This window comes from Staurois parvus, unplaced genomic scaffold, assembly GCF_062004578.1.
Source record: "Staurois parvus isolate SC_StPar_1 unplaced genomic scaffold, SC_StPar_1.0 ptg000624l, whole genome shotgun sequence".
NCBI lineage: Eukaryota > Metazoa > Chordata > Amphibia > Anura > Ranidae > Staurois > Staurois parvus.
Window position 1 is genome coordinate 254467 of NW_028318420.1, and position 288358 is coordinate 542824.

General features: G+C 41.6%; 1 protein-coding gene across 4 annotated transcripts; it reads right to left on the reverse strand.

Moving 5' to 3' along the window:
- Positions 1-78703: 78703 nt before the first annotated feature.
- Positions 78704-212315, reverse strand: NGF (nerve growth factor). 4 transcript variants are annotated; one of them, XM_089693321.1, is made up of 4 exons: positions 211932-212315; positions 162343-162475; positions 106714-106840; positions 78704-79545 (listed from the first exon to the last, which is right to left on the reverse strand). In XM_089693321.1, exon 4 carries the CDS (start codon positions 79531-79533, stop codon positions 78832-78834), a length of 702 nt encoding a protein of 233 aa, XP_089549447.1. In that variant the 5' UTR covers positions 79534-79545; positions 106714-106840; positions 162343-162475; positions 211932-212315; the 3' UTR covers positions 78704-78831. The 4 variants fall into 4 exon arrangements, with proteins under 4 accessions (XP_089549447.1, XP_089549446.1, XP_089549448.1 ...); XM_089693320.1 differs by having other exon boundaries at positions 162343-162480; XM_089693322.1 differs by lacking the exon at positions 162343-162475.
- Positions 212316-288358: the final 76043 nt, after the last annotated feature.

Sequence of the window (288358 nt, forward strand, 5' to 3'; positions counted from 1 at the left end):
TTCTATTTTTTCTATTTTTATATAAATTTCTAGTTTGAACACCAAATAGCGTTTTTGCCTTGATCCTTTTGGTTGTGATTGGCCCGTGATGTTCTTCTAATGGTAGATATCCTGGCAAATTTCAGAAAGAGGCTTGGACATGTAGATGGTTTTAGTCTGTTTCCGGTTTCCCCCTGTTTGCTCTCTATAAATAATGCGTGATGGCTGAATACAACATCCATGCCCCGGAATATGTGAGATGTGATGAAATGCATAGGGGGGGCAACATTTGTGATGTCGTCATGTGTCCAGAAGTAGCTTTTTCGATTCCCAGGAATGGCTTATATTAATTTGAAGCTTTACCTTGTGTACATTTGTGAGTATTTAAAATCAAACATTAGAGATGGTTTTACACAATGGAGTATCTGGCTTTCTTTGCATGATCAATCTGGAGTCTTGGAGGATATTTATTAAAGACTTACATATGTGGAATGTTACATGGTGCCACAGAGGATCCCTTTGACATAAGCACACACTGACTCTGTTAATTAGAGGGTCATATTATTCTAGTAATCGTGTCCATTGGTTATACGTTGGAGGATTCCTGTGTTGTGTTTTTTTGAGTGACAAGATTTGCACAGAATTATTGCTTAGGTGTCAAATTTCTGCACAGCTCATTTCACTGTGGATGGTGGACTTAATTACACAGATTTTGACTGTTTTGCATATGGTTTATTATTTATTATTTGTTTGAGTGCTCTTTTATCACCCATAAAATATTTTAAATCCCAATCTGTATCATTTTTTAGTACTTGAGCTACTACTAAAGTTTAACAAATACACTTAGTTCTCAGACCACAATATCTTGGCGTGGCATTTTGTTTTCATCAACAGAACGGAAATTGAGTTTTTGGTTATTACATATATTTTAGAAATAACCATCGTTAAGACATGAGGCATTGTTATATTGATTTAGAACAGCATGTACTCTAAGATGTTTGTTGTCTGCTTCATTTAAAAACAAAAGTGTATGTTCTACAATACATACCATATGAAAACAAAGAGAGGTTGGTGTTTAATGAGCTATAGAGAAATTGCTCAAGAAATGTAGGTCTGCCCTGGTTAATCAAATGATTCTTGTCGAAATTGTGGCCCCTTTTAAGCTGTTATTTCTTGCTGAAACTTTACATTGTTTTGTTACTATGGAATTATCAGTTCAGAACATGGATAAATTACAGATAAATCTATTTTAGATTTTACTTTTACCAATGCAGTTTAGACATATTACATTAAACTGAGCAAATAAAATATTGCAATATTTAATTTTTTCTTTTAAACTGTATTTTATTGGGTTCTTGTTGTACACAGATGACATGGTAGAAGGTGAAGCACAATAAATAGAGTCAATCTTTAGTTGTACATGTGGAAGACATAAGTAAAAAGCACACACTGTAATACACATGAACAGGCATGTAAAATATACAGAACTTGAGATGAAGAACAAATGCATTATATAATTAACCTTGACAGGCTGTTATATCCAGAAAAACACAAGACTAGGGTACAGCATACGAATAAAAAGTTAGAATTAAGAGTAGAGAATGAAGGAGGAGAGGAGAGAAAAAGATCAAGACAAAATTGGGGAGGGGGGGGGGTGACAAGGAAAAAGGCACAAGCCGACTGCTATTTTGGGAAACCAAAATAAACATACTACTCAGGTAACAATTGCAAAAGATGCTTGGCAAAGTTGGATGGGAAAAAAATGCTTCACCCAAGGGGCCCAGGCTTTATCAATGCTAGACACTCTGTCCAGTAGCTTTGCTTTCATTTTTTCATAGATCAAGGCCTCGTAATCTTGTTCTTAACCCCGTGGAAATTCAGGACCAGAGATCTCTATGACTTAGCAATAATTTTTTTTGGTGGCTCAGAAAATAAATACCACGGTTTTAAACTGAGAAGGAAAAATGTCAGCAGCAGGGGCGGACTGACAACTCATGGGGCCCCTGGGCAATAGGGGATCATGGGGCCCCTGTGTCCTTGCCCACACTCAAAAAAACCTATAAAAAAGGTACCAGGGGCAATTCATGGGGCCCCCTACTGACCCCGGGCCCTCGGGCAGTGCCCGAGTGCTCGAATGGTCAGTCCGCCTGTCAGGAATGGACTGGCCAGCAATAGTGGGACTCACCTGCCTTATGAGCTGCAGTACCAGGGCTGGCCAGCGGGTGCTCCCAGCAATCAGAGACTCAACTTTGCAGCCAATCAAACACCTGGGACTAATTATACTGGTGTATTTAAGGGATGGCCAGACCTGCAGACTCTGCCTTGGTGTGTGTTTTTCCTGGGCCCTGTATCTTGTAAACCTGCGTTCCTGTTCCTGTTCCTGTTCCTGTTCCTGTTCCTGTCTTGTTGCTGACCCTGCTTGATTCTGACCTCTGCTTACTTCTCCTGTTCTGATCCCTGGCTTGTGACCCTGACCATCCCTCTGCCTGACCCTCTGTACCACGCTGCCCGCTACCTGCTGAACCTGGCCTGTGACCCCGACCATTCTCCGCTTGCTCCTCCTGTACCTACCTGCCCGATTGATATTGACCCGGCCTGCCTGACGACGCTTGCATTGTATGTACTGTTATCTGTGGGTGGTTTGGTTTGGTTTGTTTGCACTGTGTTATGTTTTAGTATTGCACTGCGTTTATGTTTGTATTGTTAGTGTTAATAAATTATATTGTTTATAACATATCTGAAGTCTGCGTTTCTCTGCGTCAGTCACATACCTCTGGTCACACCCGGGAGCCCTGACATTACACCAAGGCCAATCCTGACCAGAAGTGGCTGCACAGGGAAGCCATCTTGGTTTGTTGATGGGTAGGATGGATCTTGATGAGGTTGTGTATTTATATCTGCTAGTGTTTGATTACAGAGAGTATGCTTATCAAACTCTGAAGGAGTATCCCCGGGATGAACTGCTAGAATGTATATGGCTCGCTCATGTTCTAGTAGATCAGGGCACAGAATTCTCTGAGGTGCAGCCATTGATTCAGGTTTGTGCGGAGTTGGTTTCATCTGGTACCCCCGAATGCAGGGATGAATTTTTGCCGCCATTTAGTGCCGACCAGGTAGAGTCCCTGGTATGGTTATTAGAGGATGATGTGGATTACTTTCTGGAGCATTATGCTGCATGTTCACCACAGACACTAAGAGATTGTATAAACGCAGTGCAGTCTTTGGTCAGACAGGCTTTGTGTAAGCTCAGCTTTGTTCAACCCATACTGCAGACATGGACAGATTTGTTGCACCCAGCCTCAGTCAGCTTACAAAAACCCAGTCCTGCTTCTAATCTATTTCCTCAAAGCTCTATTCCTGCATTCCCAACAGCTCCTCCTGCCCTGCGATCTACTGCATGTCAGTACCCTGTTCCCACTCGCTGCACCTATCCTGCCTTTAACCCTGTAAAAAAGCCCTCTGTAGCAACTGCTCCCTCCTCTGTTCCATCCTCCAGCTCTTCTCTGTCTCCAGCTGCTCCATTCGTTTGCAGACCTGCGTTTACTTGCAGTGCTCCAGTAGTTAAAACCAGAAAAAAGCGAAAATTCTTTCCAACCAATACCATCCTGCCAGTATCCAAACCGGTGAGCCTGCCATCTGAGAACCTGCCTTCCGTGGTTCAGCCTGATGCCTCTCTTCAGCCTGATGCCTCTCTTCAGCCTGATTCCTCTACTCAGCCTGAAGCCTCTACTCAGCCTGAAGCCTCTACTCAGCCTGAAGCCTCTACTCAGCCTGAAGCCTCTACTCAGCCGGATGCCTCTACTCAGCCGGATGCCTCTACCCAGCATAATGAACTGATCCAGCCTGATGATCCTATTAGGCCAGTTGACTCGATGCCCGCTGTTCCGCCAGTTGACTCGGTGCCCGCAGTCTTGCCAGACGACTCGGTGCCCGCAGTCTTGCCAGACGACTCGAAGCCCGCTGTTCCGCCAGTTGGCTCGGTGCCCGCAGTCTTGCCAGTTAACTCGGTGCCCGCAGTCTTGCCAGTTGACTCGGAACCCACTGTCGTGCCTGGTGACTCGGTGCCCGCCGCTCCGCCTGGGGGCCGAGACCTGTCGCTCCGCCTGGGGGTCCAGCGCCCGCCGCTCCGCCTGGGGGCCCGAGACCTGTCGCTCCGCCTGGGGGCCGATGCCTGTCGCCCCGCCTGGGGGCCCGATGCCTGTCGCCCCGCCTGGGGGCCCCATGCCTGTCGCCCCTCCTGGGGGCCCGATGCCTGTCGCCCCATCTGGGGGCCCGGTGCCTGTCGCCCCGCCTGGGGGCCCGATGCCTGTCGCCCCGCCTGGGGGCCCGGTGCCTGCTGCTCCGCCTGGTGGCCCGCTGCCTGCTGCTCCGCCTGGTGGCCCGCTGCCTGCTGCTCCGCCTGGTGGCCCGGTGCCTGCTGCTCCGCCCGGGGGCCCGGTGCCTGCTGCTCTGCCCGGTGGCCCGCTGCCTGCTGCTCCGCCTGGTGGCCCGCTGCCTGCTGCTCCGCCTGGTGGCCCGGTGCCTGCTGCTTCGCCTGGTAATCCGATGTGCCCCTCTCCTCGGAGTCCAGCCCGATGTGCCTCTGCCCGGAGTCCAGCCCGATGTGCCTCTGCCCGGAGTCCAGCCCGATGTGCCTCTGCCCGGAGTCCAGCCTTATGTGCCTCTGCCCGGAGTCCAGCCCGATGTGCCTCTGCCCGGAGTCCAGCCCGATGTGCCTCTGCCCGGAGTGCCTCTGCCTGGTGTGCCGCTGCCCGGAGTGCCTCTGCCCGGAGTCCAGCCCGATGTGCCTCTGCCCAGAGTCCAGCCCGATGTGCCTCTGCCCAGAGCCCAGCCCGATGTGCCTCTGCCCGGAGTCCAGCCCGATGTGCCTTTGCCCGGAGTCCAGCCCGATGTACCTCTGCCCGGAGTCCAGCCCGATGTGCCTCTGCCCGGAGTCCAGCCCGATGTGCCTCTGCCCGGAGTCCAGCCCGATGTGCCTCTGTCCGGAGTCCAGCCCGATGTGCCTCTGCCCGGAGTCCAGCCCGATGTGCCTCTGCCCGGAGTCCAGCCTGATGTGCCTTTTCCCGGAGTCCAGCCCGATGTGCCTTTGCCCGGAGTCCAGCCCGATGTGCCTTTGCCCGGAGTCCAGCCCAATGTGCCTCTGCCCGGAGTCCAGCCCGATGTGCCTCTGCCCGGTGTGCCTCTGCCCGGTGTGCCTCTGCCCGGTGTGCCCCTGCCCAATGTGCCGCTGCCCGGAGTCCTGCCCGGTGTGCCAGTCTTTGATATCCCGCCAGTTACCAGACCCGGGCGGTGGAACATTTTGCCCAGCTAGGACTGTTTGGAGCGTCCTGAGGCCGCTCCTTGAGGGGTGGGTACTGTCAGGAATGGACTGGCCAGCAATAGTGGGACTCACCTGCCTTATGAGCTGCAGTACCAGGGCTGGCCAGCGGGTGCTCCCAGCAATCAGAGACTCAACTTCGCAGCCAATCAAACACCTGGAACTAATTATACTGGTGTATTTAAGGGATGGCCAGACCTGCAGACTCTGCCTTGGTGTGTGTTTTTCCTGGGCCCTGTATCTTGTAAACCTGCGTTCCTGTTCCTGTTCCTGTCTTGTTGCTGACCCTGCTTGATTCTGACCTCTGCTTACTTCTCCTGTTCTGATCCCTGGCTTGTGACCCTGACCATCCCTCTGCCTGACCCTCTGTACCACGCTGCCCGCTACCTGCTGAACCTGGCCTGTGACCCCGACCATTCTCCGCTTGCTCCCCCTGTACCTACCTGCCCGATTGATATTGACCCGGCCTGCCTGACGACGCTTGCATTGTATGTACTGTTATCTGTGAGTGGTTGGTTTGGTTTGTTTGCACTGTGTTTTGTTTTAGTATTGCACTGCGTTTATGTTTGTATTGTTAGTGTTAATAAATTATATTGTTTATAACATATCTGAAGTCTGCGTTTCCCTGCGTCAGTCACATATCTCTGGTCACACCCGGGAGCCCTGACACCGCCCCTCCTGAGCAGTGCTTCTGGCAGTTCCAGGTTAAGTTGGTGGTGTGTTTAATGAAATTTTGTAATGCTATATGAAAGCTAAAATTTATACAGACATGTATTATTTGACTGCATCCAACATTTAAATGACTCTTGAGATTTCGCACCAGGGGTAAAAGAGGGAATATGTAGGCAAGACAATAAAGGGAGATGCAGTGAGATGAGATACCCAGATAGCAGAGATTTAAACTCAGATGGGGGGAGTTATAACTGGATTTTGTACTCTAAGTCTATCTTTTGGAAAAAGAAGTCAGAGTATTGCCTACAGTATTCCAGGGGATCTATTTCTGTTGCATAATTGCTCACCCACGAAGGGATCCCAGTAGTAGAGTGATATTTTGTCAACTGGCCAATCTGGGTGGCAGGATAGTGCTTTTAAAATGTTGAGATTATAAAAGGAAAAAAGGTTTCACTGCATTCCTCCATCTGTATGAAATAAATCAGCAGGGTACTACAGAGTGGTATGTACACCCACACCAACCATATTCAAAGAAAAGCAACACTAAAAATATGCATCATGTTCATATAAAATATAAAAGTAATTACATAAATACATAATATTAATTAAATAATGGCATCAAAATTCCCAATTTATAAATCCACATTCTGATGGAAAAATCTTTTCTATTAATGAAGTAATATAACAATGCATTATACAGTCCCACAGCTTTGGTTAAAATGTGGCTAACACTTTTTCCCTGCAGAAGATCTTGCAAACTTCCACCATAATCTGAAAAAAAAAAAACACAGAACCTCTGTAATACCAGCAGTATAAAACTGCTCCAATTCATTGCATTCCTAATATCCTGGATGCTGTGAAGATACTTCTGCTGATCCATGGATATGTCACCTCTCTCTCAGCTCCGAGTCCATGAAATGCTGCAGCACATATTTTTTAATACATAGTAAATAGTGTTGCACTGTTCCTTTAATTAAATTTATATCAAAATCAATATTGTACAAAAAAAGATATTGTGAATATGAGAACACATCAGACAAGTGAACACAGTGCCCAGACATAATATAACTGAATCAAGTCCATAATAAAACAGCAATACTGTAGCTGTGATCCTGGGTGCAAACAGCTTCTTCCTCCACCGCATCAATACACAAATCTGCTTACCAGATGCCTAGACCCCACGGTATAAGAGGTCCAAAGGCACTTGTTTATAATGGAGTAGGAAACCAGCAGCATAGATGTCTCTTTTCTCATGTATGAGCTCCAGTAAAGTCAGGCCGGGCAACAATGCACCAGAAGAGAGAGAGAAAAAGAAATGCTAGGCGAAAAAAGTGTCCCCTTTCTAACATGTTTGAATGAGTCAGCTAAGTAAGGTGGTTCAAATCACTGAATTTTTTTTTTATTGTTTTGTTTCTATTACTAGTCTACACATTTGCACCATCTCAGATCCTATTAAGTTTGTGGGAAACTCAATATTTCGAAACCCATTGGCTAGCATTGAATTCTACTTATTACCCTTTGCATAATATTATGAAACATGCACCATATTTGTTTTACTGCCTGGTGTGTTAACAAGAAGTTAAGGTTATCTTTTGCTTTAAGAAGTTTGGATTTATTAAGGGGTGTTGGATGCACCTTAAAGGAATTAGCACATATTTAATATTCCCTTTAAAGTCATATGAGGTGGGATTGTCTCTCTTTTTTAAGATGGGAAGCAATTTGCATTAGTTTACATCTGTAGCCCCATCCTCGAAGGCGCTGTTGGTACCTTTGAATTCTCTATTCTGTGCCTCGACAACCTCAGCCCCTTTGACACACCTGGTTGACTAAAAATCACTGCAAACATATATAAATACTCAAATGTAAAATACATTTAACCTGGCCGTGGGATAAGACCAGTAAATAGACATACAGCTGTTAGGAGGTAAATGCCCTTAATCTATTGATACGGGTTAGAATAAATGGCAAATTTAACATATATGAACACACAGCTGATTATAACACAGTCTGCTAGACAAAGTAATAACTATGTTAAATTGGCAAAAATTAGATTTTATAACCCTAACTCAGCTCAAAAGGGTAAGTTAGTAAATCAGCAATAAACAATATTATTAATCGTTAAATAATAATAATTATTATACAGTATTTATATAGCGCCAAAGGGTTTGCTCAGTGCTGTACAGTAGCAAGGGGGACAGAACATGAGACAAGACAGTAACAATACAATACACGAGGGGTTCGAGGTTACAATCTAGGTTAAATGCAATATAAATGATGATAACACTACACTAGGTTAGAGTGTAATCTAACTAATTGGCTGTGATGCAGCATCTCTTAAGAGGTACCTCTAACAAAAAAAAAAAAAAAGTCCCAGGGCAGCTACTGTTAGGAGTAGTCTCTAGTCCTGACTCTTCAGCCAGCTAAATGTTGGAGCCCATTGGCGTGCGTTAAAGCAGTCAATAAGGCCTGCAGGCAGTAATAGATCTATGGAGTAACTGGAAAATAGTTCCTAATAGCTCAGTCACTAACAGTGATAATAAATAGTGGCTACAAAGCCCTCTCACCAGACAGTATCAGTGGGTAGAGGGAGATAGATCAGGCTGTTTTTTGTGCACTAAGTATTCCTGGACAGACAGTTCTACATTGAAAGGAACTACAGAGTCCGACAGCAATTAATTGCTCAAAACCCAGTCTGCAGAGGTAAGTTTAGGGAGTATAGAGGATTGTGACACACTAAGTCATGGGCAGACTTGGGGACTGGGGTAATATAAGAATTGACAAGAAAGGGCCTGTATAGGGATGTGAAAAATGTATAATAAATTCTTATAACAATATCATGAGGATGGGAATAGTAAGTATAGTCATGTTACACTAGGAGCATGTCAGGGGTTGATTCCCAGTTCCACATGCAGGGACAAGAGATGACATGTCATTGTCTTAAAGTGCACAAAAGGATGGTGGTTCAGAAGGCTTCATAGTGGACCTGAGCTAAGTGACCGGTAGCCAGGGTAATATAGACAGGATCAGGGGCGGACTGACCATTTGGAAACTCGGGCACTGCCCGAGGGCCTGGGGTCAGTAGGGGGCCCCATGAGATGCCCCTGGTACCTTTTTTCATAGGCTTTTTTGAGTCTGGGCAAGGACACGGGGCCCCATGATCCCCTATTGCCTGGGGGCCCCATGAGTTGTCAGTCCGTCCCTGGACAGGATTCATGGCTCCTCTACATTCTGAGAACCTGAGGGTAGAAAACATGGAAAATTATATTTTAGGTACCCTGGAGATCGTGGGGGGAGGAGTTAAAGGAGCCTGCATCTGCTTCTGAGCAGGCTCAGCAAAGGGGCACTCCACTACACAATCATGTCTAACCACCACAGACTTGCTCAACCAGCTGTAGTACAACCAGCTGCTATCAAGGGCTGATTTGATTATTATGCTATTAGGGCAGTTTGTTAAAGATTCCTGAAACAGGACACTGTGTTTATAGGAGACAAATGTTTAAGTCATAACCATAACTCAACTGACTCAATTTCTGAAATAACAGAAACTGTGCTTAACAAGAATAAACAGATTAATGAGCTTTGTGTGTGGAGTAAGGTTAGCTTCCTAAATGTAGTAAGTTTGATGGAACAGAACCAGGATAATGTCAGTGCTTAAATGCCAGACCTTCCAACCGTTTACAGGTCTACCTCTCCACAAAGTAATATACGGTTTGTGCGGCCCCTATTTTTTGGTGGTCATTTAAGGAAAAATAATCCCCATATCTAAATATTTGTATTGCACAGGATCAAGCATTGACATTTCATATTTTTCTTTCTTAAAATGAATGATTAGGCTGGCTTTGAATAACAGTAGTCCCAATAATTTTAAGAAAATACATTCTAAGCTTACTAGAGGAAGTTGAGCAACATCAAAAAAACATTCTGGAATGTATCACTTGGATATTGGGAATAGTTAATGTCTTCGCTGTGCCGCTTTTGTTGAAGTCTTCCAAAACAGAAGAACGTTTTAAATATTTGTCTTCATTCATTCAGCCCAAAATAAGCACAGATCAGACACACAGTTCATAATATGTCACAGAGGGTTTTGGGAAATTGTTGAATATCATAAATAAAATCAAGTAGGGACACAGGATCATTAATTAAATTAAAGAGTTTTGGTAATAAATTAGTAAAGCATGTCATTTATGCAAAAATACTCAAAAATTCAATATTCTTTCAAGTTCAAAATGCATGATATACAGTCCCCATGGTCATGGGGTTGAGTCATTTTTAAGGAAGGGAAATAATAAATTTTATACAGGAAGCACATTTCACATTATTGTTGTCAGCATTTAAAAAAAAATCCAAAAGACATTCAATAATAAGCCTAATGTTGTGTACACTGCTATCTCTTAGAATGACTATATCATTCTGATCATTATACAGCCAGCTTTATTATAATAAAAAGGAATAATTTATTAATGGTCCTATTTAACACCTATAGCCCATAGCCAAGGAAGCCCTGTTAGAGAAATCCTAAATTTACCATGAAAATAGATTTTTTTGGTTTCATGTGATCATTATTTAAAGCCAATACAAAAAAAAAAAAAAAAACCAGAAAAAAAGGACAATGTTTGAAAGCCCTGTGATTGCCAATGAAAATGATATGTAATCAAAATATGAGTTGTGACAATTTAATTCCCAGAACAGACTTTGGAGGAAAAAAAAAGTTTGCTTACCTATTCACTGTTATCACCTTCAAAGTAGTCCCCCTTGTGAAGCGATGCACTTTTCTAGATGACTATGCCACTGCCAGAAACATTCCTGGAATTAATTTGCCAGAATGCTGCACAGTATCTTAGCATGGTGTGTTGGATGCCTGTAATGTCATCAAATCTGTGTCCTTTTTAAATCTTTTTTTTTTTTGGAAATAGGCAAAAGTTGCAGGGTTTTAAGACAGGGGAAAAAGATGGTTGACAAGTTCCAATCAATGGTTTGCCAATGTTCAATCAAAATTTGTTAATGCTCTAGATTCCTGTCACTCATTTTCCATCAACACCCCAACACAAGAATGTGTTATTTCTTCTACTACTCCATAAAGACTGAGTCAACTGGTCTGCAACCAAGGAGGGTGCAAGTTAGAGCATGTCAGAACACGCTTGAATGTGAATGGCTGTGTTACTTACAGCCGTAGTGCTACCCCATGGGCATTCCAGCAATTAAGTTGTCATACCTCATATCTATGTGCTCCTTGTACAATGATATAGAACACCTGTCAGGTTAGTATTGTCTTCTGTGTCCCCTTTAGGGAGATTCAGCTTCTTCATTTCTCCTGTTTAGTGTTATTATTAAAAATGAAAGTGAAAGAAATCCTAATTTTGGGTTGTCCTCAGAACAGTAACAGAGAGGAAAAGTTCTAATGGGAACACTAGTTCTGCTGACCCTGGAGACAACTATGAATTCCCTCACTTTAGACAGATTTCCTTTCACATCCAGTATGGGATACAGAAAGTGAAGGAAAATCTCCCCAGTGGGACACAGGTTGCAGAAAAAAACCCCAGCAGGGGTTCTAATTCTCCCCTACTCTATCTAAAATAGAAAAAAAAGATTTCACCTATAGTCCTACTTTAAATAAAAACTATTGCTTTGCTCTGCATTGGAAAAACATGAGTTCACTACTGGGACAGCTGTGTATTGGTATTTAAGTAATATGCAAGTTGACAGTTGCAGCCAAATGTATAAATGTTCCACACCTCCTTATCAGCAGTATCCAAGGTAAATATATTTAAATATTTAACTGAGGTGAGCAAACACACAGGACATGTTTATAAAGATAAATGGGCAATCCACCTAAAAGTCATACTTTATTACATGTGGAGTCTGGTGGACAAAGTGAGCCCATGGCTTTTTCTATTCCTTGTATATTTCCGGCAGTGAGATCTCGCTGATATAATTCTCAGTTCTGTTCCTGGTCACCTGGCTTTAAATGTTACCACCCACCTTTTGGTTCTGAGCTCCTCCAGTAACTTTAATATAAAATTATTTCAACAGGACGTGTGGGACCCTCTCATATAAGTCACAGCTGATGTGCTTAACAAAGATTTCAGGCAAAGAGATCTCATGTACAGAGTGCTAGGGAAAGCCAAACAATAATTATGATTGTGACCAGCTTTGACAAAGTTTCCTCTTGGCTAAGGATGAGCCGAGTGCACCTGGGTTTGATTCATGGCAGGTTTTCAGAACATGAGTAACATTCGGGTGCTGAATTCTAAGTATGCCTATGATGTGTGTTAGAAATACTGTATCGTATTGATGGCCAACTTTGTGCAAAAAAAATTCATTATCATTTTTGTTCCTGTCTTTTCCAAACCTACTATGTCTTTCAAAAAATCCCTTGGAGTGTTTGTTTTCCAAAATAGGGTAATTTTGTGGGTATTTCCACTGCTCTGATGCTCCAGGACCTCCAAATATTTGATTGATGTCAGGAAATTAGATGCGTAATTTATGCTCTTTGAAAGCCCAAAGGTGTTTCTTGGATTTTGGGCCCCTCTATGCATCTAGACTGTAAAAAGGTTTCACACATGTGGTATCCCCATACTTTGGAGGCATAGCAGAATGTGTTTTGGGGTTTAATTCTAAGTATTCATATGCTTTGTGTGAAAAATAACTTGGTAAAATGACAACTTTGTGAAAAAAAATTTAATTTCTTAATTTTCCAAAAAAAACCCACAACTTCAAAAAATTCACCATGCCTTACAACATCCTTCAAGGTCTCTACTTTCTATAAAGAGGTCATTTATATGGTCCTGACATTTTAGGGCCTGCAAAAATTAGATAGGCAGTCAGTACATCATTTGCAAATACTGTATATATACCAGGGGTCTCCAAACTATGGCCCTCCGGGTGTTGAGGAACTGCAAGTCCCATGAGGCCTTGCAAGACTCTGACAACCACAGGCAAGACTCCCAGAGGCAGAGGCATGATGGGACTTGTAGTACTTCAACAGCTGGAGGGCCCATAATTTGGAGACCCCCTGATATATACCATAGTTTGTAGATGTTATAACCTTCACACAGACTAAAATAATATACACCAATTTGGTTTATTTTTACCAAAGAAATGTAACAGAATACATTTTGGCCTGTTTTTTGTTTTTGTTTTTTTTATAGTTTTTTTTATAGCAGAAAATAAAAAATGCCACCAAAATAAAGCTTTGTCTCAAAAAAATGATAAAAAGTTCATTTGGGTACAGTGTTGCATGACTGAGCAATTTTAATTCAAAATGTGACAGATCTAAAGTCTGACAATTGGCCTGGGGAGGAAGGGAGTGAAAGTGTCTGGTATTAAAATGGTTCAGGGCAACATTACCATGCAAAATTCCTTTAAAAACATGTCCGGGGGATGTCCTTACCTTGTCTATGTACAAAATATACAACCTACAACAGCCAACTAACATTGACAGAGGTATAAATAATGCCGATTAATCACTTCACCTGTCATACCCGAACAACCCCAATAGACCAGAACAGTTTTTCTATTTTGGCTATGGACCTGTTTATTTGGCAATATCTTTCTAAAGATGAGAAAATAATACATGCATACTAAACATATATTATATGACAAACAAGGCATTTTGTGAAATTGTCTTGCAAATTTTTTTTTTTCATAATCCTTTTTTTTTCTCGCAGAAACTAAAAAAAAACATTTTTTTGACCAGGTGAGTTTAAAAAATATAAAATAAATAATGTTACTGTAGAAAAAGTATACATAATTTTCCCCATTTAAAATTACACTAAAATAGGATTCTAAAGCAAAAAAAAAATAGCAAACAAGAAAGTTTAAATGGTTATACAAATAGAAATGTTTAACAACAACAAAAAAAACTCAACAGGAAACTAATAGTTCAAGGGGCTAGAAGTAGTTAATTAGGACTGATAAGAATAAACTAAGGTTTAAAAAGGGGTTAAACAGTAGAAAATTGTATTTTTTATTGTAAAAAAAGAACTTTTCTTACTTGTCAGGTTGCTTTAACTTTCATCATCTACAGATGAAGTGATTTTGTTTGATCTGCAGATGAATGAAACAAAGTAAATACAAAAGTAACAAGGTTACTTTGGGAGTCTGAACAGTGCTGATAAACAGTTTTTTTTCCTGCCTGATGGAGCTGTTCTAGGTACACAGCAACTCCTGGCTTTGATTGATTAGAGCTGAGAATTGCTGGGGAGTAGGAGGGGCAGAAGGACTGGATTTGCCACACATGTCCTGTGATGACGTTCTTCTGGGTACGCGTAGCACATGCAGTGTCCTAAAATAATTAAATTGCTGGCAAATGACTTCTCCCAGTTGCTTACTTTGGTTCACAAACAAATGGCAGGGGGTTCTCCTTATTTATGCCAGACCTTTATCCTAGATGATAAATTTGAATGGGGGACCCATTCACAAAAATATTGCATGGGGTTTCCCCTGAACATACATATTAGACCCTTATCCTTGATAAGGGTATGGCATAGATGTGCAGAGAGACCCCATGCAAAAGAAAAAAAAATCCACACCAGACAGTTTTAGTATGGTATGAGTTTTAAGGGAGACCTCAACTCAAAAAAAAAAGTATAGGGGCCCCCAAAAAAACATACCAGACCTTTATTCTAGCATGCAGTCTGGCTGGTCAGGAAAGGGGAGGATGAATGTGTACCTTTCAGGGTCCTGTCCACAGCAGGAGTTCTGGCGTTTCTGCCAATACTCTACATGGCCGCAGAAGGACACATCAGCCTCAGTCTGGTGCCAGACGGCCTTTATAAGAAGACTCATCACTTCCTCTGGTTGCTGTTCCTGTTTCCTGTGACTTGTGACTTCCTGATTCTGACCCAGCTTGTAAGTGGACCTGTCTGCTCTACTGAACCCCTGATCTGACCTCGACTTGGCTAAAGGATACTCTCTCTCTCGCTCCTCCGTGTATGACCTCGACTATCCCACCTGACCACGTCTGTTCCATTCCCCACCCGGTACCTGACCTTGGCTCGAACTGACTAACCAGCGAACATCCAAATTCCAGAAGGCTTGCATACCATGCACAGGCACCTCCAGTCTGCAGACCTATCCCCGTGCACCAGCTGTGCTCCTGAGTGGACCACCAACCAGCACTCCTACAGGCGACCTGTGCAACTTTGGGCCTGACTCCCGCTGTCCCACTTTCAGGGGAGTCTGGAACTTAGCCACAAGGGAAGCCCTTTCTCTATTGGCCTCCATCACCAGGTACGTGATAGTACCCCCTGGCAAAGCACCTTGTCCCCATGCTGATGAAGACAAGCGCCTCTTCCCCAGAACCCTGGCCCATTGATTCTAGGAATTTGCAGATGAGGGGCTTATTGGAATCTTCAAGCCCTCTTTAACAACAAGGGGCCCCCCAGATACAAGCTTTCCCTTTCTATATGAATGAGTAAGGGATACATAATACTCCTATCCTTTCACACACAAAAATTTAAAAGAAAATAAACACACGCACACAGTTTTTGACAAGTCCATTTTTTGAAAATGTCCCAAGATATAAATCCACTGTCAATCATGTCGTCCAGCAATGCAGATTCACATCATTCACGATGAATGACACTTGACACCCACCAAAAATAAAAAATCATTCTGACTAACGGACATGTCCAGTTCTAGAGCTGACTTGCATCCTATGACATTGCCTGGATCCCTAAAAGCAAAAAAAAAGGTGGTATGCCAGGTGACGTCATTGCCCAAATAAGACCATGTGGTTAGATTTGGTTATTAATGTAAGGGCTAACCCCGCACCTTTGTTTACAATTTCCATCCAGTAAATTAATGGGGCTAGGTGATATAATTGGCTGTTAAGGATGTGTCAGGTTCTAGCACTTGCAGCTTCCTTAGCAACCATTCATAGCAAGGAAGCCATCATAAATACAGTAGTAGAGGTAGTTCAAAGGTAGTTCTACTGTTACCCATTGTTCAGCTGCCACTGAACAAGTAAAATTGACAGTGTTCTGATGAATGACTGAACAGCCAAAGTTCATACTTTATGCTCATCTTTATTCTTAACCCTATAAAAGTAGATGGTTCATCATCCTAATTTTAAATACTATATATCCATGTTATCATTTATTAATTTTAACAGTGACTACTTTAAAGTGTACAAAAATGATCCATTTGGCCATTACTACTACATAAGCAAGGGTATCCCATATTATGATTTTACCTTGAAATTCACACTATATTTATCCAATCTGAATTTCAATCTCAGTAACCCAAAATGACAGTTCAGGCAACTAAAGTACACCTCCTAGTGTTTCTTATACTTGAATTTGAAAGTGTTTATTTTCCAGTCTATGAGTGGCATCTGTGCATAAAAGAAGTAACTAAATAGTTGTAGAGGACAATTCTAGCATCTGCTCAACAAATATGGAAGGTATGCCAGTGAGGAGGTTGTCAGATTTTTATATTTTATAGTTCCCTGTTAGGATGGGCTTTGGTATATTAATTATGTTGTTGGTGACTAAGTCTCTAAGTAAAAAAATAGTACTGATTCGCTAAAAAATTAATAGCTCAGTCTTGATATCTTTTCTATTTTCACTAACAACACTATTTATCTGCCATGTTCCTTAAAATAAATTTATGTCACTGGTAGGTCTCCATGCAGAGCCTTTCTCTAATTCAAACATGAAGATGAAAAACATTCATTAACCTTGGCAGAGTTTCTCTGGGAATAAGGTGTTATTCTTTAAAATTTTAGTATACTATCAAAAGTGTGCCTATTTGTTGAACTGAAAATATGTAGTAATTAAAACAGATAATAATGTGTGTATGTGTGTGTGTGTGTGTAAAGAAATGACTGTTCAGTTAGTGTGTATGGGCATTTGTTGTTACATTTATTATATTGGAAATTAAAACATGAGAACATCAACAGAAGTGATGTTTTTGGTGGCTTTTCCTCTGTGGTTGCGCTGTGCAGAATTTATACATTTTCTATGGCTGTGTTGTAAAAAATGGTGGAGAGATAGATGTCTATTTCTGAAGTGCCATTTATAAACAACCCTTCAAAAAGAACCCTATATCAGAGTGACAGTGGGCTCTCCAGGTATGAAGGTATGCAGATACCAGCCCCTATGCCTGGCCCACCAGAATGGTAGTTTGGAAAGAGGACAGATGTAGTTATTTTGATTTAAGTGTATCTAAACCTCAGAACAGAAAATAATATATTGCAGCTTACCAGTCCTTAGATTTACAAAAATTTTTTAAAAAGTAATTGCGCTGAAAGTGCAAACAATAGATGCAAAATAAAATAGAAAAACCCCTGCACTATTATTACTCTATAGTACAGCTATAAATAAATAAAAAATAGGTAAAATTAAGTCAAATTGAATCAGGACAGCAGCTACCACTCAACTGTGTAATCACTCCAATGTGCTAATGAATCAAAATCAAATACTGGTAAAGTGCTTCCAATATGAGAAAACAAATCAAATATCATATAACCTCATACCATAACCCTTTATCATAACCATATCCCCCCAGTATTCAGTATTTTTTTGTGAATGTGAAAGAAAAATAAATAAATAAATATATATATATATATATATATATATATATATATATATATATATAAAAGATAGGTGGAGGGCTCTGTTATAAACATAATACAAGAAAAAGAAAAGTAATAAACAAAATACTATCCCCAAAGAAAGCAAATGAGTACAAAGTAAATATGCTCCGTGGATAACCACTCCCCAGAAGAGAGAACAGGGGTGGAGGGAAAGCCATAGAGAAATGGGGATTTTTTTTTAGGTGCAATCAAAGCTCAACCCAAAAAATACTATGCTTTTTATTTTATGTCATCAGCATAGAAATGGTATTGGAAACCATGGGAAGCTATCAGCTGACCCAGGGAAGAGAAGTAAATTGAGAATAGGAGAGGTCCAAGAACAGAACCTTAGGGGACCCCAGAGTAAGAGGAATAAGAGAGGAGGAAGTAGAGTTGTAAGTGACATTGAAAGAGTGGTGAGGTACTGTAGGTAAGATGTGAACCAATGGAGAGTATAGCCACAGAGTTATTTGAGAAGGAGGGGGTGGTCAATTGTAATAAAGACAGCAGAGAGGTCCAAGACTAAAAGTGACCATTGATTTTAGCTATTGGTAGATCATTTGTGAGTTTTAGGAGAGCAGTTTCTGTACAGTTTTGTGGGCAAAATACAGACTGAAGGGGATCAAGAAGGTCTTTCTCAACGAGGTGGCAGCTCAGCCGGTTGTGGACTAGACCTTCAAGGATTTTGGAGGCAAAAGCAAGTAAGGAGATGAGTCTTAGGTTGTGCAGCCACCTAGTGTGCACTGCCACCTAGGGGCGCCTGGGCTCAGCACAGGCTGACACTCACTCTCTGTGGCCTATGGACCTCTTTTATGAATTCTTAATTTCTCTGCAGAGTCCCCCTCTCCTCATACACAGGGAATGATGAGGGAATTATGCATACACCCACACACACACAGATATACATGACAGTATTCCATGTAGCAGTGTCAGCTCCCCCTAGGATGGGAAGTTAGGACATTAGCCCAGGACTCCAGGCAGTCAGCAGTCTCTGATCGAAGGATCGGTCCGTATATCTACGATCCTCCAGCTGTAAAAGAAAGCTGGTTAGTGACCAAATGGGGTGTGACTGAATGGAGCATGCCCAGTGCTGGCTCCACCTTCTTCTACACAGCTGGAGCCAATCAATAGGCAAGGGTGTACTCTGGTAGCAGGGTTAACCCTATGTGAGTAGACTGATAGGGGCCCAATGTGAGAGGGAAGTGGTGTAGTGCTGGAAGGCCGCCTTTCCTCACTGAGAGATGCAGCCTGGACTCTGCACTTCGGCAGGAGCCATCAGAGGTGAGCCAAGCCTAGGAGGATAGGGAGTTATGACAGGAGGAGGAGGGGGGTGGACAATGGTCAGGGTGACGGGAAAGGATGCTGATTGATCATGTGGGACAATGCCACGCTATAAATGATCCTTCAGCTGTGGGGAGGGGCGGCAGAGGGGGAGGAAGAGAGGACAGAGGAAGCTGCCAGGTGTCTGGGGCCAGTGTAACAGCTGAGCTACCCCTTGTTCCAGTGTTCCTTTCTCAGTCCCTTACTGGAAGCTGGCTGGTGGCTGCTGATCACTGGAGTTTTTTTTGTTTTTTTTTGTTTCTTTGTCTGATTGGTTAATACAGTTAATGTATATTTGATTAATATATATTTTGTCTTTAATATTGGTGCTGGTGGCATCTTATGGCACTTATTTTTGCAAAGCAAAAGAAGTTTAGCAGTTTCATGTTTTGTTGATTTAATATTTTCTACCGTTTTTTAAATTTTTTTTATTTTATTTGGGGGGGGACAGGGCACAAATAGCTGGTCTTGCCTAGGGCACAAAATAGTCTAGCAGGGAGATATCTGTACAGTGGAAATCTCATCACAAATTGTATCAATCTTATTTTTGAAGTGATTAGCTATCTCCTGGGCAGTGAGTGAGTTAGTGGGTGGAGGTAATGAAGGACGAAGTAGAGGGTGAAATGGTAGAAAATAGTTGAAGGGGACAGTATGAGAAGGTGTTAATGTGTGTAGTGAGGGGAGACCAATGTGTCCAGGGTGGATGACAGTGAACTGTTGTAGACAGAAGTGGCCAGGTTGGGGTAGGACAGGGCTGAGATTTTGTCATAGAGAAAATCTGTTGCAGATAAAAGAAGAAAGGGGTTAAGATGGCAAAGGTTTCTATGTGTAACTGTTAGGTAGTTGGAAGGCAAGGAGAAGGTAGCCAAGGAGAGAGTGGGACTAATAAGAGAATATTCAGAGAGAGGAAAAGGAATTTTTGTGAGGTTACAAGGAGTGCATGGGTAGGAGAAAAAAAGGTCAAGGCAGTCAGTAGAAGCATTTGTCCATTGTGTAGCTCAAAAGAGGAGGTTAGGCTCAGAAGTTTAGAAGTTCAGAAGAAGTTCAGAAGAGAGAAAGTAGGATAGCCAGACACAGAAGTCATCAAGGAAGCTTGATACTGATCCAGAAGGCTGATAGATTACAGCAATTCTCAAAGAAACTGGAAAGTATAGATGAATAGCTTCAAATGAGGAGAAGGACAGAGATATGAAGAAAGTCCAATAAATCTTTCAGTAAAGGGTTAAGTGCAAAAGTGCCAATATTCCAGGTGACATGATTCACAACTACTTTTTTTATAAAAAATATATACGGTATCAACAGCATTCTCTGGTATCTAATAAGAAAGAGCCCATACACTGTGGCCGGTCTCGGCAATGGGGCGAGCCTCTTCCGGACAAAGCCCTTGTTTGTGACATCATCACCCTCTCGGAGTCTGGAATTATTGGACTTTCTCCACCTATTTATGGACTTTTTTCACATTGGACTGTTTTGTTTGCACGTGATTATTTATTTATGTGTATGTATGCATATGAATTGAAGCACAGCACTTTTGTTTATCAGTCCTTAGATGTGGCAACTGAATTAGTAGGCTTTGTTTTTCTTTATTTTCACCTGGCATTCAACACTCCATAAATATACTGTATCTAGGACAGGAAGTAAGGAAGGAAGGAAGGAAGGAAGGGAAGATTACAGAAAAGAATCCATACACTGGAAAATGCAGTCACTTGGCTCATAAGCTCGCTCAGCTTCACTTGCAAAACCTCTCCTGGATACTTTGCTCTCTAGCCTTTATACAAAGCACCTTGCTGTAAGGCCCCACTCTGGCCTATGGATGGAGGTTCTCCTGACACCCTGATAGGAGCTGACCTGACTCCTGGAACTGAGACCTCTGTCTCTTGGCTTCCTGCTGGGTCCACTGACCCCTTGATGGGATCTTCCTTCTCCCTTATTGGGAGCGGTCTCCAACTGGGGGCCATGAGCTATTCTCAGACCCGAGTATATAACGACACCTCACAGCTGTGTACACAGCCAGATTACAGGTGTCTAGCAAAACCCAGAAACAGGATTACATATTCCGATCCAGTGCTGCAGGAACCAGAGAAAAACCACACACACCTATGCCATTAGTGTGATTGCCTTTTACACAATCTGGCGTAAACTGCCTAATCATACAGTGGCATGGCCTCGCACTGCCACAATATCAAGTAAGCAAATAAGAGAAGCTCATTGTTAGGATTTACATACACTTTTATGGCAATGTCTGTTATGTGATAAGGATGCTTTTTTTCTTCAGGAATGATCATGCACAATCTTGAATGTTTATGTATAACAGCAGTATAGGATAGCCTGTCACTAGTCTACACCTGTTAGTTGTTTGGCAGGGGAAAAAAAATTCTAAATCATATTAAAATTTAATATTTAGTTAATTTCTGGCATGACGCTGCACAAATACTGTTAGACCACATATCATTTTCACAGAACAAATATCTGTTGGGAGCTCAATGTCTACTATGTAATTCACTTTTAAAATAATGATTCATTGCATGCTTTTTGATGTGTAACAATTTCACTATGCTACACAAAATTAGTTCAAGACATGCAGTAAGAACGAACCATGCGCTCCGGTGATTAACTAGCAAAAGCCAATGGGGAGTATAGCCATGTAATTCATTTTTAGGTATTTCAATCATCTATTCAGTTCAGCTGGATCAGTTTATATAAAAAAAGGTGTTTTAAAGTGCTTTGTTATTCAACTCCTATGTATTTTTATTACAAAAAACATACTTAAAAAAGAAGAAAAATGGAATATTATATTTGTTGAAAATGCTTTCTTCCCAAATGCACATTTGTAATGGTCTGGTTAAATGCACTTTACATATTTTTCTTTAATGTCAAACCCCAGATAGGTATAAAAGACATAAATTAACACAGCTTATGAATATGTCTTATTTTTCTTTATTTTCACCTTGCATTCAACACTCCATAACTATACTGTATCTAGCACAAGAAGGAAGGAAGGGAAGATTACAGAACACTGCCTACCCTCTCCTCATTTTCATTATCTGGGGGGGTTGTCTGTAATTCATATATATATATATATATATATAAAAATATATATATAACTGTAAGCTGTGAAAATATCTTAATTTGACTCGGTATCTGTCTCTTGCAGTTCCTTACAGTACAACAGAAGTGGCACAAGGAGCCAGTAAGCTGTGCTGCAGTATGCTGATAAGAGGAGAAAGAGAGGAGAGTGACAGAAAGATAAGCTTATCAGCTAGTAGAGACCTGTAAGTGAAAATGAAACTGCAGGAAAAGAAACACCAACTAAGGGGCTACGTGACATCATCTTATTGAAAATCCAAGGTTGTCCATTTTACTTACTGTTATTGCGGATGGATTTTTATCCTTAAAAGGGCAATATGTATTAATGAAATTGGCAACTATTCCTGTGCACTGGCGTAGCACACTGAGTTTGTCAGTAGTATTCTTTTCATTGGTTAATACATTTTATATTCCTTGGGATACTACACTATGAGAGATGTTTTATTTCCTTTCCTCTATTGAATTGGCTGCTCTCTGAGATATTGAGTGGATGACAGAGCTGTTGGTTTTTCTTTTCTGGTGATGAGTAGATTAGCTATAACCCATATTAATGGGAAAGCTTATTTTGACCTTACCGTGAAAGGTGGTGCAGCACGAGGATATCTTCATATTTGAACACGCATGTTACACATATGTGAACACTTTATTTAAAGCATGTTCATTGCATTAATTCACATCAAGAGTGGAACAGTTTTTTAAAGGACTATAAGGACTGTGCTTTCACTCCCATTTTCTGCAGTGGGTTACGCTTTTATCTTATTTTGGATTTCACCATTTTATCACTATTAATATATAGTATACAGTCTTTCTGCATACAAACTGACTGATCAACTGTGGCTAGAAACTCAATATGAATGCCAACTATACACACTGTTCGCATCCAGGATCAGTCAGAGTAAAAATCTGACAGCCAGCGCCAACAATTGCTGCTGTTGCTCACTGATCTAACTACTCTCACTCTCTCAGAGTCTGCCCTTGACCTCCCATGTGTGGCCATGTAAATGTAGCCTGTGATAAGCATGTGTTGCCCCCCTCCCTCCCTCCCTCCCTGAAATCCTATGACACATTGAATTAAACAATTGCATATTTTAGGAAACTTTATTCAGTGGTGGTTGCACACTAAAATAAAACAATTGGTTAAGGAGCAACAAGTTCAGGTATTACTAGTGAAATTACAATTTTGGTATTTGAACACCAACAATTGTAGCATAACAAATAATTTTCTGAACCTTTGTTCAGCTGAAGCCAAAAGTAAGATATCAGTGTAGCTGATGTAGCTGATAGGATCAACAGATTCCTGAAGATATGGCATATTCCCAGAAACTATATGCCATCATAACCTTTGATACTGTACCTTGTGACACAGCAAAATGGCAACTTCAGTCACAGAGGCAGCATGTAATGAATGATGAACGTGAGGCTTCCCACCTGTTGGCTAGGTGTCTCATGGCAGAATGGAAGCAACAGAATGTTACATCACTGCCGCTTTCAACGCAAAACATGTTGTCACTTTCACACCTGCAAATCATGTAGTGTTTCCATTTTTTGTCAAACCCTTGTACCTAGGCCATGCAATCTATTTGAATATAACTAAGCAGGCCTTTGGACTACATACTTGGTAAGTTGATGTAACAGCTTAAAAAGTGTTCACTGGAGTTAAGCTTTAAGTTATTAGCCAAGTCCATCTAAATGTGCTAATTTGAATGGATTAGTCCTTAGTACATCTAACACCACCCTCCCCACAGGTTATCAATGCTCCCATCCAATAGAGTGGAGTCACCCTAAGACAGAAAATGTGTTACTGGCTAGACTATTTGTGAAAAATAAAGGAAAAAAGCTAAATAAAGAAAACTAATACAACCACAAAATGTAGGGATTGGTAAGCTTCAATATATATTTGTTTTTGTTTTTGGGATTAGATAAACTTTAGTAAACAATCCTAGCTTTAGCTTTGTATATTAAACTGTGAATTCGAAAATTTTAAAATCCCAAGACAATATTAGGCTTTTCTAAATTCAAATATTCCTAATTATCTGTGCTAAGTACATTTTCAAGTTTTCTATAGTAAAAGGGACAGTATAAATAAGTATGCTACATGGATGATGGTTATGTATTATGGTGGTCTAGGTTTTCATTGTACACCGGTTATACATTTTAATTATATTTTTGTGCATATTATACATTTTATTATTGCTAAGCTAGGGTTTATATATCACAATGGTTTTATGTTAAAGGAGAGTAAGGAACAAGGTTGAATGTAAACCCTAAAAAGCAGACATAGCTCAGTGTTTCAGTGGTGTCTGCTCTCCCAGCAGGAAAAACATGATATTACTGTATTTACTGAACCTTTTGAAAGACATCAAAGGTTTGTGAAGTACGCAGTGAGTGCTATAGGATACTCAACAGGTCATGATATTTTTATGAGACGAGCATGCAAATTGTTTCTAGATGTTGCTAGACATAACCCTACAGCATCCTATGTCCATGCATAACTATTTCAGCAGTACTCACACATTTTTTTCTTTGCTTTGATATTCTAAAATTACTTTGACAGACAATATTTTTTTATGCTGAATGGTGATAAAGGCCCATTGCAAAAGCATCTAACTAGGAAGGTCAACATGTAGCATACTGTAAATGCCTCAAAGAAACTTGAAACAAACTAATATTGCTTTTTTTGAGCAGAAAAAAGTGTAAAAACCCTAAAAATTTTGTATTGACAATATAGGTTTTATATTGCATAGGTCCCAATTGGCCCCTGGGCATAGGCATAGGCATGGATAAAAGATAAGGAACCCAACAAGAGGACCTTGACAGAAAAGATTCAGAAATCAATTATGTTAATATAGAGTAGGCCACGGCTACATATTTATGCCATTATAAGAGCAAAACAATGAACTTGAAGAGACTCTGTCACCAGACCAAACATTATCTTTTATTTGTAATAATAATAATAGAGCCTTATTGTTATATATCATTGCCTCCTCTGGGTAATGTTTTCACTAATTTTTCACTAATTTACTGAGTTACAGGCAGGCTGTTTCGGATACTTCTCTTTCTGCTTACCCACTGCTGCTCCTCCCCCTTGCCACTACATCACATGTAGAATTTTCAGAAGTAACACACTTCACTGGTACCAAAGTGATCTGCCGTTTCTTACAGGTGCTACATACTGTATAGTCAAAGGCATATGTAACTGAGAATAAAAGAATAATAAAACTGAGATCATCCGGTGGTGCAGATCAAATACCTTATGATTGGTAAAATAATTTGCACTTGCACATGAACTGAACAGACATCTAGGAGAATCAATTTCCACTGGATGTCACATCATCATACATATGCAGCAGCTAACACTTCTGGAAAAGCTGGCAAGAAGAGAGATATACAGCAATTGAGTAAGCTTTGAAATGCTCTTGAGTCATCTAGGGATTAAAACTGCTAAAACCTCATCCAGAGTACAGAAACTGCAAGGGGGTTATCACCCTGGACATTATTACCCCTACTTTTTGAGAAAATGTACTGTATATTATATAGGGCACACTTGTTATAGCCCAACCTCTGTAGCTGTAGGATAAAGGTGCCAGATGGATATCAGGGATGGATGGATGGAAGCAGTAACACTGAGGCAGCTCTTCTTAGAGTGGCAGCAAGGCTCTAATGCAGTAACATGAAAAAGAGAGGAAGGCGCCTCTAAGTGCAGTATAGACAATTTATTAGTAAACAATAGATAAATTGCACTTAAGATACATAGTTAAAAAGACTCATCGTGTGGTATAGTAAGATCCAGGTGGGACATCCAGCAACAAACTCTGTCTATAGGATCAGGAAGTAGAGCCCAGGATGTGCCTGTGCATCAAAATGAGGCTTGGAGAGCAGAGTCGGATGTAGGAGGTGAAGGGGGCAGTAACACGTTTCGGAGCATGCTCAGTAGACTCCTTCTTCAGTACTGAGCCCCAATAGAACCCTGACATTTTTATAGTGTGAAGGGAATAGGAGGGAGGCAAGTAGTTCCTGGGTCCTAAGGACCTACATGTTTTCCTGCTTAATACAGGAATTAATACAGATGTAAAAAAAGATATAAAAACAGAAATAAAAACACACGAGAGAATAGCTCTAATGCTTTTGGGTTACAAAGTATACAAGTGTGTATGTATACATATAATAACATATCAAAAATATATAAAGGCCTAGCGAGCGCATATATAAGCAGCTATGTGCACCAAAAAAAAGGAACCACAAAACCTTTCAATAGCAAGCAAATGGAAAAAATATTTATAGTGCAGCACTAAAATACCAATAAACTTATAAATTCAAAATTAAACATAGATTCATGTGTTATATAACATCATGTGATGACAAGCCCCTCTATTAATATGGAGAGTGCTGGTGAGTCAGAAAATGGATGATAATGTGACAGTTCCGTTATTCCAGTATGAACTCCAGTGAGGTGTCCGGTGAAAAAATGTTAAGATTGCCCACTCACCGGCAGCGCAATCTTAATGCGCATATAGAAATCTAAACGGCCGGAGGTCTCATGAAGGTACAGCTTGGTGGAGTGATGATGTCCCCCAGAAGGTCCCTCTATTGGGTTGTTAGTAAACAGGTTTGGTCTATTACTTCCCTCCTCTGGTCCAAATGGATCTCCTTTTCCTTTCTTGTATAACACAAACTTTCATCCACAGCTCCCTCAGGTATAGCTCTCTGAGTCCCTGGCTATGAGCCTCCGGATAAAACTTGGGTCACCCACGAACGCCAGCTATCCTGAGGGAAACTTTGGAGGGAACCAGCTAATAGATGGTTCGATTAGTCTTTCGCCCCTATACGCAGGTCGGACGACCGATTTGCACGTCAGGACCGCTGCGGACCTCCACCAGAGTTTCCTCTGGCTTCGCCCTGCCCAGGCATAGTTCACCATCTTTCGGGTCCTGCCGTGCGCGCTCAGGCTCCATCTCCCCGGCGGGGCAGGCGAGATGGGCCGGTGGTGCGCCCGCCGGCCGTCGCCAGCCGTTTGGATTTCTATATGCGCATTAAGATTGCACTTCCAGTGAGTGGGCAATCTTAACATTTTTTTCACCGGATACCCCACTGGAGTTCATACTGGGATAACGGAACTGTCATATTATCATCCATTTTCTGACTCACCAGCATTCTCCATATTAATAGAGAGGCTTGTCATCACATGATGTTATATAACACATGAATCTATTTTTAATTTTGTATTTATAAGTTTATTGGTATTTTAGTGCTGCCCTATATATGTTTTCCATATAATAACATATATCTAAAAAAATGGCATATTCAATAGAAGGGAAATAGAAAATGACAATTAAATTAATTCAAAAAATAAATTAGAATGGAGGTTAAAATAAATGTTAATAATAATGAATAAATCAATGAGAAAATGAAAAAGGTAGATTATTGTACCATAAATAAAAAAAAAATAAATAAATAAATATAAAAGCAAAATTAAAAACAAAGTTAGAAAAGCGCATTTTAATAAATGGGCTTGCTATAATAGTATGTGAATTTTGTGTATTTCCGTATTATCCCTTTGTGTTGTACTAAAAGGGATCGTAGTTAAATGAGAGAGGGATAAGGAAGGGATATACTTAAATTTGTTGGAGGAAAGGAATACTAGGGATAAAGTACAAACAGCTGTTTAAGGATATTGTGTTGATATTTATAACCACCATTTGGAAGGAAGCGAATGTCTCTATAAAATGGAGCTTATTTCAATCTCTTCATTTAGGCCACCAGGGGATAACACATCCAAGGTATACATCCAAAAAGTTTCCCCCTGACAGAGACACAAAAAGCGCTCTGCCAGAGGGAGGTCGCGTGGCATTCCTTCAATGATCCACACACTAAGACCATCAGTGGATTTTCCGTGGCATTCAAGGAAATGTCTGGGTACGCTATGCTGATCTTTTCCATCCTCTATAAGGTGAATGTGCTCGCCAAAATGTTTAGGAAGGGTACGTGTGGTTCTTCCCACATAGTTCAGACTACAAGGACAAATTAGATAATAGACCACGTATTCAGAAGAGCATGTGTAAAATTCCTTAATCTGATATGATATCCCTTTGGCAGTGAACTCCTTTTGTCCATGATGAATGAACTGGCATGTCTTACATAAGGGTTTTTTGCACTGATAAATACCAACAATAGGGGAAAGGGTGAGAGGAACTGTGTTCTTTGTCTTAGTTTTAAGTTTGCTAGGTGTTATTTTCCCTTTTAAACTGGGAGCTTTCCTGTATGAAAACTTGGGTTGTTGTGGTAAAAGTGATTTGAAGTAAGGGTCTTGGTGCAAGATTGGCCAGTGTTTGTGTATATTATATTCCATTTGCTTATGATGACTATGGAATTGAGTGACAAATCTAATCTGTGATGGCATATTGTCAGTAGGATGTTCTGATGTTGTAGGGCCATTGGTATAAAGTGTGTGTTCTTATACAGCTGTTTGCACTTTATCACTAGTAGTCCTTTCCTCCAACAAATTTAGGTATATCCCTTTCTTATCCCTCTCTCATTTAACTACGATCCCTTTTAGTACATCACAAAGGGATAATAAGGAGATACACAAAATTAACATACTATTATAGCAAGCCCATTTATTAAAATGCACTTTTCTAACTTTGTTTTTAATTTTGCTTTTATTTTTTTTATTTATGGTACAATAATCTACCTTTTTCATTATCTCATTGATTTATTCATTATTATTAACATTTATTTTCACTTCCATTGTTCTATTCTAATTTATTTTTAGAATTAATTTAATTGTAATGTTCTATTTCCCTTCTATCGAATATGCCATTTTTTTAGATATATGTTATTATATGTATACATACACACTCGTATACTTTTTAACCCAAAAACATTAGAGCTATTCTCTTGTGTGTTTTTATTTCTGTTTTTATATCTTTTTTTTATATCTGTATCAATTCCTGTACGATACAGGAAACATGTAGGTTCTTAGGACCCAGGAACTACTTGCCTCCCTCCCATTCCCTTCACACTATAAAAATGTCAGGGTTCTATTGGGGCTCAGGTCTGAAGAAGGAGCCTACTGTGCATACTCCGAAACGCATTACCGCCCCTTCACCTCCTACATCCGACTCTGCTCTCCAAGCCTCATTTTGATGCACAGGCACATCCTGGGCTCTACTTCCTGATCCTATAGACAGAGTTTGTTGCTGGATGGCTGGATGTCCCACCTGGATCTTACTATACCACACGATGAGTCTTTTTAACTACAGGTATGTATCTTGTAAGTTCAATTTATCTATTGTTTACTAATAAATTGTCAATACTGCACTTAGAGGTGCCTTCCTCTCTTTTTTATGTTACATGTTTTGAGACAGCTGCTCCTTTATCAGAGTATCTTCTAGACGGCAGAGTCAGATAGTCCTTCTTTGGGTGCCAGTTGTCCAGCGCAGGGTCCTATCAGGCACCAGAGAACTGCACAGAATGTTAGCATTACAAAGAAGCAAATGGTGATCACTGGTCTTCAGAGCAGGAAAAGGCATCAGTGATAGACATATGAAGGTGGATTAGAAAGCAAATGATAAACCAGTTTTATTTAAAAACAAAAAAAAAAAAAAAAAAAGGTACAGGGGAGGGGTATTGCCCAGGGATAGGCTTTACATTTTTTAAATTTTCACTGTTGACTGAATGGATATTACATCATAGGACACCACAGCCTTTTTGACATACAATGGCTAATGACTTTAGTTTGGACTGTGTCATGTAGCAATTATTTATGCAAAGTCATCTAGGCTAAGTACAGTCATGTAAACATTTTAAAAGACTGCTGCAGATATAAAGAGCAGACATTTAAAGGTACTGAACATGGCTGCAACAGCCTCTGATATCCTGCTGTTAAGGCCAGATCCTGGACCTTTGTGACAGGCAAAGGTCTGGGTAGTGTTGAAACTTGCCTCTAAGTCCACCTCCTTCACATTCATTGGTCCATCACTGTTATGGACTGTCTCACTGGCTAGTGGGAATGTGCAGGAAGCAGGAAGGGATAGGCAAGTGCTATAGCCTTGAAAATAATAAGTGAATGCAAGCGAAAATAGAAGCAATCAGCCGCTATGCACCAAGGTAACCAAAATAAACCTCAAAAGATCAAAATGTATAAAATTTGCAGCGCTCTAATAAATTACAATAAAAAGATAAATGTGAATATAATCATAAAAAGCATCATGAATAATAAATAGTAAAGTTCATAAGGTGACTAAAGTGCTCCTAGTAATCCTGCGTTCTCTTATAATTCAGTGCTTGTGCGATCTAGTATGGAAGAAATGCGCACTTACCGGAGCGCATAGTAAAATGCGCCTTTATATAATATATCCTGATGTCATCAAGGTCATCTGAAATGGGGCAGGGATGGGGATGACTTCTTCTCAGAATATGTGGATCCTGGGGCTTTAGGTGTAGATCAAAGGACTGCCAGAGTCCCCTTTTAGGGATGGATGGGAGCAGCTCACCATGTGTACAGGAAGCTCCCTCTCTGGAAACTGGATACTGGGTTGTCTGAAAGTTAATTCAGAAGCGCAAGCTAAATGCGCATAATAATGTTATATCCAAGCAGGGGACACCAATGGTCATCAGGGATCTGGTCGTCACCTGGAGGGGAAAGGGGCTCCACTGGCTCGCACACACTGAACTGCACTCCAAAGCCTCATGGGGATCAACTCAGTATACAGATACCAGGATGGGTAGTTGTTATGAGGATTCAGTTAACCGTGCTTCGCTTGGAATAAAAAGCACTGCTCCACTTTGAAATGGCTCAAATGATTGAAACCACAAAAAAGGGGGTATACTGATAGTGTAGTATATTTATTAAAAGGTTAAGTAATCCAGCATAAATGTCCATAAAAGTCCAAAAACATGCAAAGTGATTAATGGTTTCTAATAACTAAGCCAGACATGTAAAGTGTTAAGTCTGCAAATGGCATGCAGTGTCAGTAGAACTGACATAAAATTCTAGCTTTCATACAAAGGTTCGGCACTAGTCTGCAGTATAAGCAGACATGCATTGACAGCTCGTGGTGAGGGAATTCCAAAATTGTCAACAGGCTCACGTATGGCCTCGTCGGCGTGACATCAGATATGGCAAGTGCAACACCCTGTTGCGTTTCGTGTCATAACACGTTATCGAAGGGTTATAGCCTTGTTTATCAGAATGGGCAGGCTATAACTAGAGGCTTCTGCAGGTACGTAATGCCACTTTTTACCTGCCACAGTATTTTTGCTTTTGCTCAAGAGAAAGTGTCCTTAATCTTCTCTTGAGATTATAAGGAATCTTGCACATGTGTGCCAAAAATACCACCTTAAAATTAAAATTCAGAATAAATTGTTCCATTTACAGCAAGGCCTTTGGGTGGTGGGTTTCCTGAAGAGCTCGACTTGGCAGTAGTATCAGACACCACTAAGAGATTAAAGACAGGCTTGTTTACCTTCTTATCAGAAGGTGCAAAGAAAAATACCAGCTCGCCCAAGAAAAAGATTGATTGGCACCTTGCAATACAACTTGCTCTGACTGACAGTATCTTTGTGTATTTGTCTTCATCTAGATTAATTCAGTAATAATGTGAACTTGTTTGACTTTGTGCTTTTAATAATTTATCCAAAATTCAGCTGTGCAACTTTGTAACCTGAACTAGCAGTCCTTTGAAAGCCGTTTAAAAAGTGCTATGTGCACATCAAGCAATCATTTTGATGGATGCTATTAACATCTGTTCATCAGCTGTTTTAAAACTGTGTACATCAAACCATCTATTGATCTTTTAAATGTAGTGTTTAATAAAGTCACGCTTCCAATATTTCTTTAGTGTTTATATGAGAACTCTTGTATTCAAGTAATAATGTTATCTTCTGGCAGATATTTGGAACGGAACACCTTAACACTATCAGCATTTCATTTCAGTCACTGGATATTGATCCACTGAAGCTCAGGGTCACGTTTAATACTTAAAGGCACCTTAAAACAAATGTGTGAATAGATTTAAATTCAAAAACAGATATCCTCAGGAGGTGTCTGACAGTAAAGTTTGTCAGTACATCCCTCTTGTTGCAGTATTGGTGAAATCCAGAACTTCCCAGAGCCTTTTGCTGTTTCTTCACTTACCGGTAGTGGAGATGAGGCACACTTTCCCGTCCCCATACCATAATGCAATGCCTGATATCAAAACCACCTAATAGCAGGTCTGGGTATTGCCAGGTCAATTGATATGCAAATAGAAACATAGAGTAAGTTAGGTCATTACACACAAAATTATATAAAGATATTTCATTTATCGCACACCAGATGTTCATAGCTTGTTAGTCATGGTATTTCTTAAGTTGGCCATACAGATTTTCATTTGAACATTTGTATGGACATTTTGAAAAATTGTTCTTCAGAACATTCTCTTTTGCCATCATTGAGTTAACTAATTTTGTTAGAAAAGTCCTTATAAAATTTTGTCTAGACATGCTATTTGAATGGAAATCCTGACATACCTCAGGGATGTGGAAATGTTTTAAATAATTACTTGTCCAGGGACTAAATTGGGGTTCCTTATGACAATCTACTTGTCCTGATAAAAAAATATTAATTTTAACCAAAACCATATTTAAATAAGGTCTTTATTTTTATATTACTGTATAACTGAAGGAGACAGTTTTATCACTAGGGATTTTCAATGAATGTCTGTCCCTTTAAACCATGAAATTACTTTGCCAGGATGGAAAATATGAAGGGTTGATGTTTTTTATTAGGCGGTGATATGGGGAGGTGATATTAGGAATATTTGGGGCTTTTTAACAAAAAAGGGGCTTTATGGCGCCCTAAATTTTTTATATTTTTAGCAATGCACTGTTTATGTCCTCCTCCCCTCCCTGTCTGTCTCCAGCACTTCACCCAGGGACATCAAAGTCCCCATCTTTACCCCTATACATCAGAGTCCCCCCTTACATCAGTGTCCAGCGGAGTCCCAGCTTACATCAGACCCTGGCTGAGTGCCCCCTTTAGTCAGAGCTCAGCGGGTGCCCCTTCAGTCAAAGCTCAGCGCAGTGCCCCCTTCTGTCAGAGCTCAGCAGGGTGCCCCCTTTAGTCAGAGCTCAGCAGGGTGTCCCCTTTAGTCAGAGTTCAGCAGGGTGCCCCCTTTAGTCAGAGTTCAGCAGGGTGCCCTCTTTAGTCAGAGCTCAGCAGGGTGCCCCCTTTAGTCAGAGCTCAGCAGGTTGCCACCTTCAGTCAGAGCTCAGCGTAGTACCCCCTTTAATCAGAGCTCAGTGGAGTGCCCCCTTCAGCCAGAGCTCTTCGGAGTGCCCCCTTCAGTCAGAGCTCAGTGGAGTGCCCCCTTTAGTCAGAGCTGCTAACTGGACATGAAATACTTAAGTGTGAAGCTCCTGGAAGAACAGGGAGGGGGAAGTAGATAAGGAGAGAAGGAAAAGGAGTTGGGGAAAACTAGAGCAGAGCTACCCAATCCCCAGGCTGCTCTCTTCAGGCTCAGACATCGGCAATCATACAGCCGGATGGATCTTCAAATTTCCTGCTCATGGACAGTCACGGAGGGGAGGGGCAGGAAGAGGTGGAGCAAAACGTAATCTCTCTCCTCTCCCATCTATGCGGGTAGGGAGGAGGGAAGTATGCTGTGTGAACGAGTGTCAGACACTGACCATGCATAGCTGCAGCCTGTCAGTCCCAAAGTTTATCATTCGCTTTCTTAAGTTTCTTAAGCAAGCCCTGCTGCTTGCCTGCAGCAGGGCTAAATGTAAGGAAAAAAATCTGTCCGGGCATCGGGCAATAAGATTTGCACATCCCTGTACCTAACAGGTGTCATTACAATATGTATGAATTTAATTCAACGAAAACCACATTTGCAGTTAGAATTTCATTTGCTTGAGAAAACATTTCCATCTTGCTCTTTCAAAATTTTTCATCGCTACAAATGTCAATTTGATCACAGATCAAAGAAATTGAACAAGTGTTCCAAAAGGGAAACTTTTTGAACAAAATTCTACTGGTGTATGGCCAGCCTTACTTTGACTTCTGACTAACTGCTGTAATCATAACAAGATGGTCTAACATATCCGTAACTCAGTTGATTCAAGCTAATGTAGCACCTTCCTAGTTAGGTGCAAGTAATGAGGCAAATTTAGATATTTTATGCTTTACTGTAACCAGTGAAGCTGTGATTGTGTTTTGCTTACTCTGCAGCTCTGCAGTTCTGCAACTACAGGCTTGCCTGTCTCTCCCTGTCTTTCCAGAAATCTCTGGAACATAGTGGGAGGAGAAGGTAGAGCCTGAGCTGGCCCTGTATACAGCCTCGGGAAAAAGAATAATGAATGGAATTTCTAGGCACAGAAACTTCGTACACAATAGAATAAAATCAATATTCCTTTATTATCACCTCTAAAATGTATCTTGTATACAATTACATTGCACAATTAACCCACAGCTAACATCCCATAACCCACCAACCACAGAGATTGATTTCCAATGTATGATGGTACCAACAAAGTATTCCTTCAGGAAGGTAGGGGATATTCAAGCTGTGCAGGCAGCGCCTGACATGTTTTGTGGCAAAAGTCGCTTCCTCAGGGGCTAGAAATGTATCTGAGAATGATAGATAGACTTAGACAATATAGATATATGTATAATTAAAAAATAACACAATGTACAGAACATTAGTCATCACTTACAACATCAACCAATGTGCATTATGCTGTGATGAAATCCCCAGGGAAACAATAACAGGTTGCCTCAGATACACACAAGGAGACCAACCTCCAAAGGTCTGGTAAGGGGGGCAAAGACCAGGCTATGGGCTGGCAAGGGATCCATGAGACTCCTCAAATGTATAGTTTTGGTGAATTGACTCAAATAACTTCAGGCTGAGTATCAAAACCCAGAAAGGCCTGAGAAAAGACCATAATATGTAAATTAATCAAATGGCATCTTCCTAAAAAAAGGCAGGTACTAGGGCATGAGCTTACTTTCCTGATAAGACTTTACCTTATACACCACAAGATATATAGGCCCTTAGGGCTAATATGTGTATGACCCCTCACCGGGGAATAGGAAGCAGAAGGCTTAATAGTCAGCCCAAAGATCTTGTCCTCAGTGATAAATACAGAGGCCTGTAGGCCTAAATAGAGACAACCACAGTACCCTTGTTAGTATAGATATCCTCTATAAAGATCATAATGCTCCACACCCCAATAGGGGGTTACCTAACCGTACCCATCAGTAAACAAGGTTCGTGAGGTCACCGTCAAGGCCCACTCCACTGTGGATGAGTCCCAAAAGGCCGTACACCAGCACACGCCACTTAAATACAACCCGACCACGCCACCGTTGTGCAGCATGTGATGCTACCTGGCCTGGTCAGGAAAGTACTGTGCACGTGCAAAAACCCACGCAAGCGCAGAACCCAGCAGGGACTCCAAGCACGGGAGCGAACACATGCACAGATGGGGAAAAAAAGGATTTGTAGGATCCAATGCTCCCCAATCCGTGGACACCCTGGCATGGACACCATCGCCAACCCCACAAGCACAACGGCCACAGGGGAAGGTAGCCACCAGGCCTTCGGATAAAATTCAAAACATTAACAATAACGTATAAAACCATTTATAACTCTGCCCCAAATTACATCAACGATCTTGTCTCTAAATATCACCCAAACCGTACTCTCCGCTCCTCACAAGACCTCCTGCTTTCTAGCTCCCTTGTCTCCTCCCATGCTTGTCTCCAGGACTTTTCCAGAGCTTCCCCCATCCTCTGAAACTCTCTACCCCAATTTATCAGACTATCGCCTACTCTGCTCACTTTTAGGCGATCTCTGAAAACCTATCTCTTCAGGGAAGCCTATCCTGCCCTCAGCTAATAATGGAATCTTCTACTCTTCCAACCAGTCCATCCCCCACAATTACTACCTTTTGTACCACTAGCCCCTCCCTCCTAGATTGTAAGCTGCAAGGAGCAGGGCCCTCCTTTCCCTCTTGTATTGAACTGTATTGTTGCTGTATCGTCTCCCGTTATATTGTAAAGCGCTGAGCAAACTGTTGGCGCTATATAAATCCTGTATAATGATAATAATAATATCGGAAATGACTGGCCTTCCCGGTAGAGTAGATATGTTTTTATGGATCTTGGGCAAGGAATAGAAAGTAGCTTCTCTAGGAAATTGGGTATTCAAAAATTCATATATGTATTTATCGATTAGGGCATCAAGGTATGCCCCATTGATAAGATCCTTGAATTCAGTAGTAAATTGTTGTGTCAAATGAGCTGAAATTCGCTTATACCATTGAGAATTATTCAAGATTTTAAAAAACATATGTTCATATTGATTTGTTGACATAACAACAATATTCCCCCCTTTATCAGATGGTTTAATGACTAAATTAGTTCTACTCTTTAATTGATGTAGAGCTTACCTTTGTGCAGACAAAATATTAGTGTCCTTGGTCACCTTGGTCATACGTTTGATCTCACTGATAGTAGCCATCAATAAAGGCCCAAACGCGTAAATTAGTGGTCAATTCCGGACAATTTGTCAATTTGGGTTTAAAACGTTTGGGAAGCGTTGTATGATCAAGATTAATAACATTAACCATCTCCCCATCTGGATAATTTTCGTCAAGTAATAACATCAAGTCCCGCAAAGTTCTAAAGTCCTGCATAGTGAAGGGTTTCATTTGTTCCATAAGTTCCCTTTCCTGTCTAGTTCTAGTTCGATCAATATCAAAGATATACTTGTAAGTAAGTTTCCTCGCAAACAAATACAAATCCTTAACAGTCTCATATTTATCAAACTGAGCAAAAGCTCAATCCCATGCCTATTACAGCTAATTCATTCTTAGAAAGTTGTTCAGTGGTCAAATTGATAATGCTTAATGTGTTATCATTGGCATGTTGTGAAGCGAGACTGGACCTGGCCGTCGAAAGTGCCTTGTTTGTCTCCTATGTTGGACGGATTTGGTGATAAAAAATTATTAGTGTTAGAAGACACTGAGCTTTGTAAGTTAGAAGGTTGTCTAGTTGATGTGTTCCTAATTGAGAGTGTTGATGACAGGTGCATGCATCATGTGGAAGGCCTGTACTGCTACCGCACCCATGTAGGATGACCCATTAGATTGAATATTTCCAGAATCCGTGGGATTATGTGTGTTTTGTGAAAGTGCTCCCACATCTGAAGAAAATGTGGGAAATAAATTAGAGCGTCTTTTGGATAGGTTAGAGTGGTGGGTGAAACCCCCCCAAAATGCTGACGACTACTGACGATTAAATGATGATACAGATGTATGTGACCTTGAAGGCTGCAGGTAAGAAGAAGAAATTGAATCTGACTCATCTATCTCGCTGTCTTGTACATAGTTACCATTGGTAACCAAGATAGGTTTATTCCGATAATTCCCCCTGGCCCCAAAAGAGGGAGTCTGCCATTTGTAGGCTAACTCCTCTACAATGGCAGCTCTATCTTTGATTTTGTCCAGATAGTCCTTTAATTCTTGCCATTTAGAATCATACAAGGGATTATTTTTAATCGTTTCATATTGTGAATGTAATGATATTAACTCCTGATCTACCATATTTATTTCAGTTTTGTAGTGAGTATTTAATAAAGTCATAAGCTCTGTATTACATTTGGTAAGAATTTGTTCCCAGGATATTTTAAATTCCTGGGAAATATGTTTTACTGTGGGGTACAGTTGGACCCTTAGGCCTAGGGGCTAATATTTTTATTAATATACACATTGAAGAATTCAATGTGCCAGTACAGATTAGATATTTTCTTATCTTCATCCTTGTTAGTGTCATTACATGCTGTGTGTATATCACTCATAAAGTTCATATTGCAGATTGTTCAGAGAGGCCAGAATTGCATAAATCAATATAATAATAACCAATCCCTGGTTGGGAAAGTGACCAGCATGGGGCTGGGAGAGTTATATAGGGACTGAAGCAGAGAGTAGCAGGGTCCTTCAACTGCTAGAGATTCAATCCAGCCTGGAAATGTTGTTAAACCTTCTAAGGTTTAGAAGAAGCTTTAATAAGCCCTGAATATTTCTGGATCACCAAGGAGCTGAAGGATCACCACCAAATTCTCAGGAACATCAGGGCGAAATCTAAAGAAGATCTACCTGGGATACTTTTGTGCCAGTGTCCGTTGAAGCTGGAAGAGAGCCTCAGAGAATTTCTAAGAGAGAGACTGTTGCCTGTACACCACTTCTTGTTAGAGGGACTGTTCCAGACTTGGTGCTAGGGCCGTGCTGTTAGAGGAAGCTCCCCTGTGCTGAGCTGTCACTACCTTTTGTGCAGAAAACTCTGCTTTACTTCAGTTAACCATTTCAAGATAGTGTCCTTATTCAAATTGTTTAGTTCTCGGCTTCACAAAGCTTTTTCCAATCCCTATCTCAGTTCTACAAAACAAATAAAGCAGAAAAAAGACACTATCTGCCTGATTACTGTCTGAGGACTGAGTGGGATTTAATGAACCTGGCTGTGGCTGGCTGCTTGTTCCAGTAAAGGATCAGAACCTGGGTTCACAGCGGGACCAACCAGAAGGTCTGTGCTACATTACATACAGTAACTGAAATAGTAGACTCAGGGTCGGACTGACCATTTGGAAACTCGGGCAATGCCCGAGGGCCCGGGATCAGTAGGGGGCCTCATGAGATACACCTGGTACCTTTTTCATAGGCTTTTTTGATAAAGGACACAGGGGTCCCATGATCCCCTATTGCCTGGGGGCCCCAGGAGTTGTCAGTCCGCCCCTGAGTAGACTCCATAGTGGAGCAGGTAGAACTGTGAGCTTCTACATGGAAATATCCCCTCAAATGATGTAAAAACCATGTATGAGATTAACCCACCAGCATTCACCTGTAGGTAAAGTTTTCATTTGGTGTGGACAAAGCCTTTAGGCAGTGCAATGCAATCTGTTATAAAATAGGCTAAATCATGCAACAGCTGGAGGATATAGAGAACCCAGCTATGAAAGGGGATATGTAATCAATCAACAACTGTCACTAAAGGTGCCAAAAGACAACAGAGGGTGGCCAGACATGCAAGCACAATTTAACCACCTTTAAAATCAGCCACATGTTTCTGTTTATAATATGAAAATGGATTGGAGGAAGAACTTGTAGATAATTCTGATGCTGAATTTTCAATGGAAAATTCTACAATCAAGCAAACCATTTTAATTTTTCTGATGTTTCCCAGGAAAACAGATGGCTCATCTAGGATCACTCTGGTGCACTATTAGAAAAATCTCTGTTGCCAGTGGATAGCACTTCTGACAGTAAATAACACTTACGGTATCTTCCTCTATAGTAGCCCTATATGTAAAAATCCTTGCCTGCTATTGGGAATTAATTTTAAATATGTAAGACATCACTTCATTTCAGACAAACTTCTTTAGTCTAGCAGTTCACAGTTCTAGGAAGTTTCCAATATACTGTAAACTTGATAGCATCAATGCAAAGAATTCAGAAAAAAAACTGTATGTCTGTTCGATCTGTATATGTATTAAAAAGTACATTTTAGACTGCAAGGAACAATATTTAATCCAGCTCATTACATTGTTGTCATGTCAATATGCAAATAAGACTTTTTTTTTTTAATGTGGGTTAAAGCTGGCTGGGAAGGAAATATCTGGGTGGATCACAGACATTCCACCTTCAACCTCAAGAGCAAAGCCTGATTATGCTAACAAACTTCAGGCAATTTGTAGCTGATCTAGAAGAACATTTCCCTGTAAAAAAAAATAAAAATAAATATATACTGCTCAAAAACATAAAAGGAACACTTTTTAATCAGAGTATAGCATCAAGTCAAATAAACTCCTGGCTTATTGATCTGGTTTGTTAAGTAGCAGAGGGGGTTGTTAATCAGTTTCAGCTGTTTTGGTGGTAATGAAATTAACAACAGGTGCACTAGATGACAGGACCCCCAAAACAGGAATGGTTTTTCAGGTGGAGGCCACTGACATTTTTTCCCTACTCATCTTTTCTGACTGTTTTTCACTAGTCCCCCTTTGTAATGTACAGTGCTGAGCAAACCATTGGCGCTTTATAATACTGTATAATAATAATAATAATAGTTTTGCATTTGCTCAGTCAGTGTCACTACTGGTAGCATGAGGCGATACCTGGACCCTACAGAGGTTGCACATGCAGTCCAACACCTCCAGGATGGCACATCAATACATACCACTGCAAGAAGGTTTGCTGTCTCCCAGCACAGTCTCAAGAGCATGGAGGAGATTCCAGGAGACATGCAGTTACTCTTGGAAAGCTAGACAGAGCCAAGGAAGGTCCTTAACCCATAAGCAGGAATGATATCTGCTCTTTTGTGCAAGGAGGAACAGGATGAGCACTGCCAGAGCCCTACAAAATTACCTTCAAAGGGCCACTGGTGTGAATATCTCTGACCAAACAATCAGAAACAACATTCCTGAGGGTGGCCTGAGGGCCCAATGTCCTCTAGTGGGCCCTGTGCTCACTGCCCAGCACCATAGAGCTCTGGGGGCATTTGCCATTGAACACTAGAATTGGCAGGTGCACCACTGGTACCCTATGCTTTTTGCAAATGAGAGCAGGTTCACCCTGAGCACATTCAACAGACGTGAAAGGGTCTGAAAAAGCTGTGGAGAACATTATGGTGCCTGTAACATCATTCACATGACCGTTTTGGTGGTGGGTCAGTGATGGTCTGGAGAGGCAAATCCATGGAGGGATGCACAGACCTCTACAGGATAGACAATGGCTCCCTGACTGCCATTGGGATGAAATCCTTTGACCCATTGTCAGACCGTACGGTGGTGCTGTGGGTCCTGGGTTCCTGCTGGTGCATGACAATGGCCTCATATGCCGAGAATATGCAGACAGTTCCTGGAGGATGAAGGAATTGATACCATTGAATGGCCCCCATACTCGTCTGACCTAAATCCAATAGAACACCTCTGGCATATCATGTTTCGGTTCATCAGACACCGCCAGGTTGTAGGTCACACTGTCCAGGAGGTCAGTGATTCCCTGGTCAAGATCTGGGAGGAAATACCCCAGGACACTATCCATCGTCTCATTAGGAGCATGCCCCAACATTGTCAGGCATGCATACAAGCACATGGGAGACATACAAACTACTGAATACTATTTTGAGTTGCTTCAATGAAATTTCAGCAAAATGGACTAGCCTGCTGCATAATTTTTTCACTTTGATTTTCGGAGTATCTTTGAATTCAGTCCTCTATAGGTTGATAATTTTCATTTCCATCAAACGATGGGGCATCCTTACATTCCTAAAGCATTAGAGATCTGATGTGTTTTCAAAGTGTTCCTTTAATTTTTTTGAGCAGTATATATATATATATATACTATATTGCCAAAAGTATTGGGATGCCTGCCTTTCCACGCACCTTAAATTTAATGGCATCCCAGTATTTGTCTGTAGAGTTCAATATTGATTTGACCTACCCTTTGAAGCTATAACAGCTTCAACACTTCTGGGAAGGCTGTCCACAAGGTTTAGGAGTGTGTCTATGGGAATGTTTGACCATTCTTCCAGAAGCACATTAGTGAGGTCAGGCACTGATGTCGGACGAGAAGGCCTGGCTTGCAGTCTCTGCTCTAATTCATCCCAAAGGTGTTCTATCAGGTTAAGGTCAGGACTCTGTGCAGGCCAGTCAAGTTCATCCACGCCAAACTCGCTCATCCATATCTTTATGGACCTTGCTCTGTGCACTGGTGCACAGTCATGTTGGACAGGAAACTGTTCCCACAAAGTTGGGAGCATGAAATTGTCCAAAATGTCTTAGGATGCTGAAGCCTTAAGAGTTCCCTTCACTGGAACTAAAGGGTCAAGCCACACCCCTGAAAAACAACCTCACACCATAATCCCCATTCCACCAAACTTTACACTTGGCACAATGCAAATACTGTTCTCCTGGAATCCACCAAACCCAGACACCATAACCACGCTTATAATCACTGAGTTCCTGAGAGCGACCCATTTTTTCACAATTGTTTGTAGAAGCAATCTGCATGCCTAGGTGCTTGATTTTATACACCTGTGGCCATGGAGGTGATTGGAACAGCAGAATCCATTCATTTGCAGGAGTGTCCCAATACGTTTGGCAATATATAGCAACAATGTTTTTTTTTTGGTGGGGGGGCACCCACAAGCAGGTGCAGAAAAAACATATTTTTACAATTCCTGTAATAAAAGTGGAAGACTTTGCCAAACAAAGGGCAGTGACATCATCCTCTCAATGCATTGATTATTTATCATACAAAGCAAATGTGAACAATTATTATCCTGTGGACAAATGGTAAAAGTTGTAACTGTTTGTGTTGGCCCTGGCAAAATGCATTGCTCCAAAAATTGACAAGCTCCTAATTCACTTCAATACCTCTGTTGAATCAGTGTCAGTTAGTGTCCCTCCCAGCCATTGTCTTTTAGCGCCAGATTGGCCGCCACACTATCACAGTCCCACTATAAGTCGAAGATCCCTGCCATTACCAGTATAGCTTCTATAGCTGCATAAATTCCAGTATCTATACCATAATTTGAAGACTTTCACACAAAGTGTTATATACTTATTGGGGCTTTTTTTTTTATATGAAAGACGTGTAGCAGAATACATTTTGGCCAACATTTATGAAGAAATTAGATTTTTTCACTTTTTTATTAGATATAATTTATAACAGAAAGTAGAAATTTTTTTTTTATCCACATTTTCTGTCATATTCTATCTAATAAAAAAAAACAATTGGTGATTAACTACTACCAAAAGAAAGCTCTATTTATATGAAAAAAAAAATGAAAAAAATTACATTTTTGTACAGTGTTGCATAACCTGAGCAATTGCCATTTAAAATAGCACAGTGCTGAATAGAAATAAATGACCTGATCATGAAGGGGGTAAAACCTTATGTAGGTCAAGTGGTTAAAGAAATCAAAAGGAAGTTTCTTTATAGGAAGTATCCGAATATTTTGTACATGCAGGATCTGCTAGGCAAGGTGTCTACATTGGCACAATAACGTCTCTAAAGGAAAAGGGGGCACTGATCACACTACCTATCCTTACACAGATTAACAACACTGTTGTTTAGGGATTATTTTCTTCCACTGCCCCTCTGCAGCTTCACTTTAGCATGCATCCCACACTCTGATGGGACATATCTTGGCTGTAACCTAGGCTCATTGTGATGATGGAGCAATGCTCATCGGATGACATCTACAACACAACTGCAACTGTTCCAGAGGTTTGTGTTAGGCTAGGATTACATTAATCGTATTTAGTTCCTAAATCTGTGACTAAACTTCACCCCAATCTATTTCTTATCAGTCACTTATTTATGAGATTATTAGGGGAGTACTTTTATTTTTGGTATAATGTACAGTAGCTTTGCAAGGTTAGTCATATGAGACTGACTTCTCAATAATACCATGCAGAGGCAAAAACAGATATGTTTTTCACTAGAGAAATGTTAGAATGTCTGTGAATTGTATGTATAGGTCTAGCATAGCACAGGAAGCATTGCTCACAACTCTTGGTTTTGATCCTAATGATGACAGGTATTAGAGAAGAGAATGGCACCAAGATTTATAACTGACAAAAAAAAGTTAAATTATTTCCAGCTGCTTAACTGGTGTGCCTAAGCGTTCTGCTCAGGATATTTTCTCCATGTAATACAAATTACAAAGTATTTATTGCAGTAAATGAGTATCTATACCTGGGAGGTTGGTTTGCAGGTAAAATATCTACCAGGTAAGAAGCCCCAAAACCTGGATACCCTAACCATCAACACAAGCTTAGGAAATACTAACAGTCGTTGTTCGACTGTTCCACCGCTAAGATCCTTTGGAAAGATGTCTGCAGAGGCTGAAAAGTACCTATGATCATTAAAAGTGTGACCAAAATAAGCATGATCTGGCAGCCATTGACTAATGTCTGGGAATACCTTTTAGCAGAATGGGAAAGATTTACAAATGCTATCAGGTTTTATTGCTGTCTGTGTCCTCATTTCCCCTTGCTTCCTGACCTGGTGTTAGATGACCAATGGAACAGGATCCCAGTGAAAATCTCAACGGTGGGCTTACAGACAGCAAATAAAGCTAAGAAATTTGAACTGTTCCCTAAAGTGTTCTATTCTAAAAAAACATGTAATTTTACTTTAATAGTCAAAGTCCCAAGGCACAAGTAATATGCCACTAGGAGAAATGTTCCTGCCTAAAAGAAAGCCTGTTGAAATGTGAAATGTTCAAAGTCCTTCAGTACATCAGGAAGAATAAACAGGCAGATATTTCCAATGTATAAATTCAGTTTGCTTTTTGATAATATTATCCTCTCCAGTGCCCTTTGTGACTAATGGCATGCATCATTTAAATAACGTTTAAATAGAATTAAAAATGATTCCAAATGGAGATCTTTCTTCTTCTATCACTTCCATGACTGCAACCTGCTGAGATGTGTGTGAGTTATTTAAGTTATATATTACTGACAGAAGGCAGCAGCATTTTTAAAAGAGCTTATGAAATACCTTGTTTGAATTCGTAAGTGTATGTATCTTACTTTATATCCTATATTAAAAGATGTATGATCAAAGCTTTTTGGCCATACTTCTCTTGTGGATCAAGGGAGTGCACCTACTTTTGTTGAGCTGTGACCCAGAGTCAGCTGGCAGCTGGCTATTGCCCGCTATCAGTTGATGTCACACACAGAACTGCTCCAGGCTGTAGAAGGATCCTGACCATCTTGTTGGGATCCACCCAGCTGCTTTATTGACAGCTAGCCTTGGTTCTCAGTGCGTGGTTGAGAGGCGAAGACAGCTGCACCTGCCCCCTCTCCAGTCCAGTTCTTCAGTCTGTCTAGACAGAGTAATTATTATAATTTTTTTCTGACTAGCTGGTAAGTGTGGTTGGAAAACGTTAGTTTTCCTTGTGCTGGACTTGAAACATGTCTGCGTTGGTTCATCTCCATTATAAGGGGCATGGGGGGATTAGCAGCTTAAAGAAAAATAAGAATTTAGGATGTTATGTTTTATGCTTCCAGCTCATCTCACAGGAAGTAACATAGATATGTCAAGATCAACAGGTATTTTCTCTATTTGACTAAAAATGCCACTGCCTCTAAGCACTGGTGAATTGCAATATTGCATTTTTGTTCTTGGGTTTAGTTATCTTTTCATGTATGTTTGCTTTTAAAGTTTATTATATTTGTAAATTTAAAAATGGATTATGTATGGATTATTATGGATGTATTTCAATGCAGGTTCACACCCACAGTATACCACTTTCATACCTATTCAACCTTAATTGTTCAATCAGACTGTATTGTAATACTGTATACATGAACATTTTATTGCTTAGGAACACATATTTGTGGACTGTTTACAATTATTATGTTTAGTTCCTGATGACATTCACAAACCCTTCTGTGCCCAGTGAATGGTTTTGGTTCAAGTGCGGTGTACTCCATAGAGGCAAGCCACACCATGTCTTCTAGACAAATAGTTCAAAGTAATTATCATTAAGGGATTAAGGGGTTTCCTAAAGCAAGTTTGACATCAATAAAAAAACAAGGTCTACATCCACCCAGTAATGAATGCAAAAGCTGAAATGTCATTGTGCTATACTATTCACGTACAAACCTTAGAATTTACTGTATATGGTTTTATGCTTTCATTTTCCATCGACAACAAGCACCTAAAAAAGAAAGAAAAGTAAAGAGTAGAATATTAAAGTTACTTTCAAGCTCCAAAATGGTAAACAAAATGTGCTTGATTTGACTCTTGAAAACCACAAACAGCCAAAGCTATACAAAAGGCTGACCTGTATTTAAAGAGACACTGACATCTGCCCATTTATGGGAAAATAACAGTGCTTACTGATAGCCCTTTCAAAAAGGCATACTTATTTATCTTCTACTGGGGTGGAGGAGGTCACATACTCCCCCATACCTAGAATCCCAATTGTATAACAGCGAAGGAGCAAGGACTCTGACAAAGCAGGGAAGCAGCGAGGGCATGTGAATTGGAGGTTACACCTTGGTTGGGCATGGACCGAATGGACAAAGTCCATGGCAAGTCCAGGCAACAAGAAAAATTTTAATCAGTAATACTAACATAAGTATAACACTTACAAGTATGGTTCACAATAGCAGAGATCACCTTACTGCTTTTAAAAATGCTGTTATCTTCTTTTCAACCCAGAAGTCCAATATTACCTGTGTTCAGACATCTTGCAGGATCAGTATTTACTTCTAAGGTGCTTTACTTCACTTGGAGGTTACACCTTGGTTGGGCATGGACCGAATGGGCAAAGTCCATGGCAAGTCCAGGCAACAAGAAAACTTTTAATCAGTAATACTAACATAAGTATAACACTTACAAGTACGGTTCACAATAGCAGAGATCACCTTACTGCCTTTAAAAATGCTGTTATCTTCTTTTCAACCCAGAAGTCCAATATTACCTGTGTTCAGACATCTTGCAGGATCAGTATTTACTTCTAAGGTGCTTTACTTGAGGATTCCGACAGTCATGGAAATCCCACTACCTGTGCAGTAGCTTAGTGTTTATTCCCCCCCAACCCACCTTCATGCTCCTATCTTATCTTTGAATTCTTCTCATATTTAGAACTTGAGATACCTCACAGGGTTAAAAGGCTGTTTTTTTATTGATACAGTGCCTTGAAAAAGTATTCATACCCTTTGAAATTTTCCACAATTTGTCATGTTACAACCAAAATCATAAATGTATTTTATTGGGGTTTTATGTTATAGACCTACACAAAGTGGTACATAATTGTGAAGTGGAAGGACAATGATAAATAGTTTTCAAATTTTTTTTACAAATAAATATCTGAAACGTGTGGCATATATTTGGATTCAGCCCCCCTGAGTCAATACTTATGTAGAACCACCTTTTGATGCAATTACAGTTGCAAGTCTTTTGGGGTATGTCTCTACCAGCTTTGCACATCTCGAGAGTGAAATATTTGCCTATTTTTCTTTTCAAAATAGCTCAAGCTCTGTCTAATTGCATGGAGAGCATTTGTGAACAGCAATTTTCAACTCTTGCCACATATTTTCAATTGGATTTAGGGCTGGACTTTGACTGGGCTATTCTAACACATGAATATGCTTTGATCTAAACCATTCCTGCTGGAAGGTGATCCTCTGCCCCAGTCTCAAGTCTTTTGCAGACTCTAACAGGTTTTCTTCTAAGACTGCCCTGTATTTGGCTCCATCCATCTTCCCATCAACACTGACCAGCTTCCCTGTCCCTGTTGAAGAAAAGCATCCCCACAACATGGTGCTGCCACCACCATGTTTCACGGTGGGGATGATGTGTTCAGGGTTATGTGCAGTGTTCATTTTCCGCCACACATAGTGTTGAGCTTTTAGGCCAAAAAGTTAAATTTTGGTCTCATCTGACTAGAGCACCTTCTTCCACATGTTTGCTGTGTCCCCCACATGGCTTTTCGCAAACTGCAAACAGGACTACTTATGGCTTTCTTTCAGCAATGGCTTTCTTCTTGCCACTCTTCCATAAAGGTCAGATTTGTGAAATGCATGACTACTAGTTGTCCTTTGGACAGATTCTTCCACCTGAGCTGTGGATCTCTGCAGCTCCTTCAGCATTACCATGGGCCTCTTGGCTTCTCTGATTAATGCTCTCCTTACCACGCCTGTCAGTTTAGGTGGACGGCTATGTCTTGGTAGGTTTGCATTTGTGCCATACTCTTTCCATTTTCAGATGATGGATTGAACAGTGCTCTGTGAGATATTCAAAGCGTGGGCTATTTTTTTTATAACCTAACCCTGCTTTAAACTTATCCACAATTTTATCCCTGACCTGTCTGGTGTGTTCTTTGGCTTTCATGATGCTGTTTGTTCACTAATGTTCTCTAACAAACCTCTGAGGGCTGCACAGAACAGCTGTATTTATATTGAGTTTAAATTACACACAGGTGGACTCTTTACTAATTTAGGTGACTTCTGAAAGCAATTGGTTCCACTAGATTTTAGTTAGGGGTATCAGAGTAAAGGGGGCTGAATACAAATGCACGCCACACTTTTCAGATATTTATTTGTAACCAAATTTTGAAAACCATTTATCATTTTCCTTCCACTTCACAATTATGTGCCACTTTGTGTTGGTCTATCACATAAAATCCCAATAAAATACATTTACGTTTTGGTTGTAAAATGTGGAACATTTCAGCTGGTATAAATACTTTTTCAAGGCACTGTTAATGTTACATTAAAATTTAGTTAAATTGTTGCTTTATTTTGCAGACTTGAAAATAAAATAATAAGTTTACTAAAACTGCCTTCTAATTAAAATGACTGTAAAGTTATAATTCCAAGCTCTACATGGCTACTGACTGCTGTGAATGGTTCAGTGTACTGAAGTACTCTTTACAATACAATTAGTATAAGAAAAATAAACCTAGTACCTGTGCTATTCATGGTCCCCAAATACTTGTACCTGCAGTCCTTGTCACCTCTATAGATTCCAAGATTGATCAGCAGAGTTTTTCCATTTTACTTGTTCAACAGGAGATACCAAGGGCAGTGAAGCAACAGGATCTTGCTGATGTCAGTTAAATTGCTAGGAGGAGAGGAAGCAGAGGTATACCTTGCTGGGCACTGTATGTGTCTGGAAGCGCATAGCTTCGTTCGGGTCTTAGATAGGAATGTGCATACATGGGTGTCTCCTTAACACCCAACTGGATAAAAGAAACACCTACAAACAGGGAAGAGGGGTCAGCAGCTTTATGACCCTTAGGAGAGAAAAGTGACATTTTAAAAGACAGGGATAGGTGATATTGAGTTAGTCTGGACCTCCTCTTCTAAAATCATAAAAGAGGGTTTAATATCACTTTAAGGTATTATGTGTTTTTTGCCCCATTCACACCTGAACATTTTTGTAGCTCAAAGCTCAAAACTCCAAGACACTCAACAAGCAAAATCCCATATATTTCAATGGCCCTTGTTCACATCTGAGTGCTTTGTTGCCTGTAGAAAAATGCCAGACTGAGATATGAGTGTTCATTATTGTAGTTGATAGGTATGACTAATATACAGTTGAAGCTTCAAAGGGCATGATCAGAAGATAAGCACATATTCAAATTAAATATAATGTTTGGACTCTGTATGAATGTACTTCATTGAATCTTCGATGTTATGTTTACAATAAATATCACTGCATCCTCCCATTTAAATACAGCACATATGCCTAGCAAATGATTGGTCTGACTATAAACATTTTAGCAGCCCTTGTCTTTATCCTTAACTAGAACATGTGCCATTTTCCAATTGACAATTTTAGTTTGGTTTACTCATAAACTGAAGAAGGGGGAAGTCAAAAAGTATTTTTTCCTTTTAAACCATTTTTCCCCATTTGATTAGTATCTAAAATGCTAAGCCTATGCTGTATATCATAGATGCTGTACACACATGCTCACACAACATGTTTTAATTACTGAACCAAAAGCAACACATGGAAACACATCATATTAAATCACTACAAAATATACTGTAAACCTAGAAGTTTATTTAAAATGGAAAGAATATTTACATAATTAAAATTAAAAAAATATATAATAATTTGCAAAGTTTTATTAGACTTGAAGATCATAAACAGCAGTAATGTCAATAAATCTGTTAGACTGTATCCACTGGTATTAGAAGTAAAACATTTTCTATGGTGGTTACTGAGGAGAGCAAAATAAGTAAAAGGAAACTGCAACATCAGTGTCAACAGATACTCTGCCTTTTAATATAATAGAAAGCAACATGAAGCAAACAGCTCAGAACTCCTCTGTATTAGAACCATTTTACTTAATAAAAGGCTGTTAAACCAAGGTTCCCGCCACTGCCTCCTGGCCCTTTAACAGGCTCTAAATGCCGGGAGGTGGAGGCATGCATTCCAATCATGTGACCACTGTGATTAGCAGTGGTCACATGATTGGAAATCTCCTGATTGCAAAAATGCATCGGGAGCTTTCCTGTACCCACTGGCTACTGTGCTGGGAGCTCATAGGGAGCACTCTCTCAATTAAGTTAGGAGCATACAGTATGTTTAAAAGTTGGATTTGGCATGTTTTGACTGTACGGTGTTTGTGACAAACTACATAGGAATGCAGAGAGCGAGCACACAGAGGCAGATCACACGAATGGGGTATAGACAATAGAAAAACTAGTCCACAGAACAGGCAGGTAGTCCAAAGGACAAACAGGGCAGAGCAGCAAGGGCACAGCGGGGCGGTAAGCCTCTGAACAGGCAGGGCACAGGGGTTCCAGTTCCAGGCAGAAAAGGGTTAATCCAGAACAGAACCTAATGTGTGGCCACCATTAGAAGTGGGTGGATGCAGGGCGGTATATTCTAATGGTGGGCATACCACACACTTTTTCTGGCAGAGATTTTTTTTTTTTTTATTCAGCCCACAGGCTGCATACAAAAAAAAATAACATAGCATATATACCCAACAAGGACCAGCGACGTACTGGTACATCACTGAACTTTGAATAGTTATACCAGGATGATGCCTACAACTGCAGGCATCATCCTGGTATAATCTTTTTCAGCTGGTGATCGGCTTTCATGTCAAAGCATTCCTAGTGGCTAATTAGCTGTAGGATTGCTTTTACAAGCAGTGGGAGATGATGCCCCCCCTCCCTCGCTGCCTTCCACGGCATTCTCAGGCAATCCCGTGCCATCAGGGGAACCTGAGAATGCAGCCGGTGTTTCTGCCAGATGACCATAGACCGGAATGGTGCCAATCATCTCTATAGTCTAAGAAATTGGAAGCTACGAGCATTTCATCACTTCAGTTTTGCAGGATATAAACAGCGCCATTTGTAAATTGGGAAAGCATCTGATCACACCAATGGTGAGATTAGATAATGTAAGGGCAGAGGAGATATCTAGAGTCTGATAGACCCCAGATTTCTCAAAAAAGAATATATGTCAATGCCCATTGAAGTTATAAGGGATATTTGCATTCCCTGTGATAGCATTAAAAGTGATAAAAAAAAACATGAAAGGGACAGTGTAAAAATAATTAAAAAAATCAAAATAACTTTAAAAAAATACACCCTCACCCCCCCCCTCCCGCGCGCATCTACCTGCCCGAGCGTTGACCCTATGCTGGTATGTAAACAGTGGTTGCTCCATGCATATGAGGTATTGCCGTGAACATCAGATCAAGGGCAGTAATTCTAGCACTATATCTCCTCTGTAAATTTAAAATGGTAGCTTGTACAGGCTTTTAAAGCGTTGCCTATGGATATTAAAAATGTATGCAGTTTGTCGCCATTGCATGGGGCATGCACAGTTTTAAAGCATGTCATGTTTGGTATCCATTTACTTGGCATACCATCATCTTTTATATATTACCAAATAATTGGCCAATATATTGTGTTTTTGTGCATTAAAAGTAAAAAAAGTGTATTTTTTGCAACAAATCTGAGTTAGAAAAATCGCTGCACGAATACTATGTGACATAAAAAATTGCAGCACCCACCATTTTATTCACTAGGGTGTCTGCTTTAAACATATATAATGTTTGGGGGTTCAAAGTCATTTCCTAGCAAATAATACTGATTTTTTTCATGGGAACAAAAAGTGTCAGAGAAGGCTTGGTCTTCAGTTGGTTAGAAGAGTGAATGATGTGTGGAATAAACTTCTAATGCTGGGCATAGAATGCCCCCACCCCCCAAAACGACCCCTTTTTGGAAAGTAAACACCCAAATCTATTTTCTGAGAGGCATGTTGAGACAATAGAAGAATTTATTATTTTACCACAAGTTTTTGGAAAATGACAAAAATAAATATATTTTTTTTTACACAAAATTGTCTCATAAATGATTTATAACTCACACATGCCATGGTTATATATGGAATTACTCCCCAAAATACATTCTGCTACTTCTCCCGAGTATGGGGGTAGCACATGTGAGAGACTTTTTGGCAGTCTTGCCAAGTACAGGATCCCAAAATCCAATAAGCACCTTCAGGCTTTTAAAGGGCTTTATTTCCTCATTACACTTCCTGACTACCCCAGTTCGGCTGGGGGGTATTATAGTCCTGACCAGAGGTGGACGGACAACCCATGGGGCCTCCGGGCAATAGGGGATCATGGGGCCCCTGTGTCCTTGCCCAAACTCAAAAAAGCCTATGAAAAAGGGTACCAGGGGCATCTCATGGGGCCCCCTACTGACCCCTGGCCCTCGGGCAGTGCCCGAGTTTCCAAATGGTCAGTCCGCCCCTGGTCCTGACGCCCTCCTGCTGTGTCTGGATTGCCTGTGACCTCTGTCATTACCTAGACCACATGTCACGCCACAGCGAGGGAGGGGGGATGATTGGAGGAGGAAGCCTGCTTTGGGAGTGAGAGATGGTACAACATGGAAGATTCTTAACAAAATGGAGGACCGCATGCATCTCTGTGTGCACGATTGCTACAGTGGAGATGTCTCTTAGTTTTCATATAGCATTTTTTTTGTAGTATAACTAAGGAATAAAGAACCTCTTCCTGTACATTCTATGCTGCTGGAATGTAACAATACTTGCCACAGCTGCTGCACCTCTAGCTGGGAGAAACGCTGTCAGGTGGAATTGGCCATATAGCTTTAAAGACCATACATATGCACCAGTGATTTTGTGTATTGACATATTAAAAAAGAATGAAATATTTTTAGCTGTTATTTACATTGAACAGAGCTCAGGTGAAAAAGAAAAACATTTTGCTGAAGAAGCAGACTTCGTCCAGGAAATGCAAACAATTGTCCCTAACCAAAATTATAATATAATGACATATTGGTACAGAAATTATGTCATAAAATACTATAGATATGGGGATATAACTGATTCAATTTGATGGTTTTATGATCATTGGGGTTGATTTACTAAAACTGGAGAATGCAAATTCTGGTGCAGCGCTGCATAAAAACCAACCAGCTTCCTAGTTTTAGACCTGGTTCACACCTGTGCGTTTTGTGTTTTGCAGGAACGCAGTGCATGGCATTTATCATGATTTTCTATGGATCATGTTCACATCTATGCGCTTTTTGCAGGCACGTTTTTTGGAAAGGGTCAGGAACTTTCCACAGCAGTTTGTGTTTTTGGTCCAATAGACTTTAATGAAAATGCATGTAAAACACAAGTGTTGCATTTTGTGTGCATTTTTGATGTATTTCTGACATGTTTTTGAGGCGATCCTTATGCATTTTTTACAGGCTTCACTACTAACACCTGCCCTTGACAACAAACTTCCCATGCTGCTCTGCAAACCAGGAAGTTGGATACAAGACAAGGCAACATGGTGAATACAGAGTTGCTCATACAGCTGGTGAGACCCCGGACTTATCTATACAGCCCTGCCGACCCAGAACACAACAACAAATCAAAGCAGCATCAGGGATGGGTGGAAATAGCTAAAGAAGTCTATTTTAAATGGGATTCCTTCAATAAGAAACAGAAAAAACACAAAAGTGAGTGCTATCTGTATTATCTGGTTTCAGCTTTTTAATTCATGTTTGCTATACCTTTTTTTAGTTTTTTTTAGATTACCAAAAAAACCCACACAACTCTAAAATGTAATGATTTTTTTTATTATCTTAATTTCTCACAAAATAAAAAAACAATAGATTTTTTACCATAAGAACCAAGTTTATCATACATGAAACAGAAGTTTTGCAAACCTAACAATGCTAATGTTCAACCTTACATAGAAGTATTTTTGTCTTCAAATTTATATGCAGTTGACCAAAAATATTAAATAGCCTCATGTCATGGTCATGGCACCTGACCATTTGGAGACATGAAATAGGCAGAGAATGCATCCCTGATAGCGGCACCACTCCTGCTGCCCTGAGTTGCTGGTAAATATGCACTTGTCATGTTATGGGTAATTGTGTCTTCATACTAAATTCCATCCCTTTTCCGAATAAAATTATGCAGGGAACATGCTGCTTTAACAGCTTTAAAAGCATTCTGCATGTTTAGGTGGATGGGAGTGTTCAATAAATGCCATGTATTGGCAAGGATGCCAAAAGTACACTCCACAACTCTACGGGCCCTAGTGAGGCAATAGTTAAACACCTTCCTCTCAACATCCAAGGTAAATGTTTCTTTGTGTCCTTTGACAGTGTCCTGGAACTGTAAAGGTGCGACACAGTGTTTCCACAGCTGTACTTCAGCTGCCAAATTACTAATGTTTGCTGGAGGGAAAATGCTGCATTGTGGATTGAAGACTGTGGCCTATTCCAATACTCTGACATTCAAAAATATTTGTGGCTATTGTCTCTCAAATAATAGACTCTAAATTGTATTTCAAGATAAAACCTGCCCGATCTCTCCCTCTTATTTTACAGCCTAACCTATATTCTGCCCAGCCACTGTACACAATTTGTTGATATTGTCTCTCAAATAAACCATTATAATTTTAGATAAAACCTGCCTTGTCTGTCCCACTTACATTGTGGCCTTACCAAACTGTATGCATACTGTACAGCCATAATCTCACAAACTATACTATTAAAATGATCTATTAAAGCGGAGTTCCAGCTGTTTTTGTTTTTATTAAAAGTCAGCAGCTACAAAAACTGTATCTGATGACTTTTAGTGAACATACACTTACCTATCCCAGGGTCCAGCATGTGCTCACCCGCGCCGTTCTGTCTCTTCTTCTTCTCTCCACGGCAGCGGCATCTCAACTGTGGGCACCAGGCTGTGACAGCTTGTGGCTTCCCAGCCAGGTGCCCACTGCACATGCGTGAGTTGCGCTACGCATCCTGATTGGTCAGGTAGTCTTGTGGGAACCTGTGAACGGTTCCTAGGAGACTGTGGGAGGAAGGAGGGGGCAGAACCTCCTGCTCACTTCGCTGCAGTAAACTGAGCAGGAAATGAGAGCGGGTACCTGTCAAAACCAGGTACCCACTCCCCCCTCCTCCCCCAAAAGGTGCCAAATATGGCAGTGGAGGGGGGAGGAAGAAAACAAGGAAGCTTCCACTTTTAGGTGGAACTCCGCTTTAAGTGCTATTAAAACTATATTAATTGTTTTGCTATTGGAAAATGTGTACAAAGTTGAACGCTTTAGCTTTATTATATAAGGGCAAACTTTTCTACAGTTTTTAGGTCTGTTGTGTCCACTGATCAATTCAGGCTTATTACTACTTGATAAAAAAAATCAGTTGTTGCAGCCAAAACTACCTAAAAACCCATTTTTTTCGGTTGAAATGGAACAGATTGGGGTGCTGTTAAGTCAAACTAAATGTAGAAGTAAAAACTCATCAAAAATATGTTGTGCGAGAATTTTGTGTTGCTGATCCTCTCTCTGTTATGTGATAGTTTATTATTATTTTTTGATTCTTTATTTAGTGGTATGTGTCAGAGTACAACAACATGTCATTACATATGCAGCTACAATTAGACCAACATAAACATTATGCAGGAATCAGTGAAACGTCATAGTAACTACTGTTAGACAACCATTCGTACCAGAGTCCAATACCATAGTGTTAGATTTTTTTATGTGGTTTCTTGGTATTTACTACACAGGGAATATTTATGGGCAACAAAAAGTATATGGTTTTTCTGATCTTTGGGAAAGGTTGTATTGAGGTCCCTTTCCCATTTATAAAGGAATGGAGGATCTTGCTAGGAAGATAAATCAAGCAGAATGCAGTAAGAAGAAGAGAACAATTCAAACAGGGTGAGATCCCTGGATACTCTGGATATATATATATATATATATATATTTTTTTTTTTTTTTTTGCTTTGTTAAATCTGCTCCATGGCAGTGCCAAGCTTCCCATGCCTTTTTAGTCACAATGGCTTTCCTATTAGCCTACAAAACAGCTAGAATTTAATATTCTAGACTTTAATGGGATTCACTGTTAAGTTCAATAGGCTTTTATGTCTTGGGATGTGTTACCTAGTAAGAGGTTATGTATTTTTGACCCATAACCCCCAGCAGCCTTAAAAGAAAGGATCAAGTTGAATCCTTCTAAAGAACTACTTAACAAGTTAACTGGAACAAGTTAAATTATATACATCTTCATATTTAAAAGTTTGTAATATGCATAGCTGAGAAAAAATGTTTAATAATGATAGTTAGAGAGTTGTCTTTAAACAATGGAAAGATACAATTTAACATCTGTTTAAAATGTAAAATGCTAAACCACTATTAAAGGTAAAAATCACAAGATCATTTTTATCAAATAATGCTGATTATAATTCTTTATTATATTCCTGATAATAAAATTACTGGTAAGTTTAGTTTTCACGTTCAATGAATGTTGTGACAATTTGATGAATGAAACTAAATAAAAGGTAAATACTGTACATTCCTTTATAAAGTTGACTTGCATAGTTATATATTAAGACTGAATATTCACATTCTTGTATAAGCCCAACCATGATTAGTTCTCTTTAAGGAAAGACCTTTTGTACAAAAAGTGTTTGTTTTTTTTGCCTTGATTCCTGTCCAAACCGTCCCTTATGTATGCATGATTACGTCTTCAATTCTGATCTGTAGCCACTCCATTAAATTTATATTTCTAAAAGCCTTACTACATTGTAGTGTGTGTTTCCTCTTTTGATAGCCCATGCAGGTATATAAAGGCCAAAGTGTTCAGAAGCCACAGGGATTTAAAACCCCAGCAGGTCCCCATCTCTCATCTACAGGAACATTATATTTACAGATCCCTTCTCCAGATCAGCCTATGCAGTCTCTGCAGCAAGACAGCTTGACAGGAGTAAATTCTTGAACATAAATTACTTGAACAGAACAGAAATCGAAGCCAAAGTAAAAAAAATAAATAATTAACACAGGAATGACATATTCAAGAAAAATGCTAGTCCAGCTGCATAATGTGGCATGATCTAGATCAGTGTTTCTAAAACCTTTTTTCAGTTAAGACACCCTTTAAAATTTTGCACAATCTTGGGGCACCCTTTAAAATTCTGCACAATCTTGAGTCACCCATTACAAAATGTAAAAAAACTAAACAAATAGTTTTATAGAGCTGCTGCATATGTGAGACACCCAGCATCAGAGCTGATTTATTCTTCCAAAGCAAATATACTTTTGTACACTGGTACTGACTAGTATTCCATTGTTTCTCTCCTCCCTCAATTTGTCTCTCTCACTCAGCTAGTGTGACCTCAGTGCTTATGGAGAGGGGCAGGGAAGGGGAAAGCAAGGATGCTGTGCAGGTGCCCGATGTCCTTCTTATCAACTTATGACATCATTGGTTATGTCGCCAGTGACTAGAAAGTTTCAATAGTGCACAATGAAAACCTGTGGTTTTGTGTAACTAAAAGGCAGGGTTGATCCACCTGCTGGCCTGTAAAGTATTTAAGTTTTGGGTAATTTGTAGGCATTTTGTCAGGGCACCCCTTAAGTAACTTGAAGGCACCCTGGTTGAAAAAGGCTGATCTAGATTACTAGAGGTTGCTAGCACTACTCTTCAGTTGAAACTATTACCAAAAAATCTTCCAATCCCTTAAAGGAGAAGTATAGCCAAAGCTTTTTTTGGTCACAAACGAGCTCTTTATTAAAAGAGATAAACATACATAATATACAAAGGAGCAATACAAGTAACTCCATACCATGATGGATTCCTGACGACAGAAATATTTGTTTACATAGTTAACATAATCATGGAGCAATGCTATACATACAAATAAACAGAGGATATCTATTGTGCATCATATGATTCATCCATATCACATGTGGAGGGTTACTCTAGCCATCTATCCCAAATCTTGTTATATTTGACATTTGACAGGACATCTTCTTTGTGTATATATATATATATATATATATATATATATAAACTTTTTTGTAGGGTAAGGTAAGATTAATGGCAGCAATCCAATGCCGTTATTGTCGGAGGCGAGGCCGTTAGCCAGACCCTTGCTACCAGCATTCTGGCAACAAAAAGTGTTTTTTGAAGAAAAACATGAAAATGTTTATTACTGTCTCAATTGGGAAGAAGTCCCAGGAGACATTGTTTTGAGCAAAGGGGTAAAGGGGGAGCCCATGTTCATGTAGGAACTGAATCACCTGAGACCAATAACCTTGAAAACCCCAGCAAGACCAGATTAGGTGATAAAAAGAACCACTAGAATCCCCACATCTAGGACAGGAAGGGTCATATTGAGGCCTATACTTGACCAACTGAGTGGGAGTCAGGTAGGCTGAATGTAGAATATACAGTGCTCAGCATAAATAAATAGTCCCCTTTTGAAAAGTAAGATTTTAATCAATATTTCAGTGAACACAAGAACAATTTCCGAAATTTTGACAAAACTGAGTTTTATAGAACATTTGTTTAGTTCATTACTTGTCTCTTCAGAATTCCCTTTAGGTGTTCTATTGGGTTCAGATCAGAAGACATACTTGGCCACTGGATCACTTTCACCCTGTTCTTCTTCAGAAATGCAACAGTGGCCTTAGATGTGTGTTTTGGATCATTGTCATGTTGGAAAAGTGCACGAAGACCAAGGGCACGGAGTGATGGTAGCAGCTTCTCTTTCGATATAAAGCAGTACATCTGTGAATTCATGATACTATAAATGAAATGCAGCTCCCTGACACCAGTGGCACTCATGCAGCCCCACAGGAGGACACTGTCACCACCATGTTTCACTGTAGGCACCATGCATTTTTCTTTGTACTCCTCACCTTTGCGACACCATACAGTTTTGAAGCCATCAGCAGGGGCTTCCTTCGCTGACGACACCCATGCATGCCATTCCTCTACAGTGTACGCCATATTATGTCATGGGAAACGATCACCCCAGTTTGACTTTTTACTTCTTCAGCTAACTGCAGTGAACTTGCATGGTGATTTTCTTGAACCCTTGTCTTCAGAAGATGCTCCAGTCGATGTGTTAACTTCCATGGATGGCTTGGAGGTCTCTATGAGATGGTTGCAGTTCCATTTTTGTTACATTTTTGGATCACTTTTTCTAGAGTATTCTGACTGATAAGCAGATCTTTGCTGATCTTCTTGTAGTCTTCACCTTTCTTGTGTAAAGATATTATTTTGTTTCTCAGGCCTTGTAACATTTCTCTTCCATGTGGTGCCATTGCTGACAGCATGGAATGGGAAGGGGTTTTCTTTGTTAAGTAACACGCTTTATAATCAACTGTCTGCTGGACACCTGTTTAATGAATTAGACTCACCTGTAGTTGAATTCTTGTTAATTAGGATTTAGTTGTCTAAAATGTAGCTTTGCTCCTAAGACTTTCATTGGGGTGTATTCATTTTTGCTACATAGCCTTGAATGAATTTGTTAGAAAAAAATGTTTTTTGTGTGTGCAAATTAACAAATCTTGTTTGCAATCAATGGCCTGCATTTGTGGGAGTATTTTGTAGTATAGTGTTCCATAGAAACGTTAATTCTGAAAGAAGAGTAAAGGTTTTCTGACTAATCTGTAGGGGTGTACTCGTACTTATTTATGCTGAGCACTGTATAGTTGTGTAAGACGATCAGAAAATTTTTCAGTTTACTAGATTCCAGGATTTCATCCCATTTGTCAACCTCCAGCTCCCCTACATTTACCACCCATTTGGTTTTTAGTTGGTAAGCTAGGTCAACAGACACCGGCCAGAGCAGGAAATTATAAACATGGGTGTCAACCTTTTGGGATCATCACCTAAACATATATTTAGTAAACATAGACTGGAAGTGAGTCCCCAAATAGGGTTTGTAATGCATGATGAAGCTGGAAATAATGAAGGAACATGAAGTGGGGCAGCGAAATTTCAGATTTGAGATCCTGGATTGAGTTAACTCCTCCAGAGGTGATCATGTGGGATAGATTTATAACTCCCCTATTGATCCACAGCTTATAATCCAGAATGGTGCGTAGTTCTGGTAAACTAGCATTACCCCAGAGAGGTGTGTGAGCAATTAGGGACGGAGCTCTGGTCTTACGAAGGACCAATTCTCATATTTTACAGTGGTGATAAACCAAACCCTTGCAGCCACCCAAAAGGGTAGGATCGTGCGTAACACTTAGGAGTATTTGATAGGGATGGGTCACCATCCCAGAAGAGCATAAGCAGGCTGAAGAGATATATAATGATCTTTGTCAAGATGGAAAAAGTGGGACAGTTGAGCAGCTAGGTAGTATAGATATAGATCTGGTAAAGCAGTGCCATCCAGATCTGTGAAGTTCTTTAGGGTGTGTGCCTGTAGTTTCCCCAAATAAAAGTATTAGATAGATTCCAAGGATGTAAAGGTACGAAGAGGCAACAGCAGTTTATTCTGCACTCCCGTAACCTGTTTTTAGTCAACAGTGGGCTAAATCCTGCTGTTGGCTGAAGTCACAGAGCCAGTCCAGGCTCTGAAAAGATCCCGACCAAATGACTGGGATTCACCCAGAAGCCTGGATAAGCACCTGGGTTAGCCTCTCAGCGATCCACAGAGAGGTTGAGCCAGCTGCTCCTGCCTCCTCCACAGCCCAGTGCTCCAGTGAGCCCTGGAGGGGCATAGCAGAGAGCTGGTGACTGACGGTCATGATTTTCTGCTCAGAGTGGAGGGGAGAACTGAGCGGTCAGTGGTGTTTGAATGCTCACTTTTCACTGCAGAGCCAGCTGGGGACAGAATATAAATGTTTTTATTTTTTTTTAAGCCCATACTTCTCTTTTTAAAAAATACTAAAGAAATCCCTAAAGTTTGTTGTGGTCCCTATTAACCCATATACATCAATATTAAAATATATATATTAAAACAAATTACTTTTCTCCATACATTTTATCTGTCAACAATGCAGCAGCACAAGTTCTGATGTGAAGCTTAGGCTATAAAGCACTACTGAAACCCTTTACAAATAATAGTTCATGATGTCAGCAACCCAACTTCATGTAATTTGCCTTATAACTGAAAAGAATGGCCTTTCTACAGAGCTGTACTTACTACATTTTTAAACAAAAACTCTATCTAAAAAGTTCCCATAATACAAATTAGAATGAATATTTCTAATTAGCAATTACAGACTTATACCAGAACTACTTATTACCAGAACTACTCACCATCTGGAATACTCAGGGGAGTAATTCAATGAAAGATGTGTTACATATTTTAGAATTAACTGGATAATTGGCTGTTTAGGGGAAACCACTTCAGATACAGGGCACCTAGTTTTAGTCAAAACTGGTAAGGCTCACAGAGTTCTATTTTTTAAGTTTATTTTTAGGCTTTGAATAGAGGATGGTGGACTAGAATCTCTGTTATGTCAGTATTGGGGAGTTAACCCTTCACTTCCTGTTATGGTGTCAGGGTGTTGAAGGGACAAGATGTCATGGGAAACTCCTCCAGTTTGGACAGAGACAGCAAGAAAACATAAATAATTTTTGTAGTGTATTTCTAGCATGGTGACATCCATGTCCTTGAAGCTAAACTCTGGGCTCCCCCTAGCCCTCCCACCTCCTCTAATTACTAGCATTTAAAATAAAAAATATCTAATTGCCCTTTTTACTCACCTAAATCTGCAGTCATGTGGTGATCCAAGTCTTCTATTTTTGTTTTCTGTTTACAGGAGCCAAGATTCTTCCTTGGATGTCCACAACACTGCTTGCATGATGTGGACACTTCCTACTGGCAATCCAGTGGTGGAGCCTCTTAGAACCCAGAAAAGGAATCTCAGTGGTGAGGTCAGCACAAAGGAACCAAGAGGAGACTGGCTGGCACACTCTCATCTACTGCACTAGATTACAAGTCCCCTGCGTTGGTGAGGGACACGGACTGTGATCCAGCATTTCTAAGTAGGGGACACACACGAGCGCCTGCCTCCCCGCTGTGCTGTCATTTGGTATGGCACAAATCCATCATCAAATCCAGGCCAATTATTTTTGGACTGGACATGCTGATTGGCTGAATTACAGATCAGCCTGTGTCAGTGTTTACAAAACACAGGCACTGGATCTGACTGGACCTTCTCTCCTGGAGCCCTTTCAGTTCCAGAGAGAGAAGAGAACAGATCTAACAGCACACTTTCACTTTCAAACATCTACATAGGCACATTTAATCCCTTGATCGCCCTTCAGCTAACCCTTTCACTGCCCTGTCACCAGTGTCCTTAGTACAGTGTACAGATTTTTTTCACTGATCTCTGTATTAGTGTCACAGGTGACGTCAGATAGCATTAGCATTGGTTAGCATCAGATTGCCCACCACACTATTGCCATCCATAATTAACCCCTTGATTGCCAGCAACACTATCACAGTCACACTATTAATGCCATTACTAGTATAGTGTCTGAGCAGATCATTTTCTTTGATCAGATCAGAACTATACTAGTGTCCCCAGTAGTATAGTGTCCCCAAAAATGCAGCGTTAGCACAATCAGCCCCAACACTTGCCAGCACTTGCATTTAGCCCCTCCATTCACCCCTCCAGCCAACAAGTGCAGTGTCAGTGTAATTTATTTTCACTGCCACATGTGATACACAGAACACAAAACTGCAGTATTAGCAAGATCAGGCCTGATATCTGCTAGCATTAGCAGGTAAATTTAATATGTAGCAGTTAAAACAGTTTCTGACAGCCAGGAACTCTTTTTCCCGTGAGTCGCACTAGGTACTTATAAAATGAGTGGCCAAAATCTCTAAACAAAGTTACACTAGTGAAGAGGGCTAAAGGATTCTGAGCATGTAAGATGAGAGTGAAGAGGAGACTCACTGACCGAATTAGGCTCGGAATACGAACCTGTAGAGAGTAGCAGCATCTGACAGGGAGCTCAGACTATGGAGAAGAGGTCCCTGCTAAGGTCAGGTGTACCCAGCCCCATTCCCAAGTTGCTGACCTGCTAGAATCGCACAATTATTCTCATATGCAGCAGGGTGCCAGTACTTGCGCTTCACTACCTTTTGGTGAGCTGGCAACCATCATTGGCTTTGTACACCCTGGCCTTTTAGACACCAGCACTGCAGTATCACATTGTGACATACCATAAGTGCAGTCCAAGCTGGTGAGGTGGCTAGCACTAGTAAAGTCCTACAGCCAGCAAGAATTCGAATACAGGCCCGTAGAGCCCATACTGTCTTTCCAGAGGTGCTTGCAAATCCTGAATGGTAGCCCACTATAAAATTGATCAGGAACCGGAATGGCTCTCTATGGTCTAAGAAACCAAAAGCAATGAGCATTTCATCACTTCTGGTTTTACCGGATGTAAACAGTGCCATTTTTAAATTGGGAAAGTATTTGATCACTTCGACCTTGGTGTGATGAGATGCTGTTAAGGGCAGAGGAGAGATCTAGAGTCTAAAAAACCCTCAGTAAAGAATACCTGTCACTGCCTATTGCTAGCACAGGGGATATTTGCATTCCCTGATATAATAATAAAAGTACTAATAAAATAATAAAGGGACAGTGTAAAAATGAAAAAATTAAAAATGTAAATAAAAATTGAAGGCACCCTTGTTCCCCCATTGCTCATGCACAAAGGTGAGGGCACACATTGGTAAGTAAACAGTGATTCAACCACGCATCTGAGGTATCAGATTGAGGGAAGTAATTCTATAACTAAACCTCCTGTGTAAATATAAAGTGGTCATCTGTAAAGGCTTTTAAAGCATCAACTATGAATAATAAAAATGTTCCTATTTGTCGCCATTGCACAGGCGTGACATGTTTGGTATTTACTTGACGTACAATGATCTTTAATATTTTACCAAAAATTGGGTATTATATTGTGTTTTTGTGCATTAAAATTAAAAAAGTGTATATTGCCAAAAAATATGCATTTAAAAGACTGCAGTGCAAATACTGTGTGAAATAAATACCGTCTAGCAAAAAAATAATGATTTTTTTACATGCAAAAAAAGTGTCAGAAAAGAGTTGCTCTACATGTGGTTAGAAGAGTTGGTGATGTTTGGTGGAAGCTTCTAATTTTAGGCATAAAATGTAAGGACAATTCAATATGTGGAATTACTCCCCAAAACACATTCTGCTACTTCTCCTGAGTATGGGGGATGCCACATTTGAGAGACTTTTAGCAGTCTAGCCATGTACGGGAGCCCAAAATCCAAAGACCACCTTCAGGCGTTCAAACAGTGTTATCTCCTCATTTCACTTCCTGACTACTTATCATAGTTTTGGAGGCCCTGAAATGCCAGGATAGTACAAAACACCCCCCAAATGACCCCTTTTTGGAAAGTAGACACTCCAAGGTATTTTCTAAGAGGTATTTGCAGTTGTAATTTGTTGCCACAAGGTTTTGGAAAATGAAGAACGAAAACAAAAATTTATTTTTTATTTGCTTTTTGATTTTTCAAAATCTTGTTACAAGAAACAAGATTTGCAAAATACTCACCATTCCTCTTATCAAATTCCTTGGGGTGTCTACTTTCACAAAAAGGGGTTATGGGAGGGTATTTGTACTATCCTGGCATTTCAGGGCCTATCAAACTGTGAGGAAGGGGACATGGGGAAATATACCCTTTGAAAGCCTGAAGGTGGTCATTGGATTTTGGGGACCTGTACATGGTTAGGCAGCCAAAAAGTCTCTCATGTGGTTTCCCCATACTCAGGAGATGTAGCAGAATGTGTTTTGGGGTGCAATTCCATATATATCCATAATATGTGTGATAAATATCTAATTAAAGTGACAACTTTATGTACAGAAAGAGATTATTTTTCGTCATTTTTCAAGAACTTGTGGCAAAAACTAAACTTTTCTATGCACTCAGCATGCCTCTCAGCAAATACCTTGGGTGTCTACTTTCCAAAAAGGGTTAATTTAATGGAGGTTTTGTACAATCCTGCAATTTCAGAGTCTCCAAATCTGTGATAGGTAGTGAGAAAGTGACATAGGGAAATACTCCCTTTGAAAGCCTGAAGGTGGTCATTGGATTTCGGGGGCCTGTACATGGCTAGACTGCCAAAAAGTCTCACACATAGTATCCCTATACTCAGGAGAAGTAGCAAAATGTGTTTTGGGGTGTAATTCCACAAATACCCATAATATGTGTGAAAAATTACCTCATTAAAGTGACAACTTTGTGTAAAACATTTCTTTTTCTTTGTCGTGTTCCAAAAAATTGTGCCAAAAAAAAAACCTTCCATGTACTCAATATACCTCTCAGCAAATACCTTGGGGGTATCTACTTTCTGCCAGGGCAGTATAAACTTTATAATGCCCTGGCATTTTAGCACCTCAAGAAAAGTGATAGGTCAGAAAGTAAATGTTACATATATTCCAGTATACAGTATATACCATAGTTTGTAGACATTATAACTTTCACACAAACCAATTAATATGCACTCTTGATTTTGTTTTACCAAAGATATGTAACAGAATACATTCTGGGCTAAATTTATGATGAAATTTGATTATATTGGATTTTTTATAACAGAACATTTTCAACATTTTTGGTCTTTTTTTTGTTTCTATAATAAAAAATAAAAAACCCAGTGGTGATCACATACCACCAAAAGAAAGTTCTTTTTGTGTGAAAAAAACATATACATTTCATTTGGGTAAAGTGTTGCATGTCCAAGAAATTGTCAGTTAAAGTATTGCAGTGTTGACTAGCAAAAGATGCTCAGGTCATGAATGGAGTAAATTAAATCTGTACTTTGCAGTCTTGCTTTTAGCTGACAAAAATTGTGCACACATGTATCTTCTAAATCTTCACAGAGTCCCTGTTTATGTGCCTCACTATTTATTCATAAAACCGTTCATTATATTGATAGTCCAGAGAAGGGGAACAGAAGAGTATTTACATACTAGAATATCCTGGGTTTTGGAGTTCCCAGGGTGCTCTAGAAGGTCATTGAGGAGTTCTCTAAGTATCTCTAGAGACCTACACTAGCAAAGAACTATTGGTTAATTTAGAAAGATCCAATCTCTTCTTTCCTTTGGTCCATGGTCTGGATGAATTGTGTAGCACACAAAAGAAAAGCTCTCTGAGAGAGTAAAACCTTCCTGACCTTCACCACAGTTTTCAGGAAACACGTTTATTGTTGGCCCTTTGAGGTCCAGACATCATGATGATTATGGTCATCACATCTGTCAAAAAAGAAGGCAGTGTCCCTGTGAATTAGTATACTTGAGGTCACAAAATCGTTTCTCCCTCTGATAACCTGGTACCAACTCCTTGCAGCAGAACTCCAGTCTACAATAACTAAGTAAATAACTAAGTAAAATTAATAGTCCATTAAAAGTTAAAATGGCAAAACTAGTTTTTGCTGTCATATTCACCTTTAATGAAAAGATTTTCCTGCAGACTTTTTTGTCTGTTTGTTAGCATCATTCAAGCCCATGAGCACAGATTGTCCTGACCCTATCTCAGCGTTTGATTGAATAGCTAAAGGAGAAGCAGCAAAATAATGAGCTCTTCTTCCTAGCACCATGCTTCCAGTCAGCACATAAACTGAGTGTGTCCTTATCTGCTTCTTCCTCCAATACTCTAGCTTTGCCATAGTGGCACTTCAAGGGGCTGATAACAGATAAAATCCAGGTATTTGTACTGCCTACGTTAAAAAAATAGAAATTTTGGATGTGTCTGTAAATTCTATATCCTGAAATAAAGTACAAGATACAGGAATTGATTCTTATACCATGGGCTCTGTGTTGCTACCTTCAAGTGATTGGACACTGGCAAAAACTTTGTTTAGACTGCCCCCCAGTGTATCCATATAATCCTATGAACTCTGTTAGGTTCCAGGTATGTCAAAATGCACGTTATATTAATTGTACAGTACAGGATGCAGGGATTGATTCTTGGCCCACAAGACATCCCCAAGCAATAATTTGAGGGGTGGTTAAATTAGTATAAACAACAGCAACAGGCCCATAGTAAAAAAAAAAAAAAAAGAAGGGTCAACAGATCCAAAGGCAGTTGATGGCAGAAGCATTTTGCATCTGACCAGCAGTGTCTCAGACATCCACCTGTCAAAAAAATGGTTTTGAAACTAAACAGAGAAGTAACTGGTGGCTCTGTAACTTGTAGGAAAAAACAGGTGGTAGATGCTGTAAAAGGCAACGCTTTTTTTGAACAGGCTGCAAGTTCTGAAAACCTGAGCAGGCATTTAGATTTTGAAGAAAAAAAATATGAGTGTCTTTTTTTGGACACAGGCAAAGGAAATCGCATATAGGGTTGCACCAGAGTTGTCAGAGAACTTTTAAATGTCAGAGAACTTGAGCAGGCAATTAGCATCAGGAAGTAAACAATTAGTGTGTTTTTTTGTACAGTGAGGTTGGGAAACCAACTAACTGTGCGGACTTTTTTGAAGGGATGCAGACGGGAATTTTAGACCAATAATATCAGTGCCTTTGTTTTAGACATGGAAGATGGAAACAGCACACATCTTTTCAACACAACTTTGAAGCCTTCATTGTCAAGGATGCAAATTATGAGGGGTAGAGTATCCACATTGCAATTTGCCTAAAAATGGCTTCCTTTTTGATAGAGTGAGGAAGGACACATTTTACAGATTTACTGCACACCTTTTTAACCTTTTCAGATAGTCCACTATTTGTGAGAAAAAGAGAGAAGTGATTGCACCTTAAAATGTATTTATCTTTTCCCACACAGAAGAAGAATATAAAGAGAGAGTAGGCAGTTTCCACCTATATATCCAAAAATTACATTTTATTCTCCCTGGGTTAAAGGACCACCAGGTGGCTGGTCCAGAAAGGTGACTGAGATCCGAACCAGGAACATTCAAGATCAGTGTGTTCAACAGAAGGACGATGAGTGGATGACCCAGCTGATGACTGACAAAGTGGTGCATAGATAAAAGCAGAGTTTGCCTATCATGAAAATGAGAGGTATTATAATTTGGTGATTGAGTGGCCTGCAAGGAGTGAGTGTCACTAAAGCACATAGTGGAATGTGGAAGAAGATATAACACACAAAGAGTTATTTTTATTTGAAACTTTTCTTTGAACATTATCGATTAGCATTTATCATATGTGGGCACTGAGGTTATAGATCTACCTTACCTGAAACTGGAGTCAATGGATACGGTTTATATGTAATGTATTTTATAGTCATTGCATAGCTTCTTGAACACCTAAAGGAGACTGCTGGTTACGAGGACAACTCAGTGCAAGAGGACATGGAGGAGGAGGAGCAAGACTGCAGGCTACCAAGTGCTAAGTGTTTTGGCAATTCCAAATAAGACAATGCAGGATGAGGAATGGGAACAAGTTCTGGTATGGGATTGCCTGTCATTAGACTGGGTAAGATTTTGAAACTTGTGTAAATGATGATTATTAGCAAATTAGATATGCTGGGACATCTCTGTGTGAACAATCGAGCTACTGAGCTCAGCTGGGGAAGGAGAGAGTGTATTGCCTGTGCACAGTTTGAATGGCCTGAATTGGTCATGGGGGTGTCACAATTTGTCCAGCCTGTCCTGAAAAACACAGGATGGAGGGGGAATCAAGGGGTGTTTTTGAAAAATATTGCTGGTGAGCTTACACTTATAGACATTTTTTTTTTTTGGTGGATCATCATGGTGTCTCTTTTGAACAAGTCTATAAAGTGGTCCCTTTCTTTTCCCTGAATTCGTTCACCAAATTCTTTAAGGCAAATGTATTAGCTGGTATAGAAAAGAGATTAAATCTATTGTGTATCTGTCATGAAGGTGACTGTCATGCCTTGTCAAGATCATGGACCCTAGGTGTAGCCTGCACACTGGATGGCAGTGCACTCAGACAGCACACCTGTGCAGGCTACAGCTGACCTGGTAGAGGAGTATGAGAGATGAGGATCTTAGAAGGCATGGAATACAGGATTCACAGAAATGGCAGGAGTATAATGCAGCACTGGGGTTGACAGGGAGACAGGAGTGCAAGAGTATCGTAGCAGCAGTGGGGTATTGAGCTTACAGGAACAGTAAAAAAAATGTATGAGAAACACTGAGGTTCAGGGAATGGTGGTACAGTAGGAATCTTCTCCCCTTGGAAACACAGGAGACACTAGAGATCCTCTTGGAAATCACTGGGAGACCTGGTGCTAGGGACACTAATTGATTCACAGGCAATGCCTGTGGGAATTGGCCAAGCTTGGCTGGGCTGTGCTTGTAAGTAATTGAATCAACGGCAGCTGAAAAATCAGTGTTGAACACAAGTTTTGTGGGATAGTAGGTACCAACAAAAACGTTCCCGTTAAAGCTATGGAACTACATGCCTGCTCCTCTTTGGGAATTGAGGTGACATATCAGCAGCAAAGTTGCAGATATGTATCAGTATCGAAAACATTTTCTCTTCCTTGGACCTGGGATGTATACACCTCAACATCTCCTATGACTCATTTTATCTTTTAGGAAAAAGGATATTGTACTTACTATGAAATCTATTTTTGCACATCAGTGGACAGCATCCCGAATGTTTTAAAAACTTTGCAGGCTAGTTGTTTTTTGTTATGATCAAGTTGGATAAGTATTGGCAATGTAGAAATTACTTGTAGTTATATGTATGAGAATGTCTTTAACCACTTGCCCTCCAGAGGATTTACCCCCCTACCTGACCAGGCCATTTTGTGTGATATGGCGTTGCATTAATTTAACTGACACTTGTGCAGTCATGCAACACTGCACCGAAATGAGATTGATGTCCTTTTTTTTCCACAAATGGAGCTTTCTTTTGGTGGTATTTGATCGCCTCTGCGTTTTTAATTTTTTGTGCAATAAACAAAAAAAAGACTGAAAATTTTGAAAAAAATATATATATTTTTGACTTTTTGCTATAAAACGTATCCAATAAAAAAAAATTTAAAAATCAAATTTCATCATATATTTAGGCCAAAATGTATTCTGCTACATGTCTTTGCTAAAAACAATCCTAATACATATAAATTAATTGGTTTACGTGAAAGTTATAGGGTCTACAAATGGAGTTATATATACCAGAATTTTTTTTTTATATATTAGTAATGGCAGTGATCAGCAACTTATAGCGGGACTGTGGCGGCATTCTGACACTGGAGGAGAACCGATTAACTGCCACTGACATCCCCAGTGACACTAATACAGTGATCAATGCTAACACTGACACTGGGCAGGAAGGGGTTAACATCTGGGGCGATCGAAACATTAACGGTGTGCTGTTTTACAAACTGTACTGTGTGTGTTTACTGTGCAAGTATGCTGGTGCTGACAGGGAAGAGATCTGTATTGTTTACATACAGACCTCTCCCCTGTCAGTGTTCCTCAACGATTGACGGGTGCTGGCTGGGAATCTCCGGCCGGGACCTGGTGATCGACAGCTGTAACCATCAATGACAGCGTGGGTAGGGCGGCGCACGCATGCATGCCCCCTACCCAGAGATACAAAATCACGTATACAGTATATACCTGGTTTTGACTGAGAGACCCAGGAATTGTGGGTTATGTAGTTTCTTCACAGGAAGTTTCAGGTTTTTGAATTAATCTCTGCAGTACCATACCACATGCCTCATGTTTCAACACAAACAGAATCTGATGATACAAGAGTATGAAGATTTACTGCACTATAGGCTGTGCACACAACATTAAATGATACTAGTAAACTACATAGGCAATATACATCTTATGCAGGTGAAAAATGCAAGGTGCAGCATTTTTACCATGCCTTTACCATTAAGTCTTTATAAATAAAACAAAATTTCTTTAGGATGTAGGAATTTTCCATTTTGAGGCACTTGAAATATTGGTTTATAATTTATGTGATAGGACACTAACAAGCAGCTTTAAAATGATTGTTTTATAGACCTGATCCTCCTAGATACAGAGATGCAACTATGAACATGAACACTGGAAAACATGTGGGCTTATCAAACAAGGACATGTAAAACAGTGGTGGCATGCAAAGAGTAGTAACCCAGGGCCACTATTCAACTTGAATTTAAATTAAACTAGATAAACAATTACTGCAAATTGGAATTCATAACTTTGTACATAATCTTTGCAACATACATGTATTAAATAAGCCTGGCAATGTGCTGTAATCAAAGTGATAGATTAATAGGACAATAGCATTCTAAACATTATTTCAGGGACGTTGTGGCTGTATTGAAGAAAAGGACCTCCAAGAAGTATTCTGAGAAATACTGCCTTTACCTCAAGCCATGCCAGAGAGGCACCAGGACCTTAGAGAACTTAACAAGTGGCTGATTAACTGGTGCAGAAAGGAGAATTTGGGGTTCATGGGGAACTGGGCTGACTTTTTGGTTAGTTACAGACTCTGTAGCAAGGACAGACTCCACCTAAATGAGAAAGGTGCAGATCTGTTGGGCGAGAAGATGGGCACAAGGTTGAAGGAACTTTAAAACTGGATGGTGGGGGGGGAAGGATCAGAGGAAGCTATAGCCGGATGTGATAACAGGTCTGAGGGGTGTACTCGGGGCAATATTGGTAGTGTAACTAGAGTACCTAAAAACCAAGGTGTGTGGGTTGGCAGAATCCTATTGCAGCCTCAGAACAAACAAGGAGAAAATAATATGCACTAGTACAAAATTAAAAGACATGCTCACAATTGCTAGAAGTATAGTTAATAAAAAAATAGGAACTGCTGATACAAGAGGAGGATTTTAACTTCATGGGAATATCAGAATCTTGGTTTTACAGCTCTCATGACTGGCTTGTGACTCTCCAAGGGTATCACCTGTATCTGAGGGGTATGCCTGTACATCAAAAATGATTTTCTAGTGAATATGAGTGATTACATTGCTAATGGGGCAAAGGAGGAGATTGAATAATTGAAGCTAGAACTTCAAAGGGAGGAAACAAATGGGAAGTTAATAGTGGGTGTATTCTACAGGCCCCCTAATCTGAAGGATGAGGAAAAGACCGATCTCCTCTCACAGTTACAAATGGCAACGATACAGAGCAATGTTATTATCATGGAGGACTTTAATTATCCAGATATTGACTAAACAGATGAAACTGCTTACTCGTCTAAGGCTTGTCACTTCTTAAATGTCTTTCAGGACAATTTCACGTGCCATTTGGTATATTCCGCAACTAGAAATAATCCTCTGCTAGATCTCCTAATTACAAACAACACAAATCTGATTGCAGACATGGAAGTAAAGGATATCTTGGGAAACAGCAATCACAGAGTAGTTACTTTCAAAGTAAATCATAGGAAAAGGAAAAAACACAAGGGTTGTAAAAGAACATTACATTTTAAAAGAGCCAACTTTACTAAACTGCGCTCCATACTGCTTGACATTAAATGGGATCAAATTCTAGATCAAATTCTGAGATTAAATGGGAGTACTTTAAGAAAATATTAAATAATGGACATTATCTAGTGCATTCCCATAGGTAATTAGCACAAAAAAAGTAAAGTTAAATAATATGTAAACCATCATCTTGTAAAACAACCCATTCAGTTTAAAATAGAAATGATAGGCAAAACATGTCTGTATACATATAAAAACATAAATACTTTTTTTCCCACTTTTTATAAGTGATCACATCATTTCTGTTCTCAGCTGCATAAGGGGCTCAAGGAAGAGAAAGAGCAGCACACTGATTACAAGCTTAATAATGGCATGCATTGCCAAGCTGAGGTTTCTAAAGCGAGCAAAATCCTCTCTTGTATTAAAAAAGGTATAGACTCCAGAGAAAGAGATATCATTTTACCCTGGTACAAATCATTAGTAAAACCTCATCTGGAATATGCAGTTCAGTTTTGGACACCAATTCACAAAAAGAGCATTGGGGAACTGGAGAAAGTACAGAGAAGGTCAACCAAACTGATAAGAGCTATGAGGAAAGATTAGAGGAACTGAATTTATTCCCTCTTGAGAAGAGGAGATTAAAGAGGGATATGATCAACATGTATAAATACATCAGTGGTTCACCCTGAGGTCATCACAGAGGACAAGGGGGCACTCTTTACGTCTGGAGGAAAAGAAATTTAATCACCAAACACGGAAAGGTTTCTTCACAGTGAGAGCTGTGAAAATGTGGAATAGACTCCATAAAGAGTTGGTTCTGGCCAGCTCAGTGGATTGCTTTAAAAAAGGCCTGGATTCATTCTTGGATACACAGAATATAACTGGATACTAATATTTATAGCTAAAGTTGATCCAGGGAATATCCGATTGCCTCTCGGGGGATCAGGAAGAAATTTTTTACCTGCAGGAGCAAACTGAATCATGCTTTGCTGGGTTTTTTGTCTTCCTCTGGATCAATTGTGAGTAAAGGATTATAACTTTTTTTTTTTAATGGTTGAACTGGATGGACTTTTGTCTTTTTTCAGCCAGACTAACTATGTAATTATGATCTTGCCAGTGAATGGCTGTACAGGGTGTGTGTGTGTCAGGACAAGAATTAATTGTTCTCAGTTTTAGATCGGAAGGCAGAGGGACTTGCAGGATCAACAGTGATTTCACACAAAGGAAGCAATACAAAGAACAGGATAATTTTTCATACAAGTACATTGTACAGCACTCACATATCATGAATATGAAAAGTTGTGTTTACATATTTAAATCTAGGTGCCTAAATTCTAGTGTAAAAAAGCATATTAATGAGAAAAACTGTAAAAAAAAAAATAAAGCCGAGGGGTCATTATCAGCATCCGGGCACTATAATGAATGCAGTAAGAAAAGTAACAGTGCAATCAGGGTAGCTAAAATAAACCATGAAGGACACATAGAAGAGGAGAGTAAAACAATCCCAAAAAATTCTTAAATATATTAATAGTAAAAAGGGGAGGTCAGAGCATATTGGTCCTATAAAGGATAATCAGCGAAAGTTGACCAAGTGAAATGGAGAAAGCAACTGTGTTAAATACATTCTTCTCCTCAATTTTTACAAAAGAAAAGAAAAGGTATAATAAACAAGACTGTATTGGTTAGTAACACTGTATGAAATGTACATTTGTGGCTAACAGAAGCCAGTGTACAAAAAATTCTTCAATCCTGCAGTCCAATTTGTTGGTACAACATCAAAGCACCTAGTGATTAGTGATGGGCCTAACACCCCCCTGTTCGGGGGACTGTGAACTTCGAACAGGAACAATTTACTGAGCGGTATCTTGCTGCATCTGAGTATGTGGTAAGATACCGCTCAGATACTAAAATACCACACGAGTTATATTATTCATAGTCATGTGGTATTTTAGTAATGAAACATTCATTCACGTTTCAGCTGTCAGCAGGGTTCCTTGCTTTTAATAAAAAAAGACGGCATAGGGTCCCCCCTCCCATCCATACCAAGCCCTTCGGGTCTGGTATGACTTTTGAGAGGAACCCCCCTTATCTGAGCATGCAGCCAGGTCAGGAAAGGGGGATGGACAAGTGAGCACCCCCTCCTGAATCATACCAGGCCACATGCTTTCAACATGGGGGTGCCCCCGCAAAGCACCTTGTCACCATGTCGATGGGGACAAGGGCCTCTTTTCCACAAACCCTGGCCAGTGGTTGTGGGGGTCTGTGGGTGGGGGGGCTTCTAGAAATCTGGAGGCTCTCTTTAACAAGGGGTCCCCCAGATCCCGCCACCCATGTGAATGGGTATGGGGTACATGGTACCGTTGCCCATCCACAAAAAAAAAGTGTAGTGTAAAAAAAGACAGAAGACAGTCTTTGACAGGTCCTTTATTAAAAACAAAAATTTAAAAAATGTCCCCCGAAGTAGATCCAACGTCAATTACGATGCCCGCAGGTTCACCCCCACCCCCTTGTGACATCATCATGCCCTGTGATTGGTGCAATGCTTTAGCCAATCACAATGCACTGTTTGGCAAATTATGCTTTGGCCAAACACAATGCACTGTGAGGGCGCAGTGCATTGTAGGGCACGGCAGGCAAACAATGCCCGTGTACCATTCGTGTGTTCAACAAACACACAAACTGTCCATGTTCGAGTCCAACTTACATTCGATTCGAACATGCAACAACCTCTGAATAAAACAGAGAGCACTATTTTGGTGTGTTTGTTTTATTACATGCCTGGCTTGTGTTGAGAAGGGATGTTTCAATCAGGGGCGGACTGACAACTCATGGGGCCCCTGGGCAATAGGCGATCATGGGACCCCTGTGTCCTTGCCCAAACTCAAAAAAGCCTATGAAAAAGGTACCAGGGGCATCTCATGGGGCCCCCTACTGACCCCGGGCCCTCGGGCAGTGCCCGAGTTTCCAAATGGTCAGTCCGCCCCTGGTTTCAATAATCCTCTGCAGTACTGGTGTATCATTAATCCTAAACATGGATGCAGAGGAATTTAACTCTTCTTCTTCTACTAAGCTGGACCTTCTGTAGAGCAAGGGTTCTTTGTTCAAGGTGAGCATTCTGGCTGGCATGAGGTGAAGAAGGGAGATACCTGCTGTTGGCACATAATGTTTGAAGATTGTCACCAGGTGTTTTGATGTTGTGTTAACACATTGGATTGCAGGACTGCACTTGTGCTTTTTTGCATATTTTGTTTATATATAATATTTAGTGTGTTTATATATAATATTTAGGTAAGAGTTTTTTTCCTGATGATAGAAAGCTATGCAGGGTAAACACTTCACAACAGGATATGGCAACTTTACAAGTAATGCACCTAGGGGACAAAAAATATGAACACAAATTGCTTGCTAGAGGGAAAACCTCTGGGGGAATCGTGGATGGAAAAGGATCTAGGGTCCTAGTAGATGACTGGCTCAGCAATAGTATGCAATGTCAATCTGCAGCAAGTAAAGCTAGCAGACTATTAGCATGCATTAAAAAGGGTATCTACTCAAAAAATCAGGCTACCACTGTACAAAACTCTGGTTTGGCCACATCTTGAGTATGCCATCCAGTTCTGGTCACCAGTTCTCAGGAAGTGTTTGCTGGAAATGGAGGGAGTCCATAGAAGGGCAACAAAACTAATAAAGGGGCTGGAGGACCTCAGTTATAAGTGACTAAAATCATTAAATGTATTCTTCCTGGGGAAGAGAAGTAGATATGTTGCAATTTATAAATGTCTCAATGATGATTCTATCAGAGGGAAAAAATTATTTTGTCTCAGGTCATTTAAGAAAATATGCAGCCACTCAATGATGTTGGAGGAGAAGTGGCTTAAACCTTAAAATGCATTAAAGGTTCTTTACTGTCAAAGCAGTAGGGATGTTAAACTCTCTTCCACAGTTGGCGGTGTCAGCAAGCAGTGTTGATATTTTCCAAAAACCTTTAGATAAGCATCTTAGCAAATGCAATATGCAGGGATATGGGAAATGGTAGTGGAATAAACACATACACACAGGTACGCAGGTAAGTACGCAGGTTGGATTGGATAAACTGGTGTTTTTCAACCTTGCGAACTATGTATAGTAGCTCTTTGGGGCCTATTTACAGCAGAAAGCAGATACCAATAACCACTGGACAGTGCAGTGAAAACATCACAGCATGGCCTGAAATGTATGTGAAATTCATAAAATGCAGTAATTGTAAGTATTTAATTGGCAGGTCACACAACTTTGACATGTTACATGAATCATCTTCTTTCCCTCACATTATTTCTATTCATTTGAATGGCGCTCCTCTTGCCTGTGGAGTTTTATTTGTAAAGTGATGTCTGCAGGTACTTGTATGACTGTTAAAACTGATCTTTGTTGAGCCCAGCCTTCACATAGGGCCCCTCCTTTTTATGTGAAGTCCAGGCCTGCTATTGAACGATCTAACATCTGCACTGTCTAATGAATCACATTTGAGAGACAGCGGTTGGGGCATAGTACCAGGAAAAATAGGGCTTCATAGTGACTAACGATGAAGTTATATCTTAAAGCAGAACTACACTGAATCAGAGCTCCATAAACCAAAAATGCTATTTCATTAATTTTTATTATTCAAAGCAAACTCCCCCATCCATTTCTCCATGCTTTTTTTGCTGAGAAATCACTGTATAAAATTCCCCCTAGTATTTCTGGCTGTGGCCACCTTGACTAAGGGCAGATGATTCATGTAGCATTTACTTCCTGGAATCAATCTTCCTTTAGCTCAGGCATGCAGGCAGAAGGTTGTGCTTAGCTGAGAAAACCCCCTCCTCCCCTTCTGAAAACTCTTGGGATGTATGGCAACATTTGCCTAGGCATGGAAACCAGGAATTACATAAAGAAAAGTAAAAAGGTAAAACAAGTAAATATGATACTTTCTATCTATTTACTAATGCTAGCAGCATAAGAATTAAAATGATTGATTGAGACAGTGAAGTTCCACTTTTATAGCTTAAGATCCAGGGAGGTTTCACAGGGACATGGGGATTGATTGGAATGCAAAGGCAAGTAATTGCAGGCACAATGGGATGCCTCCCCTTTAGTACTGTTTTTATGTTAAAAATGCAGGCTAGGTCTGTATATACGTTGCAATTGCCATGCTACACTGTGGCAGCCAAAGTTTCATACTATATACACAGGCTCTGTGCCTTGCTTAGTAGTTATGCCCAATGGCATTACATTACATTATTGAACCATTTATTTCACTACAAGTCCAGCATATATTCTGGGGAAGATTTACTAAACCTGGAGGGTGCACAATATGGTGCAGTTCTCAATTGAAACCAAGTAGCTTCTAACTTCCGCTTGTTCAATTAGGCTTTGGCAACAAAGTCTTGAAACTGAATGGTTTCCATTCATAACGGCCCCAGATTGTTCACCCTTAAGGTTTAGTAAATAATGCTGAAAACAGCACACTCTCTGTATACTTTGAAGAACTCAGGGTGGTCTTGGTAGAGACCATGTTCTTTAAACTACCTAAACTTTAGGACACATGAAAAAGCACTTTAGGACATTTCAGAGCAGCGAAAACATAAATGTTTGAGCTCACAAAGCCCTCAATAGTCAATAAATGGTCAGTCCACCCAAAGGTAATATATTAGCTTGGGATGAAGTATTCAGGCAGTAAAATCTCTCTGCTCCAATTCTTGACTCTGCACCCAGCTGTCTGGTAGTTTTAGGTGCAACTCACACCTATTTGTGTTTCAGAAGCAACTGTCGCATTCTCCAATATATAAAATGAAAAAAAAATTGCAACCAGGAGGGAAGGATGTCATTGCAATGGTCATAGTAGATTTTCTGCATCTACCAAAAATGAAATATTGATGGTCCTGTTGGGTGACACTTTGAAAAGTCTCTAGAACAAAACAAAACAACGCTGCTGCGGGTAAATAACAGCAGCTTCAATAAGCCTGCAGATATGACCAAACATTTTTGGGTAGTGTTGTAGCTGGCCACTATGTTCCACCCCCCCCCCTCAAATTCCTTCTGGCCAGTCATTATTATGGGCTGTCTCACTAAGCATTAGGAAAACAAAGAAAGCAGGAATGGGTGGGGGAAAGCTTTAACACTATACGGAAGGGCTGGTGGTTTGCCTGTATGAACAACTCAGCATCCAGCCATATCTGGAGGCTTTTGCAGTTACGTGGAGCAGGGGCGGACTGACAATTCATGGGGCCCCCGGGCAATAGGGGATCATGGGGCCCCTGTTTGCCCAAACTCAAAAAAGCCTATAAAAAAGGTACCAGGGGCATCTCATGGGGACCCCTACTGCCCCCGGGCCCTCGGGCAGTGCCCGAGTTTCCAAATGGTCAGTCTGCTGCTGATGTGGAGGCAGCCCCAGGTGTCTGTGCTTTACATTTGGAGCAGTGTCCTTGTTTGTGTTTTAGAGACAAAGTCAAGTAAGGAGAAAGGAGGCAAAGCCTGTGTAACCATAAACACCACTAACTTTATGGGCATAATTTAGATATTGTGTTTAATGGAAAAACCTTTTTCCAGCAAAAAAAAGATTAATAAATTCAGTTGTAGAAAACACATTGCTTTGAAAACTTTTTAATAAATAGTCTCTTGTAAAAATTTTAAATATATCATGCAGTCCATATAATTTAAAATAATTTACAGGCTGAGGTAGGGGTGGGGAGAAGCTGGGACAGCAAGAAATAGTTCAAAAGGTTCGAGTTTTCCTGCTGAGCACACAAACACAGGCTGTATCAATCCGTATGAACCTCCATGCTGCTTGCTTCGCGTCCATGGTCAATGCTTTGACAAAGGTGTGTGTGGTGGTACAATAGGAGTTCCAATGTTTTGAGTCAATCCCACGGCATCCACTTGACACTGGCTTTGGATCGCTACACTTGGTCTCAAAAAAGTACTGTTTGAAAACGTTATTGTTTATATTGACTTCTCCCAGCACACTTACTTCCTTGCCCTTGATGTCAATCGCTGTGGTTTTATTCCCAACCCACATACTGACACTGTCACATACAGAGTATTCCCCCCGGTGAAGGACTGGATGTACTGTTCTTTTAGCCCGGATAGTCTTATTGAGGGATTCCTCATCATCTAAATATTCCAAGTTCCGGAGGTCCTCTGATATTGGTGGAGGTTGGGTACTAAACAAAACTCTTGGAGAGCGAAACTTCCTCTTCCTGAAAATCTTAGGATCAACTGTGATGTTGCGAAACATAGAAGGTTCATGTGTCTCTAATTTCCCATGATGCCGGTGAAGTGACTTAGTTCGATGTGTGTGGTGGTGTTGAATACGATGTCTTGTTGATGCTCCACCTGGGGCATGGTCTTTGGTCTTTGGTGCAGCCTGTATGCCGATCAAAAATGCTATAATCAGAGTGTAGTACAACATGGACATTACTCTCTCCACCTAGGGAAAAAATAATAAAATATTTAATATTATATCTATGAAAAAAGGTAAATTTTCACAAAACAGTAATAACAGTACTTAAACATTGTATTCATTCAAAATAAGTGGAAGTAACTTTGGCAGTATGATCATTGCATTTACACTGGCACACCATACAACCCAAAAGTTCAGAAATACTGTACTCCACTGTTCTTCAGTTATGGATCTCTCTTTCGATATCAATACGACTTTCTTTACACCTTCTATGTCACTGTCTATTGTGGTGCTTGGTACATTATAGCTAGCATTAATGTGTGTTGCATTAAGACAGTCCATTCATTATAAATGGGTTCCATTGCACGGCAGCAGACCAAAATGAATACTTTTTTGGAGTGCAACACCACAGTGCACAGCATAGCAGGTTCACCAAGAGCAAACACCTTTACGCTGTTGCTGGTAGGTATACTCATCTGTCTGCTTTTGATAACTCCCAGTTAATTCTATATTATGAAGGTGGACAAAAGGACAGATGCTGCAGCACTGCCCATGAGAGATATGGGGGGAAATGATTATGTTTATTTTTTTTATAGTATATATTTATTTAAAAACATTATTTTAATGGCTTATTATGTTGTACATCATATTTTAAGAATACCACCTCTATACTGCTTAAAGGATAAGTAAATTATTTTGGAACATGTTATATGTTGCACTTGTATTTGGGATAAACATGTAACAGCCAGTTTCTCCAATCCCCCCTATGTGTGACAGCAGGCGGGGGATCTTCTCCTTGCAACCACTGTCACAATTTATAAAGAGAGTGGCCATGCGGGGCTCTGCCCACATGGCCACGTCATTCATTCTTAGCTTCCTGTGAATTAATGAACTACAGTACAACTATTGTCAGCCACCCGCGGCTGACGGCTTGTAGTTCTCATAGAACTATGAGGGCACTGATGAGCACTCTCATAATACATACATGAGCCCTGCAGCTTTCAAACAGACAGCTTGTTTGGAGGTATGGGCTGAAAGCTGCAGGATTGCATGTAGAATCCTGACATTGCACCCCTGATCCACTGATCACAGGTACCATGCTTTCCAGGCTCCTTCAGGATAAAATTATAATTTTTCTGCAATATTATGTACAGTACATTTATTATTTATTTGGGAAAAGTGAACTTATTCTTTAAAAAGAGCTTGTCAGAATGGAAAATTTGAGAACGGCTGTTGCTGAAGCATTCACAGGGCAGAGGTCGTCTTAAAGTGCAACTAAACCCTCCTGTCCTTTTCAGCCAAGGAAGCTGCCATCGTAGCCTCTGTTTGATCTGCAACTGCCATGATACTGCATATGTGATCAGTTATGACTCCAGCCATTTGTTGGTTTGGCAATTTGATTGAGAGCTCAAGCAAATGTGAAAATTAGTATTCCCAGCATGACGGGAATATAACAGTTTTTTGAAACCATTAAATTGATGTGTTTTATTCTGCTTTAAGAAGTGTCACAATAAAGTCATTTCTTTGGTTGCTACTGTTTTAGAAATGGTGTCAAACCAGCACAACCCTTCTGAATGAATAAATATGAACCATTGTTTTCCAAGACAATTAGATGGTCACATGATGTCTGATGGTATCCTGTTTACTGCCTGACTTTATACATAGACTTCTATCTTAAATGGTGTGTGAGGTTAGTCAAATAACAGGTAGCAATTTTCAACTCTAGGTGATCTCTGACCCTTCAACACTCAAGATAACATGTCAGGCTCACACAAAACAAGTAAAACTAAAAAAGGGGGAATTATTCAGCTTTCAATAAAGTAAGCATGCACAAATGTAGTTTTCATATTTATACTGAATATTCACATTTCTGCATAGGCCTAATCCAGTGATCTAACCTGCAACTCTGTTCACCTGCTAAAACCCTAGAAAATGCCCATTACTTCTGATAGGGGGGACCATATGATCTTCTCTATTCCTCACATGATGCGGGGCTCAGCATCTAAGTAACCAATTGCCAGACCTAAGCACTGTCACATAAGGGCTGGGGGAGGAAGCTTAAACCTAGGTAAGCACAGACACAGACTGACACAGGCCTTTCTATCCAAAGGTCTGGCAGGTAAACAGGGCTCCAGGGGTGTGCAGGAAAGGCAAGGTATTAGTGGGAGGGGGGATGGTGAGCTATTGAGAAAACTTGTCATGTATCCTAAATGTTCACTTTAATACAGAATACTACAAGTAATTTCTAAACTTTTTCCATTTTTCTCCAGCCTTCTAAGAAAGCACTCCGTAGACCAGATGAGTGCAGACTTTAGTGGCTGTATGCTTGTTCTGGGTCAGCAACAGGTAGTAAAATATTAATTAAGGTGACAGTCTTGAAGCTTGCACCTTTAGGACTAGTTTACACTAGCATTAGCCCTCTGAATGCCATGGTTTGCATGGTAGGTGTATTGTAACACTGAGAGACAGAATAGCAACAAAAAATTCAAAAGAAATGCATGTCTAACAAATTATGCACTGATTTGCATGTTCATGAAGGAAATAAGTATTTGATACCCTTCACAAAACATGACTTAGTACTTGGTGGCAAATCCCTTGTTGGCAATCACAGAGGTCAGATGTTTCCTGTAGTTGGCCACCAGGTTTGCACACATCTCAGGAGGGATTTTGGCCCACTCCTCTTGGCAGATCCTGTCCAAGTCATTAAAGTTTGGTGCCTGATAGAGATGAGCGAAGAAATGAAAAATTCGATTCGACTGATTCGGCGAATTCGTGGACAATATTCGATTCGAGTCGAATAAATTCGCTGTGAATTTAACTTAAAAAAGGGTGTTTCTAGGCTTCAGAGAGACTTAATATTAGTGCAGAACACTGTACCTTTAATTTAAATGCCCTTGGAGTCTGCTGGGGAAGAGAAATAATACTGTCACTCAGTATGACATGCAGATGAGTGCCGTCGATCTTAGAATCACCGCACACTTCACTCATTTGGCCAGTCACGGGGCCAAAACCAGTGTTTGGAGCCACAGTGTGGCGGTGGAGGCAGCAGCAATGGGAGGCCATACAGCAACCTATGACAAAATGGAAACCAGCAGGAGTGTGAGGAGACCTGAAAGTGGCACATGCAGTGGGAGCAATGGGAGGCGGTACAAGGACCCATGTCACACTGTGGACCCAGCAGCAGCGTGACCAGGTGGTACGGGGGCCCATGGCAGATTACAGGCCTGGCAGCAGCAATGGGAGGCCCGTAATCTGCCAGCACCCTATGACAAAAAATGGAACACACCAGCAGTGTGTGAGGAGACCTGAAAGTGGCACATGGCAGAGTGTGGCGATGGAGACAGCAGCAATGGGAGGCCGTACAGGGACCCATGAGAGACTGTGGACCTGGCAGCAGCATGAGGAGGCGGTATAGGGGCCCATGGCAGATTAGGGGCCTGGCAGCAGCTATAGGAGGCCCGTAATCTGCCAGCACCCTATGACAAAAAATTGAACACACCAGCAGTGTGTGAGGAGACCTGAAAGTGGCACATGGCATGAGACACTCTGGACCTGGCAGCAGCATGAGGAGGCGGTATATAGGGGCCCATGGCAGATTAGGGGCCTGGCAGCAGCTATGGGAGGCCCGTAATCTGCCAGCACCCTATGTCAAAAAATTGAAAACACAAGCAGTGTGTGAGGAGACCTGAAAGTGGCACATGTTTGGGGCATGATTCATGGCGGATTTAGTCAGTTGTGTCAGGAACTAGTGGTTTGAAATCCAGACTAATCCACGCCTGATTCATTTTCACAAACGTGAGTCTCTCCACACTTTGGGTGGACAGTCGTGTCCTCCGCGGAGTTGCAATACCTCCTGCCGCACTAAACACGCGCTCCGATGCCACGCTACTGGCCGGGCATGACAGCCTTTCAAGGGCAAATTCAGCTAGTTGGGGTCAAAGGTCAAGTTTCGTTGCCCAGTAGTCAAGGGGATTGTCTACCTCGGTTGGCAGGGTGCTGTCCGAGTAGGCCTAAGCCTGTTGTTTGAGGTCCTGCTCCAGGTCCACCTGATGCTGCTGCTGCTGCGGCTGGTTAGTAGTTTCCTCACTGCGCTGGTGAAGAAAGCTACTCATCATCGACTGCAGACTGAGGCAGCCGCTGCTGGTGGAGCTGCTGCTGCTCCTACCACCCCACCCCTCCCCTGCTGCCATGGCAGCGTAACGCGAGCGCACAGGGCCCACAGTGTCTGAGGATGGACGTTGGCGCAGAAAGGCAGAGACCAGCTGACTACATAGGTGGTTTTTATAGTACGTTATTTTGGCCTCCCTCTCAGCAGGTGTGAAAAAGGCCACCATTTTTGAACGGTAGCGAGGGTCCAACAAGGTGGACAGCCAAAAGTCATCCCTCTGTCTGATGGTTATTATTCGGCTGTCGCTACGCAAGCAAGCGAGCATGCTATGGGCCATTTGTGCCAAGGAATGCGAGGGACTCCCTACCTCCATCTCCACAGCATACTGCCACGGTGCGTCTGGGTCCTCTGTCTCCTCCTCCTCCTCCTCTACCAGATGCTCCTGCTCCTCCACTCCTGTCCGCTGAGTGGAAAAACCACCCATTTCACTCAATAATTCCTGAGCACCAATGTCCTCCTCTACCTCCTCCTCTTCTTCCTGTCCTGCCCCCACAGGGGTCATGTGGCGTTGAGATCTGTGCGCCACGTCTACCGCACCCTGACCAGCCATTGTTAACAGCATTTGTTCCAGGACGTGCAACAGAGGAATGACGTCGTTCATCCCATAGTCCTGCCGACTCACGAATAGCGTGGCCTCCTCAAAGGGCCTGAGCAAGCGCAGGTGTCACGCATGAGCTGCCAATGGCTGACATCTAAGTTACACAGGGAGTACCTTTATCCGCTTTTAACATCAGGAAATCTGTGATGGCCTTTCGCTGTTCGTAAAGGCGGTCTAACATATGTAGGGTTGAATTCCACCTTGTTGCAACGTCACAGCATGAGGAGTCGGTACGGGGGCCCATGGCAGATTACGTGCCTGGCAGCAGCAATGGGAGGCCCGTAATCTGCCAGCACCCTATGTCAAAAAATTGAACACACCAGCAGTGTGAGGAGACCTGAAAGTGGCACATGGCAGAGTGTGGCGATGGAGACAGCAGCAATGGGAGGCCGTACAGGGACCCATGAGAGACTCTGGACCTGGCAGCAGCATGAGGAGGCGGTATATAGGGGCCTATGGCAGATTAGGGGCCTGGCAGCAGCTATAGGAGGCCCGTAATCTGCCAGCACCCTATGTCAAAAAATTCTACACACCAGCAGTGTGTGAGGAGACCTGAAAGTGGCACATGGCAGAGTGTGGCGATGGAGACAGCAGCAATGGGAGGCCGTACAGGGACCCATGAGAGACTCTGGACCTGGCAGCAGCATGAGGAGGCGGTATATAGGGGCCTATGGCAGATTAGGGGCCTGGCAGCAGCTATGGGAGGCCCGTAATCTGCCAGCACCCTATGTCAAAAAATTCTACACACCAGCAGTGTGTGAGGAGACCTGAAAGTGGCACATGGCAGAGTGTGGCGATGGAGACAGCAGCAATGGGAGGCCGTACAGGGACCCATGAGAGACTCTGGACTTGGCAGCAGCATGAGGAGGCGGTATAGGGGCCCATGGCAGATTAGGGGCCTGGCAGCAGCAATGGGAGGCCCGTAATCTGCCAGCACCCTATGTCAAAAAATTCTACACACCAGCAGTGTGTGAGGAGACCTGAAAGTGGCACATGGCAGAGTGTGGCGATGGAGACAGCAGCAATGGGAGGCCGGACAGGGACCCATGAGAGACTCTGGACTTGGCAGCAGCATGAGGAGGCGGTATAGGGGCCCATGGCAGATTAGGGGCCTGGCAGCAGCAATGGGAGGCCCGTAATCTGCCAGCACCCTATGTCAAAAAATTCTACACACCAGCAGTGTGTGAGGAGACCTGAAAGTGGCACATGGCAGAGTGTGGCGATGGAGACAGCAGCAATGGGAGGCCGTACAGGGACCCATGAGAGACTCTGGACTTGGCAGCAGCATGAGGAGGTGGTATAGGGGCCCATGGCAGATTAGGGGCCTGGCAGCAGCTATGGGAGGCCCGTAATCTGCCAGCACCCTATGTCAAAAAATTCTACACACCAGCAGTGTGTGAGGAGACCTGAAAGTGGCACATGGCAGAGTGTGGCGATGGAGACAGCAGCAATGGGAGGCCGTACAGGGACCCATGAGAGACTCTGGACTTGGCAGCAGCATGAGGAGGCGGTATAGGGGCCCATGGCAGATTAGGGGCCTGGCAGCAGCAATGGGAGGCCCGTAATCTGCCAGCACCCTATGTCAAAAAATTCTACACACCAGCAGTGTGTGAGGAGACCTGAAAGTGGCACATGGCAGAGTGTGGCGATGGAGACAGCAGCAATGGGAGGCCGTACAGGGACCCATGAGAGACTCTGGACCTGGCAGCAGCATGAGGAGGCGGTATAGGGGCCCATGGCAGATTAGGGGCCTGGCAGCAGCTATAGGAGGCCCGTAATCTGCCAGCACCCTATGTCAAAAAATTCTACACACCAGCAGTGTGTGAGGAGACCTGAAAGTGGCACATGGCAGAGTGTGGCGATGGAGACAGCAGCAATGGGAGGCCGTACAGGGACCCATGAGAGACTCTGGACCTGGCAGCAGCATGAGGAGGCGGTATAGGGGCCCATGGCAGATTAGGGGCCTGGCAGCAGCTATAGGAGGCCCGTAATCTGCCAGCACCCTATGTCAAAAAATTCTACACACCAGCAGTGTGTGAGGAGACCTGAAAGTGGCACATGGCAGAGTGTGGCGATGGAGACAGCAGCAATGGGAGGCCGTACAGGGACCCATGAGAGACTCTGGACCTGGCAGCAGCATGAGGAGGCGGTATATAGGGGCCTATGGCAGATTAGGGGCCTGGCAGCAGCTATAGGAGGCCCGTAATCTGCCAGCACCCTATGTCAAAAAATTCTACACACCAGCAGTGTGTGAGGAGACCTGAAAGTGGCACATGGCAGAGTGTGGCGATGGAGACAGCAGCAATGGGAGGCCGTACAGGGACCCATGAGAGACTCTGGACCTGGCAGCAGCATGAGGAGGCGGTATATAGGGGCCTATGGCAGATTAGGGGCCTGGCAGCAGCTATAGGAGGCCCGTAATCTGCCAGCACCCTATGTCAAAAAATTCTACACACCAGCAGTGTGTGAGGAGACCTGAAAGTGGCACATGGCAGAGTGTGGCGATGGAGACAGCAGCAATGGGAGGCCGTAGAGGGACCCATGAGAGACTCTGGACCTGGCAGCAGCATGAGGAGGCGGTATATAGGGGCCTATGGCAGATTAGGGGCCTGGCAGCAGCTATAGGAGGCCCGTAATCTGCCAGCACCCTATGTCAAAAAATTGAACACACCAGCAGTGTGAGGAGACCTGAAAGTGGCACATGGCAGAGTGTGGCGATGGAGACAGCAGCGATGGGAGGCCGTACAGGGACCCATGAGAGACTCTGGACCTGGCAGCAGCATGAGGAGGCGGTATATAGGGGCCTATGGCAGATTAGGGGCCTGGCAGCAGCTATAGGAGGCCCGTAATCTGCCAGCACCCTATGTCAAAAAATTCTACACACCAGCAGTGTGTGAGGAGACCTGAAAGTGGCACATGGCAGAGTGTGGCGATGGAGACAGCAGCAATGGGAGGCCATATAGGGACCCATGAGACACTCTGGACCTGGCAGCAGCATGAGGAGGCGGTATATAGGGGCCCATGGCAGATTAGGGGCCTGGCAGCAGCTATAGGAGGCCCGTAATCTGCCAGCACCCTATGTCAAAAAATTCTACACACCAGCAGTGTGTGAGGAGACCTGAAAGTGGCACATGGCAGAGTGTGGCGATGGAGACAGCAGCAATGGGAGGCCGTAGAGGGACCCATGAGAGACTCTGGACCTGGCAGCAGCATGAGGAGGCGGTATATAGGGGCCTATGGCAGATTAGGGGCCTGGCAGCAGCTATAGGAGGCCCGTAATCTGCCAGCACCCTATGTCAAAAAATTGAACACACCAGCAGTGTGAGGAGACCTGAAAGTGGCACATGGCAGAGTGTGGCGATGGAGACAGCAGCAATGGGAGGCCGTACAGGGACCCATGAGAGACTCTGGACCTGGCAGCAGCATGAGGAGGCGGTATATAGGGGCCTATGGCAGATTAGGGGCCTGGCAGCAGCTATAGGAGGCCCGTAATCTGCCAGCACCCTATGTCAAAAAATTCTACACACCAGCAGTGTGTGAGGAGACCTGAAAGTGGTACATGGCAGAGTGTGGCGATGGAGACAGCAGCAATGGGAGGCCGTACAGGGACCCATGAGAGACTCTGGACCTGGCAGCAGCATGAGGAGGCGGTATATAGGGGCCTATGGCAGATTAGGGGCCTGGCAGCAGCTATGGGAGGCCCGTAATCTGCCAGCACCCTATGTCAAAAAATTCTACACACCAGCAGTGTGTGAGGAGACCTAAAAGTGGCACATGGCAGAGTGTGGCGATGGAGACAGCAGCAATGGGAGGCCGTACAGGGACCCATGAGAGACTCTGGACTTGGCAGCAGCATGAGGAGGCGGTATAGGGGCCCATGGCAGATTAGGGGCCTGGCAGCAGCAATGGGAGGCCCGTAATCTGCCAGCACCCTATGTCAAAAAATTCTACACACCAACAGTGTGTGAGGAGACCTGAAAGTGGCACATGGCAGAGTGTGGCGATGGAGACAGCAGCAATGGGAGGCCGTACAGGGACCCATGAGAGACTCTGGACTTGGCAGCAGCATGAGGAGGCGGTACAGGGGCCCATGGCAGATTAGGGGCCTGGCAGCAGCAATGGGAGGCCCGTAATCTGCCAGCACCCTATGTCAAAAAATTCTACACACCAGCAGTGTGTGAGGAGACCTGAAAGTGGCACATGGCAGAGTGTGGCGATGGAGACAGCAGCAATGGGAGGCCGTACAGGGACCCATGAGAGACTCTGGACTTGGCAGCAGCATGAGGAGGCGGTATAGGGGCCCATGGCAGATTAGAGGCCTGGCAGCAGCAATGGGAGGCCCGTAATCTGCCAGCACCCTATGTCAAAAAATTCTACACACCAGCAGTGTGTGAGGAGACCTGAAAGTGGCACATGGCAGAGTGTGGCGATGGAGACAGCAGCAATGGGAGGCCGTAGAGGGACCCATGAGAGACTCTGGACTTGGCAGCAGCATGAGGAGGCGGTATAGGGGCCCATGGCAGATTAGGGGCCTGGCAGCAGCAATGGGAGGCCCGTAATCTGCCAGCACCCTATGTCAAAAAATTCTACACACCAGCAGTGTGTGAGGAGACCTGAAAGTGGCACATGGCAGAGTGTGGCGATGGAGACAGCAGCAATGGGAGGCAGTACAGGGACCCATGAGAGACTCTGGACTTGGCAGCAGCATGAGGAGGCGGTATGGGGGCCCATGGCAGATTAGGGGCCTGGCAGCAGCAATGGGAGGCCCGTAATCTGCCAGCACCCTATGTCAAAAAATTCTACACACCAGCAGTGTGTGAGGAGACCTGAAAGTGGCACATGGCAGAGTGTGGCGATGGAGACAGCAGCAATGGGAGGCCGTACAGGGACCCATGAGAGACTCTGGACCTGGCAGCAGCATGAGGAGGCGGTATAGGGGCCCATGGCAGATTAGGGGCCTGGCAGCAGCAATGGGAGGCCCGTAATCTGCCAGCACCCTATGTCAAAAAATTGAACACACCAGCAGTGTGAGGAGACCTGAAAGTGGCACATGGCAGAGTGTGGCGATGGAGACAGCAGCAATGGGAGGCCGTACAGGGACCCATGAGAGACTCTGGACTTGGCAGCAGCATGAGGAGGCGGTATAGGGGCCCATGGCAGATTAGGGGCCTGGCAGCAGCAATGGGAGGCCCGTAATCTGCCAGCACCCTATGTCAAAAAATTCTACACACCAGCAGTGTGTGAGGAGACCTGAAAGTGGCACATGGCAGAGTGTGGCGATGGAGACAGCAGCAATGGGAGGCCGTACAGGGACCCATGAGAGACTCTGGACCTGGCAGCAGCATGAGGAAGCGGTATAGGGGCCCATGGCAGATTAGGGGCCTGGCAGCAGCAATGGGAGGCCCGTAATCTGCCAGCACCCTATGTCAAAAAATTGAACACACCAGCAGTGTGAGGAGACCTGAAAGTGGCACATGGCAGAGTGTGGCGATGGAGACAGCAGCAATGGGATGCCATACAGGGACCCATGAGAGACTCTGGACCTGGCAGCAGCATGAGGAGGCGGTATATAGGGGCCTATGGCAGATTAGGGGCCTGGCAGCAGCTATAGGAGGCCCGTAATCTGCCAGCACCCTATGTCAAAAAATTCTACACACCAGCAGTGTGTGAGGAGACCTGAAAGTGGCACATGGCAGAGTGTGGCGATGGAGACAGCAGCAATGGGAGGCCGTACAGGGACCCATGAGAGACTCTAGACCTGGCAGCAGCATGAGGAGGCGGTATATAGGGGCCTATGGCAGATTAGGGGCCTGGCAGCAGCTATGGGAGGCCCGTAATCTGCCAGCACCCTATGTCAAAAAATTCTACACACCAGCAGTGTGAGGAGACCTGAAAGTGGCACATGGCAGAGTGTGGCGATGGAGACAGCAGCAATGGGAGGCCGTATAGGGACCCATGAGAGACTCTGGACTTGGCAGCAGCATGAGGAGGCGGTATATAGGGGCCCATGGCAGATTAGGGGCCTGGCAGCAGCTATGGGAGGCCCGTAATCTGCCAGCACCCTATGTCAAAAAATTGAAAACACAAGCAGTGTGAAGAGACCTGAATGTGGCACATGGCAGAGTGTGGCGATGGAGACAGCAGCAATGGGAGGCCGTACAGGGACCCATGAGAGACTCTGGACCTGGCAGCAGCATGAGGAGGCGGTATATAGGGGCCCATGGCAGATTAGGGGCCTGGCAGCAGCTATAGGAGGCCCGTAATCTGCCAGCACCCTATGTCAAAAAATTGAACACACCAGCAGTGTGAGGAGACCTGAAAGTGGCACATGGCAGAGTGTGGCGATGGAGACAGCAGCAATGGGAGGCCGTACAGGGACCCATGAGAGACTCTGGACCTGGCAGCAGCATGAGGAGGCGGTATATAGGGGCCCATGGCAGATTAGGGGCCTGGCAGCAGCTATAGGAGGCCCGTAATCTGCCAGCACCCTATGTCAAAAAATTCTACACACCAGCAGTGTGTGAGGAGACCTGAAAGTGGCACATGGCAGAGTGTGGCGATGGAGACAGCAGCAATGGGAGGCCGTAGAGGGACCCATGAGAGACTCTGGACCTGGCAGCAGCATGAGGAGGTGGTATATAGGGGCCTATGGCAGATTAGGGGCCTGGCAGCAGCTATAGGAGGCCCGTAATCTGCCAGCACCCTATGTCAAAAAATTGAACACACCAGCAGTGTGAGGAGACCTGAAAGTGGCACATGGCAGAGTGTGGCGATGGAGACAGCAGCAATGGGAGGCCGTACAGGGACCCATGAGAGACTCTGGACCTGGCAGCAGCATGAGGAGGCGGTATATAGGGGCCTATGGCAGATTAGGGGCCTGGCAGCAGCTATAGGAGGCCCGTAATCTGCCAGCACCCTATGTCAAAAAATTCTACACACCAGCAGTGTGTGAGGAGACCTGAAAGTGGCACATGGCAGAGTGTGGCGATGGAGACAGCAGCAATGGGAGGCCGTACAGGGACCCATGAGAGACTCTGGACCTGGCAGCAGCATGAGGAGGCGGTATATAGGGGCCTATGGCAGATTAGGGGCCTGGCAGCAGCTATGGGAGGCCCGTAATCTGCCAGCACCCTATGTCAAAAAATTCTACACACCAGCAGTGTGTGAGGAGACCTGAAAGTGGCACATGGCAGAGTGTGGCGATGGAGACAGCAGCAATGGGAGGCCGTAGAGGGACCCATGAGAGACTCTGGACTTGGCAGCAGCATGAGGAGGCGGTATAGGGGCCCATGGCAGATTAGGGGCCTGGCAACATCAATGGGAGGCCCGTAATCTGCCAGCACCCTATGTCAAAAAATTCTACACACCAGCAGTGTGTGAGGAGACCTGAAAGTGGCACATGGCAGAATGTGGCGATGGAGACAGCAGCAATGGGAGGCCGTACAGGGACCCATGAGAGACTCTGGACTTGGCAGCAGCATGAGGAGGCGGTATAGGGGCCCATGGCAGATTAGGGGCCTGGCAGCAGCAATGGGAGGCCCGTAATCTGCCAGCACCCTATGTCAAAAAATTCTACACACCAGCAGTGTGTGAGGAGACCTGAAAGTGGCACATGGCAGAGTGTGGCGATGGAGACAGCAGCAATGGGAGGCCGTACAGGGACCCATGAGAGACTCTGGACTTGGCAGCAGCATGAGGAGGCGGTATAGGGGCCCATGGCAGATTAGAGGCCTGGCAGCAGCAATGGGAGGCCCGTAATCTGCCAGCACCCTATGTCAAAAAATTCTACACACCAGCAGTGTGTGAGGAGACCTGAAAGTGGCACATGGCAGAGTGTGGCGATGGAGACAGCAGCAATGGGAGGCCGTACAGGGACCCATGAGAGACTCTGGACTTGGCAGCAGCATGAGGAGGCGGTATAGGGGCCCATGGCAGATTAGGGGCCTGGCAGCAGCAATGGGAGGCCCGTAATCTGCCAGCACCCTATGTCAAAAAATTCTACACACCAGCAGTGTGTGAGGAGACCTGAAAGTGGCACATGGCAGAGTGTGGCGATGGAGACAGCAGCAATGGGAGGCCGTACAGGGACCCATGAGAGACTCTGGACCTGGCAGCAGCATGAGGAGGCGGTATAGGGGCCCATGGCAGATTAGGGGCCTGGCAGCAGCAATGGGAGGCCCGTAATCTGCCAGCACCCTATGTCAAAAAATTGAACACACCAGCAGTGTGAGGAGACCTGAAAGTGGCACATGGCAGAGTGTGGCGATGGAGACAGCAGCAATAGGAGGCCGTACAGGGACCCATGAGAGACTCTGGACTTGGCAGCAGCATGAGGAGGCGGTATAGGGGCCCATGGCAGATTAGGGGCCTGGCAGCAGCAATGGGAGGCCCGTAATCTGCCAGCACCCTATGTCAAAAAATTCTACACACCAGCAGTGTGTGAGGAGACCTGAAAGTGGCACATGGCAGAGTGTGGCGATGGAGACAGCAGCAATGGGAGGCCGTACAGGGACCCATGAGAGACTCTGGACCTGGCAGCAGCATGAGGAAGCGGTATAGGGGCCCATGGCAGATTAGGGGCCTGGCAGCAGCAATGGGAGGCCCGTAATCTGCCAGCACCCTATGTCAAAAAATTGAACACACCAGCAGTGTGAGGAGACCTGAAAGTGGCACATGGCAGAGTGTGGCGATGGAGACAGCAGCAATGGGAGGCCGTACAGGGACCCATGAGAGACTCTGGACCTGGCAGCAGCATGAGGAGGCGGTATATAGGGGCCTATGGCAGATTAGGGGCCTGGCAGCAGCTATAGGAGGCCCGTAATCTGCCAGCACCCTATGTCAAAAAATTCTACACACCAGCAGTGTGTGAGGAGACCTGAAAGTGGCACATGGCAGAGTGTGGCGATGGAGACAGCAGCAATGGGAGGCCGTACAGGGACCCATGAGAGACTCTGGACCTGGCAGCAGCATGAGGAGGCGGTATATAGGGGCCTATGGCAGATTAGGGGCCTGGCAGCAGCTATGGGAGGCCCGTAATCTGCCAGCACCCTATGTCAAAAAATTCTACACACCAGCAGTGTGAGGAGACCTGAAAGTGGCACATGGCAGAGTGTGGCGATGGAGACAGCAGCAATGGGAGGCCGTATAGGGACCCATGAGAGACTCTGGACTTGGCAGCAGCATGAGGAGGCGGTATATAGGGGCCCATGGCAGATTAGGGGCCTGGCAGCAGCTATGGGAGGCCCGTAATCTGCCAGCACCCTATGTCAAAAAATTGAAAACACAAGCAGTGTGAAGAGACCTGAATGTGGCACATGGCAGAGTGTGGCGATGGAGACAGCAGCAATGGGAGGCCGTACAGGGACCCATGAGAGAATCTGGACTTGGCAGCAGCATGAGGAGGCGGTATATAGGGGCCCATGGCAGATTAGGGGCCTGGCAGCAGCTATAGGAGGCCCATAATCTGCCAGCACCCTATGTCAAAAAATTCAACACACCAGCAGTGTGTGAGGAGACCTCAAAGTGGCACATGTTTGAGGCATGATTCATGGCGGATTTAGTCAGTTGTGTCAGGAACTGGTGGTTTGAAATCCAGACTAATCCACGCCTGATTCATTTTCACAAACGTGAGTCTCTCCACACTTTGGGTGGACAGTCGTGTCCTCCGCGTAGTTACAATACCTCCTGCCGCACTAAACACGCGCTCCGATGCCACGCTACTGGCCGGGCATGACAGCCTTTCAAGGGCAAATTCAGCTAGTTGGGGCCAAAGGTCAAGTTTCGTTGCCCAGTAGTCAAGGGGATTGTCTACCTCGGTTGGCAGGGTGCTCTCCAAGTAGGCCCAAGCCTGTTGTTTGAGGTCCTGCTCCAGGTCCACCTGATGCTGCTGCTGCTGCGGCTGGTTAGTAGTTTCCTCACTGCGCTGGTGAAGAAAGCTACTCATCATCGACTGTAGACTGAGTCAGCCGCTGCTGGTGGAGCTGCCACTGCTCCTACCACCCCACCCCTCCTTTGCTGCCATGGCAGCGGAACGCGAGCGCACAGGGCCCACAGTGTATGAGGATGGACGTTGGCGCACAAAGGCAGAGACCAACTGACTACATAGATGGTTTTTATAGTACGTTATTTTTGCCTCCCTCTCAGCAGGTGTGAAAAAGGCCACCATTTTTGAACGGTAGCGAGGGTCCAACAAGGTGGACAGCCAAAAGTCATCCCTCTGTCTGATGGTTCTTATTCGGCTGTCGCTACGCAAGCAACCGAGCATGCTATGGGCCATTTGTGCCAAGGAATGCGAGGGACTCCCTGACTCCATCTCCACAGCATACTGCCACGGTGCGTCTGGGTCCTCTGTCTCCTCCTCCTCTACCAGATGCTCCTGCTCCTCCACTCCTGTCTGCTGAGTGGAAAAACCACCCATTTCACTCAATAATTCCTGAGCACCAATGTCCTCCTCTACCTCCTCCTCTTCTTCCTGTCCTGCCCCCACAGGGTTCATGTGGCGTTGAGATCTGTGCGCCACATCTACCGCACCCTGACCAGCCATTGTTAACAGCATTTGTTCCAGGACGTGCAACAGAGGAATGACGTCGTTCATCCCATAGTCCTGCCGACTCACGAATAGCGTGGCCTCCTCAAAGGGCCTGAGCAAGCGGCAGGTGTCACGCATGAGCTGCCAATGGCTGACATCGAAGTTACACTGGGGAGTACCTTTATCCGCTTGTAACATCAGGAAATCGGTGATGGCCTTTCGCTGTTCGTAAAGGCGGTCTACCATGTGTAGGGTTGAATTCCACCTTGTTGCAACGTCGCAGATCAGGCGATGCTGTGGAATTCCGTTCTGCAGCTGCAGCTCAAGGAGGGTGTGCTTTGCGGTGTAGGAATGGCTGAAATGCATGCAAGGTTTACGTGACATTTTAAGGATGTCTTGCAGTGGGATGGTGGATTTTAGGAACCGCTTGACAACCAGATTGAACACGTGAGCCATGCATGGCGCATGGCACAACCTTCCTTGACGCAGAGCAGACACCATGTTCTTTCCGTTGTCGGTCAACATGGTTCCGATTTTCAGTTTGCGCGGAGACAGCCATCTGTTGATTTCTCTGTTCATTACACTGAGAAGTTCCTCCCCTGTGTGACTACGTTCGCCTGGACCTGGCAGCAGCATGAGGAGGCGGTATAGGGGCCCATGGCAGATTAGGGGCCTGGCAGCAGCTATGGGAGGCCCGTAATCTGCCAGCACCCTATGTCAAAAAAATTGAACACACCAGCAGTGTGTGAGGAGACCTGAAAGTGGCACATGGCAGAGTGTGGCGATGGAGACAGCAGCAATGGGAGGCCGTACAGGGACCCATGAGAGACTCTGGACTTCGCAGCAGCATGAGGAGGCGGTATAGGGGCCCATGGAAGATTAGGGGCCTGGCAGCAGCTATGGGAGGCCCGTAATCTGCCAGCACCCTATGTCAAAAAAATTGAACACACCAGCAGTGTGTGAGGAGACCTGAAAGTGGCACATGGCAGAGTATGGCGATGGAGACAGCAGCAATGGGAGGCCGTACAGGGACCCATGAGAGACTCTGGACTTCGCAGCAGCATGAGGAGGCGGTATAGGGGCCCATGGCAGATTAGGGGCCTGGCAGCAGCTATGGGAGGCCCGTAATCTGCCAGCACCCTATGTCAAAAAAATTGAACACACCAGCAGTGTGTGAGGAGACCTGAAAGTGGCACATGGCAGAGTGTGGCGATGGAGACAGCAGCAATGGGAGGCCGTACAGGGACCCATGAGAGACTCTGGACTTCGCAGCAGCATGAGGAGGCGGTATAGGGGCCCATGGCAGATTAGGGGCCTGGCAGCAGCTATGGGAGGCCCGTAATCTGCCAGCACCCTATGTCAAAAAAATTGAACACACCAGCAGTGTGTGAGGAGACCTGAAAGTGGCACATGGCATGAGACACTGTGGACCTGGCAGCAGCATGAGGAGGCGGTACAGGGGCCCATGGCAGATTAGGGGCCTGGCAGCAGCTATGGGAGGCCCGTAATCTGCCAGCACCCTATGACAAAAAATGGAACACACCAGCAGTGTGTGAGGAGACCTGAAAGTGGCACATGGCAGAGTGTGGCGATGGAGACAACCCACCGACTGTTTTGCTCGCTGCCAAGCTGCCACCCTCTTCTCCTGATGATGCGGAAGCAATAGCCTGATGACAACGAGGCTGCCAAGTGCGATCAGCCTCATCATCATCAATTAGGGTCTCCGCCTCACTACTAGCCCCCTCGGCTGCGTGTGGGTCAGGAGACAGACCTGTCTCTAGACCGGCTACCGAGCCACTCTCCTCGCCACTACTTCTTCGCCTGGCTGCTGAAGAGGCGGATGTCTCCCCCCGTTCCTGACCGCCCTCTGTTAGCTCTTCCTCACTGTACTGGATGACACCGGGAGCACTGGCCTCTGGCTGCGAATAGTGCTGCCTCGACCCCTTCCTCTGCTGCCACGTCTGCTCGCTCCTAAAACATTGCCTCCTCTGCCACTCCTCTGCATGTTGTCTGACATACTCTTTAATTAAACGATTATGTGTCCCTGAGTAACAATTCTGTGTCCCTGAGTAACAATTCTGTGTCTGTGCGAGTAACAATTCTGTGGCCCTAAGTAACAGTTCTGTGGCCCTCAGTAACAATTCTGTGTCCCTGATTAACGTTTCTGTGGCCCCAAGTAACAGTTCTGTGGCCCTCAGTAACAATTCTGTGTCTGTGCGAGTAACAATTCTGTGTCTGTGCGAGTAACAATTCTGTGGCCCTAACTAACAGTTCTGTGGCCCTAAGTAACAGTTCTGTGTCCCTGAGTAACAATTCTGTGTCTGTGCGAGTAAGAATTCTGTGTCTGTGCGAGCAACAATTCTGTGGCCCTAAGTAACAGTTCTGTGGCCCTCAGTAACAGTTCTGTGTCCCTGAGTAACAATTCTGTGTCTGTGCGAGTAACAATTCTGTGTCTGTGCGAGTAACAATTCTGTGTCTGTGCGAGTAACAATTCTGTGGCCCTAAGTAACGGTTCTGTGGCCCTCAGTAACAGTTCTGTGTCCCTGTGTAACAATTCTGTGTCTGTGCGAGTAACAATTCTGTGGCCCTAAGTAACAGTTCTGTGGCCCTCAGTAACAATTCTGTGTCCCTGATTAACGTTTCTGTGGCCCCAAGTAACAGTTCTGTGGCCCTCAGTAACAATTCTGTGTCTGTGCGAGTAACAATTCTGTGTCTGTGCGAGTAACAATTCTGTGGCCCTAACAGTTCTGTGGCCCTCAGTAACAATTCTGTGTCCCTGATTAACGTTTCTGTGGCCCCAAGTAACAGTTCTGTGGCCCTCAGTAACAATTCTGTGTCTGTGCGAGTAACAATTCTGTGTCTGTGCGAGTAACAATTCTGTGGCCCTAAGTAACAGTTCTGTGGCCCTCAGTAACAATTCTGTGTCCCTGATTAACGTTTCTGTGGCCCCAAGTAACAGTTCTGTGGCCCTCAGTAACAATTCTGTGTCTGTGCGAGTAAGAATTCTGTGTCTGTGCGAGTAACAATTCTGTGGCCCTAAGTAACAGTTCTGTGGCCCTCAGTAACAGTTCTGTGTCCCTGAGTAACAATTCTGTGTCTGTGCGAGTAACAATTCTGTGGCCCTAAGTAACAGTTCTGTGGCCCTCAGTAACAATTCTGTGTCCCTGATTAACGTTTCTGTGGCCCCAAGTAACAGTTCTGTGGCCCTCAGTAATAATTCTGTGTCTGTGCGAGTAACAATTCTGTGGCCCTAAGTAACAGTTCTGTGGCCCTCAGTAACAATTCTGTGTCCCTGATTAACGTTTCTGTGGCCCCAAGTAACAGTTCTGTGGCCCTCAGTAGCAATTCTGTGTCTGTGCGAGTAACAATTCTGTGTCTGTGCGAGTAACAATTCTGTGGCCCTAACTAACAGTTCTGTGGCCCTAAGTAACAGTTCTGTGTCCCTGAGTAACAATTCTGTGTCTGTGCGAGTAAGAATTCTGTGTCTGTGCGAGCAACAATTCTGTGGCCCTAAGTAACAGTTCTGTGGCCCTCAGAAACAGTTCTGTGTCCCTGAGTAACAATTCTGTGTCTGTGCGAGTAACAATTCTGTGTCTGTGCGAGTAACAATTCTGTGTCTGTGCGAGTAACAATTCTGTGTCTGTGCGAGTAACAATTCTGTGGCCCTAAGTAACGGTTCTGTGGCCCTCAGTAACAGTTCTGTGTCCCTGTGTAACAATTCTGTGTCTGTGCGAGTAACAATTCTGTGGCCCTAAGTAACAGTTCTGTGGCCCTCAGTAACAATTCTGTGTCTGTGCGAGTAACAATTCTGTGTCTGTGCGAGTAACAATTCTGTGGCCCTAAGTAACAGTTCTGTGGCCCTCAGTAACAATTCTGTGTCCCTGATTAACGTTTCTGTGGCCCCAAGTAACAGTTCTGTGGCCCTCAGTAACAATTCTGTGTCTGTGGGAGTAACAATTCTGTGTCTGTGCGAGTAACAATTCTGTGGCCCTAACAGTTCTGTGGCCCTCAGTAACAATTCTGTGTCCCTGATTAACGTTTCTGTGGCCCCAAGTAACAGTTCTGTGGCCCTCAGTAACAATTCTGTGTCTGTGCGAGTAACAATTCTGTGTCTGTGCGAGTAACAATTCTGTGGCCCTAACTAACAGTTCTGTGGCCCTAAGTAACAGTTCTGTGTCCCTGAGTAACAATTCTGTGTCTGTGCGAGTAAGAATTCTGTGTCTGTGCGAGCAACAATTCTGTGGCCCTAAGTAACAGTTCTGTGGCCCTCAGTAACAGTTCTGTGTCCCTGAGTAACAATTCTGTGTCTGTGCGAGTAACAATTCTGTGTCTGTGCGAGTAACAATTCTGTGTCTGTGCGAGTAACAATTCTGTGGCCCTAAGTAACGGTTCTGTGGCCCTCAGTAACAGTTCTGTGTCCCTGTGTAACAATTCTGTGTCTGTGCGAGTAACAATTCTGTGGCCCTAAGTAACAGTTCTGTGGCCCTCAGTAACAATTCTGTGTCTGTGCGAGTAACAATTCTGTGTCTGTGCGAGTAACAATTCTGTGGCCCTAAGTAACAGTTCTGTGGCCCTCAGTAACAATTCTGTGTCCCTGATTAACGTTTCTGTGGCCCCAAGTAACAGTTCTGTGGCCCTCAGTAACAATTCTGTGTCTGTGCGAGTAACAATTCTGTGTCTGTGTGAGTAACAATTCTGTGGCCCTAACTAACAGTTCTGTGGCCCTCAGTAACAATTCTGTGTCTGTGCGAGTAACAATTCTGTGTCTGTGCGAGTAACAATTCTGTGTCTGTGCGAGTAACAATTCTGTGGCCCTAAGTAACGGTTCTGTGGCCCTCAGTAACAGTTCTGTGTCCCTGTGTAACAATTCTGTGTCTGTGCGAGTAACAATTCTGTGGCCCTAAGTAACAGTTCTGTGGCCCTCAGTAACAATTCTGTGTCTGTGCGAGTAACAATTCTGTGTCTGTGCGAGTAACAATTCTGTGGCCCTAAGTAACAGTTCTGTGGCCCTCAGTAACAATTCTGTGTCTGTCCCTGAGTAACAATTCTGTGGCCCTAACTAAAGTTTCTGTGGCCCTAAGTAACAATTCTCTGGCACTCAGTAACAATTCTGTCTGTCCCTGAGTAACAATTCTGTGGCCCTAATAACGTTTCTGTGGCCCTAAGTAACAATTATCTGGCACTCAGTAACAATTCTGTCTGTCCCTGAGTAACAATTCTGTGGCCCTAATAACGTTTCTGTGGCCCTAAGTAACAATTCTCTGGCACTCAGTAACAATTCTGTCTGTCCCTGAGTAACAATTCTGTGGCCCTAATAACGTTTCTGTGGCCCTAAGTAACAATTCTCTGGCACTCAGTAACAATTCTGTCTGTCCCTGAGTATGAATTCTGTGGCCCTAACTAGCGTTTCTTTGTCCCTAAGTAACGATTCTGTGGCCCTAATTAACAATTCTGTGTCCCTGAGTAATAGTTCTCTGTCCCTAAGTATCGTTTCTCTGTCCCCAAGTATCGTTTCTGTGGCCCTAACTCTGTCCCTGTCCCTAATACAGAGCGGTCTGCCTCTGTTCAATGACTGCAGGTAAATGAAGAATTCCAAAATGGCCGCTATTTATAGCTCGACCATTACACAGTGCTAGCTGGCTGGCTGCTGATTGGCTGATGCGATCACATGTCGTTGAGGAATGCATTATGGGTCAGCGCGCCTTGTCTGCGCGCCTTCCCAGACATCCCCGCTCCGTCGCCGCACATGTCAGCCGCCATTTTCGGAAAAATTTCGATTCGCGCGTCCGAATTAGGCTATTTTTCGGATTCGGCGCGAATCGAAATTTTTCCGATATTCGATTCGAATTCCACTTCGGCTACTTCGATTCGCTCATCTCTAGTGCCTGACATTTGGCATCTCGAACTTTCAGCTCTCTCCACAGATTTTCAATTGGATTAAGGTGTGAAGACTGGCTAGGCCACTCCAGGACCTTAATGTGCTTCTTCTTGAGCCATTCCTTTGTTGCCTTGGCCGTGTGTTTTGGGTCATTGTCATGCTGGAACACCCATCCACAACCCATTTTCAATGCCCTGGCTGAGGGAAGAAGGTTCTTTGATGCGGTTCAGTTGTCCTGCCCCCTTAGCAGAAAAACACCCCCAAAGCAGAATGTTTCCACCACCATGTTGGACAGTTGGGATGGTGTTCTTGGGGTCATAGGCAGCATTCCTCTTCCTCCAAACTTGGCGAGTTGAGTTGATGCCAAAGAGCTCGATTTTGTTCTCATCTGACCACAACACTTTCAACCAGTCCTCCTCTGCATCATTCAGATGTTCAGTGGCAAACTTCAGACGGTCCTGGACATGTGCTTTTCTTGAGCAGAGGGACCTTGCGGGCTCTGCAGGATTGTGTTCCCAATTGTTTTCTTAGTGACTGTGGCCCAAACTGCCTGAAGATCATTGACAAGATCCTCACATGTAGTTCGGGGATGATTCCTCACTGTTCTCATGATCATTGACACTCCACAAGGTGAGATCTTGCATAGTGCACCAGACCTAGAGAGACTGACAGTTGTTTTGTGTTTCTTCCATTTGCAAATGATTGCACCAACTGTTGTCATCTTCTCACCAAGCTGATTGGCGATAGTTTGTAGCCCAGTCCAGCCTTGTGTAGGTCTACAATCTTGTCCCTGACATCCTTGGACAGCTCTTTGGTCTTTGCCATGGTGGAGAGTTTGGAATCTGATTGTTTATTTGCTCCTGTGGACAGGTGTCTTTTATACAGTTAACAAAATTAGATTAGCAGCACTCCCTTTAAGAGACTGATTCTAATCTCAGCTTGTTACCTGTATGAAAGACACCTGGTAGCCAGAAATCCTGCTGAATGATAGGAAATCAAATACTTATTTCCCTCATGAACATGCAAATCAGTGCATAATTTGTAAGACATGCATTTCTTTTGAATTTTTTTGTTGCTATTCTGTCTATCAGTGTTACAATACACCTACCATTCGATTTTTAGACTGATCATTTCTTTGTGAGTGGGCAAACATTAAAAATCAGCAGGGGATCAATTACTTATTTCCTTCACTGTATAACATTTATTTTATTGCAGCATTTAGAATCACTTTAAAGCCTAAGTTAAGTTAAAACCTTTTTGAAAAAAAAAAAAATCAACGCATGGGACAGTACTTACATTTAATCTGACGTGTCCCTTATGCTGGTTGCCATAATTGAAATCAACTGTCCTCTGGCATACCTCACAGCCATAATCTTCTGGTGCTGCAGCAGGTAATAAGAACTGGGGGACCTGTCACAGACACGGTTTCTGCTTCCTTTAATTCAAATAAGCTGTACTATAGGTTCCATGAATGAAAAGCTATCTATGAACGGAGGATTGGTAGATGAATGAAAGGTCCACCTCCTCCATTCATAGAACACTTTTAATTTCTGGAAGCTATAGCACAGGGTGAGCAGAGTCAACACTCTTGATAAGTGCCCATGACAGGCCCTTCAGTTCTATTAATCTCCGCAGTATTGGAAGATTATGGCTGCGAGATATGGGAGCAGGGCAAAGGACAAAGGATTTCAACTATGACAACCAGCACAAGGGAGACTTTGGATTAAATGTAAGTACCATCTTTTGTGTTGATTTTATTTTTTTTTAAGTTTTACGGAACTTTAATATGCTTACAACCTCAACCTACAGTTGATCAGAGCATTGTACTTTCATAATGATTTTTTCCAAATTTACTTGACTTTACTTTCTAAACTTTGTACTAGAGAATATGTTTTTTTTTAAGTAAAGAATATAAAGTCATCAGATACAGGGTTATACCTAAGTAAGTTAGCAATTATTTTATACAGGTAAAATATGTGCATGTTTGTGCGCGTGCATGTCTGCAAGTGCTGGGTCTGAGTATAAAAAGCAAGATTGTGACTACGGTGGGTAGCAATATTTTTTTCTTAAAGGGAGAGTCTGACTTTTGCTTCAAGTTAGACTCCCAGAATTAAAAAACAGAAATCATTGCATCTCTGTATCTGATAATACATCATTAAATTCATTTTAAATGCAAGCAGTGTACATTCATGAATTTGGCTTGCTATCAGACTCTTGCAATACTTTCAGAGCTCAAGCAGAAGAGGGATAGGCAGCACAAGGTTTCAAACTGATGTTCTACATTGCAAGCAGCATGCTGAAAAAGGGAGAAAGCAGAGAGACAGAAAGATTAGGTTATCAGTCTGCTGTTTCTCCTTCCATTTCCCAATTACAGAGTGGGGGTGAGAAGGAGACCTGTAAGTAATGAATTTGTACTTCATCGAAAAGTCAGCCCCCTGGCAGAAATGCCAAGTCGTGTCAATGAACGAACGGAAATACAAATCCTTTGGCAGGTAAAACAGCTCTCTTGTGTATATTATGTATTTCAGCTGTTTATAATAATTCCTTCCTATGTAAGTATAAGCATAAAAAGTAATTGTATTTAATCACATGTATAATACACATATTTATGTCATACAAGGTGCTATGAACTATGAGGATCCAATTTAAGTGATTTAAACTGAAGTCAAGCCTTAATTCTCAGAAGGGTTTCATCTGATCACTTACTGAAAGTGTAAAAATAGAAAACCTGTAGCAGACTGAGAAAAACTTGCATGAATATATGGTCTTAGAAAGTAAAACAACCACACACTGTGAAAGTGACATGTAATTATGTTGTCAATTTGTGTTAATGACAGGAACTGGGATAAATGGAAAGAATGTCTGCAATAAGCCTGAGTCATCAGGGTTAGGGATACAAATAACAATACACCATATGGGCTATAAATTCAAAGTATATAGTCACAGAAACGTAGTAGGCAAAGTATCTCAACACATCTATCATTCTGTAGTGTAATAGGATGAAATTTCCTTTCTTTAAATCTATAATCCTATACATAGTGATGCTGCATTCCTACAATTCATTCACCTAGAAAAAAAAAAAAAAGATCACAGACCCTGGAAAAGACACCTATGCATATTCATCCTAGGGGGGATGATTATTTTTATTGCCACCTACATACATTGGTTAATAACTCAGGGTAATATATATCAGATGGTTTAGTAGGTGTGTGTGTATTTTTTCCCTGTTAAAGCTAATAAGTGACCTGTTTGTCATGAGGAAACTATTATTGAAGCCAGACAATCCTTGCATAGCTACTTTTATAAGGAACATCAAACGCATTCTGTAATTTTTCCATTCTCAGAAATATCTGGAATATTCTAGTCTGTAATCTAGACCAGGTCTCACAGCAAGATATCTTCGGAAAAGGAAAATTTTGTTTTTTCTTTGATAGTTTTCTTTTATATATAGTATAAGTCAAGTTAACTTAAAGTGGTTGTAAAGGTTAAAGGTTTTTTTACCTTCATGCATTTTATGCATGAAGGTAAAAAACCTTCTGTGTGCAGCAGGGCCCCCAGCCCCCTCTGTACTTACGTGAGGCTCATCGCGATCCAGCGATGTGAATGACAGCCTCGGCTCTCCCGGGTCTCTGACTCCTCATTGGCTGAGACAGCAAGCGGGAGCCATTGGCTGAGAAAGCAAGCGGGAACCATTAGCTCCCGCTGCTGTCAATAATTAGCCACACAGAGCAGTGGGTACCCCCCATAGCAAGCTGCTTGCTGTGGGGGCACCCGGCAGGAGGGAGGGGCCAGGAGAGCCTGTGGGGGAACAGAGAAGAGGAGGATCTAGGCTGCTCTGTGCAAAACCACTGCACACAGTAGGTACGTATAGACATGTTTGTTATCCCCCCCCAAAAAAAATAACCTTTAGAATCACTTTAAGACTCACACATGCAGAGTACCTTTGCCATCATGCAGTGCGCTAAAATAAATGCAATGTTAAGAATTCGGCAGCACAGTGGCTAAGTGTTTACCACTTCTGCCTAGCAAAACACAAGGATCATCAGTTTAAATCCCAACTAGGGCACTACCTGCCTGGAGATTGAATGTTCTCCGTGTGCGGGTTTCCTCTGGGTACTCCAGTTTCCACCTATACCCCAAAGACACACCGGTAGGGTTATTGGTTCCTTTCTAAATTGGCCAGTATGTGTATGTATGAATGTGAGTTAGGGACCTTAGATCATAAGCTCCTTGAGGTCAGGGACTGATGTAAATGTACAATATGTATATATGTGAAGCGCTAAATAAATTGACACTGCTATATAAGTACCTGTATAATAAAAAAAGAATTTGTACACATGAAGTCATTGTGTAGTTTTTGTCAAGGCTGTTGGCTTACTCCGTACAATACGGGTTGACTGCTTTGTATAAAAAAAAGGAAATCAACACACATAACTGCACTAAAATGTTGTAAAGGAAGTATAGCACATTTTCAGTGAGCATATTTTTTTTTTATGTATTTTGAGTTTTTATTGCAGTGTTTATGTTAAAGTCCTTTATGTGATGGTCACATTTTTCTGCCATATTTTCATTATTCTATTAAATATAGACATTTGTTAATTAACCACAAGAGGGAGCCTTTTTTAATGCAGACTCATTCAGTCTGACTGAAGCTGTACACAACACAGATGTAAGTCAGCCTCCAGAAAGATGATGTTGTTCAAGGCTGAATGCAAGTGGTAAATAAATAAAAATAAATAAAATAGCTGTGAGTTAGCCTCCGGGAAAGAAGTAATGTTGCCTAGAGCCTGCCAACTGCTGGCTACAAGTGGCAAATATGAAATTTCCATATGCCATGACATTTTTTAATTAAATAAAATTAAAGCTGATCCCCAGCTTTTAGTGAAGTTTATATAGTTTGTTTAAACCAGTTTGGCCCAAACAAACTATTTAAACTTCACTAAAAGCCTTAGTTCAACCTTCGGAAAGAAGGAAATGTTGCCTGGAGCTTGCTGACTGTTGGCTGCGAATGCCGGATGAAATTAAAGCAATTCTAAAGGTTCTTTTTTTATTTTTTGTAAAATAACAAACATGTCTATGCTTATAATGCATGAAGGTAAAAAACCTTGAGCTTTTACAACCTCTTCAAGGCTAAAAAAAATTAAACCTTACCATTTAATAAATATCATTTCAAATTGTGCTTGTAGTCCTCAGAAAATCAAAATAAAGGTATACACAAACTCTTTATTTCCCTGAAGCTCCTATTTACTTATGTCATTCAATGATAATTTACTTATGTCATGCAATGCAAACTGACATTTCACAGTTCATTTCTAAAATGAATATGATACAAATTGCTGGCAATTTCATGGTTTCAAAGCAAAAGGTAAGCAATGTTTAAAACTGCTCTTAGCATATCACTAAGAGTTAATATTTTGCTCAGAGATTTATTGATCCCTCATCCCTCAAAGCAGTCCAAGCCTGTCAATCACTGAGCTCATATCCTTCTATCCTTTCTGCAATTATGTGCAAAAAGAGAGGTTACAGAAGGTAGTGCAATCAATGGAGAATTGTGATTTGCACAGAATTAAATGGTACGAAACATTAACAAATAATTTTATATTGGAGAAAGTAATAACAAAACAATGTGTTACTGTTATGGATCTATGCATTCTTCTAGTATTCTAGCTGCACTCATTGCAAGGTAAAAGCCACGGGGTAAAATCTTGTAGTCCATCTGCCAAAATGCCTTTGTCTAGTTATAGAATATTAACATTCTATATATAATCTTGAAAGACATCACATCACCAGGTATTGGCCCAATATAGGATTTCCATCATAACAGTAAAGGCCACCATTTTAAGATCTTTCATTAATTTATCTCAGAGTCTGTAAATAAAATAACAGGGTTTTTATTTGCTTTGAATAAAGCCACTTTAGAATGTAAAATAATGAGAAAGCTATGAAAATCATTGCTGTAAATAAGTGATATATTCGCTGTCAGGAAATACTGCTTTCAGGTCATTGTGTACCATATGACGTACCTTTGGGTGTACAGAATGGAAAGCTGCTCTGTCCCAAAGGCCTTTATTGCGTCCAAACACTGTGCTGAGTTGAGGCCCAGCATACCATCTGTACAAGGGACAGTTTTAGTGATGTAGTGGAGTTTTTCTGTTGAGAGGAAACAAAAAAAAAATGACAGTGAATATATAACAAACTATTAATGTCATTCAGCCTGATATAGAAATCATCAAGTGAAATTACTTCATTCAACAGTTCCATGCTGACTGGCAAATTGAACAATTAGGTACAGGATTACAAGATTGCTCTCTGTTTAGTCACACAAACCTGATGATTCATTGATGATTAGTCCAGCCATTTCATCAAATTACATCAGTGTACTTTAGTGACATGTAGAATGTAGTAACTTAACCAGTCAGACAGTGGAATCTGACATTTATTCTGGTGTCGGTCATTTTATTTTTCATTCAGATACAGAAAAGGGTCGCATAGAAGAGATTTGGGTGGCTATAAAGCTGCCCAATCATTTTCAAAGCCCACTGAAGGTACTGCTTCCCCCATCGACTGTCCCAAAAAAAGCGAGTATCAGCAGATGGATTTAACATGGTGTATTAACATGGATGAAATGTTGATTATTTCACTTTTGGGTTTGTCTGTACCTTCCAGCAGCTGAGACCAAGAAAGAAGCTAGCAGAGCACATCCTGTGCTCTATTAGCCTCAGTTGAGGGCAAGGGAGTCATCAAGGGTCCAATAGACCTTGATGTCTCTGTAAAGAGAACCTGTCATTACAGTAAAAGATTGCATATGGGGACTGTTGGATCCCTTTGTGATAGTCATGAAGTTATAAAAAGCAAAGTAATATATAAAAAATAAATAAATAAAAATACATAAAAACCAATGAATCCTTGTTACATATCGCTGTGAATGTTAGAGTGGGGGCAGTAACTCTAGGGGCATCATTCATGGTTAACTCTAAACAGTTAACCTGTAAAGGCTTTTAAAGAGATTTCCATGGTCACTTTTGGGTACCACATTTGTCCCTGTTTCACAGCCATGTGAAATTTTAAAGCTTGACATGTTGGGTATCTATTTACTCATCACAACCTTGCCTTTTATATTTTACCTTAAAATTGGATAATATATTGTCTATGTGTGCATTAAAATTACCTTATTGTATTCTATATTGAATATTTGCATTGGATGAACACTCATCATACAACTGGAACTACAAGCATTTTATTCTCCAGGATCTTTGGTTCAGAAAACATATACTGTTTGGGCTTTGTTTGAAAATATATACGGTTTGGAGTGTTCAATTAACATGTGTGCAAACACAGAAAAAATGGCTCTGATAGAAACATTTATTTTTTTAAGTTTTGGATAGAGTGAAGAGGAATTGGAAGGGATTGGAGATTCAGCCTATTTGTCATGTATACTGCTATCATAGAAAATGAAAGTGAAAGAATATTGCAAATTGTTTACTTGAACAGAAACACTGGGGAAATTTTCCAAGAGTGACACTAGCTCTGGTGACTATGGGGGATTTCTTTTCCCTTCCTGTTTTGGCTAAGAGGCAAGAAGTGAAAGGAACTCAGAAATGGAACGCAAAAACCCTGAAACCTAAAGTTCTACTTTAATGATTTTGTTTTTAATTACAAGCCACATTACCTAATGTTTTCTTTACAACTGCCTGAAATTTAGCTTTAAAGAAAATTCTAGTAGTTTGGCATTTAGAACAATAAAAAGGTACACTGTTATCAACTTAGAATCACCTTTCTGAGAAAAGGTATGTGTAACAGTAACTTTAAAAAACAGCTCCAATTATGGCACATTATGACAGATTTAATCTTGGGGCTAATCATGCCCTCCAATAACAAATCTTACATTTTTTTTGTCTAAAAATCTTTATCTTTTATCTGACACATAACTCTGCATTGCCATATGCTCTCTATTTTTTCACAAGATAGCATGACACCTACTGTATGTGTCATTGCTGCATCTGATATAAATACCTGTTGTGTTTGGGTGGAGCTAGAAAGGGAAAATTAATGTAGCAAATGCTGCCAGACAGTTTGCAGAATAAAACAAATGTAAACTATAAAATAGCTAAAATACATATTTAATAATTTAAATACATAAAGATGATCGGCTAATTTAAGCAATACGATAAAAACACTAAAAATACATAATACATTTATAATGTATATTATATAATATAAATGTATAAATAATTTTCACTATAAAATGTCTAAAGTACAGAAATATGCTTCCTGGGGATTGCAGATCACATCATGAGCCTTAAAGCATATTTCTTTCTCAATTAAAAAAAAATGGTCTTAGTATATATTTTGGCACAGTGAAGTGTCTATGTGGAATAGCATTATTGAGTAATGATGGGTCATAATCCGTATGCTGTACACATACAAATTTCCAAGAACACTTGAGTTACTGATTGAGACTTGCTTTTCCTATCCATTTTTTTTTACTTTGGAGCCAGAGGAAATGGTCTGATATCACACTCATATTTTTGTTGGATATGTCAATTGCCAGCATGCTCACAATGTCTCGTTTTGGTGCCAGATCTAAACATCTTAAAATCATAGTGAATTTTGACAAGGCTTATTAGCAATTCCACATGCTGAGAATACGTGTTTGTCTGTATTGATTTTCTATGTTCTCCATGAGTCCATTTACTCCAGGTGTTCCAGTTCTCTCCCACATTTCAAAGAGAGTAGTAGATAAGCTGGAATTCATTAAATTTTGTGTTTAGTTTTTTAGACCAAAAAGTGTTGATATTGCTGTCTCCATCCATACCAAGGAGATTTCCCTCACTTACTGTATGATCATTAAGACAGAAAGTGAGAAGAAGCTCGCCCTCAAGGAGAGAGGTTTTAATCACTAAATTAAAAGTTTACACAAGTCCTCTTTTTGTTACCTAGAGCAAGAAATGATGAAAAAAAATCTCATGGCTTTGGTAGCCGTAGAAGATCTTTGTCTAAATGGTATGTTAAAAAAGGTCTCTCTTTCCTATCTGAATAGGTTTGGAGGTATGCTGTCTTATGCAATCCACCAAGACAATTCTTTAAAGTGTATGAATTAGGATTTCCTGTCTGAAAAACAAGAGAAAAGAGCACCATCTTCTAAGTGTAGATATTTTATTAAAATCAAATAAAGGGTTAAAATGCACTTGCATTGTTAGGTGGATATCACATTCTCTAGTCCCACCTGCAGAGCTTGGCAGGGTCACGGCTGGGTATGGCAGAGCTAAGCTGAGAAGTGGCTGGAAAGTCTGTGCAGAGTCCACCATGAAGGTGCTGCTGGAAAAGGCAAAGCAGTACAGGAGGCAGCCGGGATGGAAGGAACCTTGGGGCACACCACTGACCAAGGACTGGAATGGAGATCTAAGGAAGGAACAGCAGGATGGCATAAAGGGCATGGCTACGCATTTCAAAGCAACAGGAACCACCCCTTTGTCAAAACTCTAGGATCCTTGTTGCTCCAAAACATATAGCCATACCCTCACAATCTTCACACCATCCTGCTGTTTCCTCCCTGCATCTCCATTCCTGTTCCAGGCCTTGGTCAGCTATGTGCCCCATGCTGGTTTCCCAAAGGCGCCTTCTATCCTGGTTGCCTCCTGTACTGCTTTGCCTTTTCAAGCTGCGGTTCTGGTGAACTCTGCGTAGACTTTCCAGCCACTTCTCAGCGCAGCTCTACCATACCCAGCCGCAACCCTTCCGAGCTCTGCAGATGGGACTAGAGAGTGTGGTATGCTTTTATCCACCTAACAATCTGAGTGCATTTTAACCCTTTATTTGATTTTCATAAAATATCTACACTTAGAAGGTGGCACTCCTTTTCTTTTGTGTTACAGATTAGTGAGTGTATATCTTATACTCTTTAAGGGAACTGCAGCCATTCACATAGTGACTTGCATTGGGTGTGTTTAACATACTTCTGTTTTCTGGAGAGGCTTCCCCCTTTTTATTCTCCCATTACCCCAGCTTTCTTGGCACCATATATACACATTGAAACACTTTCCTTTCTGAAAGTCTTTGTGTGCTGATAGGGAAAACAACCGGTTCTCAGTATAAAACAATACACTAAAAATACAGGTTTTTCAGTGAATGAATGAATTCATGAATAAAATGAATATAATTGTACAATCATTTTAACAAAACTTTGTAATGCAAGGACCTAAGTAATTCATACATACAGTATGTTGACAGCATATGTATTTTAATTTACAAACACTTAACAGCTATGTTTTCTATGGCTGAGCACTAGCTGAAAAATATTAGTAAATATTTGCATATTTTTCATTCGTGGAAAATTATTCTGAAGCCCAGGGAGCAACTGGTTCTAATTAAGTTACCTAATCAGCGTCTTAATGACAGTTGCACAGTTTATAACCCTTTTGTTGAGATGAAAACCTCTTGCACAACTATTAATTCAAGCCATCACTGGTAATGAAGTACAGAGGTAGGCAACTGTGCAGCTGCGGTGGAACTACAAATCCCATGAGATATTGCAAGACTTTGACAGCAGCAGGCATGACTCCAGATGGCATGATGGGTTTCGTAGTTTCACCAGAGATGGAGTACTGAGTTTGACTACCCCCAAAATAATACCAAACAGGTGGAGAAAACACAGAAGGATGATTTATCACTGTCCAATCTCAGCTCAAGAAAATCCCACACAGCATTTGAAGTATACCAGCCTGATATACAGTAGATACTATTGAAAAAAAAGGCCAAAACAATTTTCATATTGTAAGTGGCTTTAAAGTCAAAAAGTTTCTTCTTTAATTATTGCATTCTCTGCATTAAGGTAAAAAACACTTCACTACTTGCTCCCCCCTTCCCAAAGCACTTTCATGGCTCCTCTCTAGACCCAATGCTCTCTCTTCTTGGTCTCACAGAATCTGAGAGCAGCAGGAGCCATTGGCTTTTATTGTCAGTCAAATCCTGTGAGGTCAGAGAAAGAGGCATGGCCAATCTCTGTGTGTGTGTCTACAGACACGCACAGCCCAGTTAGGGTGTGTGTCTGCACAGGTTCCTTCTCAGTACACAGCTTACTAAGGTGGCACTCACAGGAAAGGAGAAACAGACAGTACTGGCGGGGAATTCCATAAGAGGAGAAAAGGGCTGCTCTATGCAATACCGTTTCACATAAGTATAACAACTTTTTACATGAATTTAAAAAAGTGCCTTTAACTGCTTCAATACCGCTGTGGTTATACAAGGATCATGGTTGAGGCTACAACCATAATTCCAGCATCATTTGTAAGTGTTAGCGATTTTCTTTTATGTAAAAGTAATCTATGCAGCCACTAGATTACTTTTACAGGTGGTGGAAGGGGGTCCCACCCCCCTCTTACCGCCACCACTTTTACCAGGCTCTCCCGTGCAATCAGGGAGCCTGGTAAAGATGCAACCAGCAGCATCAGCTCTCCTGGACACAGTGGGAGGAAGTAATGTTGTTCCTCCCATTGTGTGTTATCAGAAACCGGAAGCAATGAGGATTTAGTCTATTCCAATTTAGGTTCTGTGTTTACTAGACGGTTACCAGCCAGTGAAGCAGCTGATCAAACTGACCTGTGTCTGATTGACTGCAATGGAGGCCAGAAGAGAGATCTGTGGTATAATAGACCCCAAATCTCTCCATAAACAGGACCTGTCGTGGCCCATGCTATCACAGGAAATGTTGTTCATCCCTTTTGATAGTAATAAAAGTGAATAAAAGGTACAGTATAAAAAAAAAAAATATATATATATATATATATATATACACACACATACATACACACATACTCTGAAAACACATCAGAACTCTAATGTGTTGAAAAATTAGACTATAACAATCAGTGGTGTCTTTCCAAATATTTTTCAGATGAAAACTACGTATAAACCACATACTGATGACATAGTTGGTATATTATAACACCCCATTATTTAAGTAGTTCACTTATCCTTGGCTTGAATCAGTGAAGTATAGGTTCAGTTTATGAATATTGTGATTAGCAAGCTTCATTATAAATTAGATACATTTGCTATGTTTTTGCATAAAATGGAGATCTGCTTTTGTATGAACATGCCAGTTCATACTTGTCATATAAACTCAGTGAACATACTGATATTCAGTAATGATCCTTTAGAAAGTAATGGAGTTTAACAGCAGATTTTTACAAAATTGCAGCATATGAACCCAGTGTGAGCTCATTTTATATAAGCAAAATGTACCTACAAAAATAGATTTAGCAGCACTTTTCCCACTTTTGTCAAATCATGGTATCAGTGGTTTTGATTTACTAAAGGAGTGCAGTATATTAATTTCAAAGTGAATTTTCACTTCACAAAAGGGAAATGTCACTAATCGCGTGATATTCTCAAACTTGAAACCATGAAACAAAAGATCTATTTGGTTGCTAAGACCAAATTCTCTTTCCTTGGATCTAGTGTTCTTAAAATTAACCCACATAATGTTTTAATATTCAGAAAGTGCAGCTATATTTTAATTAGATCTTTCTTGGATGTCGAAACTAAAACAAGTAACAACTTCCTCAAAAGACAAATGAGAAAATAGCGATTTGTAAAATGGTATAAGAAGTCTGAAATGTTTAATTGGCTTCATTTACAATTTACACATATTAACACATGATGAAGTCTTGCTGAGTTACTGCAAACATTGACAGATGTCAAGAATCCAAAGAAGTAAATTTACATTAGGAATGCCAAGTAGGTTTCAATTAAATTATAAACAGCAGACATGCTCAAGGGAGAAAGCAATGGTTTACATAGGAGTTTGGCAGCCTTAACAACCATACAGATAGACATCCATTTTCCAAATAACCAAAATAGTTGTACTGAAATGCTCACCAAGACCTGGTAACTGCATAATTTTATTATATTTAAAGAAAACCTGTACTCACTGAGAATGAGAGAAATTGTGAGATTCTTTTTCTGTGAAATTTTAGCAAAAACAAAGAGACTTTGGTAAAATGCATTGAATCAATGAGGATGACAAAATTAAGGCGTTTTTGGTAGTTTTCAAGGGTGTAATGGACTTTGAATGATTTCTATACTGACTCTTGTGCTACAAACAGTCCCTTGTTAGTTGTATTGTTTAATTTCCTTTACAGAAAAAAATGGAAAATTATATGATTAACAAATGTAGAGCAGCAATATACAAATAATGATCAAATTCACACGGAGAAAAGGAAAAATCACAAAGACAATTAAATAAGCCAAGCTACTGTAAATACAGCCATCCTCCAGAAAGGAAGACAATTTTTTTTTCTCCAAGCTAAAATCTCCCTAACAAATAAATGAGCAAAACTGAGAGCTTCTGTGGCAGTGCAATTTTACTGCAAAATCAGTTATTTTTTATAAATTAGTCTACTTACCCGTAGTACTCATTAATCTCCCAAAAACAGAACTGCATTGTTAATACCCCAAGTACTTGGATTCGGCTCATATTAATGCTCAGAGATGCAGTGCAGAAACAGGCCATGTTCCCCCAAAATACAGTATATTTGCTGCCAACTTGCCTTCCCTAGCTGCAAGACAAAGGATCCTATCCTACAACAAGAATCTTATGAGATCCAAGGAACCAACTGTGCGAGAGCCTGGTACAAGAGCACTTATAAAAGTCTATAGGGGAGTGATTGCAGGAATGTAGGTGAGAATTAACTCTTGATTTTGCCAAATATCATTATATTTAGACACCATGGACCTGTACTGAGATAGTTGATTTTCAGAAGAAATACAAGCACTTTGGAATTGGTTTACTAAAGGCAAACAGAGTGATAACTTTGCAAGGGAAGTTGCACTTTGCAAGAAAATGTTCCCCAGAGCTTCATCAATGGGGTGATCTTTCACTTTGTAAAAAATGCTCAGCCACAAGCAAGGATAATAAATTAAAAACATTTTTGCTTGAACATGAATGAATGGTGGAAGTCAGCATAACTTCACCTCGTCAGCATAAATGCACCTCATTCTTGCTACTATCTGTTGATGGGTTTCAATCTGTGTGATCGATATGGAGGGGTTTAGTCAGGGTAGTTCAGAAGTGCAGAAGTCCTTATTCATTATAATGCGATTATGTAAAGTACTAGCAAAAGTATGTCACACACAGACCAACTCTTCTACTTGGCATGACTTGCAAATAGCATTCCCTTAAAAGTAGAATATATATATATATATATATATATATATATATATATATATACCCAGACGTATCTCGGTTTACAAGCACCTCAGTAACGTAATTTTTGGTTTGTGAATGAAAATCCATTGAAAATAATGCCTTGGTTTACAAATTTTTCTCACGATATGAACGGATTAATTGGTTTTCAATGCATGTACAAATTTTTTTTAATCATGTTCCTGTTCAGTACTATGCCTTTCAAGTGCACTTTAGAAAGAGTTTTGAACAGAAAAGACTTTTCTTTTACTTTATCTGACCTCCAGAATGGATTGATTGGTTTTCAATGCATTCTTATGGGAAACCGCATTTCTGTTTATGAATTTTTCACACACACACACAAGTTAGACAAAACATTTAAACACTACATGATTTGTAAGTGTGAAAGTGACAACATGTTTCACATTGAGAGTGGAAGTGATGTAACATTCTTTTGCTTCTGCTGTGTGATGGGACACCTAGCTAACAGGTGGGAAGCCTCACTTTCGTCATTCACTACATGTGCTGCTAGTAATACGGAGTCATGTCAGAGCTTACTGAGCTTCAAAGACGGCAAATTGTTGGTGCCTGCTTAGCTAGTACCTCTGTGACTGAAGTTGCCAATTTATTTGCCGTGTTGCGAGGCACAGTATCCAAGGTTATGATGTCATATACAGTTTCTTGGAAAACGTTGCCTGCTCACCACAAGTGCGGTCAATATGGTAAACTGATGAAAAGAGACAGAATAAGAAAACAACTGCTGCAAAAGTGAAGAGCATAATCTCAGTTGCGTGTTGTTTCAACACGAAACATGTTGTCATTTTCACACCTGCATATCATGTAGCGTTTCCATTTTCTTGTCTAACCCCTGTGTGTATATACTGTGTGTCTGTATATAAAAAAAATATATATATATATATATATATATTTTTTTTTTTTTTTTGCTAGACTGGTAAACTGTTCCTCCTCATAGCACAGAAGCATGCACGGATGCCCCCTCCTGTCTCCACACATTTTTTATTGGCCAGTAAAGTAGTTGACATGGCTGCATCCATAGGAATGTGAGCAGCAAGCTAAGACAGACAATACCAAAAAACATTGGAACTTGTCACAGTTGTGCATTTAGCTATATATGCATTGAATTTTTTTTTTATTAGACAGCATATTTTAATGTGATTCTTTCAAGGCTTTTTCCTTACGTTACACTATTATCCACTCTACCATAAAATTCCAAACAATACAGTGGAGGCAAATTTCATATGTGCTATGTAAATATTTCACAAATGTACTATGAAATACTTTCTTTTCACAATTTCATTTTACACAAGAAAATTAGATTCAATAAACTGTCAGGAAACACAGTTATATCATGTACTGTATATGTATAATATGGAACTAAGATATTCTTGCCTTATAAAAATCTGTTCTAAATAGAGCCCAAACTTGATGTCTGTTGCTGATTCTGATTTGGATTCAAGACATCAGTAAAGGATCAGCACAGTCCAGCCACGTGTCTAATACAGTTACGTTTGGAGAAACCTAGTGAGGCATATTAATACTTGTGGTTTTCAGTAAACATAAAGAGCCAGTTAAAACACTTATGCTGAATCCTAGCTGCACTCAGCCAATCTCAAGATGCTATTTTTGGCTATGACTAGTGTGTTACTGGCCGGATCACCAGTTGCATTAGTTTTTCATATATCGGATATACCAAGACAGCATAAAGTGTAATTATTTGTGACAACCTAGAGGAGCTCTGAAGGAAAAATTAGACTATAACAATCAGTGGTGTCTTTCCAAATATTTTTCAGATGAAAACTACGTATAAACCACATACTGATGACATAGTTGGTATATTATAACACCCCATTATTTAAGTAGTTCACTTATCCTTGGCTTGAATCAGTGAAGTATAGGTTCAGTTTATGAATATTGTGATTAGCAAGCTTCATTATAAATTAGATACATTTGCTATGTTTTTGCATAAAATGGAGATCTGCTTTTGTATGAACATGCCAGTTCATACTTGTCATATAAACTCAGTGAACATACTGATATTCAGTAATGATCCTTTAGAAAGTAGTGGACTTTAACAGCAGATTTTTACAAAATTGCAGCATAGGAACCCAGTATGAGCTCATTTTATATAAGCAAAATGTACCTACGAAAATAGATTTAGCAGCACTTTTCCCACTTTTGTCAAATCATGGTAACAGTGGTTTTGATTTACTAAAGGAGTGCAGTATATTTATTTCAAAGTGAATTTTCACTTCGCAAAGGGAAATGTCACTAATCTTAGTGAATGAGGGCAGAATTTGCTTTGCAAACAATGCCCAATCATATGCAAGGACAAAAACAAAACAGGATTTTAGTTTCCACATAATTGGGGATTGAAGTCAACACATCTTCACCTCATTCACTAAGCTATGTGAATTCTCTCTTTGCAAAGGTAATTTTTACTTAGCTTTGCATTAGTGAATGAGATGAAGTTGTGCTGACTTTATGAAAATGTATTCTTTTGTAATTTGAATTTTTATTTTATTTAACTTCTATATTAAAGATAAGTGAAAATTCACTTTTAAAGTGAATATGCTCTATTTCATTAGCAAACCAGAAGAGAAACTGACTAAAGCAGTATAAAATAGAGGTGAGACAAGAAAGCATAGCAAGGAGGCTGTAAATGATAAATGAGGGGGGAAGAATTACTAGCTGCAAGCAAAGTGGAAAAAACACTATTATAAAACTAAATGAAAAATAGTTGCACTCTTGAAATAGTATGTCATACAAACACAAAATACAGTGAAAATGTAAACACAATGCTATTTAGCTTAAAATTCCAAAGAGAGTCCAACATCAATGTGCCAAGAGAATATTCTTTAACCATCTGGAGACATAAATTTTGCAAAACACCCTAAGTCAGTGCACACGTTGCGTGCAGATTAAAAAGCCTCCACCAACAGAAACCTTTTGGGTGTATCCTCACCTCAAAAAGTGACCCTAATTACAACAGTCAATTTCTCACTTCATTATTGTCAGTCAAATCCTCATCTCCTCGGTATGGCCATCAGAACACGTAACTCTTGTTGTAACCTCTTGGATTACAGTTATCACCATCAACTCACGTGGTGGACAGGTAAATCAATGCAGTATGTATGAATAAAACACAATAACATATGACATAGTGCTCACTGCTTTTTTTATTTGCAAAACCCCAAAATAAAATGCCACTCATATTAGGAATAACAAATTCTGCCTGAATTTATGTTTATATCTCACTCATCTGTTGTAAATCCATAGTATGGATGTAGATTGACTTCTCCGGTTGATGAACACCTCTGTCTAACAGTGTGGATTAGAAATGCCTATGCCATTCCCTACTCGTTTCTTCGTAATGACATAATCAGGGGCACAATGCTTTATTTTTAATATGGATCCAATGCTGCAGCTCTCCCCCACTGGCTCTACACTGAGAACTGACTAATCAAAGATTGCTGTTTGCCCTGTTTTCAATCTTCAGTGAGCAGAGAGCTGGTGACTATTTGTCACTGGCGCTCTGCTCTGCCCCTCCAGTGCTCACTGGAGTGCCAGGCTGCCAGTCAGGCATCTTGGTGAATCATGACATTGTTGTTGGGATCCCTGCAGTCTGGACTGGCTGAATCTGGGTCACAGGAGTGCAGAATGAAGTGTACTCCTGTGACCCAGAAGAAAAGTATGGCAAAAAAGCTTTGGCCATATTTCTCCTTTAAACAAAAAGGATAAATCTACACGTTGCACATCCAACAGGCTTTTCAGAAGTTTGTTTATCACTATTGCTCATTTTAATTTCAGTGAAAATGCAGCTTTATTATTTCATGCTATACATATCTGATAACAAATGCAATTAATCTTTACCCTACTATGTAAGTAAAAATCCTATTGGGTAATAAGCAGGAAACTAGAGCAGCACAGTGGCTAAGTGGTTAGCACGTCTGCCCAGCAGTCATTGGTTAGAATCCCAACCATGGCACTACCTGCCTGGAGTTTTCCCTGTGCCTGCATGGGTTTCCTCTCACACTCCAAAGACATGCTGGTAGGTTAATTGGCTCCTGTCTAAATTGGGCTTAGTATGTATGAATGTGAGTTAGGAACCTTAGATTGTAAACAGGGACTGATGTGAATGTACAATATATATATGTAAACTGCTGAATACATTTTCACCTTGTTATAAATAAATAATTGTACGTATCTGTAATAAATAAATCCCAAGACTAAAATGAATAAACTGTATTACTGAACCTAAAAGCCAAATAAATTAAATTATGTAAATTCCAAAATAATATTGTTTTCAATGTACACCAGTGAATTGAATCACCCACTACATTTCATTATATGTTTAAGGGATTCATATGGTTAGAGCTCCCCAGCTAGATTTCACTCTTCCTCTGTTTTACTTGGTTAGATGACCACTACCACATGGGGGAAAGACTTATATCTGCACTAGTACCAGCTGAATGCCTGATCCTAGCAAAGCTGTGATTCAACACTAAAAGACAATAAAAGATCATAACGGATCAGTGTACAGTCAAATCTAGCTTCTAGATTTGCCAAAAGTAGCTTGAAACATTTTGCACAAAAATAGCATACTCATAACGCCTTATGAGTAAGCACATTTGTACAAAATGTGTCAAGATACTTTGTGGATAACTTTGGTCATATACCAAGGTTTCAAGGAAAAACTATTCTCTGGAAACCGGATATAGGTTCATTTCTCCTTCTGGTTTGGTCATTTAAACATGTCAGCTGAGGGCTCCTATGAGGGGTTGCATAACTTGCTCTTTAGAGCTCCTAAGATTCTGGCCCTATAACAGGCTCTATGAAAGTCACTTGTTTGATAGCACTACTCTGGTTATCCGGACCTTGGAGATGAAGCAGTTGCTCTGTTCTGACGCCCTTAAGAAAACCTTCTCAGAGGTATACAAGGAGCTTTTTGTTGCCAGACCTAAGTCATTACAAAACTTCGGGGCACAATGGACCTCCTGTGGTTTCTGCTCTCCAGGGGGATGATTGGGACAATATGTGGGATTTTATTGTTTTATTCATACATACTGCTTTGATTTACCTGTCCACCACGTGAGTTGATGGTGATGACTGTTATCCCAGAGGTTACAACAAGAGTTACGTTTTCTGATGGCCATACTGAGGAGATGAGGATTTGACTGATAATAATGAAGTGAGAAATTGTTGTAATTAGGGTCACTTTTTGAGGTGAGGATACACCCAAAAGGTTTCTGTTGATGGAGGCTTTTTAATCTGCACGCAACGTGTGCACTGGCTTAGGGTGTTTTGCACAATTTATGTCTCCAGAGGGTTAAAGAATATTCTCTTGGCACATTGATGTTGGACTCTCTTTGGAATTTTAAGCTAAATAGCATTGTGTTTACATTTTCACTATATTTTGTGTTTGTATGACATACTATTTCAAGAGTGCAACTATTTTTCATTTAGTTTTATAATAGTGTTTTTCACTTTGCTTGCAGCTGGTAGTTCTTCCCCCCTCATTTATCATTTACAGCCTCCTTGCTATGCTTTCTTGTCTCACCTCTATTTTATACTGCTTTAGTCAGTTTCTCTTCTGGTTTGCTAATGAAATAGAGCATTTTCACTTTAAAAGTGAATTTTCACTTATCTTAGATAATGAAGTTAAATAAAATAAAAATTCAAAAAGATGTTGCTATTGTATAAAGCAACCTATTTAACCACTTGCCTACCAGGCACTTATACCCCCTTCCTTACCAGGCCAATTTTCAGCTTTCAGCGCTGCCGCACTTTGATTGACAATTGCGCGGTCATGCAACATTGTACCCATATGAAATTTTGATCATTTTTTTCTCAAAAATAGAGCTTTCTTTTGGTGGTATTTAATCGCCACTGGGCGCTTTACTTTTTGCGCTATAAATTTAAAAAAGTGCAAAAAATTTGAAAAAAAAAAAAAGTTTATTTGTTTCTTTTATAAAATTTTTCAAACAGGTATTTTTTCTCCTTCACTGATTTGCATTGATGAGGCGGCACTGATGGGCACTGATAGGTGGCACTGATGGGCACTGATAGGCAGCACTAAAGGGCACTGATAGGCAGTACTAATGAGGTGGCACGGATAGGCGGCACTGATAGACAGCACTAATTAGGGGTCACGGATAGGCGGCACTGATATGCAGCACTGATAGGCGGCACTGATAGGTGACACTGATGATGGGTACTGATAGACGGCACTGACTGGCATCACTTCTGGGCAGTGACTGGCGGCACTGACTGGCACAACCCCTGGGCACTGACTGGTGGCACTGACTGGCAGCACTGCTGGGCTGCACAGGTGGGTGGCACTGGTGGGCACAGGTGGGTGGCACTAGTGGGTGGGCACAGGTGGGTGGCACTGCTGGGCACATGTAGGTGGCACTTCTGGGCACAGGTAGGTGGCACTGCAGAGTGGCACAGGTGGGTGGCACTGCTGGGCACAGGTGGGGGCACTGCTGGGCACAGGTGGGGGCACTGCTGGGCACAGGTGGGGGCACTGCTGGGAACGGGTGGGCGGGGCTAGTGGGCGCACTGCTGGGCGGAACTTGCGGGTGTCACTGCTGGGCACCGATCATCAGGGCACTGATCATCAGTGCCCTGATGATCGGTGCCGATCCCCGCTCTGACAACTGCCGGTTCTCGGCAGTACTTTCCTCACGATCTGACAGCGTGAGGAAAGTGCAGCCGAGAACCGGCACTTGCATTTCCCTGTGATCAGCGTGTCATTGGACACCGCTGATCACGTGGTAAAAGGCCGGTGGGATCGGCCTTTCACCACATCACGTGATCAGCTGTGTCCGTAGGACACAGCGATCACGGAGATCGCCGGGTGCGCGCCCCCTGGGGCGCGCAGGAGAGCGCGTTCTGGGAGGACGTCATATGACGTCCACTCAGAACTGGCCGGCCACGGTGAAGCCGTCATTCGGCTATGCGTGGTCGGCAAGAGGTTAAATAGAGGCAGCCCAAAAATTTTGATAAGGCCTGGCACTACTATATTTCTGCTTCCTCTACTCTAACATGAACCACTGGGAGGGGATTGAGGATTGTTCACTGGGTATAATACATCATTTTCTATGTGTGGAAATTTAGTAGATCCTTTACCTTCAAAGTCTCTTACTTACATATCCATTTATTTCTGGTTGTCTGTTCACACTGTCTGGGATACTACTGCTTTATTATTTTGGGGCATTTGGATTCTGATTCTGTTCTATTGGAGGCATTGCATTAAAGTTGGGAATGGGGGGTAGGTGGAGAGGGGGATTGTTATCTTACTGACTGTGACAGTTGTTTGTAAGTCTTGTAATCCTATGTAACTTAAATACCTTTGTCTACTTGTTAAACTTAATTAAAAGAACTTTCCAAAACAAAAGTCAGCTGAGGGATTATTACTTCTCCAATAAACGAAGAATCATTTAAAAAAAAAAAAGGGAAACTCTTTCCTACAGAGATCTTGCTTCATGGTTTCCAAGAAAAATATAACAATATCAGATTTGCATGATTGTTGCCTCTTATTTTGTATTCCTATTTTATAATACTCTGTTACTTAGAATTTAGTGTTAGGTTGTTTTTTTCATTTATTAGATGATGTTTTTTTTTCATATTGCCTAAGGCAGTATAAATACTTGACATAGGAAATGATCCCAATGGGTCCTTAAGAGTCACAAAGGTTCAAGCAGCATAGCAAAAATGTACTTCAGTCCTAGACACCCTCTCTCTTGCTTCCCTAATTTTAGAAGACAATGGGAGGTAGACATTATGCCGGTTTGCACCTGTTGTGACCCTATTAGTCATCCCTGCTAAGATGATACACTTAATTAGGGGCAAATATGTCTTGCCTACGGGGAACCATGTCATAGTGCACCATTGTTTTGATGCTAGGTACATTACTGTGCTATAGAGATAATTTAAAATTATCTGAAAATGTGAGATTGAAGTAAGATTTGCTTCTCATGCCTACGTTTTCCACTTTCATTGAATTCATAGTAAATAGAATAATCATTGCCCAGCTTCAACAAACAGCTTATTTTAGCTTGGAAGGATATAATGCCAGCAGAGCTGTATAATTCCATCGTCTGCTAGTATAATGATTTCCAAAAAGGTGTAGACTGTTTGAGCATGACAAATTAATTTGTAAGGGGCTTGGTTTTATTCCCATTTTAGAACCATTCTATAATAGCAACAACATGCCCTCTGGTTTATAGAAGTGAGTTTTAGTGGGCGTAATTGGAGCAGAAAGGTTTTGGATTCGAGCCCTGTGCTCCCAACTGCACAAAGGGAATCAATTACCCAATTACATTACACAGATATCATCTAGAAAGAAAAGTCTCCATTAGAGCTTGTGCAAACAGCAGCTGGTGGTAGTCAAGAACAACTATATACCATTAAAGAAAAATATAAATCATGCAAAATGATTCATGTTAGATGACTACATTTTTTTTTTTCAAACATCTTCAGGTGAAAAAAAAAATAAAATCTATGAAGAGGTATGTAGCTCTAATCTACTTTAAAAATATTTCTTTGCACAATGACAGAAAATGTATGTTCATTATTCAGGTGCTATTTTATATATTATAATATTATAATGAATATATATTTTATATATTTATATCTATAAGTGTTTCTATAAGACTTAAAGGGAACTATCTTGCTTTTCCCTGGGCAAACCCAAAGTTCCAACTTTAAGCTCCATTTACACTAGGGCGTTTAAAATCATGTACGGAATTGCCGTGATTCTGCTCATGATTTGAAAATCTGCTGTGAAAATGTGAAAACGTGCATTCGCTTGTTCAGGTGCCATTCATATCAATGACACCTTAAAACTTGGGACGTTTTTGTTGCGACTGCAGCGCGCTGTTCAAAGCCATGATCCCAAAACAAAATCGTGGGGTGCGTGATGCCCAAAAACAGTTCTGGAACCTTTTTTGGGCATCGCGTAGCCCACGATTTTGATAAGCGATCACGACACGTTTGTTACATGGAAAAACACAGCGTGATTGTGGCAAAAATGCCTCGCATTTTGAGATGCTATTGAAATGAATGGAACCTGAACACGTGAATGCACGTTTTCATTTTCACAGGCGTTTTCAAATCACCGGCAGAATTGCAGTGATTCCACCGGCGATTTGAAATGCCCTAGTATGAATGGAGCTTTAGCCTGGTTAAAAAGTACAAACTGCTAAATTTTTAAGGGCCACAAAGCAATATTTTTAGGTTTTTTCCCTGTATATTCACCTGTGATCTAGCCAGTAACAAATTTCCTGTCTTAACCCTGGTTCACATGCGTGCGGGTGGTGCCGCTGCAGAACCCGCACAAATACCTGCAGTCACACCACCCACACAGAGGAATGCGGGACCCGCAGACGGGTGCCATTAATTGTAATGGCACGTCATCCGCACTGGGAATCGCAACCGTACTGGGAATTTTGGTTCCGGTGCAGGCTGCAATTTCCAAAGTAGTGCAGGAACTTCTTCCCTGCGTGTCCCGAGGCAAGGGAGTTCATTCAAATGAATGGGCTCTTGTGTCCGTGCAAATCGTGGCCTGCACAGGTGGGAACCAGGGCTTAGGGTGTCTCCACTCTAGATGTAGAAGAGATGGAGACACCTTTGGACAGCAGCATTGTCAAACTTGAAAGAAGGTAGTGTTAAATGCACCAGGAAATTTAGATGGTGTTGACTAACAAATTAAAGCTGAACATTAGATAACACATTTTAAACAATAATATTAATTTTGTTTTTACTCTTTTGAAATAAAGGTTTTCATAAATGAATGACAAGTTGACCATTGTAAGCACCCCTGTCAGTGTTAAATGGTTTGTCTCAACCCTCTGTCACTTTTGCTGGGCAGCTTGGTCTGTTAAAGGAAGTTGTAAAATAACAGATCTAATGGCTGGATGAACAGATGAAAATAAAGTGAAAAAAGTATAAAAATAAAACTAATGCAGCAAACACATTTAAGGATTGGTAAGGAGCAATATAATACTTTTTTTGTTTTTTGGGTTTAATACCCCCCAAAAAATTACAAATGGGTCTATGTACCAAAGGTTTCATAGCACTTACAGATAAAAACTTTGAAAAGATAATAAGAAATATACATACAATTAAGGTGATATAAAGAGAAACACTGTGTGTAACAAATGCTGGCTTTCTATCAATACACATTTCAAAATCAGCTGAATGGGTAATTTACATATATTTTGGGTCAATACTGGCTTTCACATTGTTGTATTTTTTGTTATAAATTCAGGAAATTCAGTAACACTAATAATGTGTAAGGACCTGGATCACCTGCTGGTGGCACTGTGCTTCCCAGAGATCCCAGTAATTAGTCTCCACCTGACGCTGGCTGCTGGGAGGGTATTTAGTTAATTCTCTACTATTACACTTCACTTTAGGGTTTTGACTGATAGCCTGATTTTACCTGCTGACTTATCCTGAGCCTAGATCCTGTTCTTGCTCCTACCCTGCACCCTGTACCCTGCTGCCTCTCATCTGCTTCCCTTGCTCCTGATTGTAGTACTGGTTCCCCCTTCCCATCTGTTCCCTGTATCACATGTTAACCCTGTCTATACGTTTTCCCATTTTGTATGTATTGTATATATTTAGTTTGCTAATTAGGCTGTCACTTAGGTTGCTAGTTAGGCATTTTATTATTGGGTTATGGTTCACTTATATCTTTATGCTTGCTGTGTTTCCTGTTTTGCTGTGTTTGGATGTCTTTTGTTTTACTATTAATACATTTACTTTACTATATATTATATAGTCTGGTCTCAATTTCCTAGTGTGGCTATGCAGTCCCAGTTGCTGATCCCTGACATAACACCTAAGCAAATCATAATAGTAGAAGAGGGAATAATTATCCTCCCAGCAGTCAGCATCAGGTGCCGATTGATTAATGGGATCTGCTGGTTGCTGGGATACTCCCGCTGGTGGACACTGGAACTACAACTTTACGCTCAGAGAGGCACAGTCTCACCTGCTAGTGATCCGGGTCCTGATAGAATAACTAGCTATAGTGTATGTTACTAGTTAGTGTGTTGTACTGGGGATATTTCCCTTTACTTCCAGTCCTGGAGACACAAACGAAAATGAGAGGAAATATTACCATAGCAATGGGAATTTCCATTTTAGACAGTTGCCACCTTAATTTTTTTTAACCTTACCTCTTGTTCTGGCTGGTGACAACTTCAAATTTTTGATGTCCCATCACTTTCTGTCCCAGTATCAATGGTCAGCAGAACAGAAGAGAGGAATGAATTTCCCCAGAAGGAACATAAACTACCATGAAAACCCTTCCCTCTCTCCAAGAGTGACATGCATTATATCTAAACAATCACATTTAATATGCAAAATAATTATATAAATTGCTAACATTGTTTATTCAGTAATACTATGTCCTATATTTAACTGTCAGGAACTAGAGTAAGCAGCTAGAATTCACTGCGCTCAGTGGTTCCTCCTTTTGATCTCCATGCATTACAAGTCACAGCAGTGCTATGGAGGTAAGCAGGATAAACCAATGAGCGCAGCAGAGAACACAGGGGATTGACACTTTTGGAATACAGTCTCTGGTCTTCTGCAGATTTTTACGAACTCTCTGGGTCTCTCTCTCACAAGGCTATGTTGGCTGTGCTTTTGACATGGCTCTTTGAAAATTGAGGTTCAAATGGTTTCTCAGACTTTATGTGCCAAGAATACTACCACTACAGCTCACCTTGCTCACCTGTGACAGTTATAGTGCACGCCATGCTTAGGGAATGCTAACAGGCATACACAGACAGGCTGGATAACAGCCCTCTGCTTCCAATAGAATTACAAAAAAAAAAGGAAAAAAAGGGAAGAACTGGAAAAAGACATGGAATCTGAAGTGAAGTGTATAAATCTTCAGTGAAGGTAAATAGCAGTTCATATTCAGTTTCTCCTCATCTGGCTTTCCACCATGTCTGTTCAAAGCTCGCTCTCTACATGCTTTCCACTTTAGTACCCTCTCCCCGTCTCTTTGACATCTCTATGCCCTCCCCAAAGCCAGGATAACCCCGCTTGATTAGGCTGGGCCCTACGTTTTACTCTGTCAAGCCTCAAAAAAAGTTTGTGGAACCACATCATACAAAAGAGCAGTCCCATTTCTCACTTGTGGCACCACCTATGAATTCTCAGTTGGATTAGAGTCAGTTGCTTGAAGCAGTCTTCTTTCAAGCTCCTTTAGCAATCAAGTGTCAGGCCATGGAATGTATCTAAATAACCAAGAGGTATTCTGTTTAGCTAAACAACAATTGACCCCTTGAATGCCCTGTTAAATTCAGTAGCCAGTAAACATCCATTAAGTAGACTATAAATCTTGATGTATTTATAGCAATTCTTTGGCAATAAGGTTATTGCTCCCTGGAATGCAAATATTGGTTTATGTTGTGATTTTGATCCATTAATTACTTCCCCTGTCCCATATATATATATAATATATATATATATATGAATATATATATATATATATATATATATACATACATACATACATACATACATACACACACATCTCAGACAGAAGCAGTGATGTCAGGATCATTATTTAGAGCCAGCAATAGTATCGTTCTTTAGAGCAGGCAATGGTAGAAGCGATCTGAGCAGCTCTGCAGCTGCCTGCTCACTTTTACAGGAGGTGGAAGTGGGTTTTCTTGCATATGATTGAGTGAAATAAGGCATTATATTGTAAAAAAATAAACAAAAAGATTAGATATGCACATCCAACATCCAACAGACGTTTTAGATGTTTATCACTAATTCCTAGTTTCATTTTTAGTGAATACGCAGCTTTATTATTTCATGCTAGGCATATCTAATAACAAAAGCATTTAACCTTTAACCCACAGTACTGAATAATGTTTTGTTGTGAGTATTACGCAATGCAGAAAATAATTTCCATTGATTTATGATTTTCACTGTGTAAGTATGTAAGTGAAAAAGCATATTTGAAATTAAAATGCATAAGCTGTATTATTGAACTTAATAGCCATACTTTTTAAATGATGTCCATACCAAACTAATATTGTATTCAATGTACACTGATTAAATAAATCACCCATTACATTTTAATATATGTTTTTAAAGGGATTCATGTGGTTAGAGCTCCCTGTCTAGATTTTGCTTTTACTTGGTTAGATGACTGCTACCACACAGGGACTTACTTCCTCACTAGTACCAGCTGAAAACCTGGGCCAAGCAAAGCTGCAAAACAACACTGATAAATATAAGAAATGATCAGTGTATCCAGATTGCCAAGAAATTCATTCTAAACATTGGTATATGACAACAGTTCACCAAAAAGCACCTTAAAACATTTTACATAAAAATGGTATACACGTAAGACCTTATGAGTTAGCACTTTTGTACGAAATGTGTCAAGAAATGTTGTGGAGAACCACTGTCATTTATCAAGCTTTCTCAGGGATGTGGATTAAGGTGTATATTGATATATTATTGTCCTGGTTTGATGAATAAAAAGCCAGCCACTACTTCAATAAAACAAACAATACATTTAAAAAAAGGAAGCCCTTACCTACAATGATCATGACCCAGGAGTTCCAGGAGAAATGTAAAATTATCAGATTTGCATGAAGGCAGTTTTTTTTATTCTGCGTCCTATTTTATAATACTTTGTTTCTTAGAATTTAGTGTTAGGTTACAGATTAAACATGTAAACATTTTTTTTTTCATAAAAGCAAACAGGCACCATTAGCATACTGATAGAACAAATAGAAATCTTGCAAGGATGCTACTTAGGAGTCACTCCAATATGGCGAGATATTCCGAAAATTTTATGTGAGCATATGACTCCAGAAACTATGTATTGACAGTCAAAGGTTTCCCAGCATGAAACGTTATAACCGGTTAAGACCGCCTAAAGGTGTAAGAGAAAGGAACAGAGAAAATACAAGAAAACCCCTCCCCGGAGCTTAGGGAGGGTAAGCAGAGCTTGACTTAGCCAATGGGCATTCTATTGCCATAGAAAGGTAAACATGGCATGGTGTAGAGATGAAAAAAAAGGAGGTAGGTAGGGACATAGGGACTGTTTGAAATACATACAGCAAGCATGGCAGTATATTCATTTTGAGAATGAACATTCTGCCAAAACAGGAGTAGCATATCCTATCCCAGTTTTTTTAGATCCTAAGTGATACAAGAGAACCAAAGTAAAATGTTGCAGCTTTAAAGGTCGGACAGATCAGCCAGCAACTGTATCCCTAAATACTGTAAGTAATAGAGTACATCCATCAGGTAAATGGAAAATGTCTATTGAAATAAGTGACCTCTTCCGCCTCTAAGGAGTTATTTAACACCTTTGAGTTAGAATAATTGATTTTTAGAGTAGACAGCTTTTCTGGTGTGACAAAGGAGAAGTCCTGGCTGCCCTGAAACATGCTACCATGTCCACCCACGTGGCGTCACAGCCTAACTCATCCAATCTCAGTTGAGGAGAGTGTGCGTCCAGACTAGGCATCCCCGAAGCCCTGCATCTCACTGGCCCCTGTTTGTGTTCCAAGGTGGACAATAGTGACCACACGCCGACAGCTTCCTGGCAAAGCTCTGTATCCCTCCAGCCTCATCCCTGTTTATCTCTGCAACATTACACTGCATCCCAGAGGGCTCCACTTGCATTGGTATACATGCTGCTTAACCCTCTCCATTCTGTGACTGCATTTTTATGCCTACCTTATCAGCATTTCTATCATCCTTTTCACTTAGATGCTGGTGCCCTTGTCTGCTTCTTTGTTTTAGATCCTAAAGGCCTCTCCAACTTTGGCCTGTGGGGAGGCATACAGGGACATAACCTGGGAACAGAATTTGTCCTGAAGGCCCATATAGCAAAGAGCCAGTTCCATATAATCCCAGGCCACCCTGTGGAATGAGTGAAAGCTCCCCGTTATCAGCCAGTGATGTGTGATTAGTGTTTTGACGGCACTGTCTCAAGTTTTTTTTTTTTTAATCTGGTGATTTTTATTTATTTATTACATATTGGCTCAGGTGGTATAAATAATTCACAATGAAAATTATCTCATGGGTTCCCAAGGATCACGGAATGCACCGCAAGTACAGCAAAAATAGATGTAAGACTGCATACCTGTCCTTAATTGTAGCAGACAATTGGAACTACACCTTGGTTTTATACAACCTATTGCCTGTCTGCACTCATTGTGACCCCATAAGGCATCAAGATGAGACACATAATTAGGAGCAGATATTTCTGGCCTACAGTAAACCATGACATAGTATCCCATTGTTTTAAAGTGGTAGCAAAGTCTTTTTTAATACGTTTACCTATAGGTAAGCCTATAATAAAGCTTACCTGTAGGAAAAATGAAGATCTCCTAAACGTGCACCAATTAGGAGATATCAGTTTGTTTTTTTATAGCCGGCACATGCGCTCTGAAGGAACGGCACACCCATGCTGTTCCTTCAGAGCACTGTGCCGTGGCCCAGGACCCCTGCGCACATGCGTGGGAGTGACGTCATCGCGACTCAGCCAGTCAGACGGCCAGAGCTCTCAAACCTGGACCGAAGACCAGTTGAAGATGGAAGCCCTGTCAGCGGTGACAGTGTGCCACTGGAGGGCTTCGATTTAAGGTAAGTCCTTCATAATGTGCACATAATAACATTGCCTTATAGAGATTTTTTTTAACCTGTTTAATACTGCTCTATTACTAGGTACATTACTGCATGATGGAAATTAAATAAAATTATTTGACAAAAGCGAGTTTGAAATATGATTTCCACAAAGTAGTATTTTTAGGCTTTTTCCACTGTATATCCACCTGGTGATCTGGCCAGTAACACTTCCTGTTTTAGGGTACCTCCACTCTGGATGGAGATGCAGTGGAGACACCTTTGGACAACAGCATTGCCAATCTAGAGAGAGGGAAGTGTTAGATGCACTAGCAGATTTAGATGGCCTTGACTAACAAATTAAAGCTGAACTCAAAACCACATGATACTAAAGAGCAATCCTCTCTCTCATCTCTGGCACCATTGTGAACTCTGCATTGGATTAGAGTCAGCTGCATTAGCTCCTTCAGCAATCAAGTGTCAGGCCAGGAGAAGCATTTAAATAACCAAGAGGTATCCTGTTTAGCTACACAAACAATTAACCCCTTGAATGCCTTGTTAAATTCAGTAGGCAGCAAACATCCATTAAGTAGAGAATACATCTTAACATATCTATAGCATTTTTTGGCAAAAAAGGTTACTGCTCCCTGGAACTCTAATATTAGTTCATATTGTGATTTCGATCTATTAAAAAAAAAGATCCATTTTTTCCAAACAGCAAAAAGTGCTCTACATTTTACATCATGATACCAGAATGTATGCCTTGTGTGCTACACTGATATAATTTGAAGGACACACAAGGTTTTATTTTATGTTAAAAAAATAAACAAAAAAGGTGGATCTGCACATCTTGCACAGCCAACAAACATTTGTACGATAGTGTTTATCACTATTTAATTTTTAGTAAAAATGCAGCTTTATCATTTCATGCTCGGCATGTCTAATAACAAAACCATTTAATCTTTAACCCACGGTATTGAATAATATTTTTGTTTCAAGTGTTATGCAATGCAGAAAATTTCCATTGACTTCTGTTTCTCACTGTAAAAGTATGCAAGTAAAAATCCTTAGACTTCATATTCAAAACTAATATGTATAAACCGTGTTATTGAACTTAATAGCAAGACTTTTAAAATTATGTCTATACCAATTTAATATTGTTTTCAATGTACACTAAAGAATTAAATCACCCACTACATTTTACTATATATGTTTAAACAACTTCCATCCCGGCTTATTGCAAAACAATGGCCAGGCGGGACTTTCCTTGTTCCAGGTGGTCGTCATATGATTTCCTCCTGGACTGGCTGAGTCCACTGGACAGAGCTGGTGACAGATCATTGTACCGGCCCAATGCCAGTACCATGTGATCGCTGTGACCAATCACAGCAGATCACATGACTACTGTAAGCAAGGAATAGCTTCTATTCATGCCATTCTTTGTGTACAATATTGTTGCTAGCTGTGATTGGTCACAGTGATCACATGGTACAGACAGGGTCAATCACAGCCCATCTGTACCCTGTGATTAGCTGTGGTGAATAAAAGCTAATCATAAAAATACACACTAAATCAATCGATTTCATTCAGTAAAAATGCTTGCTTATAGCAGTGAAGTTCATGGTCATGACGGGGGTAAAACCTTCTGGAGCTTAAGTGGTAAAAAAAGTTGAAAAATAACAGATTAGGTTGGATCAATAGATGAAAATAAACAGAAAAAAAGCCTAGAAATAAAATGAACGCAGCCAGGACATCTAAGAGCTGTGTCTGTTTACATCTACTGTACCGACATCTAATCTGATCCATCTAGCGGGTCAGATTGGATGGCAGTTGGGTGTAAATGGACAAGCAGCCTGTTTACATCCAACCGCCCATAGAGGAGAGTGGGCTGTGTCTGTGTCCACTCTGCATAAGCGGAGCAGACACGGACCAGCCATCCGTCTGCTCAGAGAAAGGGGGCAATGCAAACTAGTTACAGTGTATGTTACTAATTAGTGCATACTACTGGGGAGATTTCCCTTCACGTCCAGTCCTGGCCATGCAAAAGGAAACAGAAATATTACCAACACATTGTGAATTTCCAAACTAAACAATTGCCACCTGAACTTTTTTTTAACCCTTACCTCTTGTTCTGGTTGGTGACAACTTTAAAATTTTAGATGTCCCTTCACTGTCCCAGTGGCAATGACCAGCAGAACAGAAGAGAGGAATTCATTTCCCCAGCAGCACATAGACTACCATAAAAACCCTTTCCATTACTAGTATGAATTATCTCTAAACAATGAAATGTAATATGCAGAATAATTATATAAATCCCTAACACACTAGTTTATCCAGTAATACTGGGGTTTATTTACTAAAGCTAGAGAGTACAAAATTAGGCGCACTTCTCCATAGCAACCAATCAGCTTCAAGGTTTTATTGCCAAAGCTTAATTGACCAAGCTGAGGTTAGAAGCGGATTGGTTTCTATGCGGAAGTGAGCCTGATTTTGCACTCTCCAGCTTTAGTAGTTAAACCCCACTATGTCCTATACTTACCTGTCCTGACTGGACTAAGCATCTGGAATTCTCTGTGCTCAGCTTTTCCTTCTGTTGATCTCCATGCATTACAGGACACAGTAGTGCTATATAGGTAAGCAGGGGGCACCAATGGGTGCAGCAGAGAACACAGGGGATCGACACTTCCAGAATACAGTCTCTGGTCTTCTACACATCTTTATAAAATCCCTGGGTCTCTCTTTCACAAGGCTATGCTGGCTAGTCATGTGATTCATTTAGTTACTAATCAAAATTTAGATGAAATTTGCGTGATTCTGAGATTCATGAGTATCCAAATCAATGACTAATGATGGTAACGAATTTTAACTAATCCAAAATAAATTATAATGAAAACAACAAACTCATTTGTTTTCATTCGAATAACATGATGCGATAGTTTGGGCCTTTTGGTTTGGTGAGAGTCCTATGCTAAAAGGCATACACAGACAGGCTAGACTACAGCCCTCTGCTTCCTACAGAATTACAAAAAGGCAAAAAGGGAAGTTTAAAAAAATACTGCATCTCTACAATGTAATACAAAATAGAACTTTTGCATCCAGGGAATTCTTTTAAAGGCATTTGCGGCAGAACAAGACAAGTTGAGACGCAGAACGAAACAAAGAGTTAGTAGTATGTTTGACAAACACAGTAATGTATACCACCTCTCCTTATAAGTACATATCTTCACAGTCTGCTACAAAATAATCTGTCTCTTGGATCGAACACAAAGCCAGAGTCCTGACAACGCTGATTAGTGTCTGAATGAATTTTGTCGGCAATGTTGGTACACATTATTCTTGCTGCTCTTCGTGAGGCTGCTGTGACATTGATTTATATTTTTCAGGGAAGAACTACAAGGGAGTTCTCATTTCAGTGCTATTCAAACTCAGCTTGGTCCTTTTCTTCTGCAGGCAAATAACACTCACAGGTCCCCTGACCACCCTGATCCTGTATCTGGTAAGTAAGAAGAGAAGCAGCAGACTGATGACTGTCTCTCTTCTCTCTCCTCCTGTTAGCATGCACCTTGCACTGCAGCATAACAGACTTGCTCTTGGTGCTGCTTTTCCTTCCACAAGTCTAAACTCTGCTATACATAGGCTGATACCAAGTTAAATGAAGGTACTTATGCTGCTTGTATATAAAAAAAATTATATAACAAAGGATGAATTTATGAATTCAGAGCTCCATTAGTTTGTGTTTTTTTTTTTTTCGCCTGGAATTCAGCTTTAATCAGGACACTGGCAGAGCCCATGGAAACATATTACTTAAATTAGTGAGTTTCTGTTTATCCAAGCATTTTTTTTCCTTAGTGACATAACAAAAAGATTCAACGCGGTCATCTTTATGTCAAGAAAAGTCGCTTGTGGAACAGCAGGAAATTCAGTGAATAAGCACAAATAAACAGAGAAAGCTTTCAAGGGAAGCTCATGCTAACAAACAGATCAAAATATGTATTACTTACTATGCCATGAATCTGTGCAAGAGAAACTTTTAGCAGTTGACATTGCTTTAGACTGAACTAATAATATTACTGTAGATATTAAACAAGATACATGATAAAGGTCTATTTTAGCTTAGATTTATATTGTAATATTGTAAAAAGTTCTGTACTTTTGTATGAACATCGAATGCTCCTTGCTACATTTTAGCAGGATTTTTTATTGCAATTTTAACAACTCTTGTATTCTAAAATTTCTGTAAAATGTGCATGAAAAAGCAGTAAAGTACAGCAAAAAGTGGTGGCGTGCATTAAAGGCATGCTAAAGCACAACAGTTTCATAATGCTTTGTGAATCCAGACTTAAATGATAACTCAACATTGTGGGGAAAAAAAAACAGAGCATAAAAAAATATATACAGCATATGCAACTTTTACACAAGCCATCCACCATTCAGGAATTAGGCTGCAAAGTCATTTAACTCCTGGGTTTTTTCAATGACAGCACAGCGCTCACTCCCAACAAAAGCCACGGCTCCAATGCATTTCAACCACAGCATGGAGATAGCAGCAATCAAGAGGGAGGAAGTTGAGGAATTCTAAAAAGTGTATTGGGCAAAACCATCTCCCATCTTATAATTATCCTCTAAAATCATTCAGGGATGCATTATAGGAATAATGTATTGGTAATCGGCTGACCGATGACAGATCTGTGAACACACATCATTTAGGTAAGGCCTGCAGATTCATAGGTCAACAATCCTAATGCATATCACATACATAAAAAAACATCAGCAAAGAGAAGTTTGGGATTGTGAAAAACAAAACAAAACAAAAAAACAACAACAACCATACTCACTACTTAGTTCTTGTTCTTCAGTCTACTTCTAATGACAAGAACTGAGCAATCAAAGACTACTAACTGCTCGGCTCTCAGTCTTCATTGAGCAGAGTGACTCTCAGGCCCCGGCTCTCTGCTCTGCCCCTCCAGTGCTCACTGAAGCCCTGGACTGTGGAGGGGGCAGGAGCGACTGGCTCAGGTTCTCAGCACTGCACTGAGCCAGCTGTTGGTCCAGACATCTAGGTGGATCCCAACATTAAAGTCAGGACCTCCAGAGTCTGAACCAGCTCTATGACATCAGCGAACAGCAGGCTTTAGCCCGCTGTTTGATGAATGCTGGTCACAGGAGTGCAGAACTAAGTGCACTCCTATGACCCACAGGAGAAATAGGTCCAAAAGAGCTTTAGACCTACTTCTCCTTTAGATACTTCTACAAGGATACAAACACTGCAGCTTTTCTCATTAGAACACAGGAAGTGTTAATTATAATGAGCCAGATCCTCCCATTCAGAATCAGTATTCAAAGGACATGGTGAAACAAACAACTTTTTTTTCAAAACAACAAAAAATAGGAATGTACGACAAAAGTGTGTTAAAATTCCTGCAATGTAGATTGACCACCCAGGGGGGATTGTTTTCTTCTCAACCCAAGTGGAGTTACTCCTTAAAGCGAACCTTTCTTTTTCTCATGCAAGGCAAACGAAAAGTTTCACTTAGGACACCTCTACACGGCACTGTTCAGCTGTCAGGTGTGGGGAGTAAAGGCCCTGTGTAAGCTCTAAAGTAGTTATCATCAGTCTGCTAAGACTATAACATTGGTCTGCTGCAGGCAAGGCGAAACATTTCCCCACTCTCCTCTTTCCTAGTGATCAGGCTGCAACATTATAACTTTTTAGCATGTCTTACAGTAAGAAGCTGTAGCAGGGACTGACTTGTGTTAGTAAGTTGTCAAAAGGCACCATAAGATGCATGACTGTATACTCTCTGAGTCAGAATCTGTGCCCAGGAAGTAAATGCTGACCCTGGATGAAGACTAAAGAAACTGTTTCCATCCTTCCGGACAGAAAAACATATTAGGACATGGTTAGGGGGAGTATTCTGATCTTTGAGAGGTAATACATATTTGTAAGGCTAGGTTCACACATATGCAGTGCGGTACATCGCATGAGATTCGTACAGGAACGGCACCGCATTCCTGTGCAAATCACATACGAATTGTGTGTGGTGCGATTGGAGCCATAATTTTGTATGGCTCAAATCGCACCGCATCCCCACCAAAAAGCTGCAGGGCCCTTTTTTTAGGTCCGCACTAGTATCGGATTGCATGGGTATTCACACCCATGCGATGCGATACTGCACATCGTACCGTGTTTTGCGGACCGAATTTGGGGTGGTGTTAACTTAACACACACCCGCAGCGGTTCGCATGAACAGGGTGCGATTGTGATGCGCTGCAGAATTTTGCACAGAAAAGCTGCAAATTCCGCATCGCATCAGCGTGAACCCAGGCTCAGTGTTAAACCTACACCATAGTTAGTAAAAAAAAATATCTCTGATGCTAAGACCATGTGAAAGTTGTGTATCCACCCATGTTTACTATACTTGTGCATCTCCACTTTATCCTGTCAGCAGCCACAGCAGCCACCTTAAACAGTACTCAAGTGAAAAATTACCCAGATCTCCTGCAGAGTAATCCCCACACATTATATTTGTTTTAGGTCGTGTGAGGTCGTATGCCTAAAGTGGCATCCACTGGCTGCATTTAGCTTTAGAACATGCAGGTGACTCATTTTGTATGAGGGAAAAGGTAAGAGTTGGGCACTCCTTACTAAATTAAAATATCTTTAAAGTGGTTGTAAACCCTTACATATACCCATTGAAGTGACTGGCCCCAGGTGATACGCAGAGATTATACAAATCCTCCTACAAACTTTGTACCTACCTTTCTGCAGTTTTCTCTTCTGTACATCTGTTCAAAGTGGTGATTTTATAAAGCTTGTCTGAGAGTTCAGAAAACAGGGGGTGGAGAGCTGAAATTAAACACTGCAGAGCTCGGTGAGGGGAGTTCTGAGAGCTGATTGGAGGGAAGAGACACGCCCCCTCCACACAGCTCACAAAAACAGAGCTGAGGTCAGTCTTCTGGAGGTCCCTCCCCTGTCACAATTTTTCTCTTGGTGTCAGGGAAACGTGTCAGAAGTGATTCATGCTGATAGAGGGGGAATGAAGTAGCAGACCAAAATGAGACTTAGTACTCTTAATAGAGAGTACTCAATAGGCAACCTTTCAGAGGTTGAGGTTTACCTGGACAACATGGAGTAAAGCAAAAATCACCCCCCCCCCCACAGTAGTGATCTCAGCCCCCCTTTACATCATCTCCCAATGTAGTGCCCTGTAACCTCTAATGCAGTGTCCTCTGCCCCCTTCCCTTCACCCCCCCACTGTAGTGTCCTCTGCCCCCCTCCCCCCACAGTAGTGTCTTGCACGCCCAATGCTGTGTCCATTGCCTCCCTTCCCGCACAGTAGTGTCCTTTACCCCTCAAAGCAGTGCCCTCTGCCCCCCTTTACACCACATCCCCTCCACTGTCATATCCTCTGCCTCCTTCCCCCGCAGTAGTGTCCTGAACCCCCAAACCGCTGTCCTTTCCCCAACTTCACATCACCACCCCACTGTGTAGTGTCCTCTACCCTGCCCCATAGCAGTGTTCTCTGCTTTTGGAGGATGGGGAGGCAGAGGACAGTTTGTGGGGGGCAGTGTCCCCTGTCCTTTTTTTCATCAAAATCCCCAACACTGTAGTTTACTCTGTCCCCCCCTCCCACAGTGTCTCCTAAGCTTCCCTCTCCCACAGAGTCTCCTGTGTCCCCCCTCTCACAGAGTCTCCTAAGCTCCCCCCTCCCGCAGAGTCTCCTGTGGCCCCCCTCCCACAGAGTCTCCTAAGCTCCCCCCTCCCACAGAGTCTCCTGTGTCCCCCTCCCACAGTGTCTCCTAAGCCCTCCTGCCCGCAGTGTCTCCTAAGCCCTCCCCATGCAGAGTCTCCTGTTTCCCCCCTCCCACAGTGTCTCTTAAGCCCCCCCCTCCCACAGAGCCTCCTGTGTCCCCCTCCCACAGTGTCTCCTAAGCCTCCCCCCCACAGAGCCTCCTGTGTCCCCCTCCCACAGTGTCTCTTAAGCCTTCCCCTCCCACAGAGCCTCCTGTGTCTCCCCTCCCACAGTGTCTCCTAAGCCACCCCACAGAGCCTCCTGTTTCCCCCCTTACACAGTGTCTCCTAAGCCCCCCTCCCACAGAGCCTCCTGTGCTCTCCTCCCACAGATTCTCCTGTGTCCCCCCTCCCACAGTGTCTCCTAAGCCTTCCTTCCTGCAGTGTCTCCTAAGCCCCCCCACAGAGTCTGTTTCCCCCCTCCCACAGTGTCTCTTAAGCCCTCCCCTCCCACAGAGCCTCCTGTGTCTCCTCTCCCACAGTGTCGCCTAAGCCCCCCCACAGAGCCTCCTGTGTCCCCCCTCCCACAGAGCCTCCTGCAGCCCCCCTTCCACAGTGTATCCTAAGCCCCCCCCCCCCTCCACAGAGACTCCTGTGTCCCTCCTTCCACAGAGTCTCCTGTATCCCCCCTCCCACAGTGTCTCCTAAGCCCCCCCCCCCCCACAGAGCCTCCTCTGTCCCTCCTCCCACAGAGTCTCCTGTATCCCTCTCCCACAGAGTCTCCTGTATCCCTCTCCCACAGTGTCTTCTGGGTCCCCCCTCCCACAGTGTCTCCTAAGCCCCCCACACACAGTGTGTCCTAAGCCCCCACTCACAGTGTCTCCTGTGTCCCCTTCATATCACAAACACACTCAGGTAGCACTGCCTTCCTGTCAGTGTGTGTACAGCAGAGCGGAGATCAGAAGACAACACAGTGCTGGGTGGAAGGCGGGAGCAAACACACACAGGTAGCACAGTTACACTTCCTGCAACTCCTGTATCCCTGTCAAAGCATCTGAAGGCATTGGATGTTGATACTGAACACATATTAATTGCGTTATGGTGCAAGAATACAATTACTTTAGCAGTGAGCTGAATTTAAATGACCCAGCATTCTCAGCGTTTTCTGTATTGAGTTTTAAGCAATTGTTAAATAAAACAGTGGTCTGACTGGTCAGACAAGTCATTGAGCAATGGCTGGGAGGTTTCCCAAACCAAAACAGGTGACAGCTTTTTTCAACCTGTCACAGCAGGTTACGGAGCAGTGGCATAAACAACATTATAGACAGGTCAAGAGAGCGCAATGGCACCAGATTATGCACCGATCAGTAGCAGGGATAGGCACTTACAACACCAGCAGTGGAGAAGATTGGGAAAAGAGCAGCACTGCAAAGGAAAGGCTCAGTTCCAACCAGCTTTGAATTCAGTGAATGAAGGGTTAACTAACTTCCTGTTCCAGTAACCCTCTGTCACATCTTGGCACATGTTGCAGGGACAGATTTTGAGGGGAAATCTCGACAAGAGGGACCCATACATAAACAGAAAAATGGTAGTGGTTCTAACCTTCACATACTATATGTAAATGAAACATAATATTATTATTAATAAAAAAAAAAAAATAATAATAATTTTTAATAGAAGCCGGCCTATAAATTGTCTATACAAATCAAAATGCATTTTGGAGTACAGAAAAAGCACACAGAAAAATTATCTTCTATTACTATGCATAAGGAAACATTCACACGAGAAAAATTAACTAACCAAACAAGCACAATTTAACTGAAAAAAAATCAGTGCTGTAAACAGTATTAGCTGCGATTTTAAACTCTGTACCTGCAAAACAAAAGCATGAAATAGACAATATGGTCTGTATACACGGATTGTCTATACTCAATGCATTTTTAGCCATTTGGCCATATAATACAACTGATATTGGTACAGGCAGGCTTTTTTGTTTGTTTACTTACTTTTTTTCATTGAATAGTTTTTGCCCCACCCCCAATCCTCCCTCCTCACCTAGGCACATGATGTCAGTGCCCCCAATGCATCCTGGAATATGTGATGTGTATATTTCAGCAGGTACTGGGAGCAGTACAAATGGAGAAACAGAAAAGGGCGCACCGACCTAGTACATTATTGTTTAAAATAATTTATTGAAGAAACAAAAATAGGTATCATTCTCACAATGGACATATTAACAGTTGGTCATCCAGGGTTCCATTGTATGGACTCAGATGTTGTTTGGATCATACATCTTGTTCAGTTTGACATGCCTGTGTTAATATGTCCATTGTGAGTATGATACCTATTTTTGTTTCTTCAGTAAATTATTTTAAACGATAATGCACTAGGTCGGTGCGCCCTTTTTCTGTTTCTCCATTTGTATCCAGTGTATTTGGACCACCCCGGTCTGTTGAGGGCAGCAAGCAGTGCATATTCCAGAAAATTCCAGAACATTCCTATTGGGTCTACTGAGTCCTTTCCTAGCACAGGAGTAAAGTGTTTGTTGTGTTGGACTGGGAGCAGTACAGCTTTTCCATTCACTAAAGAAGGATGGGGAAGGTGATGTTCCTATGTAATGTTCTCTTTATATTCCCTGAAATGTAGCTAGTAGGCATAAGCATAAGATACATTTTGGGAAAAATGCTTTGGAGTCAACAGGAAAGGAAAACTCAGAGGTCGATTGTGCTGAAAGTTCACTAAAAGGGACAGCAAACACAAACCTACTAATTTTGTGGTGAAATCAGGTTTCCCACATTTCACAGCTTATCCTTTCTAGTGAGTAAATGTGCACTCCAGTGGGTTAAAGTGCTTCTAAAAGCTCAAGTTTTTTACCTTCTATGCATGAAAGTAAAAAAAATACCTTCTCTGTGTAGCATCTCATCCAGCCCCCCCCTAATACTCACCTAAGACACCTCTGAATCCAGCGATGTGCACTGGAATCTTGACTATCCAGGGACTCTCTCCTCTCATTGGCTGAGACAGAAGCGGGAGCCATTGGCTCCTACTGCTGTCATTCACAGCCAGTGAGCCAATGAGAAGCATGAGGGGGGGGGGGCCGAGTCATGACTCTGTGTGTGAATGGACACACAGAGCAGCGGGTGCCTCCAAAGCAAGGTGGGGGAACCCGACAAGAGGAAGATCCAGGCTGCTCTGTGTAAAACCACTGCACACAGCAGGTAAGTGTAGACTTGTTTGTTTTTTTTCTTTAAAAAAATAAGCCTTTAGAATCACTTTAATGCACCATACATTCCCGGTAATTCATGGTTTTGTGTTTTTTTAAATGCATTTTAAGTTGTTTCCTTATATTTTTAGGTGCTCAGTAGGTTAATACCCTCTTATTTTCTGGCATATAATGTATTAATGCTTCTTGTTCTCCGTCATTTATTAGAAACAACATTATTGGGATCAATATGACTTACAAAATCAGCAGTGACATCTTTTTTGAGCAATCAGCTAAATATAATATACTGTTGGGATGCACTCTTTTGGAATTTAGTTTTCATGTTTAAGGGTCAGCTCCAGCCAATTAGTATAATAAATATTGTAACTAGATAGGGGTGAGTACCCTTTTCCCCATACCTGAGGATTTTATCCTCATTTCTAACAACACATTTTCCTGGCACCTACTTGCTACAGACAATTGACCAGTGACAAACCTAACCTTGCACAGGGAAGCTGGAATTGCCATTTAGCTTTTGTGAGTAGCAATTGTGTTCTAAATTATACAGCGCTGTGGGTTACTGAGCAACCACCAACAAATAGGGAGAGAAACAGAGTATCACTGCTTCTGCTTCTACTGACCTCCAGAAAATCTGTAGTTGCAGAACTGTGGGGAACTTCCTGAAGTGGGAATTGATTGCAGAAGGATTATAGTCTGCATGTGCAGAGGCAGACTTCTTTAAAGTCTGACCTAGAGGGGACTTGCATAAACCTTTGTGGCTATGATTATCATAGTGTACAGTTCTGACTGTTAAATTTCATCCTGTTGTCTTGGAACAAAAGTCCATACCTCATGTACCTATTGTCCAGTGTATTATTGCATTTGTTACATGCAGGGAAGGACAAGAGTTATGACAGAAAGGCTGTGTTCCTCTTGATAACCATTCATTTGATGATCTGGTATCCCAAGGAACCAGCCAAGCTCAGATAAAAGCCATCTGCTGTGGCCCTGCACCAGATTTGCAGCTTGGTGTTCTACCATACACCGGCATCTGTCAGTGCATCACCAAGGGCCCCTGCATTGCTGTATTGGAGGAGTAATGATGAGTGAACTGGCTTGGGTTAGGTTCATTAAAGGATTTGCTAGCCCAGTCTGAAAGCCAGTAATGTCAAACATAGTGTCAAACATAGTGCACAAACCCATTTGAAGTCACTGAGGCCAATTTGCAAGCTTTTGGTTGAAAAAAAACGTCAGCAAAAGAGACACAGAAAAAAAAATATTGCCAGTAAATGACAGTACCTTCCTTGCCAGCTTCCGGATTATGTCATTGACCACGGATATTCATTACTCTATATTATCAATACTGTCAGCCAGCATTGCCTGACCTTATCCCAACAACCCTGGCTCCCTGGATGTGGGGCTGTGGGTGGTAGGGACTTATCAGTTTCTGGAAGCCTCCTTTAGGATATATCTGGCCCTCCTCCCTACATGAATGAGTAATAATTAAAAGTAAAATGGTATGTAAACACACATACACCTTAGAAAAAATTTTTTATTTAAAAGAATAAAAACATTGTCCCCAGCATCAATCACGTCATCTGGCAATGTAGATCTTTTGCCAATCATGATAATCAATGGCCAAAGACCTGTGCCATGACAATCTGCTCTCTAGCCAGCTGCTGAATTTTAACAAACAGGCTGGGTAACGCCATTAACCAAATACAGTCATGACAATATTTGATCAATTACATCACCAAGGACACCCATTGGCTTGCTTACAGTGGAAAAAAGCCAGCAGGCAGGAAGCCATCATTTCGTGGCAGTAGTAATATCGTAGGTTCAACCAAGTAGGCAAACTGGGTAAATCTGACCATTTAGCTTGCCCATATGACAAACCTTGAACAGCTAGGTTTCGGATCGGACTTATCATTGGCCTGCACCCAAAGCTCATCCCTAGTGAGGATTATCTTCTTTTATTCATAGCGTATAAAAACATTTAGGTGGCCAGAAACTTTGTTCTAATGTGCAAGTATGTACAGCATATTTGCACATCATGGCACATTTACCCAGATGATTATGTCCAGTGCCGTGATGTTCACACCACTTTTCATCTAAAACTGGTCTTTTTTTGGGTTTTATGCCATTTTGATTCGTCAAGCCAGGATGCCACAACTCCCCTGCTTGTGCATGGGAGTTACTTCACTCGATGTGGAATCTTGCTGAGATTGTAAACTGAGCAAAGTATTTTCCACTGTATACTTACAGAAAAAGTTCTAACAGGCAGGTAAAAGCATTTATGACAGAAGAGATATGCACAGTCTTTTCTGTGCTAAAAAGTCTAACTGTCAGTACTTAAAAAATAATAGCTTTGGTGCCACTTTAAAGAATTTATCCAATTAGTTAAGCTCTCAGAACAAGGATTATGCCCTCGTAGAGATCACCTTTTGAGTAGAGACACTGCTTTAATTGCAAGAAATCCCACTAAGGTTCAAATGTCCCAATAGCCTACAGGTTTATCACAATAGCCTATTCAGGGAGGTTCATTTCAAATAACCCTTCCTGGAATAAGATTACACTTGTATAGACTAATCTTGCCCCTGGAGCTACTTGTCCACCTGCTCTAAGGTTTAACAAAGCCATTCACATTTCTCTTCCTGCAGAGTTTTTGGCTAATGGTCACCTGTATTTGCCCCTTGTTCTGGCATTTCTTGTTTGTAACTAAAATGGAACTAGGCCAATTAAATCTCTGACATGTATAACGTGGAAAAGAATAGTTAAATCTGTTGTTAAAGGGTATTCTTCAATCCAGGAGATCATGGATCATTCATCAAGGGAACGCCTTTAAAAGCATTCAAATTTGTAGTCACCTAGCCCCTTCAGTACATGGATCCTTGTTCAGGAAAGAAGGACCAATATAGCCAAACTTACTGAAAGGTCCACCGGTAAGAGAGTCTGACCCTGCCTTCCCCTGGAAAATTATAGGTTGGATTGAGTGCCGGTTCACATATATGCGGATTGGGTGCGGTTTAAACAAAATCCAATCCGCATGACATGTGAAAAGACATTGCTTCCTATGGTACCTGTTTACATATGTCCGGTGCACTGGTGGTGCAGATTCAGTGAGGTTTGAAAAAGAGTCATGTAATTTATGAGCAGTGCCTCCAGGTTCAGGTGTAGATTACAGGCTTTTCACCTCTATGGGAACTGGGAAATTCTAAACCGCATTTGTATACTGTACGTGAACAGGATAAAATCCTGACCTAATCCTGCCCTGAACCAAAATGTAAACTGGAGATGAACTGCTGAACAACTACTGTGTCAATAAACTGTGAAACCTGAGCTTCAGTCCGCACCGCACATGTGTGAATCAGCTCTGCCTGTTAGGGAGGGAGGGGACAAAAACTGGATGACTCCTATTAAAAATATTTGACTTATCACTGCTCCACAAGCAATGCATCGGTGGCATCACTATTCGGCGCTATACACATCTATGAGGACTCATAGTGCAGGAACCTCATCTTCTGCTGGAGGGGCTAAAAATATTTGAGCATGCCATGGTTGTACTACTGAGGTAATTAACACCTGGGGTAGGGGGTAAGTGATAAAAGGTAATTAAAAGAAAAGTAACAAACATGTTTTACTTACCTGCTCTGTGCAATGGTTTTGCACAGAGCAGCCCCGATCCTCCTCTTCTTGGGTTCCCCTCCTGGCTCCTCCTCCCTGCCAAGTTCCCCCATAGCAAGGCACTTGCTATAAATGGCACTAGTGTGTGCTCAATGCCAAGCCAGCTCTGTGAGTCCTTTGACACACAGAGCCAGCTCGGCCTCGTCCTCCACTCCCTCCTCACTGGAGCCAATGGCTTCTGTTGCTGCCTCTGTATTCATTGAGGAGCTAGAGATCCAGGAGAGCCACTGCTCTCATGCACATCGCTGGATCGAGATTGGGCTCAGGTAAGTATAAGGGGGGGCTAGCTGCTTGCTGAAGGTTTTTTTACCTTAAAGTGTTACTAAACCCAGGACCCTGTATTCACTATATCCTGTCTTCCACAGTACACACAACATGGAAATGCAATTATTTTAGTAAATATAAACTGCTAAATACCTTTTCTCATTTGCATTATATAGCAGCTTTGTGACTTCTATCAATGTCCAGTTGAGCACTGGTTAAAGCTTGTAGGAGTTTTCATTCCCCTCTGACTGTCCTATGAGGCTGCATACCCCTGACCCTCTGTCTGGACAGTGCGGATTGGCCCTGTGCTGACCACATGCACTCTCCCAAAGAAAAAATGAGCATGTGCAGAGTGACTCCTAGAGCTCTGTACTCTCAGCAGATGGATTGAGGACATTAGAAGAAGGAGGATCAGAGAAGACAGGATCAAACAACCTTTTTACACAATGTGGAGGATTGCAGGTTCCACAATGAGTATAACAATCATGCTTTACTGCATATACAGAATGATTTTACTGTTGTGGGTTTAGTAACACTTTAATGCAAAGAATGCATTAAGGTAAAAAAAAACTTTTAGAAGTTGCCTTTAGAACCACTTTAAGTGAAGTCAAAACAAATTCCCTAAATCATAAACCTAAACTAATTCTCAACATTAAATCAATTCTTACCTGTATCATATACCTAAAGTAATACTAAAGCCCCAGCCTTTGTATTACAGATGCATCCCCCTGTTTCATTAACTACTTGCCAATTAATGATAAGGTGTCACAATGCCACAATACATATTTTGTTCCTGTATGTACCGCTGCCTTCAGATTTCCTCTTTGTGGCTTTCATGAACTTCTGGTCAAGGAGCACACTCTCTAAATCTCCCTATTCCACGCTCAGGATTACGTCTTATTCCTAGTGCCATTGTTTATGTGCACCAGCTTAAAAACATCATTATTTTGTTTCCCATGGGCTGCTTGTGTGTGTCCAGTACAAGTAGTACTATGACTGCACACATTTTGAGGTTCTGGCAGGACCCTGCAGGCCAAGGAGACACCCTTACAAAACAAGGCATGGCCAATGATTCGGGCACCTGGCAAAATAAGAAGACAGAAATGCAGAAGTTGTCGAAAAATCAGAACACAGGGTAAGTGCTACCATCAGCATTGAAAAAAGGATTCTATACTACTTTTAACATTCCTTGATCAAGAATTTTAGCAGTGATCGTTACTCTCAATGGTAAATCAAAATGCACTAAATTGATAAAGATACTATGTTTATTTATTTTTTTATATTTTGACAATGGTATTTTGATACATATTTAATTTTTGGACACTCACTATCTTACATTTTTTTATGGTAAGAATTATAAAGTACATCTCTTTCCAAGGAAAGCTTACTTCTTGCCAGATTTAGACATACCCAGGAGACATAGCCATACAGCCAAATGACGGATGCACGTAAAGGTCAATAGCAGCACTTGTACAATGACTACACACAGATGTATGAATTTTGTATGATGGTGACATCTGTTATGTCTGTTTCGTATCTGCTGTATTGATGCAGATTGGACAGTTAGATCGAAAATTGTATGGTTACATTTTGCTATTTAGCTATGCATGGACATCATTACATTTAAATTTAATCGTTAAGGATTCAAAGTCCTTTATGAAAAAATCAATAATATATTACAGTATATCTACATACTAAAGAATAAGAATGTTCATGCACTTTTAAAGGCAATCTGTATTTAAAAGCTATAATAAAAACATAAATATAGAAATAATTTAAAAATATGTTTTTCATGTTTATAGGGCTTCATTACCCAATTCAATGAAGACTGTACATAGAAAAAAAGTACAAGCTCATTAGAACAAAAAATACCTAAAATGAAAGTGGCACACAAAGAGTTTGCAACACAGTTAATGTCTTGTCAAGCTATTCCCTATGATATTTAACAACTATTAAAGACAACTTACATTGATTATTAAGGCAACAGTAATTTAAATGTAAAATCCTGACTTCTATACAGGTGGGAATACACAGTTGTGAATATTATTAGGGACTTTAATAACTAACATCAGGAGGTAGGCTTTAATTAAGTTAAGTATACAGTATGTGTACTACAAACATATATTGTAAAAAAAAAAAAAAAAAATTATAAGAGCAGGACATAGTATAATATATGCGCATCTCTTCTATGTGAATTTGTATGTGTGTGCATATAAGCATATTCTGTTTTATGTATACAGTATATAAAGTTATTCAAATGAACTTGTCAGAACAGTTATCTGTAACCGTGAAGGTTCCCTTGCAATGCGGAAGGCTGCCATTGCCAAACTAGCAGCAATGCTAACCTTGTGGCAAGCACATCACTGCAAGGTAAAGGGTTTCGTATATTCATTGGAATGGGTGGATTTTAAAAATGTTGCAGTTTTTCTGGAAGATTGCTATATATTTGATATATTGTTGAATTGGAAGGTTTCAAATCAGAAAGACAACCCACCAAGAGAAATGGCGTGAGTTGATTGGACAATATCAACTGGGGAACAAATTAAAAAATTGAATAAATTTCCCCATGGGCCAGACAACTATCAAATAATGTGATTTCATCTGAATGAAACAAATGCATTTCTTAATTTTGTTATAACTTTAACTTTTTTTCATTGACATTCATTACTATGTCCAGTCATAGATTTGTATACATCCAAATCTCTGAAAATTAAACTTTTGTCTGAAAAATGAATCATAGAGAAACAAAAACGCACATGTCTATTCTTTGCTGTAACTGTGCACCGAAACTGAAAAGGGGGGGGGGGGAGTCAGTACAATCAACACAATGCTCCTCCCTGCTTAGTTCCAAATAGAAGTATGATCAGACCACCTCTTCCTTCCCACCCAATCCTCTTGAGCAGACCTCTCATGATGCTTCCTTGCTGCTGATACACTGATTGACAGCAGGGACCCCAATGTCTGTGCTCTCAGTCAACTAAGAAATCCGGTGAATACACTGTAGCTCTGGACCTAGAAGTCTGGAAAGCTAATCGCTTTTCTGGAATGTCAGGGCCAAATCCAGCAAGTTCCCAGCTATGTACTTTAAAGCCTTGTGCAATGAGAAAATCTAAATGCCCTGTGCACTTTGTAATGAGAAACAATGACTGCTGATCAAAGCATATCTAGGCTTTTAACGGGGTTCTCCCAGTGAGGGGATTTTGCAAATCAAGAACATTCACAACTATCATGAATGTGTTTGATGCCTGCCCTTAATTCTTCAAAGTGGACCTTGCATTAAAATATAAGATCTTGCTATTTGTTACCCCTCTACCAGCCACGTTAAATCACTAATTTAAACCCAGGATTTTGTATTAAGGCTGTGTGAACGTACTAGTGCTATGCAACAGGACCGAAATCTGTGATTTAAATCAGTAGTAAGCTCTGCTTGCTCACTTGTTACCTACAGGTAAGCTTGTAATAGAGCTTACCTGTAGGTACAAGGTATGTCTCCTAAATGTGCACCATTTAGGAGATATTCACTACTTCTGCAGCTGGTGACACCACCGGTGCATGCGCACTGAACTCTGAGGGGACAGCATGCCATCTCTTTAGAGTCCTGTGCTGCAGCTCCCATTTCCATGCACGGGAGTGACATAATTGCAGCTCGGTCATTTAAAGGAAGGAAGCTGAAAGGAAGACCAGGTGAAAATGGAAGCCCTGTCAGTGGTTACAGTGTACAACTGGAGGGCTTTGTTTTAACCACTTGCCTACCAGGAACTTATACCCCCTTCCTGCCCAGGCCAGTTTTCAGCTTTCAGTGCTGTCACACTTTGAATGACAATTGTGCGGTCATGCAACACTGTACCCAAACTAAATTTTTGTAATTTTTTTTTAGACAAATAGGTCTTTTTGGTGGTATTTAATCACCACTGGGGTTTTAATTTTTTGCTAAACAAAAAAAGACCAAAAATTTTGAAAAAAAAAGTTTTTCTTAGTTTCTGTTATAAAGTTTTGTAAATAAGTGATTTTTCTACTTCACTGATGTGCGCTAATGTGGCTGCACTGATATTCATCACTGAGGAGAAGCTGATAGCCAGCACTGATGGGCAATATTGGCTGCACTGATGAGGCTACAGTGATCATCAGGGCCCTGATGATCAGTTTAGATGTCCCCATGAGAAATACTGCTTACCGACTCTCTTCTCCTCACACACTGTCAGTGGGAGGAGAGGACTGCCGATAACTGGTATTTCCTATTTAGACTGACTGAACACAGCTGGTCACATAATAAAAGGTGGTTCCGATTGGCCCTTTACTTGGACACGTGATCAGCACATTTATTATTTCAGGTATTTATATAGCACCGTCAATTTACACAGCGCTTTACACATATATATATTGTACATTCACATCAGTCCCTAACCCTCAAGGGGTGTACAATCTAAGGTCCCTAACTTACATTCATACACATACTAGGGCCAATTTAGACAGGATCCAATTAACCTACCAGCATGTCTTTGGAGTGTGGGAAGAAACCAGAGTACCCGGAGGAAACCCACACAGGCACAGGGAGAACATGCAAACTCCAGGCAGGTGATGCCATGGCTGGGATTCGAACCAACGACTCTAGTACTGCCAGGCGGAAGTGCTAACCATTTAGCCACTGTGCACATGGACGCCCTCCCAGAACTAGCTGACTGTGCTGTAGCCATCTTTTGGCTATAGCATGATCGGTAACTGGTTAAGTTAAGTCTCTCATAATGTGCTAGTATGCGATGCATACTAATGCATTATGATAATACCTTGCAGGGGGGGAGTTTTTCTTTTGGAAAGTTGACTATCACTTTAAGGCAGTTGACCTTTACTATTGTATCCTAATATTTTTTCTCTTTTTTAAGTTTAACTTTACATTTTAATATTTGTCTAACTAATCAAACTCTTGTAAAGCTTTACATGCTTTTTCTTGAATTAAATTATGTAAAAAGTGATCATATTTCAGTAAGGTCAAGTTTCTGCACAAATATCTTGAACCAAAAATTCAATTAACAGTAAATCAAAATACAGTTTAAAAAGGATATAAAAGTTAATTTTAGTGATTTAAGCATTGCTAATATTTTCATTCTAATGCAGGAACAGTAGAATAAGCATAGTGTTCTAGATAAAAATCATACATGCTTGCTATATTAAACCTGCTTACTAAGCAGTACTTTTAAATCTAGTAGATTTTTAGTTAAGATAATGGTCTTCTGAAAAAAATACATTTTAAAGTCCAGCATAATCCATATATACTGTAAGATTACCATCATTTTTATTATGAAAGCAGAATACATGATTTAATTTATAACATTAAAAAACAAAAATATCCTTTTCAGGTAAGAAAAAAAGTACAATATAATAGGGTTCAGGTATATTGGATACAAAATATTGCCTACATAAAGGAAAAATGATGTCACAAATAAAATGTTTACATCCTAGGTTTACAAGTAAGGAGATGCGAGTAAGAACAGTGGCAAAGTATCTATTACATATAATAAAGTAATAATGTATTTCTAACTGAAACGTTTTGTATGGAGTAGTCTTAAAGTGGCTGTCAAGGGTGAACGTTTTTTACCTTCATGCATTCTATTTTCATCTCATAAAACCCATGAGCTATGCTTTGGCTAATCACAATGCACTGCTAGGGCACAGTGGGTGTGGTGGGCGAACAGCCCGCCGAACGCCGTACCATTCGTGTGTTCACCAAACACACTAACGGTCCATGTTCACGTTGAACTTACATTTGGCTTGAACATACAGCCCATCATTAAACACAAGTAGTAAAATGACATTTCTAGGGGAATTCTGGATATGAAAGGTGTACTAAATGTTAACATATTGCACTGAAGTTATTTATTAATGCTAAGTAACAAAATGGCTTATGTAGCAATTTTATATACTCTATTTATTTTTAACTAAAGTTGAGTTTTCCATGAACTTAATACCAACCACTACTTTAGATCAGAGGCTCTTAAACTTTTAGGACAGGATTGGTGAAGTTAGTGCCAAACGGTAGAGCAAGAGGTTTCTTTCCTCTCTACAGGTTAGTGATTATGACCAATCACACTGGCCAGCAGTAAAGCATTTTTTTAGCTGGTGTGAAGCAAACTACTGTAGTTTTCAGTACCAAAATCATAAACTGTAAAAATCTGGAGCAGGAATGTTGCCTTTCAGCGTCCAACAAACGTACGTACCTGCTTGAAAAAGGAGTGCACTTCCGCTTTCCACGGCCAGTGCATGCTCCGAAACGCGTTGCAGTGCACCCTGGGATCTGACGCCATCACGGCCACGCCGCCGCTACGTTCCAGTGTGCGTTCCATCCGGCTCTGAGGGAGGACGTGCATGCAGGCCGGCCTCACCGCTGTTCCCCTCCAGCCACCACGCTGCTCCAGCCGAGAGCTGACCTCCCCACATCGCAGTAAGACGACGGCTCTTCACCCGGGTTACCACCCCACCGTTAACTATTGTTAACCATGGTTTTTAAGCTTATGATTACTTCACACATGTGAGTGTTTCTACATTTAGACTTGAATTAAAAGACTTATTGCACTTAGAGGCGCTTCTCTCCTTTTTCTCATCTACAGAAGTTGCTACAGCTTATTTGGAAGCCTTGCCCTCAGTGCCACACGGAATCCTACGCTCTTCATACAGTAGCCACTGTCACCACGATCACCCCATACTATTTCCCAGGACTTTGCAGTGTTTGCGCTGTTACAACCCTTCATTTTTTCAAATGAATGGCCTATCAAATTTCACTTTGAACACACAGAAATTACACAAAAATGCGGATTGCATTCTTGTGCAATTCTGGTGCCTTTAAAGTGTATGTAAACCCCAAGAATGAACTTCTCATATTTGCTCCCATTTAGTCTGATAAATAAAGTATATCATTGACCCATTTTGTTATTTCTATTCGGTAAGTGCAAAATATATCTGTTAATCTATTAATATCCCATAACTTGTGTTTTCTCAAAAAGTCCAGTTAGCTCTGCCTAGCTCACAATCGTAAACTACAAAACAAGCCCTCCTTTGTTGTGGAAATGACGAAATCAGGAGGTATTTTGTAGTTTAGTAAAAAGGAAACTGGACAGCACTGATGCCATTCGGTGCAATTTAAGTGCAATAAAGGTAGCGTCTTATCAACCAATGGGAATTTAACATCTGAGCGCATGTCTACCAGGATCAACAGGTATGTATGGCACATATAAATATATATAAGAAAATGATGCACCCCTAGAATTTACAATTATCTCCTACTAATTAATGCCTGTCACATAAAATAAATAAAAAATGAATAGTGATAAATAAATTATACTTAAATCCACGGTGCCATATTCATTATTACTAAATTAAATAAATTCAATATAAAAGTGAAACATTATATATAAGTGATTGTCCCAAAATAATTTGTGTATTCCACGCGATGTTTCAATCTGTGCTTCAATTTTGATATTCATATACGCTCACCTCCATGTAAGCCTAATTAAAGGCAAACATAACTTTATATCCAAATAGATAGTGGTTTACTATATTCTGTGGCTGGATACTTCAGGGTGGGATGGACCTTGGATATCCCTTATGTTCACCTGGGCAGATCACTGCTTTCGTGCTGATATGGTTGTCAGGATCTTTCCCTCCTTACACTGCAGGATTTTGCTCCATCCCTCTGCTTACATGGAGGTGAGCGCATATGAATATCAAAATTGAAGCACAGATTGAAACATCGTGAGGCATACTCAAATTATTTTGGGACAATCACTTATATATATTGTTTCACTTTTATATTGAATTTATGTAATTTAGTAATATTAATGAATATGGCACAGTGGATTTAAGTATAATTTATTTATTTATCACTATTCATTTTTTATTTTTTACATTATTGTAAATTCTAGGGGCGCGGCATATTCTTATAATCACTTGGATATTATTTAATTACACATACTAATGAGGATGTGAATACATGCCAGTGAACCACAAAGATAACACAGTTTATTGTTTTAATTGTTTGTGGCTCACAAGTAATTCACATATATAAACAGTGAGGAACAGAAGTATTTGAACACCCTGTGATTGTACATGAATCTGTTCTAAAATCACATAGATTTAACAGCATGATCTCATAATTCACAAAGGTCATAATTATTACTCAACCCTGATAGTTGTTCTCTGATAGTTTTGCCAACATAAAATGCACGACAGATACAAATCATCAAATAAGTTACCCCTCTGGTACCACAATCCGCAATAGTGCGTGGTGAAAATATTTCACCATTAGGATTGATTTTAGTACCCTCCTGAATCCAGGGGCAACGTGGACAAGAGGTACAATGAAAAAGTGCCCGGGGACCAGGAGAGACCCGTGGTTCATGTAAATAATGACTACCCATCAAATAATCTTTCAAAGAAATGGCACAACGAAAAACCAATTCAGGACTCGGTAGTACATATTTTTTTAAGAATATGATGGTCTGTAAGGAGACGCCAGTGATCGGAAAGAATGGTACTGACCATGATGAGCAGAAAATTTAGGTACTATTTTACCATAGTTTGTTGTGTTCTATGAGGTGGATCATATAACAAGGAGGTTCTGTCATGTCTCTTGGCCTTGTTGAAGGCCTTCCTGAGAGTGGTCAATAAGTAGCCTCTTAACAAGAGGTGTTCATGTAGGGCAGCTGCATGTTGATAAAAACCACTTTCATTTATACAATGTATACATAATCTAAGGTATGGCACATAAGGAATGCTGCAAATAAGGGGTTGAGGATGTGCACATTGGGGGTGGAGTTGTAACAATTATGACCTTTGTGATTTATGAGATCATGCTGTTAAATCTATGTGATTTTAGAACGAGTTCATGTAAATATCTGATCAAAAAATTCTCTGTGTATTATGACTGTTTGTTCTTTGGGAGCCAAGATAGTCCATTCATCCTTTGGGGTTTTTTCCCCTTTAATTCTTCTAAAATCCAAAAATATTGAATCCTTTTGATTCAAATTAATCCAATTCGATAATATATTGAATATATAGTAATCTCCCAAGAAAAGCTGCAAAATTTTTAAAATCCAGCCAGACCAATGAAAAAACTAAACAAATGCCGAAGATACAAAACCAAATTCCAAAAACAAAATTGGTTCAACATAACGAATATGAGAAAATGAAATTCTTCAATGATGGAATGCATCTGAAACATGCACAAAACATCGGTGTGAACGATCCTTAAATATGGAGAAATCTAACTGATCCCGGCCAGTAAACACCTAATAAAACTGCACTTTAAATATTTTGGTTACTAATCTAGTTTTCACATACTGTAGTTTTTAGATAGTACTTTTCTGGCTAGTAAAGACAGAGTATGCAGCACATAAAATCCAAGTCATGTGGTCTAAGTGTTTTGGGAAAATATTGCTTACGAAGCCTGGGTGAGTCTATAATACACTAGTGGTGTAATTAGACCTTATAAAACATCACAAAAACATTGTCCATAGCAACAAAGATTTAACAGTTTTATATGTGTTCTAGCAAATTACAAGTGTTTAGATTTCCAGATGTTTTACATAATCACTGGGTGTCTTTAAGGTCCTGTTGTCAATAACAATAGTTGGTTGTGCTTAAGGCCTAGGTGTCAAATTTAATTATTACTTCATAGGTGCTGAAAAAGAAAAGAAGGCTCAGAACACAGAAGATGTACAGGAATATCTTTCTACGCAAAGAATTTGCCAGACAATGCAGAAAAGGTGTGGTAAAACAACAAAAAAGACAATACTAAGCTTATGTCACACTATGCCATCAAATATTCTACTAATTTTATTGTGGTAATAGTAAGTCTTCTGCTAGATTCATTAACCACTTGACCTCCGGAAGGTTTTAACTCTTTTATCTCCTGAGTGTTTTGTGCTATTTGGCACTGCACTACTTTAACTGGCAATTACGTGGTCATGCAACACTGTACCCAAAATAAATCTTTTGTTTTCCACACAAACAGAGCTATCTTTTGGTGGTATTTGATCACCGCTGGGTTTTTTAATTTTTAATATATAAATGAACATTTTTATATTTTGGAATATTTTGGAAAAAAAATGATGTTTTCTACTGTTATAAAACATATCCAATAGAAAAAATGGAAAAAAAATCAAATTTCTTCATACATTTAGGGCAAAATGTATTCTTTGGTAAAAGAAAAAATCCCAATAAGTGTATATTGGTTTGTGAGAACGTTATAGTGTCTACAAACTATGGTATATATACTGGAATTTATGCAGCTATGTCGGAATGGCAGTGCTCAGCGACTTACAGAGGGACTGCGATAGCGTAACGGGCAATCTGGCATTAGTTGATGGTGGTTGGGAGGTACACTAACTGACTGGCACTGACCTCAATAGGGACACTAAGACAGTGACCAGTGCTAATACTGTACACTATTATTGTACTAATGACACTGACTGGGAAGGGGTTAACATTTAGGGGCAATCAAAGAGTTAACTGTGTGCCTAAGAATATGTAATGTGTGTAATATGTGCTGCTTTTACAAATAGATGTGGCGCAGGTCCGCAGCAGGCACACACATGGACGACCCAGAAGCAGGCTCCCAACATTTATTTATGTTGCTGAGCCTGCAGCTGCTGCCTTGTCACAGTAAATCCACTGCTTAGAATATAAGTATGTGAACCTTTCACTTGTAAAACAAACCATTTAGTTTAAAATAGAAATGCAAAGCAAAACATATACATTCAGTATATATTTACAGTATACTGTATATATTTCACACATACACACATTATAAATATTTTTTCTTTTTTTATAGTTGATCACATTACCTCTGTTCACAGCTGCATAAGGAGCTTAGAGGTGAGGGTGAAGACTGCAAGAGGGTGTGTCAGCAGGAGGCAGAGAAACAGCAGTACACTGATCTTCCCAGTAAAGAGCTATGAAGGGGTGGGGGGTGCCTGCACAAGTCTAGGCCATTGGAGGACAGGCAGGCTTTGCTCCCATAACAACCAGAACAATATCTACACTGGGATGGATGAGATTCCATGCTTGGCATGGTCATTTTGAAATGGGAAAGCCAAGGGACTGGCAAAATCACCAGGTATTTCACACAAGGGAAGAAATACAAACAGAACAGGATATTTTTTCATACAAGTACATAGTACAACAAGCACATCTCAGGAATATGAAATGTTGTGGTTAGGAACACCTTAATCTAAGCTTTTTTCATGCAGACTAAATAACTTGTTCACCTAAACTAGGTCTAAACCCAAGAACAAAAATGTAATATATTGCAGCTTATCAGCCCTTAGATGGGGTAGCTGCATTAGTTTTAATTTTCCGGGCTTTCTGAAAGTAAAAAAAATACTTGTTGATTTTGACAGAACTCAAGTGTAAGTTCTTGTGCCCTAAACAGAAATCTCAAACAATGCATCCTGTGAACTAGAGAGCATCTCCCTCTATATTGTGGCTAGGAGGAAAGGGGTAGTAGGTGCTTGTAGTCCAATTACGGTGACAGAGTAACAATGCTACTTCACCAAAGATACGGTACAAGAGGGAGCGTTGTCACCCTAGCACAAGAAATGGGTCAGCAGATGATATTAAACGAAAAGAACCCAGAAAAAGAGACAAATGCAGTTACCCATCAACTAGTAAAATGCAACATATTACATTTTTGTTCAGGGGTTCAGATAAACTGTATTGCCAGCTTTTTACCCCTACCGTCCTTATGCTCACTTACTATTCAATGAACAATAGTGGTACCTTTGTATTATTGGTAGCTATCTATCCACCATCAACTTTTTCATATGCATTTCTCCTTTCTGCAAAACAAGCAGTCTTAGCACACTAAACCATGATGTAAGTGATATATAAATTAGGTATTTTCATCAAAAGTCAACAGCTAAGCCTCTTCACCATTTCTTAGCACTACTTCTTGTCCTGGAATATGCAGAGAGTAGTAATACATGACTGCCATAGGGCGGGCAGATATGGATTTGCCCTCTGGGCTGGCTTTACCTGCTCTGTGATGTACATGACTTAAGCCCATCTCAAACATGCAAATGGGGCCATTTATGATTAGTTACAGAAGACACAGCAGGAGGTTCCCTGCAATTAGGAAGGCAATGGGAGACTGACAGCTACTGCAGCTATTCGGGGCCAATCACAAGACAACTATTGGCTTTCAGATTGGGCAGAGGTACAGACACCCAATTGCTTTCATGGACCCCTGGAAGTGCCCCTCTACCATGTTTTCTGGGCTCCACTAACCCATCTACAGGCCCAGGACCCACATGGCAGGTGTAACCCAGTAGAGGGGAGGGTGACCAGCAAGTGTCCATTGACTTATCTCTCCTACCTAGTAAAAATCTGAAAGGAATGAGGATTTTTGTCATTTTTGGTTTCTGGTGCCACTTTTCCCAGCTGCTTTGTCAGGGGAATAAGCTTCATTGGAGTGCACGAGAGACATCAGCAGTCTAATAGACCCCTAAAGTCTCAATAAAGAGAACCTGTTACATATGTTATCACATAGGGGACTATTGGTTGCCTGTGTCATATCAATAAATTTAAGAGAAAAAACAAGCTGTAAAAAAAATTCAAGGCATATGCAAGCATTCTGTAAGTATTAGAAAAGCTGGCACCATGGTAAATCATGGTATAGCTTGAAATTTATTAAGAAATGGTATATACAGCACAGAAAGTTAAAACATTTCAGCTTCAGACAGCCTTAATCACGACTCATGATGGACAAACATTTTATACTTACCTGCTTTGTGCAATAGTTTTGCACGGAGAATCTCAGATCTTCTTCTTCTCAGGTCCCCCACTGGCACTCCTGGCCCACCATAGGAAGATGATCCAATAGCTCCCACTGCTCTCAGCTAAGCCTGTCAATTTTGTGCCTCTACCCCCTCATTCTACTGTGCAATTCACAAAGCACAGAATAAACAGCATTACTGTGCCGTGCTTTGTGAATGGCACAATAGAGTGAAGGGGTGGAGGCACAACACTATAACTAGTGTTGTTCATAGACACTATTCCAATGCAGCAGGGAACCGATTTACACCATGTTACATCATAAACGTGGGTGCAACATGTCACATTGCCCAAAAGTTATCCTTTAAACACAGTAGATTGCTCAAAGTCACAAAGGATATAAATCCACTTTGTGTGTTCCAAATGTATTTGCAAACCCAGTTATTACTTTGTAAAAGTAGCAGTAACATCAATGTGCTGTACATTGCCTGTGCAGAGAGCAGAGCTGTTGGAGGGATCAAGCAGGTTCACCCACTACAGGCTGTCTGTAAAAAACTACAGAAAGGGTCCGAGACAATACCAGTCACCCTGCACAAGAAGAGAGAGCAGCAGTGGCTGGTCTTTATTACAGAAAGTTCCTGAACAGAGACAAGGTTTCACACTGGATTACTGCACAGATTTAGGGGAAATACACAAAGCACAACAAGATTCCAGCAATTATACACAAACATTGTATTTAAACAGTATTTGCTTATTCCAGAGTTTAGAATTCAGAAATGACTGATAAAGTGATTTTTTTTTCTATAGAATGTGAATACAAATGTAAAATATCAACAAAAACAGAACCTATTTGGATTTACACTTGAAATCTTCACTGTAGATACGATTTTCCACTTCCCTTTATCATTATATTTATTTTTCTCAAAAGGGATGCAGTTTCTGAATTTCCCTTAAAACAAGACTTGGCATGTATTGACAATGTTATGAATAAAACATGAAGGGCAAATGATTGAGACACCATGCACACTGGCATAAAAAAAAAAACCAGTGCTCTTGGCAGAAAAAAACCCCCTCTAATTTTGAGTGTTTTTTGTGCTAGCGTTTAGGAGTGTTTAGCAATGTTTAGCGGTTTCTTTTTTTTCAGCCAGAAAAATGCTCTCAAAAACACAAAACAGAATTTGTTTTTATTTTTGCCTCTAAACGCTGAGCTTACAAAAGCCTTTAGACTACCAAATGTGCATGGACACATAAGATAATATTAGTTACTTCCACAGGCAAAACGCTAAACTCCTCTAGGCACGGTTTTTTTTAAGCCAGTGTGAATGGAGCCTGAAAGGTCTGCCCCCTCTATTCACAGAATCTGTAGTATGGCCTCTTTGAATGGAGGAGCTGGGCAGTAATGGTGAGCACTCGTTTGGCACTCTTGATGAGCTCCCTTAGTTCTTTTAACCTCTGCCTCACTGAAAGATTATGGCAGTGGATGGGGAGGGCTTCAGAGGAGCAAACTTTCTGCTAAACGAGGACACAGCAGCACAAAAGACACATCTGGCTGAAGGTAATATCCCTTGTGCTTGATTTAAATTTTTTTTTCAAGTAAACTTAGGCTTTAAAGTTGCACCAGATAATAATAATAAAAGGCACATAAATACATATTTTTACATGATCTTTAGTGAGCATCCCTGTACCCAAATAATCAGGACAATGTACTTGGCAAGGACCCGGACAGGGGCGGACTGACCGTTTGGAAACTTGGGCACTGCCCGAGGGCCCGGGGTCAGTAGGGGGCCCAATGAGATGCCCCTGGTACCTTTTTCATAGGCTTTTTTGAGTTTGGGCAAGGACACAGGGGCCCCATGATCCCCTATTGCCTGGGGGCCCCATGAGTTGTCAGTCCGCCCCTGGACCAGGTATCTTTTAGTTACATTGTGGTCTTCTCCTTTCCATTGTCCTTGGCTCCCTATTAGATACAAAGCATGATGGGTAGTGTAACAGGCCAACAACAAAAAGTCAAGGTGCAACATAAGATATAGGATGATAATTTGAGGAGTGCAGTATCAGAAGTTGTATTGGTACTGAGATTGTCCACACTATCACCTTCGCACCATTTTGTTAAATTTAAAATGTTCACAAGTTTGGTTTGGTGTACATAAATACACACGTATCCATCTCATATACTTCATATACTCCTAGCACTGGGAAAGACATAATAATCTGACAATATTAACACCACTTTGCTTAAAAGAAAATTGTGTTCTGCATGTATTAACAGGAAGAGAACTTTTAATTTCCTACTTTGTTACTTTGCCTGTGGTGATTTTTTAATCAGATCTATCTAAGTTATGTTAATACAGGCATGTTTTCAAGATGAAATAAGTTGAAGTTGAAACCTAAATTGTATAACCTTCCTTTATATCTTCCATGCTAGTTTTTAATTTGTGATAGACACTTGGAGTATGTTGACAGAAAGCACGATATATTTTAGATCATCAAATTCATTATTAATATTATTTCTTATACGTAGTCTGTATTTTAGAAAGCTAGAACATTCATTTTTTGGCAAAAAAAATAGGAAATATTATATATAAATATTTTATGTATATTATTTCCATTAAACAGGTAGATCTTTAGGCTCCTTTTCACATATTTACAAAGCTAGACTGAACCGTTTTTCTGAAAATGCCTGCTTTCTACAGAGGAGAAGAGCTAATGCTCAGATTGCACACAGAACTGAATAATTGCCTTCCTTTTCTCCTCTATTCAAATAAGTCTTTCTCTTTAGAAAATGTTTAAATGGGACAAGAGGAGTGCTCGGTGTCTGGAGTGATGCCCCACTTGATAGAGGATGAAGAGTAAACAAATCAAGCCAATGTGTTTCGAGGGTGGGCCAACTCAATATTGAACCCTACGGACTAAGACTTGGATGCCAATACTTTTGGCAATATAGTACAGCAGCCAGCTTCTCTGCCCCCCCCCCCCACACACACACACACACACACTGTGTGACAGCAGGCAGGGGATCTTCACCTTGCAATCACCGTCACAATTTATAAAGAGAGCATCCAAAACTGTTTTATGCTTGTGTTTTTATGCTTGTAGGTTAGCCCTGAAGAAGAGGGAGGCATTTCCCCTCGAAACACATTGGCTTGATTTGTTTACTCTTGATTCTCAAAAAAATATTGTTATCCTTTCATCAAATGTGGCATCACTCCAGACACCAGGCTCTCCTCTCTTCCCATTTAAATATCTTTTCCACCAAAGCGACATCAGTGTCTGGCCAGTTCAGGTAGCAGCCAGACTTCCAAAGGGAGTCATATGCCACCATTATTCCATGGAATCATCTAAAAAGAACCTAATCAGTCCAGCGCAGTCCCTAGTTCAAACCAACTACTCTTTGTAGAATAGTGTTCAAAACCAAATTCATTGGTGTACACTTCTTTTTTTATCTCTTTATTTAGGACAACAGAACAAGTACACTCACAAGCAAACATATGAATGTCTCAGGTGCAGCTGAGTTATATAGTACATTTCTGATACTTTTTCCCTGTTGATTCACTTCTAATGTAGACCTCTCATTTACTTTCCCTGATTAATAGCTATTCAGTGTATCATATAAATTGAAAACTTGCCTGTACCTGTGGTGTCCGATGTTTTTAACATGAACTACTGACCAACCTTAATGGGACTGAACCTGGAATTATTCATCAATAAATCAAGGTCTTCCCCAGGGGCAATGGGGAGACTACAATGGGCAGAGGGTCACCCGTAGGGAGCAAGAGGAGGAGGGAAAAATAAGGGAGGAGGAGAACAAAAAAAACAAACGGGGAAGGTGGAAAGAGGGGTGCAGAGAAAGGAGAAAAGTGTGGGTGGGGTCCGAGGTTTGGATAGGGCGGGATTAGTAAATGGGAGAGACAGAAAGGTGAAAGAGCATCAAACATAGAAAGGACAAGCCATAATGACCCCAACTTTCCATGGGTGATTTCCGGACCCACAATTGTATCTGGCACAATGTTCTAAATCTTTTTTGTTTATAGAAATGAAAAATTAAAATAAAACATTTTAAAAACATATTGACATAAAAAAATTTAGTAAACTCAAAACAAATTAATTACTTTCCTTATAAAATCAACATGTGGGGTTGTTTTATTTTATACCATGATATTGTGTATTATACCACTCACCCAAGAAAAAGCCAGAAGAAATATGAAATGCCAAGACTGTAAAAAGCTTCACTGTTGTACTCCCTGGACCTTGGTTCGTCTTGAGACTGTCAGACTACCTCTTGGCTCAGTTCCCTCTCACATCGTAGCGGATCTACCCTGAAATATATGTAGCTCTATTAAAACGTCTGGTCATGCACATGACAGTAGTGGATTGACAACAGAGAATCTGTGTGTTTATTATGACCAGATTGCAGAGGGCATACACAATTTTGTAGAAATAACTAACTGCAGGTGACAGGACAGATTTACATTATTCAAAGCACTGCATCTATAAAATATTTTCATCTATTTTAGGGTTATAACATTAAGAAATATTTCAGAGGGTGCTGGCATGTGTGGTCACCACAGAAATCAATTAAATACAGTTTTATTTAGACAAAGCAAATCTAGAGATTGGAGTTGAGCAGAGTGATTGCAGCAAAACAGATTTTGTAGCTGGTAAATTTCACCAAAGCAGAAAAACTCGTTGAGTTGTGTAGGTGAAATTGCTTTAGAAAAAAAACAACGAAAAAAGCACCTTTTTTATGTTTTTTTTTTAGTGGTGTATTTAGCATAGTTTAATTAGTTACTTGAAAACTCCATTGTTTGTGTTTTTTGTGCCTTTTTCTGTATTTGATAGTTATTTACATTCCAAAAAGGGGCTATTTTCAGTAATTGAACAGGCATAGGATAGTTGAAAGGAGCCATTCAATGTTCCCTGATTTTCATAACAATTTTAGGGAAATGAAAACTCTCCACTTCATTTTCTCCTACTACAATTGAGATAATCAGAGATATTTAAAGAAAGCAGTTTGATATGATAAATGTCTATTTGTGATCCAGTCCTCAGGAACCAATCGCAGTGCACTCCCAGACTGAAGATCAGGTGTTCTAACTATATTAAAATTTTACTTGTATCTGGAAAAGACCATTTGCATTCCCTGGCAACCTAATTTGAAGGATGCTGTAAACTGCAAATAGTAATGGTGGTGATAAAACATATTGTATTTACCATGGCTGGATCAATAAAAAAATAAAATTTTTGTACTTGATGGAAAATTATTTGCCTGGGATCTATTGAGGAGAAAATATGTAAAACAGTCAATGGCAAGTGGATTAAGCTGCTGCCTTCTGGAGGTTTGGACACTGGCAAAACTGAAAAAAATGTTAAGCCAGTCCACATATAACCCTGTCTCTAACCATCATGCTTCTGTTTTGTGAGCTAGCAGTACTGAAGGCCAATAACAGAGTGAAAGAACCTGTGCCCCTTAATGGACTCCAAGAAAAACATTATATGTTAAGTATAAAAATATTTTCATTGTTATCCTTTAAGGGATACAGAGTTGTAAAATAATCTACAGCAATTGGGATGTTCAAAAGCAGACCAACTGAGGGTTGGACAAAGTGGTTAGGGAAACCAGCAGATGTGGAACCTAAGTGTCACCAACACTTGACGGAGGATCAATATTTACTAGCTAAATGATAAGTAAGCTGGGAAACACATTTTGTTTTGTTTGTGGTGAAAAGCCCTTCCATATATGTCTCACTCTAAAAGGTTAGTTATAAATTGGGTCGGTTGCCATTTTTGATTAGTTTGTTGGATAAGCTGTGGGAAACATTAGTGCTGTTGTGCTCTGCTGGGTTCCGTTGTGTCCCTGCACCTCTAAGGAGGCTCCCTTCATTCTTACCTGCCCTTAATGTATTCATTGCCTAATATGCTCCAACATGGAGACTCTCATAAACTAGAGTGAAGCGCATTAAACAGAGAGGCTTCAACAAAGCAGTGCAACTTTCGCACATACTTGCAAATTTTGTTCAACTAAAATTATTGTTTTTAAGGCAAAACTAAGGAAAAAGTTTTCCAACCTCCTAAGAAACCAGAAATCAAATGAAGCATGATGGTTGGAGGCAGGGTTTTTAGTGGGCTGGCTTAACTTTTGTTTTGCCAGTGTCCAGCTCTCCTGAATGCAGCTTCTTAACCCACTTGGCATAGTTTATTTCACAATCCTTTTTCTCTACATGGACAATAAAGAAATCCTGATTGCTACTCTTTAAACATCTTACTGACAGGCTGACTATTTTAGCCTTTGTGATGTGATGTATATATGTGCTTTTTTTGTTGCTGCTTTCATGTAATTCTATATTGTATGTAACGATGTCATATAAAATACTTGTTAAAATTGGACTTCACAAAGCATGTACTACTGATATATAGGACTATTTATGCTGATACATTACATGTAATTGCAGGCCAAATGATTGATGCTCAGGTAATGTTGGTAATAGCAGTTCTTAAAATATATGCCTTTGGCTACTAATAACATGCCAATGTTTAACAAAGTAGCTGTTACATGGTATTTTTGCAGTCATACGTTTTCCTTCCTAATGGTGTTTGCTGTGTCAGTATATATAGCACTTTATAGAGCAATATTCCTTAAAAGAGAAGTATGGGCAAAGCTTTTTCGCCATACTTCTCTTTTGAGTCACAGAAGTACACTTATTTCTGCACTCCTCTGACCCAGATTCAGACTGACAAAGCTGGTCCAGACTCTGCAGGTATCCCGACAGTAATGTCAGGATCCACCCAGATGCCTGACCGAAAGCTGTCTCACCCTCCCAGTGTGCCAATGAGAGTGTGAGCTCAGCTCTCATGCCCTGTCTAGAGCCGAGCACTCCAGTGAGCACTGGATGGGCAGAGCAAAAAACTGATGACTTACAGTGACTTACAATGCAGAATGAGGATTGTATGTTCGCATTGTATTGTGAGCCTTGGCAGTTTTGGAGCATGTCTGTAGGAGTTGTAAGGTCAGGTGCTGATGTTGGATGAGAGAACCTGGCTCACCACCTGTATTGAAATTCATCCCAAGGGTGTTTACTAAGGTTGAGGTCAGGTCTCTGTGCAAGCTCTGTTCATTCAGAACAAACTCATCAAAACCATGCCTTCTTAAACCAGCTTAGCTCGCAGGAGCGCAGTGATTCTGAAACAGAATAGGCTTTTCACTTTGCATTAGCATTTTCCCGAGAGCTTAGTGAATGAGGTGACTCCTTATGGACTTCCATCATCCATTCATATAGGAGGCAAAACTGCAGTTTTTTAAAATTTTACTTGGGTGTAATTGGGTATCCTTTGCAAAGAATAATTTCACCACATTCAATAAGTTTTTGGGAAAATTCCCTTGCAATATTACATTTTCTTGCAAAGTAAACCATTTATCTTAAAGCCATTTTCCTTTAGTATATTAACCCCAATAACATTAGAGGTGTGCCCATATATTTTTTGCCATATAGTGTATTTTGAAAATTTCTGGTAGCATAAAAATGTATGGGTTAGATACATTTTGGTAGTGTTGTCTGCCAAATTTATTTGCCTTTGAACAAAAACGTTGCACACTTTATTTACCCATTTATGTATTATATTTCCCTAACCCCTTGACACTGGCACTTGTCTGCCATTTAAAGGGGTTTGTAATACCAAGAGGCAGGGCGGGGTTTAGGGTCATGTGACCACCATGATTGGCGGTCACAGTGGCCACATGATGGGAAAGGTCCTGCTCGCAAGTAGTGATTGGGACCTTTCCTTGAGGTGCCAGTAAATGTGCCAGAAGCGAGCATGGCGTGTGCTCTCGACATGTGTTTGTTTACTTTTGGTACACAAATATGCAACCACTGAGAGGCCGCACATTTGCGTAGTGTTGGCATGAACAGGTTTTCCTCCTAGTTTTTCTCTCATACACCCCATTTCATGTGTGTAACCAGGTGCTGCCTGCTGGCTGTGTGTTTGTGCCATTCTCCCTCCCCCTACAAAATCACCCACCAACAGGTGTGCTGCTGATGTGTGGAGGAGCCATTTTCTACCTCCACTGGCCACAGTCTGCCCCCCCCCCCCCCCCCAAAGTCTGAAGGACAGTAAACTGGTCCTTTGTATGAAAAGTTTGGAACCCCTTTTCTAGAAGTTAGTAATCTAGTATAAGCCACCAGATCAGTCAGAATCAGATCGTGATTTCTGCTTCGCCTGGCATGCAAATAAAGTTGCTCATTTCTAAAGCTGACCATAGAGATGACATTTAGAGGTAAACTTTTCCTATTGATGGCCATGATTTCATCCTTGACCCTGCATTTTTATGCATTGAGAAGAGAACCTCTGAATTGGTCTTATCTATGGGACCAACTAAAAGAGTCCAGATTGGTCATCATCTTTGCTCCTGGCAGCAAACATTTGGGTTGAATATGATGAAGGCATCCAGATAATTGATGAAGACTATCAACTAGTGCCTAAGGACATCAATCACTGAATGATATATTTTACCCAGTATGCCAGAAAAGTATGTGCTTTAAATTTAGACACCAGGATTGGCTTCACATGATCTATTACCTTCACAGTAGATTTTTTTTTTTGTACTTGTTGTTTAGGACTACTTGAAATTTAAATTTAATTGATAAATTGACCTTTTAATGTATGTTATATCTATATTTAGGGTGTAACAAGGAACATGGTGCCCAGCGCCCCCCCCCCCCATTATCCCCAACCCACCCCCCACCCAACACAAGAGCAGTGGTTACCACACCCTTAGTCCATTGACACTTCCCCCAGCTCTCTAACTGAAAGTCTGCACCATGGTAAGAAAAGGGACCTGGAACAAGAGCCTTCAGTAGAATGTGCATAGCACGTGCAATTAACCAAATTGCAGATGCAATGCTTTGCAGGCTCATTTACAAAAAACAAAACATGCAAATTTTCTTCTGCAATTGTGAGTACATATATTTATTTTATTCATTTATTTATTAAGAAAGGTGGACTTAGCTTTGCATTCTGTGTGCAAACAGTGGTGAAATATAATAATAAAATATGAACAGCGCTATGGCTACATATATTACAAATTTCAGACCACTAAATTAACCTGGTGCAGCTGTTCAAATGTGCTCCACTAAGACTCAACAGAAATTTTAGAAACAGCGATCAACAGTGTAGCATATACAATGATTAACAAGTCATCCAAGATGAACGTCCAATAATAAAATATAATAATTATATATAAGTATTGCACTTACAAGAGATTAAAATCAAAAGGCTGTGTACACTTGCTGGGCAGCACAATACATGCGGAACACTTATATATAATTTTAAAATAAAAGCAGCATTACACTAAGAGGGCCTCCTCTTTCCTTTTGGAAGCGTATGGCTGAAAGGATGAAAGCAAAGTAAGAAGGAAAGAAAAACCACCACCAGATAAAGCGTTAGACTCTGTTGCAAAAGCAAAGGGTCCACCAAATATGGTGAGTGTGGTTTTATTAGGGGGGTCACTGAAGAGCACCTTAAAAAGCACCTGCCATCTTTTTGAAGAGCACTGGTCACTTCTTATGCTGATTTGAGCACTGAGCACTTTAAGAACATATACACACAGTATTATGGATTACTTATTCATTATTGGATGTTTTTATTATTGGACGTTTATATTGAATGACTTGGTAATCACTGAATATATGTTATACTGTTTCTAAAATTTTTGTTGCGTCTTAGTGGTCAAATATGGTCCCCTCTTGAGTAAACCTATATCAGCAAATCTCATGTTCCCTGATGATATTAGAGCTCTAGATACATCTGCTTCCTGCAGTTCCATCTCCAAAGACAACAGAGCTTCCAAAAAAAAGCAAAAGGTCCTTATTTGCAGCATGTTGGCAGGGGACAGGATTCCTCTCTCAGGCAAATGGCTGCTTTTAAAAAAAACAAACAGTAAAACATAGTACACACTGTCAGAATATCGTACAAAAATACCACTTTCAAAGCAACAGTATAATAATCTGATCGTTAGTATGCAGCTTTTGTCCAAAATTATTGGAAGGGACAAGCACAAAAATTGTTCTTCTGTGATACCAGATTGTATGGTTTTCATTTAAGCAGGACAGTTTTTGTCCAAAAATACAATACAATACATCACTTTCAAATTTTTATTCTGTCATAACAGAATTTTCGTAACTTTAGTAACCTATTCGTTTTCAATATGGAGACTAGCATGCACGAAAAACAGACGATCATTTGTTCAATAATCTCGTTGTGTGCACGGGGCTTAAGGATGGCCATACGTGGATCAAGAGTTTTAGCTTTTGAACAGTTACTTTAAAAGCTTTGTCCTTCCTAAAATGTCATATATGCAGCAGATTAAATATTTGAAAAGATTTAATGTATAATCAAATATCCTAATCCGGTAATTACCCTTTGGAATTAGAAAATCTTTATATTTTTTTCTTTGACCGCATTGCAATTCACCCAACATTCAGTGCAAGGGACATTAGAGGTCAAGTCCAAGATCCATTAACTAAATCCTATTGTACTGCTTTGAAAAGTCTAAAGTATTGGATCTGCAAAGTTCAGCAGCCACAAAGACATCTATTCAGTCAGTAGGAACCTCATCTTCCTTACAATCCTTGGCATCATGTCCAGACTAAATTTTTTTTAATATTCATAAGCTTAAGTCACGCAAAGCAGTCATAAACTATATGACCATACATAATATACATTTGTTCATGGGCTATTACCCAAAAAGACATCCATTTTTGTATCATCCGCATATGAACAGAAGTATAAATTCCACAGGGAACAGATGGAACAGGAAACTAGTTATAAAAAAGAAAAATGTTGCTGTTGTAGGTTTTAAAAAGGCACTGGATTTTATATGAAAGTGAAGTGTAAATTAAATTTGTAATATCCCAGTTGGACAATTCACAAATATAGAGTGTTAGAGGCAAGACTGCACAAAAACACAATATATTTTACATAAGGAATGAATAGAGTGATTTGCCATAAATTTACAAACTTTTCCGAAGATGTGGAAAATAGCCTCAAATTTCACTAAAAATACATTGATAAAAATATATCAGCCTTCCTTGCTGATATATTTTTGTGAGAAGATGCACAAGTGACTGGCCTGGAGAGAAAGGGAAAGCCAATCCCTTACTGCTGCTATAAAGTGGTTGCGCACACTTACATGCACCTGGTAATGTGACTGGCCTCAGGTAATACACAGAGATGAAGCAAATCCTCCCACAGAAGTTGTACCTGTTCATCTCTCCTCTACATTCCTTTAAAGTCTAGAATTTTTAAAGCTTGTCTGAGCTGTCAGAAAAAAAGGGGACTGAAAACTGAAGTTACACGCTGAAGTGCTCAGTGAGGAGAGCTCTGAGAGTTGATTGGAGGTAAAGGGCCCACTCCCTTCACACAGTACACAGGAACAGAGTTGAGGCTGTCATTCAGCTGGAGGTCCCTCCCTGTCACAATTTTTCTCAGTGTTCAGAAAAGTTGTCAGAAACGATTCATGCTGATAGCAGAGGAATGAAGCAATAGACAGAAATGACACTTAGTGCTCCAAATAGATGCAAGCACGCACTATAGAGGGGTATGCTTTGTTCATATTTCATGTTTGAGGTTTACAACCACATTAAAGGCTGAAATAAGAGAAAATGTAATAGAGGCGGAAGGTTTTCAGGTATAAAAATGTATGCTACGTGCTATGTGGAATGACAACATTATTGGAGATCTGTACTCGCCAGTGAAAAAAAAACATAGTTAAACAAGATTTACAATGTTGCACTATAGTACCCCTTGTAATGAATTAATAGGAACCTGGCTGGCTAGATGAACTTGTCCTCACTGTATCCCAATAGCAGCTCTGTGCGTGCATAGCAAATAGAACTATAGAAGCAAAGCAGTGCCTTTGTGCATAGCAGATGTATTCACCTTTAGGAAGTGTGGATTTAACAATGGTTCTCACCTGGAGCTAAACAGATAGGCAATCATGTATAAGGGTGCATCCAGAAACAGGTTTAGCAGTTAGAACTAAAGATCCAGCATTTGAAATAGAAGATTCAATTACCAACTTCCAAAACAGGAGCCCAGGATGCTGATTACTCACAGCCAGCAAATCAGCAGAGCACCTAAAAGTGTTCTTTTCCTGATTAAGAATATGCAATTACTTTAATGTGCATTGTCCCTGCACAAGTGCACTCTGACCCCTAAACTAACATGAAAGTGAAACTCCACTCTCTCAATCAACATTGACTATGTTTTATCATTGTGCTGCTAGCATTATTAAATAGAAAGGAAAGTACAGTATATTTATTGGTTTAAACTTTATTTTTGACATTTCTTCAGTTAGTTCCTGGTATCCAAGTGGTGTCAAATGTCTCAGGAGTCTTCAGCAGGGGAGGGGCGGGGGGGTTCTCATCTAAGCACACCCTCCTGTTTGCATGCCTGAGCTAAGGGCAGATGGATTACAGGAAGTAAATACTACATAAATTATCTGCCCTTACTCAAGAAGGCCACACCCAGAAATGCTATGGGTGTTCTTCAAAGTGATTTCTTAGTAGAATAACGCATGGAGACATGGATTGTTGTGTGAGTTTGCGTTGAATATTAAATATGAATGAAATTGTGGTGCTCAGATGCAGTTTAGTTCAACTTTAAATAACCCCTTCAACATCATACTCACCTTGTCTTGTGCAGGGAACCTCAACTGCACAAAAAAACGCAGCATGGACATGATCCTGGCTCCATAGGTTACAAATTTATCAGCTTATGGGGGCAGCCTTGTTAGCTTTGACAGTTATATGTGATGTGCTACCAAAATTTACCATAGTATGGTCCTAGCTTCTGGAATACTCACTAACATAATATTGGTGGCCATTTGAAAATTATTTTCAAATGCAATAAAAGTGTAAATCCTCAATCACACTGATAATGTTCCATTACAGGACAATTGCTTTCAAAGCTATTAGTTTTGATAGAGAGGATGGAGCATAGTATAGTTTTAACAGACTGAACATATTTCAGAGTAATGGTGTATTCAGTTGTTTTTACATAGAGGGAGTGTGTGCTATAGGTAAAATAACATTGTGACCTAATTCTTTTTCTCATATACCAGTCTATTTCAGATTCTTGGTTGACTGAGAATTTGCCAGGCACAGTCACACACACTGAAGAGCATTGAATAATTTTAAAGTTCATTCAAGTTTCAGGAATGCTTTGATAGATTATTTACATAGTATAGGATGATGGGATGTTCCAAAGAGACTCTCAGGTTATGAACATAATGCTCAAGTCTAAACCTGCATGGACGTATATATTCAAAATCAGACTTAAAGTAAAGTGGGTGCATCTTGTTAAAATCAATTTAAGGCTTATTTGTGATGAATGTCCTATTAAAATCTGTCAATGAAACCTAAAGTCACAGAATGTCCAGATAATCAGTTGCTTTGAATGAAAGATTCTTATTACTAATTGTTTAAGGGAGGATCCTAGTTCCATTGTATTAACCATTCACTGAATTATATATGTAATGTTACACATCGTTATTTTGTACTAAAGTTTGGAGGCAGTTATTATTTCATAAGTGTGTATCAGTACATCATTTTTTATATCCCTTGACAGTATTGTACTAAATACTCATGACAGATTAATAATATATGATGAAATATAAAAAATACACACTTCATATAAAAAGCACAGAGGAAGACAGTTCACTGTAATCCATGTGAACCAATACATGTCAAAAATGTTGACATCAAAAGGGCCAAAAGGAGAAATGACTGGCTGCCATTAAAACTAGAGAAAAAAGGCAATATGCCCAGCTTTCCAGTGGGCCATCTGTTGAAACACTGCAGATTTGCTTCTCCTAGGCCACTGTGGGCATTCCACACTTCTGGCTATGTAGAATAACTGCTTCTTCACCTCAGGCTATGGTGCCTCTTGCACCTTTGTTTTTTGGGTTTTTTTTGAGCCCATGGTGTGGTGTGCAAATACTAAACACCACCATGTAAACAAAAAAGGGAATGTGAATACACAAAAAGTGCACTTAGGGTGTGGCTATTAATGCCCTTCTGAAAAAGGAGGACCCTTCCCTGACCCCCTAGGGAGTAAGACTCCTGACAGGGGGCAAGGTACACTCAGGTTCACCTAGCTAAAAGGCCATGATTCTCATGGTCAGCCAAAAGCAACCAACAAATACTAAGCGAAGAAATACTCCCCAAGGCAGGGAAGGAAGAAACCTTATGGTCACATATCCTCCCCCAAGACTGCAGAGTAAGTCCAAAGACTCACACCTTTCATCCTAAGTGAAAAAGGAAAACACATTTATCAGTGCAGAGTGACAAATGTAGAGAGCAGATAAATATGCAAAGTAAAAAAAGTGTCAGTACAAGTGCGTTGGTTAGCCTTTGCGGCCTGGGAGCAAAAATTGGACCGGTCTTTGCCAAAATGCCTAGTACATGAGACATAGTCCAGAAACAAATCTTACGTTTTGTGGCCTAGTGCTGTTTCAAACAGTGTGGTCTCACACCTATAGTTCTACTCCAGCACTCCCAGGGGGCACTTGAAACGGAAGGCCTCTGCCTTCCTAGCCCATGACCAGACAAGGCAGCAAAGTCAAATCACAAGGCACTGGACCTTTCAGAATCCCCCACTAGGGAATTACTCCCTGCCTTCACTACCCAGGGCCGCTCCGGTTTCTGTTTCCATGGGAAGATCTTTTAGGTCCCCCATCAAACCAGCAGGGGTTTTATACAGCTAGCCATACCTGTCATAAGGCCAGAACCCCAACCAGATAAGACAGATACTACACATGATGTTAGCCAAAACAACAAGAAGCAGCAGGTGGGAGCAACTACAGCATGTGGCAGAGATAAAAAGATATTTGACAAGCATGAATGGTCAAATAAATGAAATAAACCTGCACCAAGAAAAATAAAAGTGTATGATCTAATATAAATGCTGCTGCTGATGAAAGGAAAAAAAACAATCAAATATATATGTAAACACTCCACGGCGCAAAAAAAAAAGATTATATATATAAATAAAAATTCAGTAAAAATCATACGTGCATATAACAAAAGTCCAAAAGAAAGTCCCAAAATTATAAATGTGCTCCAATCCCAGAAACAGTGCTCAAAATAATCTTCAAAGTGCTCACACCATTCATGACTTACAATCCAAACCCCACTCACCAGATGGAGTGGATTCTTTGCTGGTATGGCTAAAGAGTCAAATAAGCTAGAAAGATGGGGTGCATCATCCCCAGATATATCTGTACATGATATCCTCCAAAAGTCATCCCCACGTATAGATGGCAATGGAAAAAAAAAACACAAATAGTGCAATACTGTATAGACTATTATTTAAAATTGTTGCCCACAATGCACTCACATGGTACAATATATATTCACGCTTTTATGTAAATAAGCTTCTGAGGCTCACAGCATAGTTTATAGTAACAAAACAACTTCATACAGATTGTTCCTTCAGAAGTGGACTGGCAGCAGTTGGCAAGAAATCAATATCTCTTCAGGGAAAGCTGGAAATGGCTCCGGAGTGCTGCAAACCAGCGTGCGCACCACTCACCGGACGTGACGTCACTACGCATCCACCAGAACTGGAAATATGTTGGCGCGTTTCGTCTCTCCTTCAGGGCGTTATCAAAGACATTACTTTCCGGCTCCTCACTTGCTTTATACTTCCCCACTACTCCTCTCACCTCACCATTAAGCCAACCCTTATTAATATTAACCCTATATCTCCTCCTACCTCCAATCCACCTCGCAATCACAATCTTAAGGACACCATTCACAATGCAATATTGTTGTTATGTGGAGTGTTTCTATATATATGAGTGGTCAAATACATGTGTGAGTCAGGGAGCAGCAAAGTGGTGCTGTTTTAACATAAAAGGTAGATAGCCTCTTCTTTTACAGTGTTCCCATTATGGTGACAGGGTCACTTTAAAATAAAGAGTAGGCTGTTAAAATTCCATCAATTTTTATGTTCCACATAAGAAAGAAAATAACTTGGCTTCCTCTTTAACCACACTTAAATTGCATACAATTAAACTGGATCATCAATCAAATGAACTGTTAATATGTTGCTTGTTACACAAAGTCTTTCATATGCAGATCACTGAATATCTACAACATGAAGTGAAGCAGAAGATGAAAACAATGTTTATGTGGCTATATTTAGCAGTGGTGCATGGTTGGAAGGTAATCATGTTTAGAGTGTAGTCAAAATTGTAAGCTGCTCTGATAACTTTTATGCGATATTATGTTTGGAAGCCTGCAAATCCAATGAACAAAAAAGGAGGACAAAGCTACGTGCAGACTTGCCTGTTAATCATCTTGTTTCCATGACTGGGAAAACGTACGAAATGTGGCCTTCGACTGCTGAATGCGAACAAATAAATAACAGTAACACGTAAGTAAGTAAATTTGTGACACAATCTTGTCAGGAATCTATGTTGGAGACCAGGCTAAATAAAAGATAATGCGTGGAATATGACATCGGAAAGCCAGACAGAAGAAAAAAAGGATAACAGCATACATTCTGTTTCTTGGAGTTCATTAGGGTGAACAGAATTCAGTTATTCAGAGACAACTTGGTTATACGTGTTATAAAGGAGGAACACAGGCAAATTAAAAAAAAAAAAACTGTTGGCCAGCTAGGTACAACTTCTCCTACTCCCATAATGCTTCAGTTTTGTAGCAAATGCAGAATTAGGAGTGGATCACAAATAGAGAGGGGTGGGACTCACAAAACTAGTAGGGTGTGCTATAACAGGAAGAGTGTCCTTAAAGGCTAAGTTCAACTTTGTAATAAAATGCACTAGGCAGTGAAGGGGCTGTGTAGTTTTAAAAATTGGAGTTACTAAACCCACATCAGTAAAATCATTCTGTACTTTATATGCAGTAAAGCCTGCTTGTTATACTCACTGTGGAACCTAAGGGGTTAATCCTCTGCATTGTGTAAAACCGCTGTTTGATCCTGACTTCTCTGATCCTCCCCTTTTTCAGTGCCCCCCTCTTATCTCCTGATAAGACATATCATGTGGAGTAACTCTGCACATGCTCAGATTGAGGTCTGGGGTTCTGTATCCTCCTAGAGCACAATGAAAACTCATCCTACAAGCTTTAACCAGTGCTCCGCTGGACATTGATAGAAGTCACAAGATTGCTCTAACCGCTGATGAGAAAAGGTATTTAGCAGTTTAGATTTACTAAAATAATTGCATATCCATGTTCTGTGTACTGTGGGAGACCAGATATAGTGAATGCAGGGTCCTGGGTTTAGTAATACTTTAATTTAAGTGCCATACCTGTAGACTCACAGTCTGCTGAAAAACTGCCACTAGGAGAGATTTGTGCCGTCCTGCCTATTATCCCAGATGCCCCACTTGTTGGTTCTCCCTCATACATGCACAGTGCACTGTCCCTCCTCTATTGCAGCAAAGCTTAGCTACTGTAACATGGGGACCACTGTGCATGCATGAGCCTTAAAAGAGGTAGACCGCTTTTTCCAGTTATGCTGGAATGCAATGGTGTGAAGCTCTCCCATTATCTGTGGGTGAACCTACAGGTATGTCTGTGGGTGAACCTACAGGAATGTCACTTAAATTAAACTCCACATTTTAAAGCTGCACAATGTTTAAAAGTACTATGGCCCCTTGACTGCATAGTACATTTTATCACAAAAGTGAACTTTCCCCTTTAAGGCTATAAGCTTGAACAATGATCTGTCTATGCCACCTATAAATAGTGGAGAGAGAGAAGATAGTTCTCCTTCTTGCTAACCATCCAGAATGATGAAATGATAGTCATCCTTTCTAATGGAAGCAGTGGCTGAGAGGTAAACCAGTACTGGAAGAAGTACTGTACATCTAGGTAGTGAGGGGAAATTTCCTACTGTAGCCAGACAAAGATATCTATTCTAGGAGAGAGAAGACCAATGACTTGGTTGAGGTGAAATGTGGAAATAACCTGAAATAAGATTGCAAGGGCTGAAAGTTGCCCCTTAATGGTACTAAGGGCCAAATGCTGATCCATACCTGACTTCAGAAAGGTCCCATATATTTACTGTGATAAAATCTTCTTTCCTTGCACCAGGAAAAGTAACCCTTCTATGTGCAATGGTGAAGTTGACTTCCTAGCTTTTACCAATATGGAAATTAATTATTCAGAGGTACTCAGTCTCTCAAGACCTGGGCTTCAACATTCATGCTGTTAAAGCAAACAAGCATGAAGCAGGGTGCTAAACCAATCCTTGGGATAGAAGTTTCAGTCAGTCAATCTGGAAGAACCCCTGGAGTGTCTGCCTGAAGTTTGATCATGTTGTGTCGAGTACTACATCCACTTGGACCAGTTTGGAGATATAAGGATCATTGGGATGGCCTTCATACCTTAGTCTGTACTGATTCCATGGAGCCACCAGAGGATCTTTAATTTCTGATGACAAACCTGTCGAAATTGCTGTGGATCTTGGGGCTAGAACAATGGCAATGATCCCGCGGTCCAAAAGATCTGCTAGGGCAGAATGAAGATCTGCTCGCCTGTGCAGAGACAAAAATAGGTAGGACAACATGAAGATGGGTGGAGGCAGGGAGTGGAACTTTACCTTCTAGTCCCTGGACAGCACATCTCCTTTTAACCAGGTGTCTGCAAAGGCCAAGACTTGCCTCTCCACTTTGAAAAGTGGGGGGTCCATTCATGGAAAAAAGGACTTGTCCGCAGATTAGGGGTTTAAAGGGCCAGTGTTTTTGATTGAACTAGGCCCCTGGTTAGGGACAGGCCATGAGAGGTGAAGCATGGGAAAAACAAAAATAAATGTTCTTGGTTTCAGAGGTGGAAGAAATCTTCCCAGACTGAAGGCTTCTTCTGCTCTGGCAATTGAGTATTCTTACTGCCAGTAACATCTCTTATGTGGTTGTCTAAAAATGAACCAAAGAGATGTTCAGCATCTAAAGACATGCAAAGGAAGCAGTTACATTGCTGTCTACAGTCAAACATTTCCGTATAAGACAACAATCCAGTGTCAGGTCTCTAAGGAGGGACACTGCAGACCACCCTGACACTGTTAGTGGACCGGATGCTGAAGAGATCAGCTTTAGCGGGACTGCTCCCTCGTGCTTGGGATTTACCATGTTGCATTGTTAAACTTTCACTCAGGGAACCTAAATGAGGACACTAAGAAAGAACCTTGGGTGCTCACGAATCAGAGAGAGGTTCAATGGCTGGAGGTGTCCCTTGCAAAGTAGGGCAATGGTGGGAAACAGCTACCCTTTGTTGAATAGACTGGAATAGAGTGTGGAGCACATGCAGCACTTAACTACCCAGCCCATTAAATTACCCTTTCTCAGAACGGGGGGCACTGACCATGGTTGCAATGCTCTTCAGGCATTAATGCAAAAATGTTTTTTCTTAAAATACAGCTTAGACTATTTACAAACACACATTACTTTTTTTCATATTTTGCATAGTAAATAATAAGCAAAATACATATTTTAGGAGAGCCAGAAATCACTGGTTCCAGAGGGATTTATTTCTCACATTTTGAATTTCATAGGAAGACATGCAAATCATTCTTTTTTTCCCCTGTGGCCATTGACATAGCTAAATGCAGGGAACCATATGTCTGTTCTGCAAATACCCATGTTTAGACTTCTCCAGTGTATGATACAAATGAATGTGTTCTGTTGCTAATAAATGTTAAATAGCATTCAAGTGTATGTTAGGTCATGTTTTTTTTTAAATACATAGATGTATACCTGTCTGTATGGCAGAGGCCTGCACTCCCTGTGTGCTCCCTGTGTACTCCGCCAGAAGACAGAGCAGAGCAGACAAGTGTGTTCCAGGGCTGAGACAGAAAAGGGAAGGAAAGAGCACTGTGGCCGTCTTGCTCCCCCCTCCCTCTTCCTGCCCTGTGATGCTCCTGTGTGCCATGGCTGCAGTACTGAGAGCCCAGTGTGTGCCCATGGGGGGAGGGGGGATGAGCCTGCCCGGGAGTGCCAAGGAGCCAGGCCTCTTTCCCAGTTTATGTGCCACACAATAGAGCTGACAACTGGTGGAGCGAACAAGTGGACTCCAGGCTCTGCTCCCGGGATTTACCTCCATGGACATGACATCCTATGCGGATAATAGTTTCTGACAGACTGTCATGAAGCCCCCGGCTGACAGGAGCCCCCAGGTATGACTTCTGAACTGTCAGAGGAATGCTCTGCCTATAGGCTCCGGAGATGTAAATCTACCTCTGATCAATATCTTGACTAGCAAAAACAATGCTGCTGCTTGACTCTCAAGAGCATGCGCACACACTGTATGTAGGGCTCTTGGGAGATATAGTTTGGAGGGTGTGCTTGAAGCACATCTAACCCCCCAAAAATTAATATAATGCAGCTTAACACTTCTTAGATGTAGTGATTGCATGCATTTTATTTTTTTAGGCTTTTTTCCTTTATTTCAACATCCTGTAGCATACCAAGTTGTCCAAAAAAAGTGGTAGGTACAGGGTTGAGAAAAAACATTTAAGGAATAAGTTCAACTCTGGAACGTGTTACATGTTCCACCTCTTTTTAGGGTGGAACATGTAGTATATGTTCCAGCAGTTGCAGCCTTTCCCCCTTGACAGCAGGTGGTGGATCCTTCCCCCATACCCACTGTCACAATTTGAAACCAGCTTTCTGTGAATGAATGCCTACTTGTAGTTCTCAAGGTACTATGAGGGCACTGGTGAGCATTCTAGTAGTCTATTGATCTTCCTGCTCTCAAGTAACTGCCTGCGCATACTAGGCAGACGATCAGCAGATCAGCTCTGCAACCTCCTTAGAAATAAAAATAATAAATACACATTTTTTACCTGCAAATATGTGCATTATTCTTTTTTTTTTCAAAAGCTGAATTTATCTTTAATGCTGACAGGGTTGCTTATAATGGTCAGCTTTTGTTTGTTTATGTAAAACTTTTATCCCAAAAGAAAAGGAAACCATTTCTATAAGTTCTTAAAAAGTATTAGCTGGAGTTAGGCTTTAATTTGCTGATCACCTATGAAAAGGCCATCCAAATCTACTACTCCATCTCACAACCCTCTCCACAGCTTGGAAATATTGCCGTCCAAAAAGTAACTATGTTGCTTCTCCAGTCCTCCAGAGATAGAGTGAGGAAGTGAGTGTAGTCTTCTCAAGTAACACCATGTAAAAATAAAAAAGCCAAAAAAAAGGAAAATGCAGCCACCACATATAAAGATTGGTAAGCTAGAAAATATTTATATTTATTCTTGGGGGGTTAGATAAGTTTTGCAAGAAAGATCTCAGCAGTTGCCCCTGCATGATGTCAGAGAAAGTAATATAAGCTGTTTCTTGCTACAGTAACAAAGTGATATAAAAAAAATAATGCAAGGAGAAGGTGGGGGAAAATTTGGGTAATGCCTTGGCACATACTTTAAACCAATTTGACCACAAGCAAGTTAAGAAAACCCCCACTTACTTTACTTAAGGTAGCAACAGAACCTAATCTACTGTAAAGGTCATAGAGGAAATACGAAACCTTGCATTTTTTATTATATTAATCTCTCTTGGTCACTGTTGGATGTGAAAGTGACTTTGACTTTGTATGTATGAACATGTAGATTGAAAGCTGCAGTCTACAAAAACCAATACCATATGTTGCATTGGCACCAATGTCTGCTTTTTACAGCAAATTAGTTAAATTTTGCTACAGATTGGGTATTTTGCTTAATTTCAGCCAGAAGGGGTCACTGTTGTCTTTTAAAGAAATTGTATTGCATTGTTGGTCAAAATGGCAATAAAGCAACAAATACACACCATGTGTTATTTTTCAATAGCAGGACTTAGAGAAATATCTATTTAATATATACTTGTATATTTAGTTACAGCTGCATGTTGAATAAATCAACTTATTCATAAAAAGTATGTAATATATATTGAGTTTACACGACCTTAGGCAACTGTTTTCGTTTCAGATAACCAGAAAACTACTGCCGAACATGAACTGCTCAGTTTATAAACAATTTTGGTGCATTATCAGTGAACAAAAACTCTGCTGAAGTCTGTCCCCTGTAATTCAGTTTATTCCCCCATTGGGTGCCACACGGCACAGAAAAGGTAAAGTCCAGATGTTAACCACTACCTACATGTCAAAGGCCTCACTTCCGTTTCTGTGACAGTCATGTGTCACTGCTATCTGCAAACGTCAATAGCCAGGGCAATTGAGGGAAATGGTTTTGGGTTTATCTACTGCCATTTGATAAAAAGTCAAAATCTGCCTATTAACAGCAATCCTACCCGCCTGGAAAGGATGTGTTTGCAACAGCTGATGGGGAAGACAAAGAAGGTACCACTATGTTTTGAGAACGGAAAGGTTGATTTTGTAAAGTGAGCAAAAAGAATATTTTTTTTTAATTAAAAAGGTTAAAAGGATGTCCTTCCCTTTACAAGTGCCTACTGCTTTATCTGAATGGATGTATCTGTTAAAAGCCCAAACCCAGGCTAAAACAATTTTTTTTCCCAAACTCTAAAAAAAAAAAAAAAAATACCCTTTCTGTTCCCTCACTGCTACCAGTTCCAGGTGACCCCCCAAAGCCAGTACTGAGATTGCCGATCCCCTACCATTCCCCTGTGATGACCTCTTCTGGATTATGAGAGAACCCCACTGTTGGACATTCAATAGAAAGTGTCCATGTCTTGCAAGCACTGATGTGGACACCTGAAAAAAGACCCAAATCAGGGAAAAAATAAAAGAGGAGAATAAGGGGTGTGGTGACATGATTTTTATGCGGTGATCAGATAGAAGGGGATTAGTCAACGGTGAAATTTATCCCAGAGAGGGCTTTAAAGCAAAACTTAAAAAAAAAACAGCTAATACAAATAAATCATGCACACATAAAATCCATATATATGACTAAAATTACAATCCCTTTGGCAGATAAAAAGGGAACATATATTATGTTTATTCCAATGGTGTGATTAGCTGCTTGCCTAAAAATCAACTTTAACCACCCCCAGTTTAGCCATTGCACATATACTGCTGGTGGATAGCAGCCTCAGTGCTGGTAGATGTACCCGTACATACTCTCTAAATCACAGAGCGGTATGATCGTGACCACCAGACACAACAAATCACTGATCCCTGTACTGGGCCACTGTGAGTGGCTCCATGTGATCGCTGTGATTGGTCACAGTTACAGAAGTAAACAAGGTTGTTTTTGTTTCATCTTGTTTACTACTGTGTGATCTCTGCGATTGATCACAGCAATCACATGGTACCAGGGCAAATCACATTGGCCCTGTACCATGTGATAGTTATTACCAATCACAGTAGTAAACAAAGGTTTCTTGTATGAAAAAAATGCCTGATCATCCCCTCAAAAGTAGTACAGTGCCACTACATGGATACTATGGTGACACTACACTGCTCTGGTGAAAGTATTTAAAAAAAGATTGCAAAAATTATCCTTTTTTTTTTTTTTTTTTTTTTTACATACTGTCACCAGTAAGTGTCCCTAATCCCCATTACACCAGTCATAGTGTCCCTAATCACCAGCACACAAGGTACAGTGTCCCTAATCACTGCCACACTAGTCCCAGTGTCCCTGATCACTGCCACACCAGTCCCAGTGTCCCTGATCACTGCCACACCAGTCATATTGTCCCTATTCACTGGCACAGCAGTTACAGAGTACCTGATCACCGCCACACCAGTTACAGTGTCCCTAATCACTGCCCACTAGTCATAGTGTCACCATAAAGGCTTGTTCACATGTGCAATGCTCTTTGAGGGGCTATCCATGTTCAGATCACTCTTCAGATAGCATTTGACAAGCGGTGAGGAAGCATTGTATCGCTCCCTCATCACCTGATTTAACCCCTTGGACTCTGCACCCTCATTCACTTGAATTGGTTGAGATCGGTGGATTTATGGGGCATAATTCCTTCCTCAGCTGTGAAGCAAAACATTGCTTCCGTAGCATGTGTATACCTCTGGCGTATGCAGCTAAATGGGGTAATCGTCAAGGGGAGATAATGAGGCTCACCTGCAAGGTTTTACCACAACCCAACTTCATGTGTGAATGAGTCTAAGAGTGCAGCCAGTTACAGTTGATGTCCCTGATTTTCACCTGTACTGACCCTGGCCTGTTTACTGACCACATTTCTGCCTGTTATCTGGACCGATCATTTGCTAACCATGTCTCTGCCTGCACCCAAACTGATCCATCTGTACAGCCAACCGACAATGTTCCTGCAAGAAAACAGTCCCAACCATCCCCTGCAGATAACTACACTCTTGGAACCACAGGAACTCTTTTGTTCATTCTTTTTTTCTGTAGCCTCCTATACTTCCTGGCCAGTGAATATGGCATTCCTAAAGGCAGCCATGTGCCAGTAGGTTAAGCTTACTTGGCTTATAGGAACTAGGACTGCTATAGGTGATGCTACACCAAGCTGTATTCTATGACCACTTGTATAGGGGTGACCATTACAATACACTGGTTTTGGTACAATGATTGATGTGTGTAATGCACAGGATACAATTTCTGGTATATATTCAGTCCAAAAAGTGAAAAGGTCTCACACATGTAGCATCACAACATTCGGGAGGAATAGCAGAATGTGTTTTTGGGTATAATTCTAAGTATGCCTATGCTGTATTTGAGAAATATCCTATTAAATTTACAACTTTGTGTAAAAAAAAAATACATTTTCATTTCAAGTCTTCAAAAGGCTCACTATGTCTCTTAGAAAATACACTATATTGTATTGGGACACCCTCCAAATCTTTGGATTCAGGTGACCTCTATGGTCACAGGTGTATAAAATCAAGCACCTAGGCATGCAGACTGCTTCTACAAACATTTGTGAAAGAATGGGTCACTCTCAGGAGCTCAGTGAATTCAAGCGTGGTATCGTGATAAGTTGCCACCTGTACAATAAGTCCATCCATGAAATTTCCTTGCTACTAAATATTCCACAACCAATTATTAGTGGTATTATAACAATGTGGAAGCAACTGGGAACAACAGCAACTTAGCCATGAAGTGGTAGGCCATGTAAAATTACAAGAGCAGGGTCAGACCATGCTGAAGCACGCAGAAGTCAGCAAATGTCTGCAGAGCCAATAGATAAAGACCTCCAAACCTTGTGTGGTCTTCAGATTAGCACAACAGTGCATAGAGAGCTTCATGGAATGAATTTCCATTGCCGAGCAGCTGCATCCAAGCCTTACATCACCAAATGCAATGCAAAGCGTCAGATGCAGTGGTGTAAAGCATGCTGCCACTGGACTCTAGAGCAATGGAGACGTGTTCTCTGGAGTGATGAATCATGCTTCTCTATCTGGCAATCCAATGGACATGTCTAGGTTTGGGGGATGCCAGGAGAACAGTACTTTCCTGACTGTATTGTGCCCAGTGTAAAGTTTGGTGAAGCGGGGGTTATGGTGGTGAGTTGTTGTTCAGGGGTTGGGCTTGGCCCCTTAGTTCCAGTGAAGGGAACTCTTAAGGCGTCAGCATACTGTTTCAGACAATTTCATGCTCCCAACTTTGTGGGAGCAGTTTGGGGATGGCCCCTTCCTGTTTCAACATGACTGTGCACCAGTGCACAGAGCAAGGTCCATAAAGACATGGATGAGCTAGTTTAGGGTGGAGGAACTTGACTGGCCTGCACAGGGTCCTGACCTCAACCTGACAGAACACCTTTGGGATGAATTAGAGTGGAGACTGCAAGCCAGGCCTTCTTGTCCAACATCAGTGTCTGACCTCACAAATACACTTCTGGAAGAATGGTCAAACATTCCTATAGACACACTTCTAAACCTTGTAGACAGAAGAGCTGAAGCTGTTATAGCTGCAAAGGGTGGGCCAACTCAATACTGAACCCTAAGGACTAAGACTGGGATGCCATTACAGTTCATGTGCGATTAAAGGCAGGCGTCCCATTACATTTGGCAATACAGTGTATCTTGGAGTGTTCGCCTTCCAAAATGTGGTCATTTTGGGGTATTTCCACTGTCCTGGTGTTTCAGAGCCTTAAAAAATGAGATGGGTAGTCTGTAAATTAGATGCATAATTTAAGTGCAATTTATCCTCCTTAAAAGCCCAAAGGTGCTCCTTGGATTTTAGGTCCCTCTATGCATTTGGGCTGTGAAAAAGTCTCACTCATGTGGTATCCCCACACTCAGGAGGCAAAGTAGAATGTGTATAGGAATGTAATTATACTGTAAGTATGCATATGTTGTGTGTGAGAAATAACTTGTTAAAATAACAACTTTGTGAAAAAAAAAAAGTTTAACTTTATTTTCAAAAATTTCGTCAAAAAAGTTACAGCTTCAAAAAGCTCACCATACCTCATACTAGATACCTTGAACTATGTAGTTTCCAAAAAAAGGTCATTTTGGGGGGTATTTGTTTTACTAAAGATACAGTATGTAGTTGAATACACTTGGCCTAAATTTAAGAATAAATATTTATTTGCAAAACAACAAAAAATAAGAAAATTTGTTTTTTTTTCAGAAATATATTTTTTTCTTTGTTTTTATAGCAAAAAATAAAAACCCCAGTGATGATTAAATTCCACAAAAAAAGCTCTGTTTCATGAAATGCTAGAAATTTAATTTGGGTGCAGTATTGCATGACTAATGGTCATTCAAATTGTGACAAAGCTATAAACTGCAAAATGGCCTGGACTAGAAGGGGGTGAAAGTTTTTGGATTTGAAGTGGTTAAATGATAATGGATAAGTAGCATAAAACACATATGTTGTATGGCGTCATCCCCACCTACAGCACAGTTTCTAGATTCTAATCATGAGATTTTGGCAAATGAGTCTGTATGAAACACGGGGCTGTTATAAGCTAGAACAGCCATTCTAATAAACCAGGGTTCTTTGGAACCTTAGGATTTCTCCAGAAGTTGTGAGGAGTTCCTTAAGCTGTGGAGGATTGAATTCCCATTTGACGATTCCAGCATAGCTCTTGAGCCAAATTCAGTTAAAAGAGCCAGTGTCACGACATCAATGATTGTTTTTAGCTTTCTCTAAATATGACATTGTGACCACCATTGTAAGGAGGGCATTCTTCCCACTAACAATGCATATAAGATGCATTTTTCCCATTGATGCTTAAATTGCTTAGCAGGGATTCCCCTAGACCACAGGTGTCAAACTGGCGGCCCTCCAGCTGTTGCCAAACTACAAGTCTCATGAGGCATTGTAAGATTGACAGTTACAAGCATGACTCCCGAAGACAGAGGCATGATGGAACTTGTAGTTTTGCAACAGCTGGATGGCCGCCAGTTTGACATCCCTGCCTTAGACCTAAAAATGATTTTAAAGGAGAAGTATAGCCAGACATCTTTTGGCTGTACTTCTGTGGATCACAGGAGTGCAGGTCATTCTGCACTCCTGTGACCCATTTTCAGCTGACAGCGGGCTGAAGCCCACTGTTGGCTGGCATCACTCAGCCAGTCCAAAGTCAGGATCCACTCCTCTCAGCACAGCACTAAGAGCCTGAGCCAGCCCCTCCCCCTCCACAGTAAGCGCAGAGGGGCAGAGCAGAGAACGGTGACTGACAGTCACCGCTCTTTGCTCAGAGCAGAGAGGAGAACTCTGCCATCACCGGTCATGTGATCACTGAGTTCTCACCCTTAGAGACAATAGGGGAGAAGATGCAGTATTGGACCAATGCTGCATTCACCTAGCTAAGTATACATAGGGGGGAAAAAAGCCCTACTTCTCTTTTAAGGGATTCTGTGGCATAAAAAGTTTCAGGTTGTACTAGGGCCTATGTAATAATATTTACAATTACAGTAGCCATCAAATATAAAAAAGATTAACAATACACAGTGCATTTAAATGTTCTACATGAAACATTGGAATCAATATGCATTCAATATGCTGTGCTTTAATGTTACTGTCATACCAACACATTTTAAGTCTTTCATCGGTTTGTAATAAAAGACATGAGACATCCCCAAGTACATGTGTCTCTATTACCTGAATAATGTAATATCAACCCAATGACACATCATCAGTACCTTTCAGCAAACGCTTGGCTTTTCAGTAGTTCTAACAATTATTATATCCTCATCTTTTACATACAGCTAATTTGTTCCTTTCTTAGGATTCCCTGATTACTGCACTCAAATATATGAATCCATCTAATCTGGGAGTGATACTTAATGTTGGAAAGCTGTGGTAGATATGACTATTTTATCAGTCAAAATGTTGATAAATACATGAGTTCTTCGCACTTTATTGGAAACAGGAACACGGAAACAGAGTATTACACCACCACCATGTAATTTGACTAAGCAGAACAATTCATTATACAGGCAGTAACACTACATCCTAGTAGCAGAACCACTGATCACAATACAACATATAAGAATGGCTGTTGCACCTATGTTTGTATAAACAGCATGCTAACACCCCCACTCAACAACTATTTCTCCATCATCTTTCAGAGTTCTTAAAAATGTGTCTTTGGTCATGTTTTTGTCCTTAGCATTTGCTATCATCTTATCAGTTTCACAGTATTCAAGCACAATCACATTTTGTTCTAAGAGGTTTAAAAAATAATAGTGTCTTACATCAATGTGCTTGAGTCTGGCATTGATCTTTTCATGATCAGATAGATTTTGCATTTTTTCCTATACCACCGACTCAAACTGTGGTGCTGTATGAACTATATTACTATACTATGTAATCATATTACAAGCAACTAGCTGGGATGCCAATATTGGTTCTAGAAGATTTTCTGACTGAGAATGCAGACAATTTAGTGTTTTCCTTTTTAAAGGTTAAATCACGAATGACAATTTAATTTATATTCCTTTTCTGCAGCATTGGTGGGGCTTCTTGCTCAGGTTGTTGTTTAGACATGTACATGTAGGTGACATGTAGGTGTGTCATTAATAATTACACTTCCACTGATTGTTAAGTTACTGGTGTCTGGATGTAGCATTTTGTAACACTTTTGAGACTCATTGTACTCAACAAACATACTTTCATTAGCACAAGGTTTCTATTGTGCATGCCTTTCTTTAGCAACATGTACTGTATGTACACTTTGCTTCCAAAGACTTTAATATTTTGGGTCAGATGTTTTTCAATTCCAAGGCTTGTATAGAGTTTTCCATTGCTTTTGTTGCTTTTCCAGGTAAATGATTTTTGAGAAAGCAGGCTGTCTTATTTGTTTCTTCCCAGTATTTTGTTGGCATATCCATATGAAAAAACCTATGCTTCTGCCACTTTGACATAATGCTCAGTTTATTCTCTGTGTGTTCTGGGTTGTATGGTACAGTAGTCTGGAACATAATTCCATGCTTCCTCAGAATAGTTTGTGTTTTGTACTTTTAAGCATTTTGACAGATATGTTACTAAATTGGCCAGATATTGTTCATATTTACATGGATTTTCACTGTTGATGTGTAACAGGTAGAACAAAGTATACCTTTAATAGTCATCAATGAATGTGTGAAAATCCCATTTTTTTCATCGAGTCATACATAGTAGGACCACATATACCACGTTCCAAATTATTATGCAAATTCTATTTAAGTGTCACAAAGATTAAATATTTTGTTTTTCAGTTTAACTCATGGATGGTATTGTGTGTCAGGGCTCTTTTGATCACTGAAAACAATCTCGGACACCTGTGATAATTAGATTGGCAGGTGAGCCCAATTTAAGGAAAAACTACTAAAGGACAGTGTTCAGCATTATTAAGCAGAGCACCATTTTCAAGCAATATGGGGAAGAAAAAGGATCTCTCTGCTGCCAAAAAGAGTGAAATAGTTCAATGCCTTGGATGAGGTATGAAAACATTAGATATTTCAAGAAAACGTAAGCGTGATCATCGCACTATTAAGAGATGTGTGTGATTCAGAGCACAGATGGGTTCATGCAGATAAAGGCACATTGAGGAAGATTTCTGCCAGATCAATGCATCGAATCAAGAGAGCAGCTGCTAAAATACCATTACATAGCAGCAAACAGATATTTGAAGCTGCTGGTGCTTCTGGAGTCCCACGGACATCAAGGTGTAGAGTCCTCCAGAGTCTTGCAACTGTGCATAAACCTTCTATTCGGCCACCAATAACCAATGGTCACAAGCAGAAATGGCTGCATTGGGCAGAAAAAAACATGAAGACTAATTTTCAAACAGTCCTGTTCACTGATGAATGCAACCCTGGATGGTCCAGATGGATAGATTAGTGGATGGTTGGTGGACGGCCACCCTGTTCCAACAAGGCTGCAACATCAGCAAGGCGGTGGTGGAGTCATGTTTTGAGCCGGAATCATGGGAACAGAGCTGGTCGGCCCCTTTAGGGTCCCAGAAGGTGTAAAGATGACCTCTGCAAAGTATGTGGAGTTTATGACTGACCACTTTATTCCCTGGTACAGAAGGAACTATGCTTTCCATAATAAAATCATCTTCATGCATGATAATGCACCATTTTATGCTGCAAAGAATACCTCTGCATCCATGGCTGTTATGGGGATAAAAGGAGAGAAAGTCATGGTGTAACCTCCATCCTCCCCTGACCTCAATCCTATTGAGAACCTTTGGAGAATCCTCAAGCAAAAGATCTATGAGGGTGGGAGGCGGTTTACATCCAAACAGCAGCTCTGGGAGGCTATTCTGACATCTTGCAAACAAATTCAAGCAGAAACTGTCCAAAAACTCACAAGTTCAATGGATGCAAGACTTGTGAAGCTGCTATCAAATAAGGGGTCCTATGTTACAATGTAACGTGACCTGTTAAAATGTTTAAAAAGTTTAAATGTTGTTAAAAGTTTGATTGAAATAGCTTTTGATTTCAGTAAATATGCTGCAAACACAACAAATGACAATTTTCAGTTCTTCACAACCTATAAAGTGTTTTGAAACTTACTGTGCGTAATAATTTGGAACAGTGCATTGTAAGTTTTTTATGTTTAAAAAAAATACTGTTATCATTAGGAGGTTTGTTCAATAAAATTTGAATTGTACTCTTAATAGTTGATAACATGAGAATGATGCTGACTGTTATTTACATCAATTATTTATTATCCTTTCATAATATAGCTGTTACCTCTGAATGTCACTATATTTCATTGCTTGTTGAACTTCCTCACTGACAATAGCTTACTCCCAAGACTAAGAATACATTTTCTTTGATAAGTATTTTTCTGGATATTGAGATAGCAGACAGTATCTAACACTCTACCCGTATTCCTTCTGTCAACTGGCTGTTGTGAATCTGTCTTGCTTTGATCAAGCAGACTGAAGAAATTTTAATTATTGGTCAAATGGTCACCCTACTTCTTCTCCTAACCTCTGGGGATATCTCCCCAAACCCTGGTCCTCCAGTATTTCACCCCCACACTAGGCACCCTCCTTCCTTCAGGAATAGCTGCAATCAGATCACTTCCATACTTAAAAAGCCCTTTCTGAACCCCACCAACCTGAACAACTTGAGACCCATCTCCCTGCTCCCGTTTACTCTCAAGTCTTAGAACAGTTAGTCTACAATCGTCTGAGCTCCTACAGTTTCAGGGCAGTGAATCAATAAATATTGACAAGAGAAGCAGAATGGCAATTCTGAAAATTGCATCTTCAAAGTCAGCAATGGCAGCTCCTTTATTTCTATCCCGTCAGATGTCTTTAAAAACAGGGTAGTAGCTTGATGGGTTGAGTTGCTCTTTAGAGAAGCCAATTTGTGGCAAAACGTGAAACCGAGCCAGCTACTATGCCACATGGGGCTTATCAATCCAGCTATTGTAGAATTTATGTGTATGGAACCTGGCAATAAAAGCGCCTTTTATTTTAGACAGATTCCCTTTAAACCACAGCCAAATAAAATAATGATGTTTTTTGAGGTGTTTATAATAAATTTGCAGTTACCACAATGAGGTAATTAAAGCAGCTTATTGCAATGATGAAAATCTGAAATGACGCATTAAACCCCTCACACTGCCTTGAGGTAAAGGCTTTGTAGCATCATTGATAAAGCCTTTAATCACCAAATATACTAGGTTTTAGTGCAGAATTTAAATTTTAATAGTATGGAAATGATGCTGTGTAGTCTGTGCCTACCATTACATATGAGCGACCTTAAAAGTATTTATAATTTGAATCAACATTCTTTTTTTTGCATCATTAAACTGTTTATATCTTGCTTTCCCAATTATGTTAAAGTGGTTGTAAACCTCAGACATGAAATATGAACAAAGCATATCCCTCTATAGCGTGTACTTTTCCTAAATCAGAGCACTAATGGGGAGATTTAATAAAACTGGTACACTCAGAATCTAGTGCAGCTGTGCATGGTAGCCAATCAGCTTCTCATTTTAGCTTGTTCAATTAAACATTGACAATAAAATCTGGAGGCTGATTGGTTTCTATGCAGAGTTACACCAGATTTTGCATGGTCCAGTTTTAGTAAATCTAAGAGTCATTCCTGTCTGTTTAAATTCTCTGCTATCAGCATAAATCACTTCAGACAACAGGAGAAAAAAGGTGGGTGAAAGACCTCCAACACACAGCCTGTGATTGACGGCCTTAGCTCTGTTCCTGTGTGAAGGGGGTGTGTGTCCCTTCCTTCCAATTAGCATTTAGCGCTCTCCTCACTGAGCTCAGCAGTGTGTAATTTCCCCTTGTTTTCTGAAAGTCAGACAACCTTTAGAAATTCTGGACTTTGAATGGATGTGAAGAGAAGACTGCAGTTAAATTGGTACACCTTATCTAGGAGGATTTGTTTAATCTCTGAGTATCACCTGAGGACAGTCATTTCACTGGATGTATGTAAGGGTTTACAACCACTTTCAGTAATTCCAAAGATTAGTATAAGCCTGTTGGGCCTCATTCCTGCTCAGTGTTTGGCACTGAATTACTCCATACAGTCTGTGTTGCCCACAGAATCCACATGCTCACTTTTAATGAAGCACAATATAGGAAAGCAGAGACTGATTGGTTTCCATGAGCATGCCTGGGAAATCCCTTCTCCACAAAGGCGGTCTGCCGTTGTTGAGTAAGCACGGTATTTCCATTCTACTGCAAGCCATTGAATGGGGCTCATTTAATAATAAATAAATAATAAACAAAATGAGAGTTTTCAGTTTAAAGCATTTAGAACAACAAAAGTAATATTATTTACTGTTGATTAAAGTACTTGACCCATTGCTGGATGTCCTAAATGTAATTTAAAAAAACTGAGTCATCATAACTGTCAAATTCTGTTTCATCTTTTTTTATTGCTGTCTAGATCCCTGTTTTTGTCACTTCCTATTTGATAGGTATCAGAAAAAAGAGAAAGTGACAGGAAATGACTTTCCCTTCCTATCCGTTTGAGGCATAACAGAAAGTGAGGTGGAATCTTCTGTTACAGAACAGAGTATGGAGGGTACAGGGATGAAGGAAGCTAGACAATGTGCAAGGTATCCCCATTTGTCGGTCACCCTCAGACATTGCCCTGCATGCTGAAAAAGTGTTAAGAAGCCAAAATGTCCCAATCTGGATACAGGAAACAACTAAAAACAGCATGCACGCACTAATATCCAATCTGTCACCACACACAGTAGGCTTGTGAGAAACCTTGTATCTGACACCTTAGTCGGTATACTCTTTTGTCCTGTAGATTGGCACACAGGCAGAGATGACCAGATATGTGTAGCTACAAAAGGAAACTGGGACCAGACCATATATAATGAAGTAAATTTATTAACTGCAAAGCAAAATATACGCACACACCAGCAAACATAAAAACAAGTGACCCACAACCAAAAATTCTAACTATATAACAGAAGCTTAACAAACTAACAATATACAACATGTAAAACATATTTACAAGATGGTAAACAGGGAAATACCAGCAATTCAAGAAAAAGGGGTTGGTACAGCACTGGGTACAGGAACAAGGAGAGCATAAGTAAGGACATAGGACGCAAGGCTAGCTCAATAGCAGGATGAATCTGACAGCAAGCAAGGCAATCAAAACACTGACATGAGGCGTATTAGTAGAGAGAGGCTTAAGTACCTTCCCAGCAGCTAGGGCCAGGAGGAGCAGATTGCAGGAACCTGCTGGTTGTTGGTAGACACCACTGATGGTCATAAGAACTACAGTTTTCAGCCCAGAGAACCACAGTGTCACCAGCAGGTGAACCAGGTCCTGACACTTTGCAGACCATACACACACACTTAGGGAGATTTACTAAAACTGGAGTACTCAAGACTCTGGTTTCAACTTGTTCAGTTCAGCTTTGACAAAAAAACTGGAGGCTGGTTGGCTTTTTATTTTTTGCACTACAAAAAAAAAAAAAAAGACCAACAAATTTGAGAAAAAAAACTATTTTTTTGACATAAACATGTCCAGTAAAATTAAACATGTCCAGTAAAAAAAATTCAAAAAAATTTAATTTTGTCATAAATTTAGGCCAAAATGTACTCTGCTACATGTCTTTGCTAAAAAAAAAACCCAATATGTGTAAATTAATTGGTTTACATGAACATTATAGCATTTACAAATGGCGGTGTAGATACTGGAATTTTTACATTTTTACTAGTAATGGCAGCGATCAGTGACTTATAGCGGGACTGCGGAGGACATTCTGACACTGGGGGGAACTGACTTGGTGTCACTGACATCCCCAGTGACACCAATACAGTGATCAGTGCTAAAAAGCGCTGACATTGTACTAATGGCACTTGACAGGGGTTAACATGAGGGGCGATCAAATGGTTAACTGTGTGCTGGGAGTGTTTTCCTAGGGGGCTGTGTCAGTGTGCTTCACTGTAAGCACACTGCTTTGGATGGCTGTGCTGTGCAGTTATTATTCCACTGCACAGGCGTGCACCCCCTACCCAGAAATGCAAAATCACGTATATATACATGTGATTTTGCATACCCGTGCTGCCTTGTAGCAGTATTTCTGCTATAGGGTGGATAGGAAGCGGTTAACTCAACCCTACTGTTTACAAAACGAAAAGGTCTGGCTAGAGTTGGATAATGTGTCTCAGTGTAAATATATGATTGGCATACCTTTTTTGTAGAATTACTGTTTAATGAAATCAAACCTTGATAATTAGTATATGACAAATGGCAGTGGTGAATAGATGGAGGGTGGGGAAAGGGGGGTAGTCTATATAAGCAGGATATCCTTGTGGAAGTCTTTAGAGATTATTTTGACCTGGGAGCAGTGGAATAATAACAAAAGGTCTACATTCCTGATTTCATCCAGAAGTAACATGATTATCACAAGCGTTAAACCAGAGTAGTAACAAATAAGTCAAACACAATACTTCATGTTCCCAATCACAAAGGGTTTAGGAATGTATAGCTTTTTAGTTGCCATGGGAAAACTTGCTTGAGGACATGGTATGCACTAGTTTATTGGTACCCATGATCAAACTAGCAACCCTACCAAATATTGCACACCTAGCTTAACATATGTAAAATATCTATAAATTATTAAACAATCTATTTTGAATGTCAGCCGGTATGTATTTGCAAAGTAAAAGATACAAATTCGGCATAACATATTATTGATGATTATCTGGAAGATCATCCTGGTTCCGAAACTGCAGGTACAATCCCCAAAAGTTGAAAACCGTTTTAAAATTAAGTGTATTCATTTTATATTTCAGTAATTTTCTAATTAAAATGTTCAACCCACAAACCTAATGTCACAAGGTGTGGAATTGATATGTTTCCATAGTATGGCTTTTTAACTATTGGAATCTTTTTTTTCTAATGGCACTGTATCTCTGGTATGTTATTTCCAACTCAAAAGGCTCAATTATAAGGCTGTTTATTGCCTTTGTACTCTGAAGAACATGCAATAGTCTTTATGGGCTAATAGGGCTTTAATGTACTTTGTGTTACTATCCAGTGCAGAACTGGGAATAGAAAGCAGTGCTGGTTTTGTAGCACACAGCAACCCAGAGCACTAGTAAATATAGACCTGAATTTTAAATCCATTGTTGCAAACTCAGTAAAGTTCTGCTGGACCAAATAAATTAGTCTAGACTTCAGGGAAGTTTGCAGCATATGAACAAATAGTTTTTTTTATGTCTTAATTCAGATTTTCAATTTTTCTTTTTACAAAATAACAAAAGAAAAATATACAGGATCCCGATACATAGGAACCAGGTAGAAGACAGAAGCAACAAATGAAAAACAAATCAACAGAATAACTGAATGGAATGTACCCTGCAAGACAAATAAGCAGAGGAAAGCTTGTCATTCACGAGTGAGACACGTCATATTCATACATATATGGGGGAAAGCCAGTTTCAGGACTGAAGACCTCGATTCCATCCCAAAGTGGCACATATAAGGGTCATATTAACAGAAAGGAAACTTCACATAGAATACATTTACAGCAAACAGATTCCCAAGGATTAGAACAAAGATACTGAATAAGAATCCCTGAGAGATAGAGATAGGGATTTGGGCTGACGACTCCTACTCCATTTGCCCTACAGGTGTAAGAGAAAGTCCCCTAGGGTGGGGGGGGATCATTTCCCATAATAGAAGTGGGGTCCGAGACCTTCAAGTGACCTTGAGTATTAGCCAGGTTGGATATAGCACACCAGGCGGTGTATTGAAATGTAACCATAAGTTGATCTATTTCCCGTTGGGAGAATGTATGGTTGATAAAGGCCCTCCAACGTGCAAAAATACATTTGGTGGGGCCAAAATGTTTGACCAGGGTATCCAATTTTTTCAGGTATAAAAGTGATTTCAGATCTTTCTTGACAGAGGACAGGGTAGGGCTGTGAGGGGATATCCAGGCCCTCAGTAACACTCTCCAAGCAGACAAAAGACACAAATGAACCTAGGGGTAAAGGTTTGGGTGGGTCTGTGCTATGTGGGGTGGTATGAGTGTCAGGGCGCTAAAGAGACATAGTAGCAGGTCATGTGGGATATGTATATGAGTGATGCCACAAATACAAATAGTTGTTGAAGGCTGAAAGCCCCTTAGAAAATATGTATTAAAGATGACACATGTAGAACAGTTCTACGTTAATTCTTGCTGTAGCAAAGTTGGTTGTCTGCCAGATTGCCACCAGGGCAGGATTTGTAACTAGTTTCACACAGATAAGAACAAAGCAGATTATTTTAAAATCTTCTAGTTGCATACTGCATCCTGTCTGGATAAGTGTCACACGTTTTAATACAAAGGCCAATCCTCTATGGAATTCCTGTACAAAGATGATAAAAAAGCCAATTTATCAGTCTGCCAGGGTGTCACTAAAATGAATTCTTGTCTACATCTTGGCTATTGCATGACACATACATATGAATTTTGGGAGCCACGTCAACTCTACATTATCTAGTGTACTTTACAAGGTCACAAAGAATATAGATAACTACGCTGAACATGACATATACAAAGTGTATAGAAATCTTTCTGACCAAAGCATATCTATGTTAGTTATGGCTACAGAATAGGTCCTAAAATGATCCTTTAAAGGAAGTATAGCATATTTTCAGTGAGATATTACTGTAGTGTTTACTGTGCATTAATGTTTGGCATGGCTTTAACATTTTTACAGAAATTTTTTTTTTCGACACCAGGAAATATAGAGATTTGTAGATTAGGCACCAAAAGCAGCTCTGTTGTCTGTCTAATTGCTTAGAACTAGCATGTCAGTGGCATAGGTATTTCTTTTCGTGGGTCAGCTAGCTGAGCATGTATAGCTCAATTACTAGTTCTTGGTTAAAGACTCACATAGTGAATGATGAAAGATAAGGATCCCAGAGTGTGCACCATCAAAATGGGAAAGCAATACAGTTTGCGCGTCTCTGTCCTCACAGATTCCCTTTAAACTCTATTAGGATTATGCTGTTAAAATAACAAATGAACAATGCATGTCCAGACATTAATTTATAGGAGTAATTACTGCTCTTTATGACAAAATAAGAAACAGACATAGTTATAAAAAGCAATATTTGATTTATTTTTGGTATCTTTGTTAATGCTTAGAAATTACAATTCAAAACTTAAGAGACCTTGGAAAATTTGCTATACGATGAGATTCTTGAGATGCACTACTTATTGCAAAGCTATAATGTTATTTTTCTTACACTGTTATTTAGTGGTGCAGTAACTTAAAACAACCTAATATATTAAATCTACCCAAAACAAATTACTTGCTCAAATAATTGTAATGCCAAGCTGTAACTAACCAAATGGTCCTATTACTGAATAGTGATGATACATTTTTCACCTAAAGTACTTACTTTTTGCCTGATTGTGGTCACACAAACAGTGTTTGTAAATCAATACAATACTCAGAGAGAGCTCTATTCAAGGTACACTATAAGGGCATAAGTTTGAAGACACCAGACCGCCACACCTATATGAGCTTGGTGGACATCCCACTCCACTGCCATGGAGATTTTTAGAAAGTTGTGGATTTTCACACTTCTTGGAAAGCTTTCAACAAGATATTTGGGCCATTCAGCCAAAGCAATATTTGTAGGGGCAATTACTAATGTTGGGTAAGAACACCAGTCTTTTAATAAGCATTCTAATTCATCCCAAAAGTATTCAGCAGGGTGGAGGTCAAGGCTCTGTGCAGGCCACTCAAGTTCCTCCAAACTTTTCAAACCTTGTCTTTATGAACAGGACTTTCTGCACAGAAGAACAGTCAAGGTGGAACAGAAAAGGGCTTTCTCCAAACTTTCTTCAAGGTTAGAAGTACACAACTGTCTAAAACATCTTTGTATTTTTTGCTGCAGCATTAACAGTACTCCTAAGCAACAGATCATACTTCATACTTTATTGCTGTGAAGAACATATATAAGGTAGGTATGGAGGTATGGAGTGTGTTGAGGTGTGCATGCAGCCCATTCAAAATAGACAGAGTGCCCTAATGCAACATATTAACTTACAAAATACTGTAGTGAAATCAGGCAGTTGATCCATGTTTTTGCCACTCCTGACCACCAACTGCACGAGTACTGCATTGCTGGCACACATGTCTGCAAATATCATACAGCATGTTGCTTTTGGCAGGCTGTGGTGCCACCAAACATGCCCCATTAAAGTAAATGTGATGGCAATGAAACTACGGCTGATGTCTGATGAGACTCCCCTCCCCCAAAAAAAAAGGTGGGAAGGAAGCAGCATATTATCTCTAAGCAGCCTCTCAGCCTGCTATGAAAAACATCTACCATAGATCGCTTTTCAGAGCTGTAAAAAAAATCCACCCATGTAAACGCCCTTATTTCTATTTTGTTTTCAGTACAGTCAATTCCTGTTTGTTTTGCTCTAGATGAAGCTATAGATATGGAAAGAAAAGCAAAAACAGAACAGGTAGAATTATCGAATAGTTATGATTAGTATAACAATAAATATACTTTCTTCTTTTCTATTTGTAAAGTACATTGGGTTAGTTAGGTATTATACTTAACTAACCTAATGTACTTTTCTGCATTTCATTCATATAACGTTTAATATACAAAATAACAAATTCATCATAAACAGAAAAGCAAATAATAAAATGAGACGGCTTATATTACTCTTATCACTGAAACTTTGCCCTACCCCTCCCTTCTTAGGGCTACACATCCAGTGCCTGACCTTGTTTTCTTTCCTCTTCTCTTTCCCTTTTTTATGAACAAAGTTAACAATAAAGAGGCTTGATTAATATGAAAAAGTGCATATAAAGTGCTTTCCATGTGCTTACAGAATGTCACTGGGAAAAGAATTCTAAATAACATGTAAAAACAGGAACTTTAGAAGGCATTCCATTTAATAGACTGCCAAAAAGGCCTTATCTTTGTAAGGTCGTGTATTGCTTTATCTTTTACAGGATGGTGTGAAGACAGGTTCACTTTAAGATTCAAATTTTTTCTTAAGAAAGGAATATCCCATTACAGCCAAAAAAATGGAAACCAGGCAAACTAAGGAGTTAAAGATGGCTTTCTAAATAAAGATAAATTACAATGAGGCAAACAACTACAACCAGTGAAGTCTGATAATTTCTGAACTCCTATAATACATACTGCTTCCAGATCAGTAGATTACTCGGTTAGGACAGGATCACAATGATAGCCTTGATGAAGTCTGCACCTTTAGAAACAAGTCAGCAATGGCAGCTCCTGTATTTTTAACCTCAGGGGTTCCCTTTAAAACCTTGTAAAACTGCTTGTAAATATATATATTCCAAGTTGGCAATGGTTGAACACATGCATGACAGATGACCGTATGGTAACATAGTAAGAAAGCTTTGGAGTAAAGGGGTCGGACTATAAACAGTGAAATTATTTGATTTGTTACAGATCTCAGTTCCACTTTCCACATTCTTTACTCAACAAAATCCATATTTAAAAAGAAATATTCTAGTATCCAACTGAATGAAGACTACTCCATTTTGGAATTATCATTATTAAGGGGGAATCCTAAATTTGTTGGTGTTTGTAAAAATGTGACAGAGGCAATAATTACCCTTGAATGTCCAAAAGGTGAGCTCCTGGCAAACCATTAAATACAGTTAAAATACACATACTGCACATCAATAGTTTTATGTGCCAAATGATGTGAAACTTTCTGTTCAGCCTTCAGGTGATTGTAGCCGTATTAGTGCACTTGTGACAGAAACAATTGAGTACTGACGTGATACTTTTTTTATTTGCACTAACATACAATTTTGAGGACAAGCTTTCGGGGTATGTCCCCTTCTTCAAGGTCCCCAAAAGCTTGTCCTCAAAATTGTATGTTAGTGCAAATAAAAAAAGTATCACGTCAGTACTCAATTGTTTCCGTTCAGCCTTCAGAAACACACTTCATTGTAAAGCCAGATAGGTGGCACAACTATTTCTGATGACAGCTTTCCATGCTACTTGCCTGCTCTCTGGAACAAAAATATCTAAAGTGTTGATTCATTGTCCAATGAGGAGCCAAATGACACAGAAAGCTGCAATTGAAGCAGAATATAATGATTTCACCTTCCTGGTTGTGCAGTATGGCAGAGGTGTATAAATTAAATCATTTGGCTAGAAATCTACTATACTTGAAGTATCTTATCCTTTATATTGCTACTCATATTTGTCCTTCAGATTTGAAGAACTGAGAAATTATGGCCAACTTTGGAGTCACGGCCAAATACCCTACCAGTAAGATTTTGGGCTGTGGAAGACAATCAAATTACACAGAACCGAAGCATGTAATTTGGGGATGAATATGCAGCTTTATGCAGGTGATGTCCTTGATGAGAACAGATTTGAGAACTCAACTGCTGAATGTTTGCTTACCATTTAGATAGAGTTTAGTAATATTCACTATCTATAACATCTTTGAAGATTGAAAAAAATGGACTTTCTACCCAAATGTGAGAACTTTCTAGTAATTAAAAATTGCAATCACAATAAGAAATCCAATTACAATCCTCTATACTCTGGAGTTTACCACATTCAGTTGATTACCCTTCAGTGACCTGACCAATCAGGTTTCACCTGTCATTTATCAGAGAAGATAATTCTGATGGTTTTGTGCAGAGATTTCTCTTAAATTAAAATGTTTTGTCTCAGGTTTTAGTGAATCATCCCCATCATGACGGTCAGAGACACAAAAAGGAAAGTAGAATGTACATTTTACTTTGAAGCTGTTGAAAGCATGGGTATCCAACAACTGTACTCTCATATACTTATATGAGGTACTTATATAGCACCACCAATTTATGCAACACTTTGCATATTCATTATACATTCACATCAGTCCCTGCCCTCAAGGAGCTTACAATCTAAGTTCCTTAACTCACATACATACTAGGATTAGTTTAGACAGGAGCCAATTAACCTACCAGCATGTCTGTGGAGTGTGGGAGGAAACCAAAGCACCTAGAAGAAACCAACGCAAGCACAGGGAGAACATGTAGATTCCATGCAGGCAGTGATATGGTTGGGATTTGAACCAACAACCCTAGTGCTGTTAGGCTCTTATTTCTGCTTGTTAGCCAATATGTTACATATAACCACAGAACAGCAATGAGTTTTTCATCACCAAACTGATCATCACGTTATGTCACTGTACAAATAAACAGTATGAATGCATTAGTTACATCAAAAAGACGAAGACAAAAGGAAAAAAAAAAAAAGTATGACATTGGGGATTTAGCAGGTCTAAGTAATGAAAACACATGCCAGCTTACATTTTGGCAAAAAGAGTAATAAGTGTATAGACAGTTAAGGTATTGGCAGTCCCACCATAAATATTATATAAAAGACACTATTGGGATTACCCTCCCATGGTCATGTCCTGAGTACAGATGCTGTGCAGATGCGCTGATTTACACAAACACAGGAAGGGAAAGATTTCTTTCAAAGCCCATGTTCAGCTTAGATAACCTGAATCATGCAAACTAGCAGTCTATTATTCTGCCTTCTGTCATGAAACATTCTGTCCAGTATAAACGTCTTTTATAAATAGATTTACCAACAAAATCTTAAGCTAATAAACACAAAAGTAAAATAGTTTTAAATGATCCCTTGCTTGCACAGACATTTACTAAATTGTTCTTTGTAGTCATGTGATAAGTGCTATAAAATACGTGTTGATCCTGCCAGCATTTTCCTGATCCTGTGCACAGGTGACAATACTAACCCCAAGCCCCTATTGCTGTGGTAGTCTTGTTAACCCAGTGAGACATTACAGGCAACCATACCTTGCCTACTCTGTAGTCTTTGAATTGCTCCTAAGATTGAGATGCTGTGGTTTTTACACAACTCCCAGCCTGGGGCTGAAAAACGGAAGACTGAGGTATTGCAGCCACATGTCAGCTCTTAAAACATGAAAATGTGTTCAAGCGCCACTGACCTCCAGTGATGGGGGGTCATAAAATGCCACTGACCTCCAATGATGAGTGTGTGTGTAGGGACTTAAAGTGCTACTGACCACCAGCGGTTGTGGGATTATTTGGGGGGAAATGTTTAAAGTGCCACTGATCACCAATGATTGTGAGATTGTTTTTCAGAAGATTCAGAGTGCCCCTGATCATCAGTGATGAGGGTGTCTGGGGGGGGAGTGGTCTTGAAATGCCACTGACCTCCAATGATAGAGGGGAGCTAGTTTGGGGGTCTTAAAGTGCCACTGACTACCAGTGGTTGTGGGATTATTTTGGCCAGAATTCTTTGTGACACTGGTCAGCAATGATTGTGGGATATTTTTTGTTTATCCATTACATATAGCCATTGCAAACATTGCAGTTTCAGTGCAAGGCAATTCCATCCTCTGAGAAACTAAAGCACACCTTAACCCCTTCACACAGGCAGTCCAACTCCACCAGGATGGCACATCAATTCCTGTGTCTCCCAGCACAGTCTCAACAACATGGAGGAGATTCCAGGAGACAGGCAGTTACTTTAGGGGAGCTGGACAGGGCCGGACCAGCAGGACCGGTATCTCTTCCTTTGTGCAAGGAGGAACGGGATGAGCACTGCCAGAGCCCTAGAAAATGTTTTCCAGCAGGCCACTGGTGTTAATTTCTCTGACCAGACAATCAGAAACAGACTTCATGAGGGTGGCCTGAGGGCCCAACGTCCTCTAGTGGGCCCTGTGCTCACTGCCCGGCACCATAAAGCTCGATTGGCATTTGCCATTGAACACCAGAATTGGCAGGTCTGCCACTACTGGCGGCCTGTGCTTTTCACAGATGAGAGCAAGTTCACCCTGAGCACATGTGACAGACGTGAAAGGGTCTGGAGAAGCCGTGCAGAATATTGCGCTGTAACATCGTTCAGCATGACCGTTTTGGTGGTGGTCCAGTAATGGTCTGGGGAGGCATATCCATGGAGGGACGCACAGACCTCTACAGGCTAGACAATGGCACCTGACTGCCATTAGGTTTCGGAATGAAATCTCTGGAAACCATTGTCAGACCCTACACTGGTGCAGATCAAGGTCAGGGTCAAAGGTCAGGGTCAGTATTGTTAAATTAGTATCAGTGTCAGTTAGAGTCAGTGTATTTTAGGCAGGATTTAAAAAGTTGCGCTCTATTGTTTTTGGGCCTTACTATGGGTACAAACAGCAACTAACATATACATATGTAATATTGCTACAATTGTCAGGAGTAGGAGAATTTATTTTGAGTTGTTCTTTTATGGTAGGTTATGGTAGTAGCAAGAAATATATAGCTAAATAAAAAAAAACGCGGTATAATTCACCTGGATGCACAAAGTAGTTGTGATAATGTGTACGGTTTTACTAACACATGTCAAAGTTGCAAAATTGTGCTTAGGCATTTAGATTTGTTTTACCCTTCGGCATAAAGGGGTTAACCACCTCAGTACTAACATGCTTCCTCATTTCTAAAATATTGTGGCACAATATAACATCACCTTGACGTGTCTACTTTCCAAAAAGGGATCAACTGGTGGCTTTTTGCAATTTTTAATTTTATGCTTTATAACAGAAAGTAATGGAAACTTTTTTCTTCAAAAATGTTTAATATTTTTCCTTTACATATTAATACATTTAAAAAAAAACAGTGTTTTTTTAAATACCATAATGAAAAAGATAAATCTGTCACGAAAAAAGATACGAAATTGATTAGGGTACATTGTTGCATGTCCAAGCAATTGTCAGTCAAACTATCACGGGGGGGGGGGAGGTATAACATGCTGGTAATGTGATGGTTAAAGTGTCCCAGAAAGCCACTGTACAAAAAAAAATGTGCTACCCTTACCAATGACATTTTGTGTTTCCAGCAATAATGCCTGCTGCCTCCTGCTCTGCTCTGAATAATCTGCTCCTGGCAGACAGACTGCTTATTCAGATCAATTCAGAACAGACCTTCCACCAAACAGCACCCTCTCGCGGTGGCCAGGAAAAGATTTACAACAAAGATGGATGTGAACACAGAGCCAGACCATGCTGCTGGAAGGAGGATTTATCTTCAGGAAAGGTAATGCTGGATTTTTCACAGGCTCCAGAGATAAATACACAATCAAAATATTCAGTGAAAGTGCAGTTCTTCTTTGAATTCAATATATTTACTTACACATATTGATGAAACAGAAAAAAAAAATCATCCAATAAGCTCTCATAATGAATCAGGAGAAATTCTGATTCTTCAGTTTCTGACTTGTTTGAATATTTGCTGATCTGTTTGAGTCATCTTTAAAATTGCCCATTTGTCATTTTAACAGGTTAATACAGATAATTACATAAAAGTAGGCTGAAGAACTATTTTTTTTACAGATTTGTAGATCACCTCAATAAGTGGGTGACAGAAACACTACACCAATATTAATTTAGTTTTGTCTGCACTTTAAAACATACATACAAGAACCTTGTTTATGTCCTTCCATTTAAAATATATTTTAAAAAAGTAATATGTAAAAATAAAAAAAGAAAGAAAGAAAAAAAAAGAAAATAAAAAAAAAGAAAAGTTCTGTTTCACAGATTTTGCATACCCATTTGCTGTCAATATGGGTTCCAAATCACCAGTTAATGCAACAATGCTGACTCAATACACAATTAAACTATGGCCACTAGCTCAGGGAGTCAAAGCTATAAAAAGTAAAAAAATGTAAAAGGCAACTCTTTATGTTGGTTACAGAAACCTTTACATCAAGCCTAAATTTTGGCAATATGTTTTGGTTGCTATGGGTATTATATTAGAAGCCATGCAGTGACTAGAAATGATTTTCTTTAAAATAAAAAAAAGAAAAGATTGATGCCCATTGACCTATGATTCTATCTGCACCATGAAACACAATTTGGTATCTAAGTGGTTGTTTATGCCCAAGCTTTCCATTTTTTTTCCTCCAGGTTTTTACATTATTCATAATTCTAAATAAAAGTGTGGTAAGAAAAGAGGACATTTCTTCAACCTCCATTGTTGATAATTATCATCTTATTCTTTAAGTGACTTTAAAAAGGTAGATGACTTTTGGATAAAGATATGCCGAAAATATTAAGACTAGGCAGGAAAGATAAAAACAATCTAGTTCGCAAAAGACCTAGGAAGACCAATGCAAACCACAAAAGTGTCACTTTAAACTTTAAAGTATTTTCTGGCCAATGTAGTGTAAGTGTCACCTATAAACACCTGTAATTGCACATAGTAACTGGATCATTTGAGTTTATTCTAATTTCATGTGACACTTTCAATAGTTTGTTTAATGCTATTAAATCTGACCAACATCCTGCCCAAAAGAGAAAACTACCAAAAATGTAACTGATGTAATATAACAGGGAAAAATGCAACAAACAAAAATCTAAGACATAAATATGGTATACATATGTGGGTTGATTTAATAACAGTGCAAAGTGTATTTATGGTGTGCAAAACTAACTAGCATATCTATTTTTTTTATGGCAAATCCAGGTCCATAAGTTCTGATGAGTTACTATGAGTTTCTAATGTTGCCAATGCTGATGAAAAAAAGAAGGATTGATCTATACATTTGGGTTAATTTACTAAAACTAGAGAGTGCAAAATCAGTACAGAAACCAATCAGCTCTCAGATTTTTTTTTTGTCAAAACTTAAATGAACAAGCTGATGTTAGAAACTGATTGGCTATCAAGCACAGCTGCATCAGATTATGCACTCTCCAGCTTTAGTAAATCAACCCCATTGTGTCAATGTAAATAGTCTAGTCAACAGAGTTAATACTACAGCCTGTGTCAGGCATAAATATATACATATACAAAGGATGTTTCCTAACCTTGGTTGGAGTTTAAATTGATGTGCAGCATAAAATCAATTACAAACAAATTAAATGCTTGGGTAAATCAATATCCAGCTTCAAAGTCCAAATGCACCATGGTATACCAGGCATAATCCAAAATTGTCACTTCATTAATTCACTCGAGGCTACGTTTGAAATTGTTAATCTTTTCCTGTTTCTCAAAAGTGTGGTAAATGCTGTAATGTGGGTATATGCAACTAAAATATGAAACTGTGCTTTACCCAAATAATCTGTTGCAGACCACTCCTGTTGGCAACTCTTGCTTTAGAAATTGACTCCATTTTGTTTTACCCAAAATTCTGACAGTGTTAAACTGGGCTTCTAGGAATAGAAGATTGCTGCCTTTTTTTGACAAAGAGCATATAATACAATACCTAAGATACAACTTTATATAATACACACACACACACACACACACATCTTTTTTCCAAAAAGTACTAAAACAACTGAAAATATATGTGCTTCAAATGAAAACATGTATGGACTTATGTTTCTAGTACATAAAACAATAACTGGCTAAAAACTAGTCAGTCTGAAACACTGCCTGAAAACCTTCAGAGAGGTAGAGGGTGGTCTTACCAATATGATTGCTGAATAATTTTATACTTGTGGGTTTTGAGATAATAAGTATTGAAATTGTTGGAAAGTATTTAGAATACTGTTGTGGGATACAGAAAAAGTCAGTCAAAGCTGTAGTCCAAATGAATATACATAGACTCAGAACATGAATGTTAGCATTTTAAAATGTGTAGACTTGATAATGATATGTGAAAAGCATGAAGAGTACCATATGCTGTGAGGTACAGATCTGTAAAACAAAAACACGTCCTTGCCTTTAATAGTGGAAAGGGTCATGATCTGGTAAGGTTGAATGGCTGAGTTGGGCCTGTTGTAAGAATTGTATCCTCCATTGATATAAAAGCATAGTTTCCTTAAGTTGGGACTCCCGATCTTCCAGTTAACAAAATCCAGGTGATAAGAGCATCCAGTCTAACAATGCTTTCACTCTGTTTCCAAGCCTCTGCAGTCCTCTGGGCTTCAGTAAATAGCAGAGAACCAGAAATGGTGAGGAGGTATTGGTGGGAGAAGGAGGGACCACCCAAGAAACAGCTACTGCAGGGTGGTGGGCTCTAGCCAAGAATGGGAGTGTACTAACCTTGACTATCTCTTTAAAATGGCTAATCTGAAATGTATAGAGAGCACACAACAACATTTTTTTTTTGGAATAATGAAGTCATTTATACTGATGTAAGATGTCAACTTTGCCCTTAGGTCAGTAAACTGAACATTTGAATGTGTGCCGTGTAATAAACACATGTTTGTATGCTGTAGCTATGCGTGTGTATGTCTGTATTTTTCACCATTCAAATAATGTCTACATTAGCTATATGATGCATGTGAGATATTTAACACGATCTCTCTTGATGAGTGGTGAAACTAATTCTCATTCACAGCACAAGTTATATCAGGCTACAATAAAGATTTTTACTTTTCTTTACTAACATCACTTAGATCCTATTCACACAAACACCATAACATAAAGTTAGGAGGGAAACTGATATTCTCACTCACAATACCAATCAAATGTTTGCCTTCATTTTCTAACAAATGACAAATGGAATTCCAAGTTTATATCTCACCCACAGGAATATGCCAACCTGTCAACAGACCTCCATTCATCTCAATGATGAACGAAATTTCCTTAGGACACTGTGTGTAACCTTATATTAATACCAGCAGATAGAATACACAACTGTATCCTGCACCAATCTCAGTTTGGCTTAAGGATGAATGCAGATTTGTTGACAGACAATGATAGGTGACACAACTGGTGCTTGATTGTGCAGATTAATGATCTACATGATAGCATAAGGGCAACCAATTTTAGCATCAGCCCCATGGGATTATAGGCAGGACTGTATAAACCAAACATACAGTCAAAATTAAGAAATACTCAGGACAGAAGTATTTGGTTAAAAGTTGGTGGAGATACTTTATTATCAGATTTCAAATAAAATAGACATTTAACTAATGAAAGAATTAGTTAACAAAACAGTTCAACCACTAAAACTCTAACTAAAGTAATTAAAATAAACGGTTCCTCTTCAGAGAAGGTGTCACAGAAACATCAAGGCAATGGCACCTACAGTAACTCAGCAGACCTATATATAAGTGAGCAGCACCTTCTAGAAAATTCTCATAGAAGAGTAAGTGAGTGATGGCAGAAAAAATACCAAGTGGTCCATCAAGTCTGCCCCTGACTACAGATTTAGGTTTTGCCCAAGCAAGTTTGAAGTTACTTACCGTTGACTGACTCACTACCTCTGCTGGTAGTCTAGTCCAAGCACCAACTGCTCTTTTATTAAAATAAACCTTTCTAAGATTAGGTTGACCATTCCTTCTGCTAGTTTGAGGTCATGTCCCCGTGTTCTTGATCTTGGCTTCATATTGTAATTAAGGCCCTACTGAACCTTATTCCCCCCCGATGTACTTAAAGGTTTCAGTCATGTCCCCCCTTTCCCTTCCTTCTTTCTGCAGTCTCTTCTGATATGTTTTATCCCTCAGCCAGATCTTCTCCACTATCACGTGATCACACCATCCCATGAGGGGAGGGGTTTAAAGGCATCACCCCTCCACCCACTTTTTTTCATTATAATAAAATGGGTTTCTTGTTGCTAAATTAAAGTTAATGTTAGTTAGCAGTTTGCACTAAAACACTCTATCTATCCATTCAGTCGTATCCGACCCTTAGTGATTGCATGGACCATCACTCGTAAGCAACTTTTTCCATGAATTCTCTTAGCAATTATTTTACAGGGTAGGTTGCCAGGTCTTCCCCAACCCCTACCATGCAGGAGATCCTGCATGGCCTGGGATGAAACTAGGACAATTTAGACAGGAGCCAATTAACCTACCAGCATGTCTTTGGAGTGTGGGAGGAAACCGGAGTAACCGGAGGAAACCCACGCAAGCACAGGGAGAACATGCAAACTCCATGCAGGAGGCACCATGGTTGGGAATTGAACCCATAACCCATTTACTCCATGGAAGACGTGCTAACCACTAATCCACTGTGCCGCCTATAAAACACTCTTTAGCATGCAGTATATCTTTAGCATGCAGTATATCAGTCTGCAACTACCTGTATTCCTTCATTTAAAACAGTGGTCTCCAAACTGTGGCCCGAGGGCCAGATGCGGCCCTTTGCTTGACTTTATCTGGCCCTTGGGGACTATGCCTCCATCAACAGTGGGGCATCATTCCTGCCACCGACACAAATGATGGGGCACTACTCCTCCTACTAATTTTAATTATGGGGCACTATTCCTATCACTAATATTAATGATGCAACAGTATTCCTCCCACTGAAACCAACAATGGGGCAGTATTCCTCCCACTGGCTCCAACAATGGGGCACTAGGTCTTCAACTGATACCAGTGATGGGGCACTATTTATGCCACTAATACCAATGATGGGGTATTACTCCTCCTACTGCCCACCAACCCTAATTATCATTGATGCTGGGTCAGGGACATTTTCTACCTCTTCTGGCCCCAATCCGGCCCCCTGAAATTCTGAAGGACAGTAAACTGGCCCTTGTTTGAAAAGTTTGGAGATCCCTGATCTAAAGGAATACTGTATGCCAGATGCTGACTTTTCACATTCCCAAAATGCAATGAATGAGCTTAAATAACAAGTGTAACAAACTAAAGTTACTCTCTGTAGATACAGGGTAGATACCATTTTTTTTAAATCTGCTTTAAAGCAGTCATGTGATCGCACAACTCCAGCTCCCCTATGCCAATGAACCGCTGCTGCAGATGGTGGGAGAGACTGCTGGCAATGGAAACCGCTGGGTGATGTCATGGCTCTGTGTAATTTAGCCCTGTCATCGTGCCCCTGATTGACACAGGGGAGCTGGAACGATGTAATCATGTGACCACTCTAAAAGAATAATAAAAAAGCAGCATGTATATAAGTGTGTGTGTGTGTTTGGGGGTGCTTTAAAGTCTAATTCCACTTTTTGGACCATACTACACCCGCACTTAGTGTACATCATGTAGCATGTTACAAATGGGACCTCCCCGAACCTCAAACTGCTCCCTGGTAACAGCATGCAAGGATTCTTCTCCCCTGCAGCAGCTGTCACTTTAATACTTTTAGGGCCATAGTAACATTATCAATTGTTTACAGTAGGTAACTATAGCAATCATTCTGCATCCTGAAGCCAACTCCTGATTGGTTTACTGCATACCAATTTTGCTTACACAAAGCATATTCATTTACATTAACAACAAAAAGTGTTTAAACAAGAAGACTATAAAAAATGACTGAATTGTATTGTACATATACAGTCCTATGATTTCACATCAGGCCTTAGGGAATAGTAAAAAGGCATATCATAGATAAGTAACTGACACTTAAAATGTATAAAATTACTGTAATTGTGTTTTATTAAAAATGAGAACATCATCCAGTATCAAAATCAGTCATTAGCCAAGTCATTGACTTTTAACCACCCAGCACATCAGTTGGGTGTCAACACAGCTGCCCTTTCTGGATTCACTAAAGCTTTTATCTTTCCATTTTTTTTAAGACAGGGTACATAGAAGGATGATCTAGGGCATCCTGTGGCTGATATGGTGTAAATAAGTATTTATGAAACAAGCAAAATTCACAAATGGTTCTCCTCTTCACCTAAAGCAATTTATTTTCATGAAACACCCAGAGAATCCCAGCAACACAGATAATGTCTGCACAACAAGTTGCATCACACATTTGATAAACTTCCACTGCCATCTTTGAATTTCTAAACAGAATATGGCTCGGTGTTAGTAAATATCACATTACGCAAAGGAATGTACAATAAATTTCCCAACTGAAATCATGACATCCTAGCAGCATTAGGATTGTTCATAAACAAACAGACATCAACTCTTGGAAACTGATCCTGTTATGAAAACATTTTGTCTTCACACAGTTCAGTTTATCATTACTCTTATAGCAGAGAACAAGAGACAGACTCCTGAACATTTCCAACCAACCTGAAATTTTGGAGATTATAGCCATTGTCAGGCAGGGTTGTCCTTTGAGATTTATAGAACATGTGCAGCATCTAGGTGCTATCAGAACACTGAAATATCATTTGACAGCTGCTTTCCACAACATTTGTTTGCTATCATCTATAGTATAAATTGCAACCCCACTTTATGTCTACATTTCAGGCTGATAACAGGAAATTACTTTAAGCTGCTTCAATAGATTACATTGTATAACATTCTGTCTTAAAGGAATTGCAATATCAATCACTAATGCCAAACCACTAGTACTTTCATTGCGTTTTACAATCACCCACAAAATATGTGTACTGTACACAGCATAAGCCCATCCAAGGTGTACAAAAATGCACAAATCACAGCTTTGCTGACATCTGTTGCTGCATTCAGGCAGAGTAGTTAATTACTACTGGCAAAGAATCCAGGGCTAGTATGAGAACAATCCAACCCTCCAAGCTGTCTCTGTTACTCTTGTCTGTAACCATTTCATATAAAAAAAAAAAATCAAGTGATATGTGCCTTTGGCATCAACAGAACATCCCTTTCCAGGCATGTGCTGTATACAATAGGCACACTTGCTCTGCAGACTACTACGCTACAGTCATCTTATTATAGAAATGAGCTCCAGACTGCCAACAGATTGATTTTATGTTCCTTTCTTTTCCACTGACTTTTTTTTTTCAAAATATCCCTTTGTTTCATCAAAAACCACAGCATACTGAACACTGTACCTCTAAGACAATGCTGGCTTCTTAGCAAGATGTTGCTGAACAGTACTTAAAAAACTGGACGTAAAGGGCACTCCACCCCTATTTTGTCATTACTTTTACACCCTGTCGCAAAAGTACAATTTTCAGCTTTGTTTCACAGTCAAATTGTTAAAATAAAAAAAATAAATATCACAAAATAAAGCCCCCAAAAAATGGAAAAACAATTAATGACTTTTAATATTCAAAAAGTACATTATGTGTTAAGCATAGCGTGCCAAAAACCTGAATTACAAGTTGTAATTTGTGTGATGTCTATACTGTGCATGTTTATAGGATAATACAGCACCAGGTAGAATTCGAAAACCAGCATTACCCAGTTTCTGGCGTAGCTACAAGCTGGCAGACTTTACGTTGTCTAATACCCTACAAGCCTTAACTTAATGCGCTTTAATGCGTGAAAACACCCAACGTTTATCCGGTAAGAAGTTACTTTGCTATCCACCAGCTTTGCAGGCGGAACACTGGCAACAAAAGAAGATTACACAGAACAGAAAGCACTTAATAACAAGCTCTTCTTAACTCTTGATGGAGTTTTCATGTCATTTCGATGCGTGCCATGGTGCCAGGTGTCAAACTGGTATGTGCCTGCTATGCAAGTTACGCATCGCATTACCAAAGTCTAAAACATACTGGCACTGTTCTGTCTTTTGAAGGGTTAATAAGAGTCTTATAGAATAAGACGGTTTACCTGTAACTATACCACACCTAGGACATATCCTAAAATGTAGACAGCAGGTCGAACCTGCTACTTAAAAGTAGGTTGTGTAAAAAAAAAAAAAAATTATATATATATATATATATATATATAATACCTGCCACAAAAGTCTAAAAAAAAATGTAAAAGTGTTAGTTGCATTATTGCTTTGAAAAGGTTTATTTCCAAACAGACTTCTTCTTTGAAAAAAAAAAAGGAGAGGGGGGTCTGAAATATTTATAAAAAAGAATTACAAAGGGAATGCAGAAAATGCCCTAATATAGGATTCTTGTCTCTAAACACACTTCTAACCAGATTTGCTGAAGGCTTGAATGTAATCCAGCGAAGCAAAAAGCTTCAGGGTTAGGAGTGCCTGAAACATTAGAGAAGTGCTGCAGCCTAGAATGCAAACTGTGTCTTGTTCCAAATCAGTGCAGAAACATGTAACATAAGGTTGGATTTAGTGTTCGCAATACAAAAACTTTGAAGCCAATGTAAGACTATGAGTGGTCAGAGAGTGAAGCATGCAAGGTTTATTCCTCACCTGTGCTTGTGTAGAAGTGAGAGTTACAAGGTGCTGAAATCCTGGATGATCCAATGGTTTCGTAGCCTCTCACAGTCCAGTCCACAAAGTGCTTTGAAACCCAGCTGAGCCATTCACATGTCTGTCCTCTCATTCACTGGTTCAGGAGTTAGGAGCTCCAGATCTAGGGCTGACTCACAAGGCAGGACAGTTCTTCAAGGTCCTAGTGCCTTTCTGACATAAACCAGGTGTGTGTTTCAAATCCTTTTTTTTTTTTTTCACCTCTCTGTACAGGCAGCGCAGGGATATTCCAATTTTTATTCAAGTGACATCTATGAAACTAGAAAGTCAGGAGAGACAATAGCATGGCTTGCGCATAAACATGCAGATCTGGAACGCATCCTCCTCTAGTCTGCAGAAGAACAGCTGATAATAACCCCCTATAGTGACGGTGGCGTTTAAACTGGGATTACGTCTGAACCTATCAGCTTCAGCCCAGCGGTGGTGTTTTCAAATAATCACTAGTCAAAATGATTTAACCCTTGACACACTGCAGAGAACGGCAAGAATAATGTGAAGAGGAAACAAGCAACGCTGTTTATTTTTGTTAAGGCAGAGCGCAAGCTAACAAATTGATTTCTTATCCTCTGGCATATAACAATTGTTGAGCTTTTCATAACAGTACAAATAAATTGCTATTCCACAGAGCTTGCAGTCTTTATCGACCTTCAGAGTTTTTTTCATTAACATGGTAAAAAAAAAAAAATTCTTTAATTATATTGTATCAGCATTCTATAACCAGCAACCAGCAGAGCTTACAATCTAATGTTATGACTGTAATTGCTAGCATTGATAAGGACTCAGTAAATGTTTTCAAATGCAGGCCACAATAAGGAGTTAAATAGAACATTTCTCTTTATGCAAGCTGATGGCCTGAGGTCTGTGCATTCCCCTTTGTGCACGGAAATAAAACACATACATGGGGCAATATACAATACTTGTGTCAAAAGCACCCATGCTGGAAGTAAACCCAGGACTTCAGTGTAGCAAGACAGCTACGCAAGTATATGCAGCCATTATTTCAAGGTCTCATGATCTGGTTTAATTCTAGTTATTGCTAGGTAAAGAGGAAGTGGTTGCTATTGATTACTGCACATGAGTTTTGCAATATATTAATGTATATGTGACCCCCTCACCTTGTAAAGCAACCCATAGAGTTGAAAATAGAAATGAAAGGTAAAACACTTGTGTAATGATAACCACAAACAGAAAACATTTTAAATAAATGCTTTCCCTTATATAAAAGTGTGCACATACCCTCTGTTCTCAGCTGCATAGAGAGGTGAGGGCAGAGAAACAGCAATACACTAGTCTTCCCAATGCATGGGGTAGAGGGGATAATGTCGGAATCTGATCATTGGAGGAGAGCAGGATGAGTTCTCAGAACAGAGAGAGATTTGACCATGCTGGGCTCTCATGCCTAGTGTAGTAAATTTTTGATAGGAAAGCAGAGGGACTGGGATTTCACACAAAGGAAGCAATACAAAGAAAACAGGATACGTTTTCATACAAGTATATGGTACAGCATGCACAAACCAGGAATATTAAATAGTACATAGTTACATAGTTAGTCTGGCTGAAAAAAGACAAAAGTCCATCCAGTTTAACCATAAAAAAACAGTTATAATCCTATACACACAGTTGATCCAGAGGAAGGCAAAGCATGATCCAAGTTGCTCCTGCAGCTGCAAAAAATTATTCCTGATCCCCCAAGAGGCAATCGGATGTTCCCTGGATCAACTTTATCTATAATTGTTAGCATCCAGTTATATTCTGTGTATCTAGGAAAGAATCCAGGCCTTTTTTAAAGCAATCCACTGAGCTGGCTAGAACCAACTCTTGAGGGAGTCTATTCCACATTTTTACAGCTCTTACTGTGAAGAAACCTTTCCGTGTTTGGAGATTACATTTCTTTTCCTCCAGACATAAAGAGTGCCCCCTTTTTCCTCTGTGATGACCTCAGGGTGAATATCTCTACACCGAGTTCACTATATGAACCACTGATGTATTTATACACGTTGATCATATCCCCCCTTAATCTCCTCTTCTCAAGAGAGAATAAATTCAGTTCCTCTAATCTTTCCTCATAGCTGATCAACTCCATGCCTCTTATCAGTTTGGTTGCCCTTCGCTGTACTTTATCCAGTTCCCCAATGTTCTTTTTGTGAATTGGTGCCCAAAATTGAACTGCATATTCCAGATGAGGTCTTACTAATGATTTGTACAGGGATAATATGATATCTCTCTCTCTGGAGTCTATACCTCTTTTAACACAAGAGAGGATTTTTCTCGCTTTAGAAACCGCAGCTTGGCATTGCATGCCATTATTAAGCTTGTGATCTACCAGAACTCCCAGATCCTTCTCCACCATTGATTCCCACAGTTGTGCTCCCCCTAGTATGTATGATGCATGCATTTTCTTTGTCCCCAAGTGCATAACTTTACATTTATTAACATTAAACCTCATTTGCCACATAGTTGCCCAATTAAACAGTGCATTGAGGTCGGTTTGTAAGTTGAAGACATCCTGTAAGGACGTTATTCCACTGCACAGCTTGGTGTCATATTGGGCTTATATATTCTTTAAATAAGACTATACTTGTACATTAAGACAAGTGGTTGAAAAAAATGGATCATTACTATTAATAAAATGGATCTTGCACCTAAATAGCAAGATCTGCTTATTTTGTATGCCACTCATCTTCCTTTCTAAAATTTGATTATCCATTCAACTGCAAAACAAAACCTTTATGGGAAAAATGTTAGATAATGTACATACTTTTTCTGTGGTTTCTGCCCATGGTACCTAGACAAGGGTGACTTCATCATTCTGGTGAGATCCTGAGGAATGATGAATAGGCCAGATCTTTTGAAAAGATGACCCTGTACTGTTTTGCAGTGTCTTTTCATGTAAATTGAAGTACTTAGCCTTCCTCGGGTTCTCACCAGCAGGATTATGATGTCATTCTCTGCACTACAGAAACTGTCAGAAAGGTAAGTATACATATATTTTTTTTCCTCTATGGGTTTCGTTTTTAAGTTTAAAGTGGAGCTTCACCCAAAAGGGAAAGTTCCACTTTAAGGCTTTGTCCCCTGATCCCTGTTAAGGATTGGCACCTTTGGGGAGCGAGTACCTGAATTTGCCAGGTTTGTCCTCCCTCCTTCCCTCCTTGTAGTCTTCTGGGACATGTGACAGGTCCCAGAAGACTATGGGACCATTCGCAAAGCACAGCATTTCTTACGCATACGCAGTGGGCACCTGGATCTGAAGCCACATGCTGTCACAGCTCGGTGTCCACACTGAAGATGCCGGAGCCGGGGAGAGAAGACGACCAGTGAAACCAGCCATGGTGAGGACACCGCTGGACCGAGGGACAGGTGAGTGTCTCTATTTTAAAAGTCAGCAGCTACAGTTTTTGTAGCTGTTGACTTTTGTTTGTTTTTAATTCAACTGGAACTCCGCTTTAATATGGTGTTTTAGCAAGTGGGAAGGGCACCACACTAGTTCTGAATCCCCTCATCTCACTACTGACTCATCACTATGAAGGCAGGTGATTTCACTATCTAACAGAGAGGTGCAGCAGGCATTGCTAGGCTCTTGGCTGGGTACATAGACCAATGTTTGCACATCAAAACAATTATTATTCGAGGGACCTGGAAATTGGACTGTACATGCAGGCACCTAACGGTGACCACTATACCATGTTGGTGTTCGCTTTTTTTTGTTTACAATGGCCACAGGTTTACTTTAATAATTTTGGCACTGCATACTATTTAAAGTACCATATTTTTTGCTCCATAAGACGCACCTGACCATAAGACGCGCCTAGGTTTTAGAGGAGAAAAAAATATTCTGAACCAATGGACTGCAGACATAGTACAGGAAATGACCAGAGACTGCAGACACAGTACAGGAGATGACCAGAGACTGCGGACACAGTACAGGAGATGACCAGAGACTGCGGACATAGTACAGGAAATGACCAGAGACTGCGGACACAGTACAGGAGATGACCAGAGACTGCGGACACAGTACAGGAGATGACCAGAGACTGTGGACATAATACAGGAGATGATCAGAGACTGCGGACACAGTACAGGAGGTGACCAGAGACTGCGGACACAGTACAGGAGATGACCAGAGACTGCAGACACAGTACAGGAGATGACCAGAGACTGCAGACACAGTACAGGAGATGACCAGAGACTGCGGACACAGTACAGGAGATGACCAGAGACTGCGGACACAGTACAGGAGATGACCAGAGACTGCGGACACAGTACAGGAGCTGACCAGAGACTGTGGACATAATACAGGAGATGATCAGAGACTGCGGACACAGTACAGGAGGTGACCAGAGACTGCGGACACAGTACAGGAGATGACCAGAGACTGCAGACACAGTACAGGAGATGACCAGAGACTGCAGACACAGTACAGGAGATGACCAGAGACTGCGGACACAGTACAGGAGGTGACCAGAGACTGCGGACACAGTACAGGAGATGACCAGAGACTGCGGACACAGTACAGGAGATGACCAGGGACTGCGGACACAGTACAGGAGATGACCAGAGACTGCGGACACAGTACAGGAGATAACCAGAGACCGCAGGCACAGTACAGGAGATGACCAGAGACTGCAGACATAGTACAGGGGATGACCAGAGACTGCGGACAGTACAGGGGATGACTAGAGACTGCAGCCAAAGTACAGGAGATCACTGCTGGCAGCTATACCTGCTAGCAGTGATCACTGTGTTCTGCCAGCAGGGAAAACTTCACACTGGCAGAATACAATAGCGCTGCCAGAGGGATTCCCCCATCAACACAGTCGGTGATGGAAGGAAAGAAAATTGTATATTCTATGGCTTACCTTATTCCCCTGCAAGTCCCAAAAATACCTGTTGATCCTGCCAGTGAAGTCCACCTAATGCAGCTTCCTGCGATTGTGTGGCAATGATGCTGCACTGCCTCTTATTCAGTGCAAAGGTGTCATAGCCTGCACTTCTCACTGCTGATTTACCTGGAGCTTGTCAGTCAGCATCCGGCCACATGTAGTCCTGCCACCACTTTTTGGATTCTCAGCATCACCTTTGTTGCAAAATAATCACGTCCACTGTCAGCTGCAGCGTCTGGGAGAGGAAGCATGTGAGAGATTCTGTAATTAAAGGAGGATTTGGCTCAGCCAGGGAACGTAAAGGTAGTTTTTGTTTACTTTATGAGACTTTTTCATCCCATAATAACTGAATTTTCTACTTGTTTAGACTGTCATACAGAAGTTGTTAATTGCACTTTAATGACTATAGCCCCGAGAAATAAGCAAAAATCCAGAAGACATTTATTAGAAGATGTTTACTCTCAGAAGCTCTGACCATATTTCTAGTTATTATGTAAAGTGATAAACATTATGAAGGATGTAGGAAGGAGTTATGTTCAAGCACAGTTACATATATTTTTCACGAAATTAAAAATCTCTGGTTATTGTACATATTTAATTACACTATACAGTACACCTACCTACCTGCACTTTGTGTTTTTCACCTTCATAAGATGTGTATTGATTGTGTAGTTTTATGATGACATTTGTTGCCCTGTACACAGGGCCGGTGCTAGACTATTTTGTGCCCTAGGGAAGACCAGCCACTTGCACCCCCCTCCCCCCACAAAAAAAAAAATAAAACGTCAAAAATGTTTCCTTAAGTCCATTAAAAACCAGTAACATCAGCATCAGCCATCATCAGAGTATGAAAAAGACAAGGGGAGGCACCACTAAGTGCAGTATTAAAAGACCAATTTAATAAACATGGGGTGGGCCAGCTTTGAACGCACACGAGGAAGAGGTGACGTCACAGGGGAAGGTCTGGTGCCTTGGAGAACAGACTACGTGCTCAGTGCTTAGGCTTCTTCTAGAGTGTACCCACTACTTATGGGTACAGCGGTTAGGCAAACTAAAGACACCAGCATGACATTTTTGGGTTTCTCAGCCTAGTGTTCTGAAGGTGAGAGCTAAACAGTAATTAGATCTGAGACGGACACACACATGCAGATAAATGAAGGGAAGAGGTGGCTTTCATCACATTACACTCCCACATTTGTGATGCAACAGGGAGGAAATAGCAAAGCATGAATTGGAGACTATATGACCTGGAACTAAAAGTTGCCTGTCCCTTTAATGAATGGGAACAAGCTAGGAGAATGAGCCATTTACATATTGGAATCAATCAGCCATGACACTACAAACTGCAGCCACAAGATAAGCCAAATAGAGGGAATATAGCTACACTAATATCTAGTTAAAACAGCGAAAAACTTTTGAAAGTGTACAATACCTTTAAAGCTTGACTACAGTCAAACCTTTTTGTTGGGAGTGGGAGAGCTTTAGAATCTCACAATTATTTTGCAGCTTTACCTGAAAGGATTGTTCTTTACTGCCTGTATGGTTACCTGGACAAGAATTGAAGAGAGATTCTCTTCTACTGGGTACACAGACGGCAACAGAAATATTTTTCTGCTAGTGCAGATAAGGGTTGCAACCCCTATCAGATTTGATAGCTGTTGGTGCCCCTACTGGGAAAACCATTCTCACTTTTTTTATCTTCAAAGTGACAAAAAGTGAAAAAAAAAATTCCAGGCTCAGTTCACAAAGCTTTCTTTTTTTGAAAATAACGATCTTTATCCTAATGTTTTAGCTTTGTGAAATCTTGTGAAGCCCATTTATAATCATCAAAGCCCACTGTCCATGTCCCTCACCAACTCTGTTTCCAGGTGTGCTTCTTCCTGATGTCATTCTGCTGTGGCATCTGAACCCAGACCATTATCCCCTGCAGTAAAGAAGGTGGAAGAGTCAGGACCTACAGATCTATGTAAGTAAAAAAGGCTTTTAGCTTAGATTTTTTAAACTTAATGGTTATTTTGGGTTGAGTTTTTAGGCTTCATATCAGAGTGCTTAACCTCTTGCCGACCGCGCATAGCCGAATGACGGCTTCACCGCGGCCGGCCAGTTCTGAGTGGACGTCATATGACGTCCTCCCAGAACGCGCTCTCCTGCGCGCCCCAGGGGGCGCGCACCCGGCGATCTCCGTGATCGCTGTGTCCTACGGACACAGCTGATCACGTGATGTGGTGAAAGGCCGATCCCACCGGCCTTTTACCACGTGATCAGCGGTGTCCAATGACACGCTGATCACAGGGAAATGCAAGTGCCGGTTCTCGGCTGCACTTTCCTCACGCTGTCAGATCGTGAGGAAAGTACTGCAGAGAACCGGCAGTTGTCAGAGCGGGGATCGGCACCGATCATCAGGGCACTGATGATCAGTGCCCTGATGATCGGTGCCCAGCAGTGACACCCGCAAGTTCCGCCCAGCAGTGCGCCCACTAGCCCCGCCCACCCGTTCCCAGCAGTGCCCCCACCTGTGCCCAGCCGTGCCCCCACCTGTGCCCAGCAGTGCCCCCACCTGTGCCACTCTGCAGTGCCACCTACCTGTGCCCAGAAGTGCCACCTACATGTGCCCAGCAGTGCCACCCACCTGTGCCCACCCACCTGTGCCCACCAGTGCCACCCACCTGTGCCCACCCACCAGTGCTGCCCACCAGTGCCACCCACCAGTGCAGCCCAGCAGTGCTGCCAGTCAGTGCCACCAGTCAGTGCCCAGGGGTTGTGCCAGTCAGTGCCGCCAGTCAGTGCCCAGAAGTGATGCCAGTCAGTGCCGTCTATCAGTGCCCATCATCAGTGTCACCTATCAGTGCCGCCTATCAGTGCTGTCTATCAGTGCCGCCTATCCGTGCCACCTCATTAGTACTGCCTATCAGTGCCCTTTAGTGCTGCCTATCAGTGCCCATCAGTGCCGCCTATCAGTGCCCATCAGTGCCGCCTCATCAATGCAAATCAGTGAAGGAGAAAAAATACCTGTTTGAAAAATTTTATAAAAGAAACAAATAAACTTTTTTTTTTTTTCAAATTTTTTGCACTTTTTTTAATTTATAGCGCAAAAAGTAAAGCGCCCAGTGGCGATTAAATACCAGCAAAAGAAAGCTCTATTTGTGAGAAAAAAATGATCAAAATTTCATATGGGTACAATGTTGCATGACCGCGCAATTGTCAATCAAAGTGCGGCAGCGCTGAAAGCTGAAAATTGGCCTGGTAAGGAAGGGCGTATAAGTGCCTGGTAGGCAAGTGGTTAAGCATACATCTGCTTGAGGACTATTTTTTTCCTGCATAGGATGCACAGGTGCGCTTCGCATCTGCTTGCAGCCAATCCCATTCATGCCAATTTAGGATGCACCTGCAGCACAGATACAGTTTCTGCTCCCAACATGACATCTGTCTCTGTTCACAATATGACATCACAGTCTCTGCTCCCAAACGCACACTGTATGAGGTGGGGCGGCAGAGTGGTGATCTCACAATCTCCACTTGTTCAATCAGAGGACACTTTGCATTCATTGGAAAAGGGCAAAGCATTCTCTGAATGGCACCCATGCTTAGTGAGCGATCTCCTATGTTCAGTAAACAGCAGGGCAGCCCCTCTGCACAGGACTTGGAAGCTAGTGATAATCACTATAGTAGTGGTGCTTACTACAGTGATTTCCAGCTTCCGTGTGGATTCCACAGACATGGCATATACATAGTTACATAGGTCCAAACTGGACCAATCGATGTAAAAAGTAACATACCTGACCTTCATCTTTCATTTCTTTAGTCATTTAAAAGTTTTGGCTGGTTGCTAAAGGTAACTGAACTTTTCACATCACCAGTGCTCTTGCTACAGAATAAGTTTAAAGAATGGCACCACACAGCCTGATCTTGGTCTTTGGGTGAACCCTGTAACTGTTGGGCATGGGAGGATAGAGCTGCATACTACATCTCTAGGGAACAATGGCAAGTACTACTGTATACTCTGATTAATGTATACGAGTATGCAAAGATTTTAACATGTATTATTGACAGTCATTATTGGAAAGTTATCTGACTTTCTAAAATGCCTAAGACTTTTCATTTTTAAATGTGAACATCTGTAATTTGTAAAAACTGATTAAACTTGGGGTAAGTGAATTCTTGTAAGGTAGATGCCGTTAATCATAGACCAAAGACCAAGCACTTTTCTCAGTGTATTTTAGCAGGTCGCCAGTTTATATAATTTAAGTTGGTTCTAATTCTAAGACAAGAACTTTCTGAGCGTTCTGACTGGTTGGCGCTTCTGTGAGGTCATGGCAGTGGCTCCTAGCCAATCAGCTTCCTTTTGGCTGCTCTCTCACAAGCTACTAAGTGAAAACATGGACTTTACAAGATATTCCCATGATGATTGAAACATGGGAATTTGAAACTGAAAACCTTACAACTCTGACATTATGGCTTAGAAAGAAAAGAATTTCTACTAGTAAGTTTTACTAAGCACTATAAAGTGTTTACCCGTGCAAGTCTATTAGGTAAGGCAAAGGCCATTCTATTAAGAGCAGCAACCCCTGGCAAACAAACTGAATGAATCTGATTTTACTTCAATAAACTGAAATCTGATTGGTTTTGAAGAGTTACAGTTGAATATATATTACACTTTCTCTTCATACAACTGTATTTGAAGAATTTCAGTTGACATGCTTCTCAAGACTACCCTTTTTATTTATTTTAGCCTTAACAATTTATGTAGCGCTTTACATACTGTATATATTGCACATTCACATCAGTCCCTGCCCTAAAAGAGCTTACAGTCTAGGGTCCCTACCTCTCATGCATGCATCCACATAATAGGGCCAATTCAGACAGGAGCCAATTAACCTACCAGCATGTCTTTGGAGTGTGGAAGGAAACCAGAATGCTCAGTGACAAACCACACAAGCACAAGGAGAACATACAAGCTCCATGTAAGCAGAGTCCTGTTTGGGATTCCAAGCAAAAGAACAAAAGCAGAAGTTCTAACCATTAAGCCCCTGTGCTTTTTCTATAAAGAAGTATAAAAAAAAAACAGCTCCCAAGATTGTAGGATAGCCATAAAAACAATTCTAGGAAAAAACAAGTGTCAATTTAATACATAACATTTCTGTTATTGGACTATTTTCTGTAGGGTTATTCTCTTTAGAGATGATATTAAAGTGATACTAAAGGTTCTTTTTTTTTTTAAATAACAAACATGTTATACTTACCTGCTCTGTTTAGCGGTTTTGCACAAAGCAGCCTGGATCCTCCTCTTCTCAGGTCCCCCGTCGGTGCTCCTAGCTCCTCCTTTTTGTCAGATGCCCCAATAACAAACAGTTTGGTATGGGGGCACCCGAGCAGGTGTGTTCCCAAGCTGCTGCTCCGTGTGTCCATTCACACATGGAGCTGTGGCTTGGCCCTGCCCCCTCTCTCCTCATTGGCTGACTGGCTTTGATTGACAGCAGCGGAAGCCAATGGCTCCCACTTGCTGTCTCAGCCAATGAGGAAGCAGAGACCCAGGACAGCCGAGGCTGTTGTGCACATCGATGGATCGCGATGGGGCTCAGGTAAGTATTGAGGGGGCTGGGGGCACTGCTGCACAAAGAAGGTTTTTTACATTCATGCATAGAATGCCTGAAAGTGAACATCCTTGAGCCTTTACAAACACTTTAAGGCAGGGGTAGGCAACTTTTGAGAGGTGGAGATCATTGGGGTTTAGCGGACTTTTTAAAAAAATAAATAACTAGCAAGGCCTAACTAAATAGTAAGGAAGACATGCGGAAAACTTAGAGAAATTATAGTAAAACTAATGTCCCTGTAAAAATATAAATTTTTCCTATCTTGCAAGTTCACTTCTGTGAGCAACTCATTCACTTTCATTCACATTGTTTCATATTTTGAGAGTAATTAGTTGCCATCACAAGTCTAAAGCAGTTGTCTATCATGAAGGCAGAACATCTGGTACTGCAGGCTGACTTGCTCGATTAGTTTTAGGCCTGAATGAAGGGCAGTATATAAAGGTTAGTAATAGTAGAGGTCAGTAATAGGTAGGGCAGTGTACAGGAGTCAATGGTTTGTAGAGCTAGAGAAGATGATAGGGGTCAATATGGCACAGGACGGGGTCAGTACAACAGTGTACAAGGGTCAGTAGGGCAGTGGCCAGTGTCAGTCAGTAGAGCAGTGGATGGTGTCAGTTAGTAGTGCAGAGGATGGTGACAGTTAGTAGTGCAGAGGGTGGTGACAGTAGGGCTGTAGATGGTTACAGTTAGTAGGGCAGAGAATGGTGTCAGTTAGTAGAGCAGAGGATGATGTCAATAAGAAGAGCAGTGGATGGTGTAAGTTAGAAGGCAGTGTCTTGTGACAGTTAGTAGTGCAGAGGATAGTGACAGTTAGTAAGGCAGAGGATGATGACAGTTAATAGTGTAGAGGATGGTGACAGTTAGTAAGGCAGTGGATGGTGACAGTAGTGCAGAGGAAGATAACAGTTAGTAAGGCAGTGGATGGTGACAGTTAGTGGTGCAGAGAATGGTGACAGTTAGTAAGGCAGTGGATTGTGACAGTTAAAAGTGCAGAGAATGGTGACAGTTAGTAGTACAAAGGATAGTGACGGTTAGTAAAGCAGAGGATGGTAATAGTTAGCAATGCAAAGCATAGTGATACTTAGTAAGGCAGTGGATGGTGACAGTTAGTAAGGCAGTGGATGGTGACAGTTAGTCGTTCAGTGGAAGATGACAGTAGTGCAGAGGAAGGTGACAGTTACTAGTGCAGAAGAAGGTGACAGTTAGTAAGGCAGTGGATGGTGACAGTTAGTAAGGCAGTGGATGGTGACAGTTAGTAGGGCTGTGGATGATGACAGCTAGTAGTGCAGTGAAAGATGACAGTAGTGCAGAGGAAGGTGACAGTTAGTAAGGCAGTGGATGGTGACAGTTAGTAAGGCAGTGGATGCTAACAGTTAGTAATGCAGAGGATGGTGACAGTTACTAGTGCACAGGATGGTGACAGTTAGTAAGGCAGTGGATTGTGACAGTTAAAAGTGCAGAGGATGATGACAGTTAGTAGTGCAAAGGATAGTGACGGTTAGTAAAGTAGAGGATAGTAACAGTTAGCAGTGCAGAGGATGGTGACAGTTAGTAAGGCAGTGGATGGTGACAGTTAGTAAGGGCTGTGGATGGTGACAGTTAGTAAGGCAGTGACTGGTGACAGTTGGTAAGGCAGTGGATGGTGACAGTTAGTAGTGCAGAGGATGGTGACAGTTAATAAGGCAGTGACTGGTGACAGTTGGTAAGGCAGTGGATGGTGACAGTTAGTAGTGCAGAGGATGGTGACAGGTAGTCTAGAGGATGGTGACAGTTAGTAGTGCAGTGGAAGATGACAGTAGTGCAGAATATGGTGACAGTTATTAAAGCAGTGGATTGCGACAGTTAAAAGTACAGAGGATGGTGACAGTTAGTAGTGCAAAGGATAGTGATGGTTAGTAAATCAGAGGATGGTAACAGTTAGCAATGCAAAGCATAGTGACACTTAGTAAGGCAGTGAATGGTGACAGTTAGTAAGGCTGTGGATGGTGACAGTTAGTAGTGCAATGGAAGATGACAGTAGTGCAGAGGAAGGTGACAGTTACTATTGCAGAAGAAGGTGACAGTTAGTAAGGCAGTGGAAGGTGACAGTTAGTAAGGCAGTGGATGGTGACAGTTAGTAAGGCAGTGGATGGTGACAGTTAGTAGGGCTGTGGATGGTGACAGCTAGTAGTGCAGTGGAAGATGACAGTTGTGCAGAGGAAGGTAACAGTTAGTAGTGCAGAAGAAGGTGACAGTTAGTAAGGCAGTGGATGGTGACAGTTAGTAAGGCAGTGGATGGTGACAGTTAGTAGGGCTGTGGATGGTGACAGCTAGTAGTGCAGTGGAAGATGACAGTTGTGCAGAGGAAGGTAACAGTTAGTAGTGCAGAGGAAGGTGACAGTTAGTAAGGCAGTGGATGGTGACAGTTAGTAAAGCAGTGGATGGTAACTAACAGTTAGTAATGCAGAGGATGGTGACAGTTAGTAGTACACAGGATGGTGACAGTTAGTAAAGCAGTGGATTGTGACAGTTAAAAGTGCAGAGGATGGTGACAGTTAGTAGTGCAAAGGATAGTGACGGTTAGTAAAGTAGAGGATAGTAACAGTTAGCAGTACAGAGGATGGTTACACTTAGTAAGGCAGTGGATGGTGACAGTTAGTAAGGGCTGTGGATTATGACAGTTAGTAGTGCAGCAGAAGATGACAGTAGTGCAGAGGAAGGTGACAGTTAGTAGTGCAGAGGATGGTGACAGTTAATAAGGCAGTGACTGGTGACAGTTGGTAAGGCAGTGGATGGTGACAGTAGTGCAGAGGATCGTGACAGTTAGTAGTGCAGTGGAAGATGATAGTAGTGCAGAGGAAGGTGACAGTTAGTAAGGCAGTATACGGTGACAGTGAGGCAGTAGATGGTGACAGTTAGTAAGGCAGTGGATGGTGACAGTAGTGCAGAGGATGGTGACAGGTATTCTAGAGGATGGTGACAGTTAGTAAGGCAGTCGATGATGACAGTTAGTAAGGCAGTCGATGATGACAGTTTGTAAGGCAGAGTATGGTGACAGTGAGTAGTGCAATTAGTAAGGCATTGGATGGTCACCTGGAAGAAGACATGTAAAATACCTTGTGGTTGGGGGGCCATTGGAACAGCAGTAAGTATTTTTGACTTCAGTTCTACTTCAACAAATTCGATTAGTAAATGTTAAAACACATTGGGGAGTTTACCAAAACTGGAGCAGCTGTGCAAGGCAACCAATCATCTTCTATCCTCAGCTTGTTCAGTTAAGCTTTGAAAATGAATGATAGAAGCTGATAGGCTTCCATTTATCACTGTTCCAGATTCTGGATGCTCCAGTTTTGAAAGTCACATTGAATGAGACATTTTAAGGTGAGAACATATTTTCATTTGACTGTCAATTGTCCATCAATATGGCTGAATTTATAGCTCAAAAGGCTTCAGGCACAGAGCCTTTGGCTTCTTAAAGAATAAATACACTTTCAATTAAAAAGCATCAATACATCACCACCTCAGGGTTCTAAAGCAACATAAATAAAGAGAAACTCCGCTCCGAAGTACACAGCTCCAATGTATTTCAGAGGGATTTTAACAAACTTTGTAGAAAATTCTTACTTTTTTTTTCTCTGACCAAATAGATGTTTGTTTGACCATGACGTTTGGATACTGATTATGAATTGGAGGGCTTGTGATTCATTCTAATTACCTGATGCATGCTCAGTGTTTTAATGAGTAAAAGCTGCAGGATCTGCACTCTTGTAGAAGAATTTATAATTGGGGAGTATCTCACCAAAACTGAAATTCCTATTGAAGAGGATGCCTAAAATTTTATTGATATTCTAGTGCAGGGCTTAAAATGTCAAGTCCTGAGCTACTAGCCAGGTCTTAAGAGTTACTCGCCACCAACAAACACACACAAACAGAGACACCTGTACAAACACACATACATGTACATACACACACACACACACACACACACACACACACACACACACACACACACACATAAACACACAGAAACATGTACACACACACACATACAGACACATGTATACACACACAGGCACGTACAGACATGCATACACACAGATACATGTACATACATACACAGACACATGTACACACAGACACATGTACGTACATACACACAAACACACACACACATACATGTACATACATGCAGACACATGTACAGATATACAAATGTACATACACATGTACATGCATACACAGACACACACAAACACACACACATGTACACGTGCACACACACACACACACACACATAAAAAGTTGCAGTACTTCACTGTTCACTCACAGAGCCAGGTACTGCACTCTAGGGGGAGGCAGAGAGCACAGCACACACTCACTGCGCTCAGCTATTGAGCAGTCTGATGGCTCCCATTGCCAATGACAGATCCAACCTGAGCTCCGAGCCTGCTCACCAAGACGGCCCTGGGGGACACACTCTCCTCCCCCACCATAATTTCCACTCACCAGTGAGACAATCACACAAGCAGGCAATGACATTTCTACACCACTGGTGTGCAGAGTGCCCCCCCCCCCCCACACACACACACACATATTGCATTGAATTTTACAAAAAATTACAGTGGCAGCAGATTGTAAAGAAAAAGTAATTTTAATACCATTAAATACTACATGGCTTGTGTACCAATTAGCAAAATATGCTCTATTATTTTTCCCACAAAGGTAGAGTTACCATTTAAGCTTTGAAAATGAACGAGAAATGATGAAAGGTTGCAATATGCAACTGCTCCAGATTCTGGCTGTTTCAGTCTTAATAAATTCCCCTAACATATTTGAATGAGACACCTTTTCAGAGGAGAGCATACTTTTCATTTGACTGTCAATGTCCCATTATTATGGCTGGATTTAAAGCTCAAAATACTTCAGCCTTTGGCTTCTTAAAGGAAAAGTGCACATTTAATTAAACAGCATTGCACATTGCCACCTCAGTGCACTGAAGCAACATAGTTAAAGAGAAACTCCACTTCTTTTGAGAAACTCCACTTTTTTGGAGAATAAACAATCCCCTCTGGGTGATTAATGTACCTTTCAGGGATTTTACCAAACTGTCTAGCAAATCCCCACCTTTTGTTGATCACCTTAGATCACCACCTCGGGCTACACTTTCATTTTAATAACATCAGTATTGTAAAAACATTACAAACAATAGTAACACAAAGGCTAAATGGTTAGCACTTCTGCCTAGCAACACTAGGAGGTGTTGGTTTGAATCCCAACTACCGCACCACCAGGGGCAGACTGACCATTTGGAAATTCAGGCACTGCCTGAGGGCCCGGGGTCAGTAGGGGCACCATGAGATGCCCCTGGTACCTTTTTCATAGTTTTTTTTGAGTTTGGGCAAGAACACAGGGGCCCCATGATCCCCTATTGCCCGGGGGCCCCATGAGTTGTCAGTCCGCCCCTGGGCACCACCTGCTTGAAGTTTGCATGTTCTCCCTGTGCCTGTGTGGGTTTCCTCCCACACTCCAAAGACATGCTGGTAGATTAAATAAATCCTGTTGAAACCAACCCTAGTATGCACATGTATGAATGTGAGTTAGGGAGCTTAGAATGTACGCCCCTTGAGGGTTAGGGACTGATGTGAATGTACAATATATATGTAAAGCACTGCGTAAATTGATGGCTCTATATGAGTAACTGAAATAAATAAAATAATAAACATTTGACAATACAATATAAGCTTACTTAAAACATCTCCTTTCCCGTTGTGAGCTCTGCCTGTCTGCTGTCCATCTCTTTCCACAACTTCCTGGATTCTCTGCATGCTTTGCAGCTTCTACTTAACTACTCCAAGTACGAACACTTTCACCGCCTTCCAGTCCAGGCCAATTTTCAGCTTTCAGTGCTATCACACTTTGAATCACAATTGTGCGGTCATGCAATACTGAAAAAAGTCCAAAAATTTGGAACAAAAAGTGTTTTTCTTATAAAATGTTGCAAATAAATAGTCTTTCTTCATAAATCTTGCCCAAAATGTATTCATCTATCTTTTTAGTAAAAAAAAAAAGATAACCCAAATTAGTTTATAACCAAAAATTATACTTTTTCAAAACATTTTTTTTTTTTTTTTATTATTATTTATGTTTTTTTTTTAACATACTGTCACCCTAGCAGTACAGTGTCACCATAGTGACACTGTACTACTTGTGGGGGGTGATGAAGATTTTTATTTCTTTTTTTGCACTGATTGCTTTTACACCCATAAAGGCTGTAAAAGCAATCATTCTCCTTCTCTCTGGCTGCATTCCTGCAGCCATTGAGAATTACTGTGAGAGCTGTGATTGGTCACAGCTTGTCACATGGTACAAGGATGCTGTGAATAGCCTTGTACCATGTGACCTCTGTGATCATTCACAGATTTCACAAGTAGTAAGCAATAATGTCAGGAAGTGACATTTTGCTTATTACTATTCATGTGATCACTGATTGGCCAATCAGTGATCACATGAATCGGAACCTCACACAGAAGTACCTACAGTGTTCTGTGGTTCCAGGGAGCGCGCACAGGCAATGGATGCAAAGAGACGTTTAGAAACATCCACCTGCAACGGCAGCACTCCCATTTGGCCATTTATCTACATGGGCTGGACGGGAAGTGGTTAATTTCTAAGGACTACATACCCCATAATATACAAGCAGTGATTCCTGTACTGACTTCACCTCCTGAAACTCCTCCTTTCAGCACGGCAGCACAGAAGGCAGGCTCTCTGAAATGTGTGACACAGCAGTGCCTACTCACAGGATATAGTGATTATGTATCACAGAATTCAAGGAAGTAAATGTGTGGAGATCCTCAAAAGGTCCTTTGCAAAATGTTTTAGATTAAATGTGGAAATTATATGATTTTATATTTTGACCATAGATATGCAATAGGTATGACCAGGGGCGGACTGACAACTCATGGGGCTCCCGGGCAATAGGGGATCATGGGGCCCTTGTGTCCTTCCCAAACTCAAAAAAGCCCATGAAAAAGGTACCAGGGGTATCTCATGGGGCCTCCTACTGACCCCGGGCCCTCAGGCAGTGTCTGAGTTTCCAAATGGTCAGTCCGCCCCTGGGTATGACCTGGTACCTGTATGCAGCAGAAACCTCCAATAGCACTACCTAGACAGCAATGTTTGATATCTCTAGCACCCTATTACTGACAGCATATAACTGAATGGGTCGTGGGGGGTGGGATTTGGCTAACAGAAAGGATGGCTACAATTTATGGAGTCCGTGAAGGTTAAATAATTGGTATTCCATGGGGACCAAAGCTTAAAGCACAACTGCTGGAAAAATGAAATTTAAGTAGTGCATCAGTTAGCTCACTCCTCAATCTTAATTCCAGACACCTCTTCCTAAACCATTCTGCATTATAGTGGATCAAAGTCACAGTTTCTTCAATGAGCCAAACTAATCTCCTGCCCTGGAGACCAAGTATTTTCCCTGCCCATTACCTTTATGGGCATTGGTCCCTTCACTGCCCTCGTGAGCTCTCCTGCCTCTGGAGCCCATGAGAGAGAATCTGGATACTGGAAATGTCGCCTCCAGTAATAGGAGGTGTTCACATCATGCAGGCAGTAATGTGGACACCCAAAAGAAAGCGCAGGAAGTAAACAGAAGAAGAGAGAAGGATTGGGCCAGTGGTGCCATGTGGGTGGGTGCAGCTACAGTAAGTAAATGGGCATTTGGATAGTTTTTTTGTCCATATTAGCACTTTCCTTCCGGAAGATTAACGCCCCCTTCCTGACCAGGCCATTGTTTGCGATACGGCACTGTGTTACTTTAACTAACAATCACGATGTCATGCAACTCTGTACATAAATTAAATTTATGTCATTTTCTCCTACAAATAGAGCTTTCTTTTGCTGGTATTTGATCACCTCTGAGTTTTTCTAAACAAAAAAAGACCGACCATTCTGAAAACAAAAACAATATTTTTGCCTTTTTGCTATAAAACATATCCAATAAAAAAATTTTAAAAATAAAATGTCTTTAGAAATTTAGGCCAAAATGTATTCTGCTATATGTCTGTAGTAAAAAAAAAATCAGTGTATATTAATTGGTTTACATGAAAGATATATAGTATCTACTAATGGCAGTATCAGGGGCGGACTGACAACTCATGGGGCCCCCGGGCAATAGGGGATCATGGGGCCCCTGTGTCCTTGCCCAAACTCAAAAAAGCCTATGAAAAAGGTACCAGGGGCATCTCATGGGGCCCCTACTGACCCTGGGCCCTCGGGCAGTGCCGAGTTTCCAAATGGTCAGTCCGCCCCTGGGCAGTATATATACTGGAATTCTGTATTTATTTATTTTTTTATATTAGTAATGGTGGCAATCAGCAACTTATAGCGAGACTGCAGCAGGCATTCTGACACTGACACTGGGTGGGAACTAACTGCCAATAAAAAGCACTGACACTGTGCTAATGGCACTGGGAAGGAAGGGGTTAACATCTGGGGCGATCAAAGGGTTAATTGTGTAATGCTTTGTGATTACTGTGTAATGTTTTACTAGGGGATGTGTTGCTTTCTATCTCCCTTCTTTGCAGAGAGATAGAAAGCAGCATGTGCCAACTGACAGGGGAGAGAACTGTATTATTTACACTCACAGATCTCTCCCCTGTCAGCTGCTCTTCCGAGTCCTGGTCATGAATCGCTGGCTGGAACCCAATGATTGACAGTTCTGGGAGCCAATGACAGCACAGGTAGGGCAGCACATGTGCGTGCACTCTCCTGCCTGGAAATGCAAAATCAACTTTATATACTGTATGTGGTTTTGCACAACGCGGCCCCCCTGTAGCAGCACATTCACTAAGGGGCGGTCAGCAAGTGGTTAAAAGGAAGATGGGAGAGTTGTTATCATCCTGGAGTTGTGCTTTAAGAAAGTGCTGTAAATTGTTGTTAGACTTCTTTCAATTGGGATTAAGGGAAACCTAATACTCTATAAGTCACTGGCCTTGAAAACGTATGAAGATCAGGAGTTGCCTGCTTGTTGAAACAGTTGCAGTCAAACATACCAGTGAACTCCATTTTTCTCATTGGAAGTGTATGTACACCTAAAATCTATTTTTCAGTGTGTGGCATCATCATTGTTGATATTACAAATGACCGCTTACCGATGACATCATTCCTTTAGAGGGGTGTGGATATAGGCCTTCTCTCTTTTTCCATTCAAAGTCCAGTATTTATAAAGCTTGACTGAGAGTTCAGAAAAAAGAGGTGGGGAGGGTGGGGAGCTGACTTAACACACTAAAGAGCTCAGTGAGGAGAGCTCTGAGAGCTGATTGGACGGAAGGGAACCACCCTACCCCCCTCCACGCAGCTCCCAGGAACAGAGCTGAGGCTGTCAATCTACTGGAAGTCCCTTCCCTGTCACCATTTTTCTCTCAGTGTCAGGAAGTGATTCATGGTGATAGCAGAAGAACAAAGCATCAGACAGAGATGACACTTAGTGCTCTTAATAGGGTCAAGTATACACTATAGAGGAATATGCTTTGTTCATAGTTCAGATCTTACAGCCATTTTAAAGCAGAGTTCCACCCAAAAGGGGAAGTTCTGCTTTAAAGACTGGTCCCCTGCTCCCCATTAAGGATGGGCACCTTTGGGGAGCGGGTACCCGAAATTGACAGGTACCTGATCCCACTTCCGCTACGATCACCTAGGCAATTGGAAGCAGAAGTTGTCCTCCCCCCTTCCCTCCCCATAGTCTTCTGGGACATGTGACAGGTCCCAGAAGACTACGGGGTCATTCAGGAAGTGCAGCGCTACTCGAGCATGTGCACCCGGCTGTGAAGCTGCAAGTTGTCACAGCCAGGTGCACACACTGAAGATGCCGGTACCTGGAATAAAGGACAGCCAGTGAAACGGGCTACGGCGGGGGGTAACGTGGGATCGTGGGACAGGTCAATAGCTGTTTTTTTAAAAGTCACAGTTTTTGTAGCTGCTGACTTTTATTTTTTTACAGTGTGAGTGGAACTCCGCTTTAAGTTTATTTATTTATTTTTGAGTACTGACGTGATACTTTTTTTATTTGCACTAACATCCAATTTTGAGGACTAGCTTTCGGGGTATGTCCCCTTCTTCAAGGACCAGGCAGTACTCAATTGTACTCAAGTGCAGTAATACGGCTACAATCACCTCAAGCAAAATGGATTCATTTATTTTTAAAATGATTAGTATTTACATTGAACAAGAAGTGTCCCTTGTACTGTTTGCTGGTTTCTTCTTTTAAATCTTCAGTCCTCTGCCCCCTCCTACTGCAGCAGTAATCTTCCAGTGCTGCAGGGTTAATAAGAGTTGCTGGACCTATCATAAGCAATTGTGAAGAGCGCAGACTATGCCTACCCTTTTCTTCCCCCTCCTCCATTCATGAAATATGAATATCAATGGAGAAGGCGGACCTTTCATTATCCCATCCTCTATTCAGAGAGCTTTTTTTCATTGCAGGGAGCTATTGCACAGCTTCTATGAATGTGGAGGAGTGGGTATTTTTAATGAGTGCTTATGACAGGTCCAGCAGTTTATATTTACCCCCGCAGCACCAGAATACTACCTCTGCAGGGTTACAAGAACAGGGGGAGGGGGCAGATGACTAAATATTTAAAGGAAAAGAGCAGCTAATAGCACAAGGGACAATTCTCATTCAATGTATGTTAAAAAAAAACAACAAAAACTAAGCTTTAAATGTAAGTAGTTCAACATATTTAGAGGACCACTTGTAAGAGCTACCCCACACAACAGATGAAAATATGATTTCAAAATGTCATAGTACCTTCTAAAAATGTCATCTTGGGCTGACTGTGCCCCCTAGTGGATAAAATGATAACACAACATAAGATCGTCTGGGCAAGTATAACAAAACACCCACTGTCAATTGTCAGACAGATGAACTCCCACTCTTCAAGGACAAAAAGACAATTAGAATAAGAAGCCGTTATTTTCACAGTAGCCTGTGTTTTATTCCCTTCCCCGTGTCTTTTCCTCTTTCTGTCCTTCTGGACTGTTCATTATAGAATTACTATATTGTGTATTGTGCCAGAGCCTACTGCAGTCTTCATTTCTCACTGCGTATTTATAGCATCCTTGTCTGGTCTCGTGAATGGCACCCGGCGCTCTGAAGATAAGAGGCCCTGTGGGAAGTAAATGGTAGCTTTAACTCCTTTGCTGCTATTGGTACATCAGTGCGTAAAAATGCATTAATACAGCGCGGGCAAGCGACTAGCGACACAAAGGCTAATCATTATACGTGCTCAAAAAATTTTTTTTTCATTTATTTTAGGAATGATAGCAATGTATATTAAATGAAGATGTGTGTCCTCTCCGCATTTATTATATATTTTTTGATCGTTTCCAGATATACTCTCTGGCAAGACCTTTGTAGCATAGATATGCTTATGTTCGAAAAAAAAAAAGAAAGAACAAATGTAATACATTATGCCTGTATATTTTATGTCCATTTAAAGGCAAAATAATCCCTTTCAATTTTTATCCTTAACCCTGTCCTTAGTAACAGCATAAATACTCCCGATACAGCATTTTCCAAATTTGTTTTGTAGATTCTTCACTTACACGCAAGAATGTATGTGCTTTACTTATTAAAGGTTTTTATTTTTTGTACATGTACAGTTGTTACCTGTACATCTCTGTATAAAGTTTGCATCATCCTACGTACACCAGCTGAAATGTGAAAGCAGGCTGGCAGTGGTAGCATCTGCACTGGCTGTTGAAATGAGGGCCTGCAGGCAGAGGAGCACAATAGGTATGCTAGATGTCGCTACAACAAGATCATGTAATAGGTACTTTACGTAAGGGAGGTAATAACACTGTATCAGGCTGATATACAGAGTAAGAAGCAAACAAATGCATGACTGAGGGACATGTAGAATATTGAGGCTGGTACTTACCACCTACACCATAAAAACAACCACCCCCCTTCAACCCCCCCACCTGAATAACCATGCTACTCTCCTTTTTGGTGAAAAAAACTGCCATAGCAGCCCATTTATTTAACATAACTCTTACATAACATAACACTTCTTCTGGTACAATTAAATAATAATAACTGACAATAACAATCCCCAACCGGGTCCAAGGTCTTCGAAGGCACTGTTACTCACATCATTAACTTGGCTGTATCTGATGCCCAACGAAAAGGCCCCCAGCCGCTGCCACACCGCCTCGGGGACAATACTACAGTTACGTAGTCCCAGATACAGTCAATGACCTCCCACCTTACCAACAACCTTATAATTGGGAAGGGACACCCATACCTACGATGGGCTCAACCCATAATCCACCAACTTATCCCTCCAGCACTGCCTTCAAAGACCCAGCGACCCCTGCCGGCTGCCATGACAAAACAGAAAAACAGACAACACCACTGGAGATCAAAATTGGCAAGCAAGAAAAGAAACAAAAGGAAGGAACCCACACAAAACAAACCCAGGACAAACACAAAAAGAACAAAAACAATAAACAAACCAAACAAACAAAACAGGAAGGCAAAACAACTAAACAGCTCCAGGGAGGGAGGGCGGATGAAACCTCACCTGTGCTAGCACAAGCTCTGACTAACCCCTGACAAATCCCAACCCCTCTCCTCATCCTAGCAAGACCACCCTCCAGCCCGATTGCTCCAATCCGGTAAGTAACCATCCCCCATCTCCTATACTCCCACCCAAATCCCGTCTCGTCTGCAAGCCCCAGTCATGCTGGCCCTCCCTTTTAGCTTCACTCAGTCCAGGCCCTGACTTTCTAATGTAAGCCCTAGCACCCAATCAAAAGTTACTACACTTTTACTAAAGTCAGTGCAACATGGTTTTGACGTTACATCTCTTTGCCCTCTCTACTGTTTTATTAGATAATCCCATATCACTTAGGTCAGTATTCTTCAAGAGAGATTCAAGATTTCTAAATGATATAATAATAACTTGAAGAGAAGGGAGTCACAGATTTCATATTTAAGCAGTCATTAAGCATTGGGGACACTCATTCTTTTCATGGGTATTAGCATTTCAACCTTCCAATGCATGGAAGCCCCACTGCAAGAGCAAAATTTTCATTTCCACAGCTTTAAAGTGTTACTAAACCCACAACAGTAAAATCAGTCTGTATATGCAGTAAAGCATGCTTTTTATACTCACCGTGGGACCTAAAGGGTTAATCCTCTGCATTTTGTAAAAAGGTTGTTTGATTCTGTTTTTTCTGCCCCTCCTCTTGTTCAAATGTCCACCTGATAAGACAGACTGAACCCGTAGCCACATGTACATGCTCAGTTTAGTGTGTATTGCTAGAGAGGGGTTTTTTTTTCTTGGGAGAGTGCATGTGATCAGCACAGGGCCAATCAGCACTGTCCAGACAGAGGATCAGGGGTTTTGCATCCTCCTAAAGCAGAAAGAAAACTCCTACAAGCTTTAACCAGTGCTCTGCTAAAGTTACAAGACTGCTCTGACTGCTGATGAGAAAAGGTATTTTGTGGTCTATATTTACTAAAATAATTGCACTTCCATGTTCTGTGTACTGTGGGACACCAGATTTAGTGAATGCAGGGTCCTGGGTTTAGTAACACTTTAACTTCTCCTATAACATTCAAACTCTATCCCTGAAAATTAAATCCTAAACATTTACCTCTTCTATCTATCTATCTATCTATCTATCTATCTATCTATCTATCTATCTATCTATTATCTATCTATCTATCTATCTATCTATCTATTATCTATGTTTCTATCTATCTATCTATCTATCTATCGGCTATGAGCAACCTCCTTAAGTGCACCTCTAGGGAAACCTTTTTTAAAATTTTAGATAAACTGGGAATGTTTAGACCCTTGGGCATGTTTTTTGCCCCCATTGGGAAAGATTCATCAACCCTGCTTATACTGGTGAGCATTGTCACTGAAACAGAAAATGAAGGGAAATTCAAAATTTTAAAGCTGTCCCTAGACAGACGGAGGTGCCCTGCCAGAAATCTTGGCTCCTCTTCCCACTGAGTGCCCCCATAACAAGCCACTTACTATGGGGGCACTCGTGCATGCTTGCTCCCAAGACCCGTGCTGTGTGTTGACACACAGAGCATGGCTCAGCCCCGCTCCCTGTGATTGACAGCAACATCTCCTGCTGCTGTCTCTGAACCAATGAGGAAGGAGAGAGCTGAGAGAGCCTCTGCTTTTGTGCACACCGCCAGATTGAGATCGGGCTCTGGTGAGTATAATGGGGGGAGCTGCATGCAGAAGGTTTTTTACCTTAATGCAGAGAAGCTTTACTATTGAATAAAAGCTTGTTTGTAAAAACTTACATTTATAATCAACATGATAATCTGCCAGCACAGAAAGATGATGCCTTATGTGAAACATTGCTATTACACTTTGTGACATGGAAGTGGATTATCAGTGTGAGTCATGGTGTCTTTATTCTCATTTGTCATTTGCCAGAGTCGTTTGTTAGTCAGCCTGTGTCATAGAGAAAATTGAAAGTTTGGGAAACACTTCTTGGAAAACTCAATGTGAGGTACTGAGTCATCTGCTGATGTGTCCATTGTGTCATTAACCACACCTGGTAAGCACTGTTTAGAAAACACACACATATTGCTATTACCCATGTCATTTAATGTGCAGTACATGGATGACGTTTTCCATGAATTTTCCAGTTGTTGATACCTGCACATCATTAATTGAGGACAATGTTTGTTTCTCCTTGGAATGAGCATTACAGATGGGATGTACTTCAAAGTTTCTCAGCTGATGGCACATTTACATTAAAAGCTAGCAAAAAACAGTGAGATTTTGTATCAGACTTGATCTCTCCTCTGAACCCAAGTCTCCAGCAAACACAAAGGGGCAGATTTACTAAAACTGGAGCACTGTTCTGTTAGTCGATCCTGCTCAGATGCTCACACACTGTAGTTAGTAGCAGACATTTTATTAGGTGCTCATAGCTGCCATTAAACATGTGTCCGCTTTTAGAACTACAACCAAAGAGACCCAATAACACAGTTGTACCAGTATCTACGTAGTGAGAGCCGTAGAGGCCATACACAGCATATAACATATTGCTACAAGCACTCAGAATTTGGTGCAGCTGTGTATGGTAGTCAATCGGCTTCTAACTTCAGCTTGTTCAATTAAGCTTTAACAATAAAACCTGGAAGATGATTGGTTTCTACCAGATATTGCACTCTCCAGTTTTAGTAAATCAACCCTAAAGTGTGAGCCTTCCCCAGCAAGTGATTAAAAATATATTCAATCAAGTGAGCTGTCACACTATAGGGATTTGGTAAATTCGGTTGAATTGACTGATCACACCTAAGATAATCCCTTGGAGTTTCCAGCACTAAAATACATTTTACAGATTGAAGGGGTTGAAGATTATATATGTGTAGAGACTTAGACGCCCAGCCTAGCTTTGTCATCCAGAGTTTTGGCAATTCTCCCAGATGGCCAGTTATAGTCAGACATGTAGGTGTTTGGCACCATTGCCACTTTCCTATTGGCATTTTTAATTCAGGTGAACATCATCAGATATTACTTAAAGTGTTACTAAATTCACAACAGTAAAATCAGTCTGTATATGCAGTAAAGCATGCTTGTTATACTCACTGTGGAATATAAGAAGTTAATCCTCTGCATTGTGTAAAAACACTGTTTGATCTTGACTTCTCTGATCCTCCCCTTCTACCAGTGTCCACGCTTATCTCCTGATAAGACATATCGTGTGGAGTTACTCTGCACATGCTCAGTTTGGTGTGTATTGCTAGAGGGTTTTTTTGTTCTTGGGAGAGTGCATCTGATCAGCGCAGGCAATGAGCACTGTCCAGATAGAGGTCTGGGGTTCTGCATCCTCCTAGAGCACAATGAAAATGCCTCCTAAAAGCTTTAACCAATGTTCGGCTGGACACTGAAAGAAGTCACAAGATTGCTCTAACTGCTGATGAGAAAAGGTATTTAGCAGTTTATATTTACTAAAATAATTGCACTTCCATGTTCTATGTACTGTGGGAGACCAGATATAGTGAATGCAGGGTCCTGGGTTAAGTAACCTTAAGGTACCCCCTTATTTGATTCATGCTTGAGCCCATTTTCCAAAAAAAAAAAAAAAAAAAAAAAAAAAGATTTTTTAAATAAACGGCAGCACAGTGGCTAAATAGTAAGCACTTCCGCCTGGCTGTACTAGAGTCGTTGGTTTGAATCCCAACCATGGCACCACCTGCCTGAAGTTTGCATGTTCTCCCTGTGTCTGCATGGGTTTCCTCTGGGTACTCCCGTTTCCTCCCACACTCCAATACACGCTGGTAGGTTAATTAGATGCTGTCTAAATTGGCCCATGTATGTATGAATGTGAGTTAGGGACCTTAGATTGTACACCCCTTGAGGGTTAGGGACTGATGTGAATGTACAATATATATATATAAAGTGCTGCGTAAATTGATGGTGCTATATAAGTACCTGAAATAAATAAATAAACAATTAATGTTGAAATGCTTTTATTACCCATCGACAAGTTATACACTTGAGCCAAGGTTTTACTCCCTTCATGACCAGGCCATTTTTTGCTATTTAGCACTGTGCTAAATGTTTTCCACACAAATAGAGCCTTCATTTGATGGTATTTGATCACCAATTATTATTACTATATAAACTAAAAAAGATCAAACATTTTGAAAAAAAAAAACAATATTTTTTACTTTCTTCTATAAAACATATCCAATAAAAAAATATTTAAAAAATCAAATTTCTTCATACATTTAGGCCAAAATTTATTCTGTCTGCTACATGTCTTTGGTAAAAAAAATCCCAATAAGTGTATAGTATTTGTTTTTTATGTGATATCTATAGCATCTACAAACTATGATACTGTAAACAGTGGTGTATTTAGATTTTGTGCTAAAAAATCGAACGCCCCCTCCCCCTACCCCACGCAGAGAGAGCCTGATATTGATCAAGAACACCCCCAACCCAAGGGAGTCTTCTACTAACACATATCCCCCCTCCCCCCTGGCGAGAAAGAGAAAGACACTCCCCTTCACAGCTCTGGCCATCCCTGGGAATGAGTCGGGCTCATCATAGACCATCAAGCAGCCCGCAGCCTCTCTCGGATCCCACCTGGTCCCCATGATGCATGTGTCCTTTCTTGTGTCCCTTCTTCCAGGGTTCTGCCCCCCTAAAAAATGTTGTCCTAGGCAAATTCCTTGTTTGCCTTGTGGTAAATACGCCCCTGACTGGATATATATATTGGAATTTATATTTATTTATTTATTTTATACTAGCATTGGCAGTGATCACCAACTTATAGCGTGATTGTTATGGTGTGGTGGACAATCTGACACTAACTGACACTGGGTGGGAACAGACTAACTGACACTGACATCACCACTGACACTAATACAGTGAACAGTGCTAATACTATACACTGTCACTGGAAAGGAGTTAACATCTTAGGTAATCAAGGGGTTAAGTGTGTGCCTAACAAGTGTTAATGTGTGCATTATGTGCTGAGTTTCACTCAAAGTCTCTTTGTTCCTTCTCCCTGTGTGCAAGGAGAAGAAACAAAGAGATTGTTACCTCTGTAAAGAGCCCTGTGTTGTTTGTCAACACAGGGCTTGGGGCTGTGATTGGACGCAGCTGATCAGCAGGTCCCAGCCATGAATCATTGGCCAGAATCTACTGAAGAAATCCCGCTGTGTCACATCACGAATCGGCGGGGGGGGGGGGGGGAGGGGGGGGGGCTTGTGAATATAGGAGACTCATTTAACCTGATCAGATGTCTATTGTCTTATCGTAAGATCTTTGCCTGTAATGTCCACCAGATAGGCTGCGGAGTTTACTTCCTGTCTCATGGTTTGCATTCCAGCAGCCATTTCCCCACAGGCATAAAGCACACTCCCACACCATCCCACTCAGGCATCAACACCAAAGCTCTTACTTTCCATTCATCATACATCTGCATCAGAGGCTGGTCATCAGCTCTGAGGAAAGGGATTTGTCCCCGAAACGCGTCAGCATTTGACCGCACTGACAGTGAGAACACCTTGCCTGCCGTTGTGGCCATTGTCATTTTTCTATGCTTTTTAGATACATGCTTTGTCTGTGAGTATGTTTTTATTATTCTTTCACTCCTACAATAAACCTTGAATAATGCACTAGGTGTGTGCGCCACCTTTTTTCTCTCTATCCAGTGGCTGATTTCCCCGACTGAGGAGGGCTGCACCCCTGGAGCATTTCCTTTGGTTGTCGCTGTCCTGGTACCCTTGGCTTCCCTTTTGGCTGTGCATATCCTGAGGCGCTGGAGAGTACATACGATATCCAGAGAATTTGGAGGCTAAGTCAACACCTCAAACTCATTGTGTTCCTCAAACCATTCTTGAACCATTTTTGCAAAGTGCATTATTCTGCTGAAAGAAGCCGCTGCCATCAGAAAAGGGGTGTACTTGGTCAGCAACAATGTTTAGGTAGGTGGTATGTGTCAAATTAACATCCATATTAATGGCAGGACTCAAGGTCTCCCAGCAGAACCTTGTTCAAAGCATGACACTGCCTCTGCTGGCTTGCCTTCTTCCCATTGTGAGTCCTGGTGCCATCTCTTTCCCAGGTAAGTAACACACATACCCAACCATCCACATGGGGAAACCTTCTAAGGAAACAAGCAGGCAAACTGAACTAGTATGGATTTCATTTTTTTTTTCAAAGTATCCAAAAAATGCTATATGTATATGTCACAAGGTTTTGCACTGTTATGTCGACTATGAGTATGGATTTCTCAAGAGGCCTTGCTGGGGAACAATGTTGTTTATAACTATACTGCAAGCTGTTCATTCAGATCTGCCTAATAACAACACAGTTATGGATACATGCAGTGTCATATAACACCCCGTTCCCTGTAAGTCTCTGTGTACTATTTGCCAATTGCCATGAAAACAGACAACCATAAATGGACAAACTCACATAGTGTCACTTCTGAGTTACTTGATCTTTTTACATGTGCTTTGTTAACATATTTTTATGCTTATAAGAAATGATTGTGGTTTTGTTAACAACTAATGCATGCCATGTGGAAGCACACATTTGTCATTCAGAAAAAGAAGGGCAAACAGTGTTTTTACAGAACTGAGTGCACTTTACTTACAGATGCATGAAATGTCAGAATTACTGATGTTACACATGGGAACCGTAAATTGGATGCTGGTACTCCATGATGTTTCACATACTGTATAGGTTGTGGACACTGTATTATTATCCACATACATTATCGAAGCTCCATGCATCTTGTACTTCTAAGAGACAAAAGTAATTGTCAGTGAAGAACCTTTTGTCCGTGGAGTCTCACACACTATATTTGTTTCCTAAATGATTTATCTGATATCCTTATGTTCTTTGCATCTGCTGCTGTCTGCCGATAGGACTGCACTCACAGGATCTCATATTGCTGTAGCAGGTTTAGAAGGGCTTCCATGAGCACAGTATGAACATCATATTCAAAATATAGATAATCTTTAACCACTTGCCCTTCAGAGGATTTACCCCCCTTCTTGACCAGGCCATTTTTTGCAGTACGGCACTGCATTACTTTGACAATTGCGCGGTCATCCAATGCTGCACCCAAATGAAATTTACATTCTTTTTCCCCACAAATAGAGCTTTATTTCACTGCATTTGATCGTCTGTGCTTTTTTTGCGTTACTTTAACTGACGATTGTGCGGTCATGCAATGCTGTACCCAAATGAAATTTACATTCTTTTTTCCTAACAAGTAGAGCTTTCTTTCAGTGGTATTTGATCACCTGTGCTTTTTTAATTTTTTTGCACTATAAACAAATAAAGACCGACAATTCTGAAAACAAAATAATATTTTGGACTTTTTGCTATTAACCACTTGCCCTCCAGAGGATTTACCCGACTTCCTGAGCAGGCCATTTTTTGTGTTACTTTAACTGCCGATTGTGCGGTCATGCAATGCTGCACCCAAATGAAATTTACATCCTTTTTTCCCCACAAATAGAGCTGTCTTTCAGTGGTATTTGATCGCCTGTGCTTTCTTTAAATTTTTTTGCACTATAAACAAAAATAGGCCGACAATTCAGTATTTTTGACTTTTGCTATTAACCTCCCTAGCGGTCTGATTATGTCCATATTTCTGTGCTGAAAGCTGTACATTTTTTTGCATGGAAATATGTTGTTTTTTTATTGTAGGCCTGTAATTTTTAGGAATAACTCACTGAAATCTGTCCGAACAAGAGTCTAGTAAACATTCCGGGTAGGATAAAACTGAAACACGAAATCATAAATTATAATTTAATAAATAATCATAAAAATAATAATATAATAATAAATTTAATTCAATAATATAATCAAACCAAAAACACTGAAATTTGAAATATAGCGCCAAGTTCGCACATCACTAAGCAAAGTTGCAAAATCGTTTTCAGTGTCTGATGACAAATTTCCCCACAAATCATTATCACTCAATTCTGCAAGTGGTTCTCATTTACTATCGCTGTTCTCTAGCTGGTCTAAAACCGCTTTTAACCTAAAGGGACGCTTTTTGGATGCCATGGACTTTTCTAAGTTTCCAGGCAGAAAGAACAGTAAAAATGCAGGCAGGGCACAGGACAAAGCAGTAGGGAAAAAATGTATGTGAAATGCTTTGAAACAGTAATGTTTTACTATGTGATTTTAGTTTATTAGAAAATTTAAAAATTTGCTACCGGTTCCGGCCCCCGTACATCGCAACGTTCGCAGGGACCCTGAACCCGAAAGCCGGAATCAGGAGATGGCCGGGGATACTGCAGGGGACACATCCCGGAGCGCAGTACAAGGTAAGTGCTGCAGGGAATCCCTGAACAACGCTGCAGGGTATTCCCGAGTGTAGCTCGGGGTTACCACTTTTGGTACTGAAACTTTACCCCGAGCTACACTCGGGAATACCGTCAGCAGGGAGGTTAACCACTTGCCCTCCAGAGGATTTACCCCCCTTTCTGACCAGGCCTTTTTTTGTGTTACTTTAACTGACGATTGCACGGCCATACAACGCTGCACCCAAATTAAATTTACATTCTTTTTTCCCAACAAGTGAAGCTTTCTTTCAGTGGTATTTTATTGCCTGTGCTTTTTTTTATTTTTTTGCACTATAAACAAAAATAGGCCGACAATTCTGAGAACAAAACAATATTTTTGACTTTTTGTTATTAACCACTTGCCCTGCAGAGGATTTACCCCCCTTCCTGACCAGGTCATTTTTTGCGTTACTTTAACTGACGATTGTGCGGTCATGCAACAATGCACCCAAATTAAATGTACGTCCTTTTTTCCCCCACAAATAGAGATTTCTTTCAGTGGTATTTGATCGCCTGTGCTTTTTTATTATTTTTGCACTATAAGCAAAAAAAGACCGACAATTCTGAGAACAAAACAATATTTTTGACTTTTTGCTATTAACCACTTCCTGACCAGGCCATTTTTTGCGTTACTTTAACTGACGATTGTGCAGTCATGCAACGATGCACCCAAATTACATTTACATCTTTTTTTCCCCACAAATAGAGCTTTCTTTGATCACCTGTGTGCTTTCAGAGGAAAATTTGTACTAACAGAAGAGGAATCAGTACAAGGAGACACATCCTACTGACTGTAAGGTATGTTCCTTGTGCTGATTTTCTGTTTGTGATTGTGGCTGCACCTAGGCTTTAAGTAAAGGCATTTAAGTCCTAAAAATAATAATTATTATATATTAATTTAATATAATAATAATAAACATATGGTAACTCCTAGGAACTTACCTGAAATACATTTCAAATCAGTGTAGTAAAACTCTTGAGAGTGACTTGTTACTAGGGCTTACTGCAATTTACATATGCTCCACATTATATCTTATTAACCGCTTGTAGTCCGTGCACTGTAGCTTTCCTGCTACCGTGCAGCCCTGCTGCGCTAAATCACGTACATATACTGTACATAATCCAGTTTTCCAGGTAGGGAGCGCGTATGCCCCAACTGTACTGTCATTCGCTACATCACAAGCCAATAAGTGGGTCCCAGCCAATGACTTAGGGCAAGGACCCAGGGATCAGCTGTGCAAATGACAGAAGAGTAAACAAAATAGGGCGCCCTACAGAAAGCAGCAGCAACCAGCTTGCTCAGAGATGGACCGAAACTCAAAATGGATCGAATTTCGATCCATCTATGACCGGCTTAAGGGCTTTCACAAATGGACACTGGACCAGGTAAGTATAAAGTGTCTTTTACAAGTGCTGTTTTTTACATTTTTTTTGTCATTGTCTGTTTCTCTTCAAATGAAACACGACTATTACTGGGGGAACTGAGAGACAAGCAGAGAGCTACCATTTTTTACTTCTTCAGAAAATTAGAGCTGCATGGCTGCTTCTGGCTTCAATACTTTCATATTCACTGACCAAAAACAAACATAAATGTAAGAGTTTTCCGGTTTCAATAAGTGACCTTCCCATCTGGTGCCAGGTAAGAACATTTAAAAATATTGCATTTTAATGCAGGACATGATTAAAAAATTGGAGTCATTTATAATCCCAAAAGTTCCAATGAGCAATACTGGAGTTTTACAGTAGAATAACTTTACAGATAGTCACTTTTTGTCTGTAGTCCAACTTCATTACAAATATTTCATTTATTTTTGACAGTCAACAGGCAAAAATGAATTCTCCATTTCAAGTTCTTTATTTTTCAATTGAACTTGTTTCAGCACAGCGTGATGTAGACCCAATATCTTTACAATATGCTTGGGGGTTGTAGCAATCTCATCATACAGGTGCCATATGCTTGTGGAATGTGTAGAATTAGATCTTCTCCATGCGAGAGTAATTTTATTACATCTGTAAAATGAGCTGCTTCTGAATGCTAATGTTTAAACTCAGCAGTGTCATCCAGACTGGACAGTTCATATTTTCACATCCCACTCTATTCATTTTGGATCCCACTGCTTCAGACATTTCATAACAGCTTGCTGTAACATTTTATGAACAATTCCGTTTTTGTTTTAAAAACATACCATTTGTCAATGACCATTTCAGCCTCATAAAATGTATAAAGTACTGTTCCCCAGGGTTTTATCACTGAAAATGTACAACATAATTTATAAACTGTATACACAGACTGCTGAATAAGCATAACTGTTGTGCTGGTCATTCCAATATGTATTAGCATCTACCTGGAAATGGATTATATTTTATTGTCCACTTTGGGAAAATATGTTCATAAGGGATAGAAAACTAAGAGCACCCTATTCTAGCTGTAGCTTGAATGCTAGGATATGCATGTTACAAATACAGGCATACCTCGGTTTACAAATTTAATGTGTTCTGCGGGACTTTTCGCATTGCAAAACATTCGTAAACCGAAATGCAGTTTCCTATAGGAATGCATTGAAAACCAATTAATCCGTTCCGGAGGTCAGAAAAAAGTAAAAAAAAGTCTTTTATCTGTTCAAAACTCTTTATAAAGTGCACTTTAAAGGTATAAATACTGTACAGGGACATGATTAAAAATTAATTTGTAAATGCATTGAAAACTAATTAATCCGTCTGTATTGTGAAAAAAATTTGTAAATGCATTGAAAACAGATTAATCTGTTCCGGAGGTCAGAAAAAAGTAAAAAAAAAGTCTTATCTGTTCAAAACTCTTTATAAAGTACACTTTAAAGGCATAGTACTGTACAGGGACAAAAAAAAATTTGTAAATGCATTGAAAACCAATTAATCCATTCGTATTGTGAAAAACATTTGTAAACCGAGGCATTATTTTCAATGGATTTTCATTCGTAAACCGCAAACCGAGGTGCACCTGTATTGTAACATGCTTATTCTAGATAATATCAAGACAGAAGACTTGGGTACATTTGCTTTGGGCACCAGAAGGTCGGAATTGATTGTTTTTAGAGTGGGGCTTCCTGGGCCAGTAACAAAGGTAAATTTCTATTTCCATACATATTCTACTTTTTACTTTTTCTGCTATATTCTACTTCCATATTCCACTTTTGACCACTGCATACAGAAACTCCTATATGTTGGAAAAGTGCAGCCATCAACATGTTTCAGTCTCATATCCACAGCAATGTTACATTTACAGACGATACAGTGGGTGCTTCTGAGTGGGAAGACTTTGTTTTCCCTGAGTTTCTCCATTATCCTCATGCATGTATTAATTACCACTTTGCAGCCAGACAGCTTTTCAGGAGCTAATTCTCTAATAATGATTGAAGACAGCCAAAAGGTAAAGAATTACTGTACTAAATAATTTAATATTTTGAAATTTATCAATCCTAAAATATAGTAGCTACATTAGTTTTCCTTTTTAGACTTTTTTCCCCTGTTTTACCTGGTGACCTGGCCAGTAAGTTTATTACTTTTTCAGCTTCCTTTAACAGACCAAGCTGTTCAGCAAAAGTTGCCATTAGAGGGTTGACACAAACCAGTTAACATTGACAGGGGTGCTTACAATGGTCAGATTTTGGTCATTTATGTAAGACCTTAATCCCAAAATGACAAAAATTAAAGCAGTTGCTGTAACTGCCAGAAATATGATGTATGACGTTAATTTGTTAGTCAAGTTACATAGTTACATAGTGAGTCTGGCTGAAAAAAGACAAAAGTCCATCCAGTTCAACCATTAAAAAAAAAAAGTTATAATCCTATACCCACAGTTGATCCAGAGGAAGGCAAAAAAAAAAAACCCAGCAAAGCATGATCCAATTTGCTCCTGATGGGAAAACATTACCTATAAATGTTAGTATCCAGTTATATTCTGTGTATCTAAGAAAGAGTCCAGGCCTTTTTTGAAGCAATCCACTGAGCTTGCCAGAAGAAACACCTGAGGGAGTCTATTCCACATTTTCACAGCTCTCACTGTGAAGAAACCTTTCCGTGTTTGGAGACTGAATTTCTTTTCCTCCAGACGTAAAGAGTGCCCCCTTGTCCTCTGTGATGATCTCAGGGTGAACAGCTCTCCACCGAGTTCACTATATGAACCACTGATGTAAACTGTCCATTTAAATTTGGTGCATCTACCCCCCCCCAGTTGACAATTTTGCTGTTCAAAAAGCTTCCCCATTCAGAGCCGAGACACTCTAAGACAGGTCATGTGTTACTGGTACGATCACCATGTGAAATTAAAGGGAAAAAGTTTTTAAAAAGAAAACTAATTCAGCCACCTCAGTTAAGGATTGGTAAACTTCAATATAGAAATTTTCATTTTTTTGGTTTTAGATGTGCTTTTAAAGTAGAACTGCAAGCAAAAAAAAAATAAATAGAAATAAAATTGCTCAGCCCCCTCGATCCCTCATCATAGGATTTGATTGAAAACAGCTAATGGCACCCACTGCTGTCTATCTACCCTGTGAGTAGGGAGAGCATGCAGTGATCTGCTACTCTCATACACAGCATTGGATCAAGATCGGGCTCAGGTAAGTATAAGGAGGAGCTGGAGGGAATCCTGGACACAGAAGTTTTACCTTAATGTAGAATCCTGGACACAGAAGTTTTACCTTAATGTAGAAAAAAAAAAACCCTTGAAACTTTAGAACCAATTTAAAGGTCAATTTAGGTAACAGTGATCATAGGATAACCATATTTTCCGGTAAAGGAAGCAAGCAGAACAAGAACTCTAACTTTCAAGAAAGCCAACTGTACTAAGCTGCACTTCATACTACATGACACTAAATGGGATTAAATTCTTGCAACAAAGAACACTGAAGAAAAGAAGGAAGAAAAGAAGATGGGCAACAAATATAAAGAAAGAAAAGCCTGAGTGACTAAATACTAAAGGTAAAAAGGCACATTAATGAGAAAAAATGACCCTTTATTAAATATAAAAGGCATAAGAGTCATCACCAGCATTCCAAAACTACAAAGAATGCAATAACAAATGAAAGGTAGCTAAAATATGTTACAAGAAATACAATGCTGAGGAAAGTAATAAAAAAAACACTTGTTCTGCGGAAGATTTACAACCCCTTCCTGACAAGGCCATTTTTTGCCATTTGGCGCTGCGCTAATTCAACTGGTATTTGTACGGTCATGCAATGCAGTACCCAAATGAAGTTTATGTCCTTTTTTCACACAAATAGAGCTTTCTTGTGGTAGTAATTGATCACTACTGGGATTAAAATGTTTGTGAGTCCATGGAAGATTTTATTTTTTGCCAAAAATTTGGGGAAAATGACAAACATTTTTTTTTTTTTTTACACAAAGTAGTTACTTAAGTGAAAACTATTGCTCACACATACCATGGGTATATGTGGACTAACACCCCAAAACACATTCTGTTACTTTTCCCAAGTATGGTGATAGCACATGTGAGAGACTTTTTTGCAGCCTAGCCACGTACAGGCCCCCAAAATCCAATGACCACCTTCAGGCTTTCAAAGGACATATTCCCTCATGTCACTTTCTCACTACCTATCACAGATTTGGAGGCCCTAAAATGCCAGGATAGTACAAGCACCCCACCAAATTACCAAATTTGGAAAGTAGACACCCTAAGGAATTTGATAAAAGACATTGTGAGTGTTTTCAGATACTTTTTGTCACAGAGTTTTTAAAAATAAAAAATAAAAGAAAAAATACATTTTCATTTTTTTTTAATTTTCCCAAAACTTGTGGCAACAATTGTAACCTGAAAAATACTCACCATGCCTCTTAGCAAATACCTTAGAGTGTCTAATTTCCAAAAAGTGGTCATTTGGGGGGGGGGTGGGTGCTTCTACTATACTGGCATTTCAGGGTCAACATTAGAAGCTTATGCCCCACACCACCCACTCTTCTAACCACTTGAAGATCAAGCCTTTTCTGACACTTTTTCTTTACATACAAAAAACAGTTTTCTTGGTAGAAAGTTACTTTGAACCCCAAAACATTAGATATTTTTTAAAATCAGGGGCCCTAGAGAATAAAACGGCGGGTGTTGCAATTTTTTCATCACACAGTATTTGCGCAGCGATTTTTTAAACACCAAATTTTTTGGAAAAAATGCACTTTTTTAATTTAAATGCACAAAAACACAATATATTGCCCAATTGTTTGATAAGATATAAAATAGGATGTTATGCTGAGTAAATAGATACCAAACATGACATGCTTTAAAATTGCACCAGATGTGCATCGGAGACAAATTACGTAAATCTTTCATATCCATAGGCGATGCTTTAAAAGCCTTTACAGGTTACCACTTTACATTTGCACAGGAGATTCAGTGCTAGAATTATACAATGTAAGGAAATCTGGCTCTCAGCAGGGGAAACAGACAGTCCACAATAATATAAGGAAAAGAAAGTCTCTATATGTGTATTCCAGGGCTATGATCCAGAGGCTGCTGCTGTATAGAGTTAAGAAGAGACTCTGCAAACAATCCTAAGGAGAGAAGCAGCGCCGATCTGAGTGTAGCACAATGGATTTATTTATGACAAGCAACAAATTGCACACTTACAAAATAAGAAGTAAAAACAGACGCTCATCAAAGAAAGCTGCTGCTATCTGCTGTAGGTACTGCGGGCCATGGCCACTGCACACTGCAAGACACACTGGTAGAAGGATTCACGGTGGTGCTGGTGGCTTCCAGCACTTCCTGGATGATCCAGACACTCTGTGGGCGTCGGGAGTGATGTCAGCACATCAGGGGTGCTACAGGAAATATACCCTGTGATAGCAATAGGCAGTGAGAGGTACTCTTTTCTGAGAAATCTGGGGCCTATTAGTCTCTAGATCTCTTCTCTCCCCTTAAAGCATCTGATTACACCAACATTGATCAAATGCTTTCCCAATTTTAAAATGGCGCTCTTTACATCCAGCAAAATGAAATGATGAAATGCTCGTAGCTTCTGGTTTCTTATACTATAGAAATTATTGGAGCCATTCCAGTGTTCAATCAGCCCTGTGGCCAGCTGGCGTAACCGCTGGCTGCATTCTCAGGTTCCCTGGTGGGACAGGACAGCCTGAGAAAGCCATGGAAGGCAGGGGAGGGGGGTGTTGAAGCCCCTTCCCGCTGATTGTCAAAGTGATCCAGTGGCTAATTAGCTTAGACATGAAAGCCAACCACCAGCTGAAAAAAATGACACCAGAGCGATGCCTGTAGCTGCAGGAATCATTCCGGTATAACCGTTCAAAGTCCACTGGTGTACCAGTACATTGCTGGTCCTTGTTGGGCATATGCTGTATGTGACAGCAGAGAACATGGGTGTATGATGAATCGGGTCAATATGATCGCAATTCATTCTTTTTTGTAATGCCCATGTTGAGGGTTAGGCCCAAAAAAGTTTTAAATTCAGAAACCATGATAGGTTTCCATGTGCATTGTCTAGTAAGAGCTGAATTTGGGTGGGCAGTGATGTATTGTTGTGCGTATAAATTACTTTGGCCCACAATTAATTAATACAAATCTTCTGTGAAAAACAACAGAGAGGCCAAATGCTAGTGCTGGCAGTGAAGGGGGCTGATCCTGCTAACACTGCATTTTGGGGGATACTATACTAAGGAGGCACTAGTATAGTTCTGTTCATGATCAATATATTGATCTGTACAAAGACTATACTAGTAATGGTGGTGATCAGCGACCTATAGCTGAGAGTGTGGGCGCAATCTAATGTTATCTGACCCTGGCTGGGAGGGGTGGTTACAGACTCTGATGCTATCTGATGTCGCTAGTGGTAATAATACAGAGATCAGTGAAAAATTCTTTATACTAGCACCAGGGGCGGACTAACAACTCATGGGGCCCCCAGGCAATAGTGAATCATGGGGCCCCTGTGTCCTTGCCCAAACTCAAAAAAGCCTATGAAAAAGGTATCAGGGGCATCTCATAGGGCCCCCTACTGACCCCAGGCCCTCGGGCAGTGCCCGAGTTTCCAAATGGTCAGTCCGCCCCTGACTAGCACTATACTAATGGCACTGGCTGGGTGATAGGGTGACAAGCATGCTTTACTGCATATACAGACTGATTTTACTGTTTGGGGTTTAGTAACACTTTAAGGGGGCTGGAGGACCTCAGTTGTGAGCAATGACTACAACTATTAAACTCTGGAGAAAAGATTCTTAGGAGGGAATATGATTGTAATGTACAAATCTTTGAATGGTGACTCTAGCATTGAGTGGAAACAATTTAACCTCTACAAAGACACATAGTCACACAATTAAGTTGGATGAAAAACTGTTCAATCTTAAAACGCATAAGGGGTTCTTTACTGTTAGAGCAGTAAGGATGTGAAGCTTCCTTCCACAGTTGATGATGTTAGCGGGGAGTATAGATACATTTTAAAAAAACCTTTTAGATGTATTTCTTAGTGAGAGCAATGTACAGGGAAAATTGTAGACACACACTCAAATATGCACACTCAGTTTAAAATGGATGGACTGATGCCTTTATTCAACCTTATCAACTTTGTAGAGCTTTGTATTAGAGCAGTTCCTAGTAAAAGGAGAATATTACTCTGCATGATAAGGGGATGGGTTGACATTGTTGAGAATTTTAGATATACCTTAAGTAATAAAGATAGGCCTTAAGAATTTGCTAGTCAGGCAATAATTATTCTCTGCATTAAGCACACCGTAGCACTTCCCTAATTTAACACTTAACCTAAGTCTTAAAATAAGACCTTAGTTCTTAATTTCCTCCCAAATTTTAACCCTTAACCTGCTTGTTAACCTGTAATCCCCCCTAATCCCAACATCTAACACCTAATAGGAGTCCTTAACATTTTACCTCCTCCAGACACTTTGGGGATGGTTTACTAAGGGCAGGTTCACTTTGCAAGGCAACTTTCCTCAGAGCTTAGTGATGAAATTTCACATTGCAAAAAATACCAAATCATTTGCAAAGACATTTTAAAAAAACGCATTTTTGTTTGCATGTAATTAGATAATGTAAGTCAGCAGAGCTTCATTTACTGAGCTCGGGTACAAATTCCCTTGCAAAGTGTCACTTTACTTGCGAAGTTAACAGCCTATTTGCCCTTAGTAAATCAATCCCTTGATGTGTGAAAGGTGGTAGTATTCTGTCTCATTATTTAAAGCAGGGGTGTCTAACCTCCTCACCTGTCTGGGCAACGCTGGGAAAAAGCAGAATTGCCTTGGGCCGCACATAAAATGTACTAACAATAAGGATAGCTGATGAGCAGGAAAAGTCAGGCAGATCACAAGTTAACAATCACTGATATAGATCAGTGTTTCTCAACCTTTTTTCAGTCAAGCCACCCTTTAAAATTATGGACAGTCTTGAGGCACACCATTCTAAAATGGGGTGCCTCAAGACTGTCCACAATTTTAAAAGGGCGCACTAAAATGTGAAAAACTATTCTAATAATTTTATATAACGCTGCAGCATCCACACATGCAGGACACCCAACATTAGAGGTGATTTATTCTTCCAAAGCAAATATACTTCTGCACACTGGTACTGACTAGAAGGCCAGTGTTTCTTTTCTCCCTCAGTTTTGCTCCATCAGTGAGCTAATGTAAACCCAGCACTGATGGAGAGGGGCAGGGGAGGGTAAAACTAGGATTCTGTGCAGGCAACTGACATCCTCCTTATCAACTGGTGATATCATTGGTTGTCAGGACGCCGGCGGCTAGAAGGTCGAAATGGTGCAAAATGAAAATGGTGGCATTGTGTAGCTAAAAGGCAGGCTTGTTCCACCCACTGACTTGTATATAAATTTTGGAAAAATTTTTGACATTTTGCCAAGGCACCCCTGAGGAAATCTCAAGGCACTCCAGGGTGCCTGGGCACCCTGGTTGAGAAAGGCTGATATAGATAATGTACCAATCTGTGTAATAAAATGTAATTTTTTTGTATTTTTTTTAAATATAAAAGTAAAAGAAGGCAACATAAAATAAGTGCGATACTTGACACTGTTTTTTATAAACTAATGCATCAATATCTGGTTCAATGGATGTAGTAGCAATTCTCAGTGAATTCTCAAGGTGCTCATCAAATATTTTGGTTCTAATTTTACCTTTTTTGTGTTTCATCCTTGAAAATAGTTGCTCACAAATAAAGGTGCTGCTGAAAACTGATGACACTAATAAGGAGTGATTGTGAAGAATGCAATATTTTTTTTGGGAAGGATAAAACTTATGAAAGGTCAGCAAAGAGACACTGTCAGTTTTTTCTTTGGCCACATGTGTTCACTAAGTGTAAACACATTTTTAGAAAAACTTCCTCCAAAAAATCAACGTTTACAATTTTGTGTCGGGATGCATTCATAGCCGTCTGGGGCCACATGCAGCCCGTAGGCCGCAGGTTTGACATCCCTGATTTAAAGCTTTTCCTTCACTTCTGCTGTGTTTTTTTTTAATTTCTTTGCACATGATTGGGTAATCTTTGCAAAATTAAACTTCACCAAATTCAGTAAATTCTATTCCCTTGCAAAGCAGACAGCTTATTTGCCTTTTATAAATCAGCCCCTAAGCTTTTTTTTTTTATGAAAGTATTGGAATGTGTGAAAAATACATGAACAATGAAAGCTTAAATCTGATTGGTTGCAATGAAGCAACACAGACAGTGTGATTTTTTTTTTCTTAATCTGTGCTGTTCAGTACAGTTAGGGCTCGTGTACACTGCAGCTCTTAAATTGACGTTCAGGAGCTGTTGAGCGTTTTTTTCAGCAGCCCCTGAACTTTCCTTTATGTTTTCCTATGTGTCCATGTACACATAGTCATTTACAGTCGTTTACAGGTAGTTGAGTTTACAGGCAGCTGAGTTAACAGTCGTTTTTTTGAACGCACCAAACTAGCATTCAGGGGTAGATTTTACTGTAGTTTCAAACACCAAACACTTGTAAATGCTTGTAAACGCGGTTAACCGTGTTTAAAAGTGTTTGCGTTTAGAAGCTTTTTTAACTGTTCCATGTCCAGATGCTGTCCAGAGCCTTTTTTCATCATCGGAAATGCATGCAAAGCATCTTCCACGTATTGAAATGGACCTGGCACACCAGTGCAGTCAGTTCCAGGTTTCGAGTGAAGGAAAAAATGGTAGAACATGCTGCATTATGACAGGTAATCTCAACACATACTGCTCTCTCTGCTTCTGCTCTCTCTATTCCTCTCAAAATGTCTGAAATTGTTAATTTTTTACTATTTTTCAGTGCATTCTGGGCATTTGGGAAGGTCTCCTGAGGTTATCTTTTAAAAACTCTTCTAAACGCAAACGCACATAAACGCGGTATGCAAACGTGGCTAAACTGACATTTTTTAACCTACGTTTTCCAGCAGTCAGTTTCCATCATTCAGAAGAGTTTTCCAAACATCACGTGTACATGAGCCCTTACTTTGCTATATATGTCCTTTCTAGGTTTTAGGATCCATTACTGAATGCAAGCTGTATCACAGAAAGAAGGGGATGGTTTGATTATATCTGGTAAGAAAATGTGCACTGTTTCAGAAAAACAATTGAAGAGAATACATTTATAACAGAAGTGTATGCACAGGCAGTTGGGCACATGAACAAAACAAGAATATACCTGGAATTGTTTAAGGGCAAAAACGATGTGCATCCCTAGAAGGCAGATCCTTTGTACACTTAATAAGCATTCTTTTTGTGCATAGCTTAAGTGAACCAATGATTCCAGTGCCTGGAGCTTTTTATAAACCCTGAGTATGAGTGGTAAAAGGCAACTGTGTATAAGCGACTGGGTCTTCCTGTATGTAAGTGGAATTCTGAAGTGTCAGCCATCACAAATGATTTCAGAGAACATTTAGAAATACATTTTTTTCATTCTTATAGTGAAACTCCACTTTCCTTTTAAATGATAGAACTTGGTTCCAGAATGTCTGTGAAATGCAGGGAACTACAAATTTGCTCTAAATGACTACTACCGCTATGATGACAACGATTTATTTATATGGCACCAACATTAAGTACTTATCCATTATTTTTGGCAATAACTACTTGCTTTTAGTGCAAAGACTAGGTGATTTCAGCACTGACTTCAGTACTGGGTGGCTCAAGTAAGTATGAATTTGAGGTAGTTCATTTGAAGTCTCCTAGATTGTAAGCTCCCAGGAGCAGGGCCCTCCTAACCCTTTTGTATTGAACTGTTGCTGTATTGTCTCCCTTTATATTGTAAAGTGCTGAGCAAACTGTTGGCGCTATATAAATCCTGTATAATAATTATACTAGTTTTAGGGTCCAACTGTCTCTGTATACATTATCCTGTATACAAATATCCTTTTTCACACTGCATGTGAAAAGGAGCCTATAGATTCATCTGGTGGACTGAACTTGTAAACTTTAAGAAATAATAAATGAATACAAGTACTAAGTATTTTTTAAAATGTGAACTTTAACTGGACATGTTACACATGCCCTCAAAAAACCTAATCAAAGGACATGTGTAGTATACCCTGTACATTTGCTCTACTGCTACCAGGGGCGGACTGACAACTCATGGGGCCCCCAGGCAATAGGAAATCATGGGGCCCCTGTGTCCACTCCCACACTCAAACCACACCCAAAAAAGCCCATAAAAAAGGTACCAGGGGCATCTCATAGGGCCCCCTACTGACCCTGGACCCTCGGGCAGTGCCCGAGTGACTAAATGGTCAGTCCAACAAACAAGAGATCCCTGTGCTCAAATCCCAACAACTAGTGCATGCATTTATCCATAAGGTGCTAAAGGGGTGTAACCACATATTAACACTAGAAATTCTGAAGGACCCTCCGCACACTGGTATATACCCTTTCAAGCAGACTATGCAATAAATAGGGATATTTAGTTCACACATATTGAAATACATGCTTAAGCTGGCCAACTGCGTCAAAGTAATCCCTCTATGGCCAGTCCTACTCTGCCCTGCCTACGCAAATGCTACTGTAGACTGTAATATGTGGTTACACCCCTTTAGCACCTGATGGATAAATGTATGCACTAGCTGTTGGGATATTAGCACAGGGATCTCTTGTTTGTTGTATTGTTGGGTCAGTAGCCAGACCTGAACCTTGTAGCTCTCCCCATTGTGTCTTTTCCCCTATGCTAGCATTGTGTCCACAGTAGCACTTGCGTAGGCAAGGCAGAGTAGGACTGGCCATAGAGGGATTACTTTGACACAGTTGGCCAGCTTAAGCATGTATTGCAATATGTGTGAACTAAATATCCCTATTTATTGCATAGTCTGCTTGAAAGGGTATATACCAGTGTGAAGAGGGTCCTTCAGAATTTCTAGTTTTAAATGGGCAGTCCGCCCCTGACTGCTACTCTCCCCTGCGCTTGCCAGAAATTCATCAATGTCAGAATCATTGTTGTATAAATACAGCAGCTGTGTGCTTTTAAAAATGGAACTGTTTGATATAGGGGGTTATTTCTCGACGCCCTTTAGCAGAAGTACTGCTACAGGGCGGCAGGGCTGTGCAAAATCATGTGTATATATAAGTGATTCGCATTTTAAGGTAGGGTGTGCGTGCACTCTGCCCTACCCGCGATGCTATTGGCAGCTAGGGATGTCAATCACCGACTCCTGGATGGCGATTCCTGGCCGCCACTCGGTCAACGTTGGGTAAAGCTGACAGTGAAAAGACCTGTGGTAAACAACACAGGCCTCTCTCCTATCAGCATGGGCATGCTGTCTTGTATCTCTCTGCACAGCAGAGAGATACAAAACAGCATGTCTCCGTAGTAAAACACAGCACACAGTAAAACGCACACAGTTAACCCCTTGATCACCTCAGCTGTTAACCCCTTCCTGCCCACTGTCATTAGAAAAGTGTCAATGCTTTTTATTTGCACTGATCACTGTATTAGTGTCACTGGGGATGTGAGTTGCAGTTAGTCAGTTCCCCCCCAGTGTCAGAATGCCCGTCGCAGTCTCGCTATAAGTCGCTGATCGCTGCCATTACTAGTATGAAAAAAAAAAATTCCAGTATATATACCGCCATTTGTAGATGCTATAACTTTCAAGTAAACCAATTAATTTACATGTATTGGGATTTTTATTTAGCAAAGACATTTAGCAGAATACATTTTGGCTTAAATTTAGTAAGAAATTTGATTTTTAAAATTTTCTTTATTGAATATGTTTTATAGCAAAAAGTCAAAAATATTGGTTTTTTTTTTCAAAATTATCGGTCTTTTTTTGTTTATAGCGCAAAAAAAAAAAAGCAGAGGTGATCAAATACCACCAAAAGAAAGCTCTATTTGTGGGATAAAAATGACATACATTTAATTTATGTACAGCGTTGCATGACCGTGCAATTGTCAGTTAAAGTAACGCAGCGCCATATGGCAAAAAATGGCCTGGTCAGGAAGGGGGGTGAATCCTCTGGAGGGCAAGTGGTTAAAACAACATGGTACAAAATCTGGTGCAGCTCTGCATAGAAACCAATCACCTTCCAGGTTTCACATGGGAATGCACGTGTTCAATTTCACCCATGTGAAGGTAGCGCCATTGCTGTTAATTGGAATTCAGCAGCTGCATAGACACAGCCTCTGCTTCCAATGTGGCATTCATAGGGGTGCGAGTGCACAGCCCTGAACACATCATGGATGCATCAGCAAATGCATTCAAATTGACAACAATTGACAGCAATGGGACTGCCTGTATGGGGATGCATGGAACAGCTGTGCATCCCTGTGTGGGTAAACATGGCCCTCCACGACTGTACAGTTTTGTACACCTCATGTGAATGAGGCCATAGAGAGATAAAATGACATTGTTATTTTTGTACCTAGTGTGTTTAACTCATCTTTGGATCAAAATTACATAATCACCCCTAGTTAACTCCTTCCTTTCCCCCCTTAACTATTAGTTCCCTGATGATTGTTTTGTTTATTTCTGTTATTCTAACTAATATTTTTTTTATTTTGTTTATACAATTTCTTAGTGTCACGTTTATTAAAAAAACACAGAATTAATAAAGTTACTGGCAATATTATTTTTTTTTAAAAACCTATACTATTTAACTGCTTCCGCACCGCCCTATAGCAGAAATACTGCTACAGGGTGGCACGGATGTGCAAAATCACGTATATACGTACGTGATTTTGCAGGTCCAGGTAGGGGGTGCACGTGTCGCCATTCACAACCTCGGCTGTCAGTCACTGGCGATTCTCCACCAGCACCCGACGATCTTTGAGGATTTCCGACAGGGGAGAGACCTGTATACAATATAGATCTCTCCCCTGTCAGCTCCTGCATACTGCTTTGTATGGCTCTGCATTGCGGAGCCATACAAAGCAGTGTGCTTACAGTGAAGCACTAACACACAGCCCCCATAGTAAAACAGCACACAGTTAACCCTTTGATCTCCCCACATGTTAACAACTTCGTACTCAGTGCCATGATTACAGTGACAGTGCTTTTTATTAGCACTGATCACTGTATTGGTGTCACTGATCGCCGCCATTACTAGTTAAAAAAAAATTCCAGTATATATATTTCCATTTGTAAATGCTATAACTTTCACATAAACCAATTAATTTACACGTATTGGGTTTTTTTTCTAGCAAAGACATGTTGCAGAATACATTTTGGCCTAAAGTTATACTGAAATTTGATTTTTAAATTTCTTTTACTAGACATGTTTAATAGCAAAAAGTCAAAAATACAGTTTTTTCCTCAAAATTGTCGGTCTTTTTTTGTTTATAGTGTAAAAAATGTAAAAAAGCACAGGCGATCAAATACCACAGAAAGAAAGCTCTATTTGTGGGGAAAAAAATTACATAAATTTAATTTGGGTGCAGCGTTGCATGACCGCGCAATTGTAATGTAAAGTAACGCAGTGCCATATCGCAAAAAAAATGGCCTGGTCAGGAAGCGGGGTAAATCCTCTGGAGGGCAAGTGGTTAAAACAACTGTTGCTATTTTTTGCAAGGTTGATGTATATCATAAAAATAGCTAATGTGAAAGTCACATACACATCCATATAAAACAGACTGGTCAGGATGAAATATAGTTCTTCATAGAGCTACAGTACAGAGGTCATATACTGTTTTGGAAGAGATAGTAGGGGCAGTAAAAGCTTTGACTGCACACTAAAATATCACTAACATTGCAAGATCTACCCTCAAGCCAAGGAAATATGTAATTTGCAGAGAACTTTAGACAGAATTACAGGCCTGGATGATCCAGGCTTTGTCTGGGCATGTATAAATGTGTAAATGTGAGATACTGTAACCCAGAGAAGTGGTCCTCAAGGAACCATTCTAAGGTGTCTCTAAGTAAGGTACACTTATAGAGTATATGCAGTGTAGTGCACTTTTGTGTTACACCTATCGTACAGATAAAAGTGTTGCTGCACTTGCTTCTGGGCCTTGCATTTATGCTTTGAGACAACCATCTGCCTGGAGTCAAATAGACTGCATTGTGTGTGGCCCTGTTCACACAGTTGGGCTGATAGTCCAGTTTATAAGCCTTAGGTAACATTTTAAGCAATTGAACTTGAAAGAGACAAAAAGGTACATGGCTGGCATGTATTTATTTTCTGGTCTATTGTACTAGTGTAGAAGAGATGTGCTAGCTAAGACCAAAGCAAATAAAACCATACAAACCTGACTCTCTCGAAATACCCCTTCCCCCAACTCTCCATATACCAATAAAGGAGACCAAACACAGTTGGAGTAAAATGGCCTTCACGGCCTTTTATTAACAATTCAACTTAAATCACAAAAACATTCCTTAAAACAGAAACATATAGTATAAGTTGTTGGTCTACAAAGACACCAAACAATATTGAGAATCCCCTGCGGAACCTTAACCATAATATTCATACTAGGCCTCCAGATGCAACGCACCCACTCAGAGACAAAAACACACCTTCCGCAGTGTAGAACTGCCACCTTCCAGTTAAACCTCGGTTAACCCGAATGCACCCGGGTACACCATACCACAAATGGGTCCCAACCATACGCTTTCGCTTAAAATAATTTGCCGCCTCCAAAGACCAACAACTGCCCCCAAAATGAAACAAAGAAAGCACTGAAAGACCCAAACCACCCCAGGGGAGGGTGGGAGGGAAGTTTCCTTTTCAGCTGCTATACCAGCTGTTAGGATCCGCCAGGTGGTGCCTCAGGCTGCCAACTGACAGACCTACTCAGAGCGTGGGGTCTAAGCCCGGGCTGTGCTTTCACCAGGGCCCCTGATGGTGGGGATGGACTTGAAACAGTCCTGGGCCAGGTCACGACCTCCGAGCAGACCCACCAGTGGCTGAGGAGACCTCCGGGGACAGGTACCGGGAGAGCCAGATGTGAAGAGGATGGCGGCCCCAGCAGGGTAGTAACGGATCGTGGGCCCGTGAGGGTAAGCGGGGTACAGAATCGGTTGGCAAAGAGTAGTTGGGTCACACGCAGGATCAGCAGGGTAAGTCAGTCCGTAGAATGGTCAGGGCAATCCGGGTCAATCACAGGAGCAGGCAGAATAGTCAGGGCAATCCGTGTCAATCACAGGAGCAGGCAGAATAGTCAGGACAATCCGGGTCAATCACAGGAGCAGGCAGAATAGTCAGGGCAATCCGGGTCAATCACAGGGGCAGGCAGCGTAGTCAGGGTCAATCAGGGTCACTAGACGGGTGCAGGAACTCAGAATCACAGAAAGACCTTGCGGCAATCTGTGACAGTGCAGGGCATCTTTAAATAGTGCGCCCTGCACTGTCATTGGCCGGCTAGGACGCGCCCCCAGCTGTCATTGGACGCCTGAGGCGCGCCCGCGGCTCCTACTGCGCATGCGCGGCGTCCTGTCAGCCGCGGCTCGCCGGGACCTAGTGCCTGTGTCCTGGCGCGATCTGCCGCCAATGCGCATGCGCGGGGGACAGAGCCGCGATCGTGGACCACGGAGCCGCGATCCCTGACACCAGCACTGGATCTTCTGACCCCTCAACACTCCAAAAAAATCATTGATGATCCCACCCCATACTACCATCACCAATCAGATAACCTTTGTGTTTTAGACCATCTCCTTTAACTTAACTCCTTCCTGTCTTTCTTTTCCCTCTTCACCTAGTCATGTCTGCCCTCCACTATTCTTCTCTTCGCTATGGGCACCACTACATGAACATTAACTGTGCACTTTTGCACTGACGTTCACTGAACTCATGCATTTCTCCACTGACTGCACTTCATCATGGACTGCCACTTCACCTCACTGCTACTGCATACATTGACTTCTCTACTGATTGCCACTGCACCCATCAATGAATCAATATGCACTTCATCATGGACTGCCACTTCACCTCACTGTTACTGCATACATCGACTTCTCTACTGACTGCCACAGCACCCATCACTGCATCAATATGCACTTCTCCACAACCTGCAATTGCACTTCACCGCTACTGCACTCATTTACTGATCAGCACCAAAATATCCACACAAGGCAAATGCTGCGCTATGTACACTGTGCTAAACATTCCCTAAACTGTTGAACTCTGTACACTGTATTCTACATTCATATCGCTAAGATGTTTTAGGGCAGTGTTTCTCAACTCCAGTCCTCATGGACCCCCAACAGGTCATGTTTTCAGGATTTCCCTCAGATGAAACAGCTGTGGTAATTACTAAGGCAGTGAAACTGATCAAATCACCTGTGCAAAATAATGGAAATCCTGAAAACATGACCTGTTGGTTGTCCATGAGGACTGGAGTTGAGAAACACTGTTTTAGGGAGTTCAGTGTTCACTTCCTTCAACAAATTGATATACTTTTGTCATTTTTGTGTGAATATGTGACGATTCTCTCTGTCACTTCAGGTAATGCCTTCTGGACTGGACATGTCTCCAGCTCTATAGAAAAAGGGCTTTATAAGGCTATGGTGACTGTAAAAAGATATGAAAAACCAGCTGTGCTTGCAAAAAATAAAACTTTGGCCTCTAATGTCAGTATTTGCTGCAAGCCTTAGATATGTGCAAAAATATAATGTGACCCCCCCTCCCAGTACTTGTGAAAGCATAGAACCAGCCTTTGCTCATTACACAGTGCTATACCCTAATGTTGGTAGATTTACAAAGTCAGTGTCCAGTTGTTCACCCAAAAATGTCTATCACCTGAGCTTTGGTAGAAAAGATAGGTGCTTTTGGGAACATCCTAGCTTTAGAGCCTATCATTTATACCAAAAGTGATATTTTATTTGTAATAGATACCTGACTTCCTATATATGATTTAATCATAGTTCCTAACATTTAAAATAAATACAAAATTCATCAAGAGTAGAGGGAGCCCCTTATAATGACCAGAGCAGGTTTTCAGACCCTGATAACATAAGGACATAAATAAATTGAAAGGATACACAGCTAAGTAAGGCACCTACACTATAAACAGAAGGTTTGATGGACAAAATCAATCGAGAAAGATAAAACAAGTAAAAGGGTACCAGACCTCACTTCAAAATTAATAAAAAAAAAATTAACAAGAAATTGATAGTTAAACCTTCAAGTGTCCCCCCTATGAATACGTGCGGTTGCACGAAACGCGTCAGGGAGGAACTGCAGTACAGTGACGTCACACTGCCATCGGCACCACGTGGGTCCCAGCGGCCATCTTGAGTTATCTGGTCAGTATCTGTTTTCTTGTTTACACATGCTTGCTGGATGGAATAAATCTACATTATCAAGCAGTATCATGCTATTTTGGCCTCCTTTCTTTCTGTGGCTCCCGGTGAGCTTCCTACTACCCACAGAGTCACGTTTGAGGAGGACAGAGCCATGCTTGATAGCTGGGTGAGCAGAGTACGAGAATAGACCAGACCACATTCCAGAGAGTTTCCTGGATCCTTACCTTAAGAGGGGTTATCTCTTACGTGCGCATATTGATTGCGCATCTGGTGAGTGCGCAGTCTTATATCAATATTATATATCACCACATTTATTTGGAATCCTCATGATCCTCTCAACACTCAACTCACTGGGATATTGTGGACTGGGCACTCACGATTATCTCTGAATTAGTCACGACATAGTGACATATATGTGGACTTCAATTTTTGCACTTTAATGTATTTTGCACTATGATGTGTTGTTCACAATAATTTATGCAAAACGAGATACTGGTTTTATAACCCAATTTTATTTTATTCATTTATCTTGGATTCCATAGCGCTGCACCTTTTGTTTACATATGAGTTTTGGAGGTTGATTTGGTACCTTTTGTGTTCAGGGGCTATAAGCTACTTTTAGCGCTCACTTATCTGTTTTTTTTTGTGTTATGACAATTACTCAGTCATCCAACATTGCACCCAAATGAAATTTCTCTTTTTTTGAGACAGATAGAAATTTCTTTTGGTTGTATTTTATCACCACTGGCTTTTTATTTGTTGCTATATGATATCTATATGTTCTGCTACATTTCTATGGTAAAATAACCCAAATCAGTATATATTTTCTAGTCTATACGAAAGTTATAGAGTCTACAAACTATTGTATATACAGTACACTGCTCAAAAAAATTAAAGGAACATTTTGAAAACACATCAGATCTCAATGGGGAAAAATGTCATGCTGGATATCTATACTGATATGGACTGGGTGATGTGTTAGGGACGTAAGGATGCCCCATCGTTTGATGGAAATTAAAATTATCAACCTACAGAGGACTGAATTCAAAGACACCCTGAAAATCAAACTGAAAAAATTATGTAGCAGGCTAGTCCAATTTGCTGAAATTTCATTGCAGCAACTCAAAATGGTGCTCAGTAGTTTGTATGGCCCCCATGTGCTTGTATGCATGCCTGACAATATCGGGGTATGCTCCTAATGAGACAACGGATGGTGTCCTGGGGTATTTCCTCCCAGATCTGGACCAGGGAATCACTGAGCTCCTGGACAGTCTGAGGTACAACCTGGTGGTGACAGATGGACATGATATCCCAGAGGTGTTCTATTTGATTTAGGTCAGGTGAGTGTGGGGGCCATTCAATGGTATAAATTCCTTCATCCTGCAGGAACTGCCTGCATTTTCTCGCCATATGAGGCCAGGCATTGTCGTGCACTAGGAGGAACCCAAGACCCACTGCACCAGCGTAGGGTCTGACTATGGGTCCAAGGATTTCATCTTGATACCTAATGGCAGTCCGGGTGCCATTGTCTAGCCTGCAGAGGTCTGTGCATCCCTCCATGGATATGCCTCCCCAGACCATCACTGACCCACCACCAAAAGGTTCATGCTGAATGATGTTACAGGCAGCATAACATTCTCCACGTCTGACCCTTTCACTTCTGTCAGAAGTGCTCAGGGTGAACCTGCTCTCATCTGTGAAAAGCACAGGGCTCCAATGCCAATTCTGGTGATCGATAACAAATGCCAACCAACTTCTATGGTGCCGGGCAGTGAGCACAGGGCCTACTAGAGGACATTGGGCCCTCAGGCCACCTTCATGAAGTCTGTTTCTGATTGTTTGGTCAGAGACATTCACACCAGTGGCCTGCTTGAGGTCATTTTATAGGTCGCTGGTAGTGCTCATCCTGTTCCTAGTTTCACAAAGGAGCAGATACCAGTCCTGCTGATGGGTTAAGGACCTTCTACAGCCCTGTCCAGCTCTCCTAGAGTAACTGCCTGCCTCCTGGAATCTCCTCCATGCTCTTGAGACTGTGTTGGGTAACACAGCAAAATGTCTGGCAATGCCACGTATTGATGTGCCATCCTGGAGGAGTTGCACTGCCTGTGCAACCTCTCTAGGGTCCAGTAATCGCCTCATGCTACCAGTAGTGACACTGACCCTAGTCAAATGCAAAAGTATTGAAAAACAGCCAGAAAAAATAAGTAGGGAAAAAAATGTCAGTGGCCTCCACCTGTAAAACCATTCCTGTTTTGGGGGTCATCTCATTGTTGCCCATTTAGTGCACCTGTTGTTAATTTCATTAACACCAAAGCAGCTGAAACTGAATAACAACCCCCTCTGCTACTTAACTAACCAGATCAATACCCCGGGAGTTTAACTGACTTGATGCTATACTCTGATTAAAACATGCTCCTTTAATTTTTTTGAGCAGTGTATATTTGAAATTTGATCAATTCTGATTCAATGACTGCCTATCTCATTTCTTGAGGCCCTAAAATGCAGTAAACATACCCCCATATCACCCCTAGGAATTAAGTACTAGCCATAGTGAGTTTTTGAAGTTGTCATTTTTTGTCACTATTTTTTTGAAAAATTAAGAAATTAAGTAGAAAGTGTTTTTTTTCAATTTGTTGTCATTTCAACAAGTTATTTATCATTTGGATTCCTAGCAGGGGAGGACACCAAAGAGACTGTCACAATAGACACACTGGATATGGTCTGGATGACACCTGCAATAGCTAAGAGTAACAGGTAGGTGGTGCCAATCTAAGTGCAGCAAGATGGAGAGGTGGGCACAGCACACAATTGTTGGCAGCTCACAGTATGTAGATGATCCCATGCATTACAGTTATTGGTACATCTGCTGCTGGGAAGAGGAGGCATCCAAGATCCCAAAATGGAGCTGCTGTTGCAAGGGGCGGACTGTGGTAGCCAGGCAACCAGGCAGCCTCAGGACAGGAAGCAGGAAGCAGCACAGGTGAGGACAGAAAGTGAAACAGGAAGTTATGTCTGGGATAGCAACATTTTTCAAAGTCAACGCCTTTTTTTCAAGCCAGGAATTGGATGCAAATGGGAGCTGTATTTATACTCTATGGGCTATGCAGCATGGAACTACTAAGCTCAGCTAACATAGCAACAAATGCAATGGGAACACAAAAGGAGTGTATAAACTGACAGTGTCAAAACTAACCCTACCAAAAGGCTAGTGTCAGGAATGGATTCACCACTGGTGGTGGGACTCATCTGCCGTGTGGGCTGCAGTACCAGGGCTGGCCAGGGCTGGCTCAGCAGCCAGAAGCTCACTCCTGCAATCAAGCCATCACCTGAGGCTGATTTCAGGAGGTGTATTTAAGGAATGGCCAGGCCTGCAGTCAGTGCCTTGGTGTATTGTTCCCATGTGCCCCTGTACCTGCATCCTGTCTGCTTCCTGCCTTATCCTGACTCTGCTTGATCTTGACTCTGGTTGAACACTGCCTGCACCGACCTCAGCTACTCCTGACCAATCTTCTGCCTACTCCTTGTACCTTGTCTGCCCGTTATCTACCGACCCAGCCCGCCTGGCTACATTGTGCTCCATATATATATATATATATATATATATATATATATCAGTTTAGGTTTGGGTTTGTTTCACCTTGTTGTATGTATTTGTGTTAGCTTTGGGTATGGTTTGTTGCACTGCGTTTATGTTTGTGTTGTCCTTATTAAATTATCTTGTTTACACGCTATACCTGAAGTCTGTATTTCCCTGTGTCGGTCCACACACCTCTGGTCATTCCCGGAGCCCTGACAGCTAGGAAACACTAGCGTACTTACTTGGCACCCAGTGGCCTAATTAAACTGGTCTGTCACTATGAGCAGTTGCTAGATGGTCTTCAGCTTGTACCTGTATTCCTGAGACCTGATATACTGAACCTGCTTACCTGTGTATGCCCCAGGTTTCCCCTTGCCTTTGCTCCTGCCTTAATCTTGTTCATCTGATCAATCTGACCTTGGCCCGTTTACTGGACTTGTATTTGCTTGCTGATTCTGTACTGCCTTGCCAGGCTGTTACCAACCTTGGCCTGCTTCCTGGACTTGCTCTGTCTGCTGGCTTGGTATGTCGCTGGTCGCTGCCTGCATACCAGCTCTGCTGGAGGACTGTGACTCCCAGCTTTATCCACCTAAACAGTGGAATTCGCCAGCCAGCTACTCTGGCACTCATGCCACTCCATGCCCTCACACTCTCTGTCTCCACCTTCAGGAGTGTTGGTCAGGAGGTACAATAGAGACCTCCACAACATTCCAGTCATCACCAGGTATGTGATAATGGCTCTTCAGAGAGCATCGTACATGTAAACAAGTCCTTATGGTGACACTATGACTGCCATGGGGATGATCAGGAACACTGGGACTAGTGTAGCAGTGATTAGGGATACTGTGACTGGTATGGAGGTGATCAGGGACAATTTGATGGGTGTGGCGGTTATTAGGAACACTGTGATTAGGGACACTGACTTTTAGCACTGGTATGGTGACATTTTACTGCTGTGGCTGTGATCAGAGACAATGAGTGGCAGCACTGACATACAGTGATATCAGAGCAGCTAGCCATTGTACGCAATCTCTGCTACAGCAGTACAATGTCAACATAGTGACACTGAGCTTGCTCTGGATACAGTATATAACAAACGAAAAAAAAAAAAAATTTTTACAATTTGTTTTTAAAGTTTTTTTTAACATACTGCCACCATAGTGACACTGTACAGCTCTGGGGGTTAATGGAGATTTTTGTTTACACTGTGATTGTACAAAAAGCCATTATGGCTGTATACTGTAAGTAATAATTCTTAAGCATCATGCAGCAATTGAGTACTACTATATTTAGCAGTGATTGTCCACAGTTATCACATGCTACAGGGCCACTGTGATTGACGCTGCACCATGTGATTGCTGTGATCAATCACAGAGATCACAGTAGTAAACAATGGCGTCATGAATGATACTACTGGTAATGTGATTACTGTGATTGGTCACAGCAATCACATGGTACCAGGGTCAATCAAATTGGCCCTGCACCTTGATCTGTGATCCACTGTGTCCAGTAGATACAGCAGTCACAGATCACTCTGCTGGGTGCCACTAGTGCTCTTTTGGGAGGACGTACCAGTACGCCATCCCAAGAAGACACTTGTTCCACCCAGTTGTATCTGTACAGTGGCCAGTCATGAAGTCATTAATATAAATGAGGGAATCTGAACAAGGTATCCTTATGATTGATGTGGCCCACATTTATATATTTTGTAGAATATAATAAAGGTTGTCTGATTTTATCTCATCGACAGAGCACACGCTTTTGAAATTTCTTTATCTTAGTCCCTTTACTTAGGGCATGGTGGTCGGAATAACATTTTTCCATTCAACAAGAAGAAGACTTGACTATTAACCCCCAATTTGTTGCTATGAGATATTTGACTTTCCAAATTATCACTGAACATAAGCCTTAACAGAGTTGCTTACCAGCAATGTCTTCCTTTTAAAATGTGTATATACTGTATGTCCTGTATATATGTGTATTTGTGAGATGGGGAAACAGCTCTCAATGTTTGAATACTGCTTGTGTGGAGTAAATTAAATGTTTTGACTAGAGATGAGCGAATCGAAGTATCCGAAGTGGAATTCGAGTCGAATATCGGAAAAATTTCGATTCGTGCCGAATCCGAAAAACAGCCTAATTCGGACGCGCGAATCGAAATTTTTCCGAAAATGGCGGCTGACATGTGCGGCGACGGAGCGGGGATGTCGGGGAAGGCGCGCAGACAAGGCGCGCTGCCCCATAATGCATTCCTCAACGACATGTGATCGCATCAGCCAATCAGCAGCCAGCCAGCCAGCACTGTGTAATGGTCGAGGTATATATAGCGGCCATTTTGGAAATCTTCATTTGCCTGCAGTCATTGAACAGAGGCAGACCGCTCTGTACTAGGGACAGGGACAGAGTTAGGGCCACAGAAACGAGAATTGGGGACAGAGAGAAGTTACTTAGGGACAGAGAACCATTACTCAGGGACACAGACTTGTTAATGAGGGCCACAGAATCGTTATTTAGGGACAAAGAAACGCTAGTTAGGGCCACAGAATTCATACTCAGGGACAGACAGAATTGTTACTCAGTGCCAGAGAATTGTTACTTAGGGCCACAGAAACGTTATTAGGGCCACAGAATTTTTACTCAGGGACAGACAGAATTGTTACTGAGTGCCAGAGAATTGTTACTCAGGGACAGACAGAATTGTTACTGAGTGCCAGAGAATTCTTACTCAGGGCCACAGAATTCATTCTCAGGGACAGACAGAATTGTTACTCAGGGACAGACAGAATTGTTACTGAGTGCCAGAGAATTGTTACTCAGGGACAGACAGAATTGTTACTGAGTGCCAGAGAATTGTTACTCAGGGACAGACAGAATTGTTACTGAGTGCCAGAGAATTGTTACTCAGGGACAGACAGAATTGTTACTGAGTGCCAGAGAATTGTTACTCAGGGACAGACAGAATTGTTACTGAGTGCCAGAGAATTGTTACTCGCACAGACACAAAATTGTTACTTGCACAGACACAGAATTGTTACTCGCACAGACACAGAATTGTTACTCAGGGCCACAGAATTCATACTCAGGGACAGACAGAATTGTTACTGAGTGCCAGAGAATTGTTACTCAGGGACAGACAGAATTGTTACTGAGTGCCAGAGAATTGTTACTCAGGGACAGACAGAATTGTTACTGAGTGCCAGAGAATTGTTACTCGCACAGACACAAAATTGTTACTTGCACAGACACAGAATTGTTACTCGCACAGACACAGAATTGTTACTCAGGGCCACAGAATTCATACTCAGGGACAGACAGAATTGTTACTGAGTGCCAGAGAATTGTTACTCAGGGACAGACAGAATTGTTACTGAGTGCCAGAGAATTGTTACTCAGGGACAGACAGAATTGTTACTGAGTGCCAGAGAATTGTTACTCAGGGACAGACAGATTTGTTACTGAGTGCCAGAGAATTGTTACTCAGGGACAGACAGAATTGTTACTGAGTGCCAGAGAATTGTTACTCGCACAGACACAAAATTGTTACTTGCACAGACACAGAATTGTTACTCGCACAGACACAGAATTGTTACTCAGGGCCACAGAATTCATACTCAGGGATAGACAGAATTGTTACTGAGTGCCAGAGAATTGTTACTCAGGGACAGACAGAATTGTTACTGAGTGCCAGAGAATTGTTACTCAGGGACAGACAGAATTGTTACTGAGTGCCAGAGAATTGTTACTCGCACAGACACAAAATTGTTACTTGCACAGACACAGAATTGTTACTCGCACAGACACAGAATTGTTACTCAGGGCCACAGAATTCATACTCAGGGACAGACAGAATTGTTACTGAGTGCCAGAGAATTGTTACTTAGGGACAGACAGAATTGTTACTGAGTGCCAGAGAATTGTTACTCAGGGACAGACAGAATTGTTACTGAGTGCCAGAGAATTGTTACTCGCACAGACACAAAATTGTTACTTGCACAGACACAGAATTGTTACTCGCACAGACACAGAATTGTTACTCAGGGCCACAGAATTCATACTCAGGGACAGACAGAATTGTTACTGAGTGCCAGAGAATTGTTACTCAGGGACAGACAGAATTGTTACTGAGTGCCAGAGAATTGTTACTCAGGGACAGACAGAATTGTTACTGAGTGCCAGAGAATTGTTACTCAGGGACAGACAGAATTGTTACTGAGTGCCAGAGAATTGTTACTCGCACAGACACAAAATTGTTACTTGCACAGACACAGAATTGTTACTCGCACAGACACAGAATTGTTACTCAGGGCCACAGAATTCATACTCAGGGACAGACAGAATTGTTACTGAGTGCCAGAGAATTGTTACTCAGGGACAGACAGAATTGTTACTGAGTGCCAGAGAATTGTTACTCAGGGACAGACAGAATTGTTACTGAGTGCCAGAGAATTGTTACTCGCACAGACACAAAATTGTTACTTGCACAGACACAGAATTGTTACTCGCACAGACACAGAATTGTTATCAGGGCCACAGAATTCATACTCAGGGACAGACAGAATTGTTACTGAGTGCCAGAGAATTGTTACTCAGGGACAGACAGAATTGTTACTGAGTGCCAGAGAATTGTTACTCAGGGACAGACAGAATTGTTACTGAGTGCCAGAGAATTGTTACTCAGGGACAGACAGAATTGTTACTGAGTGCCAGAGAATTGTTACTCAGGGACAGACAGAATTGTTACTGAGTGCCAGAGAATTGTTACTCGCACAGACACAAAATTGTTACTTGCACAGACACAGAATTGTTACTCGCACAGACACAGAATTGTTACTCAGGGCCACAGAATTCATACTCAGGGATAGACAGAATTGTTACTGAGTGCCAGAGAATTGTTACTCAGGGACAGACAGAATTGTTACTGAGTGCCAGAGAATTGTTACTCAGGGACAGACAGAATTGTTACTGAGTGCCAGAGAATTGTTACTCGCACAGACACAAAATTGTTACTTGCACAGACACAGAATTGTTACTCGCACAGACACAGAATTGTTACTCAGGGCCACAGAATTCATACTCAGGGACAGACAGAATTGTTACTGAGTGCCAGAGAATTGTTACTTAGGGACAGACAGAATTGTTACTGAGTGCCAGAGAATTGTTACTCAGGGACAGACAGAATTGTTACTGAGTGCCAGAGAATTGTTACTCGCACAGACACAAAATTGTTACTTGCACAGACACAGAATTGTTACTCGCACAGACACAGAATTGTTACTCAGGGCCACAGAATTCATACTCAGGGACAGACAGAATTGTTACTGAGTGCCAGAGAATTGTTACTCAGGGACAGACAGAATTGTTACTGAGTGCCAGAGAATTGTTACTCAGGGACAGACAGAATTGTTACTGAGTGCCAGAGAATTGTTACTCAGGGACAGACAGAATTGTTACTGAGTGCCAGAGAATTGTTACTCGCACAGACACAAAATTGTTACTTGCACAGACACAGAATTGTTACTCGCACAGACACAGAATTGTTACTCAGGGCCACAGAATTCATACTCAGGGACAGACAGAATTGTTACTGAGTGCCAGAGAATTGTTACTCAGGGACAGACAGAATTGTTACTGAGTGCCAGAGAATTGTTACTCAGGGACACCTAATCGTTGAATTAAATAGTATGTCAGACAACATGCAGAGGAGTGGCAGAGGAGGCAATGTTTTAGGAGCGAGCAGACGTGGCAGCAGAGGAAGGGGTCGAGGCAGCAGTATTCGCAGCCAGAGGCCAGTGCTCCCGGTGTCATCCAGCGGTCGTGTCTCCACCGACAACCCTGCCGTCATTGATTGGTTGGCTCGGTCGTCTTCCTCTTCCCAGGTCACCTCTGACACCTACAGCCAACGGTCGGTGGGTACGTCAGACACAACCGTTAGTTGGCATGGCCCGGGACCAAGCCCACTGAAATCACGTGTCCTCTACCTGCCCCTGTCCTTTGCTGTTCCCTCACCAAGCGAAGTATCGCATGCTGTGGGCTCAGCCCCACTGTACAGTGAGGAAGAGCTAACAGAGGGCGGTCAGGAACGGGGGGAGACATCGGCCTTTTCAGCAGCCAAGCGAACAAGTACTGGCGAGGAGAGTGGCTCGGTAGCCGGTCTAGAGACAGGTCTGTCTCCTGACCCAGACGCAGCCGAGGGGGCTAGTAGTGAGGCGGAGACCCTACTTGATGATGAGGAGGTTGATCGCACTTGGCAGCCTCGTCGTCATCAGGCAATTTCTTCCGCATCATCAGGAGAAGAGGGTGGCAGCTTGGCAGCGAGCAAAACAGTCGGTGGGTTGCCCAGGAGACAGCAGCAGGGTCGCATCAGTGTCAGTGGAGCCAAACGTCCACGGAGTAGAGCACCAGCTCCACTGCAGCCTACCACCACGGCCAGTAGTGGTGCCGGTGCGCACGGAGGAAGTAGCAGTCAGCCAGTGAAGAGTAGCGGGGGCAAAGTTTCCTACTCGGTGGTGTGGCAATTTTTCCTCAAGCCGCCCGAGGAAGTAAACGTAGCCGTATGTCGACTATGTGGCCAGAAATGCAAGCGTGGCCAGGGGGCCCATGTTGGGACTACAGCGTTGCGTCAGCATATGCAGCGTCACCATTCGGTGGCCTGGGAAAACCGTGATAAGCATACGGCGGTTCTGCCTGCCCCAGCCCCCGCTCCATCACCCGCTCCGTTACTTGCTCCGTCACCCGACGTCGTCAATCGCCCTCTATCAGCCAGTCAAGGCTCCAACACCTCTGCTGAGGGGAGTTGTCGCTCATTGGCATCTTCCGCTCGTTCAGATGCTCCTTCTCCTGCTACTCCTCTTCTCGGATTCCGTCAACAGTCTTTCTTGGAATCCGTATCCAAGAGACAACAGTTTGCGAGCACGCACCCGACGGTGCAAAAGCTGAACGTCCTCCTGTCCAAGTTGCTGGTGCTGCAGTCCCTCCCTTTCCAACTGGTGGACTCAGCACCTTTCCGAGAAATGATGGCTTGTGCCGCGCCGCGGTGGAGAGTGCCAAGCCGTCATTTCTTTGCCCAAAAGGCAGTGCCAGCCCTGCATTCACATGTAGAAGAGATGGTGGGCCAGTCTTTGAGCATGTCGGTCTCTGCCAAAGTGCACGGCAGCGCCGACGTGTGGAGCTGTAACTACGGTCAGGGACAGTACATGTCATTTACGGCCCACTGGGTGAACGTGGTGCCGGCACAGCCGCACCAGCAACTTGGACAGGTCACGACGCTTTTGCCTCCACGTTTGCACGTCCTTGGTCCAGCAAGCATGTCCGCCTCTACCACCTCTTTTTCCGCCGTGTCCTCAGCCGCCACCCCCGTGCCAAGTCCCATTACCCGACCGGCATATCACATGTGCAGGGCGCAACGGTGTCACGCTGTGCTGCACCTGGTATGCCTTGGCGAACGTAGTCACACAGGGGAGGAACTGCTGAGTGTAATGAACAGAGAAATCGACAGATGGCTGTCTCCGCGCAAACTAAAAATCGGAACCATGTTGACTGACAACGGAAAGAACATGGTGTCTGCTCTGCGTCAAGGAAGGTTGTGCCATGCGCCATGCATGGCTCACGTGTTCAATCTGGTTGTCAAGCGGTTCCTAAAATCCACCATCCCACTGCAAGACATCCTTAAAATGTCACGTAAACTGTGCATGCATTTCAGCCATTCCTACACCGCAAAGAACACCCTCATTGAGCTGCAGCGGCAGAACGGAATTCCACAGCATCGCCTGATCTGCGACGTTGCAACAAGGTGGAATTCAACCCTACACATGTTAGACCGCCTTTACGAGCAGCGAAAGGCCATCACCGATTTCCTGATGTTACAAGCGGATAAAGGTACTCCCCTGTGTAACTTAGATGTCAGCCATTGGCAGCTCATGCGTGACACCTGCCGCTTGCTCAGGCCCTTTGAGGAGGCCACGCTATTCGTGAGTCGGCAGGACTATGGGATGAACGACGTCATTCCTCTGTTGCACGTCCTGGAACAAATGCTGTTAACAATGGCTGGTCAGGGTGCGGTAGACGTGGCGCACAGATCTCAACGCCACATGACCCCTGTGGGGGCAGGACAGGAAGAAGAGGAGGAGGTAGAGGAGGACATTTGTGCTCAGGAATTATTGAGTGAAATGGGTGGTTTTTCCACTCAGCGGACAGGAGTGGAGGAGCAGGAGCATCTGGTAGAGGAGGAGGAGGAGGAGACAGAGGACCCAGACGCACCGTGGCAGTATGCTGTGGAGATGGAGGCAGGGAGTCCCTCGCATTCCTTGGCACAAATGGCCCATAGCATGCTCGCTTGCTTGCGTAGCGACAGCCGAATAATAACCATCAGACAGAGGGATGACTTTTGGCTGTCCACCTTGTTGGACCCTCGCTACCGGTCCAAAATGGTGGCCTTTTTCACACCTGCTGAGAGGGAGGCCAAAATTACGTACTATAAAAACCACCTATGTAGTCAGTTGGTCTCTGCCTTTGTGCGCCAACGTCCATCCTCAGACACTGTGGGCCCTGTGCGCTCGCGTTCCGCTGGCATGGCAGCAGGGGAGGGGTGGGGTGGTAGGAGCAGTGGCAGCTCCACCAGCAGTGGCTGCCTCAGTCTGCAGTCGATGATGAGTAGCTTTCTTCACCAGCGCAGTGAGGAAACTACTAACCAGCCGCAGCAGCAGCAGCAGCATCAGGTGGACCTGGAGCAGGAGCTCAAACAACAGGCTTGGGCCTACTTGGACAGCACCCTGCCAACCGAGGTAGACAATCCCCTTGACTACTGGGCAACGAAACTTGACCTTTGGCCCCAACTAGCTGAATTTGCCCTTGAAAGGCTGTCATGCCCGGCCAGTAGCGTGGCATCGGAGCGCGTGTTTAGTGCGGCAGGAGGTATTGTAACTCCGCGGAGGACACGACTGTCCACCCAAAGTGTGGAGAGACTCACGTTTGTGAAAATGAATCAGGCGTGGATTAGTCTGGATTTCAAACCACCAGTTCCTGACACAACTGACTAAATCCGCCATGAATCATGCCTCAAACATGTGCCACTTTGAGGTCTCCTCACACACTGCTGGTGTGTTGAATTTTTTGACATAGGGTGCTGGCAGATTATGGGCCTCCTATAGCTGCTGCCAGGCCCCTAATCTGCCATAGGCCCCTATATACCGCTTCCTCATGCTGCTGCCAGGTCCAGAGTCTCTCATGGGTCCCTGTACGGCCTCCCATTGCTGCTGTCTCCATCGCCACACTCTGCCATGTGCCACTTTCAGGTCTCCTCACACACTGCTGGTGTGTACAATTTTTTGACATAGGGTGCTGGCAGATTATGGGCCTCCCATAGCTGCTGCCAGGCCCCTAATCTGCCATGGGCCCCTATATACCGCCTCCTCATGCTGCTGCCAGGTCCACAGTGTCTCATGCCATGTGCCACTTTCAGGTCTCCTCACACTGCTGGTGTGTTGAATTTTTTGACATAGGGTGCTGGCAGATTATGGGCCTCCTATAGCTGCTGCCAGGCCCCTAATCTGCCATGGGCCCCTATATACCGCCTCCTCATGCTGCTGCCAAGTCCAGAGTCTCTCATGGGTCCCTGTACGGCCTCCCATTGCTGCTGTCTCCATCGCCACACTCTGCTGCCATGTGCCACTTTCAGGTCTCTTCACACTGCTGGTGTGTTTAATTTTTTGACATAGGGTGCAGGCAGATTACGGGCCTCACATAGCTGCTGCCAGGCCCCTAATCTGCCATGGGCCCCTATATACCGCCTCCTCATGCTGCTGCCAAGTCCAGAGTCTCTCATGGGTCCCTGTACGGCCTCCCATTGCTGCTGTCTCCATCGCCACACTCTGCTGCCATGTGCCACTTTCAGGTCTCTTCACACTGCTGGTGTGTTAAATTTTTTGACATAGGGTGCAGGCAGATTACGGGCCTCACATAGCTGCTGCCAGGCCCCTAATCTGCCATGGGCCCCTATATACCGCCTCCTCATGCTGCTGCCAAGTCTAGAGTCTCTCATGGGTCCCTGTACGGCCTCCCATTGCTGCTGTCTCCATCGCCACACTCTGCTGCCATGTGCCACTTTCAGGTCTCTTCACACTGCTGGTGTGTTTAATTTTTTGACATAGGGTGCAGGCAGATTACGGGCCTCACATAGCTGCTGCCAGGCCCCTAATCTGCCATGGGCCCCTATATACCGCCTCCTCATGCTGCTGCCAAGTCTAGAGTCTGTCATGGGTCCCTGTACGGCCTCCCATTGCTGCTGTCTCCATCGCCACACTCTGCCATGTGCCACTTTCAGGTCTCTTCACACTGCTGGTGTGTTTAATTTTTTGACATAGGGTGCAGGCAGATTACGGGCCTCACATAGCTGCTGCCAGGCCCCTAATCTGCCATGGGCCCCTATATACCGCCTCCTCATGCTGCTGCCAAGTCTAGAGTCTGTCATGGGTCCCTGTACGGCCTCCCATTGCTGCTGTCTCCATCGCCACACTCTGCTGCCATGTGCCACTTTCAGGTCTCTTCACACTGCTGGTGTGTTAAATTTTTTGACATAGGGTGCAGGCAGATTACGGGCCTCACATAGCTGCTGCCAGGCCCCTAATCTGCCATGGGCCCCTATATACCGCCTCCTCATGCTGCTGCCAAGTCCAGAGTCTGTCATGGGTCCCTGTACGGCCTCCCATTGCTGCTGTCTCCATCGCCACACTCTGCTGCCATGTGCCACTTTCAGGTCTCTTCACACTGCTGGTGTGTTAAATTTTTTGACATAGGGTGCAGGCAGATTACGGGCCTCACATAGCTGCTGCCAGGCCCCTAATCTGCCATGGGCCCCTATATACCGCCTCCTCATGCTGCTGCCAAGTCTAGAGTCTGTCATGGGTCCCTGTACGGCCTCCCATTGCTGCTGTCTCCATCGCCACACTCTGCCATGTGCCACTTTCAGGTCTCTTCACACTGCTGGTGTGTTTAATTTTTTGACATAGGGTGCAGGCAGATTACGGGCCTCACATAGCTGCTGCCAGGCCCCTAATCTGCCATGGGCCCCTATATACCGCCTCCTCATGCTGCTGCCAAGTCCAGAGTCTCTCATGGGTCCCTGTACGGCCTCCCATTGCTGCTGTCTCCATCGCCACACTCTGCTGCCATGTGCCACTTTCAGGTCTCTTCACACTGCTGGTGTGTTAAATTTTTTGACATAGGGTGCAGGCAGATTACGGGCCTCACATAGCTGCTGCCAGGCCCCTAATCTGCCATGGGCCCCTATATACCGCCTCCTCATGCTGCTGCCAAGTCTAGAGTCTCTCATGGGTCCCTGTACGGCCTCCCATTGCTGCTGTCTCCATCGCCACACTCTGCTGCCATGTGCCACTTTCAGGTCTCTTCACACTGCTGGTGTGTTTAATTTTTTGACATAGGGTGCAGGCAGATTACGGGCCTCACATAGCTGCTGCCAGGCCCCTAATCTGCCATGGGCCCCTATATACCGCCTCCTCATGCTGCTGCCAAGTCTAGAGTCTGTCATGGGTCCCTGTACGGCCTCCCATTGCTGCTGTCTCCATCGCCACACTCTGCCATGTGCCACTTTCAGGTCTCTTCACACTGCTGGTGTGTTTAATTTTTTGACATAGGGTGCAGGCAGATTACGGGCCTCACATAGCTGCTGCCAGGCCCCTAATCTGCCATGGGCCCCTATATACCGCCTCCTCATGCTGCTGCCAAGTCTAGAGTCTGTCATGGGTCCCTGTACGGCCTCCCATTGCTGCTGTCTCCATCGCCACACTCTGCTGCCATGTGCCACTTTCAGGTCTCTTCACACTGCTGGTGTGTTAAATTTTTTGACATAGGGTGCAGGCAGATTACGGGCCTCACATAGCTGCTGCCAGGCCCCTAATCTGCCATGGGCCCCTATATACCGCCTCCTCATGCTGCTGCCAAGTCCAGAGTCTCTCATGGGTCCCTGTACGGCCTCCCATTGCTGCTGTCTCCATCGCCACACTCTGCTGCCATGTGCCACTTTCAGGTCTCTTCACACTGCTGGTGTGTTAAATTTTTTGACATAGGGTGCAGGCAGATTACGGGCCTCACATAGCTGCTGCCAGGCCCCTAATCTGCCATGGGCCCCTATATACCGCCTCCTCATGCTGCTGCCAAGTCCAGAGTCTCTCATGGGTCCCTGTACGGCCTCCCATTGCTGCTGTCTCCATCGCCACACTCTGCTGCCATGTGCCACTTTCAGGTCTCTTCACACTGCTGGTGTGTTTAATTTTTTGACATAGGGTGCAGGCAGATTACGGGCCTCACATAGCTGCTGCCAGGCCCCTAATCTGCCATGGGCCCCTATATACCGCCTCCTCATGCTGCTGCCAAGTCTAGAGTCTGTCATGGGTCCCTGTACGGCCTCCCATTGCTGCTGTCTCCATCGCCACACTCTGCTGCCATGTGCCACTTTCAGGTCTCTTCACACTGCTGGTGTGTTAAATTTGTTGACATAGGGTGCAGGCAGATTACGGGCCTCACATAGCTGCTGCCAGGCCCCTAATCTGCCATGGGCCCCTATATACCGCCTCCTCATGCTGCTGCCAAGTCCAGAGTCTGTCATGGGTCCCTGTACGGCCTCCCATTGCTGCTGTCTCCATCGCCACACTCTGCTGCCATGTGCCACTTTCAGGTCTCTTCACACTGCTGGTGTGTTAAATTTTTTGACATAGGGTGCAGGCAGATTACGGGCCTCACATAGCTGCTGCCAGGCCCCTAATCTGCCATGGGCCCCTATATACCGCCTCCTCATGCTGCTGCCAAGTCTAGAGTCTCTCATGGGTCCCTGTATGGCCTCCCATTGCTGCTGTCTCCATCGCCACACTCTGCCATGTGCCACTTTCAGGTCTCTTCACACTGCTGGTGTGTTTAATTTTTTGACATAGGGTGCAGGCAGATTACGGGCCTCACATAGCTGCTGCCAGGCCCCTAATCTGCCATGGGCCCCTATATACCGCCTCCTCATGCTGCTGCCAAGTCTAGAGTCTGTCATGGGTCCCTGTACGGCCTCCCATTGCTGCTGTCTCCATCGCCACACTCTGCCATGTGCCACTTTCAGGTCTCTTCACACTGCTGGTGTGTTTAATTTTTTGACATAGGGTGCAGGCAGATTACGGGCCTCACATAGCTGCTGCCAGGCCCCTAATCTGCCATGGGCCCCTATATACCGCCTCCTCATGCTGCTGCCAAGTCCAGAGTCTCTCATGGGTCCCTGTACGGCCTCCCATTGCTGCTGTCTCCATCGCCACACTCTGCTGCCATGTGCCACTTTCAGGTCTCTTCACACTGCTGGTGTGTTAAATTTTTTGACATAGGGTGCAGGCAGATTACGGGCCTCACATAGCTGCTGCCAGGCCCCTAATCTGCCATGGGCCCCTATATACCGCCTCCTCATGCTGCTGCCAAGTCCAGAGTCTCTCATGGGTCCCTGTACGGCCTCCCATTGCTGCTGTCTCCATCGCCACACTCTGCTGCCATGTGCCACTTTCAGGTCTCTTCACACTGCTGGTGTGTTAAATTTTTTGACATAGGGTGCAGGCAGATTACGGGCCTCACATAGCTGCTGCCAGGCCCCTAATCTGCCATGGGCCCCTATATACCGCCTCCTCATGCTGCTGCCAAGTCCAGAGTCTCTCATGGGTCCCTGTACGGCCTCCCATTGCTGCTGTCTCCATCGCCACACTCTGCTGCCATGTGCCACTTTCAGGTCTCTTCACACTGCTGGTGTGTTTAATTTTTTGACATAGGGTGCAGGCAGATTACGGGCCTCACATAGCTGCTGCCAGGCCCCTAATCTGCCATGGGCCCCTATATACCGCCTCCTCATGCTGCTGCCAAGTCTAGAGTCTGTCATGGGTCCCTGTACGGCCTCCCATTGCTGCTGTCTCCATCGCCACACTCTGCTGCCATGTGCCACTTTCAGGTCTCTTCACACTGCTGGTGTGTTAAATTTGTTGACATAGGGTGCAGGCAGATTACGGGCCTCACATAGCTGCTGCCAGGCCCCTAATCTGCCATGGGCCCCTATATACCGCCTCCTCATGCTGCTGCCAAGTCCAGAGTCTGTCATGGGTCCCTGTACGGCCTCCCATTGCTGCTGTCTCCATCGCCACACTCTGCTGCCATGTGCCACTTTCAGGTCTCTTCACACTGCTGGTGTGTTAAATTTTTTGACATAGGGTGCAGGCAGATTACGGGCCTCACATAGCTGCTGCCAGGCCCCTAATCTGCCATGGGCCCCTATATACCGCCTCCTCATGCTGCTGCCAAGTCTAGAGTCTCTCATGGGTCCCTGTACGGCCTCCCATTGCTGCTGTTTCCATCGCCACACTCTGCCATGTGCCACTTTCAGGTCTCTTCACACTGCTGGTGTGTTTAATTTTTTGACATAGGGTGCAGGCAGATTACGGGCCTCACATAGCTGCTGCCAGGCCCCTAATCTGCCATGGGCCCCTATATACCGCCTCCTCATGCTGCTGCCAAGTCCAGAGTCTCTCATGGGTCCCTGTACGGCCTCCCATTGCTGCTGTCTCCATCGCCACACTCTGCTGCCATGTGCCACTTTCAGGTCTCTTCACACTGCTGGTGTGTTAAATTTTTTGACATAGGGTGCTGGCAGATTACGGGCCTCCCATTGCTGCTGCCAGACATGTAATCTGCCATGGGCCCCCGTACCGACTCCTCATGCTGTGACGTTGCAACAAGGTGTAATTCAACCCTACATATGTTAGACCGCCTTTACGAACAGCTAAAGGCCATCACAGATTTCCTGATGTTAAAAGCGGATAAAGGTACTCCCTGTGTAACTTAGATGTCAGCCATTGTCAGCTCATGTGTGACACCTGCGCTTGCTCAGGCCCTTTGAGGAGGCCACGCTATTCGTGAGTCGGCAGGACTATGGGATGAATGAGGTCAAATCGGCCATGGGCCCCCGTACCGCCTGTTCACGCTGATGCTGGTCCCACAGTGTGACCTGGGTCCCTGTACGGCCTCCCATTGCTTCCACTCTGCCATGTGCCACTTTGAAATCTCCTCACACTCCTGCGGTTGTCCATTTTGTCATAGGTTGCTGGCAGATTACAGGCCTTCCATAGGTGCCACCAAGCCCCATATCGGCCATGGGCCCCCGTACCGCCTGGTCACGCTGCTGCTGGGCCCACAGTGTGACCTGGGTCCCTGTACCGCCTCCCATTGCTCCCACTCTGCCATGTGCCACTTTCAGGTCTCCTCACGCTCCTGCTGGTTTCCATTTTGTCATAGGTTGCTGTATGGCCTCCCATTGCTGCTGCCTCCACCGCCACACTGTGGCTCCAAACACTGGTTTTGGCCCCGTGACTGGCCAAAGGAGTGAAGTGTGCAGTGATTCTAAGATCGACGGCACTCATCTGCATGTCATACTGACAGACAGTATTATTTCTCTTCCCCAGCAGACTCCAAGGGCATTTAAATTAAAGGTACAGTGTTCTGCACTAATATTAAGTCTCTCTGAAGCCTAGAAACACCCTTTTTTAAGTTAAATTCACAGCGAATTTATTCGACTCGAATCGAATATTGTCCACGAATTCGCCGAATCAGTCGAATCGAATTTTTCATTTCTTCGCTCATCTCTAGTTTTGACTGACATTCTGCAGTTTAGCCACACGATGTCACTGTTTTTCTAACACAGCCTCAGACTGCATAGGGATTTCTATATTCATGAAGAGGTGGAGTTTTCACACAGAGAAGAGAGAGCAGCCATGTTCTGGAGAATGGTGAATGAGGGGGGCCGTGTGAGCTGAGAATCTGATGACATCCAGGTGTGAGAGCATCCCTCCGTAACCAGAGCTGCAGCTAAGTGAAGCTGATGAGATTGCTGCCAGGAAGCTGATGAGATTGCTGCCAGGAATGCAGATGAGAGCAGAGGAACTAAGCAACATATACGGCGAGACCGCATGCTTGTTGGAGAGACATTTGTTCTGTTCAGAGTCACCAGCAGATGCAAAGCAGACCCGGGTCGGTAAGATCGTGCACGCACCTCATTTCAGTGTTGGCGCCTTGAGACTGAGTCCAGGCCTATAGTTAGTTAGTTAGGGTCTCTGTTTGTGTCAGGCCACAAGTGTTGTTACTGATCATTGGAAGGACTCCACAATTTAAAGTGACATTTCACATTGGAGAGCTGATAAAATCCTACAAACTCATGCCAGACTGGTGTTTTGCTCAGAAGGAATACTCAGGCACGTGCTACAGGACCAGTTATAAGAGGGGGAATACTGTAGATTTGTGTATGATTGTAAGCTGTTGTGCTGCACCGCAGGCTAGCCCATACCATACACCCATACACTGATTCCTGCTCTTTTAGGGTAATAACGGGTAAGGTGTGGCAGCTTAGTTGTGCCCGCCAGCAGGTAAATTACTACTCTTTCTACCTTCATCATTAGAAGGCACCGTGCTGTGCAGCACAAGGGTCTCAGCCTTTGGGCTGGGTGTATTTAAATTTATTGTATGTTCCCAGCATTTGTGGTTGTGTTTATTTGCCACATCTAAGTAAAATTCTGTTGTGGCAAAAGCTGGTGTTGGGGTTGCTTTCCTCGTTCATGACTTCACTGTATCCTGGGGAGCCCACCTCGGTACACGGCCTACATATTCACTGTTTCATTCTACAGAATAAACCTATTGCTCACAAATTACATGTCACTCAACAAGTTGGCAGCAGCTAATACAACATCCTCAGAGTCTCAGCATGTAGTTTATTATCTTCTGCCAAGATTTTCATATAATACTCCAATAATCCTTGAATACCTCGGTTGAGAACATACATACACAACGGTGTGCTTTACCACTTTTTTCTCACAGCTGGAGATTAACATGTGTACAAATGGGAAGGCCATTTCCTAAACTGTTAACATTTCATAAATGTTAGATAGCTAATATTAGATGATTCCAAAAGGGAAAATAATGAAGTGATGTATTAAGTCTCTTAAATACCATAAACAAGGAATGTGAGTGTCAGTCCAAGCCAAACTAAAATAAACTGCTTCCATTTTAGTATTTTATTACTTTTTAACTACATTAAAACCATGTACTAGATCTTATTTTAAATATCTAAATATACAGTTTTCTAGTGAACGTGTGTACAGTAATAAGATTTGTCTGCCACACAAAGTCTGTTCTTGGCATATATAGGTTACTTTACAGTATGACGCATATGAAGCATGTACTTAAACTGTTTGTAAAAAATGTCTCTATTTGTATTGACCCCTCACCCCCCTTATACTTACCTGAGTCCTTTCTTAATTCAGCGATATGCAGTCTGAGTGGGTCTGTCCTCTATCTGCACACAAAGGCAACAGCAATAACCATTGGATCCTGCTGCTGTCAATCAAATTCTGTGAGCAGAGAGCAGGGAGTGGAGCCAAGTCGGGCTATCTATGGACGCAACTGGGGTAGCTTGGAATTGAGCCTGTAGGTGGGCCCCATAGGAAGTGACTTCTTATGGGGGCACAGCAAATAGAGGAGGCCAGAGCTAGGAATCATATTGATTCATGTAGACAGATGTCATGTACACTTTGATAACACAAAGCTCTTTTGTACAGTTTTACATTAAAAATGTGCAGACATTCTTAACATGGGAGTTATAAAAAGAATGAAGCGGTATATTTGTAAAATACAAAAGCATAAAAAGCAAAGGGTCTCCAGAAATGACCCGTGAATATAAAAAATGTTTTGTGGTGAAAACAGCTGACATTAATGACATGAACTATAAATATGAGCAAACACTATGTAAATTGGACACAGCTCACTTAACAGGATACATTTGCAGTAAATGTCACTTTACAACACAGGATGTCCAAATCTTTTAAAGGCTGCTCAAGAAGTTTTCAGCCATTCATCAGTCAACACCTAAATGCTACAGATACTGCTTCCCTTCACTGAATTGCCACTAATAGATCTGCTCGGATTCTGCAAGGAGGCGTCAACACCAAATGACAGGTTAATTTCTCATACTGTGTTGTGGTCAGATTAATCTTTCAGTGGGAAATGCTATGCCAAAATGGATGAAAATTGCTGCTGTCAGTCAGTGAATATTTTATTTTTCACACATTTATGAAGCTGGCTTTTTTATATAGTATAGTATAGTATATTTTAAATTTTCAGTCAAGAAAAAGTAAAATTTACTTTGTCACTTTTACAAAAAGTTCCACCAACATGTTGGTCTGTTCAGCTCATCAAAAGCTGTGATAATTCCTGGTAGTGTAGCATACACGCTCAATTCCACCTTCACCCCCAAACATTCCTATTGGTCCAGTACTTTAAAGGGTTGCCTCACTGTCTAATAGAAAGTTGTGGGAAATAGCAGGAGTGTTCAAGCTGCATTACTATTAGGAAGCATCATAACTTTTCAGAACAGTCTGGCATTTGGGCAGGGCAAATGTATCTATAGGAAATTCTATATTCTTAAAGTAATAACTGACTTTTGTTAATGGAACCCTGTTTAGGGATTTTACATCACTGATGTAATGCCCTCCAGGTTAGCTAGATAGGCTGGATTTCAGGCAGAGACTGAGTAGCAACCTGGGATCAGTCAGCCTGTGAGTGAGGCAGGAGTTCACCTCAGGATAGGCTAGAGAGGTTCTGCATGTCACAGCTTCTGGAGCCCTCCCACCCTCCAGAAACCTGACAGTTTTCTGGAGGAGGGACAGAGGAGGGGAGGAGGATCAGATCTGCATTATTGAGGGACTTTGGCAAATCCCCTGTCAGGAGGCCAGGTGTGGTGACCAGGGCAACCCTTAAGAATCTCAGAGCCTGGGAGCAGGAGAGCAGTGTCAGGTGGAAGATGGACTGAGAGGAAGACTGAAGTGAGGCGCCTGGGAGAGGGCCCCTGGAAGGGGAGCCCACCTGCAGGAAGGATTCTGGAAGTGAGGATCTCCTCTGTCTCACTGTCTCCTTGGGAGGACAGCCTGTGAAGCTGGGAAGGAACCAGCCCAGCATAAGGCCTGAAGGCAGCCACCAACCCACCAAGCAAACAGGGGAAGACAGAGTAAGTACTCCTATGCCCCCTGGTCCAGATAAGGGGAGGGGGCAGTCAGGTGCAATACCCAACTAGTCTTCATCTGGAACTGTTCTAAAACTACAGATCTCAGGCCCCCTTGTCCAGGGAATACCCTCCGTCAGCTGGGTGAGGAGGAGGATTCATCTGGGGTCTGAGAAGGTACACCAAAGAGCTCTGGATGCCCTTAGAGGAGAGACTATTCTTGTCCACATATTTGTACATAGTAGCTCTAAGTTGTTCTCAAGTTTACAGTTTCCTCGGGCATCTTGTATACCCCTAGACCCCATCCAAGTTGTTTACCCCTTAAAAAAATAGCAAAACCAACCTCAAGGACTGTTTACTGTCTGCATTGGGCAAAGTGTGGAAGAGGATGAATAATACCTGGCTCTGCAGAGCTTTAGGGGGACCCAAAACTCAGCAACTCCTAAGGGGGTAGTGCTACACTTACTTTGTCTAAATCCCAGTTGATCTGCTGGTGAAATCACCAGTTCCCAAATCTGTTCTCATACTGTTGCTATTAAGTTAACAGGAATGTAATTAGAAGAGAGGGACTTCCTGTGAACTCTGAATATCCACCACAGAGTATTCGATAACCCTACTGGTATAGTGAAGGTACTTCATGATGTCAGGTCCTTGTGTTCAGATCACTTGCATTGTGCCTGTGTAGAACCCTGAATCCTAGCCCCAGACTATATATAGACCTCTATTTTTGTTCAAGTTAAGACTAAAACTTAACATCAGGTAGCTAGAAAAGCTCTCTATTCAATATAATTTATTACTAGGCAAACCTTTTTTTTTAGATGGAGTGGGGAAGGGTTAGACGTTCTATCAAGATTTTATTGCTGTCATTGTGCCTGTTGAGGAAACCAGTACTCCAACCAATATTTGTACTACTACTACTACTAAACTTTATTTTATATAGCGCCTTTAAGATAGCTTCTCAAAGTGCTTTACAAGAACGTACGTGATAGCTTGTCAAAAGAAAAAAGTTTTTAGATTTGATTTGAATGAGTTTAGAGAAGATGACACTCTGATGTTCTTTGGAAATGAATTGCAGAGTTTTGGGGCATTGCAGGAGAAGGCTTTGTCTTCCATCGAGTGTAGGTGAGCAGGGGGACACACAGTATACCAGAATTTGAGGAGCGGAGGTTACAAGGGGGGCAGTATGTTGATAAACGTTCAGATAGATAATGGATGGCCAAGCCATGGAGAGCCCTATAGGTGAGCGAGAGGATCTTAAAATCAGGTAGCCAGTGCAAGGATTCCAAGATAGGGGTAATATGGTCACTTGACTAATGTCACCTAGCAAGTAAGAGAAATACAAAATTTTAGCATTGTGCCTTGAACAAGAAGTAAGAAACCATGTACAAGGGAAACTTCTGAACGATGGAAAATGACTGATGGAAAACGTAGGTTAAAATTTGTCTGTATAACCACGTTTGCATAACGCGTTTATGCGCATTTATTTGCGTTTGCGTTTAGAAGCATTTTTTAAAGATAACCACAGGAGAACCTCCCAAATGTCCAGAATGCACTGAAAAGTGGTAAATTATTAACTATTTCATACTGTTTCAGAGAAATACAGAGAGTAGAAGCAGAGAGAGCAGTATGTGTTAACATTAGCTTAGGTGTGAGTTGCTCATTAACATTTCTTTTATTTCCAAGGGTGGGAAAGGTGTCTGGTAGAGTGAATCATTAAGGCAAGGGGTCTTCATGAAGAATATTGAGGTGTGAATGATCATTAACAAATCTTTTGTTTCCAAGGGTGGGAGAGGTCTGAGATGTGAATTGGTCATTACAATGTGTGACAAGCTTGATAGGAATATCCTGTTTTTAGTGTTTTGTCCATCTGAGTACCTTGAAAATGCTTTGCATGCATTTTTCATGATGAAAAAAGGCTCTGGACAGCATCGGGAACTGGAAGAGTTAAAAAAAAAGTTCAGATGCAAACGCTTATAAACACGATTTGCTATGTTTAGCCGCATTTACAAGCGTTTTGCGTTTGAAACGCTGATAAAATTGAATGTTGAAAGCAAGTTTTCTGTGTTAAAAAAAATGACTGTAAACGACTGTAAATGACTGTAAACGAAGATGTGTACATAGACACATAGAAAACAGGGTGAGTTCAAGGGTTGCTGAAAACAACTCTGAACAGCTCCTAAATGTGAGTTTATCAGCTGCACTGTACATGAGCCCTTAGGAGATATCTTACAATGGGGATACTTTTTCAAGAGACAACTGTCTAAGACGAAAATTCCTCACTCAAATGTCTATTAATTTACAATGGTGCACAGGCAGAGGAAAATAAAAACCCCCAAAAACTTCCCTGCTTTTAGTGAAAGCTAAAAAAAGTTTTGGCTGTACATAAACTTTAATTTACCAATAATTGTATTACAAATGCAACTACTGTTTGTGATGTGATCCCCTACACAACAGCACTTAGACTTAACAAAAAGGACTGTCAGGTGTGCTACATGAAAATGTGCTGCCAAGGAACATGCTGATAGCAGAAGAGAATAGAATGAGAATAGAATGAGCAGAGGTAAACAACATCCACTGTCCACTCAGAGGGCTGGGGCAGGAGGAAGAAAACCACTGTAATCCTTGTAAGTGTTGTTATACACCTGACTGCTGTGTGGCAGAGCTGTGTAAATCTTGGATTTAGATGGACAGAAATACAAATCCTTTGGCAGATACAGCAGTTCCCATATATGTATTTAGTCTG

Coding starts and splice junctions, on each gene's coding strand:
- NGF (XM_089693322.1), bottom strand. CDS start 79,533: ATGTCCATGTTGTACTACACTCTGATTATAGCATTTTTGATCGGCATA.